We start from the raw sequence: 222,478 nt of genomic DNA, 5'->3' as shown, positions 1-222,478 counted from the left end.
CCCAGCTGTCATAGGGCGAGAGGCAGGGTACACCCTGGACAGGTCGCCAGTCTGTCGCAGGGCCAACACAAAGGGACAAACAACCATTTGCATTCACATTCATTCGCACATTCACACCTAGTGACAATTTGGATTATCCAATTAACCTATCCCCACAAGCTGCATGTCTTTGGACGGTGGGAGGAAGCCGGAGTACCCACGCAAACACGGGGAGAACATGCAAACTCCACACAGAAAGACCCCGGCCTGATGGTGGAATTGAACTCAGGACCTTCTTGCTGTGCGGCAACAGTGCTAACCACCGTGCCACCGTGCTGCCTTTCTTTCAGATAAGGTAATAAATGGTGGGAGGTGTAAAAGATTAGGCTCCTTTTTGATAAAGTTTACAGTTAAGGCTGCCTGCCCACTTTTTTAAGAGCTTCATTTTATCCACTGACGCTTTGGAAAATCATTACTCAAAGAGTTATAAGACTTGAACCAAGCCAATAAGCTACTAAGTGAATATGACCATTAAAAGATTTGATTTGGATAATAAATAAATAAATAAATAAATAAATAAAAGAAAGTGAAAAGACTGTGCAACTTAAATACATTTGGCAGTGAATGAACTAATCATGCCAAAATGCACACCAAATACCAGCTTCCAAAGGGACTAACTTCAAGCCTTCACGAATGGAGTTGTTTTCATCTAAAATATTGTATACTACTACTACGTCTAATAATAATAATAGTTTTGTGTGTGTATATATATATATATATATATGTGTGTGTGTGTGTGTGTTGTGTGTGTAGTTAAATATTGATATGGTGCTCCTAACTGCATCCACCGCTCTCACTTTCTAAGATTTTGCGCTCTCTGAAGTTTAAACATTTCCATGATAACAGTAACCTCCACCAATCAAAGAGATCTCTGTTTCAGCTGAGGATTGTGGGTAGAGTTCTTTTCCACAGCACTGCAAATTAAACACTTTTTTATTAATAACACAAAGTTGATAGGTTTCCACAGCAACACATAGCACCATGCCACAATGTTCCACTTAGTAACAGTGGATAGCTGAATGGTTACAATATAGTGACTCCAAATCAAAATCCCAGTGGGGAAAATGAGGGGGATTTTCACTTCTGGAAACTCACTTTTCTACTTTCTTCTTTACTTGACTATATTCTACATATTGCTGAATAGTTTATGTTTTGTCCTTGTCCTCCACTATGCTCTCCTGTCGTGGCCTTGAGGCTGGTTCTACTAGAGGTTTCTTTTTGTTAAAAAGGAGTTCTTCCTCCCCACTGTCACCAAGTGCTTATTAATATGGGATCATCGGATTGTTTGGGTTTTCTGTCTAATATCTGAGTTATGTACCTTACAATGTAAAGCGCTTTCAGGCAGTTGTTAATCTGAGATTGCTCTGTATAAACAAAACTGAACTGAATGTGCAAACCAGTGGGTGACAAACAGTGGCTATATCCATCTTTTATATACAATCTGTTTTGTTGCACAAAGTTTCAGATAATTTCATTTGGTACAAAACTTTCTGTGATGATTTTTGCTTATGAAGTTTGGCAATTTGGCACTCCATTCCCAGAATCTTTTCTTCCCTACGTATTCACTCCATTTTATTCTCTTACTGTCTCTCTCTGGATGGTACATTTGGCAATAACTCTAGCTCTCTTTAATTTAAAGCCCAAACTACCTTCAGGGAGATGCACAGCATAATGAGGAGGAATGAGTTGGGCTGCAGCTTTTCTGTGATTGCGTGCTCTCTTGCCCTAACTCTGTATTCTTTATCAAACGCTCCCAATGGTTGTCCTGGCCCAGTGAAAAACTGTCTTGCCGCTTTTGTTAGCTTATAGTGCCTCTCTTTTTCCCCCAGACTCTTTTGGAAACTTGTATTGATATTCCCTGCACACGCTGCTCACATTGCCTTTCATTGCTTCTGCTGTCTTTTTGCAATGCATCGTTCTCTGTACTGTTTTCTCTCCCAACCTGACATCTTTCATTTAGTGCATAAAATGTTTTGGTCACATTAGATTTCCAATATATTGAGGTAAAAAAAATGTCAGTAATTAGTTGTGTATACATCTGAAACATCCCCAAAAACTTGCCAGTGAACTCCTGCCTACTTATCTATCTTCAAATCTCTCTTCTTCTCCTTCTTCTCAGCCACATTTCCTCATCTTACCTGTTGGCCTCATCTTTCCATACCACTCTTTCCTCCTCTGTATAGGTTGTTGATTTTAATGATATGTTGTTTTGAAATTTGCACTGAAGCTTGTTCATTGTGAGCTGAAGTGGCTGATAATTGTGCTTAATGATGCTTTTTGTATCCAGGCAACGATGCACGCTCAGTTCTTTTTTTCAAGCTAATCTACTTTAAGAGGGCAGGCCATGCAGTCCTTCTGACTCTGGAGAGGTGAGCCATACACATGCACACACACACACATGCACACACCCGCCTACATATAATAAATACCAGTAGCTATTTTCCTTAGGAATTGCTGCAAATGTAGTACAGAGAACACAGAGGACTAATTGGGAAAATGAGCTATCTTTATACAGGAAAATTATATGAATTTTAAAAGTGGCTTGGCTTTCACATGTTGGAACATGAGTTGTTTATTCCTGCCTCCAGTGAGTCAGCAATCTCACATCACATGCTTCTGTTAACAAATTTATGGTTTTTCTTCCTTCTGAAGGTTACACTAAATTCACATTTTAGTGTCAGGTAGAAACCCAAGTCATTGACTTTATGTATCAAGTCTGTTGCAAAAGTTTTCTTTGTTGATCCTTAACTGCATCCGGCAGTGATGTAGTGCACAAGTGTACGAGATCCCAGAAGGCTGTCAGCAAAAATATTTACACTGTGTTAAGTTAAAATTTTAAGTGGCCTTCGTCTTATCTCTTGTTTTTCTCTGGTTGTGCTGGATCTGGGTTTTGTATAATGTATAATGTTTTGCTGCAATCAGGCCTTGCTCACTATTCATTCTGCTGACTTTGGACAGATCGTTGGTTATTTGCCCTTGAGCCTACACCTCCTTTCTCTGACAGAGGGTTAAAGATAAAACGCTGGCTGCTGAAGATGGACTTAATTTCTTTTGCCTGTTTTAATGTGTGCGCTTTATTCCCATCTTTTTATGTGTCTCCCACAGAGTTGTCGTCTCAAAAAATGATGTATCTGCTCAGTAATTCATGATTTTTATTAAGATTGCTCATAAACATGGATATCAGATATTCAAGCCCATTTTGGGGGCAAGAGGCATGCTTAATACCTCATGAAAATCCTTACATCATTACAAATAAACAGGATTTATTTTCTAGGTGTAAGGTCAGCAACATAATTAAAAGCTTTGTGATCTTAAATTGTTGCTCAGAGAGACACTTTTTTTAATAGACACAATATAACATTTTTTTCTATCCATGCTGTCAATGTCTTCCTATTCTTGCCACATCTCAGATTCACTGAAGTGTGATCTGGACTGCTCTCACACCTCCCTCTGAGCAGAAGCTGCTTTTTTAAAGCCAGAATGGCCCCTCTGTTGGACAGCCTCTCCAACAGAGAATGAACACCACTGCTGGTAGCTGCTCCTCTGAGAGGAAATAGGATGAGTGAGGGCCGTACCTTGAGGCTGGACATCAGCAAACTTTACTTGACATGACTTACATCTCTGTCCTTTAATACTTTTCTCCCAGTTTTATTCCCAGTCAGGGTTGCACAGAGTTCAGCACTGTGAGACTGTTCTGCCTTTTAGTCCTCTTATTCTCATGTTTCCTCTTGAGTCTAGCAGCCTGGAGCTCATCAGTGGGTTCTTGCTGAAGTGCTCTCTTTTTTTTGCTCTCTGATATGACTTGTGTCTGATTAAGTATTTCAGCTTTTTATTCCTATAGCAGCATTGGTTTCTGGGCTTTGTCATGAACTTGAAATATGTTCTGTATAGACACGGCTGTCTGCTGCACACTTCAGCAAATTTCTCTGCGTATCTTCACTGTTGCTTTCTTAGACTTTATATTTTTGCCACTGGTCTATCTCTATAGACAGTGAGCCTCGATTCCCAAGGCTCTCTCTTTTTCCTGATCAAACTCCTTCTCTTTGATCTGCACAATTTCTTGAGGTCTCTCCTCAAACAACCTCATCCTCTGCTACTGGAGTATGTTCAGCCAAACTCCTTCTGAGACACGGTGCCGCGTAGCTTCCCGTGCTCCACTTTCTCAATCTGTTCTTCACCCAACACCCTCCTAATTTTCTCATCATCTCTGTGTAATCTTCTTCACGGTCACCATTCAGCTTATGCCTCTGCCCATTCGTCCCCATCAGCCCTCTTGTCCTATTTTGCATGTTTTCATTTCTTAGTGCGTATCGTCTTTTTTTTTCTTCTATGCTTGTTGATATTGCTGGACAGTGCACGTCTTTGCAGTTTTATACCCGATGTGTCGATAAAATCATAGAACAAAGCAAATCTTACTGTGCTTTCTTGTAAGCCTTGTATGAGTCTAATATTAATTACTTGATTAATAAATGTTCAGTCTTTATGCAAGTCTTTTTTTTTTTTCACATTCAGCACCATTCATGCTCATTCAGGGCCAAACAGAGACAGCCTTGGAGCCTCTCTGCAACTTTTTATTAAACCTTGTGGTGTCCGAGAAAGAAAATAGGCCCGGCCATTGCTGGAATTTTAACAATCCATGCATGCGGCTTATGCAAATATTTACTAAAACTGAAAGTTCCCACTGAGATGGATTCTCGTGTTTGTTTAGTTCTGGTACTAGCCCTTCACTTCATGAATAATGGACAACATCCATGTGTTTCAAAATGTCATGGCATTTGGACCATATTCTTTTGTGGAAGTGTGTGTCAATGCGCACATACTTTTTCATGCACAAAAAAGCACACAAGAGGAGCCAAAAAAAACCCAGAAATCCTGGGGATATACATTGTATTGGATGCATGCAACACTTGCACATGCGTATGTATACTTCTATAGTCCAAATAGCAGATTACCAGGAGATAAAAGTAACCTGGATTTCAGCCATGCTACGTATCTTACATTCAAAGCCAGATCAGCTGAAAGCAGACCTAAGCCTCACCACATGAATTCCAATTTGCTTCTGCAGTTGCAAATACCACAGATAACGCACAAAGGGTCAGAGATATGCAGGAATGATGAAAGTATGAAGAAACAGATGTTACAATATTCACCAGAAGCTGTAAACCGTTTCTCCGCTCTTCTTGTTTAGCATGACAACAAACATCATCTCCAGTTTTTTGTGCACTTAAGCAAAGCATTAAAAAAATGTGCACAAATATAAACATAACTGAAGAGGCTCCATATTTAGAAAAAGGAGGAGTTGAACTGACTGCAAAACTACTAAAGAGCAAACTGCAGTTTCTATTCTGAGCTTTTTACATTTCAATAGCAAAATCTCGAAGCGCACCTGACTGCACTCAAAGCTTTACTGGGGGTCGTGCCCCGGTGTTCAAGCTGCTATCTGATTCTCTCAGATATTCAGGGCATGAAAGTGCTGCTTTCAAAAGGCCAAATTGGAGTGAGATCTCAAAGGTGCTGCGAAGGGTTTAATCTAACTGACAATAAGGTAGCATGAGTTAACCCACGAGCAGACAGGAACAGTGATCATCATGAATAGGAAGCACTGGACGATTTTTTTGGTCAGTGGCCAGTGTGGATAATGAGCTCCTTGCTTTGATGTTTCACTGTGTGTATGTGTGTGTGTCTGTTAGTTCATCCCTGTGGTAAAGTGTATTTTTACACCTCATTCTCATATCTGTTAATTACTCCTGATATTTCTGAGTGCCGTGGCATAAAACCCGATGCTGAGTTACTCTGCCTGTGCAGCTCATTTACTCTCTGATTATTATGATGAGCTGAGTGAGTCATACATCAGTTCAAATGCAAACAAACCCCGCTCTTGTCAGGATTGCTCTGAAAGGACGCTTTCCTCACCCTCTTGGGGGGAACAATTGCCCCACTCATCGCTTGTCACGCTTTTCCTCCTTTTCCCAACTGTCACACCGGAATCCCGCTCACCTTCCAAGTTGGTGACTAAAATGAATTCTTCCCGCCATGCATGCGTACATCTCGCACACTTTTCCTTTTAAATCTCTCTGACTTTGACAGAAAGGCTGCCGGTGACAGCAGCTTCACCGCAGCTCTGCGGGTGTTGATAAACCATAAATAAAGTTGTCTGTGAATGAAGAGATGAGTTCAAGCTGAATAATCTCTCTGTGTTTAGCAGGGTCCTTCCTTATAGATCTCATCAACAGATTCCCTGCTCTGTCTGGTTCATTATAATAATTTGGAAAAATGTTGTAAAATAAAACAAAGTAGCCTGAAGCGTCAGCAGCATGCATGCAGTTGCTGAGAAAAGAAAAAGGAATAGATACAGACCTTTATTTTTCTTATGTGAAGCAGCTGCTCCTCTCTCACGTTGTGCAAAAATCCATCTCTTGTTTTGGTCTTTCAGCCGAGCAAACCAGATCTGTTGCCCCTCAGAGCTTCCCTGTGAGCCTCCCCTCTCCCTCTCTCTCTCTTGCTCTCTCTCTCTCTCTCTTGCTCTCTCTCTCTCTCCCTCTGTCATTCAGTGTGAAACACGGCCGCACAGGCTCGTCAGCCAGAGACGAAGCAGTCACATATGGGTCCCTTCTAGAAATGGAGTGACACATATAAAAGGCCTACAACAAAAACTGTGGCTGCTTAAATGTACTGACACTTCCTTTCCTTGAGAAGCAGCAAAGATGGGCAGAAGAGAGGAAATTTTAATTCCATCCTCACCTCTCTCCCCTTTCCACTTCTCCGTCTCCACCCTCCCACTTTTCTCTTTGCTTGCTCATCAGCTTCAATAACGATCACACCAACGATCAGACACATTCACAGAGCAGTTAATAAGCTGTTCGCGAAGCCTGTTAACGCCACACCACAAGTTGTCCGACAGACACGCAAGTAAATGAAATGACAGTTTTAGCCATTTTAATACATTTCTGTCATTGTGTGCTCAAACACACAATTGAGCCGCCTTTGCTTTGGCTCTTCCGTTTGTGTGAGGGACACACGGCCCAGCTCTGTGCTCTCAGCTAAACTGTGTCAGTAGACAGCATCCAGTGGTGAGTAATAACCGGCTGCTGTTGTGGAGAGGCAGACCGAGCTGTTTAAATGAGACCCCAGACCTGTGGATGAATGAACAACAACAAAAAAAAAAAAACGTGGGGGGGGGGGAGCCCAAGTGGAAAGTCGTAGCATTCAACATCTCTTTCTCACCTCCCTTCATCTTAAAGCTCTTATCTCGTGTTTTCACTCCCGTCTCTCTTCTCTCTTTTTTCTCCTTCACCTCCTCAAACCAGTTAGCAGCGGCTAAGCGCATCTGTTCTGTTGAAAAGTCTTTTTATGTGAACTGAGTATGGACACATGCCGCAAATTACACATGAAACGAGGCGCCTTTTTAAAAAAGGCTTCCCATAACTTATCACTTGCTGTATTTCATCGAGTGATGAAACAGAGAGGATCGTATTCTCGACAAACTATGTCGATTTATAAGCAGGAGAAACACTCTGCCAGTGGTGTCAACCACTCTGGATTTATTGGGACAGGCTTTGAAATATGTGTCTGCAGCTTGACAGCAGAGATTTAAAGCAGACTGGTGGCTGTTACAATTTCCGTCTCTGTCCCTGCTCTAGGCCACTCTCGCTCTCTTAATAGGTCCCTGCATTCCATTAGAACTTTGTAGATTTGCCCTGCCAGCCACGATCACACGACTGCACACCTACCAACATCCCAACTATCTTTCTGCTACTAACAACAGACCAGCTTCTTTTACGCCTGGCTGCCTGTCATTTTTTAAACCTGCTTGTTCCTCACAGTAGCCTCTGCCTATCTGCTTGCCCGGAAGCCTCAGCCGTTTTTCATCGCCTGCTCTCCATCTGTGGCCTCCAACCTGTGCTGCACGTGGTTTTTGAGACTAAGGCACAGCTGTGATTTGACTAGATTGATATGCTAATTTCAGCATGCTAAAACCTTTTAAGAAAATGATGCCAGTGTGTTAATTTTAACTAGATAAAATTCTTATTGTGTGCACCATGCCTGTTTAGCATGTTAGCATGCTATTGATCATTTACTTCATTAAAATTGAGCTTGATCGTGTCATTAAATGAAGGGTCCAGTAACCTCAGGTGCTGCTGGAACTGAAATATTTCATTAAAAAGGGAAAGGCTAAAAGCCTCTAGAGGAAAAGCTACTGAATTCATTCTTTACATGTCTCTATCAAAGATTTCAACCCATTAATTATAATTATTTAATGTGTTTATAATTATTTAAAATTCTTACCACACTTTGAAATGCCCCGCCCCCTACTTTACCTGACTTTTCAAAAATGATTTATTTTATCTGGATGAACTGACGTTTAAATTGCTTTGTTTGGCACTAGATATGTCTTCTTTTGGTGTAAAGCACTCCAAATAAAATCCAGTCTCATCTGACTTAGCATAAATTATGCTTGTTAGCACCTTAATGGTATTCATGAGGTGTTAATTGTGTGGCAGATGTCACCTGTCTCTGCTCTGTGAAGGGAAAAAGGCACCTCCTCCTCCACAGATGCCTCCATCTCCTGCCATCTGCCCGCTGACATGCGCACCAGAGAGGAATAGCAGCAAAGAAGAACGCAGGGCAGAGATGAGATGACTTTATTTAACATCCAAATCCAGCATCGGCAAACATCACCGCTGGTATTCAGGTGTACGTACTCTGACAGCTATGCTAGAAAAAGGGCTTTGATTTATTGGATCTGCACAAATATATATATGACTATATTTTGATTGGCAACCCAATAAGAAGCTGGTTTTGCATTTCATTTAACTACTCTAATAATTATTTGGCCTGATCTCACACCATAGAAGACTATTTCTAAACCTATCAAAGGGAATCACTGCGGACAACTTTTTTTCTAAATAGGGAATATGCTAGGCAAAGCTAATTAAGGCAATGGGAGTACATGCACCCTCACTCTGTGCAAACTCAAATGTTCTTGTGTGCGTTTTTGTTACATGTGTGTGTGTGTGTGTGTGTGTGTGTGTGTGTGTGTGTGTGTGTGTGTGTGTGTGTGTGTGTGTGTGTAAGAGCAAGAAAGAGGACTGAAGGATAGAGATAAGCGCTTCGGCCTCAGCTGGCTTTTGTCACTAATCCCAGAAGGCGAAGAAGTAGCTGCCGATTCCATGTCATTCCCTGATTTCCCAGCCTGTTCTCAGTCCATGCCATCCTAGAGCTGCCCTTGTAAGGACACCAGTCTCTGCACTGCATGTTAATGAGAAGAAACATGCAGCAGTCAGGGTACAGCTGCAAAGGAAATCTCTGTTTGCTAAAACCCGTGTGAACACAACTATGAACTCTGAGATAAACGGCAGGAAAGTGTCACAATATTAGTTACGGATTATGTTCCAAGATGCGTACATTTTAGATGTGCCGCAAGATATGATTTACATCCCTCTGGTAATTTGAACCAATTTGCCGAGCATCCCGCTGAGAGGGAGGCTCATAAAAAACAAAATTTCCCTCTGTGATGAGCACAGGAAAACTGCTTCATATCCTCTACTGACTGCAGGAGAAAGTATTGCTGCGTCTTTAATCACGGGGAGGCAGCGTGCCTTTGTCTCCAAGATGTACGAAATTATTAGTGACATTTGAAAGATTCTGAAACCAATAAATATGCAGCACACTGCCGCTTTTCGTCTCATGGCGGTGGCGTGCCAATCAGAGTGATCTTCAGAGATCTGAGAGCGTGGAGCAGAACGAACATACTGAGGCGTATCAGTGACACACCCACATGTCCACGCACACACACACAGAGGACAGAAGCCTGATAGGCGAGCACTTGTCCAGAATAACAATGAGAGATAGCAATGTGATACTGGGGCTGTCTCAAACCACCCCCTAGCAGTGCGGGCAGCTCGACCACAAGAGCACAAGCGTAAGCTCAAAAGTCCGACAGCCGACCGAGGCACCATCCTACTCCAAACTTCACCATTAATAGCACTTTGCAATTTTTTGGCGCTCTCCTTCTGCAGGGTACACTCTAAATTCATGAAAGAGGAGAAGAAAGAAAAACATCCTCAAAGTCAGATTCATTTGAATATATGAATAATTTACTGCACCAAAAGATTTGAGGCCCTTAAATTGCAAAAAAAAAAAAAAAAAAAATAGAAGCCCTTAGTCTCTTACTCAGACATTCATAATTCATATGTCCCACAGCTCTGACTGGGAGATATTTGATGTACGAGCAGTCCGCAGAAGGTACTGGGGATACAAGGACAAAACGCGGCACTTTGTCTTTCAGCGTGATTACTGAATCGTTTTGTCTTTGCTGTGAATATCAAGTGGTTGACTTTGTTTTCTGTTCTGCTCTCTCCTCCTTTATGTTTTCCTCTCATTTTTTTAATTAATGAAAAGGAGAAAAAAAAGAAGAAAAAAGCAGTAAACAAAGTTTTTGTCAAAGGTTTGTTATTGTGGCACGCCGTGATATAAAGCTGGGGTTATAAACTGAACAGCCTGTGTGTGTGTGTGTGTTATACGGCATCCTGATTTAAGCAACATAATTATCCTGCCATTATAAGAAACAGACAATAGCACACCCCTGCTCTCTGTGCTAATTTTCCTTTCATGCCTCTGGTTTACTGCAGTGATGGACCTCTTAATGAATCAGACTGGCACCAAGCTTCCGCATCATATCCCTGATTAAAAAGTCCTTAAATCTACATGACAGCTTATAAGTAAACAATAAATAGAGTGGGTGGACGGTGGGAAACAATATGACCTTTAGTTAAGAGACAAGGGAGGAAGATTGTAGTCATCATATTTAATGTAGGTTGTTGGCATCTCCTGCGAGCACTTAGACTCCGTCCTGCAGTTTTCTTCAGTTTGGCACAGATGATTTGTCCTCTTTGGAGTTCTCTGATTTGAAAATGTGCTTATTAAAGCACTGATTGCCTTCTTTAAGAGCCAGTCACTGCTGCTGATCAGTTTTCAACCCCACACGAGGCCTGTGTTGGCAGCAACTAACAAAGCAATGCTAGAGTTAAAGACCTCTTCTGTGTGGTGTTTGCGTGTGCAGATAGGCTGCAGAGACAACGCCATACAATGGGCTTGTGGGAATAGGGATTGGGATAAGCTTAATCAGGCTGAGCTGCCAGTGTAGGTTAGCTACATAATATTTCCTCTTCTTTGAGCAGCTGTAGCATGAAAATGACAAAAGGTAAAAGGCAACTGTAAGAAGATATATCTGACTACATTCCAGTTTGCCATCCTCTAAATGTGCCATCACTGGGATGATTCACTGGACTCTGATGATACATTCATGACCAATTAAATCTTTTTTCTTCTTGCAAAAACCAGTGAATTTGAAAATATCTGTCCAGCAAGAATAATCCTCAGCAGATTGGGGATGCCTTTTCATCTCCTTATCCTTCAAGTTAGTGGCAACTTTCATCATCCTTGCTTCTATTTTTGAACTTTTCTGTGCTCAGGATGGGAGACAGTCTCAGCTCTGGTCCCTCTCAGCACTGTAACACCTCTGGACCAAAGGCCTCCTAGAGATATGAAACTCGTCCTCAGCTTGGTGTCTCCTGGACTGTCCTGCTCAAACCCCCAGCACATCTGATGCATCCAAGCCTTTCACTGGCAATGCATCCCACTAATGAAATGGTACCAGCCCTATGCTATCTGTCACGGGCAATCTGCATCTGCTTAGGGAATGAACGGAAATGAGAATGAGAGATTAAGAAAACAGAGGAAGACGGACAGACTTTGTGTCCCATGAGCTGGTGCCTGTGCAGATATTGATTTTATTTTAACAGAAGAAAATAACCACATCAGGAAACCTTATCCCCCATGCCTACTGTATAAAATAGGCAAGGATATATTATCAGGTCTTTGGTAGAACAAAGTTCCAAAAGCATTTTTCCTGTTAGAAAGAAAATTACTGCTCTCCCTCGACGTAACATCCTCCTGTTTGTGTTTGTTTCTCCCACACACTGATTCAACAGATGACGGATGATTCAAATTTTAACGTATCAATTTACATTACATTACTTTGGAGGAAAAGAATACACAGCTGAGTTTAAAAATGACCAATAACAGTGGAAGAAAGATGCTCCTTCCTCTGCTGTGGCATGAAAACACTGTTTAAATCCAAATCATCAAACATGAATTTTAAATACATGAATATATTGTTATATGTGTGAGGAAAACATGTCTAAAAAGGGTCGTTTTGAGACACTGTGGACTCTGTTTAAAGGTGGAAGGTTTGGTAATGTGCCCGTAAAAAGGCACAGTCGGCTACAAGCGAAGGACCCTTACATCAAATACTAGTGTCAGAACATATTAAGAGCAATGATTGACTCGAGGCTAAAGAAGCATCCTTGTGACCGAAAGGCTAAAAGTGGGAATTTCTAAACTCAGCAGCAGCATGACTGCTTCCTAAATACCTCTATACCTGTAGTTCCTGCTGTGACTAAATAACACTAATAAAAACAACAACTCAAGATTATTCCACAAGGTCTGTTGCCAAAGAAAGACATAGACTTTGAGACACTTTGGAATTTTAATTAGCTGAACATTTCCTCAATTTGCATCACCTCCTTTCCCGAGTGGGCAAAAGTTCAGGGCTTTTTTGCTAAATTAAATTTAACAGGGTCACAGTGTCATATGCTTAGAATTTTATTCAAATCTTATTATTATTATTTCCTTGCACCATGACTGAAGAGAAAGCCTGCCACCTGATGGACTACACAAAATGTGCACTCATTTTTCTCAGGCCAAACACACACAGGCTTCAATAAAGATCATTCATTCTCTGTGAATCCACTGACTACACATTTTTGTGTTTATACTTATGTACATGGAAACTCCCTGTTCAGGGGCACATTACATAAAGGTATTTTTTAGCTTCTAGCAATTTATAGCTTCTTGGAATACATTTTAATGTTTGGATATGAATGTTTCCGCTTTGTTTTCTGCTTGTTTGTTTTTGTTTTTTTGGTGTAGTTATCTAATAATGGATCAGTTGTGACTCCGACAATGTGTCATCTTAAAAATGTAAAAGATATTATTTGCATTGCTGCTTGTCTTTGATCAGTGGCTGTTGATCAATGGTCATGACAATTTGCATATTAATGATCAAAGAACTGACCTCACAGCCCATTGTTCACCAGAGGTGCTAGTTTCAGTCATTGTGCAGAGGTACTGTTTATAGGTTTGGGGAAGCCTTCAGGAAACCTGAGTAAGGAAACATTTCTCCCACTGAAAACGCTACATCAAGATGAACAAAATCAACTTTCTGTGACTTCCTTACCTGCATGATTGAGCCTGCATCAAGACGTGGTGCTGAAGGTTCTACAAAAGTCTTTTAACATGATAACTTGTCTTCTACTTATGGATCTTTATTGACTACAGCTTAAAAGATGGCTCAGTGCCAGAAAATCAACCCATTTAAATGAACTCAGTCAATTCTGCCATGAAAGTTCAAATTTCACATTTCAAATTTTATTTGTCACATTCACAATCATACACAGTACGACATGCAGTGAAATGCTTGTTGCTCTGCAATGCCCGACCATAAAACTACAGGAAACATTTACAGGAAAACGGATATAAGAGTTGCATAATAGATAAAAACAAAACATTGAAGTAAGCTTGTAAAGAATAATATGTAAAGAATAAATTAAGAATTTAACCTAAGAAGTAAAGTTTGAACTAAGAATGAAAGTTACATTTTAAAATAAAATGTGCAATAAACAAATTGAAGAAATTATAAAAAACTGTGCAAATAAACAGTGTGCAAAGTAACAGTTTACAGTGGAGTAAACAGGTTACTGAGGTATAGTAATGAGGTACATCATGTTATTATTATTAGAGTGCATGTGCATTGATGTGATGTATGAGAGAATCCAGTCCTACAGTCCTACATCTCCTTATGATGGCTTCTAAAAGCATCTGATTGAGAAATTGAAAGAAATCATCAAAATCCCACAAATTGCTATGACATCCATGTCCATGATGACTGAAAGTAAACTTCTGACCACACATGGTTGTGTAATCAGGCCTGTACAGCTTCAGGTGTTTCACCAAATGCTGCTTGATGGAGTCAGCAGATTTAAACAGTGACCCAGATAAATGTCATCTTTACTTTCTGCTGTCACATTGTTCCTCCATCCATTACCAGGTTTCCCATGTTTTAGCACGTGAGTGAGAGAAGACACAACGTTAATATTATTTATAATATAATATAATATTTATATTTATAGTTGTGAAAATAAAAGTAGGTAAATAGATTTTGTACTCAAAACTTTACAAAAGTTAGGGTTAATCAGTGTGTATATTTTTGTAACACCCACAACTTTATAGATGACGAATATGGTAAGAAAGTGAATTTAAAAATAATATTTAACATTATTCATAAAGCAGAAGAGGGAAAAAGGCCAAGTGAGATTCTCTGTCAAGCAGTTTTTTCAGCATGTTATAAAATGATAAAGTCCTCTACAATTCACAGAAATAATCTTTTCTTTTTCTTCTTTTCCCTTTTTTGGCAAAGACTATTTATATGTGGAGTATGGCGAAGAGTATTAATAACTTATACATGCAGGCAGCCTTCCTGTTCAATAATTCTCCTACAGCCCCTGCAGCACCTGTAGATTTAATAAAACACACTGACCAAACACAACTCATTTTTCTCGCCTCAGGGCATCAGTTAAGATTGATCTATAATATGTAGAGTCGAAGTTGTGAAGAGTTCAAATAAAACTAATCAATCACGGGAAAATATTGAGCGGATAAATCCAGTAACCCATGTGACGTTGACCGTCGGCGGTTGCGTTCTGCCACGTGATTGGACAGAGACTCAGGAGGAAATAGCTGATTTTCGAGGCAAACATCGCCGAAAGAAAGTAAAAAAAACCCCTGCTACACCCAGAAACCTGCTTCAAGTCACGCGAAGAGATCCAGAGGGCGCTGTTGGTACAGATTATTAACAACCAAGTCAGGGGCAGCTGTCGATTGTCCGACTTGGTCGGTGGTGGTGACGCTGAAACGCTAAACTGCTAACTGCACTGATCCTGATCATGGTGAGTTTACAGTTAGGAACAAATACACTAAAAAGTACATGTAACCATGAGCTGGCAGTGGTCTGTGATACATCGGGGTGATGCACTGTGTTTTCACAGTGCAACATCCTGTTTTCCTTGATTTTTTTCTGACTGATTCCTTCTGCTAATTTTTAGTAACCATGGCAATGTGAGACCATAATTGCACCGGGAATATTCATAGTGCCGTGCAGGTCCGGAGTCACCCCTGATTCCTGGATATTTTTCCTCCAATGATCCAGACTGTCTTGTATTTTTTAAGTGGTCTTGAGCAGTAGCTCTCCAGGCTTTCTAAAGAGCTTTCACAGTGTTTTTTTTTTCCACCCATTTTCTGTCCGGTCCGAGTAATATTTTTGTTTTCTTCGGGTTTCTTTTATTTATTTGTTTGTTTGATAAGGCACTTAACACTGACACGAATGATTAAAGCTTAAAAATAATATATCAATGTTGCATCTACAACAACTTAGCAAATAAACAATTTTTAATATCATACTTAAAAAGGCCGACACAAAAACATCATAATTTATTCTAACTGCTTTTTTTGGCGAAGAATTTTCAGTCGAAAATTTTGAAATGTATCCTGCATTTGCATGTATGTTTGCACATTTCAATAAATCTGTCCTCCAAAAAACCTTCTTTTTTTAAATTTTTCTAAAGTATAAAGAAAGGAAGGGTGGCTCAAGACTTTTCACACCACTGTAAATGATTCTTTATTTCATTTTTAGAAAATATGAAAACAATGCATACTAATCTTTCCTTACTGAAAGATTAAAAACATGCCTTTTTAAAAAATAGAATTACTGAAAAGACACTGTGTTCACACGCTTAGTGAATGGGAACTTTTATACTTTTTAACATCCTAATAGTGGATTATGCTTCTGAAGTCACAGAAAGTTGATTCTGTTCATCTGGGCGTCGCATTTTCAGTGGGAGAAACTTTTCACCACTCATCCCAATGACTTCTTCAGTCTTAGCTGACTCCAGGTTTTCCCACCCTTCTAAACAGCGCATGCACTGACTAACGATGGGCTGTGAGTTCAGTTTTATGACTGTATACAGTTGTCATGACCACTAATCAATGACCATGAGTTAATGTAATTAGCGAACTGTGTCCTGATATATTTATATGGCTCAGTGGTATTTCAGAACAGGATAATAGACCCCTTCTTTCACTTCCTCCATATGCAAAGTAGACATTCTAGGTGAAACTGGGGAACTTATGGCACGCCCATGTTTATGCCATATTTGTCTACATAGTGTGTTGATGTTTGTGACACACAACTTCTGATTATTAGATCAAAAGTAGATCAAATTTCCTTTACTGCCTGATCTCATACTTTAAATTCAGATACATTTTGAAGAGTTTACTTATCTCAAAGTCTTTATTGGATCTGCTTTTCCTCTGATTTTTAGTACATTAATGGTAAAAACAAAACAAAACTGTCTCACCTGTTTGTTTAGCAGGTGACTCTATGATTTGTGAAGCTTGGAGACCCTTAACAGAGGATTTCATTTATAGATTTAGACTCGTAATTTTTCTGCAATCCGCGACTGAATCTCGGTTCCTGTGATCCGCCATCTTACTCACGCACTAGCTTTAGGCAGTCCTTGCCAAAGTGAGTAAAAATGACATCAAGATGTCATTTGTAAGAGTTACAAACCCATTCTCTCTCACTGTAGTATTGAAAAAGGACATGCTCAGGAATACACGGTGTAACACTTTTGCAAACAGTTTTTTTGTTGCTATGACCTCAGTTGGTGTAGATTTAAGATGACCTATGACTTTTCTCTCTTTTACCATTTTTTTTGTGTATTTTTACTTGCAGAGCTGAAAGATTCACTTTTCAACTTTTAGTTGTTTAACTCATTTAATACCAGCAGTTTTTAGTAATAGTAAACTGATCAATCCATGCATTTTTTTTTTCACGTAGCTTCACCGGTCCCTGCCTCTTGTATTTGATAGCTACAGTTGTGGTTAGAAGTTTACATTTACTTATCAATGACATGAATGCCCTGCTAATTTTGGGTTTTGCCATCTTCAACCAAACAGTTTCAGTAAAAGCAGTTTTAATTATAGTATACGCAGCACAACACTGAGCATCATCCCTGCCATACATGCTCCATCTCCTGTTTTTAGAAAAACAGGAGGTGGAGAGTGATTGGAGTCAAAATGAGCTGGAAATCTGTGACAAACTAGAATCAGTAGAGCTTTAAAAAGGGAACAGTACAAATTTTATATAGAAATTCCACCCATGATGCCAGCAGGGACACAAACAGTAACTATATTCTACATTGGAGAAACTAAAAGGACATTCAGCTGTGGTCAGAAGTTTGAATTGACTTTTCTCTAATCCACACAGGGTCACAATTATACATACGGGCTCAAATACATGCATTCACTTAAATCTTTTTATAAGTGGTCAAAAAGTTGTACAAAGTCTTGAAAAGGCCAAGGAGTGTTAACTCATTATTAGTGATTATGGTCGACTACAACTGTTATTTTCATTTGCCAGGACAAAAAAGATTTGTTTGACAGCACTCATTGGATTGACCAATGCTCAGAACAATAGGGACGTCTAAGAAACTCAGTGAAGATCTAAGAAGGAGAATCGTAGAGTTACAGAAGTTGGGAACGTCGCTAAACAATTTCTAGAAACCTGCAGATTCCAAGATCATCAATTCAAACTAGACTATATAAGTACAAGTTATTCAGATGTGCCTGAAGTCTGGAAGAAGACACAAACTTTCACCTTCGTGCTCATCTGAAATTTGAAAGTGCATACATGGATGACCCAAATTCCTGTTGGAGAAATGTTTTATGGCCAGAGGGGTTTAGGAACAACCCTTACATTGGGAGGGGGGTCTGATAAATTTGTTAAGCAATATAGGAATAAAAGCTTTAATCATTACACTCCAGAGGCACGTCATCTCATCAGAAAATGTTGATCATGACTCAAAGAGGGAAGGACACTCTTGGCAGGGTTTACATTCTGGGCCAGAGAAGACAGACGGTTTGAGAAAGCAGTAAAGGAAACCAAAGCCCCCATCTGTGAACGACCATCGTTCAAAACGGGTGTTGGCTAACGACTCGAGCTTATCCACGTAATCATAGACAAAGATTAAGCTATTTGGCCTCAATGACAAGTAAATGTAGTAAGGAATAATGATATGTAATTCATCAACTTCACATCAAAACAACAGTTAGATGGCTGAAGCTTGGACACAGTCGGGTGTGAACTGTGATCCCAAACACAAAACTGGTTTTGTAATGGATAAAGCAGGCTAAAATTAAGCTTCTGGAATGGCCTTCCCAAAGCCCTGACCTCAACACGACTGATAATCTGTGACACATGTCCACCCTAGTTTAAATATGAACCCTGCCAATTCTGTCAAGAAGAGATCTACCCAGAATTATGCCAGAAACTCGTTGATGGCTACCAAAAGCATGTGGTTGAGCCACAACATGCTAAGAGACATTTAACCAAAGAGAAACTTATACCATAGGGTTAGTGGGGTGTGTATGTATATTTTAAAGCCTGTGTGTGTACTTTTGAGCCTGTGAGAATTATAGAAAGCTATTAAAGATGCTGTACAAATATTGCACCCTGTTAAAAGAGCAGTTGAAAGTGATAATTAAAAGCCCAAAGTGACCATGACTTTGATGCACATGATGAATGCGTATAAACTTCTGACTAAAACTGTAGTTGATCTCCCTTATATGATATTTTCTATGTGATAGTTTTATTAAAAAAACAAACAACTTCATCCACTTTAGCGCTGCGAAACCTGTAATGTGTTTTCCAACATTTCTCTAACTTAAAATCAGTCACTTGCAATCCTGTTTGGCTGCTATACTGCTTTAAAGCATTTTTACTCTGAAAGTAAAGTCTTCATACTTGCTTGCTGTGTTTGCCAATGTATACAGGAAATTGACAGAGACCTGATAATCATTATAATCTTTCTGGATAAAAAAAAATCATATTTTTTACTTGTTCTTTTCCAATGTCTTTGTTTAAAGATGAACTTTAGCAAAAGTCAACGCAGTCGAGCCAGCAAAGAAAATATGGCACCCTCAGCCAGAGTAGATACACTGCAGAGGTCCAAACAGCGGACGGTGCTCGGAGTCTTGTCAGAAAATGAACTGCGAGGTCGATCCCTCAGCCAGGTAGGTGACAGAGAAAAAACACTCCCCACCGCTGTTAACGTGACAATCATGTTAGCTTGTCTATGTTGGTTCTCAGTCATCTAGGACAAAGTAAATGTTTCAGCTTTCATTTAAGAGGCTTCTTCATTTGATATTCAACCTCTAATGGAGATTGTGCCATTGGATGTCATCCCGAAGGTCACTGAGCTACTATTGTCACATGAGCCAGGTACAGCAAATTTATTACACCATAAAAACAAGAAAAATTAAATATTTTAGAAATACCTCAAAACCTTTTTAAAACTAGCAATTACTGTATTTACCAACATACTGGTCTTGTCTGAGAAGCCAGAAATTAATCAAGCATAAGATTTAACATCTAAAATGGATTTTTCTGTTCAGGAATGCAAGTAAATAATTTTAGTTTGGCTTCGTAATCACATCATTTTCCTGCTTTTTTGTAAAACAGTAAAATTGAAAATGAACTGTTCACCAAAATAACAGTAATAATTATATTTTATACTTAAAATTGTCATTCTGATTAAAGAGCTTATGCGTATTGGTAGATTAATATTACAGAAACCAAGGTTGTTAAATCTAAACTGAAAATTAAAACTAGACACAAAAAACTAAAAAGCAGACCTTTGAAAAAAAGTTAAATTACTTTGTGAACTTGGAAAACTAAATAAAATAAATAATAATAAATAGTGTTTTTTTTTTTATCAGAAATTGCCTCATGAGGCTTTGATAGTTGTGTTTATTGAGACTGTGGATGACTGTGTCAACTGCTTTCAAAAGGTAATGGGTCGTTATTGTAATGTATTTACTGATGTCCTTAAATCTTGTCTCTGGTATGTGCCCACCATAATAAAGTGAATTACTAACAACTAACAACTAAAACTAAGACTGAAACATTTGACTTGAAGCAAAAGGTTAAAATGAAATAAAAATAAAAATTAAGACTAGAAATGAATTAGAAAAATGTTTTTGGTTATTATCAATACTGCTGATTTAGGGTGGATGAGTAATAAACCTTACACTAGGAGTTGGTCGGATAAATTTGTTAAGCACTGCATGAATAAAAGCTTTGATCAGTGCCAGTGCAACACAAGACTCCACTAGATTGATCAAAGGAGAAAGGAAACTCTCGCTAATGTTCACAATGTCTGGACTGAGAAAACAGACGGTTTGAGAAAGGTGTAAAGGAGGCCTTAGTCTTTGGCGCCAAAGAAAAACGATTACAGGTCACCAGAGAACTTCAATCTATACATCTAAAAACCACAAACCAGGCGAGAAATTTGGGTGTAGTGATGGATGCAGACCTAAACTTAGAAAAACACATTAAGACAATAACAAAGTCAGCTTACTATCACCTCAAGAATATATCAAGGATAAAAGATCTGATGTCTCAACAGGACCTGGAAAAACTAGTCCATGCATTCATCTTTAGTAGGCTTGATTACTGTAACAGCATCTTTACAGGTCTACCTAAAAAATCAGTCAGACAACTACAGCTCATTCAGAACTCTGCTGCTCGAGTCCTCACTAAGACCAAAAAAGTGGACCACATCAGTCCAGCTCTGAGGTCTTTACACTGGCTGCCTGTCCGTCAGAGGATAGACTTTAAAGTTCTGATGCTGGCCTATAAAGCTCTGAATGGTTTAGGACCAAAATACATCAATGACCTCCTGACCCAGTATGAACCTTCCAGATCCCTCAGGTCATCTGGATCCGGTCTTTTATCAGTTCCCAGAGTCAGAACCAGACACGGAGAAGCTGCATTCAGCTTTTATGCTCCTTATATCTGGAACAAACTCCCAGAAAGCCTCAGATCAGCTGAAACACTCAGTTTATTTAAATCCAGGTTGAAGACTCACCTGTTCTCAGCTGCATTTGAATAAAGCACCAAATCCACACTTTAAGCTTAAATTTCAAAACTTACATTTAACTACTGATTTTATCTACTGTTCTGATTTTATCTGTTTTGATTTTATATACTGTTTTGTTTGTTTGTTTGTTTGTTAATTAGTTAGTTAGTTTATTTGCTTGTTTTAATCAATTTTAAATCATGCTTTTTATTTGTTCTTGTTTCTAATGTCTCTGTAAAGCACTTTGAATCACCTTGTTGTTGAATTGTGCTATACAAATAAACTTGCCTTGCCTTGCCTTGCCTTTGTCCACTGTGAACGACCATCGTTGAAAACGGGTGGTGGTTGACGACTTGGGAAGCTTTCTCAGGAGTTTCAGCTGCCAATCAAGTTGCCTCAGATAATTTTAACAAATCAAACGATGATGAATGGGACAATGGTAGATAGAGGCTTCACCCTTTGTCCCCATTCTCAGTAATGATCAACGCCCCTTTTTCATACCTTCACTCATGTGTCGACCCAATAGTAGGTCAGCGACTCTCAGGACCAAGTCCCACTGGGGGTTTATATATCTGGAAGTTCTCTCCTCTGTTATTTCAAAACTGAACAAGACTCGTGGAGGAGAAGGGAAACATCACGCAAGAAATCCAGCTCTCTTCTTTTTAAGGAACCAAGGCCATCATGTTGGGTTATTATCATTTTCAGGGTGGCCAGTTTTCCAGACACAGCTCAACCTCAGAAAGCTCTCAACTCAACTGTCTGGGCTGCCCTTCCAGCTCCAGCTTTGATGTGTACGTGGAAGAGGCTTGCGAAGTTGTCCTTGCGGCTTCTGGCGAAGAAGTTGTCGGACACCGTAATTACCAAGATGAGGAAACCAATGCCCTGCACAGTGAAGATATGGTAATCATGCTGGAGCTGAGTTCAAGTGAGTATGACAGATTAAAAAAGAATCTACCAAGAAAACTTGTTGTTTTTTCCTCTTTCCTTAATGCTCATTACTTTTTACTTTTATAGGTCCACGCCAGGATGCTTCTACGCCTTCTGAATCTGAGGAGGTTTTTTGTGTGGAGTATGCCAGAGATATTCACCAGCACTTGAGGAATAATGAGGTTTGAATTTTTTTTGTTTGTATGTTTGGTTATTTTTATTTATTTATTTGCCCAGTGACCTCCATAATTTCTTTCAACCTTATTGCAATGTAATTGTGACTTGTTGTTCTTTAGTTCACTTTATAATGTTTTGGCTTCTGATTGCAGATTGCATTCAGGCCAAGGCCAAAGTATTTAGAAAGACACCCAGAGATCACGGATGATATGCGCGTCGTTCTGGTGGACTGGATGGCTGAGGTGGCGCAGGAATTCCAACTTCAAGCTGAAACTCTTCATCTTGCTATCAATTACTTGGACCGATTTCTCTCCCTCATCGGAAATGTGAAACGAGGCAAGCTGCAGCTGGTTGGCACGGCTGCCTTGGTGATTGCTGCGTAAGTCACTGTTTGTTTCTAATGATCAATGCTTTTTTTTCCCTTTTCTTTTTTGCTAATAGTCTGTGCTAATAGTCAACCTTACATATAACATGCCATCTGATCTGCTACTTTTTTTTTTTTTTTAGAAAATATGAGGAGAAGTCACCTCCTAAACTCGACCAATTTGTGACCATCACAGACAACACCTACACTAAGAAACAGCTGCTTCGGATGGAGCAAGCATTTCTAAGTGTGCTGGGCTTCAACTTGGCGGCACCCACCATAAACTCGTTCCTTCACCTTTTCATGGCCATCCAGTCTGTCTGTGCCAACACCAAAAACCTGGCCCTGGTGAGTAAATTGAACCATTTAACAATAGTCAGGCCAAATGCCTTTAAGGAATATGGATATGATTTTCTATTTTTATTTATTGTATTTTTTTTTTTATTTCTGCTTTCTAGTATGTGGCGGAGTTAAGCCTGCTGGAAATGGATCCATTTCTACAGTACAGCCCATCTATGGTTGCTGCTGCAGCCTACTGCCTAGCTTCCTACACCATAAATACGTCTTTATGGGTAAGTTTAATATTTTATTTGGTTAATCTAATTTTATTGAAATTTCTTAAGAAATTAGGAAAAAAATGTGACTTTTAACCTGTGTTTTTCTGCTTTAGCCCGATTCTTTAGTGGCTTTTAGCGGATACACGATGGCTGACATTTCTCCCTGCCTGACTCACCTGTACAAGCTATACGCCAGCGCAGCGAGTCGCCCACTACAGGGCATCAGAGAAAAGTACAAAAATTCAAAGTAAGGAATGGTTTATGTATTTTAAAATTCAAACCACTTTAAAAACAACTATGATAAGATGAAAGCCTGTCATGTGCAGTTTTGCATGTCTTATTTTCTGTCTTTCCTTATGATGTTTTCTGTCTCCGTTTACAGGTACTGTGGCGTTTCATGGATCACTCCCCCTGCTGTTTTGTTTTTCCCGTGACTCACTGCTACACCCATCTGACACAATGAAATGAAGAACAAAACAAACAAAAAAAAAACAAGCAAGCAAAGTGGCATTTGCTGCCAAGACTATTCATATAAGCCGATCTGGACTTTTTTTTTTTTAAATTTATGCAGATGAAAATAACCTGTCCAGATGATCCAGATATCTGCAATAATAAGCCATGTCTGATATTTTTCGAGTTGTTTTGCATGAAAATGTCTGTTTTCTGGTAAGATGCCGTAGAAGTGGTTACCTCAGAAGGTTTCCTGCATCACACACTATTGTCTTTTCATGCAGAATATTTGCTTTTTACATTTGTATATATTTGCAGTGTGTGCTTTTTAAACTTTTATTAACTTTTTTTTTCTACAGCACTTGTACATGTGCAATACATACTTGCAAACACAAACCGCAAGATTTATGTTAACACAGAAAATGATTTGCATTAAAACAAACCGCCTTTTAAGCCTGAACTAAGGCACCATTCTGCGCAGTTAATGTAAAAGTGAACTAAAAGCCACTTTTTATATGTACATGGTGGCAATGGAAAAAGTTTTGGAAGGTAGTATTTAGTGGTAGTTTACTAGAATTATGTATTATGACTGATTGAAAAATGTTTTTAGATAGTATGAACTTTTCAATAAAAGTTCATAGTTTCACAAGAGTTTTTGTCACTGTGTTTTATTTCTTCTTCTGAATGAAATTCTTAATGCATTTAAATTGCAATGTTTAAATATTGTTGTAGCATCCAGTCGAACTGAGAAGGCCAGAACTGATGGTTGTTGAATGACCTTTATTATTCCTTGCCGTGTATCAGACAACGAACCAACGTAAGAGCTAGACAAACAAAACAATTAACATATTATTCATGTAACAGCATCTTAACCGCTCATTACGCTGGTCTAACCGTTTTCTATTAAACTATATAATACATATTATGCATTTCAGATTGCTCAAATTAAATCATATACATTACAAACCTTGTTCCCCTGTCGACTGTAGCTAGAACCATTCGTTTTTGTACAATTTAACTATATTCTTCTCTCCCTTTTCTCCGTTAGCATTAGTTTTCCGTTTTCTTCCGTCTCTTTTGCACATCAAGTTGTTTACCGTTACATCATTCACTTCCGGTCACATAGAAAGTTACCAAAATAAAAGCACAAATGTCATATTACGTGAATATGAGATAGCTTTACATATTCGCCGTTACAATTGTGCATTAAATTGTAAATTAAATATCACACCGGGATTTTCGGCGTTTTTAATTTGTCATCTTTAAAATGACATCTTTAATTTTTAAAGGTATAATTAAAGGATGTATAAAAGTCCGTGATTTGGGGGTCTAAACGGCTTTATCGTCATCATCATTCAGACGGGACTGACATATGTTTCGTAGATTTTAGACTGGCAAGGCATCTACAACAGTTAAAAGACGGACAATCGGTTTGGAGTTTACTTTGAAAGGACTGGCCGGAAGGGTTTTTTTTTCTCGCGCCTATCCCGGTTACTTTGATGCGCGAGGCTGGTGGAGCGCGAGAAGACGCCGCAGAGTTAAGAGAAAACTGATGAGGAGGGGATTTTCAAACCTAAATGTCAGTAGAACACTTGAAGATTCAAATAACGACTCTTTGAAGCATTTTCTTTTTTTTTGGCAGTAATTGAAGTTCAGTTTCCTAGTAGTCTCCCAGTGATGTGTGGGAAAGCTTTAGAAAGCTCGCACGCAGGTCTTGTTGTTCAGGTAAAACCTGCCGTTTAACCTCTCTGCTGGCAACAGCTGCCAATAACAGTTACATTGCTGAGATTTTTCTCACGTAACTCATAAACGCTGCTGTCACAGAGTACGTAAGATCTGAATTAGTGCCACTCACTACATTTTCTTTCTAGAACAGGTACTATACACTATACACACACAGAAGAGAGCTAACAAGCTTTCATTATCTCCTCTCTAGTTTTCTTGCGCCCTTTCCTCAGTGGTAGGCAATGGGTGAACCTGCTGAATTACTGCTCATCAGGGACCAGTATGAGCTGGCGTTTCATTCTTTGAGTCGTGGACTGGCTGCTGAAGAGGCAGAGAAAAGAGCCGAGGCCCTCGAGTATTACAGGAAGGGTCGGCTGCACCTCACTCAGGGACTGGAGGTTCCCACTGGAGGGCAGCGGCAGCAGGGAGCGAACTGGGACACAGCCCGGCGGCTTCAACAGAAGATGAGGGATACTTTAAAGACAATTGAGAACCACCTTTCTGACCTGGAAACATCTCAGCTTACTATAACAGCAAACCAGAGAGACCAGCTGTTGAAGGATCTTTCTGTTCCCCAACTTTATCCAGACCTGGCACCTAACGGCCAGCCTCCCCAAAACTCTGTCCACCATCTCTACCCCACCATACCTGCTACCACCCACAACATTGTCCCAACCCCCAACACAGTCCCTGTCAGTCCTGCGACCCCTCCTGCTCCAGACACACTCCCTGCAGTGGTTTCAAAAACTATAGCCATGGCCAGTCCAGCAGAGCAGCCTCCAGCATACACACCACAGCCCACAGATGGGCACCGTATCCTGGCTTATGCTCCTGTTGAAGGTGGCTTTTGTCCAGGAAGACAGACTGCAGCAGTAGCAGGAGAAAATGGAACTGAACTGCTGTGCATCCCTTCCGGGGTGCAGCTGTTTTTTGTGGCACCAAACGGGCAAGTCAGCTCACTCTCCTCTCCAGGCTACCTTCGCATCATTGTGGTGAACAGTCAGCAGGATTCCCCTGCTGAAAAACCTGCAGTGTTTTTACATGTAAGTATATTTATTGTTAAGTGTATGTTAACCTGTGAGAGTGTGTATTTTAGAAAAGCATTTTTATTTTGGGCGTGTGTCCTGAAGAGCAAGCAGGTGTGACCCCAGGGGAATTGTTTCTTCTGTTTGAGAAGCCTTTCATAACTCTGAGTCAAAGAAATGTTCCTCTTACAAATGATGACGTGTTTTTGACGCATTCCTTAACCACTTAAAACACAAGAGAAGTTCCCTACAATAATAAATACACCTTTTAAATGTATTTTTTTATGTACAAGTCGAACAAGACAGTGTGGGACTCATGTTTCATATTATAATTTATGCTATATGCAAGGTTTACGTAATTTATACTTACTTTTTATAGTAATGTAGTGTGAGAAAATTAAAAGGTGCCACTTTTATTAGTAAATTATGGTATTATAAAGTCTTAAGTTTTTTTGTAGACTGCAATTTATGGATATGTTTAGTTCAACAATAAGTATGTGTGTCTACAAAATGTTGGAACTGAATGCTAAAAAGGCAGTGTTGTTAACTGATTTCTTACACCTTTTTTTTTTTAGCAACAAATGGTGGATTAGATGTATTTCTTTTCTGAAAAAAGGCCTTTAACATTTTTAAAAAAATATATTAAAATAGTTACATATTAAGTTTTAATCATGCCACCAATTGATAGATTGCCCAAATGCTTCACCCTCAGCTTGCAATCCCATCATTGTTGTTACACTGAAACAGCAATGTTGCAGATGAAATTGGTTGCTGAAGTACAAATGCTTATTATTTATTAGACTCTTAAATGAATAACAGTCTAGTTTTCATTTAACAGAAAACTAGACTGTTTCATTTGAGACTTATTATAGCTTGTTCATCTATAGAGCAGATATTCGTTGCTTAATCTTTCCTGTGCAACAGTGTGATTTTATCTACTTTATATCCATTCATATCCTTTTTACTTTGTGCTTTCTGGCAACCTTCTGTGTGATGGCTTTTGTATTGAGTTTATATAAAATACCAATCTATTCTGGCACCTTTACAAAGCCTGTATTATGCTGTGCTGTAAACTGCACTGCAACCCATGACTCTTGTTTCCCACCCGACCAGGCTGGTAGGCTGCTCCTGTATTCTGTCCTTGCTTTGTTTTGGGCCAAGACAATGGTCCCATTAACAGATGACTCTGCGCTTCTGTTGTATTGCTGTTCAGTGTCCTGTGCCCTCACAGGGGTCATGTTATCAGCCGGCATACCAGTGGTACGATGCAGCAAGTGTCTGTATTTTGCCTCAGTTGAGAAGTGACATTAATCCTGAATCCTTAAATCCTACAACGTGTCTATAAACAGACTAGAGGAAATTGTAAATACTTGGAAATGAGAGTACAGTTTTATGCTCAAAAGAGAAAAAGAAAGCACAAATCCTTGGGAAACCCTTCAAACCAAATCTTATAATATCTTCCAGTGAAGTTATTTGATGAAATAAATTGCATATGGGACATATTCCCCCTCATGGAAACAAACACTCAGCAGATGTTGTCATTTCTCACTCTCTGTGTCATATTAAAGATTTCAGGTTTCTGTTATAAACAGCAGATGTGGATCTAATTTCAAGGACTCTTAACATTCATCACCTACATATTTTAATGTCATTGTGTTTTCCAGGTATGCGATTGGATGTACCCACTGACAAAAGACACCCCAGTGCTGCTGGCTAACTCCGGGATCTTTATGTTCCCTGACTCCTTGGCAGAAATGCCAGGGTGCTATGCGGGTATAGTGTTGTCTTCTGAACTGCCTCCTGCAGACCTGCAGACTTTTCAGGACCTCCTGTCACAGCTTGCTGAATTCAGGATCCAGGTCAGCTTTTACTTCCTTTAGGAAACAAATGCAAGGGTGTGTATGTGTTGGAGCGGAGCTTTGGTGCAATTTTTATAGGATGTTTCTCCTGGTTTGGAAACAGAAAGACCTTGTAGGTAGTAGCTCCTGATGGCGCCTTGGAAATTTTATACATACATATACTGTCAATTTGCTAACTAGTACAGGGAAGATGAAGCTTTTTGAGGTCTGCTATTTATTTGTGCCCAAAAATGATCATTGGGTATGTGAGGGTGTAATGATTTTATCTCTCCATTTTTACCTGTCTTATTGTCTCTATCACAAAGGTTAGCTGTAAAACTACCCAAAACTGTCAAACTGAATTAAAAGCCTTGTGAAACTCTACATTCAAAGCAGTTTGTTATATTGTGTCCATGCATTTAAACAAGCCCTGATTTAATAACTGGAAACGATGCAAAACAAACTCAGTGTCTTAGTGAGTTGTCTTAGTAAAAGCATTAATTGAACCTTTTTGTGGAAACTGAAAACTCATGTTGTGGCTGGTTTAAGTTGTTACACTAGATATACTAGAAACACATTTTTCTTTGACACTTCTTTGACACAGGAGGAATGAAGTGGTTATGTCATGTTGTAGGTAAAAAAATATGCCAACTCTGTTTGGGCGTACTTTTTTTTTTTTTTTTTTTTAAAGCAACCCACCCACTGTTTTTGTCCCTTGACTTAACAGGGTCCAGAGGGCACAGAGTCAGAGGTAGTCAACTTGAGTACGAAAGTCCCCCTTAATCCCACAAAAGAGCAAGTAGAACCGACTACATCAGCAGGAGAGCAGGAAAAACTACCACTTCCTGGATGGAGTGAGAAGATGGGTCAAGGAATCTTGACAGGTGAGTTTATAAGCAAGAGTCCTAATGAAGGGGAAAAAAATAACTTGTATATATCCCTTCAAAGTGTTGTATTGAATTCTTATACATTAGACATCCCTCTGTATAAAAAAATGCCCACTAGTGGGTGTTGTTTATCTTTGTAATGCCCTTCAGTGCTTCAAAGAAAATGTTGTTGAAATAGCTTTCATATAGTTTTATTAGAAATTTTTTAAATGACAGTTTCTTTGCTGTTGTACATTCACTATCTCAAATATATCTCCATAGGAGCGCTTCGGTTGAGTGATTCACTGATAAAAGGAGCAGAAGCTACTGGTAGGGCCATTCACAAAGGAGCAGCCAAGATTCGAGACCAACTCACACCTGAAGAGACTCCTTCAGAGGTCAGCCCCAGTACCACCAAACGTCTGGAGATGGCCAGAAAGGCCACTGGGGGTGCTGTTCGAGTCAGCCAGTTCTTGGGTGAGCACTACTTTGAAATAATCCAAGACATCATGTTTTTAAGTCATGGAATCTCTGAACTCTACTTCCAAAATAATAATGATTACCTTTCTGTATCTTTAGTGAATGGTGTAGGCACAGTGGCAGAAAAACTGGCAGAAAAGATGGCACCTCATGTGAAGAAACATGGTGCAAAACTGGTTCCAGAAGCTTTGAAGAAGAAAGAAGACGGCCAAGCTTCCAAAATGGATGGAGCCAAGTTTGTAGCGGTCAGCACTGTGCATGGTATGTACAAGACTTCAGGATGTTCACAACAAGGTTACAGTGCAGTAAAAAAAAAAGTACTGAAATGAGTGGACTTGTTTCACATTTACCAAAAAAAAACCATCCTGATGATTCTCAAGACTTTTGGAAAAATATTCTGTGAATTGATGAGACAATTTTTTGGAGGGTTTGAATCCTCTTGTCTGCCATAAAGCTAACATAGCATTAGTAAAAAGAAGATCATACTATTAGTCAAACATGGTGGTGGTAGTGTGATGGTCTGGAGACTGGTTTGATGCTTCAGGACCTGGAGAACTTGATGGAAATCAATTATGCTCTGTATTAGAAAATCTTGAAGGAGAATATCAGGCCATCAGTTCACATCCTGAAGCAGAACTGTGTTTGAGTTATGCAGCAGGACAGTGACCTGAAACTCACCAGCAAGTCCACGTCTGAATGATTAAAACCCCCCAAATAAATGTCTTGAAGTGCCATAGTGAAAGTCTGAACTTAAAGCTAACAGAACCAGTTATTAGGTTTAGAGGGCATTTACTTATCTTTGTCCAATATTAAAATTTGATTGGTGATCTGAAACAACACCTGCGTGACAAATATGCAAAAACTCAAGGAGAGGGCAGATGTTTTTTCAAGACACTAAATGTTAATCAGTTAAAAAATTGTGCATAGACTGATACAATTCTCATATCATCACTAGCACTAACTATCACATTAAAGTTCTAAAGTATAAGGTTTCTAAAATCGGTGATATTTTGAACTAGGTTTGGCTACCATTTGGTCCAGTCTGGAGACTGGAGCAAAACTTGTTGGGAAAAGTGTGGCAGCAGAGACGGTCTCAACTGTCACGTACAAGTAAGTTCATATATTTTAATTAATTCATGCTTTAGTATCATAGTGGATTAATGTTATCTTTTGTTTCCATCTTGTTTCTGAACCTGTTTGGTCATTTTAAACATCAGTACCAAGCTGGATCAGAAACCAGTCTGATTCTTACCTACTTTGCCTCTTTCTTCTTGGGATGGTGGTGCTCTGACCTGCTTTTCACACCTATTTCTTTTCAGATTTAGGGGCTTAGAGAATCTTTTAAACTTGTCCAGAAACATATGACTGCACAGCGGACTAAAGGAAAAGGCTTGTAAACTAACACGTGTACCTGCTCAACCCTTTCATGCACACAGCAGTAAACTGTCAACAAGATAAATACAACAACATAACGCGGAACTAACTTAATCAAAATGGCATTTCTTAGTCATACATGTCAGACACAGAAAGTATGTGTTTTGGTTTCTGTTTTGACTCTTTGTAATTTAAAACCTTGCCTAAACAGGATACGTAACAGATTGGGTGTTTCCTTTGCTCTAGCCCCATAAATGCAACACTGCTTTTATGCTTCGTGTCTAATTCCCTCTGTGTGTTATTCAAAGAACAGTAATGGCTTTGAAAACATAGGTGACCTACACTCAGTGATATGTCTGAACACCTTCTGTGTAGACAAATACATCCCTGGAGTTGGTGCTACTGGGCTAATGTTCTGTTTGAGCTGTGGCTTCTGTGTAGACACAATATAAATATCAGGTGTCTTTCTGGGTCTGTCCATGTTACTGTTACATGTCAGCTTGTGCTGGGTGGTGATGCTTATGCTCTTCATACTATTTATCTGTAGATATTTTCCATAGTTTGTTGTTAATAAACAGCTATAAATAATGATATGACTGTGTTTTCCTAATTCTTTTGTCTTTTTTATGTGAATGACTGTAGTAAACAAACTTGCCCCAGATTTCAATTCACATGCTCATTAAATTTTCTTCCATCACACAACTCTACCACCATTTCTGTAACCTCACCACATTAATTGTGGTGAAGGTACGGCAACAATGCAGGCGAAGCCACAGACACTGGTCTCCAGTCGGTGATCAACATTGGCGTGACTGCAAACAACATCGATAATGTAGGCATCAAAGCCTTTTTCAAGAAGGCCGGCAAATGCACGGCCAAGGAATTGGCCGCAAAATCAAATGAAGAGAAAAAGTTGCAGAAGGAAGTACAAGAGGATGAGGCTGAGGCAAAAGATGTACAGAAGAACAAGGAAGAAGAGAAGAAAAAATAGATTTCCAGTGCATCTTAATGCCTTCCTGCATGTTTTATCTTTGATAGGGATCTTATGAAAAATAGACCTTTCAGTTCTTTGCTATATTTTGTCATGTCCATGTGAACATACTAGAATTAATTTAACACTGAATGGAGTTTTGCTTCTAATTTTAAGTTATTTAAGTCTGTGTTTCATTTATATACAGATATTAAGATATTCATGTTATATGTACAGATAGTCTTCAGCCTTGAATGTATGTATTCTTTTACTAATGTGATTAAACGTTTTTAGGCGCATTTAAGCAAGAGATGAATTTATAAAATGTCTGTCAGGAAAACAGAAAAGCAACAAACCAAAAACTCCTGCGCCCTTGTCGACGTTTCCTGATAAGCTGTGCCAAAAAAAAAAAAAGGTCGTCTGCCAAAAACTGCACGTATTTAAACTATGAATAACTTGTTGGTCTATAATATGTGAAACATATGTCACATGTATCCCTCGTGGAGGATATCAAGTCATCTTGAGCCACAAACAACATTCGTGTAACAAGGTAGAAGCGTCTGTTTTTGGCAGTGACTTCTATATATCCTTAATTTTTCCAGTTATAAAAATCTGGTTGATATTAAAAACGTGTTTTTAAGAGTAATCTGGCCAAGAGGATAGCAGATATTGCAACAAATATAACAATAGTTCTGTAAACATACTTTAAGTGGACAAAATGGACCGGGTTGGTTATAATGTAAACAGAGGGAGTTATAAAGATACTTAAAAAAACATCTAATTTTATGATTTGATATATAACCCCTTTGTAAACCCTGTTCACGGAGGTCTCTCTACCAAGATACGTAAAGATATTCCACATAAAAAACACAAAAAACACTGGATATCATTTTTTGGCACGCGATCACTTTTTGGCACAACACCGGAAACGGCGGTTTCCGTAGAAACCCAAACAAAGCTTGGATTTTTTTCAGAAACATGGCTAAAGCTAGCGAGGACTGTAAATACGCGTTGGCACGGCTGCAGGTAGAACTGGAAAAGGAGAGGGGGATGAAGTAAGTCTGAAATAACAACAGAAAGACCTTTTTTGTTTGTTTAAATAAATGTTAACTTACACACTGCAAGAATAGTATAATTTAGTTCTTGGTCGTAGAGAAATGCTTGAAGAGTCAGTGTCTGATCTGCGGAGTACCACGAGTGAACTCCAAGAAAGACTGCACAGTGTTGATGGGGAAGGTAAGCAAAATTAAAGTGACTGGTAGAATTGGTTGGTCAATTGGTTGACTAAATATCCGTGCTAAAGAGCGCTTGAACAGGTGTAATAAACTGTCTAGTGAGTGTATGTGTTTAAATGTATGTTAGCTTGAGTACTGTTTACCACATGATATTACATTAGGACCTCCAGAAAAAAAAAAATAAAGGTCAGACATGGTTCTCTTTTTGTTGTCGGTAATGTCTTCAGTCCTCAAAAGGACTATATTATGATGGTTTTCTATGTTTCTGCTGATGTATCAGGAAATGAGTGGAGGACAAGGTATGAGACACAGGTAGAGCTAAATGGGCAGCTGGAACGGCAGATCTCACTCATCCGTGAGAGACTGGAAGACATAAGAGGAAACCCTGTGGGTAAGTTCTCAGGCTTTCAAAAAACTTTACTGTGAAAGCACATTCATTATGTTGCAGTTTTTTCACAAGTGTTTGTAAGTAACAACACTATACCTCTGTGTATAGTGTGGTTATCTTTCTCCAGATCAAGAGTAGTGTCATCTGCAAAAACTCTTTTAAATATATGAGCTCAACATTTCCAATACATGAAGCATTTGTGATGATGATGTTGCTCGTGTAAAATAGGCAACTTGGGAGGAAAATATTTATTTTTCAAATAAACTCTCTTTTTCCATTTAGTGCAATAAATAAGACAAGATGGAATACTTCCACCCATCTCGAGAAGTTTTTTTTTTCAGTATTATGCATACACACATAATACTCAAATGCTCTTGCTTTTTTTTGCAGACCGACTGGCTTCTATTCGGTCGTATGAGGACATGCCAGTGGTGAGCGCAAATGTTCATTTTCCACTGAGGGTTTGTCTTTATCAGTTTTGTTAAATTTGATAATTTTTTTTCCAAGGACAGTTTGACAAAGCGAGAGGGAGCTGCAAGTGTAAGACAGAAGCACGCGCCACAAGATAGAGCCAGAGATGCAGAATCGGTTAAAGAGAGTGGACAGCACAGGCAGAACTGTTTGGCCAGCTGCTCTCTATTCTCCTGCTGATGCAGGATGAATAAGCCAGAGTTTAATCACAGCGCTGTAATCACAGGATTACAAACCATGGGAGAGTAATACACACTAATTACAATACTTTAAGGCACACCAAAGGTTGCACAATACAGTCTAAATATGTGTGTATTTCTTAGAGCAGTGCTAACAGATGCTTATTAGTGTAACCAAGGAAACAATATTGCATACTGGAAGTCTTTAGACAAACTGAGCATGACAGTATGAGAGAGTGAGCATGTGAGAGGAATGTTATCACGATACTGTTAATATGGAGGTAAATGAAAGTGTTCTGGTAAAGTAAGCAATACAAGAGCATGCTACTATGTCTAAAGCTCTAAAGAATGAGGCTAAGAATATTTCTGATTAGTGATCTCAGTGCCTCAAATGCATCCTCTTAGTGGCATACAACTCTAACACAATTAATGATTAGGAAGAAAAAAAATGTGATCTAACCAAGCAGAAAAGAACACTTGGCTGATCCGAAGACATCAGACTGATATTCAGAGAGTGGTACTCATAGATTTCAAGTATTGCAACCTTAAAACACTCTCCTCTCAGGTGCACAATGAAAAGAAGCAGACTGTTCCAAACCTAGAAAATTGCAAAGGTCTTACTGGTCTTTTCTGGGCTATAAATCTTACCATTTCACAGGGCTAATGTGTTTATATGGTTATTAAAATACGTATGAGCTCAGTCCATTTTTGTACTCGTGTTTTCTGCATTAACGATGCTGCTATTGTTTGATCCCGTCAGGCAGCACAGTGCAATTCAAGAACAAATTGATTGGTAATTCAGCAGCGTGACACCCTCGTACTCTGTGGCCTCTTTGTCGTGATTTGTTTCTAATTAACGGGAACGCTTTGGCACAGGAAACACTGAGACAACGTCTGAAGCTCCTGACCGGGGAGAAATCTGACCTCCAGAGTCAGCTAATGGATTGTCATCTTCAAATTGAACAAGAAGGAAAGGTGTGACTCCTAGCTGTCCCTTTTGACATAGAACAGTGAGAGGGATTGTTTGAGGTCACAACGTCTGCTGTTCTACTTATGTTTTGTTTTTTTTAATTTCTTAGACAAGCAGCTTTAGTTTTTTCCAGGTAATAAATAGTTTACTTGTGAGTAGCCACCATTAGCAGTGGATTGAGAAAGATTTAGTTTTGTTTATTGTTCTGCTCAACAAAGAGAGAGATATTCGCTGAATGCTGGTTTAGCAAACGACACGTGCAGTCAGTAATCCCTGTTGCTAATTAACATTGAAGACTTGAGAAGTGCACACACAAACATACACACATTGTACCCACGAGCAGATAGATTATTGCCTGATAGAACAAGCGTGGCTCATGAATACAAATTTGTGACGGTATAGCTTGCTGTTTTTTCCAAATTTCAGGCTTTTCATAAAACCAATGATGAGAGGCGGGCATACCTGTCAGAAATTGCTAAGGTAAGCAGTCACAATCTTAAGCAAATACCCGTTAACGACTAATCCTTGACTGCTAAACACTTGCTCTGGTAAGTGTTACAGTAAGTGTTATACTTCTAATGACATACTCTGCATACTGTGTTTCTGCTTTTTTCATGCAGCTCTCATTTATTCTCCTGTTATATAACAGGTCAGTCTGTTCAGGCAAAAAAGGAAGTCAAGGACTTTCCTCTGTATGTTGCAACAAAACAGGTTTCTGCAGAGCGCAAGCTGAAGTGAAACTGAGTTCACTGTGTTTTAGAGACCATAGGTCACAGTTACTGCAGCTTTACATCATGTGTCTACAGCAGGGATGTCAAACTCATTTTACATCATGGGCCACATATAGCACACTCTGATCTTAAGTGGGCCAGACCAGAAAAGTACATTTAACTGAAGATTTAATCACTGAGATGTCTTTAATGTACAAAAATGTCAGTTTAATGGTGCATTTACGTTTTTCTTCATAATAATGTGTAAAATTACAGAAAAAGGTTCTGGTAGCTCATTGCTTGCCCAGCTGTAAAACTGATGAAAATAAAGTTAAAAGTTCAAAATCTATGCACTTCTTCACATTTTTCAAAGCCTTCCAGTGAGCCAGATTTGAGTCTTTACTGGGCCAATTCCTGCCCACGGACCTTTTGTTTGACACTCCTGGTCTAGAGTGGACTTGAATTACTAATCAGTTCTCTTCTCCTACAGCTGTCATCTACCCATGAAGCTCAAAGAAGACAGTACTTTGCACAGCCACAGAGGGCACCAGAGAGCAAACAAATGAGGTCTGTGAAGCACAAGGCCCACAGATTATGGACAAAATAACATAAACTGCAGCGCAATAACATGCTTTATAGAATGAATGCAGAATGAGCTTCACTCAAAGGTTTTTATTTTTATGGTGTTTGGCTTAATTCTGATTTCACTTATTAATTTGGGAGGAAGCAATACATGTGTCACTGAAATCAGTTTTCCCTCAACTCCTTAACTGTGTATTCATGCTTGACAAACAATTCATGCTGTAAATAAATAAATAGATTCTGACATTTTCTAAGGCTATTATTGACATAATGACTGTTAGATAAAGCCACTGACATTGTTGTTTTAATCAAAGCAATTTTGGTAGATATAAATTGTACTTTTCTCCCTTTCATCTCCTGTTGCTTAGAGGGAAGCAGATTGGCAGGAAGGCAGAGGCTGATTCTAAGAAAGGAAAAGAGGGAGGAGAAGAAGATGGTGGCGAGGCCTTTGTGAAAGAAAGAGGAGGAGGTGATGGTGGAAGAATAGCAGAGAGAAAAGGAGAGAAGAAATTACAAAGGAAAAGCAGGTTACCCACGCTTAAGCACAACCCGAAGCACGATCCGTAACCCAAACTTAGTCATGTTGCTTTTGGTTATGCTTTAGTTCACATTGCGACTGATTATGTTGAAATACTGCAGTTTCTACACTAACCAGCCACTTAATTAGGTACACTTTGTACTGTCCAGTACTCAGCTGGACCTCCTTTTTCTTTAAGAGCTGCCACAATTCTTTATGGTATTGATTCAACAACCTGCTAGAATAATTCCTCACAGATTTTGGTCCTTTTTGCATCATGCAGTGGCTGTACATTTGTTGGCTGCACATCCATGATCTAAATATCCCATTTCACCACAACTCAAAGTTGCTGTACTGGATTGAGATCTGGTGATTGTTGAAGACATTTGAGTAAAATTTGAGGTGATTTGAGCTTTGTGACATGATGCAGTGTCCTGCTGCAAGCAGCCATCAGAAGATAGGTACACAGTGGTCATAAACAGATTATTAGCAACAACACTCAGGCAGGCTGTGGTGTTTAAACAATACAGCGCTGATACTAATTGACCCAACGTGTGCCAAGAAAATATCTCTCACACCATTACACCACCTCCAGCAGCCTGAACTGCTGACAAAAGGTATGATGGATCCATGCTTTCAAATTGTTTATACCAAATTCTGATGCTGCCAGCTAAATGTTTCAGTGGCAAGACTCATCTTGCCAGACGACATTTTTCCTATCTTCTGTCGTCCAATTTTTGTGAGCCCTTTTTCGATTCAGTTAAATTTGATTTATATAGTTCTCAGTCATCACAAGGCACTTTATATTGTAAGGTTGAGAGCCCACAGTAATACAGAGAAAACCCAAACAATCAGAAGGAACCCCCATCAGAACCAATTTTGAGGGAGGGGCAACCACCTGCAGCAGCTGGTTGGGGGTGAGGGGAGGGAGACAGGACAAAAGACACGGTGTGGAGAAGAGCCAGAGATTAATAATGACTAATGATTAAAAGTAAAGTGGTGGATAAACACATAATGAGCAAGAACAGGTGAATGAATGAGAATTGCTCAGTGAATCATGGGAATCCCTCAGCAACCTAAGCCTATTGCAGTGCTGCAGTGGGAGGATTCAGGGTCACCAGGCCTGATCCTAAAATCAGAGAGGGTGTCTGTCACCAAAACAAAATCAGAACCGCAAGTAAGATAGCAGTCTGAGTGCTCTATGTGGTACTATGAGGTCTTTGATATGAGATGGACCTTTAGATTTGATTCGGGATTTAACATGGAGCCAATTAAGAGGACCTAAAATGGGAGAAATACTGTCTTTCTCTTGTCAGGACTCTTGATGCAGCATTTTAGATCAGCCAAAGGCTTTTTAGGGAGTTTTTAGGACATCCTGATAATAATGAATTACAGTAGTCCAGCCTAGAATTTGTTTTTCCAGCATTACTCTGACACAGGATGTTTCTAATTTTAGAGATGTTGTGCAAATGCAAGGAAGCAGTCCTACATATTTGTTTAATATGCGTATTGAAGGACACATCCTGGCCAAAAATAGCAAGTAATACCATACTGAGGTGCGGTATTCTACTTCAGTAGCTCGTTTGCTTCAAGGTTCAACGTGTTGCGTGTTCAGAGATGCTCTTCTGGTTATTTGAGTTACTGTTGCCTTCAATTTGAAGAAGTCCATTCTCCTCGGACCTTTGACATCAACAAGACATTTTCAACCTGAGAACTGCTACTCATTGGATATTTTCTCTTTTTCTGACCATTCTCTGTAAACTCTCAAGATGGTTGTGTGGGAAGATCCCAGTAGATCGGCAGTTTCTGAAATACTCTCTGGCACAAACAACCAGGCCACATTCAAAGTCACTGAAACCACCTTTATTCCCCATTCTGATGCTCAATTTGAACTTTGGCAGATCAATTTGATCATGTCCATATGCCTAAATGCTTTGAATTGCTGTCGTGTGATTGGCTGATTAAATATTTGTGTTAACAAGCAGTTCAGCTGGCATACTTAATAACATGAATGTGAATGTATTTCGTTTTTTCTGTCCATTTGCTGCAGTTGGTATTGTGTTTTTATTTTTGTATTTTTTTTCATTTGATAAGGTAACCACAGTATTAACCTGATGTCAAGCTATAAAAGGCTACATTCACAACAAAGTGTGGGCTTAGTGTTTTCTTACGTGTTTCTTTGAACAAGGAGATGAATTATTTAAAAAGAGAAATGTTTCAAATATGGGTTTTTAAACTTTTGTGGCTAAGGCCTTTATTTCAGGACAGGAAACAAGCTGAAGGCTTTGAGTCTAGTGTGCTACAAGCCTGCCAAGTTGAACATTTCTTGTGTCACTGCAGTTTTTTTTAACACCTCCTACGATTCACATTACGTATGCAGCACCACATCACCGCTCTCGCTGTTTGTAGTTTCTCCACAGAGCAAACAGTCACCCATGTCCCACCTACTGACCACCTTTTCAAATGTGGGTGTCAGAAAACTCTATCGATATGAGATGAAGTAGTGAATAGGAAAAAAACAACAAAAAAAAACAAACACCAGGAGTACTGCTTCAGTTGTATTTGTGAAACGTGTAGGATGGTTTCAGTTCTTCTCAGCCTTGCTGAATTACACTGAATTAAAACAAAATCACAAAGCGGACAACATGGTGCCATAGGCATAAATTGTATAATTTAATTTTTTTGTCCTGTCCCTGTAAATCCTCTGAAAAGTATCGCCTGATCAGCTCGAGTCCTAATGCTTCAATTTCCACGGGAGGAATTTGTTTATTGAGCTGGTATTTACTTTTTGATATGGCTGACTTGGTGTACGCTTCTAAGTGTGATCCACAACAGCTTGTTTATCTTAGATTCATGACTTCATTTAGACATAGCCAGTTCACATCGCCTCATGAAACACTGAGCACATTTGCAGTGTACCACTCTCTCCTTCTAACTAGTCTCTAGTCTTCTGCCATCTCAATTTCACGTATAAGCTTTTTTTATTTATTACAACTCAATGCGTCTTGCCGATGAATCACACAGCCACAGAGGAACTACCCAAATGTCTTCTCCTGACAGGTGAAAGAGAATGACAAATCACAACAGCGACTCTCAAAACACAATGATTCACAATACTGCTGCATTACTATGCTAATTCATTTGGCTCGCGCACTTTTGTGGTAGCACACGTGTTCACACACCCTTCTGTGTAGTGTGAAAGCATTGCATCAAAATACATTAATCACAGGTTGTAAATTGAAAGCAGGTTTTAATTACTCCAGATGAGACTTCAATATCAGTTATCAGTCCATAAATCCATCCAATTGAGCTTCAGCTTCTTTATCATAACCTCACAGAAGTGTATTTGCAGAAGTGTTCTACATCGTGCCTTTTTGTGTTTTTCTAACATTTGAATGAAAACGTGGCCGTTATGCACATTGCTGAGAAAAGGAGCTTGGCATAAAAATATGTTTTTATGATTGTAAAACTGTCCACTTACATACATAATATACAAATAAAATCATACATGCCCACATGGAGGCTTAAAAGTCTTAACCACACACACTTCTCTTTATATCTGCTACGAGTCATGCTGTGCTACGCTTCAAGAGTTGGCCTCTATGAAGAACTGAAGAAATGAAGAACTTACCTAATTAGTATGGATGCAGTATTTCCAAGCTTATTTCATTCTGATTTTGTTCCACCCGGTCTGTAATTAGTCAGTGGCACTGGTGACACAAATGTAGATGGAAGCAATATATGTTTGAAATGCTTGATTACTATGAAATGCTGCTTGCTAACTGCAAGATACTGTATGATCCTAAGACAAACAGAGCTGCTTTCACAGTGTACCTCACATTTTGTCAGTTCTAATATCAGATATGTTTGTTTTAAGTCTACCACAACACCAAAATCCATTTCTCTGCGCTCTCATCTGTTATTTGAACAAAATGTGGAAATTTATAAATCTGACATATCTGACTCTCTTTTGAAAATCACATTATGTCTGAGAGTGTCATCTCCTCTCTGTTTGTGACGCACACCAAGTCCCCAAAATAGAAAAAAAAATTGTGGGTGTGTTTTTTTAAATTATTTTATTTTAAATGTATTTATTTGTCTTTCACTCTCACACAGTAAAGAATTCATGGGCACTCACAGGCCACTTTATCAGGTACAAGTACTGGGTTGGACCCACATTTACACACATTGCTCTCAACAATGCTTATTTTGTTGTGGCGCAAATTCAGCAAGGTGCTGGACACGTTCCTCTGAGAGTTTGTACCATATTGACAGGATAGTGTCACACAGTTGCTGCAGATTTATTGGTTGCACATCCATCATAACCTCCTTAAACTACATCCCAAAGGAACTTTAGTGGACTGAAATCTGGTGACTGTTGAGGACATTCGAGTGCACTGAACTCATTGTCATGTTCAAGACACCAGTTTGTGTTGATCTGAGCTTTGGGACACGGTATGTTATCCTGCTGGAAGGACCCATCTTCTGATGGAAGCAGCCATGAGAATATGGGAGCACTGTGGTCATAAAGGGATGATCATGGCTAGCATGGTAGGCTGTGGTGTTTCATTATCACACACAAAGACACAGAGAAAGACTCTGTATTATTACTGATGAAAGTGACATCATCAAAACATAACGCTGTAAATAAAATAAACGAATGGCAAAGATGTGAGAAATTGACGGCACCTTCTTGTTCTTCTTTTTTTTTATCATCATCACTGGCACATATAAATGTTAGATAATACGCACATGCATGTGTGTGGTTCATTAGTGAGTGGTGGAGTGGGATTTTTGTAGTCTCTGGAGTCTATGATGTAGGTCAGCGGTCTTTATCTCTTCCTGCACTGTGAGACTGGTTCCTGTCTTAACCTCAAATTTCAAAGCTCATAGGAAGAAACGAGACAGAAGCATCATTTACATCTCTCAGTTCTCTGCGTTGATGAATTCAGTGTAACTGAACCTCTTTTGAGCTCATCCATACATTTAATTCCCAAGAAAAAAAAGTCTTCATACAGCAACAACAGTAAGTCATTGTAGAAGAAATACAGCATGTGGGTTTGTGTATAGAGTTAAAGTATTACATAACAACCCACGTGCAAATGTGGGTTAAACACAATGCTGCATTTACGATCAGTTAAGCTATAAATAATGATTTATGTGAAATATGAGGAGGGAATTAAACTGGAAAATAATCACAGAAAAATATCTGTTTTCTCTCTTTACTGAGCACCACAGTGATGATTTAAAATGCCACAAAGCAGGGTTGACACCACCATCCACCCACCTCAGTTGACGCGTGCTTTTGAGGGGCTGGGTGGGGGTGCAGGACCAACATCCTCCCCAGCACGGGTGGGAAGCGTGTGGTTGCATCCTAATGAGGGGTGGGGGCGCCGAATGAAAATCACGACAGAGTGACGTGGAGGAGGAGAGAGAAAGGGTGGGTGTAAAAAAAAAACAGAAAAGAGAATGGGAGGGGAAGCAGCTGCTACCAAGTCCATTTCCAGTCCAGCCTCTGCTGCTTGCTTTCTCACAACGCGCACACAAGCACACACACGCACGTATTCACTGGTTTGGTGTGGTGGGGCACATCAACCGGACAACAAAGAGACGCACAGGGGGGGCTCACACACTGCAGCCAGGACAGCATCACATATCACCGGCGTCCAGTGTCAGGGACACTGAACTCCTTTCTCACATCTGCTGGGAATTAAAGCGTCAGTCAGACTGGAGGTGACCGTCACAGAAGCGTTAATTGCTCGCGTAGGTAAGCCTGAGCAGTTGCTTTTTAAAATTATTATTATCATCTCATACCAGCGTGATTAACTGTTTTATTTGTGGTTTGCTGCAAAGTCTTGAAACACACTTTTATATGTTTTTAACGAGTCTTTTTGGGACTGCAGAATATAACCTGGCATATTTTAATGATGGGCATCTATAACGGGACCGCGATGTTGTGTTTTAACTCCGGCCCAGGAGGGATGTTGGTCCAGCTGCGGCTCTTCTGAATATTTATAGGGCCAAATTAATAGGTTATTATCGATTCGTGACCGAGGCTCTCCAGCCATCTGCGCGTCACAGTAGCTCGGGCGCACTGTCACACACAGCGTGGGTCGTCAAGAAGCGCACTGTCCACTGCTCGGCTTAAGAGCACTTAATCTGTCATTAGTGGGGTATTTTGAGACAGTGCGCCAGCGACGGATACCGGCTGGCGGTTATATCAGCCTTCCGAACCTCTCTTGGGTCGGATATTCATTTTCGGCACCTCCTTTTCATTTGTTATTCGGTAGTTCAAACTTTATCTTCTCCCTCCCCTCCCCTCCTCTTTGTTGTTTCCCAGACAGTACTGCCGTACTTGTGAGCCTCGGTAGCGAAATGGAGATGGAGCATTTTGACGAGCGGGACAAAGGTCAGAGGCACAGCCGCTCTAGTGCGAAGATGAACGGTGTGCTGAGTCCCACACACAGCGCCCACTGCAGTCTGTACCGGACCCGGACCCTGAAGACACTGAGTGCGGAGAAGAGAGCCAAGAAAGTCCGCTTCTACCGCAATGGAGACCGGTACTTCAATGGGATTGTGTACGCCATTTCTGCTGACAGGTTCCGGACCTTTGACGCCCTGCTGGCGGACCTGACCCGTTCCCTATCCGACAATGTCAACCTGCCTCAGGGCGTTCGGACCATATACACCCTGGATGGGTCAAAGAAAATCACCAATATTGAACAGCTAGTAGAAGGTCAGTATAAATACATATGTATATCTGCGACAATTCAAAGCACTGAGACACACTTCCTCTCATCTATGACCTTATCAACATGTTTGTGGTTATCTAACATAATAGGATGCCTCTCTTCTACTCTCTAAAAGAGTAAACACTCCCTGACCTGTGAGCTGAGGTGTTATGTGATCTTCCCTTGCTCCCCCTCCTGCTGCATAGAGTAAGGTCACTAACAAGACTGTAAATGTAAAGTAAGAAGCCCCAATGATAGATAATATGAAACAGCCTGTACATGATACTTTTAGGGGGCATTTCTTCACACAAAAAAGCCTAACCCAGTGAGCACACTGTAGATGACTGCTTTAAGATTATGCAACTCATTTGATGGCCAGATGGCGGTCCAGATATCCGGTGTGTCAGCTCAGGTTATCTTGGTCTGTTTTACTCTCTAAAAGTTACAAGCCAATATCATTAGGTCAGGAGGGGTGAAAGAGGAAGAGCTCTAAGCTGTTGGCAGCAGGTTTAGATGATATGGACTGTTGATTATGTGCAAACAGTAAAGAAAAAAAACAAACCTTTGACCTCAACATTGATAGGGTCCACTGACTCTGGCATAATTATCGCCTGAGATGGAAAGGTCGCTTCAGATCAATACAAAGCTGATCTGAGTAATCGCATTCGTCCAGTGATGAAACATCTCTATTGTGACGGGAGTGGCCTCCTCCAGGATTTAAAGGGCACCAGGGGTCACTGAATGGTTTGAGGGATCTGAAACCAATGTTAATCATATCCTTTATATGCACGTCGCTCTGAATATAGCAGAACAAATAAGAGTGTATATTTTTTTAAAGAATGGTGTTCACCCCTTCAGTAGAGTTTACCTTTAGATTCTCACCCAAATATATAGTTTTTACTCTTTATAATCTATTTCTTTTGCCAAAAGAAGCCTAAAGATTATCTCTTTTGTTTGGCTGTTTTCTAAATAATCCATCTTTGATACCCTCTCTTTTTTCCAACCCCCCATCCCAACAGGTGAAAGCTATGTTTGCAGTTCGACCGAAGCCTACAAAAAGTTGGATTACGCAAAGAACGTGAACCCCAACTGGTCAGTGAACGTCAAGGCTGCGGCAGCATCGTCCCGCGGGCTTCCGTCTCTGGGCAGCACCAAGACCACCGCCTCAGAGGGTCGCGAAAGCAAGGACTTCATCCGTCCGAAGCTTGTGACGGTGGTGCGGAGCGGAGTGAAGCCCCGGAAAGCAGTGAGGATTCTTCTGAACAAGAAAACAGCCCATTCCTATGAACAGGTCCTTACCGACATCACAGACGCCATAAAGCTCGACTCTGGAGTGGTGAAGAAGATCTACACGGTGGATGGCAAACGGGTGAGAATTCCTTACACGGTTCACTGATTTGTAGTTGTATGGAGTAAATAGAATTGCGCTTGCAGAAGATAAGCAGCCTGTTAGTGTTTGCATGGTATCAAAGAACATTAGACGTGGCTTTGAATTGGTTTTATTGTGGATGACATTGGCTGTTAGCCTGTATTAAATTCGAACTAAATCTCACAATGGAGCCAGTGGGAGATGTGTCACACATGATGAGTGTCTCCACTGAGAGACACACTCAGAAAAAGAGGGAGATATTATATGGCTGTTTTAGACTGGATTGGAGAAGGGAACTGAAGATCTATGGTCTGGTAAAGGAATCAAAAAAAGGGTGTAAATATTTAATGAACACGATCCTGAGCCTTTTATGAATGACGAACATTTTTGTCCCCGTTCACAGCCGGAGCTGTGTAGGGAAAGAGCGGCACAGAGACTGAAAGAGGTCAAATGAAGGTAAAAAAAAGAAATCTATGAATGGAGTCTGAGTTCTCACCCACGCTGCAGCGATGTGTGCCAGAAATCATAGTCATACCCCCCCTTGATAGTCCACCCACCTAACCCGCTTCCTCTCTCAGTGGGTGGGAGGCAGACACTATAAAAAGAACAGGGTTTAAACCAGTTGTGTACGCAGACGTAGTGTGTGTACGTGGATCACACATATTCCTCTCTTTATGTCTGAGTGGAAACAGCACTGGACTTGACCTGTGTGGCAGCCGTGTGAGATCAAGTGCTCTTTCTCACACCTGTGTGTCAACAAGAGGACGGTGCAGAGAGAAAGAGGCCGTCTCTGCCAGCGTGTCAGGTTTTAGCTTATACTTCTGACATGCTTTAACTCCCCAGTCTCTTCCTGTTTGCTTTCATGTCCCCAACTCCATCCCTCACGCCAGCCCACATCATCATCATCATCATCGTTTCTGTCTGTGCATCTGTCCGTGCTCCCCCCGTCTCTCTCTCTGCCTCTCTCTAGGTCATGTCGTAAGTTATTGAATGCACCGCCAGCAGGAGCATCAGTTAAACAGATTGTACTGGATGTAAAGGGTGTCTGGCTACTTGGTGTCATACAGCTATCTCCTAATAGGGCGCTGTTTGACTCGTCTTAACAAATATTCTCTTTGCCTTGTGGTATTTTCATGCTTAATAGGCATTTTGATACACTGCGCTAGCATCTATCCCAACTCTAATCATTGATCTGCATGTGTTCGCACTGGTTTATGATCCCATTTCTGAAGCCACACTGTCTATTTAATGATCCACTGCTAACCCAGCAGGAAGTGACCTGCTGTTTGAACGCAGGCCCAGCCAATAACATCCTGGAATCGCCTTAAGAAACCTCCTGTCGGGGATTAAACTCACACTTTTGCCCAGTGCCCACTTCCTCTGCCACTGGTTACACTTATGTTGGAAATTACAGAATAAATTCTGCTCCTGCCACGTTCAGCCTTCTGCAATTTGAAGTAAGCGTATTACGGCTATGCTATTTTTAGTTAAAGTATTGATCGGGCCTGTAGGCATGGTAACACGCACACTGCCAAATTAGCTGGGCTGGGCTGAGTGCAGATCCAGCTCCTTCGCATTTTTATGTCTGATTTTGTACGTAGGTGTCGATTAATGCCTGTGGGAGAGTTTGCGATTATGTTATTAAGAGAGGAGAAAAAGGGGAGAATGTGGGATTCAACTTGTAAGGTGGGAATTACTGGTGAATAAGCAGCGAGCAAAAGGGTTCAGAACATTTTTGCGTGGCTACAAAAAGGGGAACTCATTAAAGAAATTTAACCTCAGCATGTTTTTTTTTAAGTACCAATGAATGAACTATTATGTCTGAATAAGCATAGGAGTAACATTTTGGATAAATAATGGCAGGGGTTACCTAATGTACCTTTTGACATATCAGAAGTGTGCCAAAGGTAATTTCCTAAGGATAAAGGGACTTTAAGGTTTAAGTAGAGTGTGCGCGCAGGTGCATGCTCGCGTCCTTGCATGGTTTTGCCTGTGTGGCCTGCTGCCGTCAGCTGAGCCGCGTCAGTCATTGAGCCTACGGCAGAAGTAGGTTTCTGGGCCTTGCTGGCAGTAGCGTCGAGTCCCAACAGAGCTGCAGAGCCTAGAGAGAGAGAGAGAGAGAGAGAGAGAGAGAGAGAGAGAGCTTGTGAAAACCAGAGCTTGGGCTTCTTTCCTTCATTAACCCCTGTAATGAGGACAGAGTCAGTGCGGAAGGGTTTACGTGTACGTGAAAAACGATCTTCAGAAGTTCAGTTCAAGGAAAAACATGCATATAGATGCTGCTGAGGGAATGTGTTTAGCTGTCAGTCATTTGGTTACACCTGTTCATTTCTATATGCAGGTTCAGGTGCATGTATGAATCTGTACCTGACTGTGTGCAGTGTTTCAGGTCTTTTGGTTGAAATGAAAGCAATCGTCTTTGGGAAACGCTGGGATATTTCTGCAGTGCTTGTTATGTTAGTATGTTATGTAATCTCAAACACTTAGTGCCGCCAGTACATTTTAGTCAGTAATAATAAAGTATTAGGATGTTCTAAATCCTGCATACCTACGTGTTTATCTACAGTAATGCATGTATGCAATAATGCATGCGATGGAGATTGGACAAGTTGTGAACTCTCTCCGTGAGCTCATTCCACCGTGTCCATTTGGATATCATATTTCCGACAAACTCTTAACCCTGCCAGTTTCTATGAAGATTTGATCCAGTTGCTTAGGAACCAGCAAACCTGATGTGATATCATAGCATGGTGGGATTGTGTAGCTTGGTCGGTCTTAGGAGAACAGAGACGAGCCATAAGTGGCTTAGGACACAGACACGGCTGGCCTATTAATACTTTTGAGCTGTGTTTACACACACACACACACACACACACACACACACACACACACACACACACACACACACACACACACACACATTATGTAGGACCCCAGCTGCCAGCCTTGAGCCTGCTGAGGCCACTTAGCATGGATAGTGACACACACCCTTTTTTGAATGGATTCATCTAGATTTCTGCTCATGCATCGCTGGCCATTAACTGCAGGCACTTGATGCTGATTACTCATTTCTAAGGTCGGTTGCATTCTATTATTCAGAGTCTCATTACTCAGACCTTGTAGTTTGTACCTCAGGGGGTTGAGCACAGGGAAATAGTAGCATTCTCACATTAAGCGCTAATGCTAATGCTAAAGCTAAAACACGCATAAAAAAGGGGACACTTACCCAAAGTGGTATAAATGCTTACAGAAAAGGTTTTAAAATGGAAAAAATATGCAAAACAAAGAGAAAAAACTGCTAAAGAAGAGGAGCTGGCAAACAGTCAATTAACTTCCATAAAGTTAGAAGACAAAAAAAACCATGAAATATTTTAAATCATTGGTAAATTAAGCAGCATAGGCTGATATGCTATTTTTGTTCTCTAAACTGAACAAGGTGGAACATTACTTGAGTCCACACTTCTCCTAAAGCATCATATCATATCATTAAGTTTAATGCCATGGTGGCCATGTTGCTTTAGGGTTAATGGCATCAGCCTGTCTACTTGTTCGTCCCTTCAATGATGAAATTATGCTAAATTATAGAAAAAAACCACAACACTGTTACATGTAAGTTGCTGTTTGCTGCCAATTAATTTGATTTAATTTAAAGAGGTTATGCACTGTTCATCTCCTTTTCCATTATATTCTTATGTCAACCCTCTTTTACATTTGGTATTAAAAAACAACATAATAACGTCTCTTAAGGTGAGGTAGAGGTTACTTGTAGGAGTGATGAACTACTTGTTCACTATCTGCAGTGCAGCTCTCGCTTCTTTAACTGCATTGTTGGCTTGTCCTTCTGCTTGTTGGCAAGGCAAAAGAATCTCTTATATCCTTTTATCGTCATCTTCTGTTTCCTCTGCAACCTCCTTTTTCTCCACCACGCCCCCTTTTAAAATTTTCTCTCCACCCATGACTGCATCTGTTCTATTTGCATCTTCATATATTATTCATCCTCATCACCCAGTTTTCAATCCCCACAGCTTTACGTCCTCTGGTCTTATATGTCCTCTCTCCTAACTTTTCTCAGTATGTCTGTCACTTTGCTGGCAGCCTTCCGCTGTTTTCTTTTTTTCATGGCTGTCTAGTCTTCATTTAATTAGCACACTCGACATGCATCCCCAAATCCAAGAGGCTGCAACATATGGCATTGCTCTTTCTGCCCCCCCCCCTCCCTACCCACCCTCCTTTTTTTTTTTTTGCACATTACTCCATATTTGCTTTGTTTTTCATTGTTTTAATTGTGCCTGTCTCCTTTCTCCCTCTGAGTCTGAATCCAGCTCTGCAGTGACTATAGACAAGGTGCTACATTAGTGATACTTACAGAACGCAAGGACAGCAATTATGTTATGCTCATATGCAAAGCATTAGATCTTGTTATTCGCTGCGGGATGTATTTAATGTTGATGATGTCACCTTTTCTGTATATGAGGATCGTGGGAAGCAGAGCCCCCATCTGCTCCTGCTGTTCTGCTGAGTCACAGTTACTCAGCACAGTGTGGATATGTGTATTTGTTGCTAGTACATAGTCAATTTGTTACTGTGGAGTGTAGTTTTGCATTCCCAAGCAGAAATGCTAAGACTATACTGCTGTTTTTGTGTGTAAACAGGCAATATAGAAGGCTTTTTTGTCAGGCTGTCTGTCTGTCCGTCTGTTTCCTTCTGGTTTGGTAAACCAGTCTGTGTGTGTGTGTGTCTTGGTCCACCAGTGAAGAGTGACTGTAGCAGATTGGAGAGCCTATTGTAGTCAGAGGATCTGCTGCCAAATTAGGATCGATGGCAGACGTTTCCAGCCCTGGCAGACTGTTCAGGACTTAGTCACACCACAACTTTATCACACGCACACACGCACACGCACATGCATATACATATACATATACAGTCTGACTCATTCACTTCCTGAGTCACTCATTCTCTAATCTGCCTCAAATGAATCTGCATTTGAAAGATTGGATTCCAGCTTCATGCTTTTGGCTGCTTAAAGAGTCGGACTGACACATATCATCTGTCAGATTAGATTTTGTCTAATGTGACAGAAGATATATCTTATTTGAACAAAGCTTATCCAGGCCAGCTGGAAGGCAAAAATGCCGTGCTTTGTTAATAAACACCTCAGAAGTTTTAAAATCGCAAAAGATAAATGTTAATGTGTGGCTAACAGAACCAAACCTTCAGAAGCAAAATCTTTGCATCCTTTATGACCAAGAGTTGTATTTAATGCAGTAGTGGGTAGTCAGCACAACTCACTACACTTATTATTATGCATTTTTTTAATGGTGTCATGAATGTTTTTTAAACCATCATCAGAGCCTGCACTATTGCTCATTGTTCTTTATTTCTGTCTATCAGCATCAACTTCAAAAGGTCAGAGTTTAATCTGCATGTTATGCATTATAGAGTAGTGCATGTTTGTCTTTCCTCTATTATTGCAGTTAAAAAAGGCTGAAGTTACATTTTAATTGGAAGCCATATTGGAAGATTTGTTTAGCCGTGGTTGAGTCAGTCAGACTTGGACTGACGACTTATTTGTTCTTGATTTATTGGTAAATGTTTGTTTATGTTTATTGCAAGTAGCATATTGGGACCGCATCCTTATCCAGCCTCGTTTTGTATAATAATTAACCTGATTTTGAATCCTTGCCACAGGTTTTATTTTCTTCTGTTAGTTGAGCAAAATAAGACATTTCAAAGCATTTGTCAGAAAAAAGTATGATGGAATTTACATTTTATGGATTAATTGAGAGCGTGATCAGCAGGTGAATCAACCATGAAAGAGTATTCCATCTCAGCCCTCAAGTTTGTTCTGCTTAGCAGTTAGTTAGACTGCTTCCTCGCTGCTCACTTAATTGATCCCATGGCACCCGCTTACTTAGGCTCTAAAAACCTGTTTTAGCTCATTAATTCAGCATACATTCGTATTTTATGCATCACACACACGTGCTCCTGCACGTGCACCGGTTTCCCACTATTGGCTGAAACCAGTAGCTTGAAAGAGAAAGAAGGAGGAAAAACATCTTTACACAAATGAATGACAGGAAGATGTTGTCAAATTTAGAAAGACGTGCATCAAACAGCTTCACAAGAAAGTTTGCTTTCTCCCTGTGGAGGCCAGAAACAGTTACACAAGCTGTTATGCAACAAAGCATCCAGCCAGGCAGGCAGGCAGCCTGCTGCTCTGGTTTGAGGTGAACGCAGTAACACCAGCGCCAACTCAGCCTGCTGCACAGTTAATTGGCCCCACATCAATGCTGCTTTTTGTTTCTTCTGTTTGCTTTCCCCCCGGTTCTTCCTGCCATCCCTTGTTCCCCGCTCCTCTCTGTCAGTTCACATTCAGTTTCTGGTGAAACTGGGCTCTTTGCGTTGTGCTGATTAAATCAGCGGGAGGTCACGTGTAAATTCACCGTCAGGGTACGGACAGTGTCCTGATCTCTGTTAGATCACTGTCTCTCTGTCCTTTAGTCAGGTGGCTCTGCACTTCTCTGCGTCTCCTCTGGGTCTACGAGGACATTAGGAGGTGATTAGAAGAATAAGGAAATTAGCTTTAGTTGTTTCATGTGAGAATGTTTTTGGTGATGCTTTATTGCTGCTTAAATATTAAAGCTTTGTCAGTCAGTGTCATGGTTTTTTTTCTTCACATCAGAGGCTCTGAATGATAGAAACAAACACTTTACCCTTTGTTGTTTCTGTATATCCATATTTGTGTCAGAGCATCTGTCAGTTAATCCGTCAGTCTGTGTGTCTGTCAGTTCCATCTGTCTACCCTCCCATCTTCGGTATCCTTACAAGGAAAGTTTTTTTTCAGAGCAGCGTGAAAGGCCCTGTTGGCTCGCTACGGTCGATTCAGCACCACAGACAGCTCCTCCTCAGTCTGAGACGTGGCATTTCCGTGGGCTGGATTATGTTGACCTCACCATCTATTGTGGTGCAAAAGATTAGTGGTTGAATCTTCTTTTCTTCTCCTTCTGCTCTTGTTTCTTTTTTTTTAAATTCTGGAATTGTAGCCATATGTTTGACTAAGTTTGTTAACAGAGAAAGAAAAAACATTTAAAAAAGTACCCAAAAATGAGGTGCAGGAAGGGTACAGACTCATTTGTATTTTTGTTTTCTTTTTTAATTAATTGGGATTATTTCTGGTTCATAAAAGTCATTGAATGATCAAAATCACAAACTCCCACCTATGCTGATTTGTTCAAAAGCCAACAATATCAACTGAGTGACTAGTGATGTGAAATCAAGAGTACGAACTAAGTGAAATTTAAGCAGAATTCAACCTCCTGTTACCTAGTAGTAAATACAATTGCATGCAGCCTCACGTAGTTACACATTATCGTCTCTATCTATGATTGGCTGTCAGAAATTCCCACTAAAATGTGACAGGAGCTGACAGGTGTGTCTTCCACCTGTCAGCTCCTGAAATCAGACAGAGGGACATAAATAGGCGATCCAAATGAGTAGAGCGAGAAGTGTTGTCACTGATCATTTGCTACCAGCATATGATTCACGAGAGCGGATGGAAAGTGAGAGCCAGGCAGATGCTTTGATTTAAATGTGTGTGTGTGCATTTTTCCTTGCCAAATAAGCATTAACACTGTATATGCCATATGTTATGTGCGATCTTATAAAAAACAGGATAGATGCTATGACTCACAGTAGATTAATCTGCATACTTAAACTGTTTTCATGTGTTTTTTAAAGTTCTTTTGAGTCCCAGATGTTCCTACTTAAGCTTTACGTAGGCGAATTTAGGTGAATACATTTGCATATGTTTAATTTCAATTGTAGGTTGTTCTTTTGTCATTACATTTATGTGCTTCAGTTCTCTTGATTCAAGGTAAATTGAGTCAATTTCTTTTTTCATTTGTGGGATTTTGTACTGGCTGTGTCCTCTTCCTGTTATTATTAACCAGCGCCACCGTGTGGTGGCAGTTATTTCCCTGCGTCAGTTTCTCATCCACCTTTGCTGTGATGTTCTGGACATTGCATTAGCTGCGACACCGTGTAAGACCAAAACCTGCAGGTTTCCCCAGATATGATTTGTATTTGTGCTGAAAGACAAAATGAAAAGCAAATAGAAGAAAGAGCGAGGAACAGACACGTCATGGAGTTAGGTGATTCTACACTAGATGGCGCAGTGGCGACATAAAACAGCTTCATAATGGCCTGTTGGTTGTTTTATGCACGATGATCGGGAGCTGGAGGCTTATTCTGCAAGGATTTCTCTAACTGTTTTTTTTTCCATTGTGGAAAATAAACAAAACTTGCCCCCATTGTTATATAAAACACAGTGATACCTATTAAACTGGCCTGTTAAGCGTGATAGCAGTGGACAGTAAAGGAAGAAGTTCAGGGTCAGGCCCATAAGGCCCAGCAAAGAATAAGCTGACATTTTTTTCCTTACTGGTGCTGAGCTGATGGGAAGATTATGAAATCTCCACTCTGCTCTCCTCTCACTGTTTTAGACTAGATTAGATTTAGATGAGTCTTTTCCTCCGGTGCTCCGTTTCTCTCACCCCGGCCTTGTTTATAGCAGCAGTAGATGTTGTGTAACTGTGCTGGTTCTCTGGGAGAAGGAAGCATCAGAAACATCAAAGTGGCTTGTTTTGTCATTGGGCTCGGATAAGGGCTCGGAGCAGCAGTCAGGAATAAATCTTCTCCGCTGCCCCCCCCCCCTCTGTTTGCTTCCTCTCTAACTCAGGGGATTTGATGATTTGGTTTAATCTCTCTCTGATTTTCTTTTTGATTGTTTTCTTTTCCTTTTGTTCTCTTCACCTTTACCAGCTCACTCATCTCTTCATCATCAGTTGATCCATCTTCCTGAGTGTTTCAGAAAAGCGCTTCTTCCTCTCGCAACATCTTTTTTTCACCATTAACCAGGTCATTTGCCACAAGGGCGTGTTTCTGCATTTGTGTGAATGAAGCAGATCATATCATACTATGAGCAAATCATACTCATAGTAGGTAAAATATTAATAATGGAGCTCTCTTATCACCATGTACGCATTGTTGCAGTCAGTGGCATGCATCAACCATGCAACAGTGCCTTAAGGGCATCATCACCATGGCAGCTATACTTTTACTCACCAGTCTCAGTAGACAGTTTGTGTTTGTGTGTTGCTCATTAGCTGCCCCAGATGAAACTCGTCCTTATCTTCCCATCCTTATCATCCCTGAATCCTCATTCTTTCGCTTATTTATCTTATTACACTCTGCTTTTTCCCCTCCGTGTTTGCCCAGTATTTGCCCAGTGTTCTCAGGTTGATATGCTTCAAATATCCTAATTTCAAACAAGGGTCTTTGTTAAATAGCAGCAGTCCTGGCTTAAGGACTCAATCTAACTGCTTCAGAGCAGCAGATGTATACAGATATATAGAGCCCTCTGCTCCAGTCCTGCACAAATTGATTGGAACAACAGGATGTGCGTCATGCCAATAAAGATCACAGATTTCAAAAGAGCCCAAGTTTTAAATCGATGAGGCTCAAACGAAGAGTCTTAGACGTCAAAAGAAAAATCTTTCCATTAGAGATGAAACAACTAGTGGATCAATATTTGCACTCAACATTTTGCAGTTGTAGCTCCTCAAATCAGAGAGCATTGTTGGCTCATTTTCTTTTATATAGTGTATACAACATAAACATTGTTAGAATAGCTCTAATAAAGAAACTTTTTTAGAGATCATAGATTTGTGCATAAAAATGCATATATAATGTATATCTCATGCACATATCTTTCTTTCTACATAGCACTTTAATTCTTATTGTTTGCACTGAAGCACCGCAGCAATTTCCTAATGTTGTAAACCTCAACATCTGGCAATAAACCCATTCTGATTCTGATTCTGATTCTGATTCTGATAAGAGTCATTTCTACAGTCTCTGGTATGGATGAACACACAAAAATATACTGGTTCATATTGATTAATAAACAGTTGTGCAAATGCAAGGCTGTATTAAACTAAAACCATCAAAAGAAATATTTGTTTAAAGTAATTTTTCTGTGTTTAAAAAAAAGTGCAAAGGTGCTGAGACTTAGCATGATAATTACTATAATTGCATGCAGTACAAGAGGGCAAAAGGTAGAGGGCGAGGACAGTTTGGCAGTTTTTGCAAAAAGGAGAGAGCCACATGTGTTGGTTTATGTTATGCTGTCTGTTATACACCTGGAGACAAAATCTGTGTGGTTGCACTTTTTTCTTGTTTTTAGGGACGTAAATGAGAAATACACAATATAGCATATGGTGAGCCCATAGGATGGCAAGTCCATGTCGTGCTTTTGGGCTGTGCCTGGCTGGCCTCTTGGAGTTAGATGAGGTGCTTTGGGCATCTGGCTAGGGGACCTCCTTTTCACCTCCTAGATGAGATGTTTCAGGCATGTTCTGCTGGGAGGGGGATGCAGAGCAGACCAAGGATACTCTGGAGAGGTTATTTCTCTCAGCTGACTTGGGTTTCCTGTGGTTTCCTGCAGACATCAGTGGTCAGAGTGCTTGCTGCGACCACACATGCTGCAAGAAGTTAACCACTGAGCCCATACAGCTGATAGGGGACACTGCCACAGCAGCTGAGAGCGGCTCAAGATGGCTATGATTAATGAGAGCTTGCAGGTAAACCCTAACCTTGTCTTCACCACTCAGGTAACCTTGACACACCTACTGAAGGGTTCCCAGGAAAGTGAGCACTCTCACCACCTCGCCTGTCCTTGATTATGACAAGAAAGCCATTACATCCAGTTGCTTCAGCTTATAGCAAAGCATCTTTGACATTTGTTTCACCCTGTCAGATCAGTAGTTCAAATTGCAAAGATATCATCAGGACTCAGAAGCTCAACATCTCTCATCTCTCTCTCAAAAACAAGGTCACAATTGTGTTTGATTATCTAAACAATTGGCAATTCATTTTCTTTCAGTCAGCTCATTAATTAATTGACCAAGCAGCATGCGTCATTAGAGAGTGACTGATGTAACGTAGGCTGTGTAAAGACAAAGAGAGATGCGTTCATTGGAGCATCACAGGTGACAGATTCAGCTTGCTGCAACTAAACACGAGTGTATGTGAGACCAAAGTTTGCCTGAGCCTGAAGCAGCCAATAACATTATCAGTGACAAACTTTTCAGTAATCGCTGTGCTTTCAAAGTAGAAGTTGTGTTCAGTGTACTGTAAGCACAAAATCTGATATCACTTCGAAAAAAATGTGAAAAATACTCGAATTAAAAAACTTTACCTTTAGAGAAGTGGCCAAGTCGTCAGCACTGACGCACTTGGGAAATGTTTCCGGCATCTGTATCACGCCATCTTGTTAGGAAGTTGAGCCGCTCGCCCCTGAAATAATCACCAGCGCTATCAGGGGACATCAGGGAACAAAGCAATATGCACTCTGTTATGAAACTGGAGTAATATCATTTCCACACGCAGACACACACACACACACACACACACGCACACATATGCAGACACACACACACACACACACACACGCACACATATGCAGACACACACAAGCATTAATTTAAAAAGTTAAATGAAAGTGATCCATACTCCACAGAGAGCCTGTGCCTGAGATTAAACTTGTTTTCTATCTCCCCGCTGGCTCATCTGTGGGTCTACGGGGGGTAAAGCAGGACAACTCCCTTCTTGACACACACAGACGCACACACAGAATGGCCTCTTTGCTGTTTATTTGGCATTTTGCTGATAATGCTGTTACATCATTTGTGACTTTCTTTTGGGGCACTGATTGGTGGCTAATGGGAATCTAAATGGATTCTTAGATGCTAATTGCCATGAAAATGCAATAACTGAAGCTTTGTGTTTGTGTGCTAACTTCAGGCGGTGTTACACTTGCATGCAGCCTAAACTATAATAGCTCCTAATAGGTTTTTGGTAGGAGATTTGTCATACTAGATGAATGAACTATTGTCTTCCAGTAAATCCCTTTCTGACTGTACCGTTTCCAGTGGAGAAATATCATTTGGAATATTGATGTCTTGGAATTGAAGTGTGATGGTTGGCCTTTGGGGTGTAATTAAAGTTATTTGAGCAATTCACGCAGCGTTTAGATCAGATATGGAATTAGCTGTTGACTAAATCAAATAGGAAAAAAATGAACGTGGTGTGCTTTTCATCCTGTTTGTCATCATAAACAGCCCATTGCTGAGGTTTCTTCCTGGTAGAGAACCAGTGATCTTACAAATTAAAAAGGCACATAACACCTGTCTTGTGCTGCAGCTGAAGATTTGTGAACAATGTGTTTATTAGGCGTGTCTTAATGAAATGGTGTCCATCTGTAGACAGCCTTAAAAAATAATCCAACACTAACTGTGGTGTTAACCAAATCTGTGGCTTTGGTTTTAACTGCACATTAGGGAGCTCATCAAATAATGACAGCGACGCCTTCAGAGTCCTTTTATCCGTAGGTCCGTCTACCTCATCCATCCTTCTCTTTGTTATTCACCACCATTTATAAGATACTGGCCTTCATTTAACCCCACTTGCTTCTCTGGATGTCCGGTGCATGAGCTACGGTGCATCAACAAATTAGTGAGTCAGCAAGGTCCCATTATAGTTACTGATAGACTGATTAGGTGCAGAAGCAGCACAGCGCTGCTGCTTGGGGACTTGTCGGGAACATGGACTGTCTATAAAGAGGTTTGGCGAGCACACAAAATGAACCAAACAAAACCAGCACGCACACACCTCTGGTGTTCTTCACAGTCCTCGGGCTCAGTGAATGTGCCCCTTCACCCGAGCACAGGCAGAGGAAGCCAGTGTTGTGAGCATGCACAATGCAGAGTATGTGAGTGGCTCTCGCAGTTTGCAATGTATACATACAAACACTATCAGCAGCTTACAAGTGACTAAAGTAGACTATGTGACTAAATTTGCCAACATGTTAGCAAATTGCTGTTGTCAGAAAATCTCATTTTCCTGAATAAAACGTTGAGCATTTATCCAACCTTACAAAAACTGAACTCTTCCATCTTTTCAGGTGTCATGCCTGCAGGACTTCTTTGGTGACGAGGACATCTTCGTGGCTTGTGGACCAGAGAAGTTCCGCTATCAAGATGACTTGATGCTGGATGAAAGTGGTGAGAAATACCTTCTCTTACATTTCTATCCTCACGTTTCCTATTTTATTCTTCCCTCCCTTCCTTACTTTCTATTTTCTATCAAATTAACCAAATCTTTTTTTTTAAACCATTAGTCATTTTATAAGCACTCTTTAAATGACCCCAACTTTGTTATTGTTACGGTTTGACGGGGAGAACTCAAGCGCAGGACTCCAGAATCAGCTGTACACAATAATTTATTTACAGAATCCACCTTGTGTATTTACAGGAAGTGCAGGGCAGTGCTATATACAATTAAGTGAGCGACGGGGCTCTGGGGAAATCCAAGGGGGTAGTCACGCGTTCTCCAACTCTCCACACTCACGGCCACAGGTTCACTCATCCACACTCGACACAAAGAATCACACGGGGAGGGAATCCAGGAGGAGAGACGGGGAGACGAGGAATAGTTACACAGTTCACTTCTAAACATTTGACTTAGCTTTGCTGTAGACTTGACTTTCACTAACGCGTGGCAGACAACGATCCAGCGAAGAACAGCAGTCACCTCCTGGCTTAAATGCTGACCGCCCTGATTAGGCTCAGTTGTTTCCTCCCACCGAGGGCGTGAACCCACAATGACAAGAGGAGAGAGAGAGAGTGGAAGTTGGAGAGAAAGATAGAAAAAACCTCAGATCAGCTGGACACTGATCCTGCTGGGTGTGACAGTTACTATTTGTGCTAGAGACAAAAGGAAAATACTTTTGGAAAGAATAGAAGATATTTGGTGTATCATGGCAGCACAGAGCTGTCATAAGGTACTGCTTTCTGAACACAGCTCTTCCTTCATTAGCATAACTTCTCAACCACTTTAGGCTAGAGAGAAAATTCAAAGGATTCCTGAACGATAACAATTATTTTGACATTTTACAGCCAAAATTACAAAATAAGTCCAGGGTCCTGCATGATACTTGGGTGATAAAGGGCTAAGTACATGCACGTCATCATAAAACATTTCAGTGAATAAAATAAAAAAAACATTACCGGTAATCTTCCTGGTTCAACCCTCTGCTTGATGTCCAACACATTTTACATTTTGGGCCACAAACAGCCCACTTTGACCAGTGAAAGTCCCATTTCTGTCAGTGTAAAAGAAATTTAAGTACACATTTCACCCTGGAGATATCTTCATATAAAAACTGTCTGTTTCTCTTCATGATGAAGCAATGCTGCTGACACTTTGGGCTAAAGTTGCAAGAAATAAATGTATAAAATTGCAATAAAAAAAAGGTTTGGTAGCTTGTTGCCCTGACTGTGTTGGAATTGTAACACAGAAGAGTTTTGCTAATTCACAGCACGATTTGTCTCACTAAAATAAAACAAGATCTTTTCTGTCATTTAATTGTTTTTTCTATTACTTTTTAACTGGTGTTGTACAAATGTAGCAAAGGCTGTAAAACTAAAAAGCAGTTCAATAACCGAAATTTATGTCCTCATACATTTTTTCCGAAGCCATTGCATGGGCCAAACTGGAGTTTTTGAAAGGCCCATTCTGGCCACCGGGCCTCATGTTCGACACCCCAGCTGTAGGCTGTCTACTTCATCCTCTCCTCTCGGTCCACTGCACTTAAACCACCGTCTAACCTATTTTACCATTGTTCCTCTCCCTCTTTTCTGCCTGTCTCCCCACCGCTATCCACTGAGGATGTGTTCTGTCCTCACTTTACCCATCTGTGTGTGCTGCTGCCTGTCTCTCTCCCCCTTCCCTTCACTCCTGCCATTTAGTGCTCATCTGTATTCTTACCCTCTCATCTCTCTTCCTGTCTCCTACATGAATGAGTGTGCACTGGGTTTTGTTGAAAGGTTTATTCAATTTATTTGTTTCCCAGGTATCCATCCCGCCATGGTTGCAAACCTCCGCCCCCTACCCTCTTTTGTCTCCCTTTTCCCCTCACTCCTCCTCCTCACTGTTCTTTCATTTGGAGCACATTGTGCCTTCCTGCTTTCATTAGCTATGTCTTCCTTTGGTAACCTTCCTCTGTCTTGAGAATGATAACAACAAAACTTTTTCCTTCATGCAGCAAGGTTTATAAGCCTGTGATTCGACTATGTTTAATTAATTACTGACGATTGTCTCCATAAGCATTTTAAACCAATCACTTATAGCTAAGAAGCACCTCTTATCCGTGTGATGAAAATTTAATTATCTGCCCACGCTTGCTACAACTGTGTGTGAACAAAAAACACACTAACAGCACAGCAAGCATGCCCACTGTCGTCCTTGCTCTTAGAGTTTGTAGAGTACATTAGTACATTTTCTAGTACATCAGGATTTGCTGTATTTTCTTGCTGGAAGAATACAATAGGGTCATTTCCGCCTCAAAGCTTCCTCCAAATTCGTTTTTTGAGCTGCTGTTGTGAAAAGAGCTCCAGTCCTCTTTGAAACACTGTAAATCTGTGGAGTTCAGCTGCCTGTTTTCGGTTTCTTTTCATGTATTCCCAGTTTGTCTCAATGATGTTGAAATAAGGGCTCTGTGGGGACCACAGAAGTGGTTGCAGGGCTGCTTGTTCTTGTGTCTCTGCCTGTATCGTAGGCTGCTGTCATGCTACTGAGTGAAGACTAGTCAGACAGCTCCCTGATGAAAACACGTGTTTGAAGAATCCAGATATGTCAAACTCAAGCCTGTACATCTCTAACTTTCACCTAAAACTGCGTTTAAACTTCAAGCGTTGATTTCTGACCTTGTGTTGACTATTTAATGTGTGAAGGACATAAAGGCCTGGTAATGTAATCGTAATTCAGTTAATTATACTATAGTGATCTAAAGGAAAGTTTTCAGGCGCCCATGTTTATATTTTGCTAGAAAAGTGTGAAATAGGTCCAAAGATGCATTTGTGCAAATACATAATAACAGGCAAAAACTGAGGTTGTATAAATCTAATGAGCCTGAAAGTCAATGTTTGATATTCCCATCTTTATTCTTGCACACAGCCTGAATGCTCTTAGGCAAGCCATCTTTTAAGTAGTCTTCAGGAATAGTTCTCCAGGCTTCTTGAAGGATGTTCAAAGCTTCCTTTTTTTTCTGTTTTCTGTCAAGATGATCTCACGCTGCTTCAGTAATATTAAGGTTCAGGCTCTGGAGAGGCCAATCCATGACTGATATAGAGTTTGTGTGTTTTTCTATTCAGGTGTGCTTTACGGCAGCGGGAGTGTGTTTGGGATCTTTCGCATAAGACCTGTTGTCACTAATTTTCCGTTCAGTTCTTGTGTAATTTGGCATCCATAAGTCTTTGTTCTCTATTTATCTTCCTTGAGAATGGCTTCTTAACAGGTACACTTCCATTAAGACCATTTCTGATGAGACTTCAGTGAGCATTAGATTTATTAACTGAAGGGACAGATGTTGTTGGTACAAAAATACTATTTTAAGTCAAACTGTGTTATCTGTATTATTTTTCATAGACTCATCTAAAGAAATTGGAACAAATAATGTGTTTTGTTCAGGCTCCTAGTAACAAAGTGGCTAAAGATACTATTTAAAATGGATTCTGTGTTATCCGTTACGTGTGGACACAACACTGGTCATTCCTTGTGTTATGTGCGTTTTTTAAGCCTGAATGATTGATGGGTCAGTGTTAAGTGGCTTAATAATTAATGAATAATAGCAGTGATAAAACAGCCAATGTCCAAAGAAAAACTTTGAAAGACCTTCAGAAAGCCTGGAAAACTAAACCAAATTAGTAATGGCTCAATACGTGGTACCATATATCAACTGTCCCCCGATCACTCCCAGTATTTCCCAAGAATGTGTGCCAAATGCATTTAAATGCAACACTTCTAGTTGCAAATAGCCAGATGTAACATTATCTGATTGTTGTGATAATTGTTGTAATCAGACTACTCCTTGCTCCATCCCCAACCATATCCAATATTTATTAAACTTCAGTTTCATTTAACTTTTATTAAAACGAAAAAGGGTGCAATCTCTTACATTTATAGGGAACATCTTCTTCATATCCAAAATGTTTCCACTAGTCTCGTATGAAAGGTCCTCATGTAAATATTGTGAATAACAGATTACCATAAGAAAATGTACCCCAAAGATACCAAATGTCTGCTATGAAATGCTGCAACATGACCATAAAGGAATGAAAATGATCTTTTAAAAAATCTTACTGAGAATGGAGAGTATACATTCAGCTTTTACCCACGTAGGATCCTTTGTTTAATTTCTCAATTAAATGATCTCATGTGACCATTGAGGGGCAGTATGGGAATGTTCTCTAAACATCCCAAATGTCCTTTATGAAAGTTTGGGCACAATCAACACCGTTAAAAACGTTACACAGACTCTTCTACATAGGTCGATTTTCGTCAGGAGAATTCGTCTGAACCACATTTCCCCCCCAAAAACAGTGATTATAACACAGCCATATCTAATGTTTTATAGACACAGAGCATGATTTGACACCTCATCATGCGCTGGCAGACAGAGCGCAAGAGGCAGAAATAGACAGACAGGAACGGAGAGCGACAAACGAAACAGACAGCGTAACAGAGAGACATCTGGAGTCAGAGCTGCAGACAACTTCGCCTCCTCTCAGCATCGCTATAATTATCGCCTCTGCCTCAGCTCTGGCACACTGTCATCATGTTAACACTCGGTATTGTACATTAATCACTGGGCCACAAACGTCTGCCACACAAGCAAATGCAAATACAGACAGACACACAGCCAGGCTCTCATATGCACGCACGCATGCACACACACACACACGCACACACACAGACATGTGCGGGGCAAGCTGTACAATTTGTCTTTCCCACTGGTCTATAATGGCAATGAGCTATAATGGGGCTGGGTTAATGAACAGTGGAGGAGTAAAGTTTTGGGGATGGAGCCGACACGGAGCGTGTGTTTTAATACCATCACATGGCTCATTTACTAGCGCTGTGTGTGTGTGTGTGTGTGTGTCTGTAAGACCTCCGTGAGTCATAGCTGTCACTTCTGAAGCACCACAATAATTGCGTTTGGAAAACGAGCCCACTGAAGGTCAGGGCTCGTTTTTGCAGGGGGACCTGAAGGTAAAACCAATTACAAGTGTGGCGATACATTAGTGGTTTGCTGTTCTCTTGCACGGCTAAAGGTTAGACTCACTCAAAAACAATATTAAAACAGTAGCTGGCTTAAAATCCATAAACTTTTCATTTCAGACTAACAGAGCTGTCGTGTTGTTCGAGTGCTCTGATGGTGTAATATTAAGGCTGTTTCTGTGCCACAAACCAGTGTCATGTTACAGTGTCGCACACCTAATGTCAGTTTATTTGAGCATGAAATCCCGAGTGCTGCAAGAAGGTGCTACCTCCTTAGGATTTGAATTTCTACAGCTTACACATTTTGGATTTCAGCGCACTGGATGAATACATAAAGGTGAGTGGATTAATATTTGCTAAACAGTCCCTGAACACCTCTATCTGTCCTCTCTTTGTGCTTGCAGAGTGTCGTATGATGAAATCATTGATCTATGGGAGGATGTCAGGCTCTTTGAACCGAGGCTCCCCCAGAACTGTTGTCCAATCGCTGCGCAGCAAGTCGCCTGCATCTGGTAAGACAGCAAAAGTTTCTGTCTTCTTCTAGTCCTCTCTTTAAGTAGTTTAACACACCCTGTAACTCATCCCCTGCCTTTTTTTTGAGCTTGTGCATGTCTGCAGCACCTCAGATGCGTTCGCCGTGGTCGGGAGTTGTTTGTGTAATAATAGCTCATCGTCTGATTGCTTGGTGTTTTCTAGATCGTCACTTAATCGGCATCTCAGCGCAGTATGAATGAACACGATGAAATCTGAGCTCTGTGGAGTGTCTCGCGGCGTACATATGTGAGCTGCGCCTTGTTGCTTGAATGTGAATTCAAATGAGAATGTTTTCACAAGGGAGGAGAGAAAAAGGCAAACAGGGATGAGAGAGGTAAAAAGCAACAAAAAAAAAGAGAGAGAGAGGGAGGGTGGAAGGAGTGAAGATGAGAGGGAAAGATGAACGGGGCTGGTGACTCAATCCTGCAGCTCCCCAACAAGCCGTGCTTCACCTGACATACTAATGAAATGTAATAAGCTTGCACTGGTGCCTGCTCTTATTGTTTGTGCCTGAGAGTCTGTCTAGAAGTCCTTTTGAGATAACAACAGACCAAACGTGTGTGAAAACAATCATTCTGATAGATGAATGCAGCTTTCATTAATGCACCACGTGTGTGTGTGTGTGTGTGTGTGTGTGTGTGTGTGTGTGTGTGTGTGTGTGTGTGTGTGTGTGTTTAAGAGGCCAAACATTCATTCGGTCTGTCTCAGAGCTGGCGAGAACTTGATGATTAGTTTAGAGCTTTGAACAAAATCAGGCATTGTCTGATTGCACAGCTTGAGCTTTGGTTGTGTGTAATATGCCTGGTTATGCAACAGTGCACTTAACTTTTCCTCCACACTGTAATCATTTTATGATTTGTACGCGTACAAAGACCTATTGGGGTTTTTTTTGGTAGGGGGGTTATTGAGTGGGTGATGCAACACACAGAAACTACTAAAGAAGAATTTGTTCCACCTGCTGCTGAAGTCCAGAGGCACCATTTATTTCTTTATTATTATTATTATTATTTTAACCTTAAATCGTAACCGTAACGTGACCACGCAGAACGAACGCGAACATTTGCTGCTGGATTTTTTGTTGACCTGAATAGGAAGAAGGATGTAAACAGCTGGGGTAAGGAGAGAAACTTCTGGATGCTGAAGGCTTGAAAACTTTGGGGAAAGGTTATGAGAGTGAGTCATACACCACCATCTGATCTCGCTGGCTGCAGCAAAGTCTGGAATAAAGGTGTATCCTGGTGTGTGTGTGTGTGTGTGTGTGTGTGTGTGTCTGTGTGTGTGAGAGAGAGAGAGAAAGAGAAAACAAGAGACTGGCGGAGGGAGGGACTGATTCGTCTTGGTTGCCATGGGAACATAGCACAGTAGGAGCATGTAGCTACAGACACAATGGCCTGTGACAACCATATATGGCAGGGACTTCCTGTGAAATGGCCTGCAGAGGGGAGAGGAGCTGACTGACGTTCGGCCCTCGCCCTGACTCAGAACGTCCCTGCGTTTTTTTCACGTCGCCAAAATGTTCACCTTCTGGTGTTGCTTCCGCTGCTTAACATCATCAAATATTCCCTGACTGGTGTTGACTGTTTTCTGTTTGTATTTACTCCCTCAGACATTGTTGGTCAGGAACAAAACAGCAGTGGAAATCTGTCTGACCCTGACTAACCTTCTGCTGCTCTTTTATTCAAATGTTAAAAGCACATCGTGTTCCCTCCCCTTGAGGACAACATGTTCTGTTATAGTAGTGAACAACAGCTGATACTGCTGAACCAGGAGCACATTCACTTATCAATCTGTATGTACAGTTAGGTTCATATTTTCTTTGGACAAAGACACAATTATTGTAGTTTTCTGTGGATTTTAAATCAAACAATCACTGTGTGACTGAACCATAGACTTCCAGCTTTAATTCAAGGGGCTCAGCAAATGTATTCCATTAACTCTTTAGGAATCACTTTTTTTTATACACAGTCCCCAATTTTTAGAGGCTCTAAAGTAATTGGACATTCGTCTAACAAGCAGTTTAATGGCCATGTGAGGCCTGTTCTGCTGTTATTCCTTGAGCTCATTCCAAGTGTTAAAATTTGAATTTGGAAGCTGTTCACTGGACCTCTCAATATGAGGTCTAAAGATCCATTCTTAAAAAGAAGGAATGAACTGGCCAGCTCAGCAACACCGAAAGACCAGAAAGATCACAGAGGAGAACTAAAGTGGATGATCAGAGAATATGTTCCCAAAGAAAAACAACTTCATAACATCAAGCCAAGTCAAGACCAACACTCTTGGGGAGATAGCAGTATCATTGTCAAGGTCAACAATCAAAAGACACCTTCAAAAATATAAACAGACACTTGTGCAAACTACTGGTTTGGCTCAAGAGCAAGACATCCATCCACGTTAGGCTTTGCCAGAAAACATCCAAAACAGCCTGCACACTTCTTTGGACAGATGAAACCAAAATGAACTTTGGGGAGGAGAAAAGTAAGAGAAGGAGAACAATAGCTCATGATCTGATCCACAGTATCTGCCAAACATGGTGGAGTCAGTGTTATGGCATGAGCATGGATGTCTGCCAGTGAAACCAGTTTACTAGTGTGTGTCGATGATGTGACTGCAGGTAGAAATGATAGCAGATGGACTGTGATAAGGCGTACAGGGCTGTACTCTGCTCAGACTTGAGAGCATGCTTTTCAGTTACTGAAGAAAAACTGAAGACAGAGAGACCTACAAAAACACATCTGAAGATGATGTAAAGGTCTAAAGAAAACACAGCATTTGGTGATATCTGTGGTTTCTAGACTTCAGGCACTCACGATTTTCATCTAAGCACTGAAAACAGTCTTTATATTTAAAATCATGCTATTTTGTTCAATTACTTTTGAGCGTCTGAAAATGGGGGACTGTGTCAATGTCCAATGACATTTGATAGGCGTTACTGTGATCAGGTCTCATCACTGGTAATGAAAATAAAGACAATGTATTTATTTACAAACTTTATTTACATCTAAAGTGTTGCGTTAAAGGCAAGTTCAGTGGTGCAGTTTCCCAGTGTGTGCCGTCTCCTCTTGCTATGTGCAATTTGCAGGTTTAAGTATTACTACTGCTGAAATATTTGATCACAAGTGTTTCTTTACTCTGTTTTATATCATTCTGATCGGACACGTTATGGTTATTGGACTGCTATTTACAGATGTCAACTTGGGATTTTTGGAAATTTTGAGTATTTTGGGTAATTATAGACTACAAGCATTTAATCAGTAAATCAAGAGAGAAATTAACAGATTAATTAGCCGTGAAGCTTATTCTTAGTCCTAAATTAGAATAAATATAACAAAAACTGAGATCTGGGGAGCATGTGATCTTACATCATCAACACATTTTCTCAAAATAGAGACATTTTGAGCAGTAACCTGCTATTCCTGAGCTTTGAGTTCACAGCCTCCTGATATCAGGACACAAATTAGAGTTAGGTCTTTCAAATAAACATCATAAAAGACATCACATTTTGGACAGTTACATTCACTTGAAAGCCAAGGCTAATTTTCTCCATTGTAGTCCTGTGTGCGGCAACGTATTAGTTAAAGTTGAATAAATCCTCAGAGTTAAAATGCAACAAATTACTCAAAAATCACTGTGTGATCATATTGCTGTTAGTTATGGATGGACATCTTCACAGTGGAAATAAGACTTCGACATCAGAAAGACTCTTGGCAGACAGTAGAAGTGTTATTTTTCATCCATGATGTCAGTGCATGATGACGATCTCCTATAGTTTTTAACCTTGCTCCGGGTCTTTGGGTGTGCTGAAAAAGCAGCCTTGAATTCCCACATTAATTTTCCCTTCAGCCAACACAGACATAAAATTCTTGATCACATATAATAAGCTGGACCTGAGGAGCTGCACAGAGCAGATGTGAGGCGAGAATTATCTGCAAGGTAGTGAAAGCCAGATAGTGAGTGCACGTAACACAACACGTGTGCTGCTAAGCACCACCTGGTGTTCTTTGTGTGTGTCTGGCTGCTCCTCATTCTGCACGTTTGCAGGGCACAGAAAAGCAAAACAAGCGAGCTATAGACAACCGCACACTCATACGGAGACAAAGAATGCGATCGGGAGAATCAAACTGAAATCAGAGCTTTTAAAATGTATCCACATAAGGCACAGGTGTGGTGTTTAGTTTTCTGACTTTGTGCGGTTCGCTTGTGCAGGTGTGTCGACGCAGTGATCGCAAGACCTTTGGAGGAGTTGGTCTCGTTGCGTTTCTAAATGAACTCCAGAGTGGTTGGTTTTTGGTGTGAACCTCATCCAATCAGGATCCCAACCAGCTACCAGGTGTATGTTGTAAGTTATAGCTAAAAAAAAAAACTATAACCCCGTGTGCTTTGCATTCTGAGATGCGGCAAGATACTATAGATGTGCAAAAGTCTACACCAGCTAACAGCTAACTGTGAAACAAATGCAAATGTTCAGTGTACTCCAATAGTCCAGGACACAGCACCTTTTTCCTGTATTTGCTTTTGTTCCTTGCATCCCAGACACATCTGGGCATTAAGGAGACTGTATAAAAAAAACCCAACCAAACAAAAAAAAAAACACGGGGAAAAGCTCCAAGCTCTTCCATGCTGAAAGAAGGTGGTTAGGATGCCTCCTGGGCAATTCCCATTAGAGGTTTTCCAGGCACCCCTCACTGGGAGGACACCCAAAACTCACTGGAGAGATTATGTACCACATCTGGTTTGTCTTGTCATCTTATCAACTTTAGATAATCAGAAGGTAATGGATGGATGGAGAAGTTATGTGACTTGTGTGGTGGGAATAGGCAGCAAACGATTAGGTAGAGCTACTCTACAGACCTGCTGTGCAGTATGTGGAGCAGGTCATCTACTGATAAGAATCCCTGGCTGCTCCAGTCTGCATGCCAAATATGCAAGATACTAACCCCAAGTTGCTATGAGTATGAATGTGTGTGAATGTTAGAAAGAAAGAACTTAAGCATAGAAGAAAGTGTTTATGTGAATGAGGCATGTTGTATAAAATACTTTAAGTGCTCCGGTAGAGTAGAGAAGCTCTATATAAGAATCGGTCTATTTACCACGAGTCTGGTTCACTCTGAAAAAACGCTTTCTTGACTAATCCCTAACTTTTTAACAATTTTACTGTGTTTTCAGAAGAAAGCAGCTATTCAAAAAAATCATTCTATTTTTAATAAGCATTAGATCTAAAAGGTTCACACTAAGGATTTGTGATAAACAGCGCTTGTATAGTGATCAACAAAGCAGTCACAGTTGTGTATTGCTCACAGTGAGATTATACTCCATATAAACTGCAACACACAAAAGTGAATGGAATATATGTAAAAGCATCTCTGTCGAGTATCGGATTTATGTTGGATATGTGATGGAGCAAAAAAAGGTTGGTGCAGCCTTTGCGTTCCTTTATCAGACTAGAAAAACACGTTGTCTTTGGTCTCTTTCATGAATAGAAAGCCTTCTGAGAAATATGCTGAATCAATGCAGAACAAACAACTTCTCGTCCCGCTTCCCAGCACAGATGAAGTTTAACTCTCCGTCCTTGTACGTACCGAAGAACATCAAAGCTCAGAGACTTGTGTGCTGAATGTTTGTTAGGTGAATCATGCTCTGTCTCGCCGATGAATCATAATTGCACAGAAATAGAATAATTTGAAATTAACGAGAAGGCATCAAAGTGAAGGAAAATTAAATGTTATGTTACAAATTCCATTTAAAATTATTCAACCTTGCAATTTTAATGCGTCGCTTGGATGCTGCCTCGTTCCCCTTTCGTATTGACGGTGGTCGTATTTAGCATTAGTCTTTTGGTTGTGTGTCGGCAGATTGTTGCTTCTCAGGCTGACATTGTCACTCGAGCGTCGCTCTGAGATGATGTCACAAGCACACAAACCCAAAATAAAGTGAGAAAACATTTTGCACTCATACATAGTTTCTCCTTCCCCTCCCCTCCATTTTACCATCTGTCCCCCGGCTCTCCTCGAATGCCTCATGTCAGCTAAAATTAACTGAGAAGTGCAGATGTAGTCAGGAAGAATCGCTCTCTCGCTGCCTCGGCGTCTCACCTCGTGCTTTCCGTCATAAGCGGCTCCTCGTGAATGGAGAGACTTCACGCTGAAGTGTTTGGGGCAGCTGACCCAAAAATAAATGCAGGGTGTCTCGAGAGGATTCCCTGCTGGCAGCGGCAGCTTCTGAACTGTGAACACATGATGTCTGCAGCCTTCAACACATCTCTTGCTCGGAAAAATCCAATCATGAAAGGCCCGAATGTACTTTGAGCAGAGGGGATGCAACAAATACAAAACAACAGCACTAAATGCATAAGGACACATCCTTTCAGGCAGCTTTGGTGTTATGAAACAGAGCTGCTCTGGTGCTTTTATTGACTTCTGTTATGTCATTTGAGAATTGAGAATTGAGTCATATGAGAATTTGTAATGTTTCACTGTGTTGTCCCAAAACCTGCCTTCATGCATGATTTTATCTATAGAATTTGCTCAAATATGCTGAAAATATTCAATTTTTAGAACAGAGTGTGCATATTTGGATCTAAGAATAAAGGCTGGATACACACAAGCTTCCAAATTCCTCATATGGAGGAGGATGTGAGCCGATGACAATGTAGAAAATCAAGATCACACATTTTTCTCTTATACTGACAATATTAAATAACAGTTTTAAACCACTGTGCTTGTTTACCCATACAGCTTGTAATAGCTGAATGTGTTGCTGCTGGGTACCATAATTGAGCAGGCATTATTTTATGCTTGTGTGGATTAAATTGAATTTTTAGACGCATTAATGTCTCGACTTGAGGAAAGGCAGTGTTGGTCTATACTTGGTCCGCTCTGTCACAGAAATTTACAGTTCCCAGATGAAGAACGGTGCTGTCTTGTTTTCTACTTAGGAACCGAAAACACTTTAATTAACTCGCAGGCTTTACGTCGGCTCCGTGTAATGGGTTATTTAAACAATGAACATTGTACTGTCACACTGCTCGTCAATAGCAGTGACAGATCTCCTGGATATACTTCACATTCACTCTGAGGCTGTGTTTTTATTTCTTTTTTCAAGAGTCTTACATAATATGCAGCCAGTGCATCAATCAGGGCATCACTCAGCAGGAGACAGGAGCACACGAGGTGCTTTTCAATCTTCGATACTAGCCCAGCTCACTTGTCATTAATATTATTATTATTGTTGTTGTTTTTTTCTAAGCATAACACTTGCTGCATTTAACACAGTAGGTGTGAAAGAAGCTGAAAAACAGCGTCTTTTTGTGGCTGCATTGTGGCCAAATTGGTATCCTTACTCCAACAGTGGATCTCCTCATGTGTGAATGTTGAGTCACGCTGGAAAAATGAACCTAGAAAGAAAACAAGTTACACTGAATTCATTTGGAACCGTTCGCTTTACAACCTGGCGACACATACTGGGAGAAAAAACCTGCCTGTGTATCACAACCACAAACTTCTCCATTAACTGGTCTTACCAGAAAGTCTTCCAGAGCTTTTGTGGTGGAGTTGTTTCAACATTTAGCCTAAGGTGGGCCCATTTTACAAGCACTTTTTAAATGACCATAATCCTGTTATTGTTGAGACAAAACTCAAACGGTTTCTGAAAGTAGATAAGACGAGCTTTACGGAGATATTTAATGTATCATAGTAGCACAAGGCATTCATAAGGCACTGCTAGCTGAACACTGATAGAAAGAGATTTCATCATCTGTGTGTCACCTTGCTGTAACTCCTCAACCAGTCTGGGCTAGAGAGAAAATTCAAATGCTTCCTGAAGGATGAGATTTTATTTTTTTCATTTACAGCCAAAATTAGAAAATAGCTCCAGTAGGTCTGGGTGAATCTTGTTTGCAGTATCCTCTAGTTTGGCCATGTAACTTGAGGTATGATAAAACCTAAAGACATGCAGAGGACGCTGGTGCAATGGCTGCTGCTTTGGGTGAGACTTCTAATAAATAGAAGAATTATTGTTCTTGATTTTTCCTGAGGATGTTTCCACGAGGAAGTGTAAAGCTCTTAAAGTAGGACAGGCTGCTCCTGAGCATTACAGCCTCCTTGGTTGGATCTATATCTACTGCATTAGTTATATTATCAGTTCTAATCCGCCCCTTTCTCAGCTTGTCTCATACAAGCAAGGAGGCCAGTGGATAGATATTTAAAATATAGATGTTATTTTTTTGTACTACACCCCCCTCCTCGCTCTCTCTCTCTCTCTCTCTCTCTCTCTCTGTCTCTGCTCACTGGTGCGCGTCAGAGTTTGCGCAAGCAGCCTCTCCGCCTCTCTGTGTAGTACACTACAGCCCTGCTCCGTCTCTCCCATTCACCACAGTTTATTATCACACTCGGACGGAGCGAGTACAAAGGTGCTGTTCTTCCTCCTCCTCTCTTTATCCCATTTTGGATTATCACTGTGCTTTTCATCATGCTGGAAGTGGAAGGTAGGAAACCATCCCATCCAGAAAATAAACCCCTGTAATGCATGCAGCTTTTATAATACCATTTCCCCGGGTAACGTAAAACTTTAATTGTCCCTGGATCGGATCATTTTTGGACACCTCTGATTGTGTCCGCCGTGTCACCGCAACACATGCCAAGCTGCTGACTTTGTAAAGTGTCGTGTAGGGATTTTTCTGGTAAGAGGTCAGTGAGAGCTGCCGTTAAAATGTTAATGCTTTTGTTGTGTAACCAGGAGGAGTGTCTGCCTGTGTGCGTAACGCCGTGATGTTGAATTTCATCAATGAAGAGCTTTAGGAGAAGGGTTTCTTTATTTTTTTATGTTTTAATGATGATAATGATGATGATGATGATGGCGATGATACGTGTGATACAGCGGCAGATGTTATATCTTAGTCTCTTTTGTGCTTTCCTCCTTTGTCTTGAATAATTCAGAAAGTTCTTTGATCTCAGCAGGAAATACACAGACTTGTGAGCTGGGCTGAAATTGTATTTAGGTGAACGTTACAAATAAAAGGAACTCTTTATATCTCAATGCCAATATAAACAGAGCTCAGTGCTGGCAGCCATAGAAAGGAAATTAAACCGCATTTTTAAAAAAGGGGTGTTTGTATTAAGTCTTGTAGTGTTTTCTGAATTCTGCTCTGAATCTCTTCAGGAAGATGACATATGCCTTCAGCTGAACTCGGTTGCGTCTCTGACCGTTTTTGTATTCTCCAAGCAGCCTCTTGTTGCCAAGAAACAATAAGTCATGTTTTCAGTAAGATGAAATACAGGCTGGTGGGTTTTTTGCCGGTTAATGATGCTCCTGGATTTTTCTTTTCCTCCCCCTGCCAAACTGCACACAGGATTGGTGTGCGAGGTTGATTAATGTATGTTCTTGTTTAATGAGATGCTGTTGCTGGGTTTGTTTTGTTAGACTGAAAAAAGAAAAAAAACTAGTGTGGACTTCGGTGCTCTTCTTTATCTTTCTCCCTCACTCTCTCCCTTGCTCTCCTCTTCCTCTGCCTCATTCATGTTAATGGAGAGATGCTGAGGGCGGAAGTGTAGGCTGTTGCTAGACACTAATATAGCTGTTCTAAAAAAATAGGCATTTTCATTTAAGGAGTCATCTATTACAATATTTATGTGTTTTTTTTTGTTTGTTTGTTTTTTAAAGTGGTCGCTCCACTCTCATCCATCCTGCTCCGTTTTTTCTCTCCTTTCTTTTCTCCCTCCAGTGAACGGGACGCCGGCCAGTCAGCTGTCAACTCCTCATTCGGGAAAATCTCCCAGCCCCTCCCCAACCAGTCCAGGCAGCCTTAGCCGACGCAGGGTAAGAATGGGAATACACGAGCACGCTCGCAAAGCACGCACTAAGAGTCAGCCCGTAGCATTTAGTGACTCCAAATCACAAAACTTATAACACAATTATTCTATTTTCTCAGGAAATGGACAAAGCCGGGACTGAGCATAGGCCGACTACATCTTAGAATCACTAGATTATGAAGAAAGCACAACTTCCCAGCATCTTTAGTATTTCAGACCTCACCCAGTGCTGCTCTGGGCTTCCAGCAAGGCAAATGTTCATTTCATTTGGATATTATAGCACATATTCTGTCCCTCATAAAGAATTCTGTCTGCCTTTGGTGGCTCAGCACTGAATAACGTTAACACCGACCTGTTGAGATCACCTGATCTGCTAGTCGGTAAATTGTGCAGTATCTGATATAAAGATGAGACTGGCTGATTGGCAGTCTGCCCCAGTCTGCAGTGTGTTTTTAATTTCCAGAAATTGGATTGCATCCTTCTTCACCTGCTGGGCATTGCATTGCATTTGACCATCTTTCAGCAAAAAGATGCAATCAGTACACACTTCTGATATAGAATTTCTTTTGTTTTTTTAATCAAGTCACATTATTTTGTACATGTCGAGTTGTGTAAATGATGTAGAAATACATTTTATACTAGTCTATTTGATTATTTAAGCCCTTTTTTGTCATGTATGCCTGTTAAAGTACCTTAATAGCAGTCTGTTTTCTGTAGCTAACAAATAAAATTACTGCTGTGCAGAGCAGGAGCATGCAACTCAAAGGGAAAACTTCGAATTAAATATCTCGACTTCGTGTACACTGTGCGCGCGCGTGTGTGTAGATGCTTATATCAAAGTATTTGTTAATCCAGTCTTTGACAGTGATGTGGGTGAGCTTTTAAGAACAGCTCCAATCCCAATCACTCAGCTTTCTGACAGCATCTCTTAAATTTGCGCTTAAGCCGACTGCTGTTTTAGTGTCTTCTCCCTCCTAAACAAACACTCGCTAGCTCAGTTCACCTCAGCCTCTAGAATACCGAAATACAGATACATGTGTATCCACATAGGCTTCTACTCGCAGGTTTCGTGTGTTTCTAATGCACACTGATTGAAACTCACTGCACGTTCTGCCTGACTGCAGGGATGCAGCTATGATGTATGTTGCAACTATTTATTTACACAGGCGGATTTTATGGGAGGAAAGCAGAGGGGGTCATTACCTTTTATATAAGTATGTGTGTGCGTGTGTGTGCGTGTGTGTGTGTGCGTGTGTGTGTTCATGCATGACCGTATCCTCAGTCAGCGTAGGTTAAAGAGTCCATTCCTTGGGTTTTCCTGTGCTATTTTCTGTGAATCGGGAAACATAGATGAATGGCAGAGAGTCTGAATCCATCAGTGAGAAGTTATATTGACGCAATCTGAAGGTAACCCAGGATAACAGATCAGCTATGAGCTGTAGCTATAACAGGGCTTCCACATTCATCTGAATTATGGAACTGGGTCATTATAGTTTACAGTGTTGAGAGGAAATGTTCTGGCTCGTGCGCACATTTATAAGCTCTACCTCCCTTTCTATGTTCTTTGCTCTGGTTAAATAAATGTGGGGCAGTCATTGTAGAAAATGACCCCGCCCACTTTCTGCCTCTTCCACAATATGAAAATCCAGTGCTATAAACGCAAACACACCACCTATCCTTTGGTTTTCGTAACCTCCTTAAACCTTCTTTTCTAGCCCATTTCAGAGCTCACTGTTGCAGCAGTTACATTCCAGTTGAGTGTCTGTTTCTCAAAGAGGGATTATTCCAGCCTCTGCAGCAAGCCCGCGATGGCTTGACTGCTGTAAGGAGGGGAAGAAGCCTCACAGGCCATTATCTCTTCCTTCCACTCTGCAGCTCCACGCTCTTCAGCCATGTTACGATGTAATTCTCCTCTCCACTTCTTACTTCTTCTATCTACCCTGTTACAGATTTCCTCCCTGTCCCTGTCCCTTCCCTCCCCGACACCTTCTAATTTCTCTTTTACAGTCGTTTCCCAGTCATTCTCACACCCACCCCCTCCCTCTCGCCTCCCCATATCAAAGGGTATTAACCTCATGGGGAGAAATTATATTCCATCATCTCTCTTATAGATGTTATTTAATCTTCTTTGAGAAGGAGGCAATAAGTCCAAGACCCTAATTTGCACATTTCCTCCTCTCCTTCTTTGTGATTTGCGTGTAAACCCGCACGAATAATTACAACTCTGCACCCCTTTAAAACTAGCAAGTAACATTACCAACCCTGAAGAGCAATCTGAGGCTTAGAGTGGCTAAAATAACACAGATATGAGGTTTAGGTGGTAAAATGCAAGTTAAATATAACAAATAAAAGAATGAAAAATCTATTTCCTAAGCAGCCACAGGGGCTCAGTGACCTACTGCGAGTGCTGTATTTAACAGTTCACCTCGCTGGACCATGCATTTAAACACTTAGAGGCACTTTGCTGCTTGAAGTAGGTTGCTAGCACATCTAGGACCATCACAACCTATTTCCCCAAGCAGAGACTACAAACATAGCATTGCACCATTGCATGCACACGTCTTCAGAAGAAGGTGCATGCACAGTAACTTTCATGTTCGTGCACACTTCAGTGGAACACTTTTGTACAGAAAATTTGTGCACAGCAGCTTCATGCACACTCACACATTTTGCAAATTTGATGCTCTCTGTGACCCATTTTTACTAATTGTCAAGCGACGCATGAAAGTCTGGTCTACATTCACAAAATCGTCCCCCTGCCCGCCGTCCCCCCGCCCTTCCACTTTGCACTTCTTATGAGCTTTTCAAGGCCGCTTGCCTCAGTGAAAGCACTGAGAGCATCCTAAATTTCCGTATTAGTTTTATTTTCATATAAGATCTATAGACACATTATTCCACACAGGCACGCACCCACAACAGTGTTTTCTGTCAATATCAGCTCTGAGGCATAATTCAATGTGCCACCGAGGTCAGCGCTCTTCGCAGTCTGTCCGCTCCATTTGGTGTGAAAACAAATAAACATACAAAAAAAGACAATGCATTAAGAGGAGAGAGTGACAGATCGAAGGCGACACTAACAGAAGGTCTGTGTCGCAGCAGCTGTGATGCATTTAGGAGAGTCTAAGAGAAACAGAGTGCTAATTGTTATCTGTAGTATCACCTTCATCCTCCTCTCACCGTTCATCCATTCACATCCGTAATCTGTTGAATTGCATGCTCCGTCTCTCATTCTCAGCGTTCATGTTATGTGTCGGGTGATTCATTTTGAAATTATTTGTGTGCGAGTATGTGTGAAAGGAAGAGTGCCGACTGAAGCAGAAAGTGCGCATCGTGAACTTCTTATAAATGTCTCATCTCATTCCCACGAGTGTATTGTTGCTGAAGATTGTATTTGTTATTTTTGGTTGTAATATATTTCTTATTATGTGTTGTGTTTGATGTCATTAGTTGGCTTGTTTCTGTGACTGTCAAAGAGACCGGCCGCATCACACGGTGGACTGACCCGGAAGAGTGTTTTTTGCCTTTTTTTCAAGAATCATTTTTTGTCTTTTGTTTGTTTGTCACACGCACAAAAACAACAACCACAGAAAAACATCAGTTATCCAAATTACTCACTAATGATTCAAATAGCACTCGCATCTAAAAAGGCTTGATGATAATTTTGGCTCTTTCCATTATTGCGGATTTTTGTAAACATGTCAATTATCGACATGTTGTCGTGGTTCCATCGTGCGATGCTGCTCTCTCTTTTTGGCTCATTTTTGTTTTTGTTTGCTAAATGTGTTCATTTTCATTTGTTGACGTCCTCATTAAATTCATTGTCATTTCATTTTCATTTCGTGGTCTTTATTCTCTTAACTCGACACCGTCGCTCATGTTCCTCATGTTCCATCAGTACAGCCGTGGGGATGGCGATTTTCTTCTGTAGCACATTTATCAGTGCTTCTCCTTTGTTAAACCTGCCTGCTGTGGGCATTCATCAGAGCAGAACAGCTATTACAACACAAACAGTCTCAGAGGAGCAGTTATCTTTCATTGCTCACTGCTTTTACTCTCAATTTCATATATATATGGGCGGGGCAGCCTAAATCTCCCCTTCTTCCCTTCTTTAATTTTCCCTGAAGTATTTAATCACGTTTCTGTGATTTCCTGGGATTGGAGTCCATACGGATTGTGATTAGGAACCTTCACTGTGTCCAACTGGCAGAGCAGAAAGACAGAATCCCCCAAATGGTTTTGATCTTTTCATGAAAGTCAAGTAGATTATGTTTTCTGTCCGTCTCCCGTACCCTGTGTTCTTGAGGAACAACAAGAAGGAAAAAAGTCCCATTAGCATCAAATCTTATTAGATTTTTACCACCAAAGTAAACACTAATAAATCTTGCTTCTGCTGGATATTGCCTGACAGGGAAAGCAAAAATAAGAGGTCTGGCTCTGGCAGCCTGAGGGGCAGAGACCAAGAAAGCCTCGCTATGTGTGCTGTAATCAGATTCAAACAGAGGCATGAAGGACAAAGCTGGCATTACGCTTAAGTTGGTTATGTAAATGTGTGGTGCATTTTTAATGCTCGGCTCTACAGTTGACAGATTTCCTTTCCAGCCACGGAATGAATGATTCTTTCTTTCTGCTGCAAACCTACTTCTGAGATGATGCTCCACATTTAAGGTCAACTGTGGACATCCTGTTTAATTCCTATTTATGAGCTGATCAGTATGCAGTTGCTGAGTGTTGCCCTCGCAGGTCTGAAGAGCAGTGGCTCCAGTCATGATGTAAAAGGTTTGTCAGTGTCGTTGTGAGTCATAGTTACAGAAAAGGTGTAGAGATGTAGAGCTAGGAATAGTGTATTGTGCAACAGGGAGAAAGCTGGAGTGTCTAACAATAACAAGACAGTTCCTGCCAAATCTCATGATCAATATCAGCCAGACCAGACTCCATACATTTCTCTGCTGCTTCATCACTCCACCTCTCTCCCTCTCTCTGTCTTTCTCTGTGTTTCCCACTCTGTCTGTCACCCCATCTGTCTCATCGTTTTCCACACAGAAACGAGAGACTCAAATTTCATAGAAGGCTGAACCTATCTCTCAGCCCGCAGACAGGAAGTGCCCATATATAGGCTACCGTCTCTACACTGGAAGCTGCTGTTCTCCTGTCTGTGAGCAGTTTCCATAGCAACAGTATTTTGTTTCCCTCAGTGGCAGGAAGCGAGAGAGAGAGAGAGAGAGAGAGAAAGAGAGAGAGAGAGAGAGAGAGAGAAAGGAGTTCAAAATGAGAAAGCGAGCTGAGGACAGCACTGGATGTGCGATAAGAGCACAAGAGAGGTAAATATCCGAGTTGGGATGAGAAAATAAAAGAACAGAATAAGGATGTTTTTTGAGATAAAGCACAGGAGGGTCATTGGCTTTATGGGTATTAAGTGGGTTTTCTTGTTCCGGGATGAGTGCCCAGCCAACAACAACATTACATAAACCAAACTGAGCCTGACTCACAGCTACATTTACCTACGTGGTTTTCAGGTCACAGCAGCTGAGATGAGTAAAAGAGCAGACAGCTACTGTGGCAGAGATACAGGGCAGATCAGCTCTGCAAATAGTTTTCAGATCCAAGTCATTACAGGCATGGCTTTTATCCCAGTCTGCCAGGACAGCAAGCTCCCCGGGATTTACAAATGCTTAGGACATTTCTCTTTCACTTAAAAAAAAGACATTCAAGATCACACATAAATGTTCTTTTCTGAGCTTTTAATCACAGACTGTATGTAAAAGATGGAATTAAACGCCGTGACATCACCCACAGAGTTTAAACATATCTTTAAGACTCAGTTTTGATTTTAAGGATATTGTCATGTTGTCAATTTTTGGAGCCAGAAGTCACTGTGTTTGAACAATAGGGTCCAAGTCCAATATTAATTATCAAACAAAATCACAGACAGCAGATCCAGCTCAGTGTCTTGAAAGAGCAAATGTGAAGCTTAGCAGGCAGCAGTCTATCACGGTGAAAGGGATTATTGATGAGCGATTGTTATACAACGGAAAGCAGCAAAATACATCTGGCTACACATGTAATGGGAAAAATGTGTCATGTCCTGGAGAGGTCGTCCATAATTATGTAGTTGAGTCATGCATGACGCTCACAGACACAGACCATCTACAGAGCAAACTGCACTTGTTAATAATGCACAGTGGCAACGTTGCTCCACTTATATTTTAGAGGAACTGCAATGGTGCGTGTTGCCATCACTGGCCAGCCTGCGTCTTCCAGCTGCAGCTAGTGGATTTATTCAAGCACTGGAAACGCCCCAACCCCGAAGACTGACTGTAAGCCACGAGAACGGATTTGAGCAGAGGAGAGATTAGTAAAGAGTAAAGAAGGTGGTAAAATCCACCGAACACGTGAAAAACGCCACCTTCCAAACGAAACAGGATGAAAGTCTTCTAGTGCAGTAAAAGACTGAAGCAAAACAACAGAGTTTGGCAGCGAGGAGAAGAGAAAGGTGCACAGGAGTGGAACAGACACAGAAATACAAGAGGGGTAGATTCCCATTTACAGTCCCGACTAGATACTCTCCATCCTTGTTGCTTCCATGACAACCAGACAGAAGGTTACAAGGTGGAGGGCATAATGAGTTTTTGTCTTTAGATAGATAGATGCAGACGCCTCTTCTCATCCTCTCTCTTTCAATTTAATGACCCCCCACTTACTATCCAGATGAAAGGCATCTGCCTTTATTTAGTGTCACCGGAGCCCATGTTTTTATGATTTATTAAAGGTAATCGTAAGGAGTGAGAAAACAGGGAAGAATTACTTCCAGTTGTGAGGTGAATGGAAAGGAGCTTATTTGGATGCAATCATCTCTATGATATAGACACACATAGGGGGGTTGCTGGCTTATATGCAGATCAAGTAAGTCTGTTCGGACTCGTTTTCAGATTTTTTTTTTTCATGAGCACAGTATAGACACAGCACAGGGCATTACATCAGAAAGATGCGCAAACACAGCCACAGCAGTAGGGCTGTTGTGAGGATAAGGCGGGTTACACAGTGTTCCTTTGTCTATTTTTGAACATACATATTTGTTTAGGCTAGGACTGTAGCAGAAGGGACTGTGATTGTGTTTGTCTGGGGTTTTTTTATCGTGATTATGGATTGCAAACTATTTTGGGTAATGCCGCAGATTAGTAATAAACCCCTTTCCATCCTGCTCTCTACCCTGTTCCTTTCTCTGCAGGGGTCCCAGGGTTCTTCCACCTCTCTGTCTTCCACTAAAGGTTCGAGCCCAGTGGAAGATGGTGATGGACTTGTTCCTGAAGGTGAGGAAAAAAAGCTTGCTTTGTGCTTGCAAATATCATGCATGTCTGAATCATGCGCGTGACCTTTGACGCGTCCCTTGCCTGCATAGCATGATTAGTACACGATGCTTACGGCAACTTTCCGCTCTTATGCTGTCTTACTCACCTCTCTGTGACACTGCTTTGAAAGGCTGGAGGATTTTTGGTCTCATATGTGACATTTTCATCTTTGATTTTATTTTATTTTTTTAAAAAGTATCCAGAGGACCTTTTTTTCCCCCTTATAGATCTTTTAAACAGATTCATGAGACTCATTAACACTTAGCTGAGCATTGATAAATCATGCCTATTTGCATCTTGATTTATAAACAAAAAAGTCTTCTGTGTGATGTAATTGCAGACCTCACTAGCTGTAAAAATATGAATCTTTTAGATTTAAAAGGTTTCTGCTATTTGCTTATTTTTACATTTCAAGTCTGCAATCATATTACAGTTTGTTTAATTGTGAAGGTTTTTAAATCTACCTTTATGTCTTGAAGAGACTGGTTAGACAACAGTTGATAATCAGACATCATAGCTTCCTCAGCATATATCTGTGTATATTCTATGGTGCTAAACTGTGTAAACCAGTTTATGTTCCCTCTAAAAACCAGTGCTTCTTCTCTGCAGCTGAAGTTCTAGTCAATGAGGTTCCAGCTGTGCCGTCCTACATATCAGACCGTTACAAGGTGGGGCGAATGTTAGGAGATGGGAATTTTGCAGTCGTCCGGGAATGCACGGAGCACTCCACAGGACGAGAGTACGCTCTGAAGATCATCAACAAGGGCAAATGCAGAGGCAAGGTAAACAAACATCCACTGAATACGACCCAAAAAAGGCAAAAATTGTACTGACACGTCAAGAAGGCTAAAGCTCCACATAATCCTAACTTCAGAGGATAAATTCTTCCTCCTTTCACCCCATCCGGGTGAGGCAGATGGCCGCCCCTTCTTGAGCCTGGAACTTTCTTCCTGTTAAAAGGGAGTTTTTCCTTCCCACTGTCACCAACACGTTTGCTCAAAGGAGGTCATGTGATTGTTGGCGTTTTCTCTATTTTCTTTGGACTGTTGTGGAGTCTTTACCTTACAGTTAAAAGGGCCTTTAACTATTGTTGTGATTTGGCATCATTTGAAAAAACTGAATTGAATTGAAATTCAGTTTTGATAGCTCATTTTTTTTCCACCCAGAAAAGAATATTTTGCATTTTTAGAGTAATATCCCTATTTTGCTTAAAGACCCGCTGATATCTTCGGGTTAATGTGCAACCTTTATTGGAAGGTTGTAGAAATGTACTCCAAGGTGCTACTGAGTTGCTGTAGAGAGGCTGGTGTGACATACATAAAATAAAAATCTTCTAAATGTCTTCTAAATGATTCCTTTACTGAATGTCTTCCACTTGGCTGAACACCTGAACTTCTTTTTACCAGGAGCACATGATCCAGAACGAGGTGGCCATACTTCGCCGGGTCAAACATCCAAATATCGTCTTACTCATCGAGGAGTTTGACACTTACAACGAGCTCTACCTGGTCATGGAGTTGGTCAAGGTGTGTGGCCATGTTTGTACACTGTTACTTTATGAGTTTGTGCACCATCTGCTCCAGTTAGGAACGAGCAGGGACATTTTGCCAAGCTGAGATAACGGATGGGTGTATTCTCTTACAATACAAGGGTGATCATCATTATCTCAAATCTACGACTTAGAGGAGCAGGGAGGCAGTAATAGTGACAGAGACAGAGGAGCGGCATTCAGCCTGTGAAGCAACTGATGAATTTTTCCAACCAGTCACACAATTCGGGACTAGAGTGAATCCGCCAGTGGCCCCGAGTGCTCGTGCGCTCGCGTTCTTCATTCTCTCTCACTCTCTGAGTCAAGAAATGTTTGTGCATAATTCAGGAGCCAGGAATGTGATCCATCTGTTCGTGCTGTGATGTGGAGTACTACAGAATATAGATGAGAGGCAATTTGTGGAAGAAGTGTGTGTACTTGTGAGCATGTCCAAAGTAGGAGGATCAAGAGGAGGCTGTGGATGAATGGGGTGAAAAGAGTCGCTGCTAAAATAACAGGGGCCGAGAGAAAGAGAGAGATAGATGAATTGAAAGTAGAGGATAGGCGCAGAGAACGAAAGAGAGAGAAAATGAGTGTTCTTTTGCTTGGTCCTGCTCAGTTCAAGTCCTTTAGTTTAAACTGTGGAAAAGCAATAATGAGGCAATAATGTGATCAGACAAAATTGTGTTGCAATTCCAGGGAAGGCTCATTCCTGTTTTTACAAGCGGAAATGATACCCATAAAAAAGAGTGAGGAGAGGATTTACAAAGGACTGATGTAAATCCCATCTTTTGGCTTAATTTCTCATTGACTAACTTCAGCAGCCACGTCCCAAAACTTTGCAGAATGCCCCCAAATTTACAGCAGTATATTCATGTTCGTGTACTTTTGGGCCTCCGATAGCGGAGGCAGAGAAAAATAAGTGAAATGTATTAGCTAAAGCCTGAGCTGGCATTTGACAACTCTCATATTGAAACAGCTGCCAACGAGCAGGTCAAAGCCTTACAGTGTGCTGTGCTGTTCGAGGATAGAGGGAGATTCAGCACTATTTTAAGCCTCTGTTCCACTTAGTCCACTCAATGAGAGAAACGCAGAGGGAATGAGAGGGAGATTCGGACAGGATGAAAAATCAGAGAAAAGAGACTGAGAAAAGCCTAAAAAATGACAAAAATGAAAAGAAATATTAACGCGGGGGGGTCGTCTTTCAAGCAAGGTGAAGAATTAGGATTTACCCCCACCTCCTTGCTGCTGCTGACCAGACAAAAAAGTCTTGTGGTTAAATGAGGTTTTTAGCCTCTTTTCAGAAAAAAAAAAGCAAGCAGCTGTGAAAATTTGCAAGTGAATCTGTTCTGCTGGTGCAAAAAACACCAACCAAACTCTTGTGACATCTCCTAATACTGACCCGTCCATCATGTCTTGTCCACAGGGGGGAGATCTGTTCGATGCCATCACCTCTGCCAATAGATACACAGAGAGAGACGCCAGCGGCATGCTCCACAATCTGGCCAGCGCCATCAAATACCTTCACAGCCTCAACATTGTCCACAGAGACATCAAACCAGAAAACCTGCTGGTGAGTGGACGTCACGCAGATTGCATACATGTAACTTGGTGCGGCACTGGTGCACCTCCTCTCCTTTCCCGCCGCCTTTCTGAATGATCAGTGAAGTAATATCACTCACTACGGGGCCCTCCCAGAGCAGAGAGATGACTCATCCCTGCTGCCCTCACACCTTCTGCACGCTCCTTCTCCAGCCTCCCTCGTTTGTTCTTTCCTTCCCTCCTTCTCCCTTCTGTCAAACTCCCCATCGTCCTTGCTTAACTTCAAATACCGCTCTTTGCCCCCCTACTTGAGATTGTCTGGGCAGGAGTCAGACTTCAGAATTCAGCTTTTTAGTGGCCACATTTAAACCTAGTCAGCCGATTTCCTGTTTTGCTTTTTCTCTCCAACGAAATAAGAAAGCCTTGAATGGTTAAAAAAAAAACAGTGGCCTTCTATTCATGTAACTTTTTGAAGGTAATGACATGCAGATTACCCCATCCATGTAGCAGACACCCAGCAACACTAACATTAGTTTTATTTTTGGCCACATAAATGCTTTGCTGCGTTAAAAAGCTGGTCGCTCGCTTCGTCTGTGTCTGTAGGCGTAGGGCAGATAGAGTAGCTACAGCTGTGAGCTGTTAAACAACACACTGAGTGGTGAAATTATTAATAGCAACCCCCATCACATAATGTGTTTTAAGTTTGTTTGTTGTTTGTTGCCCTCATAATAATGCTGTACATTATGATCCTGCTTCTTTTTTTAAAAACATTTTTGCATTCCTGTGTGTTTAGGTGTACGAACATGCAGATGGCAGCAAGAGCCTCAAACTGGGAGACTTTGGTTTGGCGACCGTGGTGGACGGACCCCTCTACACTGTCTGCGGGACCCCAACATATGTAGCACCTGAAATCATTGCAGAAACAGGGTGAGAGCTGCAGCTGCATTTAGCAGGCACCTTTAAGATCAAAGTATGATCACTATGACGGCCAACATATCTGTCGTGTCTTAATCCATTTACAGTAGTAGATATTTGCCTTAAAGGTCATGCTCTGCACGTTTTCTCTATGTTTGCTTTGATTTAACCTCTCTTTTTTTTTCAGGTATGGTCTTAAGGTTGACATCTGGGCAGCTGGAGTCATCACCTATATCCTCCTGTGTGGTTTCCCACCCTTTCGGGGGTAAGTTAACAGCAAGCCCTACCCTACATTTCTCCCTCTGCTTTAGCGCCTTTCTTGAAAGTGTGTTATGCAGGACCCTCTACTGGTCAGCAGTAGTATTGCACCTTTATTTGTTGACTCGCTAATTAATATTTGGTTGATGCACCCATTCATGTGAACTTTTTTTTTTGCAGGAGCAGTGACGATCAAGAAGTGCTTTTTGATCAGATACTAATGGGTCAGCTAGAATTTCCTCTGCCCTACTGGGACAATGTGTCAGAGACCGCTATGGTAAATATCTGCTGTATGTCTGATTGGTGTGGATGGATCTACATGTTATAGAAAATCCAGAGTAAAAAACTAACTGCTTTTTACTTTTGGGGGGGGTGTAGGAGCTGATTCGATCCATGCTGGAGGTGGAGGTCGATAAGAGATACACTGCCCTCCAGGTGCTGGAGCACCCCTGGGTCACTGTAAGTACAGTGTCAGTAAATCTGTTCATTTCCTTTGTTTTCACCAAAACACTGAATTTACTTCCTTTCTCCTCATTTGTCTAATCCAGGACGAGGGTCTGTGCGAGAATGAACACCAGCTGTCGGTAGCAGGAAAGATAAAGAAGCACTTCAACACCAGCCCAAAAGGCACTGACACCACTGCTGGAGTGTCAGTCATTTCTGTAAGTAACCATTAGCAACCATCTAAAGATGTAGCTGTTACACTGAGTTGCATCAGTTTGTAGAGAAATCAGCAAGTTTTTCACGTGGCGTTTAGATTGATTGTGCCGATTTCTCTTTTGTTGTTCAGTTGGATGACAGCTTTTCTATGCAGAGATCTGGGTCGTTGGATTTCTACCAGCACCCGGCCATGTACTGGATAAGGTACGCCAGGTTTCCATAGAGACACGACTGGGTCACAAATCAGCGAGAAATCAAAACAGACCAAAACAGTGTCTCTAAAATTGATGTCTCCCCCTCCTTTGCGTGCTGCCCCGCTGACTGGCTGCTGCTGTGCTGCTTTGACAGCCTCATGTTGTACTTTCTGTGCTCGGCTTTTTGCTTCTCTCCTTTCATCCCTCGCTGTAAACACAGATTTCATTCCTGCATTACCTGCATCGTTATTGTGCGTCACCGGTTAAAGCCTTGTCCTCTGTGTTGTGTCACCTTTTTATCGGTGTCCCCTGCTTTTCTTTAGTGTGTGTGAGTAACGACGTGCCCAATTAGAATCACCCTTGCTGATGATTCTCCTGCACATCTCGTTTGCACAGTTCATTTGTGAATGAACCCTTTCTAAAGAAATAACCCTGCGGTGTTGCTTGTCTGAGTGATTTGCTGTGATGTTTTTGTCTGATGTGATGCTCCCTCACCTGGTTACCTCCTCAAACACCAGGGCTCGTTACTGAGCTCACATTACCTGACTCCTCTTGTGTGACTGTGTCCCCTGATTTAGGAGGACCACAAAGTGCATTGTTATAAAGGTCACAGAACTTAAAGTAATATGGACACTGACTAGAGGAATTAAAAATAGGCTGGAAAAAATTAACAGTGACTTAATTTATGAATTATTTGGGTTGAGATTCCCAGTTTTCCAGCACGACAGAGTTTAGTTTGACTGATTAGAAGTCCTGAACATGATGGACCCGAACTTGTGCAGATGTTTCTGATTTGTGTTGTGATTAAAAAGTGATATCCAGAATCTCCTCTTTATAATATTTACTGTGCCTGAAAAATTAAACAAGAATGTTGAACCTGCCTTTATCCGAGAGATTTATTGTGGAAAATTAGATAGACTGTTCCTCAGATAAACATAACATTTCAGAAAAGAAGAAACAATTGTCAGTGTCCATGGTTTTTCACTTCCTTGTTACTGTCCAATTAAATATTCATTAGTAACTTAATGAACATGTGCAAAGTTCTTCTGCTCCTCCTTCCTGGATAATCGACTGTGCAGCAGACAGATCTGATCCTTACCTTTTCCTCCTTCTCCTCTCTTTTTCAGGCCACCCCTCTTGATAAGGAGAGGCAGGTTCTCGGACGAGGATGCCACCCGGATGTGAAACCGCTGCCGCTGCAGATGATGCCAACTGTGAATTCAGTAACAACAACAACAAAAACACTACGGGCGGAGCCCCCCAGTTGCCTCCCTGGCCTGCCCACGGCCCCTCCCTCTCTGACCCCTGACACTTGCTCTGACCCCTCCCCAGACCCCAGACTCCCATCCGACTCTGATGACATCTCCATCAGCTCAGCCAGCACCGCCTGCTCCCCCAGCTCGCCCTTCTAGAGAGCAGGCGAAGGGGAGTAGGGGGAGGAAGAGGAGGAAGGTGTGCAAAGGAGGAGGCGGCGAGGGAAAATCCTCATCCAGCTCCTCCCTCTGCATGTGGAGGAGGAGGAGGACGAGGTGTCAACCCCTTTCTCCCAGTATCTCTGAAAAAAAGAAATAAAAATATCAGCAGAGAACTTCACACTTCCCTGAATCCAACTTTCCGAACCTGGAGGAAAGATGGACCAAGGGGTGGACAAGAAGACGTTAGAGAGGTTGGGAGAAAGATTCAAGAGGCAACAAGAAACAGGGATCGAGAGGAAGAGGGAAAAGCCAGAGTGAGGTGAAAGACTTTTGTTGATTTCTTTTTAACATTTTCTCATCTGAGCACATGTTGTAGAGCTCAAGGAGCAAGAAAGGGCTTTACCCTTCAGTGATGATCCGGGCTCGACATGGAAACTTCCTCAAGGCGGAACAGCTCTACAAGGCAATATGAGAATATGGACCAATGTTCATGTTTTATTGAACCTTATTTATTCATACTTTAATTCACAGCATTTTTTGATATGTATTTCTCTTTTTCATAGAAAAAAAAACAATGTTTTTATTGACTTCTCCTTAGAGCTTGGTGGATTTAAAATAATGGCAAAGTGCTTAGAAGTAGAGTGCAGAAACGTTTAAGTAGGTGACAGCAGACGTGATGAAAACACAATGTTGGAAAGCGAGCTAAAACACGTTGGGGAAGGATTTTATGGTTTTTTTCAGTTGCAAAATGTGTTTTAAAAATGGCTTTGATGAAAAAAAAAAAAGATGAAATTGTGCTGTGACGCTGTGCTCAACACAGTTTCGGCGCTGCCTTCCCCCGTAATGTTGGACCGCAGTCATACAGTTTACATTTTACACAGACTGCTATTCTAAGACGACAATGGTGCATTTGACTGCTCCTTCTGGTTTTGTTACTTGCTCGGTTCACGACATCTTGATACACAAAACTCAGCAGCATCCTGGTGCTTGTGTAGCAAACTCGACATCTGAACCCATTTGTCCTCAAGCCACACATTTTCACAGTGATCATCACGCTAATTCTTTTTATATTTTATGAACACTAGACACATGTTTCATCAATATGTTCAAGCTATGGTTGGTGCAGCTCAAGTATATGGTTACACAGACACGTTTTCAGATGGAAAAGGCGCACAGTTAACAGTTCACAAGAGGTGCCTATTTGCACATTTGCACTGCAGTCTAGGTGCAGTGAGACATGATCGAGAGAATGACAGTATGGATGCCAGAGAACCAGCAGTACAGCGAAAAAGGGTGGAGGAGAATTTATTTCAGCTCTGTACAACCTCATTCATGGCTTCATTTCTTCAGATGAAAGCATGACAGACATACAGTAGCCTATTCTTATAAAAGAAACAGTTTAGTGATGAAGTATTGTTTATATGTTGTGTAAATAACAATTTTATTTATTTTGATAGTTCACAATACAGTATATTTCTTTACTAGTAGTCAGTCTATGAGAATTGTACAATAATAATACAAAAAAATACAACAAAATCAGTCATACATGCGTATCAGTCAGTCAGCGAAGAAAAAAATAATAAACTAGAGGAGATCATCAGGTTGATGTGAAGCGTTAAGCATGGGTGAGTTGGATGGATCGGTAGTGGATATGAAGAAGAGATCATCAACTTTGCCTCCTACTGGGAATGATGTCACTTCTTTTCTTCAGAAAAGCAGCCAGTAATATAGTTTCCCTTAAACTGATGTGAGATAAGAGATGAGAAGACAGATGAGTGAGAGAAATACACAGAAGTGTTAGGTTTTTTTGTTTGTTTGTTTTTTGCAGATGATCTCCTTGCAGTCGTCACACCAGTCAGACTCTCTGTATTTATTCTCATCATTGCACATATGCGGTAATGTGCTGCCACATTGACCAGATCAGTATGAACTTGTGCTCTCCAGCGCACGGACACGTGGTTTACCAAAGTGCTCTCACAGCTGACCCACTGTATTACAGTCCATTGCAATACCAATACCTGTACCTCTGTTCAACAATGGTCTATGACTATAGTAATAATTAAAATATGTTTAAAATCAAATTGTTTGAGTCTTTTGTTTTGTGTTTAGCTCCTGTTTATAGGACTTTTGTTTCATTACCGGTCTGTACCAAATACACAACTCAGTCCTTGGCTTAACTTTTTATCCATACAGACGTCAGTTTTGTTTTCTATGAAATAATTGCACTTATTCCACACAGGCCCTCTGCTTATTATTAACTTTTGAATGCTTGGTGGTACTTGGCTCTGTTATGGATCCTGTCTGGATTTGAGTAGAAAGTGTGCAGAGAGGTTATTTGAAAACCTTCTGCGAACATAAATTGTAAATGAAAGATGAATGTATTGAAAGTATGAATTTAAATTCATACTGGCTGCGGGAGCAAGGCCAGAACATCCAAGTAATATGCTTCCTAGCATACCCCTCTTCCATCAAGCCTTTTCAAGAAAGGTGTCTATTTTAGTCTATTTTTACACATAGTAGAACTCTAATGTGTCCATGTGACAGGAATATTGTGAACATAAGCATCCACTATGATTAGGAAAGGGTAAATATATAAGTAGGATTGTAGGGGCATTGCCCTTTCAGCAGGCAACAGTGTTATAGTAAACATCTCACAAGTTGGTCGTAGTTGCCCGTAACTGGCGTGCATATGTTATTTTGACCACTAGGTGTCGCTTTAACACATAAACCTAAAGCAGAGAAGAAGAAGAAGATTTTCATGTTTCCTGACCGGTGACAGGCTAAACCAATAGAAGTAAAAACTATGACATTTGCTTCTGAAATACTGGAATATTTATGACCTTTTATTTAGAAATTAATTTAACGTCTAATACTGGAAAAATGGACCAGTAAATGTAAGCGAGTAGCTGTTTTAGCTAACCAACGTGGGGCTACTAGCTAGGTCGCTGTAGCGTCGTTTGTTTGTTTGCTGCTATCATGAGCGAAGAAGACGCTTCCGTATCATCAAGTAAGGACAAAGACTCCACTCTTCTGCTTACTAAAGACGGACATAGGTACTATGTAAATAAAAGCGGAGTTGTGGACAGTAGAAATGTGATAACGCCGCACGAACCGGAGAACAACGCCTCCTACGACATGGACGATCCGGACGAAGAGAGCGACGTTCTGGACGCCTCAGATCCCAGAGACGGCGCAGCTAGCCCGGAGGAGCTCAACGACGAAGAGACCTCCGAGGGCGACAACGCCCCCAAACAGTGTACCTACGATGGGTGCACGGAGACAACGACGCAGGTGGCCAAGCAGAGAAAGCCATGGATGTGCAAAAAACACCGCAACAAAATGTACAAAGACAAGTACAAGAAGAAGAAGAATGATAAGGCCATGTCCAGTGGGAAACTTGATGTAAGTTAAATACTCTCAGTGCTAGAAGCATTTACCATGATGTGGAGGTCTGATTTCCACACTTTAGAGCCAAGCCACAAACAAAACCTGCACATTTAATTGCGTTTTTCTGTCTGTAGGAAAACTCTGAAGAACGTCCTGTGTCTGTGAACAAACAGCGTCTAGGTGCCATGGGGGACCGTCCAGCCAGACCTTCTCTGATAGAGCAGGTCCTCAACCAGAAAAGACTGGTAAGACTGGTTGATTGTTCCATGACGAACATGCAGACAAATGACAAGCATATTATTCTGTGGCACCCGGCTTTAAGGGTTAAATGGACATGAAATGTGATATATTTGCATGAAATCGCATATTTGCTGCAGATTTATTGGCTGCACATCCACAATATGACTCTCCTGTGCCACCACATCCCTAAGGTGTTTACTGGATTGAGATCTGGTGACTGTGGAGGTCATTTGAGTGCAGGGAACTCACTTTCATGTTTGGGAAACCAGTTTGAAATAATTTGAGCTTTGTGACATAGCTTTTTGTCCTGCTGAAAGCAGTGATGAGAAGATGGGTACACTGTGGTCATACAGGAATGGATGTAGTCAGCAGTAATACTCAGGTATGCTGTGGCATTTAAACAATGTTCATTTGGTACTAAGGGAAACAAAGTGTGACAAGAATATATCGTCCTCATCATTATAGCATCGCCAACAGCCTGAAACATTGATAGAAAATTTGATGAATCTATGCTTTCCTGTTGTTTACCTAGATTCTGAACCAACCACTCGAATGTCCAATTTTGATGAGCCATACTGACTGTAGTCTTAGTTTCCTTTTCTTTGCTAACAGCAGCAGCATTGGTGTGGTCTTCTGTTGCTGTTGCCCAGCTGCTTCAAGGTTTGACATGTTGTGTTTTCAGAATAGTTTGGTTCTAGCAAATGGTTGTTTATTTCAGCTCAACACAGTCCAGCCATTATACTCTGACTTCTGGCATCAACAAGGCATCTTCACCCAGAGAACTGTTGCTCACGGGGTATTTTGTCTGTTTTTGGACCATTCACTGTAAACCTTGGAGGTGGTTGTGTGGGAAAATCCCAGTAGAGCAACAGAATCTGAAATGGAGCAGCCAGACTGGCACCAACAACTACTCTAATGCTTAGCCTGAATTTCAGAAGGTTTTCACCATGTCTGCCTTAATGCTCGAGTTGAGCTGCCGTTTGCTTTTTAATGCAGTTGAACAGGGCCACCTAATGATGTGGCCAGTGAGTGTAAGTGTCCTTATTCTTAGTTTCACATTTTTGGTTTTGGGTTACACTGATGTATTTTCTTCCAATGATCCCAGAATTAGGAAAGTTTCTTTCAGCTGGACTAAAAAAACAAAAAAGAAAACTTACATAAAAAACAGGCATACACGCAAACCCAAATACTGTAATATTTTAAAAGCCAACAATGTTCCAAGTTCATAGAACTCGAAGATTCCCGGGAATCATGGGAAAACACCTATTGGTAACATTAAAGCATCCAGTTCATAGAACAGTTATGACACATATTTTATTAGTGAAAGCAGAGTAATGTTGATTGTCTTGTACTGCAGCTTTGTAGTGAAATATCTTATGTTTTCCAATGTATTTGTCTTGCAGTCGCTTCTCAGGAGTCCAGAGGTGATCAGCTTCCTGCAGCAACAGCAGCAGCTTCTAGCTACACAGAGCCGTAGCCAGTCACAACAGCAGTTCCAGAGCTGCTGACGGTGGGTGGCGGGCGTTAGTTTTTGTGATGCATAAAGCGCACTAAAGAAATACACTGGCATCTGATGCGTAAATGAATCGTAAGCGTACACTGAAAGCATGGATTTCTTCCGTCATGCTGTGAGAGAATAAAAGGACATTTTGAAGTTGTGCTGAGAATGGAAGACTAAACTGATTCAACTCCCAGAGAGTGAAGATTTCTTCAAATCACATACTGACCATGTATTTAAACCAGGACTGGTGCTGTTTTTGGTACATTTTGTCCTAAATTTAAGCCAATATTCGTTTTCACTTTTTGTTCATTTTAAAAACATTGTCCTGTTTTGTTTTGTTTAGTTGTTGAAACTCCAGTTCAGACTGTTTTCTCTGGAAGAATTTCGCCTTATAGGAAATGTTGTGATTTGGTGCAGTATTAATAAAATAAAATGAGTTATAAATCCTTAGTGTGTGTGTGAGATTTAACTTGAAATGCTATTGTTGTGACAATCATTTGTGTGGTGCATGTCGTTTCCTGCAGGTTGACGACTTGGTTTTGACAAGACTTTGTCTATTCTCCCTGAACTGTTGCACAAACCTTAAGTGATAACTGAATACAGAGAAGGAGGGATATACTTTACAAATGAAACTCTGTTACTGCATTATCCCTCTGTGTTTAAGTTGTAGTGTTTGTCCCTGATGAGTATATGACAATAAAAAAAGATGCAATATGAGTTTTGTTTTTTTTTAATGAGAAAAAAAAAAAAAAAAAAAACACCAGAAATTCAAACCTTGGAAAACTGGAATCACAGAAAAAACTTAATGTAAAAAGTAAAAAGCAACCAGAACATGAAGTCAAACATTGGTTGACACAAATACAGTACATACCACGCCAATAACACTTTGGACGTATAACAGTTTAAGTACCTACAAATATATCCCACTTTTCCTGTGCAGTTAAAGCATCCCAGAGGAAACGGAAGAGGCTAACTGCGTTATACTGAAATTAGGAACGCTTAGTGTAAATTCAGCTAAATAAAATTCATCTTCACGTCTGCTTTAGCCGTGTGACAAAGGTGTAACGCATCTTTGTAACTTTGCATGAGATGTCAAATGTAGGACAGAAAAATGTACAGAATCTGTGACTACCTGTCAGGAATGAGAGCGCGCGCGCGCACACACACACACACGCAAGGTGTGTGTCTGTGTTCATGTTACGACACTGAAGAAATTGGGTTGTGTGGGGAACCCATCTGTGTAAGGACTTTATCCAGCCACTGCAGCGGCCCATGCAGATGCACTTCAATCCAGCAGGGGGTGCTGGTCACATCTTGACGGTGGTATTCAGCTCCCCAGCCCTAAAGGAAAAGATGCAACAACTGGTCAGCTGGTAATATTGGCTCTTCAGTTAACTATAAAATATTTAATGCAAAGAAAACAAGTAATCCCACCTTGTGTATGGGAGGATCTGACATGACTGGCAGCACTAAGCATGGGAATTTTAAGTTACCCAGAGAAACTGAGCGTATATCCAACCCTTCTCATTTGATTTTGACTGAGCATGAATAAAAGCATTCGTATGCACTACAGAAGTTAATTTCACGGTTTCCAACCTGTACCGACCTCCGTTTCTATGCATCTAAACAAACAAAACTGAGAATTGCCATAATGGGCGCAAAAATTGCTATCAAATAATCAGCATCCTCTTTCATAAGAAAGCTCAGTCAGTACCTTTACGAAGCTCATGCGGATGGTGCACATCTTGGTGAGCTCATAGACGACCTCGAAGCCGTGGTTAACGGACTGGGCGAGAAGCTGAGCAAACAGCTGGTTGTTAAAGATCTTGAGGCTGCAGCCACTGGGAATCTTGCACACGGTGGTGGTGTGGAAGCCGTGCTGGAAATTACAGTTGCGACTCTGGACAAAGATGCTGCTGTCACTCAGACACTCTGCATACACTTCGCCGCCCACGTAGTACAGGTGCAAACCTGGAATTAAAGGGAGATGATTAAAAAAAACAACAACAACTAAATACTAAAGTTGCTGAATGTTTGGTGCTTTAAATGTGGTGGAAATGCAATATTTACAATTTAGCATAGCAGATCTAAAGAGTATAAAAAAAGCTACAAGAAAGACATAATTAATGAGCTAACCACAATATTTCATTACTTCACTGAAAATTAACTGATATTGATGGATTTTTCTCATATTCCCTTGAAAGAAAAACCATAGAGGCTTTTATGTCCGCAAACAAGGAAACGCTGAGTGGTGTTGGTACTGTTTGTGAACTGGGGACCAACTATCCTCAAGCCTTTGTCCCATCTCTGTCATTTAAAACCACACACATCCTCACACTGCACAGTTTATTGGAAGCCACTAAAATGCTTGATGTCGATCCAACAAAGGCAGGCTTTGTAAACACTGAGCATGAGGGGAAAAAAAAAAAAAAATCAAACATTATTTGGCCCAAAGGATTTATTGCAAAATGACAAGCCGAGTTTAAAGCATGACAACGTTTTACAAAGACTAGCACATGCACACCAAAGGCAGTGATGAAACCAATAGTGAGCAGATTAACTTTTTAAACAACCTTCCTTTAAAAGCTCTTGCTCTCACCAAATGCAAAAAACCCCAAAAAACCCCCCACCCCCAAAAGCCATCCAGCCTACCTTTGCCTATGTGCCTGCGCGTGTGCTCGATGGTTGAGTTGCGGTTGACATTGGAAAGTAGGCCGAGGCAGAAGCGGTTCTTGTTGTTGGACGGGTCTGTGAAGCCGTCCACCAGGACGCTGCGTGATGAGGCATGGAAAGTCTCCCCCACCCGGTTGTTGAGCTCATAGTAAGCTATGGAGCACCAGTACTCTGGTTCCTCGTAGCAAACGGGCCTTAAATCTGAACAGGAACAACAAATGCTCGAGAGGTGGGTGTTAGGGATAAAACATTTTATCCTATTTATCCATTTTAAATTTTAAACCCAATGCAAATTCATATGAATCCAACCTGATAAAACTAAAGCAAGTTTTGCATCGATTTTATGTATTCTAACACAGACTGTATATAAAAGATGGATGCAGCTTCCAGCTCTGAAAAGTAAAGCAAAGTCTATTAAACTTATATTCTTTCTGATGGCTGGTATTCCTCAGCTTATTTAGACTGTGAGCTCAGTAAACTCTCCTGATGAGTTCATGGTCTCCATCACTGGTTTTAAGTCTTGAGGAATACAGCACGATTGTCATTTTGTAATTGATGTTCCTCGTTATAGTCACAAGGAGACCAGCGCATTGTGATTGACAAGTTGCTACCATACTATTTGAACTTCACTTTCTCAGTCAGTCATCACATCCACTTTCAAATCATGCACCTTGAGGTTTTACAGCAGGACAGGTGGGTGATGTCACAGTGGCTAACACCATCTTCCACATAGAGTCTGCTGTTCCTAACACCTGTATATCTTTGTGTTGTGAAAGGATACCTCTGTGCGGAGCAGAAAATGTGAGTTTAGGGGTCTCCATGGAGTTGCTTGGCTTCACGTCCTCTTGGGGATTTGTCTCCATCATGCTGTACGGAGGTGGTGGAGTCTCAGCTGGAAAACCGTGTTTTGAATGACAGAAGAGAATAAATTATGTACTGTTGTGTGAAGATTCAAAGTGAAGGTATTAGCTTGCATACTGTGATTCTTACCTGTGATATGATATGGACTACCAGGTTCTGCAGAGCTGTTGGGGGAGTTGGGGTAACTCTGCGAGCTGGGAGACTGGGCGAGGGACAATGGAGGGGAGGAGGAGGAGAAGGAGGAGCAGGGAAGGGCAGGGAAGGAGTCTGGGTAGATGGCGTTCTGGGGCATCAGCGGCTCGTTGTGAAGGGAGGCGTTCCTAAACTTTGCCAGTAAACTATGTTGAGGGTTGAACTCGCTGTGGCGTGGAACAAGGACTGGTGGCAGCACTTGGGGGAGGGGGGCAAAAAAGGGTGGGGGTGAGAGCCAGATGGAGCTTTAAAAGATCATATTACGGCAAGTGCTTTAGGCTTGGGAACACTATTTGATCAGGCGCCCTTTCTCTAAGGCTAAAATTCAATAAAGGCCATATTTTTACAGCAAATTTAAAGTACCTGGCGTCTCCACCCGTCTGTAGTGGTAGGGGTTCACGCAGATGTCCTTCTGCTTGGAGCCGAAGGCGAACTCGCAGCACTCGAGGGCTTTCAGCTCATGGTGGGACTGCAAGTCAGGCCAGCGCCACACCCTGCAGTAGATAACATGGGGCAGACCCTTCCTGTGGGACACCTGCAACCTCCCGTCCAGCGACCGAGGAATGGTCACACACTTACCTGGAGGATTCACATGAAATAGCTCTTTTTAAAAACAGAACTCTACCAAATTAAATGTGCTGTGTGCACATTAACATTAAATGTTTTTGTACCACTGACCGTTTTACTGAAATACTAAAGCATTATGAGAAACTCTGTTTTCATTTTATTTATTGTATATTTAATTTACATTTTTAAATTCTTCTCGATATTTTTAACCATGTTAAAAAAAGAAAGAACCAACATTGCATGTATGTGTGCATGTTGCAACTAATGTGGCTTTTATTTGAACTGTGAAGCACTTTGTAAATCTACTTTTTGAAAAGTGCTATACACATGTAAAATAATTGGAAATAATTTATTATATAATATATATTATGTATGAACTCTGATTTATAGTTGATAAAATTTATACCTTGTGATCTCATCAATGAAGTGCTGCCCAAGTAAAACCCTTAGTCATTTCCTTTGATTCCCCACACAGGTAAAAGAACCCCCCCCCCCCCCCCCCCCCTGCTTGTGTTGTCTTTCCCATCTTGTAAACGTCATCCTGTCTAAATAATCTTCATGTTTATTTTGACCTCTACAATTAGAACCGCTAGACTAAACTTCTATATTGGACACTGTGATACTCACTAGGCTGCCCGGGGCAGCTGAGCGCTCTCTCCAGCTCTTCCATTGCCCCCTTTTTCTTTTTCAGTTTCTTCACTAGAGAGTCTACAGCCTTTTCCGCCCACTTCTCCTCCTCGTCCCCTTGTTTCCAGCCGAGCAGGCGCTTCACTGCCGGGCTGGTGAAGGAGAATAAGGATGTAATGGAGGTAGAGGAGTTCATTATGAGATGGATAAATGGGTGGCAAGACGAGCTGATGGGTCCTGTTAAAGGGATAAAAGTTCCCTTGTGGATAACAGTGAAGATGCAAATAATGAGCAGCCAGAAGAGGAAACAGAAGAGGTGAGGATGAAAGACGTGGCGTGATGAGTCTGTGTAAACAGGCGCCGTTTTTTCTTTTCTGTATTCCACTGTTACTTCCGAGCAGCTCTAGTAGAGGTGCTGGACTCCTGCCAGTGCAGCGCAAACCCCCTAAATCCCCTCTCTGTGTTGGGATCCGGCAGCTCTGGAGTCGAAGCCTCCAGCGGGGAAGGTTATTCTTTACACAGCCAGAAATCCAGGTCAAGTTTCAATCATCTGGCAGGAGAAGCAAGAGATTGTATTAACAGATAATTCAGCCAAAAAACAAAAAGAAAAGAAAAAAAGTTTGGAGGTTAGGAAGAAAAAAAAAAAAGAAAAGAGACCTCGGGTTTTATTGGAAAAGCAGAATTAAGACAGAGTCACTAAGGTGATAAGCTGGTGATGAGATGAGAACAGCCAGAGAAAACACCTCATAACCAAAAACTACTCATATTTAATGAAGTGGGCATCGAAGGTGGATTTCCATGATAAGGACGGCCGTATCAGCAGGGCGCTGTTACAGAAAGCACGCCTGCATGAAAGTGATCTCCCCACATGCTGAACAGCAGTGTTATTATTCTCTATGGAGAAAATGAAACACTTCACAAAACTGCTGCAGAAAGCGCAGGCCAAGATGGCCAAGCTCATTTCTAGATTCACCAACAATGAGGAATGTCCTTTCTGGCCTCTGTTTCTATGATCATGCCACTGACGCCCAGGAGCCATACTGTCTGGCCAGAACACATCACAGGGCAGGAGGGGGAGAGGGAGGGCGACAGACAGAGAGCTCTCTCCCTCTGTTAGCCTCTCTGTCCATCTAAATCTACTGAACAGTATATATTATTATATGAATGCCAAGAATAAGGTGCAGACAAAAAAAGTATCAGATTAAAGTTCTATTATTTAGGTAGGGTTCGTGGGTTCGGCAGCATCTTTCTACTCAAAGAAATTCCTAGATATTCATAAAAATAAACACGTAATTTTATTAGTCTCCTGTTTGTGAGTCTTTCTGCAGCATCATGCCCAACCTTTTGGGTAAAACGCATAGTTTTACATCTTGTACTATCAGCTCTTTGCACATCGTCCTTGCATGTCAGAACACTTTTCCACATGTTTGTGCGCATCTGATGCCGAAAGGGGAAAAAATATGAATCTATTGGCAGACAGAGTTTATAAAAGTGAACTGGAAGCTCAGCTTTCCTGTAAAAGAAACAGAACCACTTTAGACTTTCTTCCGAATTTCTGTTCTTTTTTTTGTCAAACTAAACACAGGTGATGAGTTATGCGGATCTGTATGTTCACTCTTTTTGCCCTCATGTGCTCATGGCCAGCGCCGGTTTCCCGCAGACAGACACACAGACAGCTGGGGTTTACAATGACAGCAAAAAGCGCACAGGGCTCAATGCGGCATCAGTCCACCGCTGCTGCTGCTTTTATGAAGCCTGGCGTCACTCAGTCTGCAGGCTCAGATAGGCTAATTACCTAATGCTTTATCACCAGGACACCCCTTCCCAAAAAAGTAAACACGCCAGCTTCCTTTTTACTACAACTCAACTGCGAGTCATTCTGCAGCTACAAAATCCAGGCTCGGACCTAACCTCCACACCTTCACTGCAAATATGCGATTAGGAGCAATGACATTGAAGTCGCTCGGCTCATTCTTGTGTGATGAAGGCATGCTACTACAGAGAAAACACGTGTAGGAGCAAAGAAAACTGCAGTTATTATTTTTAAATACATCTTGAATACGTAATTCAGCTCAGCTTTGCAACTTTATACTGAACTCAGCATGTAGATGACAACTCTGAACAAATGAAACCCCCCTTAAAGTTTACCGACAGTGCAAGAGGGTAACATTTAATTTTGATACTATTTCTCTCTTAACAGGAATTCAAATTCGCGTGACATAAAAAACAAATATACATTTAAAATATTTAAAGGAAAAACGAGCCAGTTAGTTTAATTTCTCACCTCTGTAACAAGTGCAGTGCAGACAGCCGTGTGAGTGTGCGAGGCTTTCCTGTTTGTAGTAAGTCAGGCCAGCACACTGAGGCTGCGAAGGTGTGTGCCTGTTTGTATGTGTGTGCGATTGAGTCTGTGAGCATGTGTAGAAGGGTCAACTTAGCCTCAATAACACTTTGCGCCCTGCTGGTGATTTCTAAATAAAAGCATCGCCAACTCAATTTGTAGATGCCAGTTTATAAACGAATATAGCCAAAGGCTCCATTTGACAAAAGCCAGATTTAAAAAAATGAGAGAAAAAGTTTCTATATGTTTAAACATTTTTGTCTATCTTCAATCAATATTTGAAAATTCTACTTTTAAAAGTGAAGTACAAAACTACTTTTGTCCGCTGTGGAAGAGAGACAGACATAATTAATAACTAATGATTAAATGCAGAGTGGTGCGGTAAGCACCAAGAAAGTGGAAAAGGTGAGTGAAAAAAACACAATCACTTGGCATTACAAGTCATTAACTTTAATAAAATAACATCATTATTTTTTATTTAAATCTTCTAAGTGAAATTATTATCAGTAATTTCTACAGGTAAGTGTTAGAAAGGAGGTTGTAAAGTAAGTCTACATGAAAATAAATAAATAAAAAACATTAAAAAAAATGTTTTGTTTGCTTTTATAATCTTGTAGAGGACATCGCACATAGTGTGAACTTCCGCGTTTATTATGAAGGCTCAGTCTTAGTTATTTCCGGCGTTGTTCGTTGCGGTCGCTTTGACGCAGGTTTGTGAAGCTCAGAGGCTCCACTCCTCCAGCAGCCCCAGCCGAGCGCCACACAGCCTCGGCGGCGTCAGCCTGGCTGGAACCGCAGCGCCTGCATGCTAGATCCCTCCGCCTCCCCCCCCCCTCTCCTGGAACTTTCTCAGGATTTCAGATTTAGCGCTCGCGGCAGCACGCACGAGCGTTTGTGTTCGAGCACCTGAGCTCCCAATCACCTAATCACGATATAAAGGAAAAGAAAAATAGAGAAATAAAAATCCCCAAATCACACCTGTTCTAGTATTGCTGAAGATTTCACTGACTTTACCTGATAAAACTCTAATAATTATTGTACTTAAAGTGTTTATCAGCGAGTTTTTGTTACACCCATCTCTCTGCCTGTGAGGGTCTGTTTGCTGTCATCTTCTTCCTTTACAGCAACGAGCACCTGTTGGGCGCAGGCCAGGCTATTGGTGCAATGTACCGAGTATAAGACTAAATCTGCTTCTATATATTAACTCTTAAGTTATATATAAAGTCCAGCTCGGGGAGGATCAAATCTGCTATCATATCCAACCACCTCACACTGTTACTTGCCTGTGGCCGCGCGCACGTGCACGCACATGCTGCACCTGTAGGCTTAAAAAAGAAAAGATCAAGTAAAACATCTTCCCGTTTAGTACTCAGTCTTTATGCATGATTCCACACATGCGGTGAAATCATCTTTATTTATATATATAGTTTTTCCTCGTCTTAAAAATCCAGGTTTGTTTTTTTATCCATTGTTGGGAGCGCTGAGGTCTTTCTCATTGCGGATGGATACGATCCTTTATTGGGAGTGCCGTGACTGGTCCAGTTAATGACGCAAGCCCGGCTGGCGACAGTGAGTCTACAAGTTTGACATTTTCAGAGTTTACAGCAACTGCTGCGGGATGTAACAACACTCCCAACGCGAAGTGAAACTACTTTGAATATCTCATAAAAAAACATTTTTTTTTCATCTTAACCACCAGGTAAACCATCAGGACACACCACTAAATTCAATTGGCCGGTGTGCGCCTAAAAAGGTGGGGGACTAAGAGTCCAAGGTTTGGTTCGGGGACCGCCAAAGAAGCCGCGGGAAGGTTTCAGAGCAGGACCGAGAGCAGTGGGCTGTGCAACCTGTTTGATCACCGTTTTAGATGCGAGCACAACAGCCTGGAAGGGTTTTAATCGCCCATTAGAAACACAGGGCCTATTTTGTGGAGCATTACATTTGGTTTCTTGAAATTAAATTTCATTTCATATCATGGAGCTAATTGGTGCCAATCGAATGCTTTTGTAAATCTTTAAATAGGGCACCCTAATTTTCTGCAGTGCCAAATCTGGAGGCAGGAAACTAGAAATGTGCAGCTTGCGATTCCCCACTTCTGTGTCTGGTAGGGCAGACACAGCCAGACGAGCGGGGCACAAACAGGATGCGCTCCCTGGGGCTCCGGGAGGCCCTCAGAGACATCTGCATGAGCGCAAAGCACAGACCTCAGGCTTGCATAAGAAAACAGCACTATTAAAGTTCATTTACTCAGACCACAAAAACGCTTGCTGGACTCCTTCCAAGATGTCCACACTGGGCCTGGGAGACAAACAAAAGGATGAATATTGAGATAAATACCGCAGTCCAGGGTTTCCTACTTTCTTTCATGTTGAGGAAAGGCCAGATCACACTGCCTACTGTGCTGAACATTTCCTAGAGCTGACCCCAGATAACTTAATCAGTTAAACATGATTTATACCAAATTAAACGTTTAGTGGAGTTAGAGCCTGCAGACATCTAGTAATAATATTTCAAAGGTACTTTCCTGACCCTGGTACTCTGTGTAAGAAGCCTGAAAGGTGCCTCACTGCATGTTTGGGAACATCAGTCACAATTAGTCAAGTTTTAAGACCCATTAAAGATCCTCGGCCCTACAACAAGAAACTCCTTTAGCTTCAGTATTAACAAAGAGATGTCATGTCTTTACCAAACACTGTAGCTGCAGTAAGCATTGTTACAAACACAGCAGAGTAGTTTAAGTTTCTATGTATTGTATGAAACCATGTCATCACTTATGGTTCTTTAATCTCTACGTCAGAGGTGTCAAACACGAGGTCTGGGGGCCAGAATCGGTCTGGCTAAGAACTCAATTTGGGCCACTGCTCGAATTTGGGAAATATAAAATGTGAAGGAGGGCATTGATTTTGGATTTGAATTCATAGGTTTCATAGCATTTCCTGCTGATAAAGAGCTGGACCATTGCAATTAGACTTCTTTTTATACTAAATGGGGCTAACTGTGTAGTTAAACATCTTTACACTGACAGAAAGGGCAGTTTCGTTGCTACGGCCAAAGATCAAAGTGGGCTGTATGTGGCCGACCGTGTAAAATGAGTTTGTTTACTGCACATTTCTATCAATTTCTTTCTCTTTCTGCTCAGGATAAATCCTGCCTGTCACTCGGTATCAGCTGGAATAGGCTTCAGCCCAACTGCAACTAAGGTGAGAAAAGCAGTTAAAGGATTGGATTAATGGATGTTTTTCCTCCCATTCACCAATCTGATTACATACTGTAAAGCATGTTGTTGTTTTCATACCATCAGTCATTCGTTGATTCTATTTGACAGCAGTGCAAATTGGGAAAAAAAAACAAAAAACAAAGAAAATCAGCAAATTCTGACAACTCAAAATCAATCAAATGCTCATATTTTTTTGAATTAACAACAGTTGTCAGTTACATTTCTGTAGCTCAACCTATTGTTGCAGCTTTGGTTACTAACAATTATCAAGTCATAAATCACTGACTTTTTTATTATTCTTGTTCATGTCATTAAGCCCATCAACCCTACAAAATAAAATTAGTCCTCCACATAACACCACTAAAAGTCCTTCTCGCGGCTGACTGGGCACAACATGATGTAACTTAGTTCAAGGACGAGCCACAGAGATGTTCTGTAACCCATGGCAACAGATTTTTTTTTTTTTTTAACATAAGCCATAACAAACAGTAATCAAATAAAAATAAAGGCAGGATCCAGGAGGAAACCACAACTGTGTCATTACTTCACATCCAGTGATGCCTGGAAAGGAGAAGTATTGATACACCGTGCTTTGCTTCTGATTACAGTGAATGATGGACACAGCTGTAACGCTTCCCCCCCCAAACCACCCAAAGGCTCGGTGGCCGTATCATAGGCCGTCTCTATGATACAAGGGCTCGTCTGATTGGCTAATCAGTCTTATGCGACGACTGCAGTTTCCAGGCTCCGGTGATGTAGCGCAGGCGAATGAAAACCAGGTCTCGTCCCATCTGCAGCCAGCTCCAAAATGGTACCAGCTTGGACCCTGTTAGAACAAACCCAGAGGCGCTTCAGCTTCAAGTCGTGCTTTCATAAGACAAATACTGGAAATATGCCTGTGTAGATCAACTTCTACAAATGCCTACAATTTTCAATTATTACAAAAGGTCTAAAAATAAATGCAATCAACCACAAACAGACTTCCAAACACACCCTACAGAGATATTTATAGCCCTCCAGATAGGTGGCATGGTGGGAAGAGACATATTTCATAGAGAGAGAAAAAAAAGTCGTACCTTCTATTTCAGTCCAGTTGACTGCCACCTCAGCTATGGGGATTTTAAAACACTGGGCGATATACAGGAGCTCCACATCAAAAGCCCTGTGAGAAGAAAGTGGATTTAAAGTTCCTGTTTTACTGCAGGTTAAAACCTAAAACCTCACTGTAACTCCATCACCTGTGCTAGGTATAAATCCTCAGGACTTCTTAGTTATTTAGTATTAATTAAGACTGTTTAAATTTCACCAAAAATTCACTTCTTGGAGTTTTCACCAGTTAATTATCAGAAAACAGATGAAACATCCTTGTGACTAGTGTTTGTTTCTGTTACTTTGTATCGTGGACAGTTTGCTGCTCACCTAACGGCCACTCAGGAGGGCTCTTAGCAAGATGTCTGAACCACCTTAACTGTCTGTTTTTGATTTGAAGGAGAAGCAGATATATTCAGAATCTATTTTAAATTTCTAATGGAGAGCCCAGCAAGCTCATTTCTTTCACTTGTATCTGCACTCTCCTTCTTTTTGGTCTCTACCCACAGCTCATGGCTCTGGGTGAGGGTAGAAACGTGGATTGACCAGTAAATCAACAATTTCACTGATAAGTGGTTTTCTTAAGGCTATGCAGCTGTTCAGTTCCAGCCCCCTGAGTCCCTTTTTGCAGTGTTCATTGTGCACTTTGCACAATTAAACATAGCCCTGACTTCTACTGCTTTCATAAAATGGCTTTATTTTTTATTTTATATATATATATATATATATATATATATATATATATATATATATATATATATATATATATATATATATATATTTTTTTTTTTTTTTTTTTTTTTTTTTTCTCTTTGCGGCTGAAGTTCAATTTCTTTGAATTTCTGAATAAAAGGACCTGAACAATCACACCACTGCGTTTGGCAACAAGCACGCTCGCAGCTCAAAAAGCGCACTTTACTGAATAAACAACGATGTGGAACAAGTGAAGTAACACTATTTTAGCTCAGACACACAGCTAGACGTCGCTCCGGGTCCGGCTCTCTGAAATTATTTCTCTGCCTTCTCAGATGTGGCCTCAAAACTTAATTTGACTTTTTCACAATGCGCTCAGTGTGTAATGGCCTTTAGACAAAATTTTCCAGGAATCCCTTTGCTAAACATATGACACATTGGTTAAGATTTGTAAATTTCTGCTTTTAATATAGTCGAGGTGAATGCACATTAGAGCTAATACTTTAAGCTAAGACATCATCATGTGCCAACAGTGGAGGCTGTTTCCTTACCATCGCTCTACATGGAGAGAGGAGAAGGTCTTGAGTGCAGCCTCACGTGTGAAAAGCTTGAAGCCACACTGAGTGTCCTTGATCCCCTTCACGCAAAAGAACCACACCAGGAAGTGGAAGCCATACATAAGGAACGTCCGAAACAAAGACCGCTGCAAAGACACCAAAGTGTGGTTATTTACTGCTCTGAAATTTGTTTTCGAACACTTTATTTTTTTTTTAAAGCAGAATAAAATAAAACCCTGTTACCTGAGCTACAGAGTCTTTCTCTAGGTGAGCTCTGGATCCACATGAAATTGCCATGTTCTCCTAGATGTGAGAGCAGCACATGAGGCGTTAGGCTTGGCCACATTTTAACCACTTTTACACACTTACATATCGAATAAGTGAGACTGAATTTAAAACAGAACAGAACACCATCACACCGGTTTGGGGTTGAGGTCATTGAGTCCAGCCTCCACTTTCTCAATGTCAGAAAACTTTGTGGCTCCATCAGCATCTGCCATCAGAATGACTTTCCCTCTGGAGCTCAGAGTTCCCTTTAAAAGAGATAAAAACAAAACAAAAAAACCAAAGTCAGCTCCAAACTGCTGCGTCAGGGTTCCCATTTGGACACACACTGTAATCTCACATCTACAATCTCACCATCCGCACAGCTCCTCCTTTCCCTCTGTTCTTCACCAGCGTCAGGACGCGCACTTTATCAGCACTGTACTTCGTAGTGTACCGCAAAGCAACCTGCCAGGACAACACAACAGTGTCCACTCATGAAACCGATCTATACTGGCTGAAAATGTTTAGCTGAGCAAAACGGAGTTGTGCTAAAATAGAAGGCCTGGTTAAATTTGCCCCAAAAAAGATTTAAAATTATTACCTCTGTGGTTTTGTCTTTGCTGCCATCATCCACCACGATGACCTCATAGGTAAAAGAGGGGTTTTGTTTCTGCAGTCAGAAACAAAAACAGACAAAAAAACAAAAACAGGAGAGACTTGTTTCACAACAGCCACTTTACCCAGATCATTGTTGCCACCTACTGGTAAGTCTGAGAATAACATATCCAGCAATATATGTTTTTGTTTTTTTTTAAATAATGAACGTTATCCATCATCAGTGCAGACAAAAAGGCACTAACATCAGTTATTCAAGAAACCTAAATACACAAGGTTGCGGAAAAAAAGGAACCAGTGACCAAAAAATGTAAACAAAATATAAAAAAACTAAACAAAAAACAAACTTGAATTGTATCTCTGATAAGATACAACTAATTTAAGGGCTTTCCTGTCATTAAAATTTTTAAACCATCTGTTTATACATAGTTTAGCCTTAAAGTATGTACATTTATTTATTAATAAATGTTCTTAATAAAAACACAGTCCTGATAACAGCCTTTTTTTGTTTGCTCTTTGTGTGTCAGATTTTGATTATAAATAAATATCCCAAATGTAATTACAGTTACTGTTAAATGTGGTAATTGGATATCTGGTGATACATGTCGTTGTATATGCTTTTAAATGTGCTGCTTTTTACTGTAAATATAATTAAGCTTTAATTCAGGCTCTGCACTTACCTGCCTGTTTTCCAAGTACTCCATAGCTTCATCCATCATCACAGGTACTGAAGGGACACACAGTAACACACATATAATAGCAAGTACAACCTACTGCAGGTGCACAGTGACATGACGACTGACTGCACCAACCTGGATGGATTGCACTACTAACGCCTAAGTGAAAACTGTGACTATTTACAGTGTGTGTCTAATGTGGGCATTCATAATGACTGACTGAGCAGAAAAGCAGACTTTACTCACATCGGAGCTCCTCGTTGTAGGCCGGGACCACCACAGAGAGCTCCCTGGAATGGGGATCATGCAGACTGGGGAAGAGCCGCTTCTCTCCGGTGGCGGTGAGAAAGTATTTCTCCTTCTCATGGCGTGTCAGGTCCACCATCCCTGCGGTTAAGTGTGCTATTACGAGCAACTGAAAAGTGAGAAATATGAGAATTGCATTTGATTTACAATTGAATCTTTCTTGTGATGCATTTTGGCCAAACATCTCCAAACCACATAAGTCTTGTGGTTTGTTTAGATCCAAGACTGAAAACCTACGCTTCGCTCCCATGTTGGTTTTAGAGAGAAGACCTTATAAGACTTTCTAGACTCATGATAACATATGGTACATATTTGCTCGCATGCTTTTAGATATAGACCAGTTTCTAAAGTTTTACATTTTAGGATATAATAAAAAAATAATCTCGTCCTTAGCAGATCTTAAAATTGAGTAAATACAACCTCAGATGAACTACAAAATATGACATAGGAATGCAGAGAGTAATTAGCAGTCAGGTGCCTGCTATTAACTAATGATTAGCAAGTTTGAGCACCTCTATAAAAAAAAAAAAAGAAGGACGTTTTCGGTCTGTGTTACCCCATCCCAGGGGTGGAGTAACACAATGCCAAGGAGGAAAGAGATCAACTGTGTCTGTCATCATCAGCTTGCTTCTCTGTGCTAGAGAAGCAATTGGTGGTTTTATATATGCTTTCTATAGTCAATAGGACTAAAGCTCTGAATAAATACAAATCAATACATGACTTATTTACAACCAAAAGATCCGGTATCAGCCAATGTCTAGTTTTTCTGAATTAAATGTCCGTTTCATGCTCAGATATTTTTTCTGCATGACACTTGACCCCTCTGTTGCTTTAGAACAGAATGAAAAGGAAGTATCATAAAACTGAGGTACATGAACAGGCCTGTAAAAGTCTACAATGGCCCGAGTCAAACACAATGCTCAAGGATAACTTGGAAAAAGTACAAAAGGAAAGATACCCACGCTATCACTGTAACTGTATTTGGGCAACTTCTCCCAAAACAACTTAGCTACAGCATCTCTCATCCAAAGCACTGATTACTCACCACGACGAAAACTACAGCTGCCAGTGCGACGAGGGCTTGAACTATTTCACAGAGGAAATCCATTTTCCATCAGGTTACCTACCCTACACCCACTGACAGACAGACCACCTGCAGGGGCTAGCTCAGAAACTAGCTGGCTTTCTCCTTTCTTTTGCTTTTTGACACATAGCCTGTGCTCTAACTTCCTGGTGTGTCCAAATATATGTACCAAATTACGGGCTTACGATATTATTCAGAAGGTTAAAATGTTAAAAATTAGTCCTTATGTTTCCATTGCTGTGAGGACACTTCACCTAACTCCACTTCCAATCACAACTGAACACAACGACGATACGGAAGTAGTGACTGTTTTTCTCCCACATCATCATATTGGAGGAGGAGAACAACGAGCGGCACAGTACCGCTCGGCGCTGGGGCACACTGCCTCATAGCGGACAGGGGTGGAAATGGTGGCAAGGACTCTCTTTAACATGTACGGTACACAAAGAGAAAAGGGAGGTATAATGCTAGGAAGAATATGATTATTTGTCAAAGCAATAAAGACTTTTCTTCTAGTCCGCAACATTTTGTTGTAACATTTATGGAAAACAGGGCGATCGTGGCTCAAGAGTTGGGAGTTCGCCTTGTAATCGGAAGGTTGCCGGTTCGAGCCCCAGCTTGGACAGTCTCGGTCATTGTGTCCTTGGGCAAGACACTTCACCCGTTGCCTACTGGTGGTGGTCAGAGGGCCCGGTGGCGCCAGTGTCCGGCAGCCTCGCCTCTGTCAGTGCGCCCCAGGGCAGCTGTGGCTACAATGTAGCTTGCCATCACCTGTGTGTGTGAATGTGTGTGTGAATGTGTGTGTGAATGGGTGAAAAGGAGTTTGCATGTTCTCCCCGTGTTTGCGTGGGTTCTCTCCGGGTACTCCGGCTTCCTCCCACCGTCCAAAGACATGCAGCTTGTGGGGATAGGTTAATTGGATAATCCAAATTGCCACTAGGTGTGAATGTGCGAGTTAATGTGAGTGTGAATGGTTGTCTGTCCCTGTGTGTTAGCCCTGCGACAGACTGGCGACCTGTCCAGGGTGTACCCTGCCTCTCGCCCTATGACAGGTGGGATAGGCTCCAGCGCCCCCCGCGACCCTGAAAAAGAGAAGCGGAAGCGAATGGATGGATGGATGGATTTATGGAAAACAACAACCTGCATCCCAGCAAACAGTCCCCCAATTCCCTAAAGGTCATATTTTGGACAAAAATGATTTTGTAAAACCTATCGGAAATGTTTCCTGAAAATGTCCTACAAGTTCAACAAAAATATAAAAAGCAACTCAATAAATGGCTGGAGTTTATTTACTTGCAGATAGATTTGATCAGAGACGACTATGGACAGTATAATGCTATGATTTGGTTAGAAACGCGTTTGGTTAAACTTTGGTTATGCGCTTCTTCCTACCCGGCTACCGTAGGTCATAGCGCGAACCCACGTGGTTAATCAAAACATCATGGCGGCTGGCTTCAAGTAAGAATATACAAGCTCTCCGTTCTATGTTAGTGAAGATATCACTTTTAGTTTGCTCTGTTTATTTTTTCCTGTACTTACCAGCGGAGCAAATGCATATTTGGTGTTATAATAAATTAAATTATTTATTACACAAAATAAAACGAAAATTCCGGACATCATGCACGTGACATACAGCGCACTTTATTCATTCTTGTGTCACAGCTGTAGTTTATGACTGGCTCAGATATTTGTCATTGACGTGTATAGCAAGAGTACTCGGTCACTCTCTTCGCTGTGCTGTTTCTGACGGAGCTTCTGATGTGTCTGTGCTATGGCTTTCTTTACCGCGTTCCCTTTTAACTTGCAGGACTGCTGAGCCTCTGGAGTACCACCGGAGCTTTCTGGTCAGTGTTGAAAACAAGTTTATCCAACACTTGACAGACAAGTGTTGCTCTCTGGATAGATATGAACTGTTATTTGTTTCTCTTCAGAAAGAAAACTGTCGGCCTGATGGACGAGAGCTGACCGAATTCAGAACCACAACACTGAACATAGGTGAGACTTCCCCACAGTGTGTGTGCGAGAGAGAAGTTTCTGTAACCTACATAGGATTTTTAACTTTATTTCCATGTTTAGGGTCAATTTCCACAGCAGATGGCTCAGCCCTGGTGAAGCTTGGAAACACCACAATCATATGTGGAATTAAAGCGGTAAACACATTTGCTTTTCCTTTTTGTTGTTTTATTTCGTGAGTGTGGACCAGGTTGATGAGTACTCACCTATATCTCCTCCTCCTGCAGGAGCTAACAAACCCTACAGTGGAGGCACCTGGTAAAGGCTACATTGGTAGGTGTAGTAAGAAGTCTTCGTTTTCTCCCATTCTTTCTTTGTTAATTATCTGATATCACATCATTCAAACATTGATGTCATCTCTGTCAGTGCCCAACGTGGACCTGCCACCCCTGTGTTCCTCTCGCTTTCGTCCGGGACCACCGGGAGAGCAGGCCCAGGCTGCCAGCCAGTTTATCGCTGATGTCATTGAAAGGTGCGCGACTTCAATATATGTTAGCTTTTTTAGTTTTTATTTTAAATGAGTGACAGTTTTTAAGCCTGGTGCTGGTTTAACTGAGTTTTTATGTGGCTTTTTGAAGCTCTGAAGTGATAAAAACAGAGGATCTGTGCATCGACAGAGGAAAGGTAAACCCAAGAGTCGCGGAGCTACACTGACACACAATTTGACCTTTAATTATCCAGCCATGGGTACTAAAACTGCGGACTCTTGTTGCAGCTCTGCTGGGTGCTGTACTGTGACCTCATGTGTCTCGACTATGATGGGAACATATTGGATGCTTGTGTTATCGCTCTGCTGGCTGCTCTAAAGAACAGTATGTAAATTTCTACTGTAATGTAAATTTAAAAAAAAAATTAAAATAAGTCCATGTGTCGTAACTGGTAATAATCAGTAGTTGAAACAAATCAGTAGTTTTTCTTTAAGCAGTACATGAACTTAACAGTATCCTGGCTCCTCACAGCACGACTCCCAGAAGTCACCATCAACAAGGAGACCTCTGCACCAGAGGTGAATTTAGAAAAGAGACGTGAGCTTCAGATTCACAAACATCTGGTCAGCGCTTCTTTTTGCATCTTTGATGAGTAAGTTTGTCTAGCCATTATAAAAAAAGAAAAAACCCAAAAAACAAATTTATAATTTCTATTTTTAAGTGACATGTGCTTCTTTTTCTAATCCTGGCCTAATCTTGTTGCAGTTCCATACTGATTGCGGACCCCACAGCTGAGGAGGAGACTCTGTCAACAGCAAACCTGACGGTGGTGACTGATGAGGATGACCGGCTCTGCTCTGTGCACAAACCAGGTGAGAAATAAGTTTGAAGGGATTTGCCTTTCTGAGACTGCATGGTATGTAGCATGAATCTAATTGGGTTGAAGATATTTTGGGCTTATCCCTTACTGGAAGAGCCAAAGCGTGTAGCTGATTTGCCAGATTTAATGCCAATGTCCTTCCTGGCACGATGATTTAGTATTAACACGAAAAAACCATCCTCAAAATACCCCTGTTGTATGAATCAATGCATGTGTAATAGTAACACCAACATAAACTGACGGCTTCAAAATGAACACTCAGGTTCAGTCAACAGAAATTAAAAAAAAACAACAACAACAACTCAAAAATGCCAAAAAGACATTTTTAACTTAACTGGGAAATACTGTTCTATACATTGCTACTTGTTGCTCAGGTGGGACATCACTGTCAGGAGAGAGGCTGCAGGAGTGTATCAGCCGAGCAACAACACGACAGAGAGAGATCCAGAAACTCATTGACAAAGTTGCACACAGTGTGAAGAAGGCACAATAATGACACTCGGACGATGTATTTTTTTTTTTTTTATCTAAAAGTTGTATTTTTCACTGTCAATATATATTCTTTTTTTTTTTAATAACAATAAAACTGCTGACAAAGACCGCTTTAAAAAATTATTTCTCAGTGTCCGGAAATGTCTCACACACACACTCAGTTGATGCCTCGTAAGAATATGCTCATGGCTCCTGTACTAATTAAAAGGAAATGCCTTTTCAAAATGTGCTGTACAAAAGCAGGTACACCATCTTGCATGATGATCTTGAGTCCTCGTTTGAGCCCTGTGCTGGGACTGCTTAAAAGAAGAAAGACTTCCAACAGACTGAGAGGTAGAGAGCTGCCCCCAGGCACAATTCCAAGATCAGATTTGCATTTCACATGTAACGGTTACACAGGGAGGATTTGGTGTCGGTACGCTCTGTCGGGATCCGTGCTTAAAGGGCAGTTTCTACCTGGGTCAACCGAGCAGAGGCAGGAGGATCGGGCTTCTCGAGGGGAATCCTCTGAGAATGTGCATCTGCGATCCTCTCAGTTCACAGGGCCTCCATCAGAGACAGCTCTTCCACAACGGAGGGGGGTGGTGCGTTATTGTGGAAGCCCACTACCTACAACAATCCTCTTCTGTGTCATCTCAAAAAATAGCATTAATAATTTTTTTTTAACTTTAGGGCTCCCTTTTCTAACACCCCCCCCCCAATCCCCTACGGTGGACACAGTTTTGGTTCTCTCCCAAACATCTGACAACCATTACATACAAATTTGTCAGCTAGAAAAAGACAAACAGAAAAGAGTTTTTTGTGGGGTTTTTCGTTGTTGTTTTTTTGCCTACACTCTCGACAGCGAGGCAGGTAAAGAGCACAATGTGGATCATTCACGTCCTTTTGTGTGTGGATTTGGGTGGGGGGAAGGTTTTAGTGTGATTTAAGTCTTTCATGATTTGGGGAGGGGCTGAGGCGTGCTCCTCTTCCTCTTACTTCTTGGTTGGCTGGCGGTATGGTGCCGTGGCACTCCCCCCTGAGGAGCTGCTGCTCCCATAGCCATTTGCTGCTGCTGCTGCATTTGGTGCTGCAAGAATTGCAACTGTTCAGTGCAAAAAGAAACATGGAAGAAGGACAAAAAAAATAGACTTCAGTATGTTACGACAAATAAGATAATGCAGAAAGAAATAATGATATTGACTTTAAGATTTATGTAAGCATCTCAAGCTCGTTTAACACATGTAAACTGGAATCCCTTGCTAAAACGTCGTCTAGCAGAGTGCCTTGTGTCGTACAACTGGCATGGGTTAGTGAAGCCTGATACATAGAACATACAAGAAGAGTGTGCGGAGAAACACAGGAGAGTGGTTAATGGGTTGCAGAGGGGAAGGAAGAGGAAGGAAGAGATAAGATTTGGGGCATGTCATGTTTTGGGGAGTGAGGCGGGATACAGTCAAGCAGCACCAGTGGCGTCTGGAAGACAAAAATTATTGGCTGTGATCCTGGCATAAAAACAAACAAACAAACATGCAGCTCAGCAAACCGTGCGTTGTGCTCAGAGTAAGCCAGCAACCTCAACTGGGCAGAAGAAAAAAAATCTTAACTCAGATTCATGCTTACAGTGGAACAACTTAATGTCTCTGTCGCAATGCCGTCGGCTACCTTTCAGCGGTCTGTTCCCAGTGACACAGTTTCAGAACCTGCTGCTAAATGGCTGTGCAAGAACATGCCTCCCACTCTGACACTTTGTTAGTTGTTGCCATTGGAAGTGCTGCGAGCTCTGGTGTGTGGGTTGCTGGAAGTACTGGGGCTACTGTGGTCTTTATCAAACAGCATAGTAACCAAACATACAACACAATATGGAGTGAATGGTGTTTATCTATAAAATGTATTTGAAAGAAGATTTTTATAAAAACTTATAATTATTTATTTATTTTAGGAAAATAATACGGTTTATACTAAAACTATCTCCGTATTATATAAAGGTTATGGATGGAAGCTATTTTTAAAATCCATTAACGTGATAAAAATACTAAATCTATATGTCATAAAGCTAGTTTACCTAATTCCCTCACACTTTATGGTGCAGCACAACAGAAGCCTGCAAGATAAATAAAAACAAGGAGAGCTGGTGGAAGCAGGTGTGTCTAATCTCAACAGCTCTTATAAACTCTATATGTGTATATGGATGTTAATGTTGCCGTATTACTTGGATCTGTGGCTGGTGCTGCTGCTGAAGCCTTGGAGAAGGCAGCGGGGGCCCAGACCCGTCCAGCCCACAGCCCAACTGGGACAGCACTAAGGTGGAGGGGAAGGGGAGGAGGGAGACAGGGAGCCCCAGAGGGAAGGACATGATGGCGAGAGGGAAAGAAGCAGCAGAAGAAGGAATGGGGGGGAGTGTAAAGACAGGAAATGAACAAGTGAAAAAAGTAGAATATTTGTGAGGATTAGCGGGAGAGCAGGGGTGAGTTGTGGTTTCAGGAGTGCGTAAACACACACAGAGATGGAAGAGAGAGAAGCAAAAACAAATGTTGCAGGGAGGCCAAAGATAAATGACCGTGTGCGTTGAGTTTTAAAAAGCGCATTATGGAGAAATAGCGTGAATTGGGAGATTCAGGGAATTTAGCGAATAGGGCAAATTGAGAAGAGGGACAGGAGGACAGTGTAGGAGGAAAGACAGAAGGGTGGGGGCAAAAAAAAACAAACAATTAAAAAAGAAAAGAGAAAATGTGGCAGAGAAGAAGGGGAAGTTGAGTCTCTCCTGTCAGATGTTACATGTTCCACTGAGAGGAACAATGGCTAACTTCAACAAAATGGTCATGTTTAGTTACAGACTGAGAGTCCTAACGAACAGTAATTACAGTCATGAATACATTAGTACATCTTATCTTATTAGTACTAGTTAGTGTCACGGTGTCATTTTGTTTAGGAACAGGTTAATGAAGAGAAATGGTTTGCGTGTGTGTGTGTGCTTGTGCGGCTCATACCTGCTGCCTGTGGAGACATGAAGCCTCCCACTCCCAGATTTATGACAGCCGTTTGCTGGTTCCCTAAACTTTGATCTGACCCCTGGTCACTCTATGAAGAAAGTCAAAGACAACACAAGGCTGTCACACACAACTGCCACCAAAGCAGAACATGTGACAGTAAATCACACACATATATGTGGGGCAGGGATAGCTCAGTAGGTAAAGTGGTCGCCCCATGATCGGAAGGTCGGCGGTTCGAATCCACTTAACGGCTACCCTGAGGTACCCCTGAGCAAGGTACTGTCCCTACACACTGCTCCCCGGGCGCCTGCTTAGTGGGCTGCCCACTGCTTCACTGAGTGAATGGGTCAAATGCAGAGAAAAACAAGTAATTTCCCCATGGGGATCAATAAAGTATCCATTATTATTATTATTATATATTTAAAAAACTTAAAAGGGGCAAGCAGTAGTGATTTTGGTTCCATATCGTTAGGAAGTGAAATGTTTTGGCAGTGGTTACAGATTCTGTACATCACGGCCGCTAGACGCCATTCCCTGTTATTCCAATCAGATTTGTTCAAATTAATCTTTTTTAAGATGCAGAGTGTCTCAATAACTATTAAGAGGTGTAAATATTTCGCAACGACTCAAATCCAAGCAGGATTTATCAGGTTCAGTAGTTTCAAATTGTTGTTCTAAAGCCATTATTCATTCGCCTCTTTAGGACTACATTTCTTTTGTATTTGTGACTTTTTCCTAGTCAGTCTGGCATGCAGCCCAGTTACTCCATCACATTAGTTTAATTATAGCCCTTTTCCCATTGTACCTACTCAGCTCAACTCAACTTGGCCTTTTAGAGTTTTCCATTAGTTGGCAGTACCTGGTGTACTTTTGTAGTACCTACTCGCCAATCTGAAAATGTGGCATCAACAGACCACATACAACCGACTGGCCAATCAAGTCCACTGGCGAGTCCTTCCCAAAAATCAAACCCAACATTTTTACAACACAGCAACGAGGGAAATGCCAAAAACCCAGCGTAGTACACCATCATCTCGATATCCTCCATTGCTGTGTTGTGTCGCATTAAAATGACGCCATGGGACTTTTGGCTGTGTTGCTATAATGACGGAAAACCCATTGAGATGGCACTCAACTGTAATGGAAAATGAATGAAATTGAGTAGAGCTGCGTTTAATCTAAAATGGTGGCTTGGATTTTTGTGAAGGAGTCGCACTCATGACTCATTGAGTGATGCCACTGATTGGCCAATCGGTCGCATGAGATCTGTTGATGCCACATTTTCGGATCGACTCAGATCGCTTGGATCCCTGGGCTGAATAAGTACTAAAAAGTACATGGCAGGTACTGCCACCTAATGGAAAACCCTAAAAAAACCAAGTCGAGTCAACCCGAGTAGGTTCAAGTGGAAAAGAGGCAGTACAGCGCTCCCTTTAAAACCATGCTAGTTTTCTCAGTTCACAGGTATGAATAGTTTTTGTATTCTATATTTTTTTAATAGGTGTGCCTAAGCTAACTAACTAAATGATGCCAAGCTACACATCTGTGAAGATGGACACTAAACATGACCAAAATCAAACCTCTCATATTTATTAGAAGATCATTTCTAACATCCCTCTGTTGCTGTAATTTAATTAAGATGTGTTCTTCTATACTATGAAAATATGGTGTTTGAGTCTCACCGTCTCCCCCCCTTGCTGCTGAGGACTGGAGGTGGCTGACTGACTCTGCTGTGGGGAGAACTGAGACAGCTGCTGCTGCTGCAGAGAATTAAAGATGAGAGGACCAGTGGGGATCTGAAGATGTAAAATACACACACCAACGAACAAAAAGTGGTGGAATAAAACACAGGGAAATGAGGATGAAGGACAGAGGGAAGGCAGAGGGAAAGGAATGATGCAAACATAACCAAAAAGGGAGGAAAAAGGAAATGGAGCGTTAACAAAGAGATCGGCACTGATCATTACTACTATCAGACTAACAGAGCTACAAAGGACTATAAAGGGAATGGCACAAGCAGTGATCCTCAAACAGGCTGTGTCTGCATTCAGATTACATCCTTTACTTCTTCTGCTGCTATTCCTCTAGCAAAAAAAACCTTTGCTAAGAGACTCTTAGCAGTTCAAGAGGTAAAGGGGGTAAAAATGTTATAAAGCTAAGTTGTTGTTCAGGCCAGGACATTGCATAACAAAAGATGCATGCCCCTTATTGCACTAAAGCACTTTCAAGGGTTTACACTACATTGCATATGCAATGAGGTGTGGGGAAATTTAAGCTGCTGATTTCACTATTTCAGGTGTGCCAACACAGGTGAAGATCAGGACTAAGTCACTATGCCAAACAAATACCCAGTGCATGCTACTGAAAGTGTGTTAAGACTAAACTGTAGAGTCATACCTGGAGTAGGTTCAGAGGTCTCAACCCAGCATTGCTATTCAGGCCAAAAGGACTCCCTGGAAAACAAATCGGAGTTACCACGAAACAGCGAGACAATCAGGGCTTTATCTTATCTCTTCTAATGTCATTAGACCCAGTCTTTTTTTTTTTTTTACTGGACAGCTACACTCTCTAGAACGGGATTTAATTAAAAAATAACTCTGTAAATGTAATGCAAAGGTAATAAAAAGGGGGGCATAACTATGGAATCTTACCCGCCTGTGCTGCAGACTGCATGGTAGGCATCAACCCTCCAGTTGGCAGGATTCCACTCAGGTTTAAGCCTGTGCCCAGCATGGGATTGGAGCCACTCATCAAAGCCTGAGGACTGCTACACAGACAGTACAAGATCATTATTAAAAGTGACAGTGATCAGCAGGTGCTATGTGGCATTCGAGACAGTTTAAAATTATTACCAGACTGAGCTGACCACGTTGATGAAATTGAGCCCTGCTGGATTGGCCATGACCTGTGACGATGTGGTTCCTGTGGTGATGGATGTACCCATGGTGGGCAGGGGAATGGTCATGACGGGCAGCGTCTGGCTTAAAGCTAGCGGCTGTTGGGTAAAAGGCGTGAGGAGGGCATTCTGTGACTGGTTCTGAACCAAGGGAGGGTCTGAAGGGGTAGGGGTCACTGAGAGAGGAGCGGAGAGGGCATCAGGGGGGTGAGGGGTCGAGCATGGCGTATTGGTAGGCGTTGGGGTAGATGGCTTGGGGGTTCCCGATCCTGAAAGGGGGAAAGAGGGCCAAAATAGTACAACACTTTAACAAGACACAGTACTTTTCAGTCAATTAAAATCCATTATTAAAACTAAATTTAAATTATGAGGCACTAGTTATACCGAAACCTGATCCCCCTTTTAATGTCAATTTGCGTGACATCTTAGTTAATCCTTTGATAATACTTCAGAGAATAGGGCTTGCAGTTGTCCAGTATTATGTGTATTTGCTAAGCTCCCAATATGTTACTGTTTTTCCATTTTTGTCAACATAATTTATGAGAATATGTTCAAAAACTCCAAATTGGGAAAATTCAGAAGCTTAAAGCAGATTTAAAACATTCCAGAATAACTAATCGGACTCCAGCACTCACTCTGATTGGATCCCATTGGGGAGAGGGAGGCAGGTGACAGCAGGCCCACCTGGCCCAGCTCCATTGAGTGCTTTCTGTTCAGAGACTGGCTTTTGGCTGGAGGGGGTGTAGGACACTTAAGTAGACCACTGGTGGTTTGTGAACTATATGGATTACCTGAAAAATAAAGACATAACATATTTATAATAGAGATGGCACGATACCACTTTTTTATGTCCGATACCGATACTGATATCATAAATTTGGATATCTGCAGATAACGATATAAATCAGATCTAGCGTATTTTATAATCAATAAAACGTTTTTTTAATATCTTGCTGCTTTTTGTGTAAGTTCGTACTCAAGTTTAAAAAACAAAACAAAACTAAATCTATTCTGTTATACCTGTATGCAAAAAATACACTGCACCCAAAATATTTCATAGTTCAGCAATACTGATGAATCTAATAAACTTAAACCCTACACCATCCTCCCTATGCTGGTATTTTAAAGAGTAATTCGTGGAAATACTAAGCAACCTAACTAATAGGGTTGCCAACTCCCAGCAAAAAATATAAAAAAATAGGAAACCACCTCCACCTCATAATGCTTAATTGACATAATTGACTTTCATTTAATGCACGTGAAAAAAAAAAAGAAAAGAAAAAGAAATGCACAGAAATCAATAATTTTTCTACAATAATTAAATAGATTCAACATCTTTCTTCAACAGAATTGCAGACTGCACAGATGGTACCTTCCCAAAGGAAAAATTACTGTAGCTTACTAGGTTATAAATTGGACATAATAGTTCCTATATACAATAATGGATTTCTGTACATTTCACATCAGATGAAAACATTGGTTGTAAGATTCAGATAATTATTTATTAAAAGTTAGACATAACAATTAGAAAGAAAACTATGTCTTTGTGCCCCCCCTTCCCTGTTAATGTCCTACCAGCCGTCAGCTACGTAGAAAAGGATCCTGGTGTACAAAGTAATATTAAATAAATTTTAACAACAGATTATCAAGCTTAAACGTGCTGCTGTTGTTTATCCGCTGGTTTCCTCTTTCTGGTGCAAAGTGGGCGATAAACTAACAAGAGAGACGGACTCGCGACAGAAAAGCCGATCAGCCGATCATTGATCAGTTTCATGATTGAAGTAGCAGCAGGAGAGGGAGGGGGAGAGAAGAGGCAGTCGCTCCATATATGGGTTGTTAAGCTTAATGTGGGAATGCTTTACAAACATTCAGAGATGAACTTACACACTTAGTTTACTTCTCTGGGACAGCTTTCTCAGAGATTAAATGCTGGTTTGGAAGCACGTAGCGAGTCTCCAAATGTTCAACCAGACCGCCGACAGGTCGCGCAGGCCACAGTTGCTCTATCACGTGATGTATACGGCTCCGACGTGCTAAGGTTATGAGCTCGGTTACGTTATGTCGCAGGTTTTGTGAGATGCTTTTGTGATATTGAATGGATCAGATTACATTTTGTATTTCTCTCCGATATCCGATCCAGTAATTTAGGTCAGTATCAGACCGATACGTAATATCGATCGGTCCATCTCTAATTTATAATACTCTTTTCCAAAAAGAATGCACTATTAGAGCAGATCTGGTTCCACCTTTGCTGAGAATGACCTTGAACAGACTCAGAAACATGTTTGCAGTGCACTTAATGCCTCTCTTATAATGCAACTTAATTATCCTAAAGAATCAAACTATCAGATTTGCCTGCAACCCTTTTTTCCCTTCAAAGTAGCACACAAATACGGGGTGTTTTTAGCCACTAATTAAGGATTTGTGTGACGTCAATGAACAATCGCACTAGAAGTAGAAGTTGTACCTGAGGAGCTGCTTCCTGATCCTGACGGCAGTTTGATGGGAGGGGGCCGGTGCTTCACCCCTTTTCCCAACAGAGAAGTCTGGACCAGTGGAGAAATACCATCACCCTGCGTGTGACAGTTAAACCTGTTTTTTAGCCGCACTGCATAACAAGAGTAACCCAAAAGTAATGTTCTCATCTGCACTAATTCCAAATCACCAAATATTGATTAGTTTGACACATCTGAATCTCCCAGGCAAAGAAGTATGAATCTTCATGTTTACCTCATCTTTGCTAGGGGAGGGAGGCCCCTGACCCATGTTGCCTGAGTTATGGGACACTTTGACCTGACACTTGACGTCTCTCTCATACACTCCTTTGTACTGAGTAAGAAATCTGTTAAAAAGACAAAAACCTTGCATCACACTTTCTAACACCAGATCCCTAAAAAGTCTGTATGAATGAATGAATTTCTGAAGAGCAGCCCACAATGTGACTTACCGGTCCGCATCGATCTTTGAACCTATGAGGAAACTGTGAATGACACACAAAAAACGATGAAGATTAATTTAATCAAAGCAGCATTTTAAATTCAGTTTAATATAACCAGTTTGTCTTAAAGGTGTCCTTACGGAGGATGTATGAGCTTTAGGTCTGGACTGTCGTCCTCTGCTTTTGATTCTTTAGCACAGTAGATCTTCCCGTACACAAGCGGGTCTCCCATTGACTGGAAAATAGAAACCTTGGTCCTCTGAGCTTGGCCCCCAACTTCACACTCAAATGTGTAGTCATCTACAACTTCCTGTGTAAGGAAAAAAAAAAATAAGAGGACAAAAAAATCTAATGACAAGAACACCTTAAATGGATGTGTGCAGTGACATTATATTTTTGTGCAAAATTTAGCAACTAAGTATTGTAATCATACAGTCCGTATATTTAATGTATGGTAGAACTACCTGTAGCATCTTCAGTTCCAATGCTACAGTCACAATAGAAATTGTAGATACTGGGAGAATAGTATTGCTAACTTGGTTTATATAAATATTTTGACTTTATATAATATTAACACATTAAGACATATTGAGAAGAAGCAGAGGTTGAAGAGAGTTGGGAGTAAGCAGTCTTTAATGTGGATATTAAAAGACACATTCCCTGTATTGAGCTTCAATTCTTTAACCTTCAGGCGACCAGATGACCCCAACTTCAAATTTATATTTGCCATTATCATGTTTTTAATGGTAAAATGTTACATGCCACATGTTTAACAATCTACTTCTCCAACGTTTTTTCCCCATTTTTAAAACAGAAACTAACCGATTGTTGTAGCAAAGGATAATGGAAACTAATGTGGAGTCATAATTTATGACTTTATATTTTAGTGTAATTTGTTGGTAATTAAGCTTCTGAGTTTTTTGTTTGTTTGTTTTTTTACACAAAATATTTTAAATGCAACACACTTCAAATATGATGCATGTCTAGATTAAACAGAAGCATGGGGACAAAGGCTGAACAAGACCCTGATGAACAAGTATTGCCTAAACAAATGAAAAATTGATGTAAATTTACTTGTAGAATTTGTGTGTTTTTTTTTTAAATTTATTTTATTTTATCACATAAAAATGACTGAAAACCATCATTAATCATATCAGAAAATTTTAGCAGATTTGTGACGGACAAGGAAATAGTACAAGCAACTGGATGTATTTAAAAAACACAGCATAAAAAGGTGACAGTAACAACCTCAGCTCGGTCATTTTATTCGTCAGTCCCACAACATTAAAAGTGGGACAACCTCCTTGTGGATAGGGAAAAAAATCAGTGGTTATCTGTGGACTGCATAATTTTTTTAAATTTATTTTTGCCCTTGAAGACCAATTGCAAGTAGCTGCACCATAGTTATCTCAGTTTTTTAGAGACTGGTTGCCTCCCACCATGTATCCTGTGCAAACACTTTGCAATTGCAAAGGCTGCTTGGTGGGAGAGATGTCTCTAAACACCTGTGGTCTGACTCAGACTGTAAGCTCAACTTATCTGTGACATCTCTTTGCAATAGGAGACTCGGCTCAGCTGGTTAAGTAAATGCATAAAACCAAGTTGCAGAGCACCTTTATCACTTTCCAGTTAAGCTGCCATCCTGCAGAAACTGTGTCACTATTTGTGAAAGAACTACACTGTAGAGTGTGAGAATGTAAATGTTTGCTTTTCTTCCTTTAAAGAAATAATTACCATTTTAAACAAACACTCCTTGCTTATTTCTGACAGCAAACAGCCATTAATGATCTCAACAATGTAAGGTTATCTGCTGCAAAACTTACCTCAGCAGGCCAGATCACAGTTTTATGTTCAGAGCTTGCCAACTGCAAAGACCTCTCGACCACAGCGTACTTTTCCACCTAAATCAACATACATATAAAACTGTCTGTTACAGGATGCAAATTTCATTGCCAAGCAATCACTTGTGTGGTATTAAGTGTTTTTGTTTTTTTTTATAAGTAGTGTTGGATCAAGTATTTAAGTGTGGGTTTTATAAAAGAGCCACTCACATCAATTTCCTTGGGCACAGTTAGTTGGCAGTTGTTCTGCTTCCACATGTCAACACACTGCAAGAGATGATAGTTGACAAGCCAGAACAACAGGAAGAAAAACAGGAGGTGTTAGAGAAAATCTGTGAGAATTAAGTGACGTGAGATTTTTGTCAACGATAGTTAACGGTAAAGAGGAACACACCAGAGTACTGACACACCAACTTGTTTTCACCTATTGTTCTAATGACTCCCTTTGGGTTTAGTCGATAATTTAGAAAGATGTAAATAGACAAAAAAAATGGGATCTGTGCTTTGGGACACAGTGAATAGACCCGAGATTTTACCATGGCTGTTATGCAAAGTAACATCATCTACAATTATATTGTCATAACAAACAGGCGAATGATTCTCATTTACGAAAACGTCTGCCAAATTTATGTGTCACGTTTTCATGTAAAACTGTAAATGATCACAAAAGTATCAGCTTTTAGAAACATTCAAAAACACAGAAAGTGTCAGTGAGATAGAAGCTCATCCAGCTCGTGAGCCATCACAATTCAGAAGTGATTGTGCAGAATTAAGGTTATAAGTTCTGTTGTCACTGATTGGCTGTGTAATCTAACGAGGATTTAAATCCACTAAGAAATCAAAGAATCTTACAAATAGTCATATCCAGAATTATTAATTATTATTCTTTCACTAAAATCTGACAGATCAAGGAGGAGTAGCAATTCTTGTGAATTGTGGAGGGATGGAACAGACAGATACCTCACCGTTGAATAAACTTATAGGGCCATTGACTGGATGAGCTAAAAACAATTAATGCAGCAATCAAATTGAAACAAATTTTTGGCATTTATCTTAACTCTTCTGTACAAAAGGTCAGATATCCTTGAGCTATATCTTCCCAATGAAGCAGAAGATGCTCATATTGGTGCCACAGCAACTCTGTTATAAATACGGCTGTACCTCGAATTTCCAGGTCAGTGTTACTTTTTTTTTTTGCCTGTCCCATTTGGTTCTTTAGCCGTCAGAATTGTTGTCTGAAGACCAACAAGGATACCCAATGGATTTACTTTGCCAAATGGATCATCACGGCCTTGCCGTATTGGTCCATTTGATCAACCTTTGTTGTTATTATTTATTTTATTTTATTTTCAGTTGTTACAGACGGGGCAGACATGAAAGAAAGAAAGATGAAGGAAAAGAAAAACAGAAGGGAAGTGGGACAGTGAGAAAGGGTACTTAAAAAGAGAAAGAAGAGGAAAAAAAATCTCCTGGGTCACCTGTTGAGAGAAAAAGAAGAGAAAACAAGCAAAAAAAAAAACCAGCAACATCAATCTAGCTAAGTGTAAACAGCAGTAAATACTAAATGTTCAATGTTGTTGTGTAGCAAGCAGGACCGACAGCGCACAATGTGCTTGGAAATAGCAGCCAATAAAGGTGTAGTTTATATCCCTCCTCTGCACCCTGGTGACACACCTGCACCCCAAGGCCCTACTTGTGTGGGTGGGTGTGTTGGAACAGGAAGAGGGAGGCAGCCGGGGATGGGGAGGAAAAGAAGGGAGGAGCAAGATGCCCCTCCCTGGGGCCAGCTCCCCCGCTGACCCCAGTAGGCACCCCCGTCCTTCGGCACCCACCAAGGCAAGGGAGCCCAGGCCCATCCAGATTGGGGCCTACGGCAGCAGGACCGCCCAGCCCCACAGGACCCGGGGCAGCCCACCTGACCCCACCGCATAGGAAACTGTACCCACCCTAACATTCAATCATCTCCCAGACTGCACAAGACAATAGACACCCAGGTTAAGTTTATTCTCCACCTCTCCTATGACTCTCCCCCACCTGCAGAGTGGACAAGGATGGAACAAACTCCCTGTCAGTTGAAGAGCCCCCTAGTTAGGCCGATGCGCCAGAGGCCCCCTGCGCCAGGGCTAAGCCCCCATGCACCCACCCGCCCACAACCTCGGCCCCCAAGGCCCAGCCAGAGCCCTAGCACGGAGGCGAAGCACCCATGAACCCCAAGCCCCCACGCCTGCCCCGCATCCACTCAGGGGCAGCCAGGCTACCAGACCAGTAACCTACGTCCGCCAGCACAGACCCTCCCCCAGCCCTGCTGCACGCAGCCACAAGGAAAACACCTTGGTGCAGCTACTTGCAGAAAAGGTCAGTGTTACTTACTAAATGACATAGTTACAGCGGGAAACGCAGCATCAGAACTAACTGTGCTGTCTTTGAGAAGGGCTTTCTCAAAGTCAATCACGCGTAGCCTAGAGGCTACCAAAGCCTCCAGTGGATGTAAAATACTGCACCAACAGTGCTAACAAGACACATCATATTTCTCCCATATTAGGTTCTCTTCATTGGCTCCCTGTTAGAATTGAATGAATTGAATTTAAAATTCTTCTCCTAAAATACAAAATCTTGACCAATCAGGACCCATCATATCTTAAAGGCCTCTTAGTATCATGCTATCCCAAAAGCACACTTTGCTCTCAAACTGCTGGCTTACTTGTAGTTCCTAGAATTCCTTAAATTAGAACAGGAGACAGTGCCTTCAGCTATTAGGGCCCTCTGCTGTGAAACCAAATCCCAGTTTGGATTCAGGCCCTCACCTTCCACGTAACCTGATGTGTACCTCCCGAGAAATGCAACCACACTTGGGGCTGACGCAGCATGACTGGCGCGGATTATGGCATATGTCTAAGAGGGGATTGCAGTTACACTGCAAGTTACAATGTTACAACGTAGATTTCCTGCATGTAGATTTCATAGATTTCAGACTAATGCCTGAACTAAAGCACAATTCAGGCATTCGTCTGTGTTTAGTTTTATCTCCTTTTTCGCTCTCTTTGCTCCCTGACCCTGATTCTGCTGGAGGCTTCTTTAAATATTTCCTTCCAATTGTCCCAATTTCTTGATCATGAGGGGGATTGCCTCATTGTTGGGGTTTCCTCTTGAATACCGCAAGGTCTGTAACTTGTGATTTGAAGCGACATAAATAAACCTGAATTGAGGGGCATGGCATAAAAAAATGGATCACCTGCATCCATTATAATAACATGGACCCTCAGGTTTTACACAAACTTGTGGAGTACATACTGTTAATAAAGCCAAATGGAGGAGACAAAATACAAGGAGATACAAATATAATCTATAATAAAGTAGTAGTAGTCCCAGTTCATACTTTTGGACCTTGATATATACTCTACAAACTGTGTGGATGTTTCCCACTTACGTTTCCGATCTTTGAGATCTTCAGGTCTATGACAGGCGCGGGTTTCCTCTCTTTTCTTCTCTGTAGGTAGTCGTAGAGTCGTAGCTGTGGTGGTATGGGAAGGTGGGACAGCTCCTGCTGCCTGTTCAGTGCAGCCCGAGAGTGCCTCTTGAAACACCTACAAAGCAAACAATTAACGCGTGTTAACAAAACCAAGGTCTTTGCTTCATTTATTGGCTTTTTTCCTTTATACAGTCACAGAGCTTGCACTTCCCTGCCTTCAATTTCACAAAATAAACATCCGTAAATGAGATCTTTATCCTGGCATAACCGATTTCACACTGAGCTGGCTTCAACCTAGATGAGCATGAGAGGGTATTCAATACCGTTTCATGGAGCGAGTGTTCATTTTCTGTTTGTTGTAAAGCAGGCGGTTAGCTGTGCAAGTAACAGAAATGGAGGGGTCCAGGCACAGAGGTTCAGCTGTAGCCAAAATCAACTGACTTTCCAACTGCAGTTTGTCATCCTAAAGCAAAGAGAAAGGACATGTTACAGAAAACACCTGAGCCTGGAAAATTCTGGGATGGAGCACCACACTAGTAACTCCAAATGCACTTTAAATGAAAACACACAACTACATGTTTCAGATAAAACATACTGAACAATACTTTACCTGTGTCCACTTGTGGTGGTCACTGGTCATGGCATGGACATCACAGATGAGAGTCTGCAGGGAAACAAAGTTGTTATGAATATAATGTAAGTCAGATTTATTGTGCTAAAGATCTAATGTGGTTTTCCACTCATGCCTCCTCATAATCTTATTCTGTCTTTACCTGCATGGTTGGCCGCAGTAGGATATGTCTGCTCTGATAGGTGGGAATCTTGGTATTACCAGACTGCCGGTAGTCTCTGACCTCTACTATTACACAGCCACAGTGGAAGATGTTCACCTGACACACAAAGCATGACCGAGAGGTGGTTACAAACACAGGGAGCTCATTAATCAAAATAGAAACCTTACATGGTTCTTAGCTCTTTATATATTTAAGCAGAAATGTGACACTTTTGCACCATCTTTTGTTTAAAATGATTGGATTTCAAAATGCACCACGCTTGCACACAACCTGTGATTTCTCCAACAAATCCACCAAAATAGGAGGCAACTCCTCAGCGTCGAGGTACTCCAGCAGTTCTCCTTCTTCATATGGCAGGCGAATGGTTTCAGAATCTAGAAAGTAACACAAACATGCAGGTGAGACAACTGCAGCACAAAGAGCCAAAAAACAAAACCCAACGGTCAATGTAATGATCTAACTTGACTTACCAGATCCATTTTTGCCCCTGAGCATTAAAGAATAGCCTTCATTCCCAGGGTACAGATTGACCACCAGACATGATACAGACTCCTGAGACACCAGCTTCTCCAGTAGATTCACATTCCTCCTCAAATTCTTCAGAGAGACAGCAAATGAAACACACAAAAGGCAAATTCTCCTCATTAGAAGCACAAACCTTATTAGTTATACCTGCTTAATGGCATTTAAAAAAAAAATTTTTTCTTAAAAAAAAAGAAAAAAGATATTTCTCTTGTGGCGAGTGCTACAGAACCAAGGACTCCTCGAAGTGAAGCCTAAGATGCCGCCCCCCCAAAAATGAAGAAACATGTATACAGATTAGCAGCAGTGTCTCTTTCCAAAGAAAAAGAAGAAAATCCACAAACCTTGTCATAAGCAACTTAACATAGGGTCTATTTTACCTTTCTTTCTTTCTTTCTTTCTTTCTTTCTTTCTTTCTTTCTTTCTTTCTTTCTTTCTTTCTTTCTTTCTTTCTTTCTTTCTTTTCCTTCAATGAAAAAGCAAGCATGCCACTAGGGAGGACGACTCCGTAAATGATTATATCCTGTCATGCTGTTACTGGCAATAATCTCTTATCACAGCTAGATATAGACTTCCTTCTTCAAAGTTATGTAGTGAATGTGGTTAGTTAGAGGGAAAGTAGTTCCTGCAAGAGGCTGCTGAACAACATTTTTTGTTGTTGTTTTTTGAACAATTGGTGGGGTTTAGGTTACGATTTATTTGAGAAAAGACATCTTAAAAATCTGACAACTCTCATCAAAACAATCGAAACAACAAAAGAAAAAGTATGTCAATCTATTCTTGAACAAATTGTCTCTCTAAGAGAATTTTTAACCAACAATTTTCCTCCCCAGTGGCATGACAATTTTAAATAAAAAATACACAAATAAAATAAAAGGTACTTTGAAATGCTCCCTTATTCACAAGAGGTTGCCACAGCAGGTAGCATGTTGGATTTGGCAGATCTTTACGCTGGATGACCTTCCTTGCTCAGCCCTAAAGAAATCTGTGTCTACTCCCCAGATCAAACCAAGAATCTTTAACTTGTTTGGCAAATTTGTGAAGCAGTAATATACAGATCCATTAATTTATAAAAATGATAGAATGTGTATTCTCCAATGAACAAATACGAAAGCCAATTTAGATATTCCTGAGCTAATGTTTATAATACTTTAATAAACATGTACATGCTTATTCCTATATTATTTAAAGATAATAATGTGAGTTATGTCACGTTAATTCAGCAGGTTTCGCAGTAAACAAAAGCAGGAACCAACTGTAAGTTCTGGATCCACAAGTTACTGGGGTAAATAACTGTTACAAAATTGTTGTTTCTCTAACTTTACTACAGCTAAAACGTGTTTGTGCAGGTGACGGGAAACAAAGTGGTTTTGTGTCGCAAACAAAAAAAAAATCCACTTTTTCCAAATCATTCCCCAAGCTTGGTTTTAAGTAAGGTTTTATTAGATACAGTAATTACCAAGTAACAAGTGAGTCATGGTGCATAACACAAACCTTTAACTCTGGCTCTTTCTCACATTCCTCTATGTAGAGCTCATAGAGCTTCTGGTACAAACTCTTCCTCCCGCCAGATGAAATTCTTCGTTTGGCTGGTCGTTGTCGAGCACTTTCAACAATGTACTGAATAACAAATAACACACGCGTTATTAATGAATAATGGGGCAGGAAAGAACTTAATAACACGATGAATAAATTGTGCTTCATGTTTCTGAGTACATAGTTTAAATTTATTTCAGAGCAAAAAAAACAACAAAAAACAGTGGTTATATTACCTCCGCTCGATCCAATGCATATTCCAAAACTTGTTGCTTTGGGGGATAAAATTAAAGTGAAACAGATCAGCAACAGCTGGAAGTCACAGACCAATAGAGATCGGAATCTCACATGAAACACTACAGCAGGAGTCCTTTGTCTATGTAGAGATGAATGAACTGACAGAGATTAAACTTACCATTGTGGTCCACCGCCAGCTGCGAGCTGAGTGACGGTAGACGATGCTGTCCTTTCTGACCCACACTGTCACCTTCCTAAAGTGACCATTCACAGCCTGCACGGCAACACAACAGAGGACACGCAGGCAGCGTGAAGAGAAAACAAAAACAGATTACTGGTACATTCATAGAGATGCACTCAGTGTGTTGCTGGCACGCTGGTAAGAGAGTGCTGATGCCAAATCATCCAGCTGACACTCAGCGATGCCACACACAAGCAGCTGCAAGGACTGAGGAGCCAAACTGTTCCATCTAAGTTCTTTTACCATTAGCTTATATTTTAAAATGCAATAACAAAGTAAACGTGACCACACGATGTGTCAGAGTTAATACAACAAAACGGCAAAGGTTAGTGAACTCTGGTGACTGTGAGCCCAGCCAAGAGAGAGCAGCTGAATAGCAAGAACTCGTTGATGCCTGACCGTTGGGCTAACATAGCCACCGTTAGCATGCTAGCCCGTTCCGAGTGGGCAAAGCTGTAAGTTACAAGCTACGCTGCCAGGCTCACGTCTTCCGAGACACAACCCGAACAAGCGACGACAGTCTAAACAAACAGAGTCGACTTGCCTTTTAGATTGCATAGCGGTCGACTGTAGCTCCGATGTAAGAAAACGAAATGAAATTGAAATATCGGTGTCTTCATTGAAAAAAAGTCGGAGCAGCAGCCATTTTCTTCCAGTGTGTCAACAACAGCTAAACTTCCGGTTTGAGCAGCTGTGGGCGGAGCCATACTGAGCGCCTACAAAGTTGCGCGTACTCTTGGACTTAGTATATTTATATATTTACAATAGGCTATAACTGTTCATAAATAGAGGCTGTCCCAAACTTTAAAGCAAGCACATAACTAGTTGCAGATGTAGACCTCTGGAGGTTTCAACTTTATTTACTTTCATTACTTCAAGCAGTTAATTTCACAAGTGAATAAGTTCATAAAAAAGCAAAAACATGTTGTAAATGCATCTACAGTTACATGTCTTATAATATTGTATATTTTTAAAGGTTTTTTTTTTAAACAAAAATGTTGCTAGGCTAAATTATACCTAATGTACTATGTCACCTTTATTACTAAGCTTAAATATGTTTTGTTGATCTTTTGTTTTTTTTCTGTGTTTTTTTGTCAAGAAATAAAAAAAAAAAACAACCAAAAAAACAGCTCTTATGATAGTAAAGGTTGCTGACTCCCCTGACCAGACACATTTGCTTTTTTTTTTTTTTTGCAAAATATATGATTAAATTAATCTGAAGATTATAGTTTACATCTTGATATGAAAGTGGTGGAAAAACAAATGTGTGCAACTGCGGATTAGCCAATGCTATCAATTTAAAGGATGTTAGTAAAATAGAATTCTTTAGAACTGCGGACTGAACACAAACATCCCCCCAAGGCAGCTCACTCTCTGGGCAGCATCTACTTTTAAGGGAATTGTTTTATAATGTTTATATATTCGTTTTGTTTCCAATGTTATATTTAAAAATACTTTAAGAAGTTTGTAGTGCAGTAAAAACCTGATAAAGGTGGTATGACAGATGTTTACTTTTATTACCAAACATTATGTATTAGGTAATGGATAATATTAGGTACTAATTAGGTACTAATTTTTAAATAACTGGACATAAACGACTTAAGCTTATGTAACTTGTTTATTTCTCAGCTCATTCTCTTTCTCTTGACAATACTTCAATACTTTATTTAGAGATATAACACAAAGAAGGAAAGGCAAAATGTGAAATGTAAAACTGAGGTCAGAAGTCAAATGTTACATGATATTTGGATGCAAACAATATTGTGATATTTACATCATTTCATACATGTTCCCAGTATAAACAGAGAAGGATAAAATAAATTTTATTCAATTCAATTTTATTTATACAGCGCCAAATCACAACAACAGTCACCTCAAGGCGATTGTAAGGTAGACCCTACAATAATACATACAGAGAAAACCCCAACAATCATATGACCCCCCCTATGAGCAAGCACTTTGATGACAGTGGGAAGGAAAAACTCCCTTTTAACAGGAAGAAACCTCCAGCAGAACCAGGCTCAGGGAGGGGCGGGGCCATCTGCCAAGACCGGCTGGGAAGAGAGAAGGAAGACAGGATAAATCTTTATGAAAGTTTGACTTTATTTGACCTTGAAAAAGAGGTCAGAGATCCAAAGCACTGTGATATTTAAAATCCCCATATATCATTCCCTACATGCCTACATGTTGTCAACGCAAATAATGTCAGTAAGAAACATAGTTTTAATAAATAGCTCTGTATTATTATATTATTATCAATTTGACCTTCAGATTAATCTATTGACCTTAAAGGAGAGGTCAGAGGTCAAACGTGACATGATGTTTTAAATCTTTTTATGGTATTTTCTATTTTCAATACACCAGCATTTGTAAGAGTCATAGTTTCTAAGTTATAAGGCTTTTTGTCAACCAAAAAGTCATTAAGCCGACCTTGAAGACCTTAGTGGATGCAAGAAAAATTTGAATGGATTGTTCGCATGACCCCACTCCAAACCCCTACAAAGTTGTATCCCAATTTATTCCAAATGTTTCGAGTTATCATGTTTATATTCAGACAGAATGAAATGCAAGAGGTTTGGAAGAGACAATGAAAATGATCCAAATGGATGCATTTAAAAACAAACAAACAAAAATCGTTTTAAATAAGACAGAGCAGCAGTTGCAGTATATTAATTCAGGTTTCCAAGTAATTTAAGAATTTATTTGTTAATCAAACAGCAGCTACTTTGTTGCCAAATTTTTTGCAAAAACAAATCGTTCTTCTAATTCTTGAAGGGATATTTCAAAGAGGATGAGAAGCCACTTAAATGATAGTAAGTTTTACATACAGTTACAGTGTATGCAAATTGGTTGATTGAAATGCCATGACTGTGCAGTAGGGGGAAGTGTAGGATAGCCAATTCATCATGCTCATGTTTCATGTTCCATTTGGCCAACAGATGAGGTGCACAAATATAAAGGAAAATTGATTTCATATGCTATAAAGTTACTGTGTGCTTTTTTTCTTTCATTCTTTTCTTTTTTTTGTACAGTTTTTGTACAGTTTACCTCTGAACTTACCTCGTAAACTTAATATTCACTTTAGAACACAACAGAATTTTAGTTTTGAGCATATAGTAACTTCAGATTGTGCTTTAGAAATGTATATAAAAGCATTTTATATAGCCAAAAGAACGGGCATGATTATGATTTCAAAATATACACTTCACAGAGAAGTTAGATAACTGAAAAGTTCTGAATATTATTGGTTTATTTCAGTATTAGTGAGCACCATAAATGTTCTGGCTGGGAATCAGTTAGGACCAGTACTCACTTGCTCTGCACACACACATGCACACAGGCAAACACAGGACGGGGCTTGCCTGAGGTCAGTCACATTTCAAATGAAAGCTTCTAAAACATTTGTATGTACACAAAGGGCAGGACTGCAGTTCATTTGCCTGTGGAAACGGCTTTGACTGACTCAGTAATGAATGTTTCTCCACTGACTCAAATCCCACAGCTAGCTTTATGAAGTGATGAATTTACCAGAAATGAGGCATTACAGCAACACCACTTCTTGGACAGTTATTTGAAAGGAAAATAACAATCAAACGAATGGGTTACTGAATTTTTGTGTGCACATATATAAACAGATTAAGAAAATGAGTAAAGGAAAAGTCTGTTTCACATTGGATAATGAACACCATTCTCTAGCTTTTATACTCTGACTTGTTTCTGTCCAGGACTTTCGCAAAGACCCATGCTGCGATGCTGAATTGACATATCTCCTCACAATAATTCATTCTTTATGTCATTACAAGCTGAAATTCATTGGAGTTTGGCATGAACAGTGAAGTATCACATAATACTGAACAGCGGGAGAGTTGGAGACTGTGCTGAAGAAAAGCGCAATGTGACTAAATGTGATGCCAGTACTCCGTAGAAGTGCCCAGATGAGCCTTCCTTACTGGATCTGGAGCATTTCTAGATGTGTGAAAAGATTAGCATCAGAGCTTGTGCAAAAAGCAAAGTCACATAAATCTGTTAAAAGTTACTGCAGACATGTGCACCGTGAATGCATACGAGGAAGGTATGTTCCATTTTAAGCTTATTGGGATGATTATGACTCCGAACACAAGTGATGGGAAATATTTGGCAGGAGGTCAAGTGGGTGGCAACTGGTGCAATACATCATAATTTATCTTGCTTGGTCCTGAGTTCAATTCAACCATCAGGCCAGGGTCTTTCTGTGTAAAGTTTGCATGTTTTCCCCATGTTTGCGTGGGTTCTCCCCGGGTACTCCGGCTTCCTCACACATGTCCAAAGACATGCAGTTAGTGGGGATAGGTTAATTGATCAATCTAGGTGTCAATGCGGGAGTGAATATGAGTGCGAATGGTTGTTTGTCTCTGTATGTTACCCTGCAACAGACTGGCGACCTGTCCAGGGAGTACCCCGCCTCTCGTCCTATGACAGTTGGGATAGGCGCCAGCGCCCCCCCGCGACCCCGAAAAGGATAAGCGCAAGCAAATGGATGGATGGATAAATAAAGTGCAATTCAGTGTTTTAAAATGAAGGATGCTTGTTTCCATACAGATTTTTTTGCTGATTTTTCACACTGAATGTATACATTTTTCTATTTACAGAAACCTCTGTAATAGTAAAAACAAAAACTGATGGCAGAAAATTACCAGCACATTTTCCTTTTTTGTTGGAATGTATTTCTTTTTTCTTTTCTTTCTTTCTTTTTTACAGTGTAGTAATCCTTTGTTCCTGACAAATTAAAAATGACAGCTCAATACTCATGAACTACCACTCATGAATTGTGGAGAAAGTTGCATTTGGGTTTTTGGATATTGTTTCCAAAATAGACCTGCAATCATTTTGCTCATCCATGGTGCACTCTGGAAAGGTAGCCAGAGGCCAAGGCTGTCGACTTACTATATAGGACATATTTGTATGCAATGGTGGGATTGCAGTATAAACAGCTCTTGGTTTTCATAGGAGTGTACTGAGTCCAGACCACATTTGTTTTTCTTTGGATAAACAATATAGTATATTACTTTATTCTATTGTAAACAGTATTTTATTCTATTTTATCTTATCCTATTCTGTTGTGTTTTTCTTAATTTTTACTGCTCTTAACTTGTACTTTCTGGCGTGACCAAAAATTTCCCGTGTGTGGGACTAATAAAGCTTTATCTTATCTTATCTTAAGACATCTTTTTTCATAGCTGTCTCAGATCTATTGGGGATACTGTAAGGATGCTTGACAGTGATTACATTACAATTAAACAAATTAATGTTCAAATTGACATTTGCTTTAATCAACAGCTGTTGTGTTTTTCACTAATAACTACAGAATAAACTTGTTCTGGCTTAATTAACTGTGTGACTTTGACCTATTCTTTCCTGTACATCTGCATTTGTTATAAAAATGTACAAAATCATCATGGCAATATTTCTAATTTATTCTTACATGGTGGAATTTAATGTGTGATTTTACTGGATTGGCACAAGCAAGGTTGACAGGTGGTCTACATATTTGTATACCATGGTTGTGAAATAAGCAAAATTAGTTATGACAAGCAAACCTTGAGGGAACAAAATAAGCACAGTAAATGACTTTCAGGATTCACAACGTGGCAGAGTTTCAAAGTCATTTAGATGTGATTTCTTACTATAAAAATCTTAAAAACTAATCATGCTGGTTTACTTACAGAGCACAGGGGGCCTTTTTCCAAATGCATTGTCATTATTTAGCTGTGCCGTGAGCTCTATTCATATTTTTCCACTCCAGGGGAGATTTGAGTGAACTTCACGCAGGCACGTCATGGTAAGAGAGACATTTGAACATAGTAGCAGATCACGAAATAACAGGGAGATAAACATGTGCTGAGAAGGAATGGCAGAAACAAATTCTTTACACACTGATGACAAGCAGCTGGCCTAATTATGCACACATCTACCATTAGTCTGTTCCCCTCCACGAATTCTCCCACCTTGTTAAATATGCAACCTGGAAAACTATGGGAAAGAAGACTTTTCCATCGGGACTTGAGAGTCAAAAGATGGAGACTGCAGCTGTGCTGGAGTTTATAACATCAACCTCAGCTGAAGGCAAAGGATGCACTGATTTTCCAAACCCAATACCTTGAAAAGCGGATGAGATAATTCTCTGGAGGATGTGGCTTTTCAATACTGCACAATCTGACTCCACATTTACATTTATCTAACTTTAATTATAAACCAGACAGTTGCCTCTATCCCGAGGAAACTGACTTAAGGGCATGAATGAAACACAGGAATTGTTTGAATGTGAAACTAAAATAAGTGAAATGCCTATTTTCTAGAAATGTTTTCACCTAAAATCTATTTACTCAAAGCTACCTGAATTTCTGAGGATCATCCACTCAGTGCTCTCACTAAGCGAGCTCTTATTATTACTTAACAGGGAAAAATGTGTAGCATGAGTTATTATTCATTAATATTAACCATCCTTGAAAATATTCAATTTGCATCCCCACTTGAGAAGCTTTTATCCATGAACTTTCTGCTGTGAAATTTAATAATTCAACTCAATAATTTGATCGTGTCACATCCTGACCATAAAGCGAATAGCGAACTGTTCAGAAGTGGATCCAAATGTAGCAGCAAGCATGAGCTGCATATGATTACTTTATGAATGCTGGGGAAGATAACAACGCTGTGGTTCTGAGGGCCACCAATCACCGCTTCAAAGGGCTCAGTTGTGGTCCTGAGGGGATTATACTGTAGCTGTATAGTTGGACCTGCATGCTGCGAGCTTGTGACTTGGCTTTTGTTCCAAACAATGAGCCATTTGGTCCTGTTGCATGGAATTACACTGCTGAAAAGGAATCTCATGATTTCACATGGAAGAGGAGCAGGAGACCCACAGAGAGTTGGCCCGTAGCAGCAGTGAGAAAACCGCCTTTCGCTTTATGGATATGATTGAAATATAGCCCGTGTTTTACTCAGGGTTTGAAAAACAAAACAAAGTCTCGTTTGTTTTAATACACTTCCTTACTTTTTCAGATTTCTCATTCAATATTTACTTCTTATGACGCATCAGACACAGGTGATAAGTTATGCATTACATGGTAAAACAGAGAGGAGAAAACAGTTGAGTTTCTAAAGGCTGCCTTCAATTATAAATCTAATCTTCAGTTCAAAAAACTCCATTCCTGTGACATGCAGTAAACACTCACACATATTAAATCAGTTTATTATTATGACTTTCATCAGCATAAGTCTTTTGCTGTTGGAGGTCTAAGATGACTTCATCTGTTACAGAGGCAGAGCTGAAATAAAAAACGAAAACGTTTCTTTGGTCATTTGCTCAAGTTCAACTCATACTACACTAGGAGCTTACGAGAATTCAAAAAAAAATTCTCAGCATTACATTTCCAGTTCTGGGGAAGATTGGGAGATTTACATGGAACCAAGCTGCCAAGTTGTGATCGTCAGTCCCACTGACATCACAGCTGCAGCAGTTCAGTAAACTGTACACATTTCTTGTTTGTCTTTGACAAAAACCACAGCCGTGAAACTAGCACACTTCTCCTTTGTTTCAGGTGGACAAATATTAAGATAATATGCTGTTTAAACCAAGATTCATGGCTCAAGATAATCTTGCTGAATGGTAGGGCTATTGAAAACCTGTCTGACCCTGTGGTTTCATGTTTCTTGGTCACTTGGGGATTGGTATAGTAGGGATGCTGCCACATTTTAACAACTGACAAATAATAGACACAGTAAAATAGAATAGAATGTGGTGGAACTGGACTAATACAGCATAAATAAATATTTATAATCTCTGTTATATGTAAGACTATAAGAAAAAATATTAGTATATGAAAAACTGTACTGGATCTTAGAAATACATATATTGCACACCATCCAGTGTACATACACCATTTTAGATATTTTGCACAGCCCTAATTATACAGCCATTTAAAACAGTTCAGGAACAGTTTCAGCATGTGGCTTATGCACATATTGAAAGAGGGGGAAGCAGTTGGGGAGGGGTTGCTGTGGGTTACTGAGAGTTCAAGAGTCTGATGACTTGAAACAATTACAGAATCTGGCTGTCTTGGTCCTGATGCTACAAACCCTCTTACCAGAACATTGCATGATGGGGGTGAGCAGAGTCTCTGTTGATGCTGCAGGATCTGCTGAGACAGCCTTTCTGCGCGACATCCTGGATGGATGGAAGAGACGTCTGGATGAGGTTTCTTTTCTGCAGTCCTCACTACTCTCTGCAGGACTTCTTATCTGGGGCCTTATCTGGAGCTGCCAACCCAGACGGAGCAAGAGCTGGTCGGCACGCTCTTTATTGTTCCTCTACAGAAAGTGATGAGGATAGAAGAGGAAAGGTGTGTTCTCCACATCAAGCACAGAAAGTGCACATGCTGCTGAGCCTGTTTAACCAGTGATGATGTGTTTAGTGACCACTCCACGCTGTCAGTCATCTGTACACCCCAGAAACTTGATGCAGCTGACTGCCTTCAGCTCCGCTCTATAGGGCTGATATTTGCTGTTCTGATGCGACCCATCACTGTTGTGTCATCTGTATACTTGATGATGTGATTAGAAGCAGATGCAGCGTAAACAACAGTAGACTGGGGACAAAACCCTCAGGGGATCTGATGGAGAGAGAGAGATGGAGCTGGAAATGCTTCCCACTTTGTTTCACACTCTCCCTGACTCTGGTCTGTTGTTAAGCAACACTAGCAGCCAAGTGAACAGAGAGATGCTGGTACCCAAGGGGCCTCAGTTTGCTCACCAGCTACTGGGGGATGATCATATTCAATGCTGAACTAAAGCCAACAATCAGCATTCATACATGAGTGACTTATCCATGCCATGCTAGTGTTGTGTATTTGTGTGCGAGTTAATTTGTTGCACAAAGTTTTTTAGTCCTGTGCTGATGCTGGGGGAAGAGCAAGAGCTGAGGGCTTCCCTTCTGAGGTTTTAAGTCGTGTCATGAACAACCCCAAAGCCAACTAAAGAACGGAGTTACAGTTTAAAGCTTGAAGCTTTGGCAACCGCCTCTCTTTACTTGTAATAGCATGGTAGCAGACTAGGTGTCTACATTTCAATAATGTGACCTCTTGGCACTCTCTGTTGTTAATGGCAGCTTCAGAGTTCAGGCCAAAATGGGGTGATTCACATCCAGAGAGGCAGCTGAAGAGCTGCTGGATAAGTAATAGTGAACGTCAGTTACCCAGCAGCTCTTGGAAACAGTCCCGAAACTGCAGGAGGGACCAACGAATATGTGGGTGTGGGGGGTCAAGGGAGGAACAGAGTGAGAAGTGGATGGTATCCAAACCAGCAAACATTGTTCAAGTTTAGTGGGTAAGCACTGGTGGTTATTAGTCTTGGATGCATTTTCCTGGTGGAGGCATAACAAACAACATCCTTGAATGATATACTGGGTAATGAGGTCTTCACTGGCTAAAGGAGCTTGTTTCCCCTTGTTTATTCGACTTGGGCATTTTTTTTTCACAATAGTCTTACCACACCACTCATTATCTTGATGGTTTTAATGTCTTTATGGACGAACTAAACTGGAGAGGGTTTGTTAACTGGTAAGTTTACATACTTGAGCTAATAAAAAAATACATATAAGAAATATGTCTGAAAACCACTAACCTAATTAAACTCTTACCTACAGTGTGTGTTGCTTTTGTAACAATTATCAAATTAACAAGTTAAAATTGCTCTGCACTGAGGCAGCTCCTCTTCCTCTGAGTGAAAATGAGACCACAGAAACAAAGTGTACACACCAATCAGACATAGCCTTATATTTAATATTGTGTTGGTCCTGCTATTGTTGCCAAAATAGCCCTGACCTCTGAAGGTATGCTTTGGTGTTTGGCAACGAGATGGTAGCAACAGATCTTGTAAGTTGTGAGAAGAAGCATCCACGGATCAGAATTGTTTGTCCATCACATTCCATAATTACTTAATTGGATTGGGATCTGGGGAAGTTGGAGGCAAAGTCAATACCACAAACTTATTTTTTGCTCCTTAAACAATTCTTGAACCATTTTTACTTTGTGGCAGGCTGCATTATACTGCTGCAAGAGGCCACAGCCATCAGGGAACTCGGTTTCCATGAAGTTGTGTACATGGTCTGCAACAATGCTAGGTAGGTGGTATGTGTCAATGGACCCTAGCAAGGGCGTAGATTTGGTTTTGGCATTGGTGGGGATGGATGATTCACCGAACCCTGCCGTTTCTTCCCCCCCCCTTTTTGTCTTTGCTTCTTGATAAAAAAGGAGAAATATACTTGCCTACACAGGGCTCTAGACTAACTTTTTGCCATGGGCGTACCGGTAAAAAGTTAGGCGTACACAAATTTTATAATAATTTATATAATATAATATGTTTTTCTGGGTACACTGTGCTTTTTCAGCATTCAAAGATTGATGACACCATGTCAGAGCACTGGCTATGAATTTCAGAAGGATCAGGCCTTAACTTAACAGAAAAGTTAGCAATAGTTCTTTTCCTATTACAGCTACATCCACGTCTGTCGTGCCTAGGCTGCTCACTAAGGCTGGGTATCATCACTGATTTCTATAATCCATTCGATTCCGGTTTTCAAAGTCCAGATTCGATTCATCTTAGCCTCAGACAGTCAGAAATATTATAATTCTGATCATTTATCAGTACTGACTTCTTCAGAATTGTGAACATCACAGCAGATGCCTTTGTGTGAAAGTAATTGAGAATAAAACACAGAAAAACATGAAGGAGATTTTCCTGGTCTGGCTTTTTATAGCAGATAACCTTAAAAATATTCTACAATGTTCTGCATATAAAGTTTAAATTTCTTCAGTATTGAACAACAGAAAAAATAGGCTTTCTTGTCCGTCATTTAAGTGAAAAAAAGAATAGAAAAAGACAGCAGCCACAGCGCTGTAAACAACGGTAGACTGGTGGGTAATAAGCGAATGAATAATACAGAAAACAGAGATTGGAGACGGGAAACTGTTCTTGAAGTACAGAGAGAGATAGAGAGAGAGCTAGCTGTGCATGAAGTGTGATTTTAATTGTCGTGGAAGCAAAACAGCAAAATTCATGACGACATTGATCAAATGTGAAGCGCAGTTTGCTGCTTCTTTTGCTGCTGGCTCGGTGAATTTTGGTTGGAGAGAGACAAAACCTGCAGCTCAGAATCAGCGCAAAAAGATGTAATCACAGCGCGGACCCGACGCATCAGGATCGCTGAGCTCCGACAGCGTGTCCGTCTACGGGCCGTCGGGTGAGAAAGCCGAGAAAGACAAAGTTGATTCTGATGCGTCGGGTCTGTGTTTATGTCTTTGTGGGGAATCCGTGTACCTGCTCTCATTTGCTGTTTGGTTGTTGTTGAAATGGTTTTGTGAGCTTTAATCGGAGAATCTGGCGTTTCTGGCAAAACACAGTTATATTTAAAAGTCGATTCAGGATTTAATGAATTGATATCGCTTTATTCAAGCTACTCACCTCCCACTTCCACCTGCACTTTCAACTGGACCACGGCGAATCAGAGAGGTCCCGCCCCTGATTATCTCTGATTGGTTTAGTCCACGATAGGGGCAAAATGTGTGTCTGTTGTTGACCACAGGGAAGGGTTTTTTTTTTTTGCTACCTGAACAGTTGGTCGCACAGGTGCAACCAAATATTTTTTTTAGTCGCACCACTGAAAAATTTGGTCGCATTTGCGACCAAATTGGTCGCACTCTAGAGCCCTGTTACATATGCTATTCTACATGCTTTTAAACCATTTAAAATTACAATTCATAGTTTTATATGTGAATTATATAATGTTAAATTACTATTAAACAAATGACTGACTAAGTATTTTAGACTTTAGTTTACTTCAACCATATTCCATATAAATCAGGTATCATACAAAGATAAAAATACAGTCATGACAGTAAGAAAATATTACTTTAAGGACTTAACAACATTACTTCAGTTATATTACACCAACATCTCTTATACATTAGCACTAAGGGAACACTGAATGACCTGATGGTTTTTGTCCATAAAACTACTCATCTAAGATTTCCACAAAGTAAAAGACCTCTCAGCAAAATGATGCAACATTTTAGCCACACTATTGGCCCGATCAAATCAGTGAGCTGGGATTTTTTATTCTAAACATGAACTACTGCTACAGCAACAGACATAGACTACTGGTGTCTCACACAACAACTCAATGTCCACTATGTGAAGGAGCCAAACACATGCCTTCTCCTCTCGTTAACTGAGATAAACTGCTGGCATATTGGTTTTTACATCTGTACTGTCCAGTCTGTCCTGGTGGACATACAGCAGCATTGTTTAATCTCATTTGAGTCACTGTTGACCGTAGCTATGTTTTTAGTCTTCTGAGAGCACTGAAGCTTCTTTTAGCCTCAGTACATGCGTTTTATCCTCAGATTAAAATTATTAATTATGTGCTTGATGTGCCTCATGTTTGGCCCTGGCTCTTCCCTGCCTCTGTCACCTGATAAATAACAATTCCAAATACATGCATCAAATTTCACCTGTAATCTTGTATTACCATTGCTCTCTGAGCTTTGTGTTGGTTGGAATATTTGCAAAATCATGACTACCTCGTGACATTTTGTCTCAAAAATTAACCCTATGAATATGTCAGTACCATTAGGATGAAATTATTGTGTCACCAACATTTAATGTTAGACGTATAATTTTAACAGCCTCTGTAAACTAATATCCTGGCTTGCTCGAGGCTGCCGTTATCTCTGACAGCTTCAATCAAAATTAGAAATGCTACTGTGGGAGACTGAGAGAACTAATAGTGCTGCCTGTTGTGCATTTAGTTTCCAAAACACGTTATTCATGGTTACATACAATTTTATACTGATGTGGGCCAAAGCCTAGCATAGCCTGTAACGTTATTATGACGGACACATTTTATGCGTGAACTTGACTTTAAGTGACTTACAGGTTTCTTTGAAAAACACTTTCTTATATCCAGGTTCTTCATTTTTGCTGCCATCCTCCTCTCCTCCTTGCAGGGCCTCGCAGCGCAGGCTTGCCGCTGCTAAAACTAAACAGAGCTCCCTAAAAGGCACAGCCAATCACATTGGCCATATTTCTCACATGAGGTATGACTCCATTAGAGAACGTAATTTAACTCTTTCTGCACCGCTGGGTGAATGAGACGTCGACAGATCGTTTTTTTCTTTCTATCAGGTTTGTTTTTCTTTACTCAAAGAGATCAAATTATTGGTGGGTACAATTCAATAATTGCTGGATATTGGTGAGGACATGTCCCTTCCGTCCATGCCAAATCTACGCCCTTGACTCGAAGAGATCAAATTATTGGTGGGGACAATTCAATAATTGCTGGATATTGGTGGGGACATGTCCCTTCTATCCATGCCAAATCTACGCCCTTGGACCCTAGGCTTTCCAATACAATATTGCCTAAATCATCCACATCCTCGATGTGGATCCTGTTGCCAGGTTTTCCCTGGGTAACCAACACACATGCAGCTGGCCATCCACATGATAAAACAGAAAGTGTGATTCACCAGACCAGGCCACCTTCTTCTTTTGCCCATTTTTTGTGCTTCTAATGCATCAGTGACTGAACTGCCTACAAGGAGATTTGCAGAGATTTCCAACACAAGTGCTAATTAAATTATCCTTGTCAGGAATTGACACTCACTACATTACCAGCACTAACTGTCTTTTTACAAGAGTCACAGTGCAGTTTCATGCAGCTGTGGCTCCAGGGTAAAGTTGGTGGACTGATGCCCGACTCGTTGAATCTACGCGCTGAGGTATTTTTGAACTCTGAGTTGCAACTGATGCATCCATCAGAATGCAAATGTTAGAAAGTGTTTAGGCATGTGTGCATGTGACTGGGTGAATCATGACTTGCAGTAGAAACTGCTTTTGATTGCTCAACCGAGTAGAAAGGCACTATATAAATACCATGTGCTTTTGACTGTCTCAATGTGCGGACAGGCAAGAGCAAGTCACTCGTTTTCTTTGTCACTGACTCATTCTTTCTACTTTTTTTTCAGCTGCAAATAAAGACTCGAAGGGACTTTAAAAAAAGACAGGAAACACACACGCACCTCCTGTTTCCTTTTTCTGCTCATTTTCAGATCTGGCAGCTGGATGTGTGTTTTGTTAAAGCAGAGATTTACTGCAAACCCAACACTGTGCCAGTGTTTGTATGCATGCATTAACATCCAATCATAGCAGGAGCACATGCACGGCGTCACACTGAGAAACATGAAAATAAGGACAGACATAATGTAAGCCAATTACTGATGTTAGTGACAGGATACTTTGGCTGCTGCCATGCTGACAAAAACATGTCACAGCAATACGTAACCCAAATCAAGGAAATGGTGAAAACTAGTAATTGCAGTGAGCCATAAATTAACTTCTGCTCAAGTGCAGGAGAAATCCTATTCTCTTATGACTCATGCACTTGTGCAACAAAGGGGGTAAAGCGATCCTTTATGGCGATACAAGACATTACCGAGGATGGATGCCATGTAAAGCAGTAAAGTGCTACTCCCCACCAGTTACACTGGTGCAGGCATAATTATACCCATCATTACTGTTCTTTTAAAGATAATGAGATGATTTCAAAGTTTCCCAATTCATTGCAACATAACACACATATGGATGTTGTAGTTTGCAAAAGAAGAAATAAAAAAAAGCCACTCATACCCCCCTTTGTTATAGAGGGCTATGGACTGAGTGGGAAATATGAGTTTCTACCTGGAATCAGTAAGATGAGCCACTTACAATATATGCTGTGGAAGGAAATGAGGAGCAACAACTGTCAAAGTGATCAGGGGGGGGGGGGGGGGAAGTGGGGAATAATTTTTATTAGTGGAAAGTCTCAACATAGCTTTAATATTATCAAGTGTCAAGGAAAAACACCAACAAAAGCTGGCCGTGGGATATACTATGACAGAAACAACTGCTTTATTGTGACAAATAAAACCTCACAAAAACACAAGTAACCTTAAGCCGGTGTAGCATTCCCAATTCAATAATTTATGAGGCAATTTATGACATTGCCAGGACAGATGCAGTAAAAGTGAGAAATGTAAGTTGAAGCAAACTGCGTACGCGCTCACCTCTGGCGAGGAAAATTAATTTAGTGAGAACTGGCAACATTTCAGGCTTTAAATCCAAAAAAGTGTTAGGATAAGATAAAGAGTCTTCGTAGTTTCAGGCAACACTCGTGAATTGCAATAAACTGCTGCACAACAGGTGTGAAAGTCTTTGTCCTTCAGTGCACGCGTGTAGAAAAGGCAGACTCGGCAACAGTAAGCTGATGTGAGCTGATGTGTGGTGACGTGAGTTGGCTTTCGATATAAAGTGCTGCTCTGGAAATGACCCAGATTTGTTCTGTCTTCGTCCCATGCTTTTGATTTTATCTTAGCATGGGCAGGCCTCGGACTTTGAAACAACACATGGCGGTCCTTTATGAACATTAAGCTGGGAACAGACCCAAGCTAAGTGTGCGATAGTGTGCTTGTGTTTGTGTTTGAGACAGGGAAAAGGAGAAAGCCAGGAATAATTTCAGACGGGAATGGCCTGATGGGACAACTTAGCATGAGGCCCTGGCCAAGGGAAACACATGCAGTGCCAGTGAGTGAACACATGTCCTCTGTTTTCCAATACAGTGACAAGTTTACTCCATTACAACTCTTCACACTTTAATACAGCAATTGTCTGTGAGGATTAACTGGACATTCAGGGCACATGAATGTGGAACAGCCTTGAATACAACAATAGAAAGTCCTGTCATGTAACTACAATGGCAAAGACCACTGAAGGTCCTTAAATAAGATTCAGAACATTCAAATCGTTAGTAGCATCAGAATTATTAGGCTTGGAGCTCTGGGTGACATCTATTGAGTGTTAAATTCCATTTTGACCCTAACAAGGGGAAAACGCATTGATTATACAGTATTATAGCTGGACAACAGCTTCTCAGACAGTGCTGCTCATAGGGTTTAAATTTCTGCAAGATTGGCGAGATTGCTGAGGTGTGTTTTCCTACAAGTCCTTCAAAATTCAGTCCCCGCACTGAGGAAATGTTGTGAGGCTAGCCAAAATATATACACTACATGTCTCCACAACTCTAAAACAACTAACACTTTTTTCACCCCGATGACTTCAATTGCTTTTAAAGCTTACTTTAGTTTATTGTTCAACACACGACAGGCCAGAAATATTTAGATTCCTATGATGTAGTCTGTGTAATGGAGGGGTGTCAAACAAAAGGCCCGGGGTCCAGAATCGGTCTGTTGAAAACTTAAATCCAGCCCACAGAACAGCTATAGAGAGTGCATAGATTTTTATTCTACGATTAAATGACAAATACTTTTTTATAACTATTAATATGTTGACAGTAAATTAACAAAAGTGTGTTTATATTGAATGTTTATTGTAAATTACCAAAAAAACCTTTATATTTTATAACGACAGAACAGTCTGTGCAGTGGACTGCCATACCCTTTTCAGTAATTTTACTCCTTGATCATGTAGATTCACTGTTCCGACCCATTTAAAATCACTTAAGATCAAAGTGGGCTGTATGTGGTCCACGATGCAAAATAAGTTTTGAGCTTCCTGGGCTAACGGTTGATGGTTGAAAAATTGAAGGGCTTAATGAAATATAGACATTTCTTTTTCTTCTGGGAATAAAAAGTATTGTATTTCAACAAAATCCACAAATGTAACCCTTTCCCTTTTTATTTATTTATTTTTTTGTACATGTATCAACAAGTGAAACCTTCTCTCAGACACAATCAAAAGACTTTTTCCATTAAGTTTTCTTCTATTTGTTTCAAACCTGACGTGTAAATGTCTTTGCTTATTTAGGACTTCTAAAATTGAATGCTTTATATTTGATCTTCTCTGGTCCTTGAACAGCACATTCTGACTGTGCCAGTTTTCTTAGTATTAAAGAGTTGACATAGTCTAAGGGCAAGTGACTCACGCTTACATCAACCCTTTAATATCCTGCTTCAGCATGTTGAACCGTAGTTCACTTTGTTCTCTTGTCTCTGTCTTTTCTGGCCCTAAAATCTTATGGAATGTACAAGGAAAGTATGATCAGACAGACAAAGTATTTGCCAAGGTCAGTGTGGTGACATGAAGCAATAAATCATCCTAATTTCCCTGCATGTGTTTTAAGTGAAATCCATGGTTGTTTGATTTTTTGTTTTTTTGCTGAAACTTTTATTACAGTGAAATCAAAATAAAAAAGCACTGTGGTTTACCAGAATCCAGATTTACTGTTTTAATTTAATCTAGCAACATGTTTTTGTTGTTGATGTTGTTGTTTTCAATCAAAAGCAGATGGCTGTTTTTGGTGAAATATATACAAACACACTTTGTTAGGTACATGTGTTCAACTGCTCATTAAAGCAAATATCAAATCAGCCAATCACACGGCAACAACTCATTGCCTTTGGACATTTAAAGATGGTCAAGATGACCTGCTGAAGTTCAAACTGAGCATCAGAATGGGGAGGAAAGGGGGTCTAGCAGATTTTGAACGTGGCATAGCTCTTTCTGTGAGTGGTCAGAGTATTTAAGAATCTGCTGATCTACTTAAATCTTCCCACACAACCATCTCTAGAATTGACAGAAAATAGTCCAAAAGGAAAAATATTAAATGAAAATGACAGAGATTAGAGGAAAATGGCCAACCTGCTTCTAGCTGATAGGAAGTCAAAGAACCAACCAAGGTATACAGAAGAGCATCTCTGAATGCACAACATAGCAAACATTGAAGCAGATGGGGTACCGCAGCAGTGCTGCTCATGTCAGCTAAGAACAGGAAACTGAGGGTACAGTTTGCACAGGGTCACCAAACTTGGACAGACGACTGAAAAAATATTCACGAGTCCCTGCGTGGATCCATCTCGCCTTGTATCAGTGTTTCAGGCTGGAGGGAGTGGCTTAAAGGTTTAAAACATGGGTGCCAAACACAAGGTCTGGGGCCAGAATCAGCCTGGCAAAGACTCCAATCAAGTCTATTGAACAGCTTTGAAAAGGAGCTTTTGGAAAGGAGCGACGGAGTCCATACATTTGAAACTTTTAGCTGTATTTTCACAGGTTTTACAGCTTTTCCTATAGAATTTAGAGTATAGCGCAAAGTAAAACAGACAGACTTTTTGATTTAAATTTGTCATTGACACGAATGACTCCCATGAATGTTTCCGAGGTGATGAAGTGTTGGCTTTTTCTTAAATATTTTACTGAATTAGTAGGACAGTAGGCTGGCTTTCAGACAGCCTTTGTGACCCACACAAAGGATGAAAAAGAGAACTGCTGGTGGAGGCGGAGGTTTTAGTGTTCCTGTTTTTTTGTCTAAAACAAGTGGACCAGAACTTGACTGGAGATTCATACAACTGCCTGAGGCTGTTGGAACCCTTTACCTTTCACCAGACCAACTTTCAGCTCTCTGCTCTGTGAAATCACTGCTGAGCCCTCCTCCTAAAAATGTAATTGCTTTCATCCTTCACCCAAATACAGTTGAATGGCTGTTTAGTTACTCTGTGATATAATCAAGATTATAAAGGAGCTTTATAAATGAATTCCACTGACTAATATTACTACCACTACCAGTAGTAATAATGATAACAATAAAGGTTTATTCATATTAAAAAATATTTTGTAAATGAGAATTGTTGTCCAAGTCTACAATTGAGAATAGTTTTAAATTTTAAAGTCTTACATTTAATCCTCCTGTATACCTTTAGTCATTCTTAAATCTAGACAGAATTAAAACTGCCAGCATTCAGTACGTATTTAAAACAGTTTGTGCCTGTATCACATTATAAATGCCCGAGGAATGGGTAAAAGTACAGCCAGTTGTGGAATCACAATGCCCTGGCCAAGTCTTATTTAACCATAAATCATTGATACTGTCTAATATTATTTCATGGTTTGATATTCTTTTAAGATTTATATCGCTGATAGCCTTGGCTGTACTGTGCAGTTCAATGGATGATTGAGCTGGAGGGATTGTCGGCTGTAAATGTATTTGGCAATGGTTATTGGTTACTTTCTGACTCCTTTAATTGCAATGATGACTACTGCCTGAGAGAAAAGTGCTAAAATGATGGAATGACACCCATGCATGCATGAATATATCCCCATGGGCTTTCCAAATGCACATATTCCATTTGCATTAAAAAAATACTTGTTGCTTATTAGACATTATGGAAATCATTAATTGTCTTTTTGGCTCCAAAATCTCAACTGAAAACATGCGTGCACAGTAATTACTTGGTAAACATTTTCCCCATTTTCTGGCATGACCTAATATGTCTGGATAAGTGCCACTGAGTGGAAAACCTCAATAGGTGGCAAGAATAGAAAATATATAATGTAAAAAATCTATTTCTTATGTAAATGGATGTTTTGGCAGTGTTTGTTGCATGCATCAGTTGCATTCCTATAGTTTCCACCCAAAGGGGAATGTGTCCTGTTTAGGATTTAGGGGGGGAAAAAAAATCACAATTGTTATTATGAATTATCAAAGTCAAAGTCAAAGTCAACTTTATTTGTCAATTCTGCCACATGTACAGGACATACAGAGAATAGAAATTTCATTACTCTCAAACCCTAGATGAAATAGCAAATGAACATTTAAATATAAGAGAGTGATTAAAAAATGCAAATAAAATAATTAAAAAGTAAAAATTTAAATAAATAAATACAATACAAATTAACAAGAAAGCTATGCAATATACAATATACAATATTCAGGTAAGGGTAAATGACATTGAGTGTAAACCAGGCAGAGTAGTGCAAATAGGCAAATAGTGCAAATGGAGATTTAGTAGTGTACGGTAAGAGAAAGTGTAACAACAAAGTCTTATGAGGTAATGGCAGTCCAATGCTCCACAAAGTGACTGGTAACATCAATGTTGCATCTACAACAACTTAGCAAATAAACAATTTTTAATATCATACTTAAAAAGGCCGACACAAAAACATCATAATTTATTCTAACTGCTTTTTTGGCGAAGAATTTTCAGTCGAAAATTTTGAAATGTATCCTGCATTTGCATGTATGTTTGCACATTTCAATAAATCTGTCCTCCAAAAAACCTTCTTTTTTTAAATTTTTCTAAAATATAAAGAAAGGAAGGGTGGCTCAAGACTTTTCACACCACTGTAAATGATTCTTTATTTCATTTTTAGAAAATATGAAAACAATGCATACTAATCTTTCCTTACTGAAAGATTAAAAACATGCCTTTTTAAAAAATAGAATTACTGAAAAGACACTGTGTTCACACGCTTAGTGAATGGGAACTTTTATACTTTTTAACATCATAATGGTGGATTATGCTTCTGAAGTCACAGAAAGTTGATTCTGTTCATCTGGGCGTCGCATTTTCAGTGGGAGAAACTTTTCACCACTCATCCCAATGACTTCTTCAGTCTTAACTGACTCCAGGTTTTCCCACCCTTCTAAACAGCGCATGCACTGACTAACGATGGGCTGTGAGTTCAGTTTTATGACTGTATACAGTTGTCATGACCACTAATCAATGACCATGAGTTAATGTAATTAGCGAACTGTGTCCTGATATATTTATATGGCTCAGTGGTATTTCAGAACAGGATAATAGACCCCTTCTTTCACTTCCTCCATATGCAAAGTAGACATTCTAGGTGAAACTGGGGAACTTATGGCACGCCCATGTTTATGCCATATTTGTCTACATAGTGTGTTGATGTTTGTGACACACAACTTCTGATTATTAGATCAAAAGTAGATCAAATTTCCTTTACTGCCTGATCTCATACTTTAAATTCAGATACATTTTGAAGAGTTTACTTATCTCAAAGTCTTTATTGGATCTGCTTTTCCTCTGATTTTTAGTACATTAATGGTAAAAACAAAACAAAACTGTCTCACCTGTTTGTTTAGCAGGTGACTCTATGATTTGTGAAGCTTGGAGACCCTTAACAGAGGATTTCATTTATAGATTTAGACTCGTAATTTTTCTGCAATCCGCGACTGAATCTCGGTTCCTGTGATCCGCCATCTTACTCACGCACTAGCTTTAGGCAGTCCTTGCCAAAGTGAGTAAAAATGACATCAAGATGTCATTTGTAAGAGTTACAAACCCATTCTCTCTCACTGTAGTATTGAAAAGGGACATGCTCAGGAATACACGGTGTAACACTTTTGCAAACAGTTTTTTTGTTGCTATGACCTCAGTTGGTGTAGATTTAAGATGACCTATGACTTTTCTCTCTTTTACCATTTTTTTTGTGTATTTTTACTTGCAGAGCTGAAAGATTCACTTTTCAACTTTTAGTTGTTTAACTCATTTAATACCAGCAGTTTTTAGTAATAGTAAACTGATCAATCCATGCATTTTTTTTTTCACGTAGCTTCACCGGTCCCTGCCTCTTGTATTTGATAGCTACAGTTGTGGTTAGAAGTTTACATTTACTTATCAATGACATGAATGCCCTGCTAATTTTGGGTTTTGCCATCTTCAACCAAACAGTTTCAGTAAAAGCAGTTTTAATTATAGTATACGCAGCACAACACTGAGCATCATCCCTGCCATACATGCTCCATCTCCTGTTTTTAGAAAAACAGGAGGTGGAGAGTGATTGGAGTCAAAATGAGCTGGAAATCTGTGACAAACTAGAATCAGTAGAGCTTTAAAAAGGGAACAGTACAAATTTTATATAGAAATTCCACCCATGATGCCAGCAGGGACACAAACAGTAACTATATTCTACATTGGAGAAACTAAAAGGACATTCAGCTGTGGTCAGAAGTTTGAATTGACTTTTCTCTAATCCACACAGGGTCACAATTATACATACGGGCTCAAATACATGCATTCACTTAAATCTTTTTATAAGTGGTCAAAAAGTTGTACAAAGTCTTGAAAAGGCCAAGGAGTGTTAACTCATTATTAGTGATTATGGTCGACTACAACTGTTATTTTCATTTGCCAGGACAAAAAAGATTTGTTTGACAGCACTCATTGGATTGACCAATGCTCAGAACAATAGGGACGTCTAAGAAACTCAGTGAAGATCTAAGAAGGAGAATCGTAGAGTTACAGAAGTTGGGAACGTCGCTAAACAATTTCTAGACACCTGCAGATTCCAAGATCATCAATTCAAACTAGACTATATAAGTACAAGTTATTCAGATGTGCCTGAAGTCTGGAAGAAGACACAAACTTTCACCTTCGTGCTCATCTGAAATTTGAAAGTGCATACATGGATGACCCAAATTCCTGTTGGAGAAATGTTTTATGGCCAGAGGGGTTTAGGAACAACCCTTACATTGGGAGGGGGGTCTGATAAATTTGTTAAGCAATATAGGAATAAAAGCTTTAATCATTACACTCCAGAGGCACGTCATCTCATCAGAAAAAGACTTGGCTATGTTGATCATGACTCAAAGAGGGAAGGACACTCTTGGCAGGGTTTACATTCTGGGCCAGAGAAGACAGACGGTTTGAGAAAGCAGTAAAGGAAACCAAAGCCCCCATCTGTGAACGACCATCGTTCAAAACGGGTGTTGGCTAACGACTCGAGCTTATCCACGTAATCATAGACAAAGATTAAGCTATTTGGCCTCAATGACAAGTAAATGTAGTAAGGAATAATGATATGTAATTCATCAACTTCACATCAAAACAACAGTTAGATGGCTGAAGCTTGGACACAGTCGGGTGTGAACTGTGATCCCAAACACAAAACTGGTTTTGTAATGGATAAAGCAGGCTAAAATTAAGCTTCTGGAATGGCCTTCCAAAAGCCCTGACCTCAACACGACTGATAATCTGTGACACATGTCCACCCTAGTTTAAATATGAACCCTGCCAATTCTGTCAAGAAGAGATCTACCCAGAATTATGCCAGAAACTCGTTGATGGCTACCAAAAGCATGTGGTTGAGCCACAACATGCTAAGAGACATTTAACCAAAGAGAAACTTATACCATAGGGTTAGTGGGGTGTGTATGTATATTTTAAAGCCTGTGTGTGTACTTTTGAGCCTGTGAGAATTATAGAAAGCTATTAAAGATGCTGTACAAATATTGCACCCTGTTAAAAGAGCAGTTGAAAGTGATAATTAAAAGCCTAAAGTGACCATGACTTTGATGCACATGATGAATGCGTATAAACTTCTGACTAAAACTGTAGTTGATCTCCCTTATATGATATTTTCTATGTGATAGTTTTATTAAAAAAACAAACAACTTCATCCACTTTAGCGCTGCGAAACCTGTAATGTGTTTTCCAACATTTCTCTAACTTAAAATCAGTCACTTGCAATCCTGTTTGGCTGCTATACTGCTTTAAAGCATTTTTACTCTGAAAGTAAAGTCTTCATACTTGCTTGCTGTGTTTGCCAATGTATACAGGAAATTGACAGAGACCTGATAATCATTATAATCTTTCTGGATAAAAAAAAGCATATTTTTTACTTGTTCTTTTCCAATGTCTTTGTTTAAAGATGAACTTTAGCAAAAGTCAACGCAGTCGAGCCAGCAAAGAAAATATGGCACCCTCAGCCAGAGTAGATACACTGCAGAGGTCCAAACAGCGGACGGTGCTCGGAGTCTTGTCAGAAAATGAACTGCGAGGTCGATCCCTCAGCCAGGTAGGTGACAGAGAAAAAACACTCCCCACTGCTGTTAACGTGACAATCATGTTAGCTTGTCTATGTTGGTTCTCAGTCATCTAGGACAAAGTAAATGTTTCAGCTTTCATTTAAGAGGCTTCTTCATTTGATATTCAACCTCTAATGGAGATTGTGCCATTGGATGTCATCCCGAAGGTCACTGAGCTACTATTGTCACATGAGCCAGGTACAGCAAATTTATTACACCATAAAAACAAGAAAAATTAAATATTTTAGAAATACCTCAAAACCTTTTTGAAACTAGCAATTACTGTATTTACCAACATACTGGTCTTGTCTGAGAAGCCAGAAATTAATCAAGCATAAGATTTAACATCTAAAATGGATTTTTCTGTTCAGGAATGCAAGTAAATAATTTTAGTTTGGCTTCGTAATCACATCATTTTCCTGCTTTTTTGTAAAACAGTAAAATTGAAAATGAACTGTTCACCAAAATAACAGTAATAATTATATTTTATACTTAAAATTGTCATTCTGATTAAAGAGTGTGGCGGAGGCGTGGCCCCGGGCGCAGCTGCAGGGGAGGAGTGGAGCGGAAGGCTCAACGGGGCGGCACCGCGAGGCTGGTAAGAACAGCTGATATTGTTTATGGACTAATGATGGTCTCCTCCGCTGTGTTTATAGTGAGACGAGGAGGAGCGGCCAGGGGAGATCAGCTGGGCTCGAGCTGTCAGACGGTGCGACTGAGTCAGCTGTCAAAATACAAAAATATCAATAAACGTGGAAGTTGGCTATACCTGCCTGTGTGTGCGTGTGTCTGTGCTGGGTGTACTCTACAAAGAGCTTATGCGTATTGGTAGATTAATATTACAGAAACCAAGGTTGTTAAATCTAAACTGAAAATTAAAACTAGACACAAAAAACTAAAAAGCAGACCTTTGAAAAAAAGTTAAATTACTTTGTGAACTTGGAAAACTAAATAAAATAAATAATAATAAATAGTTTTTTTTTTTTTTATCAGAAATTGCCTCATGAGGCTTTGATAGTTGTGTTTATTGAGACTGTGGATGACTGTGTCAACTGCTTTCAAAAGGTAATGGGTCGTTATTGTAATGTATTTACTGATGTCCTTAAATCTTGTCTCTGGTATGTGCCCACCATAATAAAGTGAATTACTAACAACTAACAACTAAAACTAAGACTGAAACATTTGACTTGAAGCAAAAGGTTAAAATGAAATAAAAATAAAAATTAAGACTAGAAATGAATTAGAAAAGTGTTTTTGGTTATTATCAATACTGCTGATTTAGGGTGGATGAGTAATAAACCTTACACTAGGAGTTGGTCGGATAAATTTGTTAAGCACTGCATGAATAAAAGCTTTGATCAGTGCCAGTGCAACACAAGACTCCACTAGATTGATCAAAGGAGAAAGGAAACTCTCGCTAATGTTTACAATGTCTGGACTGAGAAAACAGACGGTTTGAGAAAGGTGTAAAGGAGGCCTTTGTCCACTGTGAACGACCATCGTTGAAAACGGGTGGTGGTTGACGACTTGGGAAGCTTTCTCAGGAGTTTCAGCTGCCAATCAAGTTGCCTCAGATAATTTTAACAAATCAAACGATGATGAATGGGACAATGGTAGATAGAGGCTTCACCCTTTGTCCCCATTCTCAGTAATGATCAACGCCCCTTTTTCATACCTTCACCCAATAGTAGGTCAGCGACTCTCAGGACCAAGTCCCACTGGGGGTTTATATATCTGGAAGTTCTCTCCTCTGTTATTTCAAAACTGAACAAGACTCGTGGAGGAGAAGGGAAACATCACGCAAGAAATCCAGCTCTCTTCTTTTTAAGGAACCAAGGCCATCATGTTGGGTTATTATCATTTTCAGGGTGGCCAGTTTTCCAGACACAGCTCAACCTCAGAAAGCTCTCAACTCAACTGTCTGGGCTGCCCTTCCAGCTCCAGCTTTGATGTGTACGTGGAAGAGGCTTGCGAAGTTGTCCTTGCGGCTTCTGGCGAAGAAGTTGTCGGACACCGTAATTACCAAGATGAGGAAACCAATGCCCTGCACAATGAAGATATGGTAATCATGCTGGAGCTGAGTTCAAGTGAGTATGACAGATTAAAAAAGAATCTACCAAGAAAACTTGTTGTTTTTTCCTCTTTCCTTAATGCTCATTACTTTTTACTTTTATAGGTCCATGCCAGGATGCTTCTACGCCTTCTGAATCTGAGGAGGTTTTTTGTGTGGAGTATGCCAGAGATATTCACCAGCACTTGAGGAATAATGAGGTTTGAATTTTTTTGTTTGTATGTTTGGTTATTTTTATTTATTTATTTGCCCAGTGACCTCCATAATTTCTTTCAACCTTATTGCAATGTAATTGTGACTTGTTGTTCTTTAGTTCACTATATAATGTTTTGGCTTCTGATTGCAGATTGCATTCAGGCCAAGGCCAAAGTATTTAGAAAGACACCCAGAGATCACGGATGATATGCGCGTCGTTCTGGTGGACTGGATGGCTGAGGTGGCGCAGGAATTCCAACTTCAAGCTGAAACTCTTCATCTTGCTATCAATTACTTGGACCGATTTCTCTCCCTCATCGGAAATGTGAAACGAGGCAAGCTGCAGCTGGTTGGCACGGCTGCCTTGGTGATTGCTGCGTAAGTCACTGTTTGTTTCTAATGATCAATGCTTTTTTTCCCCTTTTCTTTTTTGCTAATAGTCTGTGCTAATAGTCAACCTTACATATAACATGCCATCTGATCTGCTACTTTTTTTTTTTTTTAGAAAATATGAGGAGAAGTCACCTCCTAAACTCGACCAATTTGTGACCATCACAGACAACACCTACACTAAGAAACAGCTGCTTCGGATGGAGCAAGCATTTCTAAGTGTGCTGGGCTTCAACTTGGCGGCACCCACCATAAACTCGTTCCTTCACCTTTTCATGGCCATCCAGTCTGTCTGTGCCAACACCAAAAACCTGGCCCTGGTGAGTAAATTGAACCATTTAACAATAGTCAGGCCAAATGCCTTTAAGGAATATGGATATGATTTTCTATTTTTATTTATTGTATTTTTTTTAATTTCTGCTTTCTAGTATGTGGCGGAGTTAAGCCTGCTGGAAATGGATCCATTTCTACAGTACAGCCCATCTATGGTTGCTGCTGCAGCCTACTGCCTAGCTTCCTACACCATAAATACGTCTTTATGGGTAAGTTTAATATTTTATTTGGTTAATCTAATTTTATTGAAATTTCTTAAGAAATTAGGAAAAAAAATGTGACTTTTAACCTGTGTTTTTCTGCTTTAGCCCGATTCTTTAGTGGCTTTTAGCGGATACACGATGGCTGACATTTCTCCCTGCCTGACTCACCTGTACAAGCTATACGCCAGCGCAGAGAGTCGCCCACTACAGGGCATCAGAGAAAAGTACAAAAATTCAAAGTAAGGAATGGTTTATGTATTTTAAAATTCAAACCACTTTAAAAACAACTATGATAAGATGAAAGCCTGTCATGTGCAGTTTTGCATGTCTTATTTTCTGTCTTTCCTTATGATGTTTTCTGTCTCCGTTTACAGGTACTGTGGCGTTTCATGGATCACTCCCCCTGCTTTTTTGTTTTTCCCGTGACTCACTGCTACACCCATCTGACACAATGAAATGAAGAACAAAACAAACAAAAAAAAAACAAGCAAGCAAAGTGGCATTTGCTGCCAAGACTATTCATATAAGCCGATCTGGACTTTTTTTTTTTTAAATTTATGCAGATGAAAATAACCTGTCCAGATGATCCAGATATCTGCAATAATAAGCCATGTCTGATATTTTTCGAGTTGTTTTGCATGAAAATGTCTGTTTTCTGGTAAGATGCCGTAGAAGTGGTTACCTCAGAAGGTTTCCTGCATCACACACTATTGTCTTTTCATGCAGAATATTTGCTTTTTACATTTGTATATATTTGCAGTGTGTGCTTTTTAAACTTTTATTAACTTTTTTTTTCTACAGCACTTGTACATGTGCAATACATACTTGCAAACACAAACCGCAAGATTTATGTTAACACAGAAAATGATTTGCATTAAAACAAACCGCCTTTTAAGCCTGAACTAAGGCACCATTCTGCGCAGTTAATGTAAAAGTGAACTAAAAGCCACTTTTTATATGTACATGGTGGCAATGGAAAAAGTTTTGGAAGGTAGTATTTAGTGGTAGTTTACTAGAATTATGTATTATGACTGATTGAAAAATGTTTTTAGATAGTATGAACTTTTCAATAAAAGTTCATAGTTTCACAAGAGTTTTTGTCACTGTGTTTTATTTCTTCTTCTGAATGAAATTCTTAATGCATTTAAATTGCAATGTTTAAATATTGTTGTAGCATCCAGTCGAACTGAGAAGGCCAGAACTGATGGTTGTTGAATGACCTTTATTATTCCTTGCCGTGTATCAGACAACGAACCAACGTAAGAGCTAGACAAACAAATAAAACAATTAACATATTATTCATGTAACAGCATCTTAACCGCTCATTACGCTGGTCTAACCGTTTTCTATTAAACTATATAATACATATTATGCATTTCAGATTGCTCAAATTAAATCATATACATTACAAACCTTGTTCCCCTGTCGACTGTAGCTAGAACCATTCGTTTTTGTACAATTTAACTATATTCTTCTCTCCCTTTTCTCCGTTAGCATTAGTTTTCCGTTTTCTTCCGTCTCTTTTGCACATCAAGTTGTTTACCGTTACATCATTCACTTCCGGTCACATAGAAAGTTACCAAAATAAAAGCACAAATGTCATATTACGTGAATATGAGATAGCTTTACATATTCGCCGTTACAATTGTGCATTAAATTGTAAATTAAATTTCACACCGGGATTTTCGGCGTTTTTAATTTGTCATCTTTAAAATGACATCTTTAATTTTTAAAGGTATAATTAAAGGATGTATAAAAGTCCGTGATTTGGGGGTCTAAACGGCTTTATCGTCATCATCATTCAGACGGGACTGACATATGTTTCGTAGATTTTAGACTGGCAAGGCATCTACAACAGTTAAAAGACGGACAATCGGTTTGGAGTTTACTTTGAAAGGACTGGCCGGAAGGCGTTTTTTTTTCTCGCGCCTATCCCGGTTACTTTGATGCGCGAGGCTGGTGGAGCGCGAGAAGACGCCGCAGAGTTAAGAGAAAACTGATATGAGGAGGGGATTTTCAAACCTAAATGTCAGTAGAACACTTGAAGATTCAAATAACGACTCTTTGAAGCATTTTCTTTTTTTTTGGCAGTAATTGAAGTTCAGTTTCCTAGTAGTCTCCCAGTGATGTGTGGGAAAGCTTTAGAAAGCTCGCACGCAGGTCTTGTTATTCAGGTAAAACCTGCCGTTTAACCTCTCTGCTGGCAACAGCTGCCAATAACAGTTACATTGCTGAGATTTTTCTCACGTAACTCATAAACGCTGCTGTCACAGAGTACGTAAGATCTGAATTAGTGCCACTGACTACATTTTCTTTCTAGAACAGGTACTATACACTATACACACACAGAAGAGAGCTAACAAGCTTTCATTATCTCCTCTCTAGTTTTCTTGCGCCCTTTCCTCAGTGGTAGGCAATGGGTGAACCTGCTGAATTACTGCTCATCAGGGACCAGTATGAGCTGGCGTTTCATTCTTTGAGTCGTGGACTGGCTGCTGAAGAGGCAGAGAAAAGAGCCGAGGCCCTCGAGTATTACAGGAAGGGTCGGCTGCACCTCACTCAGGGACTGGAGGTTCCCACTGGAGGGCAGCGGCAGCAGGGAGCGAACTGGGACACAGCCCGGCGGCTTCAACAGAAGATGAGGGATACTTTAAAGACAATTGAGAACCACCTTTCTGACCTGGAAACATCTCAGCTTACTATAACAGCAAACCAGAGAGACCAGCTGTTGAAGGATCTTTCTGTTCCCCAACTTTATCCAGACCTGGCACCTAACGGCCAGCCTCCCCAAAACTCTGTCCACCATCTCTACCCCACCATACCTGCTACCACCCACAACATTGTCCCAACCCCCAACACAGTCCCTGTCAGTCCTGCGACCCCTCCTGCTCCAGACACACTCCCTGCAGTGGTTTCAAAAACTATAGCCATGGCCAGTCCAGCAGAGCAGCCTCCAGCATACACACCACAGCCCACAGATGGGCACCGTATCCTGGCTTATGCTCCTGTTGAAGGTGGCTTTTGTCCAGGAAGACAGACTGCAGCAGTAGCAGGAGAAAATGGAACTGAACTGCTGTGCATCCCTTCCGGGGTGCAGCTGTTTTTTGTGGCACCAAACGGGCAAGTCAGCTCACTCTCCTCTCCAGGCTACCTTCGCATCATTGTGGTGAACAGTCAGCAGGATTCCCCTGCTGAAAAACCTGCAGTGTTTTTACATGTAAGTATATTTATTGTTAAGTGTATGTTAACCTGTGAGAGTGTGTATTTTAGAAAAGCATTTTTATTTTGGGCGTGTGTCCTGAAGAGCAAGCAGGTGTGACCCCAGGGGAATTGTTTCTTCTGTTTGAGAAGCCTTTCATAACTCTGAGTCAAAGAAATGTAACCAACTTTAAGGTATAAAGGTGAATTACAGCGCAATAATTACTTGGGCTCGTAATAAGACCCTGGCCAGAATCAGAAGACACCAAATTCGTATGGAGCCAAAGTATTGAGCAGCAATAATGACCTGGACACAATGTTAACTTTTGAGTAGCCACTCTTGTATTGTTACAAAGTATAACAGGTATTTGTCCAATTTGTACAGATAAAGTATAAAATAAAATAAATAGTGTGCACACTCAACAAAATAAAAGTACTCGTTGGGGCCCTTTAAGAATTTAGAGTTAAGCTGGCGATAGCCAACTTCAAAGGTCCTTGTGAATGTAACTGGAATGTATGAGTGCGTGGTGTGTATCTTCTTTGGGGTAGATCATCCTCAAAGTGGTTGGCTCGCCATCTATCACAACCAGAATATCGTCCTGGTCCTTGGACTTTTCCGTCCTCTCCAAAAAACCTGACCTATAATCCAGGTCATAAAATGTACATTCTAATCAGTCTGTTTCAGATGCATTGTTTAAGGTTAAAATACAAAATCAAAATATTGCATCACCTCATATTCATTGCATCAACATCTTAAATCTTATCAAATCTCACAGTTCTGTTGTACAACATTCAATTTTCAAGCATATCAAATATGAGAACTAAACATCTAAGTTGCTCAAATATTTCTCTATTCATGTAAACATTAATTAAACAATACTTATGGTAAGTAACCATTGACACTCAAAATACAATACACCATAACAAATTCAGAACTATGTGCAAATAAGCAACAAAATATACATATGAGTTCAGTTCAGAGGCATTAAAGCAGTGTGCTTAATTTCTCCACGCTATAGGCCTATTCGTGAGAGAGAAATGCACTAAAAATTACCCTCTAGATTACTTTAAACTCACAGTGAACTGACAAAATTTAGCTTTAGAGCAGCTAAGAACATGTTGCTCACCGTTGCTCTGTTTCACAAAAGCCCAACACACACTGGCGTTGGAATTGCAGCAGCTCTCCGGATGAAATGTGAGTGGTTAGCCTGTGAGACACCGAGCTAGCATTAGCATGATCGCGACGGTAAGTCTCTACAAGTTTTTTCCATCAGAATAACACTCGTCTTACCGACGTTGCCTCTCTCCTTCATCCAGCCACTCGACTCCGGACTTCCAGCAGGTAAGTAGGCTGGCTTTCCTTCCTCTCAATCCTGAGTTTTCCTCTCTTTTGTCCGTGGATTTCTCGGTTTGAGTAGCAGATGCCTCCACTCCTCTTGCTGAGATAAGAAAAACCCGGGACACCATGCACCTCCACCTCACTTCCTGGCTGACAGGGTCAATGCGGCCTGGGTAGGCTCTGATTGGTTGCTGAGCTAGGTGCCCTCACGTGGGGTGAACTGAGAGGTGCATTCAATGGTCATAGGAAATACGACGCTTGTTGATGTGGACAGTTAATATAAAGAGAATAAGTATGATATTTTTCATCTGGGCTACAGAAATGTTCCTCTTACAAATGATGACGTGTTTTTGACACATTCCTTAACCACTTAAAACACAAGAGAAGTTCCCTACAATAATAAATACACCTTTTAAATGTATTTTTTTATGTACAAGTCGAACAAGACAGTGTGGGACTCATGTTTCATATTATAATTTATGCTATATGCAAGGTTTACGTAATTTATACTTACTTTTTATAGTAATGTAGTGTGAGAAAATTAAAAGGTGCCACTTTTATTAGTAAATTATGGTATTATAAAGTCTTAAGTTTTTTTGTAGACTGCAATTTATGGATATGTTTAGTTCAACAATAAGTATGTGTGTCTACAAAATGTTGGAACTGAATGCTAAAAAGGCAGTGTTGTTAACTGATTTCTTACACCTTTTTTTTTTTAGCAACAAATGGTGGATTAGATGTATTTCTTTTCTGAAAAAAGGCCTTTAACATTTTTTAAAAAAAATATTAAAATAGTTACATATTAAGTTTTAATCATGCCACCAATTGATAGATTGCCCAAATGCTTCACCCTCAGCTTGCAATCCCATCATTGTTGTTACACTGAAACAGCAATGTTGCAGATGAAATTGGTTGCTGAAGTACAAATGCTTATTATTTATTAGACTCTTAAATGAATAACAGTCTAGTTTTCATTTAACAGAAAACTAGACTGTTTCATTTGAGACTTATTATAGCTTGTTCATCTATAGAGCAGATATTCGTTGCTTAATCTTTCCTGTGCAACAGTGTGATTTTATCTACTTTATATCCATTCATATCCTTTTTACTTTGTGCTTTCTGGCAACCTTCTGTGTGATGGCTTTTGTATTGAGTTTATATAAAATACCAATCTATTCTGGCACCTTTACAAAGCCTGTATTATGCTGTGCTGTAAACTGCACTGCAACCCATGACTCTTGTTTCCCACCCGACCAGGCTGGTAGGCTGCTCCTGTATTCTGTCCTTGCTTTGTTTTGGGCCAAGACAATGGTCCCATTAACAGATGACTCTGCGCTTCTGTTGTATTGCTGTTCAGTGTCCTGTGCCCTCACAGGGGTCATGTTATCAGCCGGCATACCAGTGGTACGATGCAGCAAGTGTCTGTATTTTGCCTCAGTTGAGAAGTGACATTAATCCTGAATCCTTAAATCCTACAACGTGTCTATAAACAGACTAGAGGAAATTGTAAATACTTGGAAATGAGAGTACAGTTTTATGCTCAAAAGAGAAAAAGAAAGCACAAATCCTTGGGAAACCCTTCAAACCAAATCTTATAATATCTTCCAGTGAAGTTATTTGATGAAATAAATTGCATATGGGACATATTCCCCCTCATGGAAACAAACACTCAGCAGATGTTGTCATTTCTCACACTCTGTGTCATATTAAAGATTTCAGGTTTCTGTTATAAACAGCAGATGTGGATCTAATTTCAAGGACTCTTAACATTCATCACCTACATATTTTAATGTCATTGTGTTTTCCAGGTATGCGATTGGATGTACCCACTGACAAAAGACACCCCAGTGCTGCTGGCTAACTCCGGGATCTTTATGTTCCCTGACTCCTTGGCAGAAATGCCAGGGTGCTATGCGGGTATAGTGTTGTCTTCTGAACTGCCTCCTGCAGACCTGCAGACTTTTCAGGACCTCCTGTCACAGCTTGCTGAATTCAGGATCCAGGTCAGCTTTTACTTCCTTTAGGAAACAAATGCAAGGGTGTGTATGTGTTGGAGCGGAGCTTTGGTGCAATTTTTATAGGATGTTTCTCCTGGTTTGGAAACAGAAAGACCTTGTAGGTAGTAGCTCCTGATGGCGCCTTGGAAATTTTATACATACATATACTGTCAATTTACTAACTAGTACAGGGAAGATGAAGCTTTTTGAGGTCTGCTATTTATTTGTGCCCAAAAATGATCATTGGGTATGTGAGGGTGTAATGATTTTATCTCTCCATTTTTACCTGTCTTATTGTCTCTATCACAAAGGTTAGCTGTAAAACTACCCAAAACTGTCAAACTGAATTAAAAGCCTTGTGAAACTCTACATTCAAAGCAGTTTGTTATATTGTGTCCATGCATTTAAACAAGCCCTGATTTAATAACTGGAAACGATGCAAAACAAACTCAGTGTCTTAGTGAGTTGTCTTAGTAAAAGCATTAATTGAACCTTTTTGTGGAAACTGAAAACTCATGTTGTGGCTGGTTTAAGTTGTTACACTAGATATACTAGAAACACATTTTTCTTTGACACTTCTTTGACACAGGAGGAATGAAGTGGTTATGTCATGTTGTAGGTAAAAAAATATGCCAACTCTGTTTGGGCGTACTTTTTTTTTTTTTTTTTTAAAGCAACCCACCCACTGTTTTTGTCCCTTGACTTAACAGGGTCCAGAGGGCACAGAGTCAGAGGTAGTCAACTTGAGTACGAAAGTCCCCCTTAATCCCACAAAAGAGCAAGTAGAACCGACTACATCAGCAGGAGAGCAGGAAAAACTACCACTTCCTGGATGGAGTGAGAAGATGGGTCAAGGAATCTTGACAGGTGAGTTTATAAGCAAGAGTCCTAATGAAGGGGAAAAAAATAACTTGTATATATCCCTTCAAAGTGTTGTATTGAATTCTTATACATTAGACATCCCTCTGTATAAAAAAATGCCCACTAGTGGGTGTTGTTTATCTTTGTAATGCCCTTCAGTGCTTCAAAGAAAATGTTGTTGAAATAGCTTTCATATAGTTTTATTAGAAATTTTTTAAATGACAGTTTCTTTGCTGTTGTACATTCACTATCTCAAATATATCTCCATAGGAGCGCTTCGGTTGAGTGATTCACTGATAAAAGGAGCAGAAGCTACTGGTAGGGCCATTCACAAAGGAGCAGCCAAGATTCGAGACCAACTCACACCTGAAGAGACTCCTTCAGAGGTCAGCCCCAGTACCACCAAACGTCTGGAGATGGCCAGAAAGGCCACTGGGGGTGCTGTTCGAGTCAGCCAGTTCTTGGGTGAGCACTACTTTGAAATAATCCAAGACATCATGTTTTTAAGTCATGGAATCTCTGAACTCTACTTCCAAAATAATAATGATTACCTTTCTGTATCTTTAGTGAATGGTGTAGGCACAGTGGCAGAAAAACTGGCAGAAAAGATGGCACCTCATGTGAAGAAACATGGTGCAAAACTGGTTCCAGAAGCTTTGAAGAAGAAAGAAGACGGCCAAGCTTCCAAAATGGATGGAGCCAAGTTTGTAGCGGTCAGCACTGTGCATGGTATGTACAAGACTTCAGGATGTTCACAACAAGGTTACAGTGCAGTAAAAAAAAAGTACTGAAATGAGTGGACTTGTTTCACATTTACCAAAAAAAAAACAACATCCTGATGATTCTCAAGACTTTTGGAAAAATATTCTGTGAATTGATGAGACAATTTTTTGGAGGGTTTGAATCCTCTTGTCTGCCATAAAGCTAACATAGCATTAGTAAAAAGAAGATCATACTATTAGTCAAACATGGTGGTGGTAGTGTGATGGTCTGGAGACTGGTTTGATGCTTCAGGACCTGGAGAACTTGATGGAAATCAATTATGCTCTGTATTAGAAAATCTTGAAGGAGAATATCAGGCCATCAGTTCACATCCTGAAGCAGAACTGTGTTTGAGTTATGCAGCAGGACAGTGACCTGAAACTCACCAGCAAGTCCACGTCTGAATGATTAAAACCCCCCAAATAAATGTCTTGAAGTGCCATGGTGAAAGTCTGAACTTAAAGCTAACAGAACCAGTTATTAGGTTTAGAGGGCATTTACTTATCTTTGTCCAATATTAAAATTTGATTGATGATCTGAAACAACACCTGCGTGACAAATATGCAAAAACTCAAGGAGAGGGCAGATGTTTTTTCAAGACACTAAATGTTAATCAGTTAAAAAATTGTGCATAGACTGATACAATTCTCATATCATCACTAGCACTAACTATCACATTAAAGTTCTAAAGTATAAGGTTTCTAAAATCGGTGATATTTTGAACTAGGTTTGGCTACCATTTGGTCCAGTCTGGAGACTGGAGCAAAACTTGTTGGGAAAAGTGTGGCAGCAGAGACGGTCTCAACTGTCACTTACAAGTAAGTTCATATATTTTAATTAATTCATGCTTTAGTATCATGAGTGGATTAATGTTATCTTTTGTTTCCATCTTGTTTCTGAACCTGTTTGGTCATTTTAAACATCAGTACCAAGCTGGATCAGAAACCAGTCTGATTCTTACCTACTTTGCCTCTTTCTTCTTGGGATGGTGGTGCTCTGACCTGCTTTTCACACCTATTTCTTTTCAGATTTAGGGGCTTAGAGAATCTTTTAAACTTGTCCAGAAACATATGACTGCACAGCGGACTAAAGGAAAAGGCTTGTAAACTAACACGTGTACCTGCTCAACCCTTTCATGCACACAGCAGTAAACTGTCAACAAGATAAATACAACAACATAACGCGGAACTAACTTAATCAAAATGGCATTTCTTAGTCATACATGTCAGACACAGAAAGTATGTGTTTTGGTTTCTGTTTTGACTCTTTGTAATTTAAAACCTTGCCTAAACAGGATACGTAACAGATTGGGTGTTTCCTTTGCTCTAGCCCCATAAATGCAACACTGCTTTTATGCTTCGTGTCTAATTCCCTCTGTGTGTTATTCAAAGAACAGTAATGGCTTTGAAAACATAAGTGACCTACACTCAGTGATATGTCTGAACACCTTCTGTGTAGACAAATACATCCCTGGAGTTGGTGCTACTGGGCTAATGTTCTGTTTGAGCTGTGGCTTCTGTGTAGACACAATATAAATATCAGGTGTCTTTCTGGGTCTGTCCATGTTACTGTTACATGTCAGCTTGTGCTGGGTGGTGATGCTTATGCTCTTCATACTATTTATCTGTAGATATTTTCCATAGTTTGTTGTTAATAAACAGCTATAAATAATGATATGACTGTGTTTTCCTAATTCTTTTGTCTTTTTTATGTGAATGACTGTAGTAAACAAACTTGCCCCAGATTTCAATTCACATGCTCATTAAATTTTCTTCCATCACACAACTCTACCACCATTTCTGTAACCTCACCACATTAATTGTGGTGAAGGTACGGCAACAATGCAGGCGAAGCCACAGACACTGGTCTCCAGTCGGTGATCAACATTGGCGTGACTGCAAACAACATCGATAATGTAGGCATCAAAGCCTTTTTCAAGAAGGCCGGCAAATGCACGGCCAAGGAATTGGCCGCAAAATCAAATGAAGAGAAAAAGTTGCAGAAGGAAGTACAAGAGGATGAGGCTGAGGCAAAAGATGTACAGCAGAACAAGGAAGAAGAGAAGAAAAAATAGATTTCCAGTGCATCTTAATGCCTTCCTGCATGTTTTATCTTTGATAGGGATCTTATGAAAAATAGACCTTTCAGTTCTTTGCTATATTTTGTCATGTCCATGTGAACATACTAGAATTAATTTAACACTGAATGGAGTTTTGCTTCTAATTTTAAGTTATTTAAGTCTGTGTTTCATTTATATACAGATATTAAGATATTCATGTTATATGTACAGATAGTCTTCAGCCTTGAATGTATGTATTCTTTTACTAATGTGATTAAACGTTTTTAGGCGCATTTAAGCAAGAGATGAATTTATAAAATGTCTGTCAGGAAAACAGAAAAGCAACAAACCAAAAACTCCTGCGCCCTTGTCGACGTTTCCTGATAAGCTGTGCCAAAAAAAAAAAGGTCGTCTGCCAAAAACTGCACGTATTTAAACTATGAATAACTTGTTGGTCTATAATATGTGAAACATATGTCACATGTATCCCTCGTGGAGGATATCAAGTCATCTTGAGCCACAAACAACATTCGTGTAACAAGGTAGAAGCGTCTGTTTTTGGCAGTGACTTCTATATATCCTTAATTTTTCCAGTTATAAAAATCTGGTTGATATTAAAAACGTGTTTTTAAGAGTAATCTGGCCAAGAGGATAGCAGATATTGCAACAAATATAACAATAGTTCTGTAAACATACTTTAAGTGGACAAAATGGACCGGGTTGGTTATAATGTAAGTACAATAGAGGGAGTTATAAAGATACTTAAAAAAACATCTAATTTTATGATTTGATATATAACCCCTTTGTAAACCCTGTTCACGGAGGTCTCTCTACCAAGATACGTAAAGATATTCCACATAAAAAACACAAAAAACACTGGATATCATTTTTTGGCACGCGATCACTTTTTGGCACAACACCGGAAACGGCGGTTTCCGTAGAAACCCAAACAAAGCTTAGATTTTTTTCAGAAACATGGCTAAAGCTAGCGAGGACTGTAAATACGCGTTGGCACGGCTGCAGGTAGAACTGGAAAAGGAGAGGGGGATGAAGTAAGTCTGAAATAACAACAGAAAGACCTTTTTTGTTTGTTTAAATAAATGTTAACTTACACACTGCAAGAATAGTATAATTTAGTTCTTGGTCGTAGAGAAATGCTTGAAGAGTCAGTGTCTGATCTGCGGAGTACCACGAGTGAACTCCAAGAAAGACTGCACAGTGTTGATGGGGAAGGTAAGCAAAATTAAAGTGACTGGTAGAATTGGTTGGTCAATTGGTTGACTAAATATCCGTGCTAAAGAGCGCTTGAACAGGTGTAATAAACTGTCTAGTGAGTGTATGTGTTTAAATGTATGTTAGCTTGAGTACTGTTTACCACATGATATTACATTAGGACCTCCAGAAAAAAAAATAAAGGTCAGACATGGTTCTCTTTTTGTTGTCGGTAATGTCTTCAGTCCTCAAAAGGACTATATTATGATGGTTTTCTATGTTTCTGCTGATGTATCAGGAAATGAGTGGAGGACAAGGTATGAGACACAGGTAGAGCTAAATGGGCAGCTGGAACGGCAGATCTCACTCATCCGTGAGAGACTGGAAGACATAAGAGGAAACCCTGTGGGTAAGTTCTCAGGCTTTCAAAAAACTTTACTGTGAAAGCACATTCATTATGTTGCAGTTTTTTCACAAGTGTTTGTAAGTAACAACACTATACCTCTGTGTATAGTGTGGTTGTCTTTCTCCAGATCAAGAGTAGTGTCATCTGCAAAAACTCTTTTAAATATATGAGCTCAACATTTCCAATACATGAAGCATTTGTGATGATGATGTTGCTCGTGTAAAATAGGCAACTTGGGAGGAAAATATTTATTTTTCAAATAAACTCTCTTTTTCCATTTAGTGCAATAAATAAGACAAGATGGAATACTTCCACCCATCTCGAGAAGTTTTTTTTTTCAGTATTATGCATACACACATAATACTCAAATGCTCTTGCTTTTTTTTGCAGACCGACTGGCTTCTATTCGGTCGTATGAGGACATGCCAGTGGTGAGCGCAAATGTTCATTTTCCACTGAGGGTTTGTCTTTATCAGTTTTGTTAAATTTGATATTTTTTTTCCAAGGACAGTTTGACAAAGCGAGAGGGAGCTGCAAGTGTAAGACAGAAGCACGCGCCACAAGATAGAGCCAGAGATGCAGAATCGGTTAAAGAGAGTGGACAGCACAGGCAGAACTGTTTGGCCAGCTGCTCTCTATTCTCCTGCTGATGCAGGATGAATAAGCCAGAGTTTAATCACAGCGCTGTAATCACAGGATTACAAACCATGGGAGAGTAATACACACTAATTACAATACTTTAAGGCACACCAAAGGTTGCACAATACAGTCTAAATATGTGTGTATTTCTTAGAGCAGTGCTAACAGATGCTTATTAGTGTAACCAAGGAAACAATATTGCATACTGGAAGTCTTTAGACAAACTGAGCATGACAGTATGAGAGAGTGAGCATGTGAGAGGAATGTTATCACGATACTGTTAATATGGAGGTAAATGAAAGTGTTCTGGTAAAGTAAGCAATACAAGAGCATGCTACTATGTCTAAAGCTCTAAAGAATGAGGCTAAGAATATTTCTGATTAGTGATCTCAGTGCCTCAAATGCATCCTCTTAGTGGCATACAACTCTAACACAATTAATGATTAGGAAGAAAAAAAATGTGATCTAACCAAGCAGAAAAGAACACTTGGCTGATCCGAAGACATCAGACTGATATTCAGAGAGTGGTACTCATAGATTTCAAGTATTGCAACCTTAAAACACTCTCCTCTCAGGTGCACAATGAAAAGAAGCAGACTGTTCCAAACCTAGAAAATTGCAAAGGTCTTACTGGTCTTTTCTGGGCTATAAATCTTACCATTTCACAGGGCTAATGTGTTTATATGGTTATTAAAATACGTATGAGCTCAGTCCATTTTTGTACTCGTGTTTTCTGCATTAACGATGCTGCTATTGTTTGATCCCGTCAGGCAGCACAGTGCAATTCAAGAACAAATTGATTGGTAATTCAGCAGCGTGACACCCTCGTACTCTGTGGCCTCTTTGTCGTGATTTGTTTCTAATTAACGGGAACGCTTTGGCACAGGAAACACTGAGACAACGTCTGAAGCTCCTGACCGGGGAGAAATCTGACCTCCAGAGTCAGCTAATGGATTGTCATCTTCAAATTGAACAAGAAGGAAAGGTGTGACTCCTAGCTGTCCCTTTTGACATAGAACAGTGAGAGGGATTGTTTGAGGTCACAACGTCTGCTGTTCTACTTATGTTTTTTTTTTTTTAATTTCTTAGACAAGCAGCTTTAGTTTTTTCCAGGTAATAAATAGTTTACTTGTGAGTAGCCACCATTAGCAGTGGATTGAGAAAGATTTAGTTTTGTTTATTGTTCTGCTCAACAAAGAGAGAGATATTCGCTGAATGCTGGTTTAGCAAACGACACGTGCAGTCAGTAATCCCTGTTGCTAATTAACATTGAAGACTTGAGAAGTGCACACACAAACATACACACATTGTACCCACGAGCAGATAGATTATTGCTTGATAGAACAAGCGTGGCTCATGAATACAAATTTGTGACGGTATAGCTTGCTGTTTTTTCCAAATTTCAGGCTTTTCATAAAACCAATGATGAGAGGCGGGCATACCTGTCAGAAATTGCTAAGGTAAGCAGTCACAATCTTAAGCAAATACCCGTTAACGACTAATCCTTGACTGCTAAACACATGCTCTGGTAAGTGTTACAGTAAGTGTTATACTTCTAATGACATACTCTGCATACTGTGTTTCTGCTTTTTTCATGCAGCTCTCATTTATTCTCCTGTTATATAACAGGTCAGTCTGCTCAGGCAAAAAAGGAAGTCAAGGACTTTCCTCTGTATGTTGCAACAAAACAGGTTTCTGCAGAGCGCAAGCTGAAGTGAAACTGAGTTCACTGTGTTTTAGAGACCATAGGTCACAGTTACTGCAGCTTTACATCATGTGTCTACAGCAGGGATGTCAAACTCATTTTACATCATGGGCCACATATAGCACACTCTGATCTTAAGTGGGCCAGACCAGAAAAGTACATTTAACTGAAGATTTAATCACTGAGATGTCTTTAATGTACAAAAATGTCAGTTTAATGGTGCATTTACGTTTTTCTTCATAATAATGTGTAAAATTACAGAAAAAGGTTCTGGTAGCTCATTGCTTGCCCAGCTGTAAAACTGATGAAAATAAAGTTAAAAGTTCAAAATCTATGCACTTCTTCACATTTTTCAAAGCCTTCCAGTGAGCCAGATTTGAGTCTTTACTGGGCCAATTCCTGCCCACGGACCTTTTGTTTGACACTCCTGGTCTAGAGTGGACTTGAATTACTAATCGGTTCTCTTCTCCTACAGCTGTCATCTACCCATGAAGCTCAAAGAAGACAGTACTTTGCACAGCCACAGAGGGCACCAGAGAGCAAACAAATGAGGTCTGTGAAGCACAAGGCCCACAGATTATGGACAAAATAACATAAACTGCAGCGCAATAACATGCTTTATAGAATGAATGCAGAATGAGCTTCACTTATTAATTTGGGAGGAAGCAATACATGTGTCACTGAAATCAGTTTTCCCTCAACTCCTTAACTGTGTATTCATGCTTGACAAACAATTCATGCTGTAAATAAATAAATAGATTCTGACATTTTCTAAGGCTATTATTGACATAATGACTGTTAGATAAAGCCACTGACATTGTTGTTTTAATCAAAGCAATTTTGGTAGATATAAATTGTACTTTTCTCCCTTTCATCTCCTGTTGCTTAGAGGGAAGCAGACTGGCAGGAAGGCAGAGGCTGATTCTAAGAAAGGAAAAGAGGGAGGAGAAGAAGATGGTGGCGAGGCCTTTGTGAAAGAAAGAGGAGGAGGTGATGGTGGAAGAATAGCAGAGAGAAAAGGAGAGAAGAAATTACAAAGGAAAAGCAGGTTACCCACGCTTAAGCACAACCCGAAGCACGATCCGTAACCCAAACTTAGTCATGTTGCTTTTGGTTATGCTTTAGTTCACATTGCGACTGATTATGTTGAAATACTGCAGTTTCTACACTAACCAGCCACTTAATTAGGTACACTTTGTACTGTCCAGTACTCAGCTGGACCTCCTTTTTCTTTAAGAGCTGCCACAATTCTTTATGGTATTGATTCAACAACCTGCTAGAATAATTCCTCACAGATTTTGGTCCTTTTTGCATCATGCAGTGGCTGTACATTTGTTGGCTGCACATCCATGATCTAAATATCCCATTTCACCACAACTCAAAGTTGCTGTACTGGATTGAGATCTGGTGATTGTTGAAGACATTTGAGTAAAATTTGAGGTGATTTGAGCTTTGTGACATGATGCAGTGTCCTGCTGCAAGCAGTCATCAGAAGATAGGTACACAGTGGTCATAAACAGATTATTAGCAACAACACTCAGGCAGGCTGTGGTGTTTAAACAATACAGCGCTGATACTAATTGACCCAACGTGTGCCAAGAAAATATCTCTCACACCATTACACCACCTCCAGCAGCCTGAACTGCTGACAAAAGGTATGATGGATCCATGCTTTCAAATTGTTTATACCAAATTCTGATGCTGCCAGCTAAATGTTTCAGTGGCAAGACTCATCTTGCCAGACGACATTTTTCCTGTCTTCTGTCGTCCAATTTTTGTGAGCCCTTTTTCGATTCAGTTAAATTTTATTTATATAGTTCTCAGTCATCACAAGGCACTTTATATTGTAAGGTTGAGAGCCCACAGTAATACAGAGAAAACCCAAACAATCAGAAGGAACCCCCATCAGAACCAATTTTGAGGGAGGGGCAACCACCTGCAGCAGCTGGTTGGGGGTGAGGGGAGGGAGACAGGACAAAAGACACGGTGTGGAGAAGAGCCAGAGATTAATAATGACTAATGATTAAAAGTAAAGTGGTGGATAAACACATAATGAGCAAGAACAGGTGAATGAATGAGAATTGCTCAGTGAATCATGGGAATCCCCCAGCAACCTAAGCCTATTGCAGTGCTGCAGTGGGAGGATTCAGGGTCACCAGGCCTGATCCTAAAATCAGAGAGGGTGTCTGTCACCAAAACAAAATCAGAACCGCAAGTAAGATAGCAGTCTGAGTGCTCTATGTGGTACTATGAGGTCTTTGATATGAGATGGACCTTTAGATTTGATTCGGGATTTAACATGGAGCCAATTAAGAGGACCTAAAATGGGAGAAATACTGTCTTTCTCTTGTCAGGACTCTTGATGCAGCATTTTAGATCAGCCAAAGGCTTTTTAGGGAGTTTTTAGGACATCCTGATAATAATGAATTACAGTAGTCCAGCCTAGAATTTGTTTTTCCAGCATTACTCTGACACAGGATGTTTCTAATTTTAGAGATGTTGTGCAAATGCAAGGAAGCAGTCCTACATATTTGTTTAATATGCGTATTGAAGGACACATCCTGGCCAAAAATAGCAAGTAATACCATACTGAGGTGCGGTATTCTACTTCAGTAGCTCGTTTGCTTCAAGGTGTTGCGTGTTCAGAGATGCTCTTCTGGTTATTTGAGTTACTGTTGCCTTCAATTTGAAGAAGTCCATTCTCCTCGGACCTTTGACATCAACAAGACATTTTCAACCTGAGAACTGCTACTCATTGGATATTTTCTCTTTTTCTGACCATTCTCTGTAAACTCTCAAGATGGTTGTGTGGGAAGATCCCAGTAGATCGGCAGTTTCTGAAATACTCTCTGGCACAAACAACCAGGCCACATTCAAAGTCACTGAAACCACCTTTATTCCCCATTCTGATGCTCAATTTGAACTTTGGCAGATCAATTTGATCATGTCCATATGCCTAAATGCTTTGAATTGCTGTCGTGTGATTGGCTGATTAAATATTTGTGTTAACAAGCAGTTCAGCTGGCATACTTAATAACATGAATGTGAATGTATTTCGTTTTTTCTGTCCATTTGCTGCAGTTGGTATTGTGTTTTTATTTTTGTATTTTTTTTTCATTTGATAAGGTAACCACAGTATTAACCTGATGTCAAGCTATAAAAGGCTACATTCACAACAAAGTGTGGGCTTAGTGTTTTCTTACGTGTTTCTTTGAACAAGGAGATGAATTATTTAAAAAGAGAAATGTTTCAAATATGGGTTTTTAAACTTTTGTGGCTAAGGCCTTTATTTCAGGACAGGAAACAAGCTGAAGGCTTTGAGTCTAGTGTGCTACAAGCCTGCCAAGTTGAACATTTCTTGTGTCACTGCAGTTTTTTTTAACACCTCCTACGATTCACATTACGTATGCAGCACCACATCACCGCTCTCACTGTTTGTAGTTTCTCCACAGAGCAAACAGTCACCCATGTCCCACCTACTGACCACCTTTTCAAATGTGGGTGTCAGAAAACTCTATCGATATGAGATGAAGTAGTGAATAGGAAAAAAACAACAAAAAAAACAAACACCAGGAGTACTGCTTCAGTTGTATTTGTGAAACGTGTAGGATGGTTTCAGTTCTTCTCAGCCTTGCTGAATTACACTGAATTAAAACAAAATCACAAAGCAGACAACATGGTGCCATAGGCATAAATTGTATAATTTAATTTTTTTGTCCTGTCCCTGTAAATCCTCTGAAAAGTATCGCCTGATCAGCTCGAGTCCTAATGCTTCGCGGACCCGGAGCTTTACGTGCATTGATCCTGCTGAGGGATCTCCTCACGCTGTCCGGGGACAGAGTCATCACCTGGTCACCAGGAGGGGGTGGGGTCTTCTGTGCAGTGGTGCTGTTTTGGACTTCAAAGCGAGCAAAGAAAGTATTCAGCTCGTTCAGCAGGGGGATAGTGCTATCACAGGTCTGTGGTGGGGGCTTGTAATCTGTGATGGAATTATTGTTCTGCACACACACACACACACACACACACACACACACACACACACACACACACACACACAGAAAGTAATGATAATTGGGCAGTAAAATCCATATTGGCATGAATACAGAGACTATACTTTCTTGTGTTTATTGTCCCCAGAGTTCTGGATTATAGGGTTGCAGTGAGGTGAAATCAGAACTTTTTGGATTTCTATACTCAGAAACTCATGCTTGTCATCTGTTTTTTGTAGATGGCAAACAAAGCTTACTGCAGAGTGCAATCATTAAGACACCTCATGTAGTGCTCTTGTGGGGTTTAAAAATGAATTATGAGTTGTGATGATGCAAATGATAGAGCCGTATATTGCATTTGAAATAAGATATACAGCGTTGATTTGAAAAGCGCAATACTTACCACACACATATGTATGGAAGGGGCGAGTCCTTGGTGTCAGAGATGATAGAAACCCTCAGGTTCCCATCACTCTTTTTCACTTCTTGCACTCCTTCTTTTGAACCCACTGACACCCTATTAGCATTCCAGCTCCTTTTCTCTGATTGTTGCCAAACATAAATCACAGGTTTGCATTGAGAGGGGAATGGCTCAGTCACGATAGTGAACCTGCTGGTTCAGGGCAATGACATTATACTTATCCCTCTGGTTTAAATTTGCACTTGGATAACTGACTGGTTAGTGTGATGTCCCTGGGTTATTTTACACAGAGGGCCTGTGAGACTGTTAGGCGATGATGGCATCTTGACTAAGGATAAAAGGAAACATTCATTATCAAAATACAATAGAAAATGTCAACTAAAAAAACCACTAAGAAACAACAAAATGAATATTTCAAGAAAGCAATGAGAGCACTAAATGCACCATTTAAAAAGCAAAGAGATTCTGGGCTATGTACAGTACATATGTGGCTCACATTACTCTGTGTTTGGTCGTGCACTCTGCCACACAAATAAGTCAGAACATTTTGTATTGATGACGCAGCCCTATTTGCAAAGCAAATAAACCCAGAACTCTCCACATATGCTTTATCTCTGCTGTCCTATAACCTCAATGGCCAGAAACCTCATGACCGATGTTACATTACCAGCAACAAAACCTTTCAGACATAGATGGAGTGATTTCTAGCACATGCATGTTTGCTTGTAAAGTTAAGTTAAATGTTTGACATTTTGGAGAGTGCACCTTCATGACACCATTTTCATCCATATGGTAACACTTGAGCCAGCAGCTGGTTCTCCTAGTTTAGCATGAAGATGGTAGCTGTGGGAAAACAGCTGTCTTGGCTCATTCAAACGATGATGTCTATCCAACCAGTTTAGAGTGGTTTTTAAAAAATGTACAGCACTGTTCGTAAGTCTTAAGCCACCCCATGTCTCTTTATGTTTTATTAGAAAAATGGGGGTGGTGGTCCAATTCGGCTCGGGCCTCCTCCATGTGTGTGTGGGGCGGTGTCTCTGCCATGTGCTGGGCAGTTTTTGGATGCCTGTGGGCCTGGGGTCATGTTCTTGCTTCGTGCCAAGGTGACAGGCCTCTGGCAGGGTCAGCTTACAGTTCCCTTTGGTTCACTGGGACTCTTGCCTTTTGGGATCAGCCTTTCCTGCTAGGATAGTTGCAGAGTTGTTGCCGAGATGTGAGGCCTCAGGCCTTTGGTACTCTTGGGGGCTGTGAACGCCCGGATCTCAGGCTATAGTGGGGGGATTATTGTACCTTCCTACCCGCATTATTAATTACATTTTATGACAAAGACACAGATACTCACGCCCACTCACGCAAACACACAATGAGAAGATCGTTGATTTGTGTATTTGTGCACTTTCATATTTTTCTGTTCCAGGTGCTGCATGTCTTTTTCCTTTTTCTTTCTTTCCTTACTTCCTAACAGTTGGTGAAACATTGTGCTTTTTCATTTGTGCTCTAAACTTTATCTATATTTTCTCCCATTTTTTCCTCACCTGTCAGCTTACACTTTGGTTTTACTACACATATATTGTAAAAACTGAAATAAGAGTAATGGGAATTAATAAATACACAGATAAACAAAACATACGAACAAGAGACGTCTCGAGAAAATTTATAGAGCTCAAAGCAAAATATGTTTGGCACTACATCACATTCAGAGCGTAATTCTGATTGCAAAAGCTGCAAGACAAGACAGGTTTAAAAAGGAAGAGAAAAAGATAGATGGGAAATAGGAGCAGTGATTTATTAAAACAGGTAAAGACACATGGAAATATCAGTCTGAAATTTAGCCCCAAACCATGGCAGAGTCTCGACTGTGTTTAGATGGTGGTGGTAGACACGCAGCGTTGTACCTTTCAGCCACTGTTCCATTGACAAAAGGCTTTTACTGCATATCCTGAAGGGTATCTGGCCCTTCAGCTGATACATACTGACGGGTGGATGGATCAACTGAAGGAGCAGATGCATCTCTCTGATCATGTGTCAGGTCTCTACTGGGTGTTTTCCTATTACCGTACTTAAGGCCTGACTTTCAGGTACTGTTTATCTGCTGTTGGCAATTTTTCAGGCCTGCCACATCGCCCTTAGTCATCCACTTATCCAGATTCATCTTTTTTTTTATTATTAGAGGCTCACTGCACACCTTATGCTAATCTCTCTGATTGTTGCCAAACATAAATCACAGGTTTGCATTGAGAGGGGAATGGCTCAGTCACGACAGTGAACCTGCTGGTTCAGGGCAATGACATTATACTTATCCCTCTGGTTTAAATTTGCACTTGGATAACTGACTGGTTAGTGTGATGTCCCTGGGTTATTTTACACAGAGGGCCGGATAATATATCGAGTACGGGAGAGAGTATGAGCGTGCAGCGTTTAAAGCGTGGAAGTACTGACCTTACTTTGAGTTTGACTCCATAAAAAGTGACAAAAACATTAGTGTCCGTTGTGCGTGGGAAGAAAACTTCTTTTTACAGCGAAAAAAACCCTAAACAAGCTCCGAGTGCGCAACGACGTAATGGGAAATTCACAGAGAAACTCGCGGATTCCTCCACTGACCACTGCGGCACACCTGCACCAGGGTAAACCTCCGCCTACCTCAGTCCTGCTTTACAGGTGAAAATAGAGCAAAAGGACCGCTAGTCTTTGACTTTATTTATTTTCTGCTGTGTTTTACTTGCATCTATTTGAAAGACTGAGTGTAAACGCAAAAAATATTTTATTTTATGTGCTGGAATGTGTAGAAAATAGGTTTAAATGTTAAACTAATTTCTTCAAGTCAGAGAATGGCGCATATTTTAGTTGATGCATAAAGTTAAAAGATTAAAACTGATAAAACAAGTTAAAAAAGAGACTTTTCCATTTGATTACATTTTGTATGATGGATTATGCAGAAAAAGTAGAATTGGGCTGAAAGATCTATCACTTTATCACCTATTCAGGTTGTAAATCGTGTAATTAATTACTTTTGAAAATAAGTAATCAGTAAAGAAACAAAATTACTTTTTTGGGGAAGTAGTCAGTAATTAGTTACTGATTACTTTTTTCAAGTAACTTGACCAACACTGCGGCTGACTGCTTGAACAAACTACCAAAAGGCAAACAATCAAACAATCAGCTGCTATTACGTTGGCTAAGGAAAGCCTCCATAACTAATAATCTATGACTGTTTATTTTATTGTTACATTTTTAATGTAATTTATCAACACAGTCATGCAATGTTGACGCTGCCTTTAACTAAATCCCCCAAACTATGTAAACATCAAAATTTGATTGATTTAAGAGTCATTCATTTTTTCCACAGAGGCATTTTTATATGGATATTTTTATCCATAGATAATTATTTTTATCCATATAAAATAGATAACATTTTTATCCATGTAGAAATCAGTGATTTACTTAAAACCTAAGTAAATTATTCAGTAAGATGATATCTAAGATGATATCTAAGAACATATCAGACCACTGTACTTGCTTTGGTTGATCTCCTTGGTTCTCCTTTCTACTTCAGTATTCAGCGTGACTAAGTAATAATGCTAAGCAGGCCCAGTAACTCAAGTCTGGTCTGGACTAGCATGTTCTGGCCTTGTGCTATTGCCCCATGTACCTTCAAATAATAAACAGCTGTGGTTACTTAGACATTTTTTTTATTCTGTCTGGATTGGATTCAAGATCTGATTACAATCTGATTACCTTGTGGCTATGTAATCTTTCTTGGCATTTCTTCGATTAGCTCCCTGAATTCTCTGTTATCTGTTTTTTTTATTTAATGCAGTAATTACCCTTATTTATACGTTGTCCTCAAACAGCAAAGGACCAGTTCAGCTTAGAAGCTGCTATTTTTCCTGAAATAGGAGGAGGATTTCTATGATTAAATTATGATTTGATATTAATTGGATGCACAGAAAAAGAGAGCAGAGCAGGGCAGAGGGCCTGTGCTGAGAGAGCCAGCAACAAATCTGGTGAAGTCATGTATATGGCACAAATTTTCTGGACTCTTTTTGATTATTTTATGAAAACATTTAAACCATCCCTCCTAAACTTGACAGAAATCTATTCATTGTAACAACCCACCTTCCAGGCTTCATGCTCTACTTTGTTTTCTTTTGGCAGCAGCCTTGATCATTAGAGAAGTGAAGCTAAGAGTTGGGAGTGATTAAGGTTACAAAAGTCTGTTCCTCTGGTCTACTCTCTCTCTGGGAAGTTGTACTTATAGTTTCCTTGGTTTGTTGGTTTTCTTTGTTTTGATGACTTTGTCTAATTCTCTTACATACATTCACAATCGCCCACGCATGCCTCGATGCATTACATTCCACAACTTGCTGTAAGTTTTGAGAAACTAATTAAATAAGGTCACTGGAAAAAATAAACCTTTTGTTTGGACTTTCTTTTGTTTCTAGGCTAAGCCAAGTTTGTAACATCATCCACAACTGTGTCCAATGGGAACCGTCAGGAAAAGGCACGAGAGATGCTGGAAGCAATTGCTTAACAGATTCCCAAGAAAGTGCAACAAAAACCTGGAAATGAGTGCTTGAGCAACTATGATGCTTAATAGTTTAAGAAGAATTTTTCTGGAAAGCAACGATGCCCCAATGGATACATTTTTAGAGTTTTTATAAAATTTACATGATGTCATTAGGGTGTTTGATTTTCACTGGAAACGTGAGGTAGAGTGGGTTCAGAGCTTTGCAATGGATTCCACATTAAATCTTACTTTAAAACATGACCAGTGCTGGATTTTGTAATACTGGAACACATCTGGAAAACAAATGTGGTAAACATGATGGCTGCAACTCGGTGCATTTAGGAGTGTAGATATGGTTAAGATTACCTGCTGAAGTTCAAGCCATGCATCAGAATGGGGAAGAAAGGTGATATAACTGACTTTGACCATGCCATAAAACTCACTAGACACTGCTGGTCTACGGAAATGTTTCCACGACCGGCTCTAGAGTTTACAAAACTATCCAAAAAAGAGCAACTATCCAGGGAGTGGTGGTTTCCTGGGTCCGAATACCTTGTTGGTTTCAGAGGTCAACCAAGGTATACAAAAGAGTATCTCTAAATGTAATGTGTGTTCGTCGTCGTAGGGAAATTACTCCTGTGCATTTAACCCATTCACCTAGTGAAGCAGTGGGCAGCCAATGCAGTGCCCGGGGAGCAGTGTGTAGGGACGGTACCTTGCTCAGGAGAACCTCAGGGTAGCCGTCCCATGGAGTCAAACACACGACCTTCCGATTGTGGAACAACCACTCTACCTACTGATGTGTGAATATGCAAATGTAAAACTTACAGCAGCAGAAGACTGCATCAGATGCCATACCTCCCAACTAAGAAAAGCAATCCTAGACTACAATTTGCAAAAATATGAATAATTTTTGTTTGTTACAATATTGCTCTGATGACTTTTGATTCATGCTGCAACAGTCAGATGGTGGGGTCAGAATTTAGCATAAATAACATGAAAGCATGGCTAAATCCTGCCGTGTATCCACAGTTCAGGATATTTACTTGGCACATTTTAGGCCCCCTAGTACCAATCTTCTGATGGCTACTTCCAGCAGGGCAATGTGCAATGTGATAAAGCTCAAATAATCTCAGAGCTATTTAAGCTATTGTGTTTACTGACAAAATGATGCATGCAGGCACACGCAAATTCTACCAGTAACATAACCTCCTTGACAGAGGTGAAAAAGAAAAGCCTGAAAGTAATAAATTAGGTACTTTAAACAACCAAATTCAAATATAAAACTAAACAGAGGAATGATACTTAAGACTTTGACGTGCCATGACCTGCACTGCTGGCTTTCAGAAGGTGGAGACTACAGTGAACCTGGTTTGTCTTTTCTACCTAACACAGACTTGTCAGTTTCTCCTTTTCACCTACTGACAATTAATCTGATGTTTGTGTTTACAGTTAAATTATTTTTTCTCATAACCACCACTGATGTTTGAAGTTTGATGCACTTTTAATGCATTTTTATAGTCAGCAGTGTTGTCCAGTGTTCTGCACACAAGATTTTATCTGCACTGACAGGAACATGTCACAACATGACACTTACCTGTCAAATCTCCAGGTACATGTGACATGAATCTGTGTGGTATGCCATGAATCTGTCTATTTAAATTGCTGAGAAGAAAAAAAGAATTCACTTTTCTTTTTTTCTTAGATACGAGGTAACTGCAGCTGAATGCCTGCCTCTCCAGACAGAAATCAATCAAAGCAGCTGTACTTTTCAGCCAGTTTGTGCTGAGAAGTGTTGGGGTTGTTACTCAAAAAGTAATGTATTACACATTACCCGTTACTTAATTGCTTGCTGTAAAGTAATTTGTTACACTACTCATTACATTATTATTTTTTCTTTGTAAAATGACCTGAAATTGTCTCATAATTACCAGCTGACAATGTTAACCTTAGGCTAGAGTCCCACATACTGTACCAGCACAAATCCCTATCCCAATGAGGATGCACAGATGATCTTTCTTTTAAAGAAAGACAACAACACAAGGAAATTTGAAAACCCAGCCTACAGACACTTCCGTGCGATTGCCAGGATTCAAACCTGACTTATCATCAATGTGTTATCTGTTGAAGTTCAGGCTCTGGCTGCTGGGCTGATGTTGTATTCAGCTTTATCATCAGTCTGGATTTTTGGCTAGCTTTGTGTTGGCATGCTGTCTGTGCAGATGCTTGCAAAGAGCCTAAGTTCTGTTAGCAGTGGAATGTAATTGTTTCTGTCTGGGATGCTGTTTGCAATTTACTGTTGCAAAAAAAAAAAAAAAAAAAGTAATATTCATATCATCCACTCATCAAAAGCTGTACTGCGCCACCATTTTCCTTCTTCTGCATAAACTAAAATCAGCTGATTGTCGCCAGGAAGAAAAAAAAAACAAGCCCTTGTTTATTTGATTTTTTTTAAAAACAATTTCTCAGCAATCAGATAACTGAAGAACCTTTGCAATACAAGTAACGCCATAATGAAAAATGTAATGTGAGTACTGTAGTTGTGATATGCGTGTTATGCCCAAGACTGGTGCTGAGTTTTTCTTTAAAAACATTTGTGAATGTGTTACCTGTTTGTTATACTGGTAACTTTCTTAAGTGAACCCCAAACCCGTAAACTCAGAAAAGCTTCATATTTAATTTGTTAGGAAAACATCTGTAAACACCTGGCAAACACAAGTTCTGCCACTTGCATTGATAAGGTAAAAATCAACCAAGTATTAAGTAAACTCGAATTTAATGTGTTCTCATAGATATGCTTGATGATTAACATGTCGTATGCTATGTTACTGGAGTTGCTTGTTATTACAACAGCCTGCAAAGCCATTGTGACCTCAGACTTAGTGCAGCCGACATATTTAAAAGAAGATTAACTCCACTGGTGTTTAATTTGCTAATGTGTGTGTGTGTGTAGGTGAGTGGGAGGTTGTGCAAACAGTCTGAAAATATAATTTAAGAATGAATAGACATGATCAGCCTCTGCTCATTACTAGAGTGTTATAACACACCGAGGAAGGAAGCAAGAATGGGAAACATATCTTGGCTGCAACATTAAAAGCTGTTCGACAGTTGTTCAGGTAATGATACTTCACAGATGACAGTGGGCGTGGGAGGAACGTTTGAATTGAGGAGCTGGGGATGTAGTCAGAACTTAAACTGATCCAGAGTGGGATTTTATTGTGGGTGATCACAGAGGACAACTCAAAGTACATGTGTAGATTATATTTCTCAGACAGACTGAGACTGACTCAGACTGCTCAGCAGGTCATCTGTCCAGCATTTGAAAAAAATTGTTATATTTTCAGGAAAGTAAAAAATATTATATCAGCTCACTCATTAAATCATAATTTTTATCTTCTTCAGAACAAGGAAAACAGTTGGACTGGAACACTTGCAGAAACTGGTGGGATACTAACATTAATTATGAAGTTTTACCATTGCATGGTTGAATACTTGAATTGTACTAAAAAATGTAAGATGTGCAACCATATTAAACAGTATGATCAGATAATTAACATTTTAATTTAGTCCAGAGCTGTAATTTAATCCCGAGTCAAAGGCTTGATAGTCATAGCTGTCTTAAAACTGTGTGCCTGTGAGGACTGCCTTTACATCTGTTCATTGACTAGACTGGCCATCTACCACTCCTTAAAGTTGCAGTCAGTTATTTATTCAATTTATTTAATAGATAAAAAAGAATATTGTAATCATAAAAATACATTGATTAGTGTGCAATTATGCCTTTCATCAGAGTAATGCATTTTCATAAAGATGAGGTCTATCTGATAACCCTGTGCTAATGTTGTTCCTCGATTATCATAACAATGTTGTTCCAGGATCAACATGTAACTGTAAAAGACAAAGGAAAAAAACAAAACATTTTCTTTAATATAAACCTCTCTTCTGGAACAAATTGTAAGATTGTCGAATGTTTTCTTTATTAAGCTTTGAAATATGACAAATATGTTATCACGCTAGGTTTGCGGTTAGCCAAATTTAGGGTACTCATGTTGGTTTGCTTGTGATACTTGTTATTAGCATTAGCTAACTTCTGGCTAATACTTTGGTCAGTTGCAATGTTGATCCTGGACCGAAACTATTATGATGACATAGGCAGTGTTGGGGAGTAACGGAATACATGTACCGCCGTTACGTATTTAAAATACAAAATATGAGTAACTGTATTCCGTTACAGTTACCATTTAAAAAGGTGGTATTTAGAATACAGTTACTTTGTTGAAATAAATGGATTACACTGGTATTTTCCTGTTTCATAATGTGGCGGGTCAGGATTTTTTGGGTTTGTTTGACAGCTATGTTCTATCTGGTTGTTAAGTGATGACGTGACGAATCCTACTTCCGGGCCTAAAGTAGTCTGCGTTTAATATGGCTTTTGTGTTGTTAACATGTTTAATGTCTTGTATTTTCTTCTATTTAATCTCAAAAAGCTCCTAAAACAGTCAGTGATCACTGTTGACCTCCCTCGGCTTTTATTACCACTAATCATTTATTTAAGCTCAGTTTTTAAAACCTTAGGATGTAACTACAGCCCAGCCCATGCAGCAGTATATGAATGACTAACCTCGTATTGTGGATGGATTATCTCAATTGTTCTCCTGGCTGAAGTTTAGTCCTTTTACAGCATCCTGCCATGCGATTACATTTGTTCCTGACCACCGAGAACACTCACGTTAACTTTTATCGAGTGGAAAAAAAGTTAGCTTGTTTATATTATGCTAACATAGCTGTGTCGCTAGTGGTCACGTAGCACATCATTATATACCAGCTAGCCAAACTTCAGTAACCCTACAAACGTCACTGCTGTTTAGTTTTGTCTTCATTTATATTGGAAGTGATAACAGAGCTGTACGTTTTAATTTGTTTCCAAAACCCCGCAGTCAGGACATGCTATGTTGTATTTAGATAGAAGCTAGCGAGCTAACTTCCTGCTAACTTCTAACTCCGTTAAATGTCATAAATTCCGTTTTCATGGATGCCTGGATGTTAAACTCAATTGTTACACCTGGTAGAGCAGAACACTGATCATTTTATTAAAGATGAAAGACTTTAGACAGTTTTTCAACTCTCAGTAATGCCATAGTGATCGTTTGATATATGGACCTGCAGCGGAGTTTAGGCCCAGTGACGTCAGACTTAACAACCGGATTGCTCCAGGCAGCAGCGCTACGGTTGCCATGGTTACAGGGCGACGCTCTCTCTCTGCGACTGTGTGTTTCCTGGGTGAGAGAGCACCTTTTTGTTGTTGTTGTGCTAAGCTAATAGGCAGAATGCTACAGGCATAGCTCTAAAGAATGTAGCCTCATGGGCAGTGTAGTCCGTGTTGCAGGGAGAATGGACTGCCATATCCGTTATGTGTCTGTGAGCAAGAGGAGGTAGAAAAATGATAGTGGACAAGTACGAGCTGTCATCGAGCAAAAACAGGAGCTGGAAGCATGTAAATATAATAATAACCACTGCAGCCAAGAGGAGTGCCTGACGAGCCCAGTTGTAAGTACGTTATTAAGACTCGACTGTACACTGTGTTCGTGTTTTCCTCCGAAAACAATAAGTTTCATTGGAGCAGTCTTTCAACGCCTCTCTCTGTCTCTTGCAAGCAAAGTCGACCCACACAACAAAGTAAAGCTTTTTTTCGGCTAGAGCCCAACACGGAACCCGCCGTATTAGTCAGAGGTCCCTTTACTACGGTTCGGAGCCGCAGACCTTCTGTAATAGTAATAAATCACACAGCAATAGTACTGTACATTCACGTAGTTGTAAAAAGCATGATAATATATTAAGTAATCCAAAGTATTCAGAATACGATACTGTCATTGAGTAACGTAACGGAATACGTTACAGAATACATTTTGGGGCATGTATTCTGTAATCTGTAATGGAATACATTTTAAAAGTAACCTTCCCAACACTGGACATAAGAACAACAGCAATACGGCAATATCAGATTGTCCTAAAAATATATAGCAGAAGGTAGAGGTTTGTGGAAGCTGCCATGTTGCCCCATGATCCTGAACACATTGAATAGACAGATGTCACCCTTTACCTCCTCACTGCAAGCCTCATCTCCTGAATGGAAGTCGGGGCTTTAACACGCAGCAGCCTACATAAATATGCTTATTTATTCCTGATATTGTCACCATTTCTTATTTCGAGCAGATCTGGACAACGAGACAACTCAACAATAAGAACAACAAGAAGACACTTTTCCCCTTTTCAGCAGGAAGATATGAATCACTTAAAAAAATAATAAAATTGCACAGGGCAGGTCTGGTCAGTGCATCCACCCTTCTCAGGAAAAATACACTTGCACATCCTGTGAGAATTTCTTAACATTAGGTCCTGGAAATATGACTGAGTCTGTCATCACAGAAAAGGTGGGATGTGCAGTGGCTGTTGGCCAGCTGGCACCTCACCAAAATTATCCTGACAAAAGAAAAGAAAAAAAAGAAAGAGACTGAACAAAGTGAGAGTGAGAATGCTGTTTTAGATAAGAGCATGAGCCTGCATTTAGCCAAAGTGCTCCTACACCAAAAGGGCTAAACCTAAACTTTGGCTAAGTTGTGAAAAAAATGGTTGTCATAAAATACTTATGACATATGCTAATTTGACTGTGGAAAAGCAGCATTACTGTTTTTAAGGCATAATTACTGAATCTAGGCAGTCAGTGATTAGATTCTGTTGGTGACTGTTAAGGTAAATTATCTTTATAAACAAATGTCCTGCAAGCTACCGTAAGGGTTAGTAGCAGGAGGCACTGAGACATGTGCACTTGTTCCTCATTTCTTTTTGTTTGTGGTCTCCGATGTGTGTGTGTGTGTCAGAAATAAGCTATCATAGGAGCCCTCTGGAGAAGCTTGAAGAATTATCAGCCAACTGTTTGTATTGCAACGCCAATGACAATGAGAAGGATTAATGATAAATTCCTTACCTAAAAACCTCTCAACAAAACTGTCAAGTAGTAGGGATGCTGGAAAAACTGAGGAAGGGATACAGAAGACAAACAACTGTGTGTGTCTCTGTGTGTGTATCTCTGGATTCTGTCTGCATACAGAATCCAAGTTCAAACTTTAATAAGTTCATGCACTGATGGAGGCCAGCTCATTATGGAGCATGTTTGCAGATTAAAGATTTTGACTTGGAGGGTTCTGACCTGTTTTAAAGAAAAGTGTTGACAACACAAACACATCAGTGCTATGAGGATAGGAAAAAACTCGTCTTTCAGTAATGCTGATGCAAGTTGTTTCAAGTTGAGTCAGAGTGGCTGAGCATTTCGTGGAAAAGATAACAGCGGCACTTCCACAGTCTGGCCCGTTTCAGGAAAAAACAGTCCTGTGAGAGAGCAAACCCTCTTTGAAAACTACAGTATGCAGTGTGCTGCCATGTAGACTGAGTTGGTATACGCTGAACCTTAAACCTTATAAGTGGTGCTATTAATGTTGAATGACAGTGTATGTATAAGGTATGCACATGTGTGCTTGAACATGTTTTAGCTAACCATATATGAGTTAAAAAAATGGGGTTGAGTAGCTTTCATTCGGTCTTCTGAACTCTATAAGCTTCTAAAAACAAACACTAGATCATGATTCACACACAAGTGTTGATGTGGATGTGGATGTGTGTTTGTGTATGTGTGTGTCTGTATGTGTGTGAATGGCTGGGCCTGGGTCTGGATTTTGCCAGTCTTTGGTCCCCGTGGGAGATGGCTGTGGAGGGTTGGAGGTTGTCCCTCCCTATAATATTAATATAAAGTATTAATAATGTAAACACTAATTTAAAGTTAAGCAACTATCATCGAATTATATCAAATGAGCTAAACAGACTGCAGCTTTCAAAGTTGACCGTGGTTTGTCTTTCTTGTTCAGACCTTTCTGCATTCTTTGCTTCTAACCTGATGGGTTGAAGATAGCTCATGCATGAAGGTGGAGAGATATGCCAAGTATTTTTTTTTTGTAGTGTTTGCCCTTTCCTAAGCAGTTTCCAGGACATCATTCCAGATTTTGGTTAATAAACCATCTGGCCTGTAAGATTAATGTGACTTCAGATAAAAAATATATAAATGAAGATTAACTGCAGTTCCAGTGTGTTCATGTGTATATTCCAACACGTAACGGGCTGGTATATTCACACACAAACACACGCACGCACGCACAAATACACATCTTCTTGGAGCAGCTGTGACTCAGGCGGAAGAGTAGGTCATCTAGGTTCGATCCCCACTGCTACTCCAGTCTGCCTGTTGAAGTGCAATGTACTGAACTCCAAGTTTTCCCTAATCTATGCGAGTGTGTGGGTGAATGTTACACAAAGTCTTTAAGTATAGGAAAAAGCACTTGTATTAATGTGTGTGTGAATGAGACTTGTCTTTACTGCTCAGTGGTATAGAAGTGTCAGTCTGTTTAATGTTTACATGCGGTAAGCTAGTGTAGTGTAGATTATTGCAGTTTATTACAGATGGATAAGACCGCCAAAATCTCTCCTTTATACACTGTGGGTATAGCAGCCTGTCACAGCCACCATTCTCCTGTCACTCATTACCTCCACTGGGACAACGGGGTTCAGTGAGCTCCAGTCCATTGTATTCTCAGAGAAATGCTTGATGGTTAACGTGTCATATTACATATTACTAGAGTCAACTTAGGGCACCAGTCTGTACTGTCTTGCAGCCTACTGTCAAAGACAAAAACAGACAAAAACATGTAAGTGAAGATTAACTGCAGTGGTGGTGTGTGTTTGTGTGTGTGGGAGGATGTGTGAACTGTCTGAAAAAATACTTTGAGAATGAATACACATGACTGGCTTGTGCCAGTCCGATGCAGCGTATGGAGTCTGTGTCTACAAGAGTGTTATAGCAATTTGAGGAAGCAGCCGAGACTCATTTAGAGTAGGAGACAGTTATCTTGGCTGTAATATTAAGAGGAGTTTGACATTTGTTCAAGTAATGATACTTCACAGACGACAGTGGTAGTGGAAGAAACATATGAGTTAAAGGCCTGGGGATGTAGTTATATTTTAAACTGGTAAAGTAGTAATAGCAACAAATTACAAGTATTTTGTATTTGTACGTTGTTGCAAATACTAATATTATTTTATTAATATATTAATCTAGGACAAGGTTAGGTTTGCACAAACATAGCATAAATGTCTTTTTACCTTCTTACTTTGAGTACATTCTAGAGCCTGTAGTTTTTTAGATAGTTACATTTGCACTTCAAATTTTAACACAAGATTCTTTTCTTTTACTTTAGTAAAGATTCTCTGTGGTTTTGCTACTCTGATGGTGTTGATTCTGAAGTGAGGCACAATCAGGAGTACAGGCCACGGGAAAGAGCTGGTCTGAAAGATATGGGACTGCCAGTCAGTGACAGCTTTGAATGTGAGAAGCAGGATTTGTATTGGATACACTGGGAAATGGAGAGCAAATGAACCTGGATGAGAATAGGTTATGATACAACCCAGTGTCGTGGCAAACACACCGGTCCACCGTGTCCATTTCATGCTTGGCCTCTCCAAATCGTGAAATGTACATGCATGCAAAAGTTGCAGTAACAGCAGAGAGAGATGTTTTATTTCAAGCCAATGTGAAAATAACAACAGGAAAGCGTTGAAAAAGACATTACTAACACATTACACTACCAGTCAAAAATATGGACACACCGTCTCGTTTAATGGTTTATCTTTATTTGCACTACTATCAAATATATGAAGCAAGATGTATGGAATTATGTAGCAAAGTCTTATATGTCTAATATATTTTAGATTCCTTAAAGTACCCGCCCTTTGCTTTGTTGACAGCGCTGAAAACCCTTGGCCTTCTCTCAATGAGCTTCATGATGTAGTCACCTGTAATGGTTTTCACTTCACCGGTGTGCATTGTCAGGGGTCATCTGTGGAATCATCCCAACAATGGACTGTTCTCTCTGTTGAGGTCAGGAAAGCGATTCCGCTCCCTGAAGACCAACACAGAGAGACTGAGGAGGAGCTTCTTCCCGCAGGCGATACGGTCTCTCAATCACACCACCACACAGTACTGACCCACAGATATAGTTCTTACACACACACTGGACATTCTGGACATTGTTTTCACTTCATCACTTAAATCACTTTAAAGCATATTTGCACTGCACAAGACATAATGTGGATTGCACAACACTGGTCACTATATTCTTCATTTCCAGTTAATACTTGTACAGCTGCTGTTAGTGTATATATATATATATATATATATATATATATATATATATATATATATATATATTAGGGGTGCAACGATATTCGTATCGATATTGAACCGTTCGATACAGTGCTTTCGGTTCGGTACGCATATGTATCGAACAATACAACATTTGTAATTTATTTTATCAATTTTCCTTCTGACGATGCTGTCTGTGTTGAGCGCTCAGTGAATCTGCGTTCGACTACTCCGCCTAGGCTGCACTGTCCAGCGCAGATCCACTGAGCGCTCAACACAGACAGCATAGTCAGAAGGAAGAGCGCAGGGCAAGCTAGTGAGACAGAAGTTAAGCTCTCCTTTTAACATGGACCTCCCCCACTCTCATTCAGATCTGGCGTTTGGAATTATTTTGGTTTTCATGTGACGTATGACCCTGAAGGTAAGCGAGTCATGGACTAAAGTAAAACAGTATGTTGAATGTGCCATGCAATGCTCAATTACATGGGTGGGAACTAGTGTGTTAGCGCAGTTAGCTCGTTAACGTGTTGGCCGTCTAGCCCCATGCACGGAGCGATCGGCGGTAGCTCGTTAACGGAGATTTGCCGTGTTGTGGCGTTAAGGTCATTTCAACGAGATTAACCTGAAAGCACTAGTGGGAACACAACGAATATGACTGCACATTTACGCCGACATCATCCTAGTGCAAAGACAAGTGGAAGCAGACAAAAAAAAGCAAGCATGCTACTAACTTTAGCCGAGTCATTTAGACAGCTGTTAGCACATGATTCTCCTTATGCTGCTGAGAATATAGCCCAGAAGAAGCGGATAGTATAGCTTTTAATTTGGAAAGAGCCATTTCTCTGTAATAAACTCTCTTTTCCAAAGATGAGTGATTCCTCAATCAGATACAGGGCTTGCAATATCGCTAGCCCGACGTCCCGGAGCTAGCGATTTTTTCAGTCGAGCTACCAAAATCTATCTCTTCCCTGCCCGTCGGGCTATTGTAGGAAAAATATATGTCAATGCTTTTGCATTCTTTCAGAAATGTAGCTGGGTAATTATGTCATTGGCATCGGTGAGCCACTGTCAATATGTGACATATTGAAGTCGCGTTTGAATTTGCGCTTGTTTTTTTGCTTTCACTTTGCAATCGTGCGAACTGTGTATAGAGAGCGACAGCACTGATCTGTGAGTGATGATAATTTGTGCACCAATTCCTCTGACATCGTCTTATTAATCGTTAGCTTACTATGCAAACATGACAAGTGAAATCTCCCGCAGCTTAAACATGTGAGAGGTTGATCGCGCAGAGAATCGCTGAGCTTATGTGAGTGAGTGTGTAAAAGCATTTCAGTTCTGCTGAGCCAAATAAGACAGGTCAGGGTGAAGAAGTGACAGCCAAAGAAAAGCTTACCACAAAACGGAGAAGTTATGACAAATCAGACTATAAGGCAAAAAGAAAGTGCAGCTTTATGGTTTCATGGACAAAATAATTTCTGTGGCTGCAATATGATGAGCTAAATAACCAGGGCTGCACATAAGTGGTCCGCAGGTGCGTATTCGCTGTCAAAATAAAAATTAATAAATGACAAATTAAAAAGGCATGAACATTTTTTTTGTATCGAAAAAATATCGAACCGTGACACCAAAGTATCGAACTGAACCGAACCGTGAATTTTGTGTATCGTCGCACCCCTACTATATATATATATATATATATATATATATATATATATATATATATATTCTGCACAGGGAGTGCAGAATTATTAGGCAAATGAGTATTTTGTCCACATCATCCTCTTCATGCATGTTGTCTTACTGTATAGGTATAGGCTCGAAAGCCTACTACCAATTAAGCATATTAGGTGATGTGCATCTCTGTAATGAGAAGGGGTGTGGTCTAATGGCATCAACACCCTATATCAGGTGTGCATAATTATTAGGCAACGTCCTTTCCTTTGGCAAAATGGGTCAAAAGAAGGACTTGACAGGCTCAGAAAAGTCAAAAATAGTGAGATATCTTGCAGAGGGATGCAGCAGTCTCAAAATTGCAAAGCTTCTGAAGTGTGATCATCGAACAATCAAGCGTTTCATTCAAAATAGTCAACAGGGTCGCAAGAAGCGTGTGGAAAAACCAAGGCGCAAAAGATGCCACTTGCCAAAGCTGCCAAGATGCCACTTGCCACCAGTTTGGCCATATTTCAGAGCTCCAACATCACTGGAGTGCCCAAAAGCACAAGGTGTGCAATACTCAGAGACATGGCCAAGGTAAGAAAGGCTGAAAGACGACCACCACTGAACAAGACACACAAGCTGAAACGTCAAGACTGGGCCAAGAAATATCTCAAGACTGATTTTTCTAAGGTTTTATGGACTGATGAAATGAGAGTGAGTCTTGATGGGCCAGATGGATGGGCCCGTGGCTGGATTGGTAAAGGGCAGAGAGCTCCAGTCCGACTCAGACGCCAGCAAGGTGGAGGTGGAGTACTGGTTTGGGCTGGTATCATCAAAGATGAGCTTGTGGGGCCTTTTCGGGTTGAGGATGGAGTCAAGCTCAACTCCCAGTCCTACTGCCAGTTTCTGGAAGACACCTTCTTCAAGCAGTGGTACAGGAAGAAGTCTGCATCCTTCAAGAAAAACATGATTTTCATGCAGGACAATGCTCCATCACACGCGTCCAAGTACTCCACAGCGTGGCTGGCAAGAAAGGGTATAAAAGAAGAAAAACTAATGACATGGCCACCTTGTTCACCTGATCTGAACCCCATTGAGAACCTGTGGTCCATCATCAAATGTGAGATTTACAAGGAGGGAAAACAGTACACCTCTCTGAACAGTGTCTGGGAGGCTGTGGTTGCAGTTGTCTAAGCATTTCACGGCATATCGTACTGTGTATGACTGTGTACGTGACAAATAAAAATTAGAATTTGAATTTGAATTTCTGGCTTTCTTAATGGGGTTGGGACCATCAGTTGTGTTGTGCAGAAGCCTGGTTGGCACACAGCTGACAGCTGTATTTAACAGCTGCTAGAATTCATGTTTAGTTGGTTTTTTTTCAACAGCACAGCCCAAACACACTTCCAGGCCGTGTAAGGGCTATTTGACCAAGAAGAAGAGTGATGGAGTGCTGCACCGTATGGCCTGGCCTCCACAGTCACCTGACCTAAACCCAGTCAAGATGGTTTATAATGAGATGGATCGCAGTTTCCTATGATTAAGAACCCTGGGATGTACTTTATACATTTTTTGCTCACTATCCTACATCCATGTTCATTTCAACTTTTGCCTCTCCAAAGTGTGAACTGGCGTGTCTATTACATGCTTTGCCGTGACACTGGGTTGTATAACACGGTGAGACATTACTGATGTGGGTGGTAAAAGAGTGAGTGCAGCATGACTCAACAACTTTTGACACTAAGGAAAGTGTTGACCTGACAACCATTTATAGAGACAACGAAAGCTGTAACTCAGTCCTGGCCAAAAGACTTGAGTTACAACTGCTTTAAAATTACATGTGCCTGTGAGGACTGCTTTTATGTCCATTGAATGTCTGGACTGGTCTTCACAGAGATTGCTGCACAGGCATTAGTTTCTTCTTTTGCTTGCATATTTAACACAAGTTCACACAAGAACCCATTATCTTTTGCCACCCAGCACTTATTCCAATTGTTGGCATTTGTATAGCATAAAAGAGCCGTAACACAAAGTCCCAGAACAAAAGAAAATCTAAGAAGTAGCTGCTGGCAAGACAGATAGACAGAGAGACGCTCTGCAAAGCAAGACAAACATGGATGCTAAAGTATGCAAAAATAAAGAAAAGGATAAGATTAGATTGCCCTTCTCTATTCTAAGTTCTTCATATTATAAGGTCAGTGATGACTTTTGTCTTCAAAACTACTCCCCCAATTTAAAGACCCATGTTTAACCCATTGCATCACTGTGCTTTACTCTACCTCCATTCTTTTTTTAAAGCCAGAGCATGTTTTGTAGTGTTTTCATAATGAAAAAGATATTTTTGCTTCCTACTGCAATAGTTGTGTTGGCCTTGGGTGGGCATGACTATGAGTTGACTGCTCCACTGCTTATTTCACAGTGTGACCTTGAACTCTTCAGTGTTTATAAGTATTTATGAAAGAGACTCTCTCCAGTGTAAACAGTTGGATACAGAGATCTTTTAACAAGGTGTGACTGAACTCTTCTGTGTTCTGCATGAGGTCCTCGTGGCTAAACACAGGCCTGGTTCATGTAAAGAATTTCTGACTATAACTGTCAGTAGCACGCAGACACGAGTCTCCAGGGCCTTTTAAAAAGTTTATTACTGGTGTTATAACTCTCTATATTTCTCCATTACAGTGTGTCATATAACAGTCTTTCCTCAGGCAAGTGGCTGACTTGCTCGTCATTAGAAACCTTTTGAGAGAATTTATGGAATCCAAATACTGCATTTTAAAGCCCATGAATAAAATATTGGCATATTAGCCCTTTAAAACAAAGTGCATCACATTCAATACAAAATAATTAAAGAAATAAATAAACTGCATGATAATTTTTTTCAGGAATAAATTGCAAAAAAAGGAAACATGATACAAATGTTAACTCTAATACGCAAATTAATATTTAATTTTTTTTTTTAAATTTCATCTGAAGGTTCAAAAAAAAAATCTGGCAATTATTTTGTGGTTCAGGCTATAAAGACATAGAAAGACAACATCTATCCTAATCTTATATAACATAGCAAGAAGCAATACATAATAAAAAGTTGATAACCTAGTGCTCTATTGAGTCTGAATTTTGTCTTCCTCTATACAGATAATCACATTAAATTCAACATAGTGGAATTTTACCAAAGAAATCAAAAGATCAAAGAGCAAACGTTATCTCTATGAGGAATTGGTGCACATAAGACACATCCCTTCCTTTTTCCGTGTTTATTCTTTGTTTGCCAGAGAGCAGCAGCAACAGAGTTCAACATCCTCTATGAAGATTATGCAGTGAAACAATAACCCGCCCTTGAATGCTTCTTTCAATCGACTTCTGATGGATGTTTGTATGATTAACTTTTAACTTCTTGTTTTCTTACAAAAGACATGTTTTGTTTTCAATGGACGTTTTCTCCTAGAAACATTGTTTTTACAATCTTCACTGTGGCTGACATGAGACTGACAATCAGTCTATTACTTTGGTCCAGACTAACATTTCCCCCCAACTGCTGAATATCTTGCCCAGAGGGACAGAACTTTGTGCAGACATTCGTGTTACCAAAAGGATGTTTGCATGCTTATTAGCACTGAGAGTCACTGACAGACTTAAAGATCTGCTAGTGCAGCACTGCAGGCTTTTTCTCCACATCCACAAAAGACCCATGTACGAACAATTTTTGGCTGCTGTCACTCAACTGACAAAATAACTAGAATTGCTTTCAATCTGACTATGAGATACATTTTTCAGATAGATGTACAGCTAAATATATGAATATGAATGAATGAATTTCCTGTCCAGAAAGCTGCCAGTGACATTCTACTTGTTCACGATGAAAGACAAGGTTAGTGCTGGAAAAATAAACAGTGCACATGTGTCACATCTGCTGAGGTTGCTGAGGCACTATGCCAAATCAGTGAGGATGGGGAAACAGGACAGAACCATAAAACATGAGTTTTTAAATTTATTTTTTCCAGATCAGCAGCTTAACTTTAGTCAGACCTGCTTCATTTTGGATCTTGATGAGAAGATTTCCTTGTCAAGTACTGACTTGTACATTTAAGATAGTGAGTCGGAAAGCCAAAAGCATCACAGATGTGTCTTTTCAGCAAATTATCAGTATTTGTATCTAAACTGTAAATGAATTGGTTCATGTGTGCTTCATGTGTGACTGTGTGAGGTCTCTGTAGAGCAAGTTTGCTTTTACACTGCAGTTCAGTTGATGACCAACTGATCTGTTCTTATCTTATCTGATCTTATACTGTAACAAATGTCTATAAAAATTACATTATTTTATTTTATTTTGTTTATTTGTTTATTTTATTTTGTTTATTTTGTTTGTTGTCTTTCTACTGGAACCAGCTAACTTTCAAATGAAGTGCATCAGCCCTTGCTGGCAAATGCATTACTATTCATGCATCCGTTTTTTGCTGTTTATCTGGGATGTGGGAAGGGATGTGCTCAGGGTGGTGTGGCTTCCATACCAAGTGCATAAATAACAAGTCGTCATCCCAAATATGTAGTGCATAGTAGTGAAAAGTATTACTAACACAAATACTGGTTGCAAACATTGGTTTTTATGTTGTGGACGTCTCTATATATTAAATTAATTACAGTGTCAAATGTTTGTTTATATAGTTGGTGGCAGATGTCAGTTTATAGTTGGGGTGAGGTGGGAAATTCCTGCGTTATTCCATAATGACACAGGCTCCTCTGGTGTGTTTAGCTTAAGTGCGACTGCGATGTAAAATTAAAAGAAGCGGCTAAAAGAAAACAAAGACAAATCAAAAGCAGCCGGCGGAGCTCGAGGATGTAATCAGTTTTTGTATTTTGCCTCTGTGATCTTATCTTTTCTTTAATTTAGCTTGTTTGTTGTTTAGAAAAGGCAGAAAAATTAAAGAACAGCTTGATTTTGTGCATTAGTGTGGATTCATGCATATGACTGATAAACTAAGGCCTTATATGAACAAACAAACCCACCAAGATTGGTCTCACATTTTTTTCCCTCCTCAAAAAAATCCATCCATCACTAAAACATCCTTCTTGTGAGCAGGCTGGCACATGAGAGAGTAACTTCATCGAGTGAGTCTTGCATTTGTGTTTGTTTTAAGATTTTCATCTGTCAGTTGCAGAATCCTGCCATAGCCCACTGAGATCATCCTCATTTCCACCCCTAGGGAAACATGAACTTTGACAAAGGCTTACATTCAAATAGAGGCATGAAGAGTGTCACTGTAATGAGAGAGTCATTTGGCGTGTCTATACATGCTCTCTAAGTAAAAAAAAAAAGGAATGTATGCCATTTCTTGTCTATATGTATCCATGTGAGGTACTTTAAGGGCCATTAAGTCATTTTCCAGTCATGCTTCACCTTCACCATGGCTACTTCATAAAACAGTCCAGCAATGGACAATTTCATAACTATTATTTGTTAGGTGTATGCAAATAAATTTGTGCATCTTCAGCTCAAATCAGAATTTTTACCAACTAGTAAATATCAGGAGAAACAGTTTTTATAATTTATCTACGATGTTGTTTTTTAAACCTTTCTTCTCATGTTTCTCTTACAGCAGCTAAAGTTTCCACATGGTCACAATCCTCTCTGATACTGTGATGCCAACATCTGCTTACTCAGACTCAAGCTGTCATTTAAGATGCATGGCACTTCTGGCAGAGTTTGCCGTTGCTTTTGTTTAAATTACCCTCTTAGTCATTCTGAATTTGTTATTTCTTTTGAATCATTTGACAGCTGATGAAGCCAAATCTACAAATAGATTATGTTCTAGTTTAAAGGATGTGCTTGCTTTCCGTGAATAGCTGAGGAAAGAATCAAGAGGAACCACCTGAAAAAATAAGGAACACAGACTCTAAAAGCTGATGGGAGCAGTTTCCTGTAATGTCTGTTCATTACTGTAGGGGGTAAGTTAAATACCAGCACTTTTCTTTTCTTTAATAAACATCAAAAACGTTTCACTCTGTCATTGTCATGGCTAAAATAAATGTGTCACATGTATAAATTTAAGTTCTTTCTTTTGCAACCCCAATAAAAAATGCTATAGGGGAGGTTTTGAATCACTGACCTCCATAAAGAGAGAAGGAATTCATTTTTGGAAGGTTTTGTTGTTTCAGCCTTTAACAGATGACTTACAAGCAAGTTCTTCATTTTAGTAAGCTGTGCTGAAACTGATTTTCTATGGGGATTTGAAAAAGCCTCTAAGTCTCTAGAATAAAAAGGCATGGGGGAAAGAATGAAATCAAATTTCACATGTGTACCAGTTGTCTTTGTAAGTGCCCTGTCAAACTTTGCACGCTATGGGTGATGAGCCTTTGGCCTTAGTTGTGTTTATAATTGTGTGTTATGCAAGTGGAAAAGTCACATCAGACATATTCCCATTAATGCTTGACAGCTAACTCAAGTGCTGATGTTCAGGCAGGTAAAAAAAAAAAAACACCTCCCAGCGAGCCAGTGAAAGGAAATATTGTTCAGTACCAACAGAATAAAAGTGCTTTTGAGTTACTGGACATACCAACCTGCCTTCTGGACATCTATTGCATTTTATTTGAAGATATTTAAAAAAAAAAAAAAAAAAGGTTTTCCAACAGTCCGACTTCAACAGACCAAACAGTCATCTAAGGGCTTAATTTTTCCATGTGGATACTGATAAGTTTGAATCAGGGCACAGGGCTGTGCTACAACATACCCTGGCCGTCTTTCCATTATCTGCATTCACTCACTCTAATATTGGATTAGGGTAAATGGTCATGCACAGAGCAGTAAAATAAACATTCTAATCATTTTTAAGGTGACAGCTGCACATTCGAGCTCTGACACTTTAAAGTGGATCCATTAAAACATACTATAACACAGCCTAATAAAGGAGAAGTGGAAAACGTGCTGCCCTTCGACTTGATTTCAGATGGAAGTAGAAGAAAATTGCTTGGATTTATGGTTTTATCATTTGAGATTTTTATTGAGACGATTGTCATGAACTGTAGAACAATCTGCCTCATTAATAGCGCACAACACAATGTGACACACTTTCCAGTCTCAGTTTATTTGTTTCTTACATGTTAATTTGTCATATTATAGTAATATGTGAACATCTTTCCCAGTAACACGTTTCGCCTATGATATTTAACACTGATTTATTTGTTGTGGTTTTCTTCTTTCATTATCTGTTTGAAGTACAAAATGCAATGTTTATAATTAGGGATTGGTATCGTTTAGGTTTTATCCGATACCAGTACCAAACCGGTACTTTTGAAACGGTGAAACACAAACTTTGTCCAAAAACCTCTCATGTTTAGCTGTTTTCCACTTTTTCTTTGGTCATTTTAGCCTTTTTGGCAAGGGTGAAGGGAGTATCTTCCATCAAACAAGAAGACAGCCGCATGTAACTACGACGGTGTTTGCTAGTTTACCTTACATGCATTAATGTAATAACGTGGTTAGCCTACTCAACGTAAATTACACACGAACAACATTAAGCTACTCATGCAGAGAAGAACGGCTGTTGCTGCCATCATCATCCGTCATCATTTCTGCTACACTGGCAGGGCTAGGGGCCAGGACTCTCCTCTTTGGGTTTTTGGGGGATGTTGCTAACTCCGGGTCAGATAACAGGCAACCCACCCGCAGTAGATGTGCTCGGTGTGAGGTCTCCCAGCAAGCTATCAAATATGGTGCATTTCTCAGCTTTTAACAAAATGCTATACGTCAACAGGTGTTTCATCAGATTCAAGGAGTTACCTCCTTTGCACAGTATCACCTTAAAGCACTTGTTGCAGGCTGCTGAGTTTGATTCTTTTGCATCTTTTGCTGTGAAGTACAGCCAGACTTTGACCACTTCGCCTTGGGCATTTTTAATCTGTAGCTCTGCTCCAAAAGAACGTACGTACCTGGACCCGCCTACTACGCTCGCAAAGGTAAAATGATTGGCTGGAATCCAAAGTGTATGACATCTCAGGAAAAAAAAAGCACCGAAATGTGCGCTGCTTTTCGGTCTGGTTACTACCGTTTATGTTAGAATGGGTACCGGTATCCAGTGCCATTACCCATCCCTATTTATAGTGCACCTGGATAAGCCAAAATCTTGCTTTGCAGTATAGGCCTCAGGCTGTAAAGTTTTATTATTACTAACAACGAGACGTTCACATGCCCTGCGCTGGTGGACTCCGGGGCGGAGCAAAACTTAATGGATGAGAAACTGGCAAGGAAATTAGAGTTATCACTTACTCCGTTCGAACCACCCATCCCCGCGTCTACGTTGAATAATCAGGTGTTTGCTTTTATCACTCACCAGACCGCGCCAGTAAAATTAGTCACATCAAGAAAACCACAATAAGCTACTTTCCTTTTTCACTTTCCCTTCCCCTGACACCCCACTTATTTTAGGTTACCTCTGGCTACAGAGACATAATCCTCACATTGATTGGGCAGGGAAAAAAATCACCAGCTGGAGTCTGTTTTGCTTGGTGAACTGCTTGAGATCAGCCGTTCCCCCCGCCTCTGCAGAGCGGATTCCAGCCCTGTCACAAGCACCAGACCTTTCCTCCATCCCCCCAGAATACCATGATTTACAACAAGTGTTCAATAAAGATAAGGCGCTCTCTCTTTCCCACCTCACCGACCGTATGACTGCGCCATTGACTTACTCCCGGGAGCTCCGCTGCCCTCCAGCAGACTGTACAATCTGTCTTGTCCCGAGAGAGAATCGATGGAGAACTACATCCAAGAGTTGCTGGCAGCAGGAAAAATCAGACCGCCTTCCTCCCCCGTCGCCGCGGGCTTCTTCTTCGTGGGAAAGAAGGACGGGTCACTCCATGCATCTGTCACGGCTGCCGAGGCGAGCCGTGTGGAATAAATGAGGATCCAATCGCAGGCAGTCGTGGAGAAGTGAAGGTGATTTATTGAACACGAAAAGAATGTGGACAAACAGCAAACGGACCTCGAACTAAACTAAACTGGGAAACAACTAAACTACAGAGCACAAACCTGAATGAAAACGAGCAGAGGAGGATGACGATGAACAGCAGGGAGAAGACACGGTGGATACACAGACTGACACTGAGTAATACAGACGAACCGGCAACAGGCAGGAGAACACACAGGGCTTAAATACACACACCAGTAATCAGGGGATGAGAGACAGGAGGGCAACACAGCTGGGAGGAATCTGGGCTGACGGGACAGGGGAAACGTAAACTGATCACACTCACATACGACACGGACCTTCACAATAGAACAGGAAACTCAGACACATGGAACCAGACAAGACATTGAACTAAACAGACAGATTCACAAACAGATGGGGTGACACCATAGACAGACAGATACAGACGCAGACTCAGAGGCAGACCGAAAATAACACAGAACTTCATCATCTAGAAAATGATAACAAACTAAAAGCGCTGGGTCACCGACCCAGGACCATGACAGCATCGATTACCGAGGTTTGAACGACATCACTGTAAAGAATAAATATCCTCTCCCATTAATCAACTCTGTTTTCGAATCTCTCCAGGAAGCCACAGTTCTCACTAAGCTGGACCTGCTCGGATACGAGAGGGTGATGAATGGAAGACTGCCTTCAATACTCCATTAGGGCATTTTGAATATTTGGTGATGCCGTTCAGCTTAACTAACGCACCAGCGGTTTTTCAGGCCCTAGTCAGTGATGTGTTATGGGATTTTTTGAACATGTTCGTTTTTGTGTACTTGGATGATATTCTGGTTTTCTTCAGGACTCTCGAAGAGCATCACGTCCATGTGAGGAATGTGTAACAGCGGCTGCTGGAGAGCAGACTGTACATCAAGGCAGAGAAATGTGAGTTCCACACCTCATCTATTTCCTTCTTGGGCTACATTTTGGCAGGAGGACAGGTGAAGACAGACCCTGTGAAGGTCAAGGCGGTGCTGGAATGGCCGGTCCCGGAGTCACAGAAGAAGCTCCAATGCTTCCTCGGGTTCGGGAATTTTTATCGCCGCTTCATTCGGAACTACAGCCAAGTGGCCGCGCCTCTCACCCAGCTCATCTCGTCTATGGTACCTTTCTTCTCGCCCCCAGAAGCTCATGCAGCCTTCGTAAAATCAAAGCAATTATTCACTTCTGCACCCATTCTAACCCATCGTGACACCTCAGCTTGAGGCACAGAAAAGAAGATCAGACACCAGCGAGGGAGGATAAGAAGGACAGACGCAACAACATTGCCATCCCCTATGTAGCCGGTGCATCAGAAAAACTCAGGAGAGTTTTCTCCAAGCATGACATCCCGGTGCATTTCAGACCCAGCAACACGCTCAGACAAAAACTGATTCACCCGAAAGACAAAACTCCAAAACACAGACTTAACAATGTGGTGTATGCTGTACAGTGCAGTGAGGAATGCCCAGACCTCTACATTGGAGAGACCAAACAGCCACTTCACAAGCGCATGGCACAACATAGAAGAGCCACCTGCACAGGACAAGACTCAGCAGTCCATCTGCATCTTAAGGATAAAGGACACTCTTTCGAGGATGCCAATGTTCACATTTTGGACAGAGAGGACAGATGTTTGAAAGAGGAGTGAAAGAAGCCATCTATGTCCACTGTGAGCGACCATCTTTGAACAGAGGCGGTGGTTTACGACACCAACTGTCTGCCATCTATAATCCAGTTTTGAGTTCCCTCCCCAGACGCCTTAACGCCCATTCACATCGTGGGCCATCTGACCTCAGGAATTCGCATGATAAGGTGGGGCCAGGTTTCACAATGAGCTCACCCGAAACCCTGGCTGATTGGGACCCACACCCAGTTTCACACTGTGGTGGGGCGTGGTCTGCGGTGCCATGCAGGGAGGGCGGACGCACCTGCACGGCATCCTTAATCACGCCCGCCTAGTTAAAAACATGGGGACTCAGGGGTTTGGGTGTGTTGTGGTGTGACGTGACTTAAATAAAGATGGCGCTGAACGTTGCTCCGTGGTCCCGCCGTGCCTTATTCACGCCACATTGGTGCCGAAACCCAGGAGGCGGCATGGCGGGTACTGACCAGAGCCAGGGAAGGGAAGAGCTGGCCGAGATGGTGGCCGAAATAGCGGCCACCCAGCGGAAGCAGGCGGCGGAGGTGCGTCGCCAGCAGGAAGAGCTGCAGGACCAGCCCGAGCGCCACCTGGAAAGGATTGGGGAGCTGGCGGCGCTGCTCTGGGCCTGGGCGCCACCCCCACAGGTGTGTCCCGAGGACAGTGAAGCGGTGGAGGAGCCGTGTGAGGCACCTCAGCAGCCGGAGGTGGCAGACGAGGCGCGCAGGGATCTGCGCCTGCCGGAGGAGGGGGAACAGCCGGGTGAAGGGCTGCTCCTGCCGGGAGCGGTGGATGAGCCGCTCCAACCGGAGGCGGCTGACGAGGCGCGCGAGGGTCTGCGCCGGCTGGAGGAGGAGGAGCTGTGCGAGGGGCTGCTCGAGCCGGAAGCAGCAGCAGGAGCAGCAGCAGCGGCGGAGGAGGAGCTGCGCGAGGAGCTGGAGGTCCCCGTGCCAGTGGAGCCTGCTCAAGTGGAACAGGCGAGCGAGGCGTGCGCCACGCTTGAGATCGCCGTGCTCGCCAGACCGGCCTCACCACCACCAGAGGCCAGTACACGCTACACCTCTGCCCGGCCACCTGTGAGCTGGGGCTCACGACTGTGCCGGCCGCGCTGGGTGCACCTGCCACGCGTCCGACCTCCGAACCAGCTTGGCCTGCGCCACTGGATTCGAGAAAGTTATTTTCTGTTATTTTACGGTAGTATTTTGGCGCACCAGCTGCTGGAATATTACTGTTTTTTTAAGATTTGTTTTTTTTCCTATTTATAGATAATTTCATTGTTTAATCACATTAACATGTTCCTAATTTAATGTTTAAAATTCACTTGAAAAGGCAAGATCCCATGTAAAATTAGCACAACAAACTGTATTTTCATTACTGGAAATAACCGTAGTTTTATGAGGAAGTTATTTTCTGTTATTTTCTGGTAGTATTTTGGCGCCCCAGCTGCCAGAATATTACCATTTTTTAAAGATTTTTTTTAAACAGTGTGGGACACCTTTGAACTGGGAACTTGGAACTAATAACAGCATCTGACTGGAGGAGCGCAGAGTTCGAGTGGGTAAGTGCAGGCTAAGAAGATCTGAAATGTAACCTGGAGCCAAACCATGGAGAGCTTTAAAAACAAATAATAAAACCTTAAAATCAATTTAACTGGCAGCCAACGTAGAGATGCGAGTATCGGAGTAATACTCTCTCTCTTTCTGGTACCCGTCAGGAGCCTTGTGGCTGCATTTTGAACAAATTGCAGGCGGGACAGGCTTGAGTGACAGATGCCTAAGTAGAGAGAGTTACAAGAGTCAAGACGTGATAATATGAAAGCATGGATAACAGTTCCAGGTCTTTAGATGAGTTGGAAAAAACTGCGCGAACAACCGAATTTATTTGCTTGTCCAGCTTGAGGGTAGAATCAAAAATGAAACCAAGATTTTTTACATGGTGATGTACATTAGCTGATAATGGGCCTAAATTGTTTCTTATAAGACTAATAGAGTCCTGCTTGCCGAAAAATATAATGTCAGTTTTGTCGTGATTTAGTTTGAGAAAGTTCAGAGACATCCAGCAATGTATGTCGCTAAGACTCTCTGAGACTTTCTGAGACTTTCTGCAGTGTACTATTGGCAACTGTGTATCATCTGCATAAGAGTGATAGGAGATCTGGTGTTTCTGAAAAATGGAGCCTAATGGGAGCATGTATAAGGAGAATAAGACAGGGCCCAGAATAAAGCCCTGAGGTATTCCACAAGTGAGTGTAGCTGGGGAAGAGTATCTGTTACCCAGCATCACAGAATATGTTCTGTTCTCCAGGTAAGATGCAAACCATTTTAGAGCAGAGCCTTGAATGCTGACACATGTCTTTAGACCGTTTAATAGGACTGTGTGGTCGACAGTGTCAAATGCTGCACTCAGGTCTAAAAGAATTAAAACTGTACTTTTTCCATAGTCAGCAGCTAGAAGCACATCATTGAACGCCTTCAGTAGAGCAGACTCTGTGCTGTGGCAGGCTCTGAAACCAGAAGGATATTTATCCAGAATATTATGTATATCCAAGAATGAGGATAATTGGTGGAGGACAACTTTCTTGAGAACCTGGTTAGGCAGCTTTTTTTTTTAGAAGCGGCTGGACAACAGCTTGTTTAAACAAACGAGGAACAGTTCTATTTGAGATACTGCCATTTACAATAGCAAGGATGGGTTTTTTTTGTTGTTTTTTTTCCCCTGTCCCGTTTGGCTCTTTTGCCATCAGAATTATTGTCTAAAGGCAAAGAAAGATAGCAAGGATGTTAGGGCCAACTGTCTTCAGCACATCTCTGAGAAATGGTGTAGGTAACACATCCAAGGGGCATGTAGTTGGTTTCATGTGCATTATTGTATCAGTAAGATGGGATAATGAAACTGGTTTAAATTCGGAGAAAAAGAATCAACATGTAGGTGGTTCAGAAGGGTCTTGGGATGGGAGCAGCTGCTCTGATATTATCAATTTTTTCAGTAAAAAATTGCCGTGTGTGAGGCAGCCTCAGATATGGCTGAAGTGGTGGGATGCAGGACAGAGTTGACTGTGTTGAATAGAACTTTAGGATTACCAGAATTCTTAGTAATGATCTTGGATAAATAATTTGCTCTGATGGTGCGCTGATAGTTATTTAGACAATCTCTAAACACTTGGTAAGAAACGTGGAGCTTATCTTTCTTTGATTTTTGTTCTGCTTTCCTGCATTCCTGCCTGACGGCACGAGTGACCTTATTTAGCTAAGGCTGAGTTTTAAATTTTTTCCATCTACATTTTAGAGGAGCAATTGAGTCCATTATGTTGGTACAAGCACAATTAAAATATGCAAGTAGCTCATCAGGATTATTGCAATAAGGAGAACGTTCATCAAAGGTGGCTAAAGGAGATGAAGCGAAGGCAGCTGAGAATTGGGGAGCAGTTTCAGGTGTTATAGGACGTATAAGAGAGGGGGCCTGGGTTTGTTTGAAGGATGAGTGAGCAGTGGGAATATTAAACAAAAAGGAAATTATGATCAGATGGACACACATCAATCACCTCAACGCCGATCACCGAGAGCCCAGATGACAAGATGAGCTCAAGAGTGTGGCCCTGCTTATGTGTAGGGCCGTTGACAGACTGGGTCAGGATAAATGAGTCCAAGAGTTGTGAAAATTCCCTAACCAAAGGTTTGGAGGGGCAACACATATGGATATTGAAGTCACCAAGGATTAGCATTCTGGGTAGCATTCTGCATTTAAAGTGATCTCTGAAAACTGTTGCCAAGCCGCCTCCACGATGTGTTAAGGAAGTTACAGTTTTCAGGACTCAATTCCACAAAAGCAGCTAGATCATCAGTGGGTAGCCAAGGTTCTGTAATAAAAAGAAGGTCCAAGCCATGAGAGACAAACAGGTCACGGTATATGAAAATTTGTTCACCATGGACCTTGCATTGATTAATGCCAATTTAAGTGGTGAGGAATGTGTGACAGCACCAGATGGTACAAATTCCAGATGCTGAAAATTGGTGGTGTTGGCACCTCTGTTTTTCCCGTCCAGTCTAGTTGAGAGACAACAGGAAGCTGTCGAGATAGATGGTATTTGGTGAGAAAGTCCGTTTCCCACAGGAAAATTATATACATGCAGATTATGACGGCAGCCCCGGTGAATGTAGCACGGACGGCGAGCTATCCCCAAAGCAACACAGCGCACATAAGTTTGGGGAAGTAGCCGAGTCCTTGTGTTAAGATGTAGCAGTTCCAATTTTGAGTAGTGCATTCTGTCATTTGCATAAAGGTCCGAGCCTTTGATACGGCCATAAAAACACTGCATAGTCCAATAATAAAGCTGAGCAACGGTAGGCATATCAAGCATATAGTTAAAAGGGGAATCATAGTTTCTCCATTTGTTCACACAGCCAGGTTAAAACCACGTTAGCCAGCATGCCACAGCCACGAATTACAGCCCAGTGCCAGAAAAGTAGCTGTGATTACCTACCTGGCACTGTGCACACCATTGGCAGCTTGAGAAGGCAGATACTTGATGTGGTGACAGGCCAAACAGTAGTACATGCAGGGGGCAGCGAGGGCTACGTTAGGCTGGTGAGTCAGGTCCCCAGGAGAGTCTTTCACAGAAAAACGATAAAATCCAGGCTTTCCAGGGTCAAATAAAAAGCCGTGCTCAAAGGCTAAAACAGTTAAATTAAATACTTTAGTGAAAAATGAAAACGGAGCTACATACAGAGAACACACACACGAAGAGCAGCGGCAGAAAGACCCACCAGCGTACGCTCACCCGGAAACAGACTGCCAAATCAATAAAGTTCTGTTGGAGCAGCCTTTCAACGCCTCTCTCTGTCTCTTGCTAGCAAAGTTGACCCAGATAGTGAAGCTAGTTTTCGGCTATGAGCCCGACACAAAACCCGACGTATTAGCCAGAGATCCCTTTACTATGATTTGGAGCCGTGGACCTCTCTGAGGTATCAAGAGAGTGAAAACAATTTATTTTTATTTTTTTTACTAGCAGTCATAAACTACCCATGTGGAAAAGAAATACTAAAAACTTATAAAAGACTTGCATATCATGTGGCCTGCTTCATATAGTGAATCATATAAGGCTTATATGATTTACTCATGAAAGTGGCCACTTTCTCATTACTTTCATATATTGTTTTAATAAGTATCCAAAACATACAAGTTTCATTTATATAATTTTTCAAGGGATCTTATATCTGTTTTCAGTCTTGTATTCTTTTCATAGGAGTTTCATACAAGACAGATACAAACTTTATAAGATTTATATATATATTTTCCATATGGGTAATGTGTACACTTACAGCTGCATTTTTATTTTGTTAAATACAAACAAAATTATAGCAGAAGTGCTGTCACATGTCTGGCCAAAAGAGAGTACCAATTTGTTTATTTGGTACTTCAATGAAAAGCTTAATTTAAGAATTCACGTTCACGTTTGCAGTTTTGTCTAGTTATACAATATTTGAAATTAAAAACACAAACAAACAAATAAAACAATACATTTTTGTGGGTGTTTTCTTGTTTGTTTGGTTTTTTCTTTTATACTATTTGAACACTAAAGTGGCCCTACAGTGAGATGACAGTGCCAGCAGTGGCCCACAGCTCAATTAAATTTGAGACCGCTGCTCTAATGTAAGCGTCTTGTTAATGTTGGTGAAGTCAGTTACACAGTGGACCCTGGGCCAGCAGTGCATGGGCAGGAATGCATTTCTTACTTGGAAATTTGGAGACCACTTTACATTTAAAGAACAAATGGATGGGCAAACTCTGCCAGTAAACAAGCTTCTCTCAGCTGGAAGTTCTTTTTAAAAAACTAATGTTAGCCTACTGCAGCTACCTTGTTTTAGTTGTGGTAGCTACCTGGGTTATGTGCCACTTCAGTATCTTCGATGTACTTTTGCTGTGTGATTTATTACTATTACTGAAGGCTGCATTACAACCTGCTAGCTGCAAATAATCATGTGCAGTTCTGAACACAGACAAAAAGAAAACATATCACTGATACAGAAATAGTTTCCTATACGAGATCTCTGCAAAAAGTGCAGCATTACCTAATGTCCACTCTACTGTTACTCATTTTATATTAAGATTTAAAAAAAAATCTAGTTGGTATTGGTATGGCGAGTAGCCTTCAGTAACATTCATGTAGTTGTAAAAAACATGATAATATATTAAGTAATCCAAAGTATTCAGAATACGTTTCTCTCATTGAGTAACGTAACGGAATACGTTACAAAATAAATTTTTGGGGCATGTATTCTCTAATCTGTAATGGAACACATTTTAAAAGTAACCTTCCCAACACTGGGCGTGTTTATATTGGAAAGTAGATATGCACCTGAAGGGTGGACTCTCACCGGCTGACTGTAAGCTGACAGTTGGCTGACCTCTGGCTGAAAGTAGCAATTTTGAGTGGCTGTATCTATACACACATTGATAACCTATCATGGGTGATGTCCATCTTCTATACTGACACTACACTGTTATACTGTCTTTATACTAGAGTATGACATTGGAATTCAGTGAATGAATCCAAGCATCATCTTAAATCAAATGAATCTCTTCTACACTTGATGTAACCTAACTCTGTCCATGGGCACCACAGACACTGTGCAACAGTCCAACACAGAGATTTACTGTGAATTCAACACATGAATGCAAACTAACCTTTTTATCCTGCACAAAACTACCCAGTATTTGCAACATTTAAATAACACAAAGTTAGCAAAATAGTAAGTTAGTAAAATGAAAGTACATAGTTTATCAAGACATATCATTTGCAAATACAATATGTGATTAAACATTTGTGATGACACTACACGCAAGCTTTTAATTTGAAGTTTATCACTGAGCAGTCCTCTCCTCTTCCTCTCCTGTCCTGTCTGTCTACATCTTTCAGCATCTCTGAGTGAAGTTAATCTTGCACTCTTTTGTCAAAGGAGCTTGCAAAGAAAAGCATCTTTACTTCTTTAAGTTGCTTGAAGACGTTTCACCTCTCATCCGAGAAGCTTCTTCAGTTCTAAGGTCAAATGGTGGGGAGTCCCAGATGGGACTGTCTGGGACTGCAGGTGGCAGTCTGGGACTCCCCACCATTTGACCTTAGAACTGAAGAAGCTTCTCGGATGAGAGGTGAAACGTCTTCAAGCAACTTAAAGAAGTCCAGACGCTTTTCTTTGCAAGCTCCTTTGACTACGATGTCCTGGATGACTGAGAACCTTCACAGACACTTGCACTCTTTTCTCTCCCTGTGAAATACAGCAGCTGGATGTTTAGCTATCACCACCAGTGCTGGTCAAGTTACTTGAAAATAGTTAATGATGACTTCCCGAAGAAAGTAATCCCATGACTTTACCGATTACACATTTTCAAAAATAATTAGTTACTTTATTACTTAGTTACTTGTGAAAAACATGATACATAACCTGAATACGTAATAAACTAATAGACCTTTCAGCCCAATTATATTTTTTCTGCATAATCCATCATATAAAATGGAATCAAATGAAAAAGTCTCTTTTTAAGAATTGTTTTCTTTTCTAATCTTTTAACTTTATGCACATTGCGTCAAGCAACAATTAATTTATATTGTTGCGAAATCAATCAATGTAGAGCAGTGTCACAAACCACGGAGGCCCCAGGAAAGTGCAATCAAACGTTGAGTTTATTAACAGCCCGGAGAAAACATCAACATATGTCTTCTGACCAAAATACATGTTGTGGACACTTATAAAGCAGTGGGGTACACGCCCCCCCATGGCGTCAATGACAGATTAAAATAGGTTCCAGACCTTAGTCACAGTTAATTGTACATCTTGTACATCTTTAATAGCTATAAACAGACATAGAACTTCTCATTTTGATAACACCTTCCATACAAGGTAATAATCTTAAGCCCTCAGGGTCTCTGAGGCTAATTCTTGACTCTGCTCATCTGTTACCAAGTAGAATAAAATGCAACAAGTTTGCAACAAGAAGCTGGAAACATTTGGGCCTCTGCTCAGGCCTATTCCTAGATTATATGTATTATATGTACTGTAAGCATGCATTGCAGTTATCCTTCTATGTTCTAGTTTCCCTCAGCATGTATCACCTGGACAGTCACGCCAGTGAAGCTTAAAACCCTTAATGAGCTGAACATCAACTCAAAATAGGCACAGATATGCAATGTGTATAAAATACTTCTAACCGTACTTTTAGTAAAAGTTAACATAATGGAAGGATCCTCAAATGGACATCTTCAATAAACAACTGTAATGCAGTATCAAGACTGTGAGAAATATTATTAGGTGAACTAATGCTTTAAAGAATGTTATTAATGCAGTTATAATGATGCGGATTATATGGCAGCAATAAAAGAATTTCTGTATCTCCACAATATGCAACAGTCTTTGACTTGAAGAAATTTGTTTAACATTTAAACCTATTTTCTGTATATTCCAGCATACAAAAAAATATAACTTTGTGTGTTTACACTCGCTCTTTCAGATAGATGCTGTCACGATCGGGCGAATTACACACAGTAGTTCGGCGTGCCCATGTGGCGTGCTGGCTAGACCCAAACGCGGCGAAGGCTAGCGGTTGGTGGGAACAGACACGCAGTTATTCTAGTAACTATCAGTGCACGAAGCGTGGCTTCGGAACTGGCGTTACAGACGGAGAGCGAGCGGAGCCGGGATGAGAAAAAGGATTGAAGGGAAAAACACTCACGGTTGCTGAATCAGGCAGAGACTGACGTCGGCAAAGTTTCGGAGCTCCTGACATGAAGAGAACGATGTCTGAACAGCGAACAGGTGGGTGGCGTCTCTTTTAAACCCGGCCCCGTGATCAGCTGATCACCGGCTGACAGGACCCCCCCCCCCGAAGACCGGCACCCGACGGTCCAGGACGGCGGCGGCGGAAATCCGAGATGAGAGAAGGATCCAAGACGAAGCGGGACGGCACCCAGGAGCACTCCTCAGGACCGTAGCCAGCCCAGTCCACCAAATACTGGACCCCCCGACCCCGGGGACGGGAGTCCAAGATCCGCCGGACAGTGTAGACAGGACCCCCATCGACGAACCTGGGTGGGGGCGGGGCCCGGGAGGGGGGCGCCAGCGAGGAAGTGACGCGCCGTTTAAGCTGCGAGACGTGGAAAACCGGATGGCCCTTCATGGCGGGTGGAAGCCGGAGACGATAAGCCATGGGGTTGAGTCGGGCAGTGATCTTGTACGGGCCAACGAACCTGGGAGTGAGTTTCTTGGACTCGGTGCGGAGCCGAAGGTGCCTCGTGGAGAGCCAGACGCGATCCCCTGGCTGGAATGGATGACCCGGGCGGTGGCGGCGACGATGCTGCCGGGTGTACAGAGCGTTGGCTCGGGAAATGGCAGCCCGCGCCCTGATCCAGGCCTGACGACAGCGGCGGACCATCTGTTCAGCAGCAGGCACGTCGACCTCTGCCTCCTGATGGCTATAGATAGGAGGATGAAAACCATGACAGACTTCAAAGGGCGAGAGACCGGTGGCAGAAGAGACGTGAAGGTTATGAGACAGCTCAGCCCACAACAGGTAACGAGGCCAAAGCGACGGTTGGGCGGAGACGAAGCACCTCAAGAAACGCCCCAACTGTTGATTGGTCCGTTCAACCTGCTCATTGGTCTGAGGGTGATAGCCGGACGAGAGGCTGGGAGACGCTCCAATCAGGCGGCAAAAGGCTTTCCAGAACCTGGCGGTGAACTGGGGTCCCCGATCGGAGACTATGTCCTTGGGGAACCCGTGAAGCCGGACAACATGGTCCAGGAGGAGCTCGGCCGTCCGTTTGGCGGAAGGGAGGCTGGCCAGAGCGACCAGGTGCACCGCCTTAGAAAACCGGTCTACAAAGGTGAGGATGGTGTCAAGACCGTCCACGGATGGGAGGCCGGTAACAAAGTCGAGGCCGACATGGGACCAGGGACGTCCCGGCACAGGGAGAGGGCGAAGGTTGCCAGCGGGTGGCTGAGTGGAGGACTTGGCCCGAGCACAGGTGTCACAGGCGGAAACGAATTCACGGATGTCCCGAGTCATGGAGGGCCACCAGAAGGCACGACGGAGGAGTTGGAGGGTCCTGTCGGGCCCCAGGTGACCAGAGAGCGGGGAGGAATGAGCCCAGAGCAAGGCTTCCTGACGGCACCGGGATGGTACATAGAGCCTCCCAGCAGGGGTGTCAGGCGGAGGTGGTTCGGCGGTCAGGGCATCCCGGATAGAGTCCTCCAAGGGCCACCGAAGGGGGGCAGCGAAGCAATGAGAAGGTAGGATAGGTCCAGGGTCTGACGTGAGGCCGTCCTGGGCGAACTGTCTGGAGAGAGCGTCTGCCTTAGCGTTCTTGGAACCAGGGCGGTAGGAGAGGTGGAAATTGTAAGGCTCAAAGAATAAGGCCCAACAGGCCTGCCTTGGGTTGAGCTGCTTGGCAGTCCGAATATGGATCAGGTTCTGATGATCAGTCCAGATCAGAAAAGGGTCTTTCGCTCCCAGGAGCCAATGCCGCCACTCTTCTAAGGCCCACTTGATGGCCAGGAGTTCTCGGTCTCCGACACCGTACCGTTGCTGCGTGGGAGAAAATTTCCTTGAGAAATAGCAGCATGGGTGAAGTTTTCCATCCGGGCCGTGTTGAGAAAGGACGGCGCCAGCGCCAACATCGGAGGCATCCACCTCCACCACAAAATCTCTGGCAGGATCAGGGTGGCGTAGGACGGGGGCCGTAGTGAACCGGTGGATAAGGTCTCGGAATGCCTGTTTCGCACCTGGGGAGAGGCAGAAGGGCTTAGGCAGGTTAGCTGGTTTGGTGAGGGATGTCAGTGGGGCGACAACGGTGCTGAAATTGCGGATAAAGCGCCGATAGAAACTGGCAAAGCCCAGGAAGCTCTGTGGCTGAGGCCACTGGGTCACGGCTTGGACCTTTTGCGGGTCCATGGTCAGGCCATTGGAGGAGATGGTGAAGCCTAGGAAGGTGGTGGACCGCTGATGGAAAGCACACTTCTCCAGTTTGCAGAACAGCTGGTACTCGAGCAGCCTGCTCAGCACGGCCCGCACATGGCGAATATGGTCCACTTCGGTGCGGGAGTAGATCAAGATGTCATCTAGATAAGCAAACACCCACCGGCCTAGCATATCCCGCAAGACATCGTTGATCAGATGTTGGAAGACAGCAGGGCTGTTGCAGAGGTCGAAGGGCATCACCAGGTACTCCCAGTGCCCCTTAGGGGTGATGAAGGCTGTCTTCCATTCATCCCCTTCCCTAATTCGCACCAAATTGTAGGCGCTGCGTAGGTCCAGTTTGGTGAAGATGCAGGCCTGGGAGAGGGAATCGAGTGCGGTGGATAGCAGAGGAAGAGGATGGCGGTTCTTGACGGTGACTTTATTCAAGCCCCGATAATCTATACAGGAGCAGAGCCCGCCATCTTTCTTCTTGTCAAAGAAGAATCCCGCAGCTGCAGGGGAGGTAGAAGGGTGAATAAAGCCCTGTTGGAGAGCCTCAGCAACGTACTCCTCCATGGCTTTGTCCTCTGCTGGTGACAGAGAGAACAGGCGACCACGAGGAGGGACCGCTCCCGGGAGGAGCTCAATGGCCATGTCGTAGGAGCGATGAGGAGGTAGAGTAGAGGCTCGCCTCTTACTGAAGACCTCAGATAGGTCGTGGTAAGCCGGAGGGATCTTATCCAGATCAATGGGCTCCGGGGGTGAAGCCTCTTCTGACTTTGAGTTCTTTTTGGTCCGAGAGAGAAGGCAGCGGCGTGGACACTGGGGACCCCAATCCAGGATCTGGCAGGAAGACCAGGAGATGTGGGGGTCATGTTGACGGAACCAGGGGAATCCAAGGATGAGAGAAGAGGAAGTGGCCGAGACTACTAGAAACCGGATCTCCTCCTGATGATCCCCAATAGACATGTGAACCGGCTGGGTCTGGAACTGGATCGGGTAGGGTTGGAGGGGTCGCCCATCTACTGAGGTCACCGGGAGAAATCGATCGACGGAAGTTAACGGAATGCGAAGTCGAGAGGCTAGTTTTTGGTCGATGAAGTTCTCGGCGGCTCCGGTGTCCAGGAGGGCTTCAGATGAGAACTGTTGGTGTTTCAGGTGAAATATTACTGGTAACAGAAAACGAGAGGGGTCAGAGGAGTGGGAAGGGCCAGGTGGGACTCCCCCGCAGTCTACCTGGCGTCGTCGTTTCACGGACGTAGCGGGCACTGGGGACGACGGTGTCGAGCTGATCTACAGTAGGCGCAGAGACCCTCACGCCAGCGTCTCTCTCTCTCCTCTTTGGAGAGTCTACCCAGCTGCATGGGCTCCTCCCTGGATGTACTGCTTGGGCTAGCAGCGGCTCCGTCAGAGGGGGGAGGAGGCTGCGAAGACGTGGCCCTCTGAGGCTGGAAGGGTTTGAAGGCCCGAGGGGTGTGGCGAGGCCGCGACATCACTCGTTGGTCGATCTTCAGGGCGAGGTCCACGGCCTCATCCAGAGTTTTTGGGGCCTCACGGCCGGTCATCTCATCTCGGATGTAATCAGCCAGTCCCTCCAGAAAATAGAGTGCAGAGAAGCATCTCCCCACTTTAGCTTAGCGGCCAGGGTACGGAATTGGGAGGCAAAGTGACAGACGGGTCGACTGCCCTGGCGTAAATGAAGCAGCTATGACTCCACTTCCACTTCGCTGCTCGGGGGAACAAACGTCTTTTTTAATTCCTCCACAAACAGGGCATAGTCATTGCAAGCTGCAGATTTATTGTTGTAGAGAGCCGCGGCCCATTCCTGAGCCTGGCCAGACAAGAGAGAGGTTAACAGTGCAACTTTTGCACGGGCGGTGGCGTATTTAGTGGGCTGACATTCAAACAGCATGTCTAAAGTGGCGAGCAAACCATCAGGCCGGCCATCAACTCCGTTCCACTTATCTGGTAGTCCGATCCGGGGCTCCGCGCTCACCGGCGCTGGCTGACGTTGCAGCGAGGTGACGGAAGTGGAAAGTTGGAGGACAGTTTTGGTGAGGGACTCCATTTTTGTGCTCATGTGATCTACCACACTGCAAAGATATAGTACTTCGGCTTTCAGCCGTTCGAATTCCGCTGGGTCTATATGCGGCTCACACATCCTGTCACGATCGGGCGAATTACACACAGTAGTTCGGCGTGCCCATGTGGCGTGCTGGCTAGACCCAAACGCGGCGAAGGCTAGCGGTGGGTGGGAACAGACACGCAGTTATTCTAGTAATGATCAGTGCATGAAGCGTGGCTTCGGAACTGGCGTTACAGACGGAGAGCGAGCGGAGCCGGGATGAGAAAAAGGATTGAAGGGAAAAACACTCACGGTTGCTGAATCAGACAGAGACTGACGTCGGCAAAGTTTCGGAGCTCCTGACATGAAGAGAACGATGTCTGAGCGGCGAACAGGTGGGTGGCGTCTCTTTTAAACCCGGCCCCGTGATCAGCTGATCACCGGCTGACAGGTGCAAGTAAAACACAGCATTTTTTTTTTTAAATCCCAAGATTTAGCAGCATTTAGTCCTGTCGCTCTTAAATCTGTTTTCACCTTTAAAGCAGGAGTGGGGCAGGTGGAGGTTCGCCTGGTTTTGCAGCGGTCATGTCAGTGGGGGGGATCCAGGAGTTTCTCTGCGAATTTCAAATTCCCGTGGCAGCGTGCTAGGTGCTTGCTCAGATTTGAAGTTTAATTTTCCGCTGTAGAAATAAGTTTTCTTCCCACGCAGAGTGTACAGCAGATGCTAATATTTTTGTCACTTTTTACGGAGTCAAACTCAAAGTAATGTAAGTACTTCCAAGCTTTAAATGCTGCATGGTCGTACTCTCTCCCTCATTTCATATTATCCATTGTTGATCTGCACACGTCTGTTGCTGCCAAGGATGTCCTACGCTTGTACGTCATTGCCATGAAACACTCTCACAAACAAAATAAGGGTTTAGTAACGCAGTAACACAGTGTGCTTACGGGAAAGTAACAGTAATCTAATTACTTTTTTGCAATAGCAATTGGATTACCCCTCTCTGATCACCAAAATGTACGACAAACTGCCAAAACTGTGTGTTTACTGATGTTTATTGAACTGAAAGAAATGCTGAATTTGAAATTAGCTTCCACTTAAAAAAACGCCACTCCCTTCCTGCCACCTCCTCTTCAGTAGCACAAGCTAGATCCTGCACCTAGTAAACTGTGTTTGACACAGAAATCCAAAAACAGAGCAACTCAGGCAGATAACAGGGGAAAAGAGAAAGAAAGAAAATGAGAACAATAACTAGAATAAGGAAAACACAAGAAATACAACTTAAAAAGGAATTTTGCAACACTTGTAGATAATAAATAACCTGGAAGTTATTTATTCAAACCCCGTATTTATTGATAAGACCACAGGATATCACATATTAAAACTGAGAAATATAATGGGGATTTTCTTTAAAAATATCAGAACAGGAAAATGTTTACTGTTACTACACAGTGCAACTAGTGTGGCTAACATTATCATTAGCTTTTTATTATGTGACCTCTGGTCAGAGCTATGTTGACACTATAATGATGAAAGAGATCAGAAATATCTAAAATCTTATAACTCTTTTATATAAATGACCATTGCTGTTGGCATAGAAAACAAGTACGAAATGGTTGACCAGATACTGCCTTTAACATGCTAAATTAAAGATAACACTTGTGCTGAAATTGAGAAAAAACAACCAAATGCCGTATTTTTTCTCTCACACACTCATTAATGTACAAGTCAGTGAATCCGCGGTCAATGTACAATTCCTGTGGTCTACTCTCTGAACTCTTCTGAAAAGGGGAAAGTGGGCAGGAGGTCAATAATATTTACACCTACCAACACTGAAGGCGCCTGTTTACACATGAACCAAAATCAAGGGTTATAAAACATGTATGTTACATTGAGCTGAAAGATACATTTTATTATTAACTTAACTGATCTCTGTAAAATAACTATAATAACTAATTGGATGATTGAACAAAAAAAAAAGAAAAAACCCAAAAGGAAGTCAATTAGGGAGAAGATGATTACAAAATAAAACAGGAAAAGAATGAATTTAATTAGGAAACAAATAAAAACGTGACAAATAACATGAAGTCATAAAATTATGAAAAAATTAGAAAAATTTTAAAATTATTTGTGATGCATGTAACTCATTTACAAGTGAAAGAACCTCTGAATCTGGAGTTTGAACTTCAGATTCAGAGAGTTAGGCAAACTGGACTAGATTTCAAGAACAGTCTTTCTGTGGGCAGGCTAGACAGTAGTTGGATCTCTCAACCCAAGGTAAGGAATTTCCTAAAACACTGTCCTTTAATTTTGGTGTCTATTTGGTTAAAAGGATCATGTAAATATTCCAGTGCTTGCAAGTGATGTATAGCTCTACATATTTGGCTGAAGAGCAAATAAAATTTTTCTTTACATTGTGGATACTTGATATAATTTATGAGATCACTGAGGTGATTATTTCTCTCTGATATTATAGGAGCCATGACATCCCATCATGTCTTTGGGATGCTTTCTTTCCTCAGTTTATTCCTCATTTCATTTACACCACACTGCGATGGAGGAAACATTCTGGTGTTTCCTTTAGATGGCAGCCACTGGATCAATATGAAAATCTTGCTTGAAGAACTTCATGCTAGGGGACACAACTTCACTGTGATCAGGCCGTCTACCAGCTGGTACATCTCTGAAAAGTCTGATCTATACACATCCATTACAGTTGAAACGGCTGTAGATTTTGAGCATTTTTTTGGTGGGTGTCTACAGGAGCAGGTGGAGGTATGTGAATAGTGTATGTGATGAGTCTGAATATAAATACTCAGTTATTTATAAAAAAAAATTCTTTTTTCACTTTTCTTAGGTGGAAAGAGAGGGGGCATCATTGATGACTGCCTTCACACTCACCAAGAATTTTTTTTCTTTAATTTCTTTTGCACATTCACTTTGGTATGATGCTTTGAAAAATATTTTTGATGATCAAAATATGATCAAAAGATTAAGAGATTCCCAGTATGATCTGGTTCTAACTGATCCAGCTTTAGCCCCAGGGCTTATTCTAGCCAAATATCTCAAGCTCCCCTTAGTGCTCAACGTACGCTGGATCACCAGTGGAGAAGGCCACTTTGTGTTAGCTCCCTCACCACTCTCCTATATCCCAGTGCCAGGATCCGGCTTAACAGACAAAATGAATTTCATCCAGAGGCTCAAGAATATTCTTTTCTATAGCATTATACTGTTCCAGCAGAAATTTGTGGTGGACCCAGTATATAATGACATATGTGATAAGTATATTGAGGGTGGATGTGACGTCATCTCACTACTACAGGGAGCAGACATTTGGCTGTTCAGGTCAGATTTTGTGTTCGAGTTCCCTCGCCCCACTATGCCAAATGTTGTCTATATAGGAGGATTTCAGTGCAAACCAGCTCAGCCTCTGCCAGCAGAGCTGGAGGAGTTTGTTCAGAGTGCCGGGCAACATGGAGTGATCATCATGAGTCTGGGAACTCATGTCGATGCTTTGCCCAAAGAGGTTACAGAGGAAGTCGCCGGTGTCTTTGCCAAGATGCCCCAGAAGGTAACAAAAAGTCAAAGATTCATATTTCCACTACTGCGTTTTGGATTGTTAACCTATAGTATTTTAATTTGTCCATATCAGCCAATAGATACACTGTGAAAGATTCCATTGTTTGTGTATTGCCATTCAGAAACCACAGTTTAGCATTGCGGTGCATTTTGGAGCCAGAAGTGTATGTAAATTTATGAGAGGATGGAGTGGTATGTTATTAGTCAGGAAGGCTAAATTCTGTAAGAGTCTACACAAAAAAGATAGTATATTTAATGCTGGCACAGGTTACCAATAAAATAATATTAGAGTTACACTTAAAAAAAAAAAATAACACAAGCAAGATTTAGGACAGATACCTTGGTTAGACTGTTAGTACAAATAAAGAAAGAGAGAGTCACACTTAGCATAGAAATGCTCCAAAAGAAAAAAATAGAATAAACACTAACAAGAGGTTCTTTTCTGTAACTTGAATTAGGTAAGGTGTCCCTCCCATAGAGTTCCTTTGACGTATATTGTTTTTGCATTAGGTTGTAAACATACTTGCTTTTGATGTCTTGACGTTTTAACTACTGTAAGCAGCCTCAACATCGAAAGGAACAGCAAATGACACTTCAGTGATCCCATCATGTAACTCCCGGAAAAGTTACTTAAAACTCATTAACATTAAGATTTTAGTCTGAATTTGCATCTAAGTTAATTCTGTGTAGTTTTGTTAAGTGTTTTGTAAAGTCTCAGGGCTAATGGGGAAATCTTTTTTTTTGTTTTTTCTTACCAGGTGATCTGGAAGCATAAAGGAGACCGACCCTCTACACTGGGAAACAACATACTAATAGTCGACTGGATGCCACAGAAAGATCTTCTGGGTCATCCACAGACCAAAGTCTTTGTAGCTCATGGAGGAACTAATGGTGTCCAGGAGGCCATTTACTATGGGGTCCCTGTGCTCGGCATACCCTTGTTCTTCGACCAGTATGACAACCTTCTACGACTGCAGGAGAGAGGAGCTGGAAAGATCATTAAGCTAGCTGATGTTAATGGCCACAGTTTTGAGCAAGGTCTTAAGGAAGTGATCCATCAAGAGAGCTACAGGCAGAACATTCAAAGACTGTCACGTTTGCACAAAGATCAGCCAATAACACCCATGGAGAAGGCAGTCTTCTGGGTAGAATATGTGATGCGCCACAAAGGGGCTCGTCACCTGCGTACAGAAGCTTATAAGATGCCCTGGTACTCTTACTACTGTTTAGATGTACTGTTCATATTGCTGTCTGTGGTCACTGTGCTGCTTCTCTCTATTGTGGCTGTTTTCAGATTTCTGTGCTGCCGAAGACAAAGAAAGATAAAAACTAAACAAAGCTAAAATATTTTCCATTTGGGAGATGACATACTATGTCTATTAGTTACTGTGGTTTAGTTTTACTCTTTAGATGTACTGTTCATATTGCTGTCTGTGGTCACTGCGCTGCTCCTCTCTATTGGCATTTTGAGATGTATGTATAGCTAAAGACCAAAACAATAAAAACACAACTGAGTTCTCTTTTAGCAAATGTTTCAATGAGTTCTTTTGAATTCTAGATAAACATGTAAAAACAGACTTTAATTTTTTTTTTAGATTTCTATGAATTTTTAATTGGAAGATGGTGCTATGTCTGACCATTATTGTGGTGTTACAGCACACTTGCTAAAATGATTAAACTGGGTTTTAATTAAAAAAAAAAAAAAAAAAAGGTAACAGCAGATCGCTTGAACTTAAGATGGGGTTATTGCCACAGGCTAAACAAGGAAATGCCATCAGCAAAGGAGGAAAAGTTTAACTTGCTGATTGGCAAGGCTGCACACTTGGGTGTATAACAGCTCTAGAGCAGAGCTTTCCCTCATAGCTGAGAGGTTTTATACACATGGTATTAAGAAAAAACAAGACTAACATGTTGCAACAAATTATCAAGTCTGTGACATGCCTGGGATTAAAAAGAGCTAGAAATAGAACAATTTCAGAATGATGTGCATGCAAATGCTAAAAACCCCAAACATCTTGGCAAATAATTTTTAAAAAGGTTCAATTTGCTACTGGAAACTCTTCGATACAGAAAGTTTTTTTTTTTTTTTTTTTTTTGGTTTGTTTGTTAGGAAGGAGAAAAGCAATGCCTAATTCAGACTGGCAAAAAGAAGAAAGTCACACATTTGGACATATTCATCGATTTTGACTGGTACTGCATGAATCAATGAAACACCAGAATTAGTGATGTTGTGGTTTGATATTCTTGGTTCTTCTGTTTTTAATGTGAAGTATTTTTGCACTTTGAACTTTAACATTTATGAAAATTATAATATTGTAATGTTGGTCTACCTGTACATACACATGAACTTTACCATTCACGGCACGACATCATTCAACGATGGACTGGATGCAACAGAAAGATGATCTGGGTCACCTACACACAAAAGGCCATTTACCACAGGCTCAGCATAACCTTGTTCTTTGACCAATATGTCAACCTTATAGATTTGTAGGGGAAAGAAGCTGGAAAGGTCATACTCTTGGCTGATGTTGAAGGACATAGTTTGGAATAAGGTCTTCAGGAAGTGCTCCATCAATAGAACTCATAAAAATGTTTTAATGAGTTCACATCTATTAACATGCAAACATAGATTTTATTTATAGAAGTCCAGAATTTATAGAATTTGAATTAGAAGATAACAAATTGTCTGTTAATCATTGTGATTTAGTAGTGATACAAAGTAAACTTCTGGACTTCTAAAGGGTCTGCAGCCTTAAAGTACGCAGCCTCAACCGTCCTCATGGGCCGCGTACTCAAAGACCGCTAAGGCCGGAAGTGCGAGGCTTGTGAAATGGGACGGTCTAGCCTCCGTTGCGCTGCCCAGGTTGCCTAGCAACCATGATACTAACAGCTGGAAACGTGTCATACAGCTTTGTTTGACAGACATGAAGGAAAAAATCTTTTGTTCATTTGTTTGTTTCTTTCTAAATGAGCTTTGATCATTCTCTGTAAGATTAAGCTCAGCTCTCCCTTGTTTTAAATGCACTTTAGAACAACACGCAGCAACACTACACATGAGCGGGAGGAGGGAGGTATGGGGTCTTCACACACCCCCGTTCTCTACTAGCCATCGGGGCAGGGGGGCTGGGAGGAGATGTTGGCTGACTGATTGGCCTCCCTGCTGCTGCGGAGCCTGGGACGGTCTGCTTGCTTCCACCCCGGGGGGAAGGGTAACATCTCTTGGGTCTGGGTTCTGTTTCCCCCTCTGGGGGCGAGGGTACCTGGACCCGGGGTATAGAGTATGTTTGGGGAGTGTGATATTGTGTACATGTCCATTTATGCCAATCCTTACGTAGGGTGAGTGCTGAGTGTTTGTATATGTGTGCATGAGGGTGGGAATGCATGTTTGTGTCTGTGTGTGCCTGTTTGTCTGTGTCTATATGTGCCTGTTTGTCTGTGTCTATATGTCAGGTCGGGTCTTAGACTCCACCTCTCTGGGAACTTCCAGGCCCATCTCCCCTCACCACACTCCCTGCCGGTGACTGATGCCCTCAGGGGTCGGTGCATTGGTGGCTACTTGGCGGGGCCTGGCGCCTGTTGCTTGGTCAGGCCTCCTCCGGGGTGCGGGGGGCCCTCAGGCCTCTGGCTCGGTTCACTCTGGCACAGCTGGCTGCCGGCAGAGCCGGCGGGCACGCCGGTGCAGCCCCCTCTAGCTTCTGCTCGGTGGCTACTGGGTGACACCTCGTCTGGGGATCCTCAGCCCTTCCCATGAGGGTGGCACGGATGCCCCTCCGGAGGTTCTCCTTGGACTCTCGCACTCTGGGGCCTGAATCTTCTCCATGCCTGCTTCATGCCCTGGGGGACAGGGC

The 222,478-nt window shown here is 40.8% G+C and overlaps 13 protein-coding genes and 1 long non-coding RNA gene across 31 annotated transcripts; 10 read left to right on the top strand and 4 right to left on the bottom strand.

The window, feature by feature from the left end:
• The first annotated feature begins 14,950 nt into the window (after positions 1-14,950).
• Positions 14,951-24,263, top strand: LOC113031265 (cyclin-A1). The gene is made up of 9 exons (XM_026183299.2): positions 14,951-15,107; positions 19,144-19,290; positions 21,843-22,062; positions 22,152-22,246; positions 22,394-22,620; positions 22,749-22,953; positions 23,064-23,177; positions 23,276-23,409; positions 23,545-24,263. The coding sequence occupies exons 1-9, from the start codon at positions 15,105-15,107 to the stop codon at positions 23,594-23,596; spliced, it is 1,197 nt and encodes a 398-aa protein (XP_026039084.2). The 5' UTR covers positions 14,951-15,104; the 3' UTR covers positions 23,597-24,263.
• Positions 24,264-25,184: 921 nt separating this feature from the next.
• Positions 25,185-32,194, top strand: sparta (spartin a). 3 transcript variants are annotated; one of them, XM_026183259.2, is made up of 8 exons: positions 25,185-25,337; positions 25,549-26,380; positions 28,027-28,221; positions 28,928-29,084; positions 29,349-29,543; positions 29,646-29,807; positions 30,566-30,656; positions 31,668-32,194. In XM_026183259.2, the coding sequence occupies exons 2-8, from the start codon at positions 25,580-25,582 to the stop codon at positions 31,909-31,911; spliced, it is 1,845 nt and encodes a 614-aa protein (XP_026039044.1). In that variant the 5' UTR covers positions 25,185-25,337; positions 25,549-25,579; the 3' UTR covers positions 31,912-32,194. The 3 variants fall into 3 exon arrangements, with proteins under 3 accessions (XP_026039044.1, XP_026039045.1, XP_026039047.1); XM_026183260.2 differs by lacking the exon at positions 25,185-25,337 and adding an exon at positions 25,417-25,437; XM_026183262.2 differs by lacking the exons at positions 25,185-25,337; positions 31,668-32,194 and adding an exon at positions 30,866-31,511 and having other exon boundaries at positions 25,476-26,380.
• A 152-nt stretch (positions 32,195-32,346) lies between these two features.
• On the top strand, positions 32,347-39,478 carry LOC145431570 (coiled-coil domain-containing protein 169-like). 2 transcript variants are annotated; one of them, XM_080307568.1, is made up of 8 exons: positions 32,347-32,945; positions 33,044-33,126; positions 33,406-33,516; positions 33,904-33,944; positions 35,040-35,138; positions 35,560-35,613; positions 36,334-36,410; positions 36,794-39,478. In XM_080307568.1, exons 1-8 carry the CDS (start codon positions 32,869-32,871, stop codon positions 36,990-36,992), a joined length of 741 nt encoding a protein of 246 aa, XP_080163694.1. In that variant the 5' UTR covers positions 32,347-32,868; the 3' UTR covers positions 36,993-39,478. The 2 variants fall into 2 exon arrangements, with proteins under 2 accessions (XP_080163694.1, XP_080163695.1); XM_080307569.1 differs by lacking the exon at positions 35,040-35,138.
• Positions 39,479-42,117: 2,639 nt separating this feature from the next.
• Positions 42,118-89,495, top strand: dclk1a (doublecortin-like kinase 1a). Of its 3 annotated transcripts, none has more exons than XM_080307567.1 (16): positions 42,118-42,709; positions 43,283-43,678; positions 44,693-45,042; positions 58,064-58,163; positions 63,624-63,731; positions 73,469-73,563; positions 80,782-80,863; positions 81,512-81,684; positions 82,309-82,428; positions 83,857-84,003; positions 84,766-84,899; positions 85,075-85,152; positions 85,326-85,422; positions 85,524-85,604; positions 85,694-85,807; positions 87,127-89,495. In XM_080307567.1, the coding sequence occupies exons 2-16, from the start codon at positions 43,318-43,320 to the stop codon at positions 87,409-87,411; spliced, it is 2,325 nt and encodes a 774-aa protein (XP_080163693.1). In that variant the 5' UTR covers positions 42,118-42,709; positions 43,283-43,317; the 3' UTR covers positions 87,412-89,495. The 3 variants fall into 3 exon arrangements, with proteins under 3 accessions (XP_080163693.1, XP_026039039.1, XP_080163692.1); XM_026183254.2 differs by lacking the exon at positions 42,118-42,709 and adding an exon at positions 85,936-86,009 and having other exon boundaries at positions 43,011-43,678; positions 87,127-87,332; XM_080307566.1 differs by lacking the exon at positions 42,118-42,709 and having other exon boundaries at positions 43,011-43,678.
• A 635-nt stretch (positions 89,496-90,130) lies between these two features.
• On the top strand, positions 90,131-92,992 carry rfxap (regulatory factor X-associated protein). The gene is made up of 3 exons (XM_026183264.2): positions 90,131-90,816; positions 90,936-91,046; positions 92,445-92,992. Exons 1-3 carry the CDS (start codon positions 90,391-90,393, stop codon positions 92,547-92,549), a joined length of 642 nt encoding a protein of 213 aa, XP_026039049.1. The 5' UTR covers positions 90,131-90,390; the 3' UTR covers positions 92,550-92,992.
• A 264-nt stretch (positions 92,993-93,256) lies between these two features.
• On the bottom strand, positions 93,257-99,901 carry smad9 (SMAD family member 9). The gene is made up of 8 exons (XM_026183263.2): positions 99,747-99,901; positions 97,463-98,012; positions 96,632-96,847; positions 96,206-96,466; positions 95,997-96,107; positions 95,195-95,416; positions 94,257-94,513; positions 93,257-93,883 (listed from the first exon to the last, which is right to left on the bottom strand). Exons 2-8 carry the CDS (start codon positions 97,656-97,658, stop codon positions 93,740-93,742), a joined length of 1,407 nt encoding a protein of 468 aa, XP_026039048.1. The 5' UTR covers positions 97,659-98,012; positions 99,747-99,901; the 3' UTR covers positions 93,257-93,739.
• Positions 99,902-103,185: 3,284 nt separating this feature from the next.
• On the bottom strand, positions 103,186-108,613 carry alg5 (ALG5 dolichyl-phosphate beta-glucosyltransferase). The gene is made up of 10 exons (XM_026182846.2): positions 108,270-108,613; positions 107,165-107,333; positions 106,922-106,968; positions 106,228-106,296; positions 105,999-106,091; positions 105,779-105,892; positions 105,603-105,662; positions 105,354-105,505; positions 104,097-104,182; positions 103,186-103,846 (listed from the first exon to the last, which is right to left on the bottom strand). The coding sequence occupies exons 1-10, from the start codon at positions 108,330-108,332 to the stop codon at positions 103,731-103,733; spliced, it is 969 nt and encodes a 322-aa protein (XP_026038631.2). The 5' UTR covers positions 108,333-108,613; the 3' UTR covers positions 103,186-103,730.
• Positions 108,614-109,684: 1,071 nt separating this feature from the next.
• On the top strand, positions 109,685-112,228 carry exosc8 (exosome component 8). Its single transcript, XM_026182062.2, has 11 exons — positions 109,685-109,766; positions 110,116-110,152; positions 110,240-110,303; positions 110,385-110,458; positions 110,549-110,594; positions 110,688-110,793; positions 110,900-110,945; positions 111,037-111,133; positions 111,281-111,401; positions 111,515-111,621; positions 112,004-112,228. The coding sequence occupies exons 1-11, from the start codon at positions 109,750-109,752 to the stop codon at positions 112,120-112,122; spliced, it is 834 nt and encodes a 277-aa protein (XP_026037847.1). The 5' UTR covers positions 109,685-109,749; the 3' UTR covers positions 112,123-112,228.
• Positions 112,185-130,249, bottom strand: supt20 (SPT20 homolog, SAGA complex component). 9 transcript variants are annotated; one of them, XM_080307562.1, is made up of 24 exons: positions 130,112-130,249; positions 129,505-129,600; positions 129,326-129,361; positions 129,048-129,173; positions 127,502-127,628; positions 127,302-127,405; positions 127,011-127,127; positions 126,848-126,901; positions 126,561-126,700; positions 126,196-126,352; positions 122,979-123,035; positions 122,751-122,828; positions 121,068-121,237; positions 120,937-120,969; positions 120,720-120,831; positions 120,457-120,562; positions 118,625-118,780; positions 117,946-118,258; positions 117,745-117,860; positions 117,491-117,546; positions 116,776-116,889; positions 115,091-115,181; positions 114,313-114,401; positions 112,185-113,205 (listed from the first exon to the last, which is right to left on the bottom strand). In XM_080307562.1, the coding sequence occupies exons 2-24, from the start codon at positions 129,505-129,507 to the stop codon at positions 113,056-113,058; spliced, it is 2,505 nt and encodes an 834-aa protein (XP_080163688.1). In that variant the 5' UTR covers positions 129,508-129,600; positions 130,112-130,249; the 3' UTR covers positions 112,185-113,055. The 9 variants fall into 9 exon arrangements, with proteins under 9 accessions (XP_080163688.1, XP_026037830.1, XP_026037831.1 ...); XM_026182045.2 differs by having other exon boundaries at positions 112,185-113,190; XM_026182046.2 differs by having other exon boundaries at positions 116,776-116,853.
• Positions 130,250-153,084: 22,835 nt separating this feature from the next.
• LOC145431409 (cyclin-A1-like) lies at positions 153,085-157,541 on the top strand. Its single transcript, XM_080307138.1, has 8 exons — positions 153,085-153,246; positions 155,124-155,343; positions 155,433-155,527; positions 155,674-155,900; positions 156,028-156,232; positions 156,341-156,454; positions 156,554-156,687; positions 156,823-157,541. The coding sequence occupies exons 1-8, from the start codon at positions 153,100-153,102 to the stop codon at positions 156,872-156,874; spliced, it is 1,194 nt and encodes a 397-aa protein (XP_080163264.1). The 5' UTR covers positions 153,085-153,099; the 3' UTR covers positions 156,875-157,541.
• A 1,205-nt stretch (positions 157,542-158,746) lies between these two features.
• LOC145419268 (spartin-like) lies at positions 158,747-166,957 on the top strand. Of its 2 annotated transcripts, none has more exons than XM_080307132.1 (7): positions 158,747-159,665; positions 162,794-162,988; positions 163,693-163,849; positions 164,114-164,308; positions 164,411-164,572; positions 165,333-165,423; positions 166,436-166,957. In XM_080307132.1, the coding sequence occupies exons 1-7, from the start codon at positions 158,865-158,867 to the stop codon at positions 166,677-166,679; spliced, it is 1,845 nt and encodes a 614-aa protein (XP_080163258.1). In that variant the 5' UTR covers positions 158,747-158,864; the 3' UTR covers positions 166,680-166,957. The 2 variants fall into 2 exon arrangements, with proteins under 2 accessions (XP_080163258.1, XP_080163259.1); XM_080307133.1 differs by lacking the exon at positions 166,436-166,957 and adding an exon at positions 165,634-166,279 and having other exon boundaries at positions 158,834-159,665.
• On the bottom strand, positions 159,966-161,304 carry LOC113036393 (uncharacterized). Its single transcript, XR_013911714.1, has 2 exons — positions 160,938-161,304; positions 159,966-160,854 (listed from the first exon to the last, which is right to left on the bottom strand). It is a non-coding gene; the product is annotated as an uncharacterized LOC113036393 (long non-coding RNA).
• A 144-nt stretch (positions 166,958-167,101) lies between the features above and the next one.
• On the top strand, positions 167,102-172,400 carry LOC145431408 (coiled-coil domain-containing protein 169-like). 4 transcript variants are annotated; one of them, XM_080307134.1, is made up of 8 exons: positions 167,102-167,716; positions 167,815-167,897; positions 168,175-168,285; positions 168,673-168,713; positions 169,808-169,906; positions 170,328-170,381; positions 171,102-171,178; positions 171,516-172,400. In XM_080307134.1, exons 1-8 carry the CDS (start codon positions 167,640-167,642, stop codon positions 171,712-171,714), a joined length of 741 nt encoding a protein of 246 aa, XP_080163260.1. In that variant the 5' UTR covers positions 167,102-167,639; the 3' UTR covers positions 171,715-172,400. The 4 variants fall into 4 exon arrangements, with proteins under 4 accessions (XP_080163260.1, XP_080163262.1, XP_080163261.1 ...); XM_080307136.1 differs by lacking the exon at positions 169,808-169,906; XM_080307135.1 differs by lacking the exon at positions 171,516-172,400 and having other exon boundaries at positions 170,522-171,172.
• A 45,102-nt stretch (positions 172,401-217,502) lies between these two features.
• LOC113031156 (UDP-glucuronosyltransferase 2C1-like) lies at positions 217,503-220,134 on the top strand (the record flags this gene model as incomplete). The annotated part of the gene is made up of 3 exons (XM_026183092.2): positions 217,503-217,823; positions 217,906-218,619; positions 219,386-220,134. Coding segments are annotated over 3 exons (1,620 nt in total), but the record flags the coding sequence as incomplete, so codon positions are not given.
• Positions 220,135-222,478: the final 2,344 nt, after the last annotated feature.

Source organism: Astatotilapia calliptera, chromosome 10 (genome assembly GCF_964374335.1).
Source record: "Astatotilapia calliptera chromosome 10, fAstCal68.1, whole genome shotgun sequence".
In the NCBI taxonomy this organism is placed as follows: Eukaryota; Metazoa; Chordata; class Actinopteri; order Cichliformes; family Cichlidae; genus Astatotilapia; species Astatotilapia calliptera.
The sequence above is the reverse complement of the archived record's forward strand: the minus strand, read 5'-3'. Positions and strand labels throughout refer to the sequence as shown.

Coding starts and splice junctions, on each gene's coding strand:
- LOC113031265 (XM_026183299.2), top strand. Junction 22,247..22,393: donor AGCACTTGAGGAATAATGAG/GTTTGAATTTTT, acceptor TTCTGATTGCAG/ATTGCATTCAGGCCAAGGCC. Junction 22,621..22,748: donor GCTGCCTTGGTGATTGCTGC/GTAAGTCACTGT, acceptor TTTTTTTTTTAG/AAAATATGAGGAGAAGTCAC.
- sparta (XM_026183259.2), top strand. CDS start 25,580: ATGGGTGAACCTGCTGAATTACTGCTCATCAGGGACCAGTATGAGCTG. Junction 26,381..28,026: donor AACCTGCAGTGTTTTTACAT/GTAAGTATATTT, acceptor TGTGTTTTCCAG/GTATGCGATTGGATGTACCC. Junction 29,808..30,565: donor AGCGGTCAGCACTGTGCATG/GTATGTACAAGA, acceptor ATTTTGAACTAG/GTTTGGCTACCATTTGGTCC.
- LOC145431570 (XM_080307568.1), top strand. CDS start 32,869: ATGGCTAAAGCTAGCGAGGACTGTAAATACGCGTTGGCACGGCTGCAG. Junction 33,127..33,405: donor GCACAGTGTTGATGGGGAAG/GTAAGCAAAATT, acceptor CTGATGTATCAG/GAAATGAGTGGAGGACAAGG. Junction 35,139..35,559: donor AAATTGAACAAGAAGGAAAG/GTGTGACTCCTA, acceptor TCCAAATTTCAG/GCTTTTCATAAAACCAATGA.
- dclk1a (XM_080307567.1), top strand. CDS start 43,318: ATGGAGATGGAGCATTTTGACGAGCGGGACAAAGGTCAGAGGCACAGC. Junction 80,864..81,511: donor TGATGGACTTGTTCCTGAAG/GTGAGGAAAAAA, acceptor TCTTCTCTGCAG/CTGAAGTTCTAGTCAATGAG. Junction 85,605..85,693: donor TGGAGCACCCCTGGGTCACT/GTAAGTACAGTG, acceptor TGTCTAATCCAG/GACGAGGGTCTGTGCGAGAA.
- rfxap (XM_026183264.2), top strand. CDS start 90,391: ATGAGCGAAGAAGACGCTTCCGTATCATCAAGTAAGGACAAAGACTCC. Junction 90,817..90,935: donor TGTCCAGTGGGAAACTTGAT/GTAAGTTAAATA, acceptor TTCTGTCTGTAG/GAAAACTCTGAAGAACGTCC. Junction 91,047..92,444: donor TCCTCAACCAGAAAAGACTG/GTAAGACTGGTT, acceptor TTTGTCTTGCAG/TCGCTTCTCAGGAGTCCAGA.
- smad9 (XM_026183263.2), bottom strand. CDS start 97,658: ATGAACTCCTCTACCTCCATTACATCCTTATTCTCCTTCACCAGCCCG. Junction 96,848..97,462: donor CAGCTGCCCCGGGCAGCCTA/GTGAGTATCACA, acceptor TGAATCCTCCAG/GTAAGTGTGTGACCATTCCT. Junction 95,417..95,996: donor ATTTTCTGCTCCGCACAGAG/GTATCCTTTCAC, acceptor GTTCCTGTTCAG/ATTTAAGGCCCGTTTGCTAC.
- alg5 (XM_026182846.2), bottom strand. CDS start 108,332: ATGGATTTCCTCTGTGAAATAGTTCAAGCCCTCGTCGCACTGGCAGCT. Junction 106,297..106,921: donor AGTACTTGGAAAACAGGCAG/GTAAGTGCAGAG, acceptor TTCTGACTGCAG/AAACAAAACCCCTCTTTTAC. Junction 105,506..105,602: donor AGAAAGACTCTGTAGCTCAG/GTAACAGGGTTT, acceptor GTGTCTTTGCAG/CGGTCTTTGTTTCGGACGTT.
- exosc8 (XM_026182062.2), top strand. Junction 110,153..110,239: donor AGTACCACCGGAGCTTTCTG/GTCAGTGTTGAA, acceptor GTTTCTCTTCAG/AAAGAAAACTGTCGGCCTGA. Junction 110,595..110,687: donor ACCTGGTAAAGGCTACATTG/GTAGGTGTAGTA, acceptor CATCTCTGTCAG/TGCCCAACGTGGACCTGCCA.
- supt20 (XM_080307562.1), bottom strand. Junction 126,902..127,010: donor TACTGCGGCCAACCATGCAG/GTAAAGACAGAA, acceptor GTTTCCCTGCAG/ACTCTCATCTGTGATGTCCA. Junction 120,970..121,067: donor CTAAAGCTCATACATCCTCC/GTAAGGACACCT, acceptor TGTCATTCACAG/TTTCCTCATAGGTTCAAAGA.
- LOC145431409 (XM_080307138.1), top strand. CDS start 153,100: ATGAACTTTAGCAAAAGTCAACGCAGTCGAGCCAGCAAAGAAAATATG. Junction 155,901..156,027: donor GCTGCCTTGGTGATTGCTGC/GTAAGTCACTGT, acceptor TTTTTTTTTTAG/AAAATATGAGGAGAAGTCAC. Junction 156,688..156,822: donor GAAAAGTACAAAAATTCAAA/GTAAGGAATGGT, acceptor CTCCGTTTACAG/GTACTGTGGCGTTTCATGGA.
- LOC145419268 (XM_080307132.1), top strand. CDS start 158,865: ATGGGTGAACCTGCTGAATTACTGCTCATCAGGGACCAGTATGAGCTG. Junction 159,666..162,793: donor AACCTGCAGTGTTTTTACAT/GTAAGTATATTT, acceptor TGTGTTTTCCAG/GTATGCGATTGGATGTACCC. Junction 164,309..164,410: donor TCGAGTCAGCCAGTTCTTGG/GTGAGCACTACT, acceptor CTGTATCTTTAG/TGAATGGTGTAGGCACAGTG.
- LOC145431408 (XM_080307134.1), top strand. CDS start 167,640: ATGGCTAAAGCTAGCGAGGACTGTAAATACGCGTTGGCACGGCTGCAG. Junction 169,907..170,327: donor AAATTGAACAAGAAGGAAAG/GTGTGACTCCTA, acceptor TCCAAATTTCAG/GCTTTTCATAAAACCAATGA. Junction 170,382..171,101: donor ACCTGTCAGAAATTGCTAAG/GTAAGCAGTCAC, acceptor CTTCTCCTACAG/CTGTCATCTACCCATGAAGC.